The following is a 278,808-nucleotide window of genomic DNA, read 5'->3' on the forward strand; positions in this document are numbered from 1 at the left end:
CTGACCAAAAGAGAGGAAAATCAGCGAGCAGCTTGGAAAAAAAAAACAGAAACGAAAAACGAAAGAAACAAAAAGCAAACACAGAGACATGTAATTAGTAATCGGTCATGCAAGAAATGGAAGCCCCCTGCATGGCCCAAGGTACGAGTTGCCATGAGCAACGCTTCATTGATAATCTCGCTTGTGGGTGGTTGGGTGGCTGGTGGGGCAGCATCAGCAGCAGCTGTAGCTCGTGTATTGTTAGAAAGACACACGCAGTCTTTACATTGAGTCGCCCAATTGGATGGGGGGGGGAATTTTCTCGTTGTAGGCAAATTTTCGTAGACAATTGTTTTGTCGCTGCGCTTTGATGGCGACGTTGCAAGAATCATTTGCCATTATATAAACATGCTGCACAGCTCCATCAACAGTCAGTTCAGTTGTACACTTCAAGTGGCATTTGCACCCAACTAAAAAACTAAAAAAAACTAAACTAACAACATGTTCAACATCCGCTCCATCTGTCTCCTGCTGGCCTGCGCCTTGTTCTGCCTGCTGTTGAGTGTGGCTGAGGCGGCGCCACGTCCACAGGAGGAACCCCAAGCCGACTTGGAGGCAGGCGTTGAGGCCCAAGAGAAGGATCTAGAAGGCGCCGCATCCCTTGGCTATGGATACTATTCATCGCCCTATCTCGGCGGCTATTATGGCGGCGGCTACTGGCCCCACTACAGTGGCAGCTATTACGGTCTTGGTGAGTTTGGTGAGTCGATGGCGCTAAACTTTAGCTAATCTTTGCTAATTTTGTTGTTTGGGATTCAGGTTATCCCTACTATGGTGGCTACTATGGACTCCATCATCACCATGGACACTATGGACACTACTTCTAAGCGTTGGCTAGTTGGCCTCTCTTCATTGCTTCCAACTCATAGTTCAGCGCTCCTGACCAAAGTCTCTCTCCAAGTGCTGACGCGCTGTCATAGTTCGCACTCTAGCTACAATTTAATTGCACTCCGCTGATGCGCAAGGATAATTGCTTCAATTAAGCAACAAAATCACAAAAAAAATAATACTACAAAACACAAACTCAACAATTCTATTATAATTTACAGTGCTAAGCGTTTCAATTTGATGACTACAGAATCATTTCCACAGAGCGAGAGAACATTTACGCGCCATAAAGGCTAATGAAATGCACTGTAGCAGCTGCCCCGAATCACCCATACATTTAAACGTATTATATAATTAGTGTTAGTCGTCATAAAAATGCTTGGTGAACCGTTGAAATAAACTGCCCACAGAAATATATGCGAAATGAAAAATAGACAAAAATAAATCAAAAACCATTTGAAATTCAAATTGATTTGGCCAAAATATTTGGCTTATGGCCAATGCATCTACATCAGAATAACTTGAATTCGCGCCGCGTTAATTAACTGACTATTAAGTAAATTGAAAGCATAAATTAGTGGACGTGCCAGTGTTCCAGAATTAGAATCATTCCTATGCAAATGTTTGATCTCCTTCACACACGTTTTCCCTCTGGCACATTTTGTCACGACAATTCAGTCAGTACCTGATCGTTGTTACGCTGGGCGTATGCGTAATTTATGAGCTTTAGATGTAGTCAAGCGAAGCACAAAATTGTGTAAGGTTTAATTCATCTGACATTTGACCAAGTCAACAACTTAACAATCACTCCACTCTGTCTGTCTGTCTGTCTGACTCTTTGAGTGTCTCTGTTTGAACTGCAGCAAAGGTCACGGAAGTGATGCAGCAGAGATTAAATTTATTGAGCGACAATAACCGTTTGATTCGATTGCGAGTGCTGACTAAACGCTTTGCATAAATTAGCATACCAACAGCAATATCAATGTCCGATAAATGATAAATGATGAGTGATGGATTCATAATCATCCCAGCCACAAAACCTTGCAGACACAAATCATAAACTAAGCCAAGAATCTACCACATTGTTATTGACCTTTTTGGCGATTTGTTTGCTTTATAAATGTCAGTATCAAGAACGTTTTCAAGCGCGTATTCATCGGCCAAACATTTTCATTCGTTTTGTATTCGCTTTTTGTATTCATATTTTACAGACAATGGTGTTAAATTATTGGCTATTAAATTATCATTTGATGTGTGGCGCTCACGTTTCGTGTTTAATATCTTTATATATACACATTTTTTTTTTGGTTTCCATTGTTAGTGAAGCGTGGCTAAAAATGCGGCTGATTATGTGTTGGAGTATTTATTTATCATAATTTATGTTTTGCCAAAAAAATGTATAATAATAATTTCGCAAGTTGCCATTTAAATTTTTCCGCAGAAATTGAAGAGTCAGTGCACCGCTTAACAGGTTTGAAATTAATTAAATATGCCACTTAGCACAATAAATACAAATCATAACAATTAAATTGGTGTGCCTTGCACCTTTCTGTTGTGCCTTGCCCATTTGAGAGATCAATGCTTGATTCATTCAAGCGATCGAGTAAATGGCCCAAATATTCGTTTGTGAAGATCATGACTTGCTGTTCAATTCATTAAATTATATTTCACTGGGCTCTGTAGGGCTACAATCAATCGAAAATCAGTTAACGGTGGTCAAAACAATGTAATAAAGCGGACAAGCAAATTGTTTAAATTGTTCAAAACTGAAGAGTCATACGAGCATGTTTAAATTTGCATTTGATCTCATATATATAGATGTATATTGTTTATCATTTTGGATTGCGGCGCGTTGCGGCAACTTGACTCGAGTTCAAGTGCATGACCTAGAGGACGTTGTCTGCACGTTGTCAGTCAATTGAAAGTGAACCAGCAATTTCGATTTATATTTTTGTTGGTTTGCCATTGTTCAAGCATTCATTGCGTGGGCTATTTTATAACTCAATTAGACGCTAATCGCATCATTAGTGGTGCGCCTTGAGTGCTCGATCGATGATCGTTGTTCCGCGCTCTGTGCTATGCTGTGCTGCGGATGCTGTTGCAATCGGAATGCAATCAATGGCAGCCCTCTCTGGGCGTTGGCTTATGGAAATTTCTATAATTCAACGATAATAAATAAATAATCAATCTATATGCAAGTAGCATTAAGAGTTTTGTGTCGGCTTAAAAAAAATCTCATTCTGTTGCAATGCGTCGCAATTTCGTAACATGAAAAGTTCCTGCTGCGACAAGTTTGTGTCTTAAGTCTTTCGTTTGACTGCTTAATTGATATGTGGTGCACGCAGTTCTTGAGCAGGTTTTTTGTGTCTGGGGTGCCTGCTTGCCACCAAGGACACTTATACAGAGAGAGAGAGGAAGAGACGCACTTGAACCTCATCCTGTCGGCATCTGTCGCTGACCCTCAAAATGTGGCCATTGAACTGGCCGCAATAACTTGTTTCGCTTTCCGTTCGCTGCGGCAATTTGGCGACTTTTGTGGTTGCCTCGAGTGAGAACAGCAGTGGCCGAGACCTGCGGTCTCACTCTCTCGGTCATGCCAAAGGTATTTATGTTCGTCTTTGACCTTGCATGCTGATCTTTCATGCGATCTTCATGTGTGAATGGCAGCAGCAGCAGCAGCAACTGAGACAACTGAGGCACCACAGGGCGCTCTTGCTCTATGTATTCTTCACGACTCGCATATGTGTAGAGTGTAGTTTTCTGTTTTTTTGGCGGATCTGGCCATTTGTATGGCGGTGGCACCCCGCACACCTTAATTACCTATGTCCCATGCTCGAGTTGGCAAAAGCAAGGGCAATCAATTGTGCCCAGCGAGCTCTAAATGCATCCGACCAGAAACTCGCCCAAAAAACATTCTTCTTTTCTAGTAATTTTATTACCGACCAAAAAAAGAGCGCAGCGTCAAGCGCTTTAATTAGCTTTTAACTTCCGCAAAACATTTGCAACATTTGCGTTAAAGAATGTATTTTATTTTTTTTTGGTTCTGCTTGTCTGTTGTCTTAGACATCTAACTTTTGCCTAGATGTTATACACACTCTTGTGGGTGCGTTCGAATCCCCCACAAGGGAGTGATTTATGAGCGTGTTGAAAATATTCATAAATATTTACGGCGTTTGTTTGATTTGTGAAACCATTATAAGTAGTTTTAATTAAAGCGCTTAGCGGCGGCATTCACTGAGCCTTATAATCAGCTCCAGCTTAACAGTAGGAAACACTACACTACAATGGGTGTAAATAATGCTTGAGATACATTCGACGAGTCTATTCTAAATCATAATACTCATTATATGCGCCAAATTGTTGACGGGAAGTTTAATTTAAAACACCAGCCATGAGTTATGAAGCCACTAACTAGCCGAAAAGCAATTCAAGTGGAAACACAGTAACATCATCAACAATCATCATACAGCCACAAAAGGCTGCCTTTAGAAAGGTGTATCTCAAATCCTGGACGTTTAAGGTCATCTATATACATGTGCAACTTTCAGAACGAGAACAAGCGCATCGGCTTTCAGTTTCAGCATCAGTTCAGTTTTACTTCCTTCTCTGAAACAGGATCAGAGACGCATCGCAGTTAAAACGATAATTCATTGTGAAGCCGAAGCCGATGACGATGACGAAGACGATGATGATGATGATGACGATGACGATGTCTCGATGTGACCTTCAAGCAAAAGTGCAAAAATTGTTTGCGTATTTTTTATTTTCTCAGCAATTGTTCTTGCTGTTGCTGGTGCTTCGTCTGCCTGCTGTGTAGGATGTGTATGTAATTAAGTTGAACTTGTTATTGTTGCCGGTTTTGTGACCGTTTTTATGACCAAACAATTTATAACGTACAATCCCAATGTGCCCCAAGTTCAACTAAACGCTGCGAAACTGTTGTTATAAATTAAACACCCAAATCTCATTTATCAAATTTATTACAACTTATGCTTATTGTTTGACAACATATTATTACATGTTTTACAACATGTTTTTTATTGTTTTTCGTAAGTTCACAGCACTTCAAGAATACGGGTAGCAACATTATGTCAAACAGCTTGTAACATGAAATAAATTATATTTTTATTTTAATGAAATTTGATAGCAATAGATTTTTAGCCCTTGACAACGCAGATCTTATTTATTGGCTGCTCAAGAAATAACAATAATAATTTGCTTTGTAATAAGTGTATGTGTGCGTCGGCCTTGTGGCGTCAGCTTTCGTTTAGTTGTCAGCTAATTTGTTTATTTTATTTATTGTATAATTTTATATACATATACTATATATGAAATATCACTGAGGTTTAATGAACCGCTGACGGATTCGCTGTGGGAGAAAATCACTTTTGGCTGATTCACTTGTTGGTGTTTTGTTATTGACTGTTTACATTGCGCTTTTAATGATGAAACCATTTTGTATGCCACTGGCGAAATTGTCACAGTCAAGCTTTCTGTCTCTCTTTCTCTCGATCGCAGTCACAATCAGTGAACTGCAGTGTATCGAAATCGATAAAACCGCCAAGTAAACTTATTATTTATGAGGCAGTCGCTGAGCATCTTAACTAGTTCTAGTAGTAGTTGGCGTATATCCTGAGTATGAGTGTGGACGCGTATGCTTAAATTATTTGGATTGCATACAAATCAGTGACCAGTGACGATCCAGCTGGAGAGAACCTGTCCACTTAGCCCATCCGATGATGGCGCATAAATTGTGCAATTAAATGCGAATACCTCTTAAACTATTCAGTATTTCTATTCCTATAAATATTTAAAACTATTTTAAATAATGTATGCGTTAAGCTGCTTCGGGGCATAAGTTTTATTTAGAACTTATATCTTAACTCGTCTGCCTACTATTTTAGTTTATTATTATTATCATTTTTTATTATTTCGATTTGGTTTTTGCTTTAATTATGATTGCGATTGAGAAATTGACGATCTCAGTTGAAGTTGTTGTTGTTGTCATCGCATTTGAAAGTTGAAATACTTGAGAGTTGTACAAATTGTTTAAATCGTTGTTTCATTTATGCGTATCTTCCGGTTGTTCAAATTATTAATAACAATAATTGAATTTCTAGTTATTAACGAGCTGTGAACATTGTCTGAAACTACCAGCATATTTTTTTTCTATTTGATTATTCTCTTCGTGTTTATATTTAGGGTCTGTTTTAATACCACGCAATCCATTAAATGATCGATTACACGGGCATAATTTGTCAGAGCAAGATATATTAATGCACGAAACAACAACACAGACATTAATTAACAATTAAAAGCGTCACGCGCAAGGTTTCTAGAATCTGAACTCGAATAACATTGGCTTGCATTCAACTTAGGGTGCAGTTCAGTTTCAGTTTCAGTTTCAATTTTTGATTTGATTTGATCAGAAACTGAACTTGATGATTGATGGAACTCGAAAATCAATTGCGCCTTTTTTTGCCTTCTATTGATAGACAAACCCCGCAATGATTTATAAGAGCGGTCAGTAAGTGAACATCCAAATTGAAGTGGAGTTTTGAGTCTACTAAGGTCAAATCAGCACTCCAAAACTTGTGGGCAAAAAAAGAAGAAAACTATAGCCAAAAATAGTTTCTGTTTCGTTTTGGGATTCTGTTTTGGTTTCGGTTTCTGTTTCTATTTCAAATTCCGATTCGTTTTGGGCAGTTCTCGGTGGTCGACTGTCAGCGGTCGATTATTGGCTGACGGATCGCGGTTTTGGAGTCAGCAGAGTCAAGGGCAAACGGTAGCCAGAAAACGAAAATTTCGTGTCACAATTAGACGCATTTTTATGTTATATATTTTTTTTTTGCTGTTTAGAGGTAATTCGATTAGCAGGTGTAGCACGCATCTCAGGTGACAACACCAACAATAGCAGCAGGAAGCCGCAACTATGAAGATTGACCAGAACCAGCTGCACATGCGTAGTCGCAGTTAAAGTCACTGACGCAGTCGAAGACGGAGTCGCAGTCGCTGTCGCTGTCGCAGTTGCTGCCGCAGCAGTTGCTGGCGAAGTGGAAGACGAAGTCAGAAATCTGGCCGACGCGACGTCGACTGCGACTGCGATGTCGGTGTCGGTTGTTTTTTGTTTTTGTTTTTGGCGCTCTCTTATAAATAAGCCGTGCGTCGGCGCAGTTTTTGTTATTTGAACTTCAATTCTGCTCGAGTTCGCATCTCGTCTGCTGCCAGGCGGCGTTTCAATCTTTGTCGTGCGTCGTCGTCGCTAACGAAACGCGCGCGTTTTTATAGCGTTTTATTGCCAGTGTGTGTGCTTTTTACAAGTGGGTAGCTGTTTGCCATAAACAGAAACACCGAGAGAGACAATCTATTGTGTGTTTGTGATATATAGAACATATACTCATTCCAAAATCAAAATCTAAATAAATATATATATATATATGTATCTATGTAAATATATTTTTAGCTGCTGACGCAAGTGTTAATTTAAACTCAATTATTCGATACAATTGGATTGCATCACGGTTCAACAATGAAGATGGTGAGTGCGAACAATCGAACAATCAACTAATAACAATATCAGTTAAATATGCTAGAATACCTCCACCAAAGCGAAAAAGGGTTCACACTTTTTTGAGGTGCAGTTGCGATTGTTGCAACTTTGGCTGCAACTTCTCGAATTTCGACTTCAACTTCAGTTGGAGTGCAACTGCAACTGCAACTGCGACTTCTACTTCGATTTCGAGTACTTCGAGTGCGGCATCGCATTTGCCTGTCAAACAAAATTGCTCAACCGAACCGAAGACGAAGACGAAGAAAAAACAGTTTCTAAAAGCCACAGCAAAAACAAACAACTTACGAGCACTACTCCTATTTTGTACTTCGTATTCGCATTCGTATTTGAATTCGAATTCGCATGCTAAATTTGCATAAACGGCGCTACAATTGAAGAAAATCGGTACAAGTACAAATAAAATAACAGAAAACAAACAACGAAAGAAGAAAAATAAACAACAAAAAAACAAAAACAGGTGGCAACAACGAGGAGCGCGACCTGCCGCAACTGCCATTGGGCGTTGCAAAGACACTTGATGTTGCCTCTGTTGCTTGATACTGATGATGATGATGGCAACAACAACAGAAATAACAACAACATTGAGAGTGACTAGCCCTTACCCTAATGGCTGACTCGCTAAGTGATTCCAAAATCGGATGAGCAATACGAAACCCACTGACCGGAAACACTCATAAATGCGCTCAACTCAACTTCCCCTCTATCTTTGCCACCCCGCTCCGTGTCGTCTCTTTCGGTTGTCCACTTTACAACCACTTAGCGCTCTTCACGCTCTGTGTAGCCTGCACGTGTTCTTGGCCTCCAGCGGGTGCTATGAAATGTGGCCAGTGAGTGATTTGCCAACCAATTTGTTTGACCACCGTCAACGCTGCGTATGCGCAATGCGCTGAACTTCACATTCAACGCGCGCTGCTTCAATGAATTATCGCGCTGCGGCGCACCAGAACAAAACTTGTCATGTTGAGCAACTGTAATTAAGCAACAACAAGAGCAAACAACAGCCACATTTTCTTCAAGGTCGCAGAGACATAAAATGAAGAAAAAAAAACCTTTATTTCTGTGGAGGGAATTTCACACGCCTCAATTGTGACAATTAACGCGTTGCAAAGCTGCTTGCTGATGTTGTTGTCGCCATTACGCATTGTTGGTAAAAATGACTCGTCGTGATTCAACAATCACGAGTCTCTCCGCACGCTCCAATTGTGGGTGCAGTTACCACAGAATAATTACAGAATTATGCCACCCCAAATGACTCTGCAAATTTGTTCAAGTCGAACAAACATATTTCAAAATCCCATTTGCAACTACTATGTGGCCAAAAACAAAATTCTTTTAATTAAAACGAACGGAAATCTTGACAAATACTTATCTCAAAATCATATGTCGTTACCAAAAAAACAAAAAAAAAATAGAGAACCGAACCAAGTCGTCTTTTGAGAACATTTCCATATGCAGTAAATTAAATAAAATCATCATCAGCGGCAACATTTGCGGTACGCCTTCTGCTCGGCACGTTGAGAATTTATTGTATGACACCTGAGTCACAGCCATATATACAAGCTTACGAGTTTAGAAGAATTTGTATTTACAACCACAAGATCAACAAGATGAACAGCAAAACAAAAACTAAAACTATACTTAATTGGGCTATGAGTTAATGGTCAACATATCACAAAGTTGATGCTAAAAATTAGTTTGGCCATAAAGCTGCTGTAATAAATCGAGAGAACTGTAAACTGAGATCAGACCGAATGACTTAACTGAGGTAGCCAACTGTTTGTTGTTTTGCAGCTGCACTTTAGAAAAGACGATTAAACTAAGAACTCAACGGATGAGTTTGAGCTTCAACACTGACAGGTGACAAGCAACTCTCAACCGACTCGTCGTCTGTCAGACATGGGCTCTGTGGAGTGGAGTGGCATTTTTTATTACAATTAATCAAAAATAATTCTCGTTTTTTTGCCTTGTCTTGTCTAGCTTTGCCGTGTGGGAGGTTGAAACTATTTTTATTATTATGATACATTTGTATTTATTTAGATGGGTTATTTGCTTTGTCTTCGTTATTTTTTTGCTACCATTTTCTTGTTTGATAGCTTGTCGTTAGGATTTTATTACTGCTGAGAGCGCACTTAAATCAGCGTATGATTTTTTTGCTTCTCTTTTGTTTGTTCCAGCAATTTATGTGCTTCAATTTGAGGTATTGAAATTCCGGGTTCTTTGCGAAAAACCTAACGCCAAACTCGTTTATCTGCCACTCGAAAAATATATCAGCTTAATGGCTGAGATCGAAACTATACCATAAAACAAAATGCAGCAGCACAATGGAAATTAAACCGACCATCAAATACACTCTCTTCAGCTGGTAGATGAGTAGATGAGTCAACTTCTTGATTCATAACACGTTTCATACACAAGTGTTTACAAAGATCGTGACAAAATTGCCAATACCCGATGCTAGGGTATTTAAAATTAGTTTAATTTTAATGGCAACAAATTGTTTTCTCCGTCTCAAGGTTGACAGAAACTTGTATCAAATTAGTTTTTTAGCAATTCATCGGCTTCCAAATTTAAATAAATCCGACAGTTTCTTAATTAAGGCAGCGCTCAGCTCTTCCAAATGATAGTTGGATAAATAAAAAGTTCTTTGAACTGGTCGCCACGATCTTAAAGCATAAAATTCCAAATTACATAAGATCATTAACACGCTGTGTGTGTTTGTATTTAGAACATTTGCTTGATTTAACTACCATATGTTAATTGCAGATGCTCTCTTGGTTGGCATTGAGGCTCAGTCAGTAGCTACTAGTTTTTATTTAAAACTATTAGTTTTTTGTTTCATTTGTTGCACCAATAAGTTGCTGTTGTTGATGTTGTCGTTGGGGTATGCGGGCGCTTGTGTTTGGCGTAATAGGCTCATAATTAATGAACAACATGTCATTGACAGCATTCCGTAGTCAGCGCAAAATGCGTTTAAATGGCTTTTAACTTATTAATCAGAAACAATTTACTCGCGCACAAATATGAAGCGCACGCTAAGTGCCTTCCAAGTGGAGTGACCCAATTAGTCACTAATCGATCAGCCTCTAACAAATTAGGGTTAAAATACATAAATAGAAATATCTTGAGCTTGGCAACTGTGTGTATAGGTGAATATTAGAAATTAATAAATAAAAAATAAAGACGACAACGAAGTTTCTCCAAATCCGCAGGCCTTAATTATATGCGGAAATTTTTCTGACGCGATTTTACCGATTAACAATTAAATACACTGTTAGATGTCCATAAAACGTTTTTGATATGTTATGTGTTGAAGCTGTCCGACAGCTGTCAAATCTACAAGCTCGAGAGATTGACCTTTGTTTACGTGTCGATTTGGCGCTTGACTAATGATCATTAACTGACTTCTTTTTTTTATTGATTTCTTTTATTGCAGCAACTTTGTTTCTTGTCCCTCGTTCTCGGCACTCTCGCCGTCCATGGTTACAGCCCATTCTCAGACGGTAGACGTCTGCAGGTGCGTCAATGAAATCACGGATCTTTATAATTTAATGACTTGTTTTGTTTAATCGCGTGTAGGATCTGAGCAATGACGTTCATTCGGGCTATGACTATCCCCAGCCCAAAGTGCCTTTCTCAGATGGCTACTCCTATCCACGGCCGTCAGTACCATTCCCACCTGCACCGCCAAGTCGAGGATATGATTACCCCAAGCCAGCTGTACCATTCCCGCCACCAACTAGCGCACCACTGCCCAAAGTAGTTCCAACATCGAGCGGATACTCCTATCCTAAGCCAGCTGTTCCGTTCCCACCAGAGCTGCCAAAGTTTGTTCCAGCACCACCACAACAGCAAGTGATTCCAACTCAACCGAAGTATGTGCCGCCCGTGCAGCCAAGCAAGGGTTACGACTATCCCAAACCAGCTATACCATTCCCACCACCACAACCTAAGGTGACACCGCAGCCACAGTACTTGCCACCTCCGAAACCAACTCTGCCACCACCACAGCCTAAGCCAAGTGGATATGATTATCCCAAGCCTGCCATTCCATTCCCACCACCAGTGCAGCCAACACTTCCACCTCAGCCCAAGTATTTGCCTCCCGTGAAGCCAACCAGCCCACCCCAGCCCAAATATCTGCCACCCGTTGTGCCCACGAGTCCACCTCAACCCAAAGGATACGATTATCCCAAGCCAGCAGTTCCATTCCCACCACCAGTTGTACCCAAGGTTGTGCCTACCCCACAATATCTGCCACCCGCGAAACCTACCAGCCCACCCAAGCCTCAATATCTGCCACCTGTTGTATCAACCAGCCCTCCAAAGCCTAAAGGATATGATTACCCCAAGCCAAGCATTCCGTTCCCACCACCAGTTGCGCCAAAGGTTCAACCTCAGCCCCAATATCTGCCTCCCCCAAAGCCAGCCAACCCACCACAGCCCAAAGGATATGATTACCCCAAGCCAGCGATTCCTTTCCCAGCGCCAGTGAAGCCAACACTCCCTCCTCAGCCCAAGTACTTACCGCCTGTGAAGCCTACGAGCCCTCCTCAACCAAAGTACTTGCCTCCCCCACAACCAACCTCACCTCCTAAGCCCAAGGGTTACGACTACCCCAAGCCATCCATTCCATTCCCACCTCCAGTGGTCCCGAAGAGTCCACCTCAACCACAGTACTTGCCTCCCGTGAAGCCCACTAGCCCACCTCAACCCCAATACCTACCTCCTCCACAACCCAAACATCCTGGCTATGACTATCCCAAACCCGCTGTTCCTTTCCCACCTCCAACTAGTCCACCACAGCCCAAATACCTGCCGCCAGTCCAGCCGACAAGTCCACCTCAACCCAAATACCTCCCCCCAGTCCAGCCAACCAGTCCACCTCAACCCAAGTACCTACCACCTGTGCAGCCAACCAGTCCACCTCAGCCTAAGGGATACGATTATCCTAAGCCAGCGATTCCCTTCCCAGCACCAGTCCCCAAGAGCTCACCAAAGCCAGAATACTTGCCACCCGTAGTGCCGACGAAGCCACCTCAGCCCAAGGGGTACGATTATCCTAAGCCAGCTATCCCCTTCCCAGCACCAGTTCCCAAGAGCTCACCAAAGCCAGAATACTTGCCACCCTTAGTGCCGACAAAGCCACCTCAGCCCAAGGGATACGATTATCCCAAGCCATCAATTCCATTCCCAGCTCCATCACCAGTTCTACCCCAGAGCTCGCCTAAGCCGCAGTACTTGCCACCAGTTGTGCCAACCAGTTCACCACAGCCCAAGGGATACGATTATCCGAAACCCTCAATTCCCTTCCCAGCTCCCTCGTTGCCACCAGTTCTTCCCAAGAGCTCGCCTAAGCCCCAATACTTGCCACCTGTAGTGACGACTAAGCCACCTCAGCCCAAAGGATACGATTATCCAAAACCATCAATTCCATTCCCAGCACCATCACCAGTTGTACCCACGAGTCCACCACAGCCCAAGGGGTATGATTATCCCAAGCCATCAATTCCATTTCCACCACCACCAGCACCAACTAGTTACCTGCCACCTCCAGCTCCACAGCCCAAGAGCGAAGGATACTCGTACCCTAAACCGGCGATCGCTTTCAATTTCTAGGCTCGTTTCGTGCCCCTTGTCATCATCAATTAATTGACACGATTGCCTCTCCGTGCCCATAGGAACTTACGATATTGAATAATTGTAAATTAATTAATAATAAATTTATTTAATATTTAATATTAAACGATGTGAATCTGAGTCCACATATACATGTAATCGAAATATGTGGACTCTGCGATCGAATTTTAGTCATTAAAATATGTTTATACAATTTATAATTGCGCAATACTGCCGAAATAAAACGAACGAAGTGATTCATATTTTTCTCGGCTCTTTTTCTGAATTTTATAAAAATACAAAATTTTATTGAATGAAAATTATTGGAATTGTTTTATTATAGGTTTATACATGAATAATGCTTCACACTGAAGGAGAATCAACTGAAGTTCGATGAGACAGTTTGAATTACAAATTTATATGAATAAAATCATTGATCTGCACAGATTTAGAAAAAGAACAATTTTTTAAATAAACCACATTTATAATTGATAACTTGTAGACACATATGCTTTATATGTATGTTCAGACCACTTATTTTTATCATTCATTCATTCATTATAGAATTCGACAGCGGAGAACATTTTCAACTTGATTTCAATGCAGCACCTGAAAGTATGCAGCATCTTTTCGCTACAAATTGTTAGCATCTTTTGAGTTGGTATATTTCACTGGTATATTTATTGTGAATGGTTTGAACTTAACAGAATGTGTACAGAACTCTAGTTGCTGAACCAGTTTTGACCAAATAATATTATCTTAAATCCTATCGTAGATGTTATTAAAAATTGTCGTTTTACAAAATGTATTTCAATCAATAACCTAACAAATAACCATTCGGATTTTCCAATGTTCGAAACATTACAGATAAAAAGAGCTAAAAATGTTTTATTCCTATTTTAGAATCAGATATTTGTGCTTTGACAATAATTGGTGAAAAATATACAAACATTTTTAACTTGCCACTGGCTAGACAATTTTTAAGGCGTCTGTTGAATATTTATGTTGTTGGCTGCTTAGCAACCAATCGTCTTTTTTTCTTAATTATTAAACAACAAAAATACGTATCTCTTATTCAGCATATTCTTTTCGTAGCAATTAATTATATATTGGATGATAATTAAGGGCTATAGAAGAGGTGAATTCTAGAGTTTATCAATTTTAACACAGAATGCATAATGGTTAACAAAAAGTCAACAACTTAATAATTTATTTTTGTTACCAAGATTTTTGTTTCAATTCTATTTTTTAATATTACATATTTGAAGGATATTAAATCTCGTTTCCTATTTGTGTACTACACATTTAAAACGTATTCTTTGTTTCAATGACTACCCAAATTGTTGATATTGCTGAACTTATCATTTTTGGCTTTATGAGTTATTTACCCATCCCAGGATTAAAAGTAAATTTGAAATTATTTTATGAATTTGTTATTTATTTCGTTCCTTGGCAATTACCACGTAAACTACTCAATACAAACAATGTAATGTTAAATTGTGTGTAATGTTAACATTTGCTGAATATTTTGTAGATTTAGTCGGTTTTGCTTCAGGTAGCCTCATCTACTGGCCGTTTAGTACTTGCGGCGGACGACGCGACGACGGAGGGTCTTGTAGCGGTATCCATCAGTGGAAGAGTAGCTGTGAGCTGGGGCTGGCTCAGAGGCAGCGGTTTCGTAGGACTCAGCGGGCTGAGCGTAGGAGACAGCGGGAGCTGAAGCGGCAACGGAGTAAGACTGAGCTGGGGCAGAGTAGCTCTGAGCGGGAGCAGCGTAGCTCTGAGCGGGAGCAGCGTAGGACTGGACTGGAGCAGAGGCAGCAACAGACACTGGGGGCAGGTACTCGCTGGATGGAGCAGAAGCGGCGCCGGAGAAGGGTGGCAGGTAGTCGTTGGATGGCAGATGGCTCACATCACGACGGTGACGACGGAGGACAACGCGACGGTGGGTCTTGTAACGGTAACCATCATCAGCAGAGTAGGTGTGAGCGGGTGCTGGCTCAGAGGCAGCAGTTTCGTAGGACTCAACTGGGGCAGCGTAGCTCTGGACTGGAGCAGGGGCAGCGTAGGTCTGGACTGGAGCCGAAGCAGCAGCGGTGTAGGTCTGAGCTGGAGCCGAGTAGGACTGGACAGCTGGGGCAGCGTAGGACTGAGCAACTGGAGCGGCGTAGGACACAGCTGGGGCTGAAGCAGCGGCGGTGTAGGTCTGAGCTGGGGCAGAGAAGGACTCGACAGCAGGAGCAGAGTAAGACTGCACTGGAGCGGCGTAGGAGACAGCTGGAGCTGAAGCAGCGGCGGTGTAGGTCTGAGCTGGAGCAGAGTAGACTGGAGCTGGTGCTGGAGCAGAGTAGGAGACAGCTGGAGCTGAAGCAGCGGCGGTGTAGGTCTGAGCTGGAGCCGAGTAGGACTCAACAGGAGCCGAAGCAGCAACCTGGTAGCTCTGGCCAGGAGGCAGATATTGGTTGGATGGCAGATGGCTCACATCAGCGGCCACGGCGGCAACGAGGGCACAGATCAACAACAATTTCTGCAAATAGATATAGATGATAGTCGATTAGATAACTGTTGCTGGAATGAGTGGAGGATATGATCCTACCATTTTGGCAGTTTCAACTGATCTTCAGCTCACTGTAGAATCCAAGTGGAAATGATACTGTTTGCAAACTTCTGCCGTATATTTATATGATTCTAATCGCCGAAGCTGTGCTACAAAAATTAGCATTTAACTTTGCCTTTAAATTAATGTATTTTGCTTTTTGTATTTCGTGCAAAAAGTTGACAACGACGAACATAAATCTACTATAGTTTTTTTGCAATCAGGTTTAATTCAAGTTTGTCGCGCTCTTGTCACTAACAGTGCGCTCATAAAAAAAGACGCCGTATGTAAATACATATATAATACCACCACCACAAACGTGTGTTGTGTCCATCTAAGTGAATCTATCGATCGTCCCCGACCGCTCACGCGTTTGAATATTGATGATTGCTTCCACTTTCAACGCAATCGCATCAATTGGCAACAAAACTGGCCATTTAGTGGTCTCATCTCATTTGCATTTTTCGCAATCTGGTTTTATTACTTCCTTTCGCCCCTTTCATTTCTTTTTATCTCAGCGCGTGCCGCATGTTCCCAGTTCCCAGTTCCCCATTTGTCAATTCCCCCGTTCGCAGTTCCGATGATAATTAAATTATTTTGAAATTAACGATTTGTAATTGTATTTCAATCATCACATTTACCAAATGCTATAAATACTTTAATCTTAATGCGATCTCCAAAAATTTCTAGACAACTTGGCAGACAGTCTGACATCAAAAACTGTTGCATACTTCAAGGATGATCGAAGAGGTTACTGGTTGAGCGAAACTGGTTATGAGTTTCTTTTTGGACTTATTCGCTACACAAGCAATTATTAAATCAACATATATTTTTATATTATTCTCAAGTATTATTCTAATTAATAAAGAGTAAAAGCAGTTATTTGGGTTAGATTTCGGGTATTCATAAAAATATTCGTAGAAGCTTAATTCCAACTTTGATTTCTAATTATAGAGATTTGCGTACATTTTACTTCTGTAGCAATGGCAAAGCACAATCGAAATTCGTAGTTTTAATATTAAAAAATTAAAACAAATTTGTATGTTAGCTAGAAAATGTTATTAGAAAAAGTGTTTGATAAACTAACCTGTCAGCAATGATCTATATGGAAAAAAATCACCACATGCTTAAGTAGTTCTAAAAATATAATTCCATATTGTTATTTATTTCAACTGGTCAATTTTAAATGATCAATAATAATAAAAATAACTTAACACATGATAATTCAAAATGTCATCTGTCTTCGTTTGTATATGAAATCAACGACTTCAAATTAAGCCACTTAGCTTAATTTTTGAATACCTGTTCGTTTATATTGTTTAGAAATTTCTTGAAATAAAAAGAGTTGAATATTTTATTTTCGTAATATTTTATTTCGTGAACGAAAAGAGGAAGTATTCTTATATGTATTAAACTTGCACTCCAAAATGAGTACAAATTGATCACTTAGTGAACCATTTCAGATGAGAATTAATGACGACGGTAGACGACACGGCGCTGGGTCTTGTAACGGTATCCATCATCAGCAAGCTCATGAGCTGGGGCAGCCTCTTCAACTGGGACCGACACATCGAGAACTGGAGCGGGAGCTGGGGCAGCAACCTGGACGGGAGCGGGTGGCAGGTACTCAGCAGATGGAGCAGCAGCCTGAGGAGGCAGGTACTCGTTTGAGGGCAGGTGGCTCACATCACGACGGTGGCGACGGAGGACAACGCGACGGTGGGTCTTGTAACGGTAGCCATCGTTGGCGAGGTTGCCCTGCTCAACACCGGAGTACTCATCGACAACGTTGGACACTGGGGGCAGGTATTCGCTGGTGGGCACGGCCTCCTGCTGGACTGGGGGCAAGTACTCGTTGGATGGGAGGTGGCTCACATCACGACGGTTGCGGCGGATCACAACGCGACGGTGGGTCTTGTAACGGTAACCATCATCAGCGAGCTCATGAGCGGGAGCAGCTTCCTCAACGGGAGCGGCGTACTCAACTGGGGCTGGGGCAGGAGCAGGGGCAGCAACGACCTGGACTGGAGCTGGGGCAGCAACCTGGACAGGGGGCAGGTACTCAGCAGAGGGAGCAGCAGACTGAGGGGGCAGGTATTCGTTTGAGGGCAGGTGGCTGACATCACGACGGTGGCGACGGATCACAACGCGACGGTGGGTCTTGTAACGGTAACCATCATCAGCGAGCTCATGAGCGGGAGCAGCCTCCTCAACTGGAGCGTATTCGACGGGAGCTGGGGCAGCCTGGACGGGAGCGGCAACTTGCTGGGGTGGCAGATATTCGTTGGATGGAGCCTGAGCGGCAACCTCTTGGGGTGGCAGGTATTCGTTGGAGGGCAGGTGGCTGACATCACGACGGTTGCGGCGGATGACGACGCGACGGTGGGTCTTGTAACGGTATCCATCATCGGCCAATTCATGGGCGGGGGGCAGCCTCCTCAACGGGGGCAGCGTACTCAACTGGAGCTGGGGCTGGGGCAGGGGCAGCAACGATCTGGACTGGAGCTGGTGCGGGAGCTGGGGCAGCAACCTGAACTGGGGGGCAGGTACTCAGCAGATGGGGCAGCAGACTGAGGGGGCAGGTATTCGTTGGATGGCAGATGGCTGACATCACGACGGTGACGACGGAGCACAACACGACGGTGGGTCTTGTAGCGGTATCCATCGGCGGAAAGGCTTCCCTGTTCACCGGCATAATCGGCCTCAGGAGCCAAGTACTCGTTGCTGGGAGCTTCGACGGTCTGGACCTCCTCCTGTGGGGGCAGGTATTCGTTTGAGGGCAGATGGCTCACATCACGACGGTGACGACGGAGCACCACACGACGGTGGGTCTTGTAGCGGTATCCATCGGCGGCAAGGCTGCCCTGTTCACCGGCATAATCGGCTTCTGGGGCCAAGTACTCGTTGCTGGGTGCCTCGATGGCTTGGACCTCCTGTGCGGGGGGCAAGTACTCGTTTGAGGGCAGGTGACTGACATCAGCAGCCACAGCTGCGATCACAGCGAAAGCGACCAGGAAAAGTTTCTGCAAGAGACGAAGAGAAAGTTGAAAGTGGGTTAAGATTAGTCCTTCCATCAGTGGGGTTGCGGTGATGAATGCGTTGCTAGTGTAGGCAAAGACCCAGATGAAGATGCTGAGATGGATCGTACCATGTTAACTGTTGGAGTTGCTTGTTGATACAAGATGATTCGAAACTCTAATGAAGAAATACGAAGAACCTTTTGGTATTTATACAAATTCTTCTCTCCGTGCTGCTCATTACAGCGCTAGTGGCTCTGCCCTGCATTAGCGTTAACGAAACGAAACGAAGCGTCAACGTCAACGGTAACGTCAAAGTCGACGTCGAGGTAAACGCCGACGCAAACCGAAAATTTTAACGCTCAGCGCCGGCTTCGCGCTTTGATCGTGCTGTAAATTTTGCACCACTTCGCTCTGCCCGAGTTCTAAGCCTCGGCAGTGGCTCAATTAACTGACCGCTCAACTCGCTCACAGATACCAAAATGCTGCTGCTGTGAAGACCGCGACAGCGACGTCAACATCGACGGCAACGTCGACAGCAGCAGAGGCAAGAGCAACGTCAGCTTACATTTGCACACACAGGCGGCAACAGCTCAACGAGCTCAGCTTGGCCAATTCGTTTTTGGACGGATTCTCTTAATTGTTTTCTTTAATCGTATGCAAAACATTTGATGGACAACACGCACACACACGCTCATTATTCACGATGGGAGTGAATTTATTTTAATTTTGTTTTATTATGACTATTTCAGCGAGTAGTTTAGTTGTTGTCTTGTTTCTATATTTTTTTTTGTTGTTGTGTTCCCCCAACAACTAACGCTCGACTTAACTTGAAATTTGTTGTATGTTACAATAAAATTTATGAAATTATTAAAATATTACGAGTATGTTTTCATGTTGTTGCTGCTGCTGTCGCTTGTGCCTTGGCTCATTGTTGTCGCTATCGACTCATCGATGTTCATTAATCATTTAAAGGAACTGCCGAAGAGCACCGCGGCATTCAACGCACTTCAAACAAAAAGATATTATAATGATGGCATATATCTTGTGTTTGATTTGATATCTAGTGCGTAAAATGAATGCCGGATATAATCATAATAATGAATGATATGAGCCACACGCTACGATTCAATACAGCAACAAAAGTCACACTCTGATACGAAACAAAACGTAAACAAATTTTTGAAAGGCCTATACGTTGTTCGTGCTGTGCAAAAATAGCCACAAACAACATATAAATAACCCTTTTGATATAGTTGCTATGAATATGTTATTTGTTATGTTGACAAACGCATATCTCACATCTGGTCAATATATTTTGGGTGGAAACTACAAAATTTGCCACAAAAATAGATATATATTTATTAACTCATATCTCAATCTGCTCCCAGCAGCAGCAGCCACAGCAGCATCAGCAATTTGCTCAAATATTGGCATGATTAATGATCGCAGTCAAATTGAAATCGATAAGGAATTGCAAAGTTTTTGCGGTGTGTTTCGGAGCATCAATGCTAAACTGTGCCATTAAACAAGGCTCGTTAGTGGCGCCAAGATCTAATTGGTTCCGTACGTTTGAAGGATGAGCAAAGCCACAAGTTAAGTTAAATTAAGTTAAGTCATCTGCACATTAACATTGTTATTAATTCGCAGAAGTACACAATACCATAATGATTATAATTATTTATCATAGCCAAGGCTAGGCTCGCATTAACAGACCACCACCATCCGATGCCTGGCACCGTCAACTGCTTTGAAGAGTACTCCACAATTTGACTGCCAGCCAAAGAGCATTGAGTGGGCGGAGAGTGCCACGTGATCAAAATCATGTATTTGATTGTATGAAATACGATATAAAGAATTGTGCTTAACACTTAAATCTTTAATCGAGTTGTAGTCCAGGTTCTACTAATTGACTTGTGCTATTAATGAAATGTGCCGACAATTAAAATTTGAATATCTACTACTTAGAATTGTGTTCAATTCATCCACATTTGGGGAATTAGTGTTCTTGTGTCAAACAATGAAACTACAAATTTGATTTCCTGTATGCGTGCAGCATTATACAAAGAAAAATATATAAAAAAAATATATTTATGTATGTAGTTGTGGAGGCAGAGACCAATTGATGTCTTTGCAAATTTACAATCTAATCTATCGCCCGAATCAGGGCTCATTATACTAAACTACTCGATTATTTGTCGAATCGAATGTATTCTTTTCAAAATCGAATCGAATCGATTCAGTTTGGTTCTATTCTGATTCTTTTTATTCCATACCCGGCAGGCATCTTGACCATAAATGTTTAGTTTCTCGGACGCTGGACAATACATCACAGTCGTAATTATTATGGCGATGGAGTGTTTGTATCATCGGCAGCAGCCCGATGAGCCGGTCCAAGCACTTAAAAGTGCCATTTCGGAATTAATGTTTATGCTGAAATGGCATAAATATGCAAATTAGTGAATGGCAGCTCAACCCGTCCCATAGAATCGAGAACAAACCAAGAACAAAACAAAAATAAATACAAAAGTCTGTCACATCAGTCTCATCATCATATGTCGCGTAGGTATTAAACATAAAAATTGTTAGCCAAAAAACGCATGTGTACATTTTAACATTTCCACGCCAAAGTCAACTTCAGCTTCACCTTCCAGCAACATCTTCCAGCCCAAGCTGAAGGCACAAATCAACGAATCCCATTAAAACAACTGGGAATGGATAACTCGCTTCACTCTGTTTCTTATGGTTACCAAGTCAAGTTAATTCTATGGATGGGACATGGTCGACTTTCAGCTCCACTTTACTGCTTTGAGGGGTGTGTCTAGCAATCGAACTAATTAAGACTGCATTTGTTGATATTACCTAGCGACAAATCCCATTAAAAAGTATCTAAAAGATGCAAGTACGATATGGTCGACTGATAGCTCCACTACGTTCATCACACATTAGATTTGTCTGAAGTGAGAGCTGTGTCTGCTGTGTCTGAAGCGCTCTGAACAGTGCAAAATTGCCAAATTTTTTGGCAAGCGCGTCGCTCTGTCTGACAAAAACCTTTTTGCGTTTTTCTTAATTTATGCAAATTCTATTTTAATTAATATTATTCGCATTGGACTTAGCCTTTTTAAAAGAGCTTCGGCAGCTTCTTTTCCTCACTTACACGTGCGACTTAATTTAGTTTTCTAATCTTATACTCTACCCCAAACACGAGTTCATCTACTCCAACATAAGCTGCAAATTTATGCTCAGCTTAAGCATATACATCATAATTGAATAAGAATTAATTGATTGGTATTTTGCATAAAACTAAAACTAGTTCTTCTTAGATTTTTAATTTTATTTATTTCTTTATTAGAGTATGCGATTTAAGGCTTTTTAATGATCAACTTTATTCCTAAGTTAAGTACACGTTTTAGTCTTTTATGATAAATTAAGCTTTTGTCTTCTGATGCTCTTTTATTATATTTGGAGATTTGTTGTTGTTTTCTGCTTTTTGTCTTTTGTTTAATTTAAATGTATGATAAATCATTCTGGAAACCAGTTTCTTTCTCGCTGCAAATATTGTCTAAGCAGGCAGCGACTAGAAAGTGCCGCCGCCATCGACATGGATCTCATCTTCAGCACCAACAACAAAGTGAAACAAAAAATAATCGTGGAGCGAAAAAAGCAGAAACAGAAACAGAATTAAAATTAACAAATAAAATCATAATAATAATAAACTTGCGCACACTTCCAACACGCGGCTGGGTCATTAAAAATTCATACGCGTGGCACAAGAAATTTGGCAAGTTCCTTTCAAATTGCTTTGGCAGCATCATTAGTTTAACTCTGACTATGTGTGGGTATGTAAGCATGTTTTCTGTTGCTTGCTGGTGGCCCAAAGATTTAAGTGTGAACGAGGCTTGAAATTCGTATAAAATTTTTCAGCCTGTCCGATTTTAATAAATTGCGCCCTGAGTACTACAAATTAATCACACAGCATTCGAAATGATTTGTATATGCTCTTGGGCTCTTTTGCTATCTTTAGCTCATGACGTAAGCCTAGGGCAGCCCTTTTTTGAAGTTGAAGTTCCCACATCCCATTTGTAGTCAAGCCACAAGCACACACATTACAAACACACTCTGTTAATAAGTGATGTGCCAATTAAGAGGGGCGTACACAATTACCGGGCCATAGAAATGGCAGCCGGCATGTGCGGATCATTGAACTCCAGAGCCAAAGCCTCCCGCTCACGATACTGATGAGCTTAACTCTAGATCTGAATACGAGCCCGCACTCGCTTTGCATAGATACAACAAACTGAAAAAACTGAAAAAAAAACTAGCTACAAAGAAACAAACAAAAAATTCGCACACATTTTCAAAATATGTATTTCTGTAATCAGCCAAAGGCCGGCTTTGAAACTTTGGAACTGTGAAACTTAAAAAATCATCGAAGCCCCACGCCGAGCGGGTCAAAATGCGGTAGACGAGCAGGCGAGAGCAGCTTGTCTTGGCCTTAATGTATGCAAAGACTCGACCAGATTCTTACTCATGCGCGAACTTTGCCATAAATTATTATATTTGTTTTCTATAAATATTTAATTGTTGTTCTCTATGCTCATTAATTTTGTGCACCAATTTCGAATGTATTTCGCTTCACTTCCATGACTTCCATGACTTGGCCCGTGCATTGATTTATTGCCGCTTTCTTGGGAGAGTTTGGAGTTTTTTTTTGCTGTCCGAAATCATAGAAATTTGCCTAAGTAGAGGTCATAACATTAGCGATAACACAGCGATTACAATCACGAAATCTATAACCTAATGATCCAATTAGCATATGTAATGCTTGCATCTATTCATTCACTCATTGCCACTGTCGAAGTCACACAGCTACTGCCACTGCCACAGCCATCGACATTGCTCTGATGATGACCTACAGCATCGGAAGAGATTCAAGTCTAGACAAAAGACAGCACAAAAGCTTTCATCGTCTGTGATTTGCGAGCTGCCAAACAAATATTGACATCGATGGCACACAATAATATTATATTACTATGAATTGTCTTTGTGTGCGGGTCCCACCTTAGTTTACTCAAAATTCATTATGAATTTTACATGTGTTGGTTTTTCACATACACACACACACAAACTCTGCAGCTGCAGCTCACATCCCACGTCAGCATTGTTTTATTTAAATTATTTGTAGTTTTTTTCTTTACACAGTCGATTGGTTCAATTTTTGCTTATTTTTGTTTATTTGCTTATTTTTATATTTGTATTTTTTGTTTTCTTTGGCTTATTGAATTTGCATGAGAATCGTATCTAAATGAACGCATTAATTTATGCTGGCAATTGATTTTGTTGCGTCCAAATGTGTTCATCTTCCTTTCTATTATGTCCAAAAAACTTGCATGACCTGTGTATCTGTTTCCATTGTGCTGCAAAATGTGTGCTGCTCTGAACTAGTTTGTTGGACTTACTCAAAAAACACATCAAATTCACATAGTTGATTTGTTTTTGCCGGCTTCAAGAGAGAGATTTGTGATGAAGAGAAATTTATTTGTATAGTCGATGAAGTGAACTTTACTTTACTGCGATTTGGTTGAAATACTTTGTCTTTTTTTTTAATATATTTTAAGACTTTATATTATTTGTTCCATGTTGTTATTCTAAAACGCTTCGTATACGTAATTTCGAAAAATAAACACTCTAAAGATCCAATGTTGTGCTTAGCTGTGTAAAGCTTATTTTTTTTAAAGCTTCTCACAGCATGCTTAATAACCACAACAATAAAGCTCAGCTTTAAAGTAAAGCTTTGCTTTGCCAAACCGGAAATGTATCAACTCTTCATTAACTTCAACCGCCCAAAATTATGCAACGAAAAATTTACTTTTCTGTCTGCTCTTTTAGCATTTGCTCTTACTTATTAATTAACATAAAAATGAATGTTCAACATTGATTTATGTAGTGCGTCTTGGATTCTTGTAGTGATAACCATCGTCACGATATTCTGTGGCATGATTGGAGGCAGCTGTTTCGTGATCTGTCTTGTTGGGAGCTGCTTTGCTGTCTGGAGCTGCATATGACAACTCGGGAGTGCTGGCTGCTAAGCCAACGTCAGGTGTTGTATCATAGTCATCCACATAATCGCCATCGGTTAGTAAAACACGACTATTGCCATTCAATCGAAGTCTACGTTGATAAGCAATTGGATAACTATAGAAGTTGCCATCGATAATGTTTGTATCCTGTTGATTGCCCACAGCGTTGGTCGGTCCTTGTATATCGGGCTGACCGAACACATTGCCATTAACCACATTGAGGCCTTGGTAGTTGGATCGCACGCGTTGACGTCCAACGCGTCGACGCCTAGTCAAACGTTGGCCATTTGCAACAAGCAGATTGGTATTGCCTGTCAGTTGAGCTGTGGTTGCCAATTGAGCACCATTTGGATTGCCTGTGTTTAGCACAAAAGCTGCTGTAGGTAATTGACCACCAAAGGCGTTATTTGGATCAGCATTAGCGGGTGCTTGAGCTCCTGTTGGCAATTGGCCGCCAAAGACAGGATTTGGATTGCCATTTGTTGGAGCTTGAGCTCCGGTTGGTAACTGTCCTCCAAAAACTGGATTAGGATTGCCATTTGTTGGTGCTTGAGCACCGGTTGGTAACTGTCCACCCAAGATTGGATTTGGGTTACCATTTGTTGGTGCTTGAGCTCCAGTTGGTAACTGCCCTCCAAAAACCGGACCATTCGTTGGTGCTTGAGCTCCAGTGGGTAACTGTCCTCCAAAAACAGGATTTGGGTTTCCATTCGTGGGAGCTTGCGCTCCTGCAGGCAACTGACCACCTAAAACGTTATTAGGATCAGCATTCGTAGGTGCTTGAGCTCCTGTCGGCAACTGACCACCAAACACTGGATTAAACCCATTCGGATTACCGCCAATGGGTTGTTGTCCAGTTCCCAATTGCACACCAAAAATGGGATTCAATTGATTTTGTAGAGGCGCTGTGGTTAGCTGGGCAATTGGCTGTTGCCCATTCCCAATTTGAGTACCAATAAGTGGTATCAACTGATTGGGATTGACGCCAACATTTGCCTGAGCAGGTAATTGGCCGCCAACAGCTGGATCAAATTGAATCAACACCGAGCTGGGACGTGGCGCAACGGCTGGCTGAGGAGCAGCAATCAATGGCACTTGTCCAAGTTGCAGCTGCGTGTTAACTGCAGGAATAAATAGATTTTGATTACTAAATCCTTGGGGGAGTCCAAGCTGAGCACCGCCATTGAGATTGCCATTGCCATTGCCAACAGTGAAACCCACGCCAAGTTGATTACCATTGCCCAATGGCCTACCACCTGGAAAAGCATTCGTTGGCAGTTGGCCGCCAGCTGGAAAACCGTTTCCGTTTCCACCATTTAACTGCGCATTAGTTGGCAACTGCCCTCCTGCTGGAAATGCATTGGCTGGCAATTGACCTCCAGCCGGAAAGCCAGCAGGCTGTGCATTGGCTGGCAATTGTCCTCCAGCTGGGAATGCATTGGTTGGTAACTGACTTCCTGATGGGAATGCATTTGCAGGTAACTGTCCACCATTTGGCTGTCCATTAGGTAGTGCATTAGCTGGCAATTGTCCTCCATTTGGCAGTCCGTTAGCTGGTAACTGGCCGCCTGGTGGGAATCCTGGTGGTGAACCATTTGCTGGCAACTGTCCACCTGGCGGAAATCCAGGCAATCCATTGGCTGGTAATTGACCACCAGCTGGCAATTGTCCACCAGGCGGTATAGCACTTGTTGGCAATTGACCACCAGGTGGATCGGCTCCTGTTGGCAATTGACCGCCAGGTGGCAAAGCTCCTGTGGGTAACTGACCCCCAGGAGGATCGACTACACGACAACCAGTGGGCGGATTGCCGGCAACTGGATTCTGGCAATTGGGTAAAGTATTCGCTGGCAACTGCGCACCAGTCGGCAATTGAGCTCCTGTGGGCAATTGACCACCAGGTGGCAGAGCTCCTGTAGGCAACTGACCGCCAGCAGGCAGTTGAGTTCCTGTAGGCAACTGACCACCGGTAGGTAATTGAGCTCCTGCGGGCAATCCAATCGGTAACTGACTTCCAGGAAGTAATGTGCCTACGGGCACTTGCACTCCAGCTGGAGCAATGCCAACAACTGGATCTGGGCGTATCTGGGAGTTTAGCTCAGAGTCCTGGGACTGCACATTGATCTGCGTATGGAACACGGAGTTTGGAGCACTCGCGTAGGTCACACGATTGGGACGCGCACGTCGCGTAATGATGCCGGATGCTGCTGGAAGGATAGTCGAGGTGCGGAGTTGTGAATTGACATCCTGGTAATGAATGTGTCGATTCTGCACCTCCGGTTTCTTGTCATAGTGATGATAATGATCCACACGCTTGGGTTCATGATCCACAACGCGTTCCCTGGTGTGCTTGTGCCTGTGATAATGTGGCTCCGGATCGCGCTCAACCGGCGGCAGATAATGATGATCCTCCTCAGATGCGTCGTAGTGGCGCTTGTGCTTATGATGTTTCGCCAGCGAAACGTCAGCCAGGCAGCCAATGGCCAGCAAGCACACCAACAAGGATCTAAACAAATGCTAGGAAAAAGGAAAGGAGATTAGAATCAACACAAGATGCTTGGCAGGTATTCCAAATGTGCGCTCACCATTGCGTTTGTGTCAACCTAAGCGTCTTTCCTTCAATTATATACCAAATCGCCGATGCACTGCAACTTCATCGAAAAAGGGGGCGAAACCTGTTAGCCAGCGAAGCGTGAGAAATTCATTGAGCACTTTATGTGACCCATTTGTTGTATTGAATGCTTCCAAATGAAATGCAAATTCAAGTGATTCTTCTAAGACAGCCGCAGATCAAAGGCGATTAAATTTATTAATCGTTGTGCGTTGCACACGCTGAATTGAATCAGAGGTTGTTAACCACAACCGCAAAACAACAACATACTCTCTGACAATAGGATATACACACCAGGCAAAATGTTAGTATTACTTTTAAGCAACATTCTCTCTTCACTTTCCCAATTGGCTGTCATTTAAATTAGACATTTGAAATCGGATTTAACTCTGTTTATTGCTTGGCTTTCTTAATTGAATTCAATTCAACGCTTAGGCACGGTTCTTGTGGACGCGACGACGCACAGTCCTGTACTTGTAGCCACCGGCACCAGCGCCACCGCCTGAGCTGACGGAGACGGGAGCGGAAGCGGCAGCCTCGAAACCACTGTCGAAGGACTCGGCAGCCTGGAAGCTGGGAGCAGGAGCGGCAAAGGACTGGACGTTAGCAGAGGCGGCAGCGTGGTACTGAGGAGCAGGAGCAGGAGCAGCGTGGTACTGAGGCTGAGGAGCTGGGGCATGGTACTGGGGAGCGGGGGCAGCACGAACTGGAGCTGCAGGTGGCACATAAGATCTGACTGGAGCGGGAGCAGACTCAGCGGCGGCGAAGGACTGCACGTTAGCAGAGGCGGCAGCGTGGTACTGAGGAGCAGGAGCTGGAGCAGCATGGTACTGAGGAACAGGAGCTGGAGCAGCATGGTACTGAGGAGCAGGAGCAGAGTGGACTGCGGGTGGCACGTATGAACGCTGTGGAGCAGGTGCGGACTCAGCGGCATGGAAGACTGGAGCTGGAGCCGAGGCGGCAACTGCTGCTGGGGGCACATAGCTTCTCACTGGAGCCGCAACCGAGGCGGCAGCTGAGGAGCCAGGATTGGCATAGTTGTAGCCAGATTCGGCGGCCACGCAGCCAACCAAAGCCAAAGCAAGGACGATGAATTTCTGCAAATCAAAAGTATCTTTAATAATCCGACAAGCGAAGTAAGCGCGCTTTAATTATTTACCATTTTCGATGTTCTGTTTGCGAATAGGACAAAGACTCGAATAATAATTTCTAGCCGACGGGCAGTACTTTTATACGATCGATTCGCAAACGGAAGTACTGGATATCATCAATCAAAGCAACTGTGAATTATGTTCAACTGCTTCTTCTACATCTTCTTTAATTTCGCATATTTGCCATAGCTACGGCAAACGGCAATTTAAACGGCAATAGCTATGGCAAACAATAACAACAAGATATGTATATGGCTTTATCAGCTAGGCAGGCAAGTCGCTTAATAAACTCTCTCATTTATTTTTGTCACTCGCAAAGGAATCGATGCTATCCCATGCATATTCATGAGGTCAATCACAATAATTTTGCATTAGTTTTTTTTGTTGGACAAGAATAGCGCAAACCTGATTTCACTAGTCAAACGAACAAACAAAAATTGGAATTAATTTAGAGAACAGGGTTTACGCTCGAACGATGAAGAAGTTTGTTATCATAATCAACCAGTAGCTGTAGCTGCTGTTTTGTTGTTATTAATACAACTATAGAACAGTCATGCTATCGGATAACAATTTAGTTTATCCAGCAAAACGATGCAAATCTGATAATCTGAAGCTTCCCCGCCTCATAATGATTAATTGCTCGTGGTTTATTTATTGGCGTCTGAAGAACGTTGAGAGTTCAAGCTCAACTCGCAGTCTTGACTCGCCCCAAAGGTTATTGTCTTCTTTACATTAATGATCTAGACGATTTATACGCGCATCTAGCCATATAATATTTATGATGATTTTGCTTATGTCGTTTTCTCTTTATTTGTCTGCCAACTTTGGCTGAATGCTAATAAACCCGAAATATTTCTGCATTTCCAGAACATCTGTGATTCCATCAACAAACAAAATTAGCATTTGAATATACATATGCGGTATACTCTGTGATTGTGGGATAAACCGTGAAACCAGTTAACGCCTGTCTGCAAAGCTGCTCCTCAAATCGATGCCAGCTGATGGTGGCAAGTAAGTGTTCCTTGGCTGCTCCACCACACCGTAATTGGCAATGGGAGCTTCAATTATTCGCTGTTGACGAACGATTTGCTGCACCACCGGACGCTCAACGATTGCTGGTGCTTCGATAACGCGCTGCTGACGGACGACTTTCTGCACCACCGGACGCTGAACGATTGCTGGAGCTTCGATGACTCGCTGCTGGTGCACCACTTGCTGCACCACCGGACGCTGAACGATTGCTGGAGCTTCGATAACGCGCTGCTGACGGACGACTTGCTGCACCACTGGACGCTGAATTGAAATTGGAGCTTCAATGACACGTCGCTGGCGAACCACTTGTTGAACCACTGGACGCTGAACAGCAACAGGAGGCAGATAAACGTTCTCGGGTCGCACCACTTGCTGAACAGCTGGAGTGCCGTAAACCTGCTGAGTGCGCACCACTTGCCTCAAAGGAGTGGTATCAACAATGGGAGCAGTGTAATCCACTTGCTTCACTGGATTGGAGACAACAATGGGAGACGAGTAAACTCTTTGCTGGCGCACCACCTGCTTCACTGGCGTGGAGATTACAGTTGGAGCGGAGTAGACTTGCTGTTGACGGAGCACATGCCTGATTGGTGTAGTGTCAACAATGGGCGCAGTATAATCGACTTCTTGAACTGCGGGACGTTGCACAGTGGTGATCACTTGTGGTGCTGGGCGGTAGCTGGTGACAACTGGTCGCTGCACAACAGCTGGCGGCAGGTAGACATTGCTAGGACGCGACAAGCCGGCATCCACAGTGGCCACTAAAACCAGAGCAAGGGTTGCAATAATAAAACGCTGTAACAATTAGAAATGCGATTAATCAAAAATATAATAATTTAATTTTTAGAGCCTAATCTTACCATGTTGCTTTCACCGGTAAAACAATTGAATTGTATGAAGATCGTGCAATGATTTGATATTTATATGGCAAAATCCCAAATCTGTCCACTTATCGCAGAGCGCATTTAAAAGATGCTGCAATTAATGGGAACAACAATCTTCCTTCATCTCGAATAGAAGCGGCTAAACAAGTCAATGAAAGCAAGCCATTAAAATTCTAACTGTAAATGTATATAGCCATTATAATACTCATTCACTTTTGTTTGTGCCTTGACTTTGCTCTTGCAAAAGGTATGTACTGTATATAATTCAATAAATTTGATTTCAGTCGTTATTCGGCGAAATTAATCGCGCCGAGACGTAGCAGACACCATGAAACCAGTTGTGTAGTTAACAGTCATAACAGTGGCTTAGCCGTGACACAAACCCCAACTGTTAATGCTATGTTAAATTATTTTTGGAATTTATGTGCTCTTTATGCTGATGTCGACACACACTGCGTATGCGTAATCCGCTGAATTTATTATTAATTAATAAGTTATACGATTTCAAATTTGTATTTCTATTTTTGCACATATTTTGCACATGAAATTACTCTAATATGCAGAAATATTGAAAATTCAGTTAGCTGGTGTTGTTTAGTTAATTAATTAAATGCAAAGCATTTGATCTGCACAAAGATTTTATCAGCGACATTCTTCGACAGGCTTTTCGATTGTCACAACACAATATTTAATGGACCACAATCGGGGAACAGGTCAACAAAAATCTTCCAAATCATTTGATATCAGGTAAATTTATGCTTATTTATAAAACTAATAGAACCGGTTGCACTGAATAGAAGTTTTATCTGAATTATTTTTGTTTTTTAATTTTCTATTCTATTCTGATTTCATTTCGATTCAATACGTTCCTTGTTGTTTTGGATTTTAACAAACATTCTGTCTACTCAACGCTATTTCCAGGCGCTGACAACACAAGCCAATACTTTATATATTTGCATCTCAATATATTGTGTCTAGATTCAGGCCTCACCAACCCTTTTTTATATTTTTTTTGGGTTTGAATTCTGACATAATACGGGTATTCCTAAATTAACTCGTACTTGTAAATTCCATTTGATTATAATTTGATGCTTATTTATGAACATAATTTAAATGAACTCGTTTAGCGTATTTTTTACTGACATTTAACGTACTTTGTATCAAATTAGGCCGCAACAACAATTTTTCTCACTTTTTTGTTTTAGCTACTGATGAAGTAATCAGAGCCGATCTAAATGCGGACTACAAGCAAGATTTGGATCCCATTTAAATGCCGGAAATATAGGTAAAATTAATACAGTTCAACTGAGTGCTGGGGACTGTAGACGGTAGACTGTAGACTGTAGACGGTAGAATGTAGTAGAACAGCTCATCTCGAATATTGCATTAAATTGGCCAAATGCTAAGAAAGCAAAAGTGAATGATCCGCTGACGATGCGTGGTACCAGTCAGGGTCAAGTCAAACTTAAATTCCAGTGACTAAACCAAAACTACATAGTGATTAACAGTTACGTACCAAGTTCAACGAAACCGCTGACAAATTACTAGCTAAAAACCAGTCAAGTATATTCCAAAGAAGATACCAAAAAACAAAATATGATTAATACCAACAATGAAGAGCTTTATGATAATCGCAATTATGCGAATAGGAGTTTGTTTTAGCCCTTAAAACAACTTCACACTGCCATGTGGGTAAAACCCGTCTAGAACGTGTTCTATTTTAAGCCCAATGCCGGCACACATTTGTTTTAAAGTTAACTTATTTGAAATTAAAGATACCCTATAAGCCAAATATAAATAAGTATTTAACATATATCAATGAAAAATTAATTTACGTTCAACATCTAAAATACTTTTATGATTTACTAATTTTTTCTAAAGTAATTTATGTATTTGGCATACCCGATTCATTGCTAACTGTAGGATATTTTATGATGGAAAAAAGTCCCGAAAATCAACGGATTGACTTGAGTAAACATTATGTAAATTTTGTATCGAAATTTGAATAAAAATATGACTGAATTATATTATATTATTATTTTAAAGTTCTTTAGTTCAACGTTCGTCTAGCATTGAGTGGAGCTGATTAGATTAACAGCGTCAGCATCTAAGTTTTGACTTTATGACAACTAATACGATCCGAAATTTAGCAAGGCCAATTCTAAGTCGCGTTAATTGCGTGCTAATCAAATGGCGAGCGCTAAACTCAAATTAACGATGCAAGTTTTATTGATAAATAACAATTTATAAGACGAGTACAGTATAAAGAACTTGCCATATAAGCAGCCCAAGTTGGCAATAATAAGACAATATATGAGTCTTAATTACCAATCCGAAGCCAGTCTTATAGGTCAAATGTGAGTGAAGTGGGAATGCCTTGGGACTGAGCATGGAAACGGGATACGTTATCTTATCCCAAAAAAGGCAGCTGTTTGCCACAAACGGAGGTCGACATTGGCCCTTAATTCGAAACAGGTTTTTGCACTTAATAAATGTCTCAGTGTTTATGGTCAAGGTTTCTGAGCCTGATTGTTGAGCTGCCAGCGTCGTATGTTGAGCTCTGGATCTGGTTGTGAGTAATTGAGGGCTCATAACTGGTGGCTAGCGGAACTGTTGCTGCGATCACATGCAAATTGTCTCGATTTTAGATACGTTCTCATAAATAAAACATAAACAAAAGCATACCATGCGAGATTCATTTATTTATATCCCGTAGTGTTTCATTAATAACCATAAAAATGGTATGCATTCAATTTATTCGCCAGCAGGAAAAAAATAAAGCACAAACAAAAATAAAGAGCATCTCTGTTCACGCTGTTGAGTGCGAAGTTACTCGATCAAAAGGCTATAAATCTAGCAGGAACATATAGGCCTAATAAATGGCATTTTTATTACGTTGAATTCTTAATACAGACTCTTTTGTTTTAGCATATTTATTGGCTAGTTTTAGTTATGATTTTGCATATAGAACTATTAAGTAATCATACACTTAATTGAAGAGTATGTTCGCTATTGGGTAACGTGTGAAACTTGTTAAGTAATTTTTTAATGAACATGTCTAATTGTTATAAATCACTTGCAAATTACAAATTTAATCACTGCACTTCTGATTTTAATGTTCAGTACTTAAGAGTGTGTATAACTTTCGTTATATTTGGGTTGCTTAAGTGATTTTGGTTTATTTTTTCTAAATTGTGTCTGTGTATTTCATCGTGTTTAAATGTATAACGCTTTGGCACTGGCGAGCCATCCGAATAATTTTATGACTGTCGTTCTGTCGCAGCCGGTTAACCAACCCAATCAGGTTCGGTTAACTTTTTTTTTTTAATTTTGAATTCGGCAGCGTTAATCGATGACGATAGCAGTGATGTTGTTGTCGAGAAGATTCTGCTTTTGCCGAAGAGTTTTTTCCTTTTCGGCTTTATTCATTTTTGTCAATTTTTTGGATAGTCGAAGCTATCCTGAACCGACCCGACGACGACGTATAAATAATGTGGTAGTCATGATCGCTAGCACAGTGATATTTCAACATTCGTCGTGTGAATTTGAAACTGAGCAAAATGGTAAGACAACGGAACCGCACAGAACAGAACAACATAGCCAGAGGATAAAACTAACATGTGAAAAGATAAAATCATCTAACCGTGAAGCACTAAAAGAACTCATAAATTTGTGGTTTAATTGTGATGAATTGTTTGTTGAATGAGTGCTAACACAAAACTTAAATGATTTCCATCGTTTGGCTTGCAGAAATTCCTGATTGCTTTCGCCCTGGTGGCTGTTGTCAGCGCCGATGTGTCGCATCTGTTCTCGAACAGCGACAACCTGCAGGAAGATGGATACCATTACCAACAGCCTGCCAAGCAGTTCGTCATTGATGTGCCTCAGGTGTACGAGCAGCCCGCTCCTGTTGTCTACGAGCAGCCTGCTCCTGTTGTCTACCAGAAGCCCGCTCCTGTCGTCTACGAGAAGCCCGCTCCCGTTGTCTACGAGAAGCCCGCTCCTGTCGTCTACGAGAAGCCCGCTCCCGTTGTCTACGAGAAGCCCGCTCCAGTTGTCTACCAGAAGCCCGCTCCCGTTGTCTACGAGAAGCCCGCTCCAGTTGTCTACCAGAAGCCCGCTCCTGTTGTCTACGAGAAGCCCGCTCCTGTCGTCTACTCGAAGCCAACTCCCGCTGGCATCCTGAAGGAAGACGGATACCACTATGGCCAGCCTGAGATTAAGTTCGAACCCGTCCAGGAATATCTGCCTCCTGTTGCTCCCGTTGTTACCCCCGTCTACAAGCCACAGCCCGTTGCTCCCAAGCCAGTTGCTCCCGTCTACAAGCCACAACCCGTTGCTCCTAAGCCAGTTGCTCCCGTCTACAAGCCCCAGCCCGTGGCTCCCGTCTACAAGCCCCAGCCTGTGGCCCCTAAGGTTGTTGTGCCCGCTAAGCCCGTCAACGAGTACCTGCCCCCAGTTGCTGCCCCCAAGCCAGTGGCTCCCGTCTACAAGCCCCAGCCTGTGGCACCCAAGCCAGTTGCCCCCGTCTACAAGCCCCAGCCCGTTGCACCCAAGCCAGTTGCTCCCGTTTACAAGCCAGAGCCTGTTGTTCCCAAGCCGGTGATCCCAGTGGCCCCCAAGGTTGTTGTCCCCGCTAAGCCCGTCAACGAGTACCTGCCCCCAGTTTCGGCCCCTAAGCCAGTGGCTCCCGTCTACAAGCCCCAGCCTGTTGCACCCAAGCCAGTTGCCCCCGTCTACAAGCCCCAGCCCGTTGCACCCAAGCCAGTGGCTCCCGTCTACAAGCCCCAGCCTGTGGCTCCTAAGGTTGTTGTGCCCGCTAAGCCCGTCAACGAGTACCTGCCCCCAGTTTCGGCCCCTAAGCCAGTGGCTCCCGTCTACAAGCCCCAGCCTGTTGCACCTAAGCCAGTTGCTCCCGTCTACAAGCCCCAGCCTGTGGCTCCTGTCTACAAGCCCCAGCCTGTTGCTCCCGTCTACAAGCCCCAGCCTGTTGCTCCCGTCTACAAGCCAGAGCCAGTTGTTCCAGTCTACCAACCAGAGCCCGTGGCTCCTGTCTACCGTCAGCCCGAGCCTGTTGTGACTGCTCACCAAGGCTACAGCTACCCCAACGACCCCGAGCCATCCTTCGAATATTAAGGAACTCTTGTTGTAATTAGGAAAACAAATCATCCTGTAGTATTAGACGAATTTTCACGAATGGCGATAAAGACATCGCTTGAAATAAACTGACAAACGAAAATAAAAAAAATAATTTAATGAAAATCAATTGTTTATTTGGGAATTTACATACGGGGAAGTCTTACTAAATATATTTAAAATTTTAGACAAATCTTCATAAAGGTTGAGCTATGCATATGATAATCATATATTATTTTTGGCACTATAATTTTCGTTTTAGTTTCAGTAATTTAGTATTCAAATGTAACCTGTGCTGAAATAATATATTCAGAATGACTTTTAATGAGATATATGCTATTTTAGAAGAGTTTGAAACCAACTAAGTGATTTCATTTTCATAATTTTAATGCTGTATATTTTCCAATTTGATTATTTGTTTGTTTGTTGAATTATTAGCGCCATCTATTGACATCGATTAACTTTACCTTGCGCCCAATTACTTACTATGGTTTTTATTTACACTAAACATGCCCGAAAGTATGCAACAAATTATCAGAGAGTGATTTATCACCATCTTAAATAAATAAACTAAGGCAAAAGACAGGTAGTGCGAGGTTAATTAATTGTTTAAGCAACGGGTCAAAAGAAATCGCCAATAACGGCGAGAAAAAGAAAAATAAATGCCAAAATGCAAACACTCCAAAGTAACTGATATCCACCTGTCCAGCTGTCAAATTCAGCGGAACGTGGGAGCCGTTAGGATACTTATGGCTAAGCCTGCTTGATGCATGGGTCACAGGTCGTATACGTGACCGCTTCAGGGCTGTATACTGTCATTTCGCTAGCGACAATCAAACTGTCAAAGCTGACAGAGACAAATAGATCGAGTTTAAATCGACTAACCATAAAAATACTCGTACTAATGAAACGGAAATGTGCTCAAATCCGTTGACAACATGCGCTTTATATGATTCGATGCGGCAACAGTTTAATTTCAATTTTTTGGTTTTAGTTTAACTACATGAATCGATGATTTAACTAAATACAAGTAGTTACAACAATTCGAGAAGCTCACGTGATGGATGCCAAAGATTGCCAGCAGACAACAAGCAGCAGACAACCGACAGTAGAGCAGACAGTTGAGTGGCAGCGCATCTTGCATAGAATCATTAATTCAAGATGAAGACAAAGCCACAAAGACTGGCTGTAAAAAACGCACTGACACTTGACCCCAACAGAGTAACAAGAAAACAAAACAAGTCTTGGCCTTGACAATGAGGCGATGGATTTGGAATTGAAATTGGAATTGGAATTGGAGTGAAGCGAAACGGCACCAATCATCGCTTTCAGCTTTTGTAGCGTTTATTTATCTAGGGCCGCTCTAACTATCGAATAGCTTGTTGCTTGACAAGCAGGCAATAGCAACGGCAACAGCAACGGCAGCAACATCAACAACGGCAGCAGCATCGCAATTAATAAACTGAAGCAAAAATAAAGAAGAAAAAAAAAACGAAACATAAATACAAACAAACAAACACGATCAACATAGATATAGAAGTATAAATAGTTTGAGTCGCAACGCGATTGCCTGCATTCGCGCGAGCTACGTTGCTGGAAGCTATAAAAAATATTTCGACATTCTTTAAGGTACTCAGCATCCATAAATATGGTAAGTCAATTCTTTTTTTTTGTTAAAGCCGTTCTATAAACACAATTACAAACCACAATTCTACAATTTCAGCGTCTCTTCATCTGGGCAGCGTCTCTCTTTGCAGCACTTTGCTGGCAATGCGCCTCGGCGGACGTCTCGCAGCTGGTGCGATCGGGCAATGGATTTGTTTACGATGTACCCAAGGTCAGTCAATTGGAACTGGAGCTGAACAACGAATTTCCCACCGGTGATGAATTCCCTCAGGATGCCATTCCAGTTGCCCCATCAGATGCGGAACTGGGCGTAGCTGAGCCGGAGACGGAGGAATCGGAGCAGGCGGCGAGTGTGGACAGCGGTGTTTATGTCTCATCCAAGGGCCATGGTTACGCCTACGAAGTGCCAAGTCGTCAGTTTAAGAGCTAGATCTTAAGTTTACTCTTCCGCCTTATTTGTTTTGTACCAAAGCTTCTTATCAATATTAAAACTCCAATAAACCCACAAAAAATATCAATAAAGTGATCTTCGTTCAGGGCACCTTTCACCCCGTCGTCTGCATATAAAGCCTCTGGCCAAGGGCTTGAGTTTTGCCTTGGATGGCGCTTAGAATGAAATAACAATAACAACACACATCTTTTGTGAGTGTTGAACTCAATCCTCACAAAATACGCCAAGTTATTCTTTTATGTCTTTAGCCAAAATTGTTTTAAGACCAAATCGTAAACCGGTTGCCGCAAAAGAAGAAGTCAATCGAATTTTTGCACATTTTTGTCAAAAGTTTTATTCGAGATTCGCCTCATCTGAGGCCTATTAATTTGTGTGTGTGGCACCCACACTAAACTATCAATATTTCATTATTGAATGGTAAACAAACATAAAGTGACAATTAATTTATTTAGTGGTGTCTATGTAAATTACGCAAATTGTGGCAAAATGCGATCATAGAGCTGAGACAATTGAGCACAATCCACAGACACACAGCAATCGAATTCGAATTCAAAGTTTTGGTAATCGATCAAGCCAGCCGCTGGCGGTTCAACAACCCGCATTAATTAGCAAAATCGAAGATGTCTTGCGAACTCAGCCAACAAAAAAGTGATAGTTGAACCGACAAGACAACTCAAGATTAAAGACCCAAGATCCAAGACGAGTTGCCAGTTTGTTTATACTGAATCAATAGTTATATATCATCTATGCAGAGAACGATCGATCGTTAAATGCGACTCGTGACTTCTAATCAAAACTAATGATCTGCTTAAACGTTGCTGCCAAATTACCTAGCAATTTGTCTCAGTTTACTCAACTTTTCGGACCAGTTCTCGCCCTATAACTCACACCAGACTGTCATTTGATATATGGTGTTGGATAGCACAGTTTTTTTTTTTTATGTTGAAGTGAAGAGTACAACTATAATCGGAATGCTTCCGCAAGCTAAAGAACAGCTCAAGCTTAAGCTGAAACTGAAACTGAAGCTGATGCTGTCCGAGAGACAACTTCATTGAGAGGCCATGAAAATGACGCTGACCACTCCAACAAACTTCTTGAGAGTTTCTTTGAGTTTGAGTTGAGCGTAATTATTATAAATGAAGTCTAAATGATTTATGACACACTCGCAGACGAAGTGCGCTTACATCGCTGCTAGCGGCGGAACTAAAACCGAAACCGAAACTGAAACCAAAATAGAAACCGAAACTGAAACTGAAACAGAAACTTGTGCTGATCACAAGCTCGGAAGCAGTGACACAACAACAATAACAACAATAGCAAGAAGAATAACAGTTGCTTTGGGCCGCCTTATGACGACGTGATGAAAATGCTCGTGAGCATTTAAGTTGTCCAAATGTCCAAAATAAAATAGACAAAAAACTTCATCGCCCCTAAGAGAATACAAATCGTCAATAATGCATAATGATCATAGATACTGATACAGCGACAGCTAGAGATACAAATGTAGGCACAGATACAGATACAGACACAGATGCAGATACAAAGAATACATATGCTTGAGTATAATAATAATAATCGAGAAACGGCATATCGATTTAAATAATAATAATTGGCCTTTTGCTAGCCATGGACAGTGTCGAACTGTTTAGAATTGTGAGCTATAAATAAACAGGTGCCACGGCTATTGGTCAATCATTTACTGCTTAAGAGCTCAAGGTGTAACATGGTGCGTGCTGTGATCTGTGATCTCCGATCTCCGATCTTTGATCCCTGTGTCACCTTTGGATTTTTGTGTGTTAACTCTTTTTATTCTTCGTCTCTTACAGAACGCATTCCTTAGCCTCGTTTTGACCACTTGCATGCTGGCATTGGCTGCCGCCGATGTCTCGCATTTGCCGCTGGAGCTGCTCGAGGAGCACTCGGGTCAAGAGCACGGCTATGGCTATGACTACCCCAAGCCGGTGGTTCCCTTTGTGATTACCAGCACCACAACAACAACAACGACGCCTGCACCCACACCTGCACCCACTTATCTGCCACCTCCACCACCAACACCTGTGCCCACCTACTTGCCACCACCACCACGCACCACTACAACCACCACCACGACAACACCTGCACCCACACCTGCTCCTACTTACCTGCCTCCTCCACCACCAACAACCACCACGACAACAACAACAACTCCAGCTCCAACACCCGCTCCCACTTATTTGCCTCCTCCACCACCCACCACAACCACCACCAGGAGAACCACAACCACCACGACAACACCTGCACCCACACCTGCTCCCACCTATCTGCCACCCATTGTTGTCGAAGAGGAACTGCCCGTGCATGGCTACAGCTATGAGGCACCCGCCGAACCCTTTATATTCTAAAGTGCACCCAAAAACCACTGTTGACCCATTCCGGAATGTTGTTTGTACCGTTTTTGCCTAGTCGTAAGTTTTATATAAGCTCGAGATATGTTAAATAAATCACATTTGTTAGCCAATTGATAGCGATAATGTCCAAGTCAATCACCGCCAATTGTCCACCGAACGAACTCCCAAAACTGATTTCCAGCGTCTACATATTCATGAATCCAGTTTCGGATATTGCTATTGCTGTGGCTCAATTAAGAGTCAACATCGTTTTAATTGTTGTGATGTGGAGCGCTTGCTACCAAACAGAAAACACACACGCCGATAATTGGCTCCAGCTTCAAGTTCATGAAAACCAAGAAAAGTGTGAAGAAAACCACCAACAAAATCAAAGAAATGAAAACAACAACAAGCACTAACAAAGCATAAGCAAATTATGCGTTGGCCTTTTGTCTAACCGAAAACCCCGAAAAAAACCAAAACAAACCTTAATTATTTCCCAAAAACTTTGAACTGGAGTCGATGGAGTTTGATGCTTAGGGCAATCTGAGGTGCAATATTGCCTCGGATGTCAGCGTATAAAAGCCAAAACGTCAACGATCTTGGCATTACTTCCATCTGTCGGCAAACAGCAGCAGCATCTCATCTCTGCATCTCATTCCGCATCAAAATGGTAGCTACGAAAGTATTCATATATCAATAGCAGGGATAACATCCTAATTTTCTTCCAGAAACTCTTCTGTGTCCTGTTGGTCGTGGTGGCTGTGGCTGCCACAGCACGTGCCGATGTCTCTCATCTGTATGGAGGGGACTCGCATCATCATCCCCATGACTCGCACCACCATCATGAGGATCCGCATTCGCACCACCATCACGAGGATCCTCACTCCCATCATCATGATGCGCACTCTGGTCACCCTTCTCATTCCTCGCACTCTTCGCACTCGTCCCACTCGTCGGAACCTCATCGCGGCGCGGGACTGCATCTGGATCTGAACTTCGGCCTCTTCCGTCAGCATCAACCCGATGGCTACAGTTATTCAGCCCCAGCTCCACCTCCACCACCAAGGCCGGAATATCTGCCACCTCCGGTCAAGCCCAGCAGCACTTATTTGCCAGCAGCTAAGCCTGCTTCGAAGTATCTGCCACCCAAGGTAGCACCCACTTTGCCACCACCGCCACCACCTCCAGTGCGTCAGCCCAAGCCCGAGTACCTGCCTCCTCCACAGAAGCCACGCACCAAATACCTGCCTCCTGCTCAGCCGGAGACAAAGTATTTGCCGCCCGCTCAACCCGAGAAAACTTATCTGCCCGCTGCTGCGCCACCCAAGAAGTACTTGCCACCCAAGATTCCACCAAGTCTGCCCCCACCACCACCACCACCAGCACCCAAGGCCACCTACTTGCCACCATCTGAGCCCAAGGCCACCTACTTGCCTCCTGCCGAGCCCAAGCCCACCTATTTGCCCCCTGCAGAGCCTAAGCCCCATTACTTGCCTCCAACCGAGCCAAAGGCCAACTACCTGCCACCTCCACCTCCACCACCGCAGCCAGAGTCCAAGTATCTGCCACCCGCTCAATCGGAGGCTCGTCTGGCAGCACCCGAAATTGACTTCCATATTCCAATTCCCTCATACGCGCTGCCTTTGAGTGGTTCCTCGAATGTGCCACTGCCCGGAAGCTCGGGCTATCAATACAGCCAGCCACAGCGTCGCTTCAAGTTCTAAATCAATCTCAAGTATATTTAAATATTCAACATACACTCACACACCACATTCAAATTGCATCTATTTAAGTTTTGCGAATAAAAGCGTCATATCAAAATTCAAAAGAAATTTCAATTAATATGCCACATTTATTATTCCGGCTACTTCATAAACAGAAAGTTGAATTGTCTCAGACTCCAAAATAATAAGCAGAAATTCATTCACAATACTTTGAAGATCAATCCTAAGCGAGTGTGGCTAATTTGATATCAAGTTTCCATTGAATTTCACCAATCGCCGTCAGCAATCGGCGTCACCTTGAAACGAACTGCGCGAATGCATCTTACGACAGAAAGCTTTGTAAGTTTGGCAGACAAAGCCACAGACGGGGGCCATTAAAACCAATTAGTTGTTGTCTTAGCCCAGACAGAGCTATATGGCTCAAATATCTCTGGCTCTGGCTTTAACATAGATACTAGTTAAAGATTTAGCCCAATGGGCAACAAAACTAAACAAAACAAAAGCAGCCAATCAACCCCGCACTCAAAGCACGCGCTCATCAACACTTGCAACGTTAACGCACCTCTTAACTCATTTTCGTATGGTTATAATTATTGCATTGTTTGTGTGTATTGTAGGAATACAAATAGATGATGAATGATGTTTTGCCGGGTTGTAGCATATTGATTACAGATTGAATCGCTTACAAAAAAAACAATTAAATACAATCGTTAATTGACAATTGCAGCCGGCAGGCAGCAGTAGCAACAGCAACAACTTGAGAGATCGTTGCCTTTTGTTGACCTCTTTCAGTGCCGGAGATGAAATTAAATGAGGCGATATTGAGATGAGATGAGATAGATCGATCGTGCAGAGGCCAATCGATTTATTTATTGTGTTTGGCTTGTGCGGTTAATATCTCAACCCAAAAGTAGTGCAGCTTCAAATACTAGTTTTTAATCAATAAAAAGCCAAAATCTATTTTAAAGACTCATTTTAAAAGGGGAGGCGTTTATGGCCGTTAGCTAAACAGCAACAGCTATGTTCGTCTGACACTGATTGACTACAATATACCCGCACTCGATGTGTGCAGACGAGAGAACAATAGCACGCTCTTTCCTGTTTAGAGCTGTGAACGGAGCTCCGCTTCATGCGGAGAGCTAAAACAAAAAGCTACGCATAAGGCGATTGGAAATTAATAGAATTAATAGTAGAATTTAAAATGCGAATAACGGCTGCCTAGGGGTAAGCTGACAGCTATCTCAGTTGACGTCGCCGCTGCCGTCGTCGACGTCGTCGACGTCGTCGCAGTCGCTGCCGATGTCCGCGTCGGCGGTTGGTTTTACCACAAATCAGACAATCCGACAATCAAACTCAGAGTCCGCTCTATTGCGCGCTCGATTCTCGCTCGTTGTATAAATAAAGAAGCACTTGTTGGAAACTGTATCATTTGAGAGCAGACGTCGACGCATCGAGAACGTTTGGATACCGCTCATTCTCAGTTCCTGTTGCCATATCAATTCCTTCAAAATGGTTAGTCAGTGAATTTCCTATTTTCTAACGGTTTATTAATTCTATTTTAAATTATCTCTTGCAGAAAGTCCTTGTTCTTGCTCTGTGCAGCCTGGCCCTAGTGGCTGCCGATGTCTCGCATTTGTTTGGCAACGATCACGACCATCATCATCACCATCATCATGAGGAGCACCCTGGCTACAACTATGATCCTCCACAAATTCCCTTCGAGCTGCCAACGCCTGCTTCAGTCTACTTGCCCGCCAAGGTCGAACCTGTCTATCTGCCTCCCGCACCACCAAAGCCAGCTTATCTGCCTCCTGCACCTCCCAAGCCTGTTTATCTGCCTCCTGCCCAGCCCAAGCCAGTGTACGTTGCTCCCGTTGTGGAGGAAGTCGCTTCGCTGCCCATTGAGGAGCCCGAGATCAATTACTTGCCCCCAGCACCCATTGTGCCTGTGGTGCCCACCTACAAGATTCCCATTCCATCGTACGCTGAACCCTTGGAGCCCGTGAACTCGTATCTGCCACCTCAAGAGATTGTGGAGCCGCACAGCGATGATGGCTATCATTATGATGTGCCATCGAAACCGTTCTTCTACTAAGCTTTGAGTTAATTAGCCATTTGCCATTTGCCTATCGATATCACGTGTATATACTTATATGTACTTTGTATTATTTGTGTATTTGCTGAGTTATTTATTTTTAACCATGTTCGTACGCACTAAAAAATATATAAATGTGAGATAAACCTCACGCTTAATGCTACATCCTGCTAGTAATTTTTTTTTGTAGCTTTTCAACTTGAAGAGAATCCTCATTGAGACTTGAGAGTCAAGTGCCACGACAACATAATTAAGAGACTCGCTGAACGAGTCGTCAAACAAACGAATGGTTATAATACTCAAACACTCGAACAGTTTCATTCATGGACAAGTGATCGCCATGTGGGCATTTGCCCGAAATTGAATTGAACACCCACAATAGCCAAAGATCACACAGATCAGATCGCTCAGACCGATCGTGAGTGTTGTGACTGAGTTATGCGGTCTAACCATAATACTACGTATATCGTATTCTTTTGGCGAATTCCGTATTGATTTATTGTACCGATTGCTCATTTGTTAATTCGTATGAGTAATTGAATTTAAGCCGTTCCAAATTATTGGCTTAGCTCGTAAATGAGCGTCAAATTTATGGTAGACGACTGTTCATAATATTTATGGCACTCACTTGATCGCAATCACAGTTAACTGTCATTGTTGTTGTTGGCGGAGTACAAAAGGTGTGAAGATGAGACATCACCCACGCAACTACGTGAAAGTGAAACCAACAGGAAATAATAAATGGCTTCTATCTCTTTATTTGGAAATTCCTTCGGCACTCAGTTGCGTATGTTTAGTTTCGTTCTTTTATTTTTTTGGAGTGTGTACATATGCAAATGCGAGCATATGATCTAATGTGGAATTAGACAATAACCAGTTTGCCACCCGCTCAATGCGCAACGCTCGACGCTATCGACATAATACATACTCCTATCAGAATGCAAATTAATTTGATAATTTTGTTTATTTGTTTTAATGCCTTAAATGTTTTCATTTTATATTGTTTGCAGTGCTTATTGATAGCATTTGTATTAGTAACAGTATTTAAAAATACATAGTCATAAATTACTTTGGCATCAGCTTAGTTCCACTCCGCTCAACTCTTCGCTCTCTAGCTGCCGATTGCTGGCTTGATGACTTGCTGGTTGGCTTAGAGGATTAAGCAAGTTCTGTTGGCTCTGTTCGACTGGTTTGGCACTGACGTTTCCACTGAAACTATTTACCCGTTAATCGTATGCAGGAATGCGTTCATGACAAAAAAAGAGAAAGGCTGCTAAGATTTTATGACTTATCGATGGCTACCGGTGCGTATGCGCAATCTTAAGCCAGATAATACACGGGCTCGGCCATTCTAAATACATAACGCAATTCATTAAAGGTTTAATTTTATAGAAAAATCCATTGCATACTTTTGGGCTTTTTAGTCAACTTGATCAATAGATTTTATTTTAATTCAAATTTATATTTGTTGGTGTCCAGTAATAAGAATACGTTGTGTGAAAAAAATAAACTGCTGCAGTGCATACGACAAAAAAGCATTCAAATTTGTTGCAAGCAATTTTAAGAAATTTCATTCTCAATAAAAATACTATTTTTGAAAATTTTTGAATGAAATTGATATTCTCTCTCTTATCTCTTTCTTAAAAATATTGTCATTTATATTATATTAAATTTATTTTAATGCTTATGAGCAAGTAAGTAGTCATCTTAGTGCGTTAATACTGTACTGCCATCACACACACACTCATAAATATTTTATTAATAGAATATGTGTGTATGTGTATTGCTTACTTTTAGGCGATTTTTGATAGATCGAAATGTTATGCTTTACCTAATAATATTGTTAGTATAACAGTTTCACATTAAGCTTACATTACACTTTTCAATTTGAAAACTGAACCGTTTTTGTGTTTTTTAAATGAATTTTGCTTTTATAAGCTACTAATTATAGTAACAACAATGTTTTGAAGAAAATCAAAAATAAAGTTTATTTTCTGAAAACAAAAAAAATTTAATCGCAAATTAGGTAGTGTAAAAATTGGACATCTGCATGAGTGGAAAACTCACTTGTTCTACAAATGTCTTTTACGCCCATTGAATCTGCACTCAGAATAATAAAAAGGCTTCTTTGGTGTTATGCACCACTGTTAGTTCTAGTGAAATAAATATTAACTTTAATGTATATACGAAGTCTTTGTCTTTAATTAATCCTTTGTATATATACTATATTATATTGGTCTATTTTATTTTTAGATTAAGTTGCCGCAAAAGTATGAAAACAAGTAAACTGGTTGGTCAATACATTTAACAAATTAAAACAATTGAAAAATTAATGTATTCTAAGAAATTAATTATATTTTTTACGATGCAGAATATTTAGGAATATGTTAAATCAAATGTGGTAGCAAAATGATCCAATCTAATATTATCAAATTAGCTAAAATGAAGTAAAATCATTAAATCCATACGTTGGCTATACTGAATTGGTTACAAGCCTACGCTTGACATTCTCATGTAAAAACAATCATAAATCATTGAGCCAATCGAAGGTCAATTAGCCGCTAGCCTAATTGTCTGAAGGAGTCATCACACGGAAGTCTTACAGCAATCTTGACGCCCATTCAATGTCCATTAACACCAGCAGCGCCAGCGCCAAAGACAGCGCCAGGCAGAGTCGATAAATCGAGTTAATCGCTTCAATCGTTATTTAGTGGTACAGTTTGTCATGCGGTCATTTGATAGCCCCTGAGCTCAATAAACCAAATGCCAATCAATTCATCAATCTTTAAAGCTTTTGTCTAGTTTTGTGGCCCAAAATCCGTGTGAAAGGCTCTTTAACTGATTTGTTTGCACTTTTTGGAGACGATCTTAAATGACAAGACGCAAGAACAAGAACCAACAAAACATTCTAAGTCGTTGTAAACCGGTTAAAACTTTTGAAAGTGTTTTAGTAGATTTATTTTTATTTATTTGTTTGTGCCGCGCAAAAGTCTTAAATCGTTGCTCTTAAAGTGGAAGTGCCATTCTAATTTGTTGTTCCCGTAAAAACTAACAAATCATAGAACAGGAATCAATATTAGACAATCGAATGTTGCGCATTTCTGGTAAGTTCCCCCTCGGCAACGAAAAAAAAAGCAAAGCCAAGCATTCATTCAGAGCTTCCGTATGCAAAATAGCATACAGTATTTTGAATTCATCATTCGCATTCATCCTATTCACACACATGTAGGTCTCTCATACTTCAATGATTAATGATGAGTGGCGAACAGGCAGCAATCAGTTTTGAGTTTTCAGTTTTCAGTTTCAGTTCTCAAATCTCAAATCTCAGTTCAAAGTTCCCAACGGTTTGCAGTGGCTACTAATGTTGATAATAAGAACGAATCTTGCACAGTATTCCGACATATTTATTGTGCCTCTGATGAGCTGTGAATACTATAATTAAAGACATGCTTCTTCGATATGCCATATCATTGATGGACCTTGGCCGAAACAAATAATACATTACGCTTGCTTTTTGTATGTTTTTTTTCATATTTTTTTTTATTTTACAAATAATTTATATTTATTTACGTGTGTTTGCGATTCAACAATAACTAAATACTTCGATTTCGATTTTGTTTTTGTTTTTGTGTGTTTTCAGTTTCATTTTCAATTTCGATTTCGATTGTGTTTTTTCTTTGTATCTTCCGAACTTCATTTGTCTCTTTGTACTTTGATGTTTTTTAGTATTTGTATCTTATTCGTCAGCGTTTTCGTGGGAAAAACGCCTTTGATTAGGATTTTGTTATTAGATGCGATAGTTGGATAGATTGAAGAGTAGTAGATTGAGGTAGATTTGTGGTTGAGTTTAAGGTTGAGGTGGCTGCGTGAGGTGCGTGGTATGTATGCTTGGGGATATTTTTTGGTAATTGTTTATATATTTTGTTTTGGTTAATGCTATTTATCCATGTGTGTTGGTTGTGGTAGTAGTAGTAGTGGTAGTGTCGGATGCGGGAACGGGTTCAGGATGATCGTGATCGTGATCGGGAGCGGGAACAGATCGGGGTGTAAGTATTGGGCGGGGCGGGACAAGGGAGAGAGAGAAAAAACATATTGTGTGGTGAATAAAAAAGGCAGCCAGCAGGGAAAAAGAAAAACCAAAAACAAAACATAAGGATTCGTAAAAGATGAATTAGATATATTAAATAAGAAGTCAAGAAGTTAAGTGCTAGAGCATTGCCCCTCTTTAGTAGCGGCGCTGACGGTAGAAGCGTCTTACATAGACTGGGCGACGATACTGGTAACCACTCTGGCTGCTGTATGCGTGTCCGGAGATGTGCTGGGCCTGCTGCTGCTGGGCCAGAGGGGGGCAGGTATTGGGCGCGCTGTGCAATTGGCTGCTGGACATAGTTCTGGGCAATGGCGACGGGACGTGCGACGGGACGGGCCAACGGCAGGGGTGCAACGGGACGTGGGGCGGGGGCAGCGGCAATTGGTGCCGGCTCCTCGATGTCAATGTATTCCGGTTCGGGTGTGGCAATGTCCTGAGGATTGGGTCCCTGTGTGGCCGAATCGGGCAACTGTGCGCCAGCTGCGAAGCCAATGAGAGCCAAAGCGATGAACACGAAGAATTTCTGCCGGAAACAAGAACAAAAATGTGTTGTTTGTTGAAGTACACTTTTTTATGGCGGCTTGTTAATGTTATTTATAGTTGTGTTTGCTATTGTTGTTGCTCTTTGCTGTTGCTGTTGCTGTGGCCTGGGCGCGAATGGAATGCGAGAATGACACTCGAGCCTGTCAGAACGCAATGAAGTTGTTCACTTGAGTTCGGCACTCCAAACTGATTGTTCTTTTGATTTGCGTATAAATTCTTTTTTGTCTTTTTTTTATTTATAGTTCACTTTAGGCCTTTTATTTATATCCTTAATTGCGCACTGGCCAAATATATTTGCATTATCCCTGCAGGGATCACATACCATTTTGTTTAGATTAGTTTTTGTTTGTTTTTTTGAAGGAGTTTTTGTTACGCAAAAATTTCTCGTCCAGAAGCGCACGAGCAATTTACACTCAAGAAGTTCAAAGCACAAATGATGATGAGCTGGGCAGTTTCTATGAAATTTATACTATATCTGGCCGGTCCGGTTCGTTATGTGGGTCTAAAGAGAGAAGAAGCAAACGCAAAGCGACGACCGCCAAAAAAAACTCGATGAAACACACACATACGGTGTTATAAATAAAGTAACAGCAACAACAACAGCGAGAAGAGTTGAAAGAAGCATGGCAACAACTACAGCAACATTAACAACATCAAACAAATTCAAATCAAAATTTAAATTAAATAATTCGATAATATTAGCAGCAGCAGCAGCAGCGAACAGCGGCAGCTAGAAGTGGTCACATGCTGGCGACCCTTTGGCCAAAAGCAGCATCAGTAGACACAGTCACAATCACTTTGTTGTCGTCACGAGTCATGACGCATCGGTCAAAGACGAAGACGAAGATGGAGACGCAATCACAATCGCAGTCGCAGTTAAAATCACATTCTGCGCTCCATAAACAGACACGCAGCAAACACACAACAATGGCCAAAACAAAAGAAGATAGTTAAGAGCAAACTCGATCTCGATTTCGATCACTACACTCTATTTCTCGCTCTCTTTCTCTCCCTCTCTTTCCCGCTCAGACTCTCTTAAGCTTAAGTCGCGCGGTGTTGTGCAGTGCTTGGCACGGCTCGTGGCTCAAGTGAAGTTCGTTGCCTAAGTCTTTTGTATTGTTCTGTGTGTTTCGCTCTAATTTGCATAACATTTTTATAAGAATTATATTTTTAGCTAGCACTACGCGTACACACAATGGAATATCTGGTCATCTAATTATGCCAACGCAATCGTATATCATCTTTTTTTTATGCTGGCCTATAAATCTGTTTAGGCAGTTAACCAAATAAAAAACTGAGATGTTTTGGCAACTTTTGTCACATTGAAAATTATCGCATCGCATTGTTGATATTGTTATGTTATTAGGAAAAGGCAAATATTATTAAGCTTGGCTTTAGTTTGTAGCGACAAGCTGTTAAACACATTTTGACAAACAACAACTTGACGATCATGTCAAGTTGAGGAGATTGTCTGCCCATCCATCCATTTTGGTTGTTTGTATGCTCACTTGACCTCTGCCACAAATAGAAACAAACAGCAGCAACAACAACAACGGACAACAACATCGAATTTAACGGCTTTTGGGCATACAAATATCATTTCCGTTTACTGAATTTCGTGCATATGTGTGGGGGGGAAATACATTCACCTGGCCAAAGAGTTTCAAGTGCGCCACTTGTCAGCTGCAGCCAAGGCTGGACACAGGAAATGCCACTAAGAAACGGGCTAAAAGCTTTTTTTTTGCGCAGAGGCGGAGCCAAGTGAAGACTACTGGATGAGCTCTCCACTCAGCTCTGGACCATAAAAATTAGTTAGAAATTAGTCTGGCTGCTGCTGGTTCTGAATGCTGTGACATCATTCCAACAGAAACAGAAGCCTGCCTTTCACCTGCTTTGATGGTGGCATCGTGCCTTGATTAATTGAATGTTTGTCATCGAAAACAAGAAACATAAACGGGTAAGCAGAATAGCATTTAGGCAATGCGCATATTTTCGAAGCAAACTTATTTATGGTTATTTTTACGGTTATTAGAAAATGTTAAAATGTAATTAATAATGACTTTGTTTGGCATATTATGTTTCTAGCAATGCTTACCAAAGACTAAACACCGATAAATCGCATATTAGTTATGGAACCCCATCGTCATCGTCATCATCATCATCATGCGCTGCGCTGCGCTGTGTTGCGTTGCGTCACTCGATTTGAATTGCAAAACGTGTCATTCAAAATATTAGAAAACGGCATCGAACGACAATTCTATTCTTATTGAGTTCATAAATCTATGAGAAGGCGTGCCAGATTTATTATGTTATCATTTTTGTCGCCACAAAACACGCATCGCATCGATAGCCAAACGCAGGGTATTTCATAAAATATGATAACATTTTTAAAAACCACTTTTATTTATGTTTATGGCTATATAAAATGAATATGTTGATCATTTCATCTTTTTTTTTCATCGTTTTGGTAACTCGTTGTCGCACCGGAACCGAAAATGAAGTCGTCGCCAAATTAGCATAGACCCAACCATCGTGCCAATCGGACAATCCCCAATGAACCGGTAAAAAAAAGAAGGTAAAAACAAATCACACAGACAAATACTAAATACTGTATAAAATGCTATCACAAATTGAATCAAAAGCCATGAGCCGACACGTTGTTGGAAAATTACCTTAAATGCCGGCAATCGAAAAATGTGCTTATTTATGGGCTTCCAAGTGCCGCATCATTAGCTAAACGCACTTAAGACTTTAGCATACGACGACGACGACGTCGACGATGATGCGTAGAGTTGGCCAAAAAGTAAACAATTCGTGAGCCTCGGATAAGAATGGGACCTCCCAAAAGTTTGGCCGTTAACCTTGCGACCAACGCCTTATTAAACATTTTTTAAATGTTCCAAGCGTGCGACAAAATTTCCAATTATAATGTATTCGACCTGTTATCCGAGCCATGTTTTTTTGGCTCGTTTACAAGCGATCCAAGCGATAAGAACAATACAAAACATTAAGCCAAAAAAAATGTATATAGAGAGGAAGATATAGTATTCATATGGAACTGACAAACAAAAGTTTCCCACGTCTGCAAATTATTGCTAAGCGATCGAACGATTAAAACGATGACACGCCTCGTTTTCTGCCTATGTGTGTGTTTCTTTTTCTTTTTTGTTTAGCATTTGAATAAGATTGTAAATACTAAGCAAACAGATATAATGATAAATTTGCATGGCTAAGCAAAAACATCGAGCGGTGCTCTATTGTCAACATATGACACGGAGGTGTTGTTTTTCCTTTGACGTTTCAATCGACGCATGGCAATGCGTCTTCTTGCTTAGTTTTTGTTTTGCTGTTGTTGTTATTGTTCAAAAGCAAACGAGGCGGCACACAATGCGTATGCGCAATGCCAAATTAAGTTGCTAGGTTAACACTACTACGCTGACTGCTATCTTTAGCATAAATTCACAATAACTTTAAACTCATAAATAAAACAAGCTGCAAAAATTGCACAATTTAAATCATGTTGCAGGCATCGTTATAGCCATAGCCATAGCCATAGCAAACGAGGTAGAAGTTAACCTTGGCTACTTGTTAGTATTTTAAATTCTTTGGCCAACATTAATTTTATTTTAAATACAAGTGTACACATTCCAATGTTTGGCCTACCCACGATGAGAGATAGACAGATTTGTTAGATAGACACTCATTCCTGTCATTCACTCGAAATGTTATTTTGTCAAGTGTCGAAACAATGAATCGTAAATAACTGACGTGCTTCCGCACATTCACCAACTGAAGAGCCGCATTGTCAGCGCTCTCGCTCTCGCATTAGCATTATAAATATTCAATTAATTATGGCAAAAGTATAACAGCATTTAACAAAAACCGAATATTATATTCCCTTAGAAGAAATATCTGTGCTTCCGTTTTTACGGCCAAACATTCTTAGCACATAAAACAGTTGTTATAGCTGGCATAAAAATATTTAGGCATTTAATATTCGACAACAACGAAGAGTCTGATAGAGAGACACATAGAATGCTGAGGCACTCGAATGATTTATAACTACTTCAATAAATTTTATTTAAATGGCTGCTGCTGAGGCAAACAAAATAAATAAATGTTGCTACACATTATTTCCGCCTCCGCATTTAGCTAATCACAATCCACATTTAGCCACAATTAATGTTCGAACTTGTTTCAGTTTTGTTTCACTTTATTAGGCCTCAATTGACCTACACACAATATTGTGACACGTAATTCTTGGTATTGCAGATGAGCAATCCAACAATATAAATGCAAATTAATGGGCGATTCTCTTCTCTTCTTGTTAAATGTCATATCTATTTTGATTCCCAATAAACCGTTGCCGTTCCCAATTCTGGAGCTAGATGCTTAAATCAGACACGCGCCTTTTGTGAAAGCAGTCCGAGTCTGAATCTGAGTCTGAGATGTTAACATTTAATTGGCAACAACAGCGCATTCATTATGCAAATTGGTCGCAAAAAAAACTGATCGGACATCTGAGAACTTCAACCAGCATTAAGCTCTATCTAATCATTATTTAACTTAGTAATTAGCTTTTATAACGCAACAACAGCAATAAACAAAAAAAAAGCAGCCGCAAAAAAAAGTGGAAATATAATAAAAAATCATAATTATAATGGCTGCTGGCCGTTGGCTAAATGAATTCGTAGACACAACGACACATCGATGGTCAAAACGTTAAACATTTTTAGCTTAGACACTTTGGCACCTTTTTTTCTATTTCTTATTCTTTTGTTTGTTATCTTTTGCTGTTGGCTCGTGCCGTGCTCTGATTGAGCTAGCACTTTGAACTTTGTTTAAGACTCTGAAGATTATTATTATTTCGATAATTAAAAATAATATTATCGAGATCGAATAGAACTCAAGAGGCCTCCTCAAAGTGGAGGGAGAATTCTTGAGACGATTCCAGAATAAATAACATGTTCTAATAAAGATATATTTACGCATAAGCTTGGGTAACCCAGTTAACAGACATGCTGGAAGGAACTTAAATCATTCTGTCTTCAATTCTGATAAGATGCTCAAAAGCGGTTCCTGTGAAGTGGGTGATTAATTGCGAATCATTGACTAAATCTCGCTTGGATAATAGCTTTCAATTTCAGTTAAACATATTGTTAAGCTGACATTTCATTTAATTTCATTTTTTATTATCAGCAAACATCGTTTTTAGTGTCGCAGATCAGCCATTCAAGTATTCATTCATATTTCTGTGTAGATGATGATAGTGACAAATCTAGTTCATAGTCAAACATGAAATGACACTGATGACTATCGCTTTATACATAATATGCCATAAGTCCGCCATAAAAAAAGCAACTCGTTCTAGCTAGTTGTTTCGTGTTGTTGACTGCCTAGCACTTAGGCCAGGCAAAAAAAAAAATACAAATAAAAAACTCGTTGATTTAAATGTTTATATTTATAAGCCATTCGAGTTAATTTGCACAAATGCAAATGAATCTGCTCGTGTGTACGAATATCTATCTTTTGGCATCTTTAGTTTGTATCTCTTCTGTTTTTTGTTGTCTAATGGGCAGCGGGCAGAGATTTTAGAACCCGTTTCACTGAGCTGCCGCTCGCTGAGCTGGCACGTGACGTGGTTGACGTTGATATCCAAGACAAAAGAAAGAAAAAAAAAGGTTCTCGCCACAGTCCCGCCACAAAGTCTGGCAAAGATTTGGCGCTGTAAAGTTCTAAACTTGGCCAATGGTCAATGGCCCAACTAATTGATACTCTAAGCTTTACAAAGGTCTATGGAGCGTGTTTCTGTGTATGTGTGTGTGGGTATGTGTGTTAAGTAGCTGATCTGACATTGTTTCGAATTAGATGCCCGCTTGCTGCGATTTATTTGGCGAGGGGCTTTGTTGCCATTTGTTTTGTGTGTGCATCTTATAAATGACTTGAATATGATGCTGCTGCTACCCAAAATGTGATTGTGATTGTGATTGTGTGTTGCGTTTGCGTTTGTGTGTAAGGCCAAGGTTAAAATTTGTAAAGAGATTGTAAACATTGGATAATTTAATTTTGGTTTCTTTTTTTTTTTGGTTTTGCTGTTTCATTTGCATTTTGAAGCCACTACTTCGACAACAACTACCAAGCAACATTTTCGGATGTGTTGATTTGTTTGACACGTATTATGGATTTGCTTGACAAGTGCCTGTCAGCCGAGGGGCCCTCACAACTCACAACACACACAACGCACGACCCACATTGTTGGCCACGCAATGGCAACGGTGACCAGTTTTAAGTTCAGCTTCAGTTCCAGTTGCGTTTCTGCATGGCATATGTTGACGTGCCGTTAATTGATTCACGCTCACCGAAAAGCGCAGTCTGTCAGCGGTCAACAACAATCCAACAATCCACGGTTTATTGTCCACGGCTTCCTGCCAAGTAGTCAATAGTCATAGTCCACAGTCAAGATTCAACTTAATGGTCCACAATGAATAGCATTTGCGTGACAAAGACGCCCCAAAGGCATTATGAATGGCCCAGTCAAAATGGTCAAGTCAATGATCTGCTTCTCTTTATGATTGTCGCATCGCATTTTCGCTTTCAAGCTCCAGCGCATTGTAAGCTTTTAATTGAAACTTAATAGCCAACAAATTGTGCCTTGATATTATGGAAATCGTTTGGGCCTCAAACGCATAAAAAAAACAATATTCAATCAATTGCTAAGAAAGGCCGCTCTGCTCTGCTCTGCTCTGCTTCGTAAAGCATCTCCCATCAACGCTGAATTGATATCGAAATTGCCAAAAGTCTATTTTGCTATTTTTAAACAAAGGCTAAGCCAACTAATGAGCCGCTATCTTCTCTATCTGAAGTTATCCATCTGTTGTCCACGAGTCGGGAATGGCAAGCAAATAATTGGCAATTTCAGCAGCTAAACGATTTTGTTCGCGCTTCGCTTATAATTCATAAATCGCGGCTGTCAATTGTTAGAGTTGTTTCTCATTGTTTTTGTTTTTGTTGTTCGTCTGATTTTGCTGATGGCGATGTCGATTTTTATGCTACTACTTAGAAAAGATTTCTTGTGCGGCTTTTTCGTTTCTTTGGATAATGTTGATTTATTTGCAATCACTTGAACGCTCAGAAGGTTAATAGATGTTAAGCATCTAATAAAGTATTGATTAATTTTCAATGCGTGAAGTAGCGGGGGGAAATTACATGCAATATCGTTCGAATCGGAATCGGAAAAGGAAGTTGCATACGGTAAATGAACTCAACAATTAGCGATTCTAAAAATAGACACACTGCAAATTAAATGCGATTAGCGAATTAAGCAAAGTTGAAGCTTCAAAATATTTAATTTGTTTATAAGAATGTGCCTCGTTTAAACCGAAACGTATACTTGATTTATTGCCAGCATTTATGCAAATGCCAAAATACTTAGCTCAGACACAAACCAACAGCGTAGACATGTACCTAAAAGTATGCAATAGTTTTTGCAATTTTCGTGCGGTGAATTTTCGTTGCTGCTGGCAACGAATTTTAACTGGCAATTAAAAGTATAAAACAAATTAAACTTCTCCAAGTCAGTTTCGTTAAGAAAGCATAATTTTGGGCTACAGTTGAGCAGCCACTTTAAGCGCTTGCACAAGCCAGTAGCTACAAGCATAATTGAGATTAGATTTTTCATGCGTGGTTAGCTTTTCAACTGGCCGTTTTTGCTTCTGTCCGTTCATTTGAACCGACTGCTTCATATTTCTTTTGGCCTGACCCGTCTACACAAATCATCGTACGCAATGTTTGCTTTGGAAAAAAAAAACGTAAAGTGCGTTGCTTCTGCTACCTTTGTTGTTGCGCTGATGGTAGAGATTTTTTTTTGTACACACCTAGCTTTGATTTTGTGGTTTTTTCACTCTTGTCAGCATCTAAATTTTAGAAATACAAGCGGCTAACAGTTTGAACAACTGTGCCAAGGGCAATTTCGCTCTGATTGATTTACAAGAGGCGTTGCCCCAGTGCGATCTGCGCATACAGAAGTGGAGTCTTGTGCTCCAAGCCAACGTTGCGTATGCGTCATTAGAAATCATGACGAACATTTCTTGGCGATGGCATAAATCTGGCAAACAAGCTGAAAGACTCTTTATTGAATGCTGTCGATTAAGTCATAATTATAATTTGTCAGTTAATATTTTTGATTAGTTGTCGAGATTAATATACAACAAGAAAAAAATTAAGGAATTTTGTTAGATGAGATAAAAACCAATTTTTGCCGCCGGCCAAAGCAGAACATCACAATTTATTTAAGCACCAGACACAAATAAATAAATGTATGTATATATTTCAGTGTTTTTGTACACTCATCTATTTTTTTGTTTGTAGCTTAATTTATTTAATATTAATACTTGTATTTACATTTGCGTGTCGTTCGAGTCTCCGGCTATTTGTGAGTGTGAATAACTTGTTTGGGAAATTACACCCGGATGGATGGAAGCTGAGAATCCGTCATACTTTGTGCCTTGGATTTGTGCTTTGTCGTTTCGTTATTCGTTACATAGAATTCGATAAGGTCATCAGGCACTAACTAATGAACTTGTTCTATCCAACGCCAACGCCAACGCTAAACAAATGAAATTAAATGAAATAAAATGAAGCTTAACTCTAATCAACTAACAAAACAATGAGCGGACAATGCGTGCCGAATCTTTTGACATGCCGAAAAAAACAAACTCTGAAAATCTCTGTAATCATAAATCACGCAAAAAAATGCGAAGCTTCAAGCGCCTCGGCATCAGGTTGCAGCTGCAGGTCAGTCAAATAGCAGCAAAAAATACATAAATCACACCCAGAGACACACTCGTTAAGACGTTAATCAAAAGCAATGCAGTGTTGCTTCGACGAAGGGCGCGTGTCTTCATCATAATCATCATCATCGACTACTAACATTTTGAATAGCTCCACCAAGCAACTATGATGTCCAACTGCAACTCTCTCAGTCACAGTCAAATCGAAGGCCGTAAGTAAATGCTTATGTAATTAGTAAGTAGCTGAGCCCTCTAAGCCCCTAAAGCCATGGCAAAAAGCATTGCTTAACCTGTTGCCGCTGTTGTTGCAGTTGCAGTTGCAGTTGCACTTTTTTGGGGCCTAATGAAGCACATGCATCGCCATCTCCATCGCCATCGCCATCGCCATCGCCATCGCCGTCGCCAGCGCCAGCTCAATTTATTGACTAAGCGCAATTGACAGATTGACTAAATGAATGATGGACTAACTGACGACAGCTTGTGGGAATTGAGTCGTCGTCAACAACTCGTCAACGACGTCGACTATTCATCTACCACTACTTACATACTCGTACTGTTTTCGTATTGATTTTGGCTGAGAGACGATGCCGGTCGATCGATCGATCGATGGATGGATCGATCGATGACTTCGAAGGCACCTTGAATGCACCGCCATCTATGGCAATGCTGCAATTCGAATCGTTATGTGCGTTTATATAGTCATTATGGACTCATGGATTTATGGATTTATATACTATAACGACACCTAAGCATTTAACAAACAGTGCCCGCCGATGAGAACTGTGACTGCTGCTTCACGGCTGCTTGACGCTCACGGAATTTCCGCTTGTTTGCCGGCATCAAATTTAAGATTTTTGTTGCGGTTGCTATTTTTGTTGATGCTGTTGCCGTTGCTGTTGCTGTTGTTGTAGCTGTTGTTGTTGCCATTGCTGTGGTCCCTGTGCGACTAAACATTGATTTATGGCATAATCTGTTGATTGATTTGACCTACCGGAGAGTGCAGCCTCTGACTCCAACTTTACACTCAACCAAAATAATAAACCTATTATTATTACAATGGTCGAAAATTGCTGGCAGCTCATAATGGCACATTAAAAATATTAATGACAAAAAAAAACACAGAATTATAAATGCCAAATAGGCATAAAATTTTGTTTACACTGATCAAAGTATGCATAGAGAGAACATTTTAATTTGTTTCCTTAGGTTTTAAAGTACAGATGTTGTAAAACAAATAAAATAAATTTCAGAATTGTTGATTTATAGCAAAAGAAAATCATTACAAAACAAATATAAAATAAAATCCATTTGAGAAGAAAATTATATAAAAAAAAATATGCTTTAACTACTTTTAAAATTTTTGAAAATAATATATGGAACTCTTCACACTTTTATCAATACAATTCAAATATTAATACTCAAGTTGCTTGAGAAATTTTTGAAGAGGCTAAAAATAATACAAAGAACTATTCACACAGATGTATATCAATAATATTTTTAGTATCCTTGAAAGAAAAAATTGATATATCGAATTATTCAAACTTTATATTATTTATACTACAGCGAATGAGAAATATTGGAAATAAAAAGTTAATATGACGATCCTTAGCAAAAAATACTTTTTTTTCGAATTTTTGTTATAAATTTTATGTTTTTCCCCTGTTTGTTATCTCTTTTTTTACCTTATTTCTGAAATGCTCTAATTATCTACAAGTTTATTTCGTGCTGTAATTTCTCTCAGTGCATCAATCTATAACTCGATTTACAGCCGGCCGGCTACTGATGTTTTGTTGCACTTGAACTGCTGATATTTGGTGTGTTGTGGCATCTGCCGGCGCTAATGACCGTCGCAATAGATCTTAGAACGCGTCAACTGCTTGTCAGAGCTGACGCCACAGAAGGTCAGCAAACTACTGAATGCAATAGCTGCAGCATCCACTGGCAATTGGACATTGGCCAAGTGCACAATCTGGCAATGCGATCTAGCGAGTCAAAGTTAATTGGTTTCGGTGTAGAATTCTCTTTATTTGAAACGACGATTTACAATAGATGCATTTACAATGTACCTACTACAAAGTACGGCGGGGAAGGCAGCGTAGCAAGTGCTCCAAAAATTACTACTTGGGATGCATTATGAAAGTGCGAACATGATTTCGATTTGGATCTCGTTTTGGAGTGTGCCAAACACTTAGAAGGTGAATGGCTTGGCAGGCTTATTGTAGTTGTAGCCATCCGGACCCAACGATCCAGCATCTGGCACTGGCTCTGGCTCAGGCGCCGGATAAGTGGGACTTGGTGGTGCTGGGGGTGCGGGTGGGCGTGGCTGGTAAGTGGGTGGCGCTGGAGGGCTCGCGGGAGGCGAGGGAGGCACGTAGCCAGGAGTTGGTGCTGGCGGTGCAGGTGGTGCTGGTGGGCGTGGCTGGTAGGTAGGTGGTGCAGGTGGTGCTGGTGGACGTGGCTGATAAGTGGGTCCCTCTGGCGGGGGTCCGTAGCTGGGAGTGGGTGCTGGTGGGCGTGGTTGGTAGGTAGGCGGTGCCGGAGGACTAGCAGGAGGAGGACCATAGCTAGGAGTAGGTGCTGGCGGTGCAGGAGGTGCTGGTGGGCGTGGCTGATACGTGGGTGGTGCTGGAGGTGCTGGTGGTGGGGGACGTGGCTGGTAAGTTGGTGGTGCAGGCGGGCTGGAAGGTGGAGGACCATAGCTTGGACCAGGAGCTGAAGGTGCTGGTTGCACTGGTGGGCGTGGCTGATAGGTAGGTGGTGCTGGTGGTGCTGGAGGTCCGCTTGGTGGACCAGAAGGCGGCAGATACTCAGGACCAGGTTGCTGAGGACGAGGTGGTTGAGGACGCGTTGGCTGCGGGCTTGGTGGCTGAGGACGCGTGGGCTGTGGCTGAGGTTGAGTTGGTGGTGGTCCGTAGTCGCTGGTGGGTTGCGGTGCTGGCGGCGATGGACGCGTGGGCACTGGACGTGGCTTGGGCTGCTGTGGCTGATCGGGAGGCAAGTATTCCGGTCCGGCGGGAGGAGCCTGAGTCTGTGGAGGTCCATAGCTAGGACGTGGCTGCGTTGGCTGGGGCTGAGGACGTGGTGGCTGTGTCTGAGGTGGACCATAAGAAGGAGCAGGTGCTGTGGGCACAGGCTGAGGCTGAGGACGAGGAGGTTGAGTTTGTGGGGGACCGTAAGACGGAGCTGGTGCCGTGGGCTGGGGACGTGGTGGCTGCGTCTGAGGAGGTCCATAGGAAGGAGCAGGTGCGGTGGGCACAGGCTGCGGTTGAGGACGTGGTGGCTGCGTCTGAGGTGGGCCATAAGATGGAGCCGGAGCAGTGGGCTGCGGTTGCGGTTGCGGACGCGGTGGCTGCGTTTGAGGTGGGCCATAAGACGGACCAGGCGCTGAAGGAGCTGGTCCGGGAATCAGACCAGAGTCCTCAATGCCATTGCCCGAGGGCGGTGGGGGAAACGGCAGCGATGGCTGCTTGTAGTGATAGCCATCCTCACGCAGATCGGTGTCCAGATGCGAGACATCCGCCGAGACGCCAGCGGCAGCGATCAGCGCCACCAGAGGCAATAAAAAGCGCTGCGGAACGAAGGGAAGGAAGAGCAACAAACACAATTTAGATTAATCCGTGAATGGTTGCGAATTGAGTTTCATGAAATGGTGCGCACACTCACCATGTTGGCTAAGTTGAGCGCGCGAATTTTCACAGTTTTTCCAAGTGGGAAAACACACACTAGACACAGTCACAGTTAAACGCGGCGAAGCGAGCGCAATGAGCGATGAAATTGAACTGTATTTTTTCTGTTTACCGGTTTGAGCACAACACACGACAATTGCTGTCTATTGACGACTTGGCAACTGGGCAACTGGACGACGGAGCCAGCCAGCGACGTCTTCGTTGCAAAATCAGAAAATCGAATGATGCCCAAATGTTCTCCCTTGGCGAATTTATACCAAAGCAGCCCCTAAGCTGGCTTAGCTAGGTTTTTGAGCCAAGCCGACGACGAAGTTTTGACTCAGCGAGAAGCGAGACCAAAACCGAGACGTGATGTGATGCGAGAGACACTCGGTCGGCTCAGTTTGTCTCAGTCGTCGTCATCGTCGTCGTCGTGATGCTGCAACCTTTGTTAGTTGTATTTGTTGTTGTAGTTGTAGTTGCTGTAGTTGTTTCTCTACTTGCTGCCGCCGCTGCTGCTGCTGCTGCTGGTAATCAACGGCGATTGTAAGTCAATAACAACGCGTACTAGTTAGTTTTTTAGCGCTTAGGGTTTTTTCACTTTTTGTACTCATACCTTAGCTATTTAGCTGGCCCTGGCTGGTAGTTGATGTTAACCAGGAACCATGCTTATCAAACCTTAGTGTCGTATATTTACATTTAATCACCGCAAGCCGAATGAGCTGACAGAATTCACACCAAAGTTGTAGCTGGCTGCGAGTTGATTAATGTGCGAAATACTTTGTTCAACGATTTGCATATTTTCAGACATATCAAATCATAAGCTGACATCTAACGAAATGGAATCGTGCCAAAGATCTACAGAAATGCTTGCTGTCTACAATAAAGAGCTGAGTCAGAAGTGCAACATGCACATTCCAGTAGATATTTATAGATATCTGCTATTTATGGCAGTGCAAAACTAATTTGCATTGACAACAGCTTCCAACAACAACAGCTGACGTTGCAATCGCATAAAATACATAGCCAGATAAACGCCAATATCAATTAATTAATAAGCCAATTAGTTGGCGGGTTACGCGGCGTATGCGCAATGCTCTGAGCCAGTTTCCATTTTTGCTATTGTGTTTTTAAATTTTATGATATTTTTTTTCGCATTTTTTTTTTTTATTAATTAACTTTGCATTTTTATTAGTTTGTTAGTTTTCTGTGTTGTTTTTGTGTTGCCTTTTTGGTGTTTTGCCTATAAGTTTGTTTTTGCTCTGTGTTTTTGTGTTTGTTTTTTGGGTTATCGCATTTTCGTTATCAATTTGCTGGATGTGAAGCACTTACAAATTTAATTTAGTTTTCATTGATCTTCTTATGCATTAGTTTTTAAATTGGTTTACTTAGTTCTCTAAACATAACAAATTGCAAATACTGTCGTCGTGTCATTAAAGTTATCATTGTTTATTGCACTTAAACTAAATATATATTATTATTTTAAAATTAAAAATATTTGTTTTTCCACACAATTCCACTAGTTGATTTGATTCTCATGTTTTGCTTTTCGTTCTCATAAACCTTTTTTGTTATTGTGAATTTCGTTTTTTGTTTTATTTTGAATGATTTCTATGCCTAAATGTGAAGCTTTTCAAATTGCAATTTTCTGTGTCGGATAATTATTTGCGTTTATGTGTTTTTTCGTTTGTAACTTGAATTGTTGCTATAGTCCTAAGATTGAATTAGCCAATTTGCCAATTTTTTCTTTTGTTTCGACATTTCTTCTAATTGTCATTTATTAAAATCTAAAAATCCGCTTAAATTTTTTTCGTTTATTTTATTTTATTGTTGCCTTTTGCAATGTTTAACCTTTTGTTTAGTTTTTGTCCAATTGGAAGATAGAGTGAGAGTTTCGACTCTTTTTTTACTTGTTTACTTGCCACGATAGATCTCGATGATGCGATCTTGATCGACGTATTCGAAGATATGTGGCGCATCCATAAGAATGCCAACGGTGCCAGCTGTGGTCACTATGAAGAAGATGTACAGCTGCAGACGATCGATGACCATGGCCACATACTTCCAATCCTCGCGAGTCTGAAATATGAATATATAATTCTATTCTTAAGAATTGTAAATCAACTATTTTTCACCTGTATATAGAGATCCTCATTGCGCAAATGCTCGGCAATGAACTCCACCGCCTCGGTGGCTTTGCTGGCCTCCGGCGAGAGCAAAATGGAATCAGAGGATTCACTCTCACGGCGGCAACCATCGCCCAGTCCCAGCTCCGCACCACTGTTCACCTTGCGATTGATCTTACAGTTGGGATGATGCAGATCCGATAGCTCCATGACCTCCATTTTCGACTGCTTGCCACCAATTGCGCTGATATGCTTGGGCAACTCGGCGGGGGAACCGTATGAGGGATGCGGATGTGCGGGCATGCTCATGCCAGGCATTTCCATCATCCAGCGAAGGCGTGTCTTGCGTGGACGCTTCATGAACAGGAAGGCGGGCAGATAGTGGAGGAAGACGGAGCGTATCCACATGGGCATACGATGTGTGCGCGGGCCACGGAAATTCCAATTGATAATGATGACGGTGACCAGAATGGAGACGGTGTTCATGATGAAGGTGAACAGCAGATACTTGGCGATCAGCGGCAGCACCAGCGATGTGGGTGGCAATATCTTCGACACAAGCAACAGGAACACAACCAGTGACAGCAAAATGCTAATGCCCAGCGTGACCTAGCCATGAATCCGGTTTGTAAGATGAGCCAAACAAGAACCCGAAATAAAATATCATAGGCCATCAAAACAAATCAAACAAGTACGATAGCTAGACTTGAGTGTGCCCCGACTGTGAGATACCCGATACCGATTTTCAATAAATGCAAAACTGTACGGAATTATTCTCAAAATAAACCCACTTAATATACTAATATAATACTACAAATTCACTCAATTTCTCTTTCACTAATATGTTAAAAATATACTGTAGAATAGAAAATATACCGGATTGTGAACCACTATATATTTAGTATATCGATATACTATTATTTTGAAATTATACCGAATATTACAAATTATACCCGATTGGTAACCAAAACAACCAAGAAGAATATGTTTGGTATATCGATATACTATTACGATCAAAATATATCATAGAGTACAAAATATACTAGGTTCTCAATCAAAGCTATTAAGACTCGACAGCAGCAGCCATTTTTCTCGTATAAAACTATTTCCTTAACAACTTCTACAGTTATCATAAAGGCAACAAAATCTAAACACACTTAATCCACATGAAAGAATGGCAAGATTTGAGAGTCTCTGAGATATCATGTCGTCTGTTGATGCTGACCAAGAATATATATGGGGTTGGAGATGCCTCCATCTGCCTATTACATACATTTGCTGGGGCAGAAAGTTAAAATACCCTCATTCTCTATGCCTAGCGGGTATAAAAATTGACCCAAACTCACCTTTTCGCCGGCCTCGGCGGGCAGATAGAAGACGAGTACGCAAAGGAATGAAATCAGCACCGTGGGTAGAATCAAGTTGACCGTGTAGAACAATGTTTTACGTCTGATGATGATGTAAAATGTAATGTCCGTCTCTGTGGGATGATTGCTGTCGCCCTCGTAAACATTCAGATAGGCGGGCACTTCGATAATATCCCAAGTACCCGATTTCCAGTAATCCGAAAGATCCACAAAGTTCTTGTTGTTATAGAGAGCCAGAGAGACTTGATCACCATTAAAGGTCCAGGATCCAAACTTCATGATGCAAGTCTGCTGATCGAAGGGGAAGTAGGTGACATCGATGGTGCAGGAGCTCTGATAGATCGCCGGTGGCACCCAGAGCACTTCACCCGTGGGATAGATGAGTACGTTCGACTTGTAGCGCACCTCGTAGTTGCCATCGGCACTAGACGCAAAGCAGAGAAAGAGATATTAGTAGTTGTCTCTTCGATAGTTGCGAAAACTTTGACGCCTAGTTTAACAGTGTTCAGAGAGAGATTTATAACACACACATATAGTATATATATAGAACTGAACTATATTGAGAGAGTGGAGAGTCTTTGGTTGGAGTTAGTTAGTTAATTTACATAGACATAGGTACACATTCTAGATTTTAGTTAGGTTAGTTAGTTAGTAATTGACCATTTACTCACTTATTGAAGAGCACAATGTCCGGCTTCCAAACCTTATCCGGAGGCAGCCGCAGCACCCCGATACCGCCGTAGTCAGCCTCATCCCACTGTAGCTGATAGTCGTACCAAACCAAACGTAACCAAACGTTTGATTTCATAATTTGATTTTTCTCATTCTTGGTTTCAATTGATCGGTTTGAATTAGTTCGATTTTTTTTTTCGATTTTCGATTTTTGAATTTTTTTTTTTTTTGGTGGTGATGATGGTGGTTGGTTGTGGTGGTGGTGGTAGAGTGGTTGTATTTTTAATTTTGTGATGGTTCAGAGTTATCGATATCGATATATCGATAGTATTTCATGATTCGAGTTCGTATCGAATCGAATAGAGAGAGAAAATATATATTGAGAGAGCGGGTGGGAAGGTAATTTAAGTCATTATTTGCATTCGGTTTTTGTTTGCGCAATAATATTGTATATTGAGTAAGTTCTTAGTTGTTATTAGATATTTGTTTTTTTGTATTATTTAACTGGTTTTGTTAATGCAATTTTAATTATACTAGATGCGTTATGCTTGCTTATTTTTTAGTAGTAGTTAGTATTCGTAATGCTAGGCATGAAGTTTCACTACAAACATACAAATAGTACAAGTCAAGACAACACACGTGTAATTAATGTATTTACAAAGCATAATCGAAACTGAAAATTTGGCTGGCGGCTACCACGCCCACTGATCGCAAACAGCACGCCCCCAAATCAGGAGGAAGGCGTAGCTGCTGCGGCCACTGTGCGTGCTGTGGTGGCAGCAACAAAACTCAAGAATTATTTATGAACAGAACTCGTAAGTACAGTTAGTTAGTTACACGCTACTAAGTTAGTATTTTATTAATTTGCTAATACTTGTGATATTTAGTAAGTATTATTTTTTGTTTTTGTTTTTTTTTAATTCGAATTATATTTTTTTTTTGTGGTTTTTTTTTAATTTTTTGATAAGATAACACTTACGACATTGATTAGCTGTACGAACGCCAAACCAAATCTTACTCCAACTTTTTGTGTCATATTTTGTACGGGTCGTATGAGTTTATTGTAGCCTCGAAAGAGGTCACGCACCAGGCGCTCTTCGTCTTCGGATGCACTGACTATAAAAAACGAACAAACACAATACACACAAAAAAACAACATAAAATTAGGGAACCAAGGGAAACACACACAAAGAAAATGGTTGATTAAAATATGGCAAAAAAAATCAAGGGAACAAATGAAAACCCAAGGAATAAACAGAACACAAGATTACAGATTACAGAAGAAGATACAGAAAAACGGAAAGAAAGACGGAACGTATATGAGCAAATTTTTTTTTGGTTGTTGTTTTTGTATTCTTTTGTTGTTTTAGTTTTTTAATTGTTTGTTTTTGTTTTCTTTTTGAGTTGTTTTGAGTTCTTTTAATGGCTTATAATGATGGCATAGCTTAGACAGTTAGACAGAGACAGACAGATAGAAAGAGAGAGAGTGAGCAAGAGAGAGAGAGAGAGTGAAGGCGAAAGAGAGAAAGATCGAGATAGACAGCACAAAGATTTCAGATTTTGCAGATTACATTCATTTTTTTTTTTGGTTCTTGTTGTTGTTGACTTGACGCCGATTTTCTAATTTAGTTTCAACTATGGAAAATTAAAAGTGACGAAACATGAAAGCCGCTCGTATTTTCATATTGTTGTTGTTACTGTTACTGTTGTGCTGTTGTTTTCATTGTTGGCGTTGTTCTAGTTGTTGTTGTGCTTTACAATGGGGAGTGAGTGAGCGAGTGTGTTGCGTATACGACGCGTTGTGTTAGATGCCATTGCACTGAACAACTGTGCGCGACAGCAGTCGACATTCCATTCACACACACACACGCATACTATGCTAACAACTGCTGTGTCGCGCACAGTGGTCAACTGGGTGCAAGGACCTCTCTCTTTGACAGATTAAACAGTCCTAGGAGCTAAGTACGATAACTCGACTCGGGTGCAAAGTTGTGTAAATACCGGGTCCTGCAGCTCTAGCTAGAAATCAGTTACAACTTCAAAACTAACACACAAAAAAAAAACAACGACAACTAAGCAATGTGACATTCAAATTTTATCCGACAGAGAAACAATTGAGAGAGAACTGAGAGTGAGAGCGAGAGAGAGAGAAATTCACTCATGCGCAGAGCAACTGGGATGTGGATGGATGCTGTTGCCCAGCTGCTGTGAAAAGCATGGGGCATGGCAATGTCCCTGGCACAAGAGTGAGTCTAAGAGTGTGTGTAGTAAGTGTATGTATATATATATAAGTATATGAAGTAGCTATCATGACCGGGTTATGCTTGTCTATGTGTGTTATATAGAGCACAAAATTATGCTTCTGTTTTATTTTTTTTTGGGCAAACGGAACTGGGGAGGACGGGAATATCGTGTCTGGGGTTTTGGGACTCTGAGTTTCGAGTTGCAGTTGCGCTATTTTATTGGTTACATATGTATGAGTATGATACATGTGTGTGTGTGACTGTATGTGAGTGTGTATGTGAAAGAGCTCTAAGTACAGCATAAAGTACTAAAAGGAAGTCTCATCTGTCAATTTCGGTGCGTTTATTTTATTTCTGTTACTTGATTTTTTCGACTACGGTTAACTAGATATTCGATTGGACTGCTCAGCACAGAAGGAGTATGAATTAAGATTCGGCAGTTGATACAGAAATCTTTTTGCAATCATTTGCGATCGACAAAATGCTTTCAATATATATATTCAGTTCATTTTCATTTCAGCTTTGCTTTGGTGTGTATCCATCTGCTGCGGCAGCGCCAAGGGAGTTTTTGCTACGCTTTGCAGTACATCATTTCATTTTAAAGTTTCGATTTTTTTTGTTTTTTTTGGTATTTTCTTTTTTTGGATGGAAAAATTTGTTTGTTAATTACAAAAAAGCAGAGAGATAGCTAATTAGAAGGTGGATGGTGAAAATAGTAGTAGTAAGTAGTATTGTAGTTTGTTGTAGTAGTAGAAGGTATCGGGGGAGTTGAAAGAGGTTTATATATATATATATATATTTAAGTAGGTTAAGAAGTTTAACAGCTTTGTATTTTGCGAGCGTTGGAAGTTAAACTATTAAAAAAACTATGCTATATTTAATATAGAGCAGCTATATACGAGATAGAGAGAGAGGAAGAGAGAGTTGGCGAGAGAGAGAGAGATGGAAATTCTAAGCTGCAGTTTTAGTTGAGTTAAGAGCGGGTGCTAGGAGATAGTTTAAGTTTATTATTGGAGACTAAGGCTACTAATGATTACAAGAGAGAGAGAAAGAGAGGTAAAGTAGCAGCTATATATATTTTATATATATATTCAAATATATAGTTGATTGTATTTGGAGTTGCATTAATGAGCGGCGCAGTCTTTTTTGATATGATGGTTCGGCAATTTTTGGCAGCGCTGCAGCAGCGACGCTTTGGCAAATTCCTCAAGTTTCAATTTCAGTCGATTTGTGTAGCTGTTTCAGTTGTTTTGTAGTTTACAGTTGTAGTTATTATATAGTTGTTGTTGTTAGTTTTGTTGTTCGAGTGCCTAACTATAGACAGCAGAGGCTGCGGCTGAGGCTGTGGCTGTGGCAGAAGACAGAGGCAGAGAGAGGCAGATGCTGTGGTTAAAGGCTGTGGCTGTGGCTGTAGCTGTAGCTTTGTGGCAGAAGGCAGAGGCAGAGGCAGCGGCAGAGGCCGAGTTGGTTCTTGCTAGTACAATGAAACTTGCTGAATTTTTGTCAAGGCGTCGCTGCTTGTGCGTTCTCATAAAATTTAAGAAAAAAATCAAATCATTGCTGTAAAAGGTTGCTAGTTTCAAAGAGCTTGTTTTTTTTGTTGGATATTCATTGGGGTTTTAAGTTGGGTTAAAAATTCGTTAGCAGTTAGCAGGGTTTTTGTTGCCCGCCCCTTTAAGTTAATTACATAAGTTGCGAGCCCCGTCGAGAGCAAAGAAGTTCACAACTGCACCACACACACGTACCTGTATCAATCAATAGCAGCCCCAGGATGCTGCAGAGCAGCAGCATCAACCACGTCCTGCTCGGTAACTCCATTATTTGTAATGTGTGTCCTTGCTCGGCTGTTCCACTCTATTCCTTGACTATTTAATATGCAGGCCTGGCATAGTTATTAATTGATGAAACGCCCAAAGCGACTGAAGTGAAGATTTTTCGACATTAAAACAGCCAGTAATATGAATTGGAATAGTCTATCGACTTCACCTGCTGATTGTGGGTATTTTTTTGTTAATTTTAGTAAACTTTTCACAATTTTCAGAGGTGTTTTTGCTGTGCCTGCACGAATGTTACAACTTTTACATAGGCAGTTTGGGTGCGGATTAAGAACTCTACTTCTGGACTCTGGATAAAATCAATGCGATTGAGATTTGAGATGCGCACAGCAGCCGAGCGACATTTCTCTCCCACTCTCTCTTTCTCTCTCTCTCTGCTCTCTGCGGCGCAGCTCGGATAAAAGAGAGCGAGAGAGAGAGAGGGGGTTGCTCATGCTGCCTGCTGCCAAAATTTGTAAACAAAAGCACGTTCTTAGGGGTTGGCCTTGTTCGGCTTGGGTCAGCTGTTGATTGCTATTGTTTACATGCTGGCGCCAGAGTTGCCACCTTATGCAATTAAGTCGCTATACAGTGCGTGTGAATTGTAATGCTCCAATGCACTCCACTTCCGCAGTCTGGTTTAATTAGATGACGATGGCACAACACCTTTTGCGCCTATAAATTAAGCAACTTGAAAATGAACAAAAGCAAAAGGTCAACTGGGCGTCGTCGTCTAGAGTTTGTTTTTATGAATTTACTTTATGATTCGTTGCGCCTAATCGCTGTTAGCCAGAAGCTGCTACCAGCTACTTATACTAGAAAAATTTACATACTTTGTGTAGTTCCTCATGACGCCCAAATGATATGCAAAATTCGCGTATCATAAACTTGTCATAAGGTTCGCTACGCATCTGTAACTTTTTACATTCCTCTAAGTATAGCATATTTAATTATTCTAATTCGATATTAATTTATGTTTAATCGTTGCACATTTATGCAAAATGTTGGGTAATAAACAAGTAGGAAAGTTACAGTGGAGTGTGCTCGACTATGAGATACCTACCACCCATTTTTAATGAAAGCAAAAGTGTGCAGTATAATTTCAAAATATACCAAATTAATAAAATTAATAATATACTAAAATTATACTAAAAGTTATTCAAATATACTGCATGCTAAATATATCATAGAGTGTAAAATATACCGAATTGCCAGGCAAACAGTCTAAATTATACTGAAGTATTATACCACAAAAATACTGAAATTGTACCAAAGGCTATATTAGGTATATTTATGTAGTATTAAATTCAAAATTTACAAAAGAATGCAAAACATAGCTGATTATTAGCCAAATCAGTCTAAAATATACCAAAATTATATACCACAAAAATAACAAAAATTTACCGAAAGGTTTATATGGTATATTGATATTCAAAATATACCATACAGTGTAAAATATACTAGATTGTTTGCCAAAGCAACTAAGAATCACAGTAAGAAAGCGTTTTTGCCCATACAAAAGTACATCTTATATAACAGATAAACTATAAAGGGTCGGAGATGCTTCCTTCCGCCAGTTACACACATTTCATGGATACACAATGTTATAATACCCTTCTACCCTATGGATAGCGAGTATAAAAGTGTTTAAGGAGAGGAATTAGCTGCTAATTGCATAGAAAAAAGTGTTAATGCACATTCGAAGCGAAGGGAAACTTCCGTATGCAGGCCGTGATTGATAGCAGCGCAATTTGTTTAAACATAGTCAAGAACAATGGCAGCATGACAAATGCCCCTCACTCACTCTCTATGGTAAATAAATATAAAACGTCTTTAAGATGCACATTTGGAAAATCAGTCGATGAACAAAAGCAAAAGCAAAAGCAACGAGTGTCTTTATGCATGTGGCATATAAAGCCGCGTGCGATGGCGTTTGGTAATGAAAGCATATTTTTGCATCGTTGATGTGGATGCTACTGCTAGATGCTAGATGTTAGATGTATTGGTAAACGTGTGTGTTGCGGCGGCTGATGATGATTTTCATGTGCGCATGACAGCGCAATACAATGCAAACGAAAGACTCAGGCCACGAACGTGCAGCCGCACAAAAAAAAAAAAAACTTATGCGGCTACGCTACGAACTCTGCTAGCAAAAAAATCATATATAGAAAAAGAAGAAAAACGTTGAAGCTAAAGCTAAGGTCGCCGGTGCGCATAAAAACTCAATTTTTAGCTTTTGTTGTAGTTGGCGCAATTTGGGTGCCTATTTGGTGTCACCACACATCATCACCGCGAGTGCAAGTCGTAATCGCAATCGCATTGGGATTTGTATTTGGATTCAGAGACGGATTCACTCACAGCTGGAGTTTGGGTTTTTTCATTTGCGATAAAATCGATGGCTGCGACGCCAACGCAAATTACACCATATTAATTATTATATTCTCATAAAACGTTTTTTTTTTCTGTTGTTTGTCTGTTTGTGTTTTGTACTTATTTAATCATTGTAGTGGCTGCATTTAATTGAAACACTTTTTTGGGGGCAGCTGTGTGTGTTTGGCGAATTTCAAGGTTCCCACCACGTGGTGACTACGTGCCTAAGATGCGACCAGCGAGATGGCCTACAAAACTAATAATACTTACGTCAACTGAGATTTAACAATCTGGGTGTAGCTTAACAGTTATGTTATGCTTAAACATCGCTCATGTCGCTGCATACTGAAGAGCAAAGCGCTAATTTCTTCGCCTTCAAACTGCCTGTCAAAAGTATTTTTTTGAGGAAAACTACCAACGTAGTTTTTGCTTCATTTAATTACTTAATTATTAAATTTAATATTTGCTGTTAAACAACAATTAATCATAAATGAAATTATTATTTTGCATGTAGCGAATGGCAATAGAATTTTGCATGCTTCATTCTATGCAAATTGCGTGTGAAATAATAATGAAAACGTAATGTGATACCATAAACATTTAGACTGTGAACACAGCCTTTGTCTATGTCTATGAGTCTATGACTTTTGTATGTTTGTCTTTGTCTTTGCCTTTGTGATTGGCGTTTGCTTTGGCTATTGTTTGTTTCTCATAACTAAATAAATTAATTAGCCATGGCAATTTGACTCGTCCCCACACCGAGCACCGACACTTCAGCCACCAACCGACAGTATACAAATCACTCTAATGATTCCGTGTTAATTTTTACAGCAAAGATTCTTGCGCATTTTTGCTAAGACATCTTAACTATCAGCTACAACAGTAGCAAAACTAAAAGGCAAAGGCAGAGGCCGAGGCAGAGTAGTAACAAAACAAAATACAGTCCAAAATGAGCAACTCACCGAAAATTGCACAATTAGCAAAAATCTGTTGGTTGCTGCTGCCTCTGCTGTCTACTGCCAGTTGGGCAACATTAAAAGTCCTCAACCATATTAACACTTTGGGCAATGTTTTGCGGCGCGCCGCAACGCTCAAAATTTGTGTCAAACCCAACAGCTTCACCGGCGCGGCAGCCACAAACAATAACAACGATGATAGAAAATCATGCAGTAAAGCGCACGACCAAAAAAAAATTAAAACAAAACTCACATGAAAACAAATAGAAAAAGGAAAATACAGCACAGCTCAGTTCAGCACATAAATTGTAGACGATTTGACACACGTTCGTTCGACGCTTTTGCATTCGTTTGCCCGTTCAATGGCAGGCACTGGGGCAAGCCAATGAGGAAGTGCAACAAGCGACACATGTTATCGGCCTTAATGCTTCCTCATATGCCACACATGCCCCAGCATTAACAATCCGAAACGAAACGCCATTTTGCACCTGTCGCAAAATAAAGTAAAGACAAATATAACGTCTGCCTAAAAGTATGCAGCATTTTTTGTTGGCTTGGTAATTCCGCTATTTAAATCTGACTCACAAAAGTATGCAACAAATATTTTTTCAAAGTTATTCAGTGAACTGCTATTCAATTTAAAGAAATTGTATTTAAAAATAAAAATGTTTATTTTAAGAGCGATATCTAACTACGAGCGAACAAAACTTCGTTGGTATTTGATGCCATCAACTATTTACAAAACGCCATCCCCACAGACCCCATAAATAAGTCTCTGCCCTTTAATCAATCAATTTGTCCCTTATGCGCTATGTACGAATCGTAGAGCGTCGACTGCTTGCGTCGCTTCAGACGAGAGCAGGCTATAAACAGCGTAACCGTCAGCAGACAGAGCACTGCCGAACAGCTAGCAGTTAGTGCTGAGAACGTTGATGTCTTGAGGCAAGTGTGATGCGGCGACTGTGGCGTGGCCTGTCGATGTGCGTAGACATCGTCGCCATCGTTTTCGCCTTCCTGCAGCACGCGCAGCGACTGAAACAAATTCACATTCTCCGACAGCGAAGCCTGTGCCGGACTCTCGGTGGCCGTATCTCCAGTGTCGTCAAGCGGAGGCAACGAAAGATTTGTGGCCGTCATATTGGACGTGTCACGCTTGGTGACCGCTTTAAGGTTGCGCCAGTGACAGGGCTGGCTCTATATGATTGATGAAGATTGATAGTGAAATAGATAGTGTAATTTTGGGCAACCTCAAGACTGAAACTTACTGGACAACGGCCATGGCACATGCGCACATCGCATTCAATGTACAGCGCCGGCGAGCCTGTGAAGCGAAAGGTCTTCATGTAAGCATAGACTTGGGTTTCGTAAACTCCTGAATCGGACCACGAGCCTCTGAAGCGTGAGATGAGCTTATCGTCCACTGGACAACCTTGTTGATCTATCAACTGTATGCGCTTATTGGCGCCATTATGGGCATAGCAATCATTTACCACAATATCAAAGCCATCTAAGAGAGAAAGAAAAGTGTTAAAATATAGTTTGTTAATTCGTTTTTATTACTCACCATATTTGCTTCTCATGTAGATGATAAGTGTTAAGGGATCGCCCACACGCACTGGGCCTGTAACGCGTGGTCCACCGATGCCATAACCATTCTGAATTTCCATATAGCACTCAGGGGGACTCAGCGTAAAGACTACAGGGTTGCCAGTGGCCACTCTGTAAGCAAGTAATAGGAGTAAATTTAATATAAATATGGTATTTCTAATATTAAACTTACTCCACATCTAGAAAGGGAAAAGTCACAGTCTTCCAGAAGTCGTAACCATACTCGCAAGTGACCTTAAAGTGCTCATCGTATTCCTCTTCTATTAAAGGATTATACTGCACTGTCACTGTATTCCACATAAAGTTCTGCAATAAGTAAGGAATTAAAATACAATTGTTTAACACATAACGTATACGCACTGTTGGATTCTTGCGACTCTCTTCCTGCAAAGAGTTCTTGCCCAATGTGCCGCAACGATTAAGTTGTATATAAAACTCGTAATAATCCCTGCCAGAGCCATTGATATACATGCAATCCGGGTCGTAGGCATAGCCAGCAGAGTAAAGCAGGCCACTAAAAGAGCCATTAAAGCCAATGCGTATTTTCATGTAATCATCCTGACACTCTGCCTCAATATCTGAGCGAGAAAAGAAATGTAAGTAAATATAATTGAAGTCAGTTTTGTTAATTCAGCTTACGTTGCACTCTGGTGTTGTTGTGTATGAACTGTTGTCCGTTATAATCCTGATCCCAGTACTCTTCGTGCCACTTGTTGCCCTCGTAGGGGACAGCATGATAAGCACCGCTGCCTGTGGGAGCGCCACTTGAGTCAACACCTGTGGAGCCATATTCTAAATGCACGGGATGGCCAATGCGTTGTGGCACATAGCCCGAGGAATCAGGCACGTGATCAGGCTGTAATATAAAAGAGATAATAAAATGGACTACTTAATAAGTCAAAGCAACTGCCTGCTTACCACATCGTGTTGCAGCCTGTTGCGTTCCACTGCAACGCTGCTGCGATTGCGCACATCCTTGGCGAATTTCTTGGTAGCCGGCAAACCAGCGCGTTTCGTTAGCTTCGAAGCTTGTGTCGTTGGTCCCGAGATGTACGATTTAGAGGATAATGCCACCAGATCCTGCTGCTCCACATCCACAACGCTGGCTGCGAGCGGTCGACTGCTCCGTTTGCTGCTCGAGTTGCGTGGCGTCGTCGACTGTATGCGCGCCTTAAAGCTGCGACCGGAGGCAACTGTGGGCGTGGGCGGTGGTGTTGTGGTGGCCACTGCTGCCTTGCTCACTATGGCGTACTCAGTGCTGAGCTCAATGCTGTGGCTGTGTTGCTGCAATGAGAATGGGGAGTGGAATGGGAAAGACATAAGGTTACACGTGACGTATGATAAATCAAGATAGTTTGTGTCTTAAGTCTTTCGTTGTGTTTGCTCGTAAAACTGCTGCCTCATGATTGCAACGGTAACAAGAGCGAACATAATTTTGCGCTCGTTCCCCCTTCGCACAATCAATCGGAGCGGCGCTCTGGGAAGCTACGCAATATGGCCAAGCATATCCGTTAGACGGGCGCGATTGGCCAACGATTGGTTACGGTTCATGTGGTTGTGTCTATGTTTCGGCTTCGACTTCGGCTTTGGCTTTGGCTGCTTAGCATAATCAGGAAGTTCGTTCTTAGAATGCAGTTTAACTGTTAAATAGATTAGTTTTTGCTGCAGAGTGCGGCACAAAACAAAAGACTTGAGCAACGAACGCGAAATAACTTTTTGCAATACATTTTGTGAAAGGCGCATTTCCGATTCTTGGATTCTTTTAGACATACCTGCAGCATCAGCAGCAGCAACAGCGTGGCGGCAATTCTTGACAGCTTCATCTCTGGTTGTTAACTGCAAACACAAAATATATTGTCAATACTAAATATAATCGTTGAAGGCGAGGAGTGTTAGTTAACCTTGCTAGTGGTCAGTCAAGTGTTGTGTGTTCAGCATCGGTTACAACCAAATGCGTATGCGACAGGAAGGAAGTTTGTGGTTCATAAATTAATTGTGGTCAATATGCGAGAAACATAAGCAAGAACAGCAGCAACAACAACAACAACAACAAAGGCAACAACAGCGAAGACAACAACTTATGTTGGAGACAACATCAATGTCATCATGGCTAGAACAATGGGCGCCTAGCAGCCTGTCAGGCGTTAAGGTCAAAGGCATAAAACAAAAGCAGCAGCAACAACTAAAACTGTCAGCGCTTGCGATTTGCGTCTCTTAATTATTAAAGCCAAAAGGGTTCTAACATAAGCCAAGCAGCAGCAGGAGTTAATGCTTGGCTTTAAACTCAAATTGGATTTTAATGAATGACTGCGACTCGAAGAAGACAAAAACAACAACAACAACATACCAACGAAGTCTCTTCTTCACGCCCCCGCCAAATGGTTGGCTGGTTTTACGCTTAGCTGTAAAAACGCACGCCGTTTGCTTAATTGTTGTTATAATTACTTTGGCTCCAACTTTAGTTGCCTTTGGTTTTACATCTGTTATGCAATCGTCTTGTTGCTATTGCTATCTTTAACTTTAGTTTTTTTAGTTTGGTTTCGGTTTTTGGCTTTCATTATTTATTTTTTGTGTGTACTACGTTCTTTAACGGCGGCCACGCTTTACTCCTCTGTTATAATTATATTTAATTGTTGTTGCCTGACCTTGAGCCGTTTTTTGTTTTAGTTTGTTGTTTATTTCTTCTGTGATTTTTTTATATTTATTTTATTTCTCTCTCTCTCTTCGCATACAATGTTAGTGTTCGCATTGCTAACGGTTTCATTCGCATTATGGCCATAACATGAACACGCCTTTTTCACGTTTACCGTTTTGCGACGCTGTTGACAGTTTATTTTATTTTTATTTGGATTTGCCATAGTATACTTACTTGAGAGCGTTTTGCGGTTTGTTGACCGCACTCAAAATGATATTAATCGCTATGTTTAAGTCTAGGTAACACGAGTGTTTATTAATAGCATTTGAATGGCAGGCAAACATTTCTATTATGAAATGGCATGCGAACTGCGGCTGACTTTAAGATGATCTTTACTATGATATTGAAATGGATTAGTTCATCTCTTTATCACAAACATAAATCTTAGGTCACTTTGAAATACAAATGATGAAATGCAATGCAACTTTTAACTATTTCGGAAATGCAAATAAATAGAGACTCTAATCTGTACCAAACATATACACAAACTTTATAATATAATCATATTTTACATATTCTAATGTTTGTAAATATATGACAGATTAATGTATTGTAATACATGAAAAAAATGTCGTATCAAACAAATTAAATCTTCTTCATAAGTTTTAACTATCTTTTGCTGTAGAGGTGAAGCCTCTAAGTTAAACGCTAATTTGAAATTTCCTTACGACGTTTTTTAAATTCTATAATAACAATAATATCAGACCAAAAGTTATTTAGTTATGCTGTTTAAACCCACAATGATGTCATTATTTCGAATTGTTTTAACTAATTGTTAAATCTTATTAAATTTCACTTATACTATTAGCCTCTCAAATATGAGCAACTCATAGGGAAATCATAAAATCTGTATTTAGTAGCTTATGTTCTTTAAATGCAATTTTATGTATTTATTACATAAGTTCAGAATATTCTAAAAAGTTATACAGTACATTAAAACAAAATCAACATATTACCCAAAGATTCAAAGAATGTCAAGTCTAAGTTTCTTAAATAAATATATGAGAAAAGAAAAAAATAAATCAAATATTTTGAAAATTCTCACAATAGATAATGACAAAATCAACATAAAAGTAGACAAAAAGTCGTGGCTTAATTTGAAATAAATATTTAAAGAGAGTGAAAGATAAACAGCAACAAATATTTAAATATCCATTTTCCTCACTCACCTTCCACCAAATGCAAAACTTGAGTATTCCCGCTTATTAGGCTCCACACTCAGCTTCTCTTTACTTTTAATGTTTTTCTTTTATTGCCTTCCTTTTATTGCCTTTGCTTTCGCAGCGTTTCCCTTGCAGTATCTCCAATTGGTGGCGAGTTTCGCAAACACTGACCTGCTCCAAAATGTTTTGCGTTATTCGCTCGTTTTGTCTGCTTTGCACCCACTTAAACAGTTTACACCTCTTTTTGGGGCTCTCACACAAACACACACACACACACTTCGCACTCACGCACTTTGACCAACTGACATAATAACAAGAAAAACTTGGCCCATTTTTTTGCCGCCAGTCTTTTTGGCCATAAAAGTTGACGAGGCGTGCCCAGCGACAAAACGCTTAACAAAACACTTTTGAAGCGAGGAGGTTTTTCACTTTCGATCTTTTTCTTTTTCGACTATTGCGCGATTTTTGTTATGGTTGTTGCTGTTGCAGTAATTGTATCAGATGTGTGTTTTCTACACCATTTATGCCATTTATCTGGCTTTGCTTTACATGTTACACGTCTGTAAAACTTTTGTTAGTTTTCCGTTTTTTGTTTTGTTTTGTGGAAGACCAAAAAATCACTCAAGTGCAACTTGCCAAATAGAATCGGACAGAGAGACCCACGAATCCACGGTAGCTACCGTTAGCTATTGCCTAATCTTATGTAAGAGGGCCTCCTTTATGAATGCCGTTTGCCGTTTGCCGTTTACCGAATGGCGAATGCCGAGTTCCGTTGTCGAAAAGACGGTGCCTTATGATGATGTTCGTGGTTGTGGCTCTTTGGAGTTACGCGCAGGTGTGAAGCCAAGCGCGGATCGCGCGGATCTTTATAGAGTTTTCAGCTTTAGAAGCTGAGAGGCAGCAAACACAGCAACAGCAACAGCACACTGAGACCACTTAACCATGGGTTGGTTGTGAAAGAAGCTGTCTTGGGTCTTCTTCGGCTCTTCATCTGCATTTTTGCTGCTTTACTTTCGTTGCAATTCGCCGTTAGTTGCCATGGCGGAAGTCACTCACAGCGAGTTAAATAGATCTCTCTCTATTTCTGTGTAGCTGACCCATTACCTTTTCCACGCTGCGTTTTGCTGCTGCTTTATTTTTTTGCAACCAAGGTCAACGGCACCTAACTGTAACTTGTGGCAGTTAAGTCTTATTTAATTGGCCCTGCAACGTGCCAAGCGTGTCTGCGTTAAATTACAAATTACTAATTAGTTTGCACTTAAACGGCGCTTAATTAAACTGCCCCCAGCCTGAGCAATGTGTTGTGAAAGGTACACCCACTCTTTGACCCTGACAGCGGTAGAAACAGTTACAATAGCTGGACAAGGGCAGCGCAGCCACTGTGACGACTAGGATCCAAAATATACACAACTGACCCAATTCGAAGCACATTAAAACATATTTAATAGGCCACAAATATTGCAGAATAATATTAAATGTAAAACAAGTAAGAAGTATACAGGCGAGTGTGCTCGGCTGTGAGATATTCGCTATCCATTTCCACTAAAAGTAAAACAGTGCGGTATTATTTTGAAAATATACCATATAACGCAAAAATACTGAGAGGTACCAACGGCTGTAATAGGTATATTAATATAGTACTACTTGTAAAATATACCATACAAAATATTCCGTAGGGTACAAAAATACCGTAGATCACAAAATATACCGTAGATCTCAAAATATATTATATTGTCAGCAAAAGCTACTAAGACCAGTAATAAGTAGGCGATTTCCCACTAATAACTTCTACAATTTTTGTCTGAACACAACCAAAATTTCAGGAAATTTAAATACCTTAGTTATTATTGAATGAACCGAAAATCTCTCTAGCTTAAAAATTGCGCTTGTTACTCGATTTCTATAGATTTTCGGGATGGAAGTGGGCGTAGCAAAAATTTTGAACAAATTTGATCTGCATAGTAACATAAAAAGCGATGTATGAAAAATTGTATATCTTTATCTCTTATAGTCTATAAGATCTAGGTGTTCATACGGACGAACAGACAGGCAGACGGAGAGACAGACATGGCAATATCGTCTCGGTTGTTGACGCAGATCAGGAATATATATACTCTAAAGCGTCGGAAATTCTTCTGAAGCACAAAGTTATAATACCCTTCTACCCTATGGCTGGCTGGTATAACAAAAAACAACATTCAGTATTTCATTAAGGTTGTAGCATTATCATTTTTATTGGGTTTTTGTCGCAATATATACTATATATTTTCATCATGTTTTTTTTTTCATTTTTTCATTATCATACTTGTTTTTTTCACATACTTGCACTCGCTTCATAATCAGGCATACAGAATCATATACAATATATAGTAGATATGGGAGATATCTCGTGCCAGTGTAATACATTTTAAATATACATAAGTTAAGCATACGGTACACAAATACATACATATCATTTTATCATCAGAAATATTCATCAAACGGAAGAAACACACAAGAAATTCATCAACTAAATTCAAAATTACTTCGAACTTCGAACTTATTATCATAGATTAAGCGATTAATCGTCATCATGTTTTACAAATAAATAAAATATAATAAATTGTTTTGCATTTTTAAAAACTACATTTTTTAGTCAAATAATATTAATCATTCTTTTTTTATATTTTATACATATCAATTTTTTTGTAAGTTTTTTTGAAAACTTTTGTCATTTTTTCGTCGTTTTTTTTAATTTTTTGTTGTAAGATTTTTTGCATATTCATTTTGAAAATTTTGTATTGCATTTTTTGGTATTTTTTTGTTTTTTTTTGTTGTTGTTGTAAATTGAAACTGTGAACATTAAAAACTACTTGTTTTATACACAATTTTTTTTTTTTTGTTGATTTTCTTTTTTACACAATTACTAATTGTTTACGTTTTAATTGTTAGGTTTAAATATTTTAAGTTGTAATTGCTAAATTTTGATATTTTTGCGGCTTTGTTGGTTTTTTATACTTTTTATGTCGTTTTTCTTATTTTCATTTTTTTTGGCAATTTAAAATACTAATTAAAATTATGCGCGTTGCCGTCGCGCTGTTTTTATGTTTTGTTTTGTTTTTTATTTGCCATGATTGTTTGAATATGTAAAGCTCCAAAAAGGAGAGAGCGTTTGCTTTGATGCTGCTGCTGTTGTTGCTGTTGCTGTGTGCTGTGTGGAGAGTGGGGCGAGTGATGGAGAGGTGCAACAACAACAACGAAAACAACAACAAGGAAACTAGCAGCACTTGCGGTTGTTGTTGGCACCGCTAACCAACTTGCAGTGCTGCATGTCCGAGCGACGAGGACGATGTCCCTTGGCCTGAATATCGCGCACCTTGTTGGCCCGATTGATGGCGCTGCGGCAGAGCTGCTGATGCTGCTTCTTGCTGTTGCTCTGCGGAAGTAAATAGAATGATTAGTAAATGTGTAATTTGTATAGTTTACTGTACAACTCACCTTCTGGCTGTGGCGAGCCAGTGTCTGCTGCTTCAGCTCAACCGCCGCATGGCGATCGTAGCGAGCGCTGTGGGAGCGTTGCTGCTGCACAGAGGCAGCCTGAGTGGCCAATGGCTCTGGCTCTGGCTCCGCTGGCTGTGGCAGCTCAACTGTTGCTGCCCCGAGATCAAGATTCACAAAACTTTCGGTGCCCGCCTGGCTAGACCTAATACTATGATATACCGACATGCTGTAAAAGAAAGAGCGCAAAAATACCAATTAATACCAATCATATATTAAAATATCAAGTATACGGCATGTGTAGCGTGCTAGAATGAGTAGAGTGAGGAATTTTGGTTTGGATGACAGAAGAAAGAGAGAGTTGTTTTGTGTACGACAAAAATCACCAACCTTGGATGCTCAATCAATAGATTCTCAAAGGGTGATGCTTCCATATTGATTGGCCCAATCGAGGTGAAGCATGGTGGCGGTGTTACGTACCATGACTCCTCCATCAGCACGCCAGAAACATTGCCAGCCGTCAAGCTGTTGTTGCTCGAATCGCTGCCGCAGGGCGATGCCGTTGGCGGTGGTGCATACAGCGATTGGCTGACAGCGGTGATGTTGTCGTCATTGTCATTGCCATTGCCAGCTGGCACACTTCTGGGCGGGCTCAGGGTTGAGATGCTTAGCGTGCGTGCGGCACGCGTGCGTTGCAAATAGTTGCGCTGCTGCTGTGGCCGCGGTCCGCTGTACAAGGAATGCGAATTGATGTGCTGCCGGCGACGCGATGCGCCCGCTGGCGATGCTCCCGTTCCGGCATTGCCGCTGGCGGCACTTCCAGCCTTTGGCTGCAGATCGACAACGGAGAGCTCCTCCTCGGAGTCGCTGCGTGGCAACGAGTCCTCCTCCTCGTCTGCAAGCAGAAAGAGAGCGAGTGAGAAGCTGTAGATTGTCTGATTGACTAGCTTACTCTCCTTGCCTATCTGCTTAAATCTATGACAGATTGATTGAGGTTCTGATTGATTGATAGAATATTTTTTGAGATTTACTGATTTACTTACTATTCTACTGTCTGGCGCTCTGACTGAGCCTTCAACTGACTAATTGACTGCCTGATTGACTATGGGTAATTGCTTAAAAATTGATTGAGGATCTGATTGACTGACTATCTAAGTTTTGGATTCACTGTCTAAGACTTACAGTCCAATTGGGTGATTGATTGATCGACTAATTGAATGACTGGCTGTCTGATTGATGGACTGATTGACCAGTTGAAATACTGATTGTCCAGCTGCTTTACAGACTGACTAACTGATTGAATGATTGCTTTACTAATTGGCTAATTAACTGACAGCTTGAGTGAAAACTGATGATTGGCTGATTGACTAGCTGTTTTACTGTCTGATTGACTAAATAAATTGACAGTTGATTGAATGCTGATTGACTAACTGATTGTATAGCTGACAAGCTGATTTACTGATTGACTAGCTGTTTGATTGTTGGATGATTGACTATCTGATTGACTAGTTATTTTTCTGACTGACAAACAATTGGATGTCTAATTTACAGGATAATTAACTGATTGATTGATCAATTGTCTGACTTATTGATTGAAGACTTTTTGACCAACTAAATTACTTGTTGTTTTACTGACTGGTAAGCAAACTGATTGATTCACTTATTGATTGACTAAGTATGTCATTAAATGACAGATAGACTAGTTCGTTTACCGAATGATTGATCGATTTGTTTTACTGACTAAGAATGAAACTGTTTGAATCACTAATGAGTACTTGATTAAAAGACTGATAGACTAGTTCTTTTACAAAATGATTGATTGACTGACTGATACTAAACTTACCTTCCTTCTCGACAATGTACCATTCGTCCTCGTCGATGTCCTCGTCGATGATGCACTCGCCGTTGGGTGTTAGTAGCTTCGTTATAGTCGGCGGCTGTTTGCGTTGTCCGCCCTGCTGCTGCTGCTGCTGCAGTTGCTGTCGCTGCCTGGCACGCCTGCTCTTGGCGTTGCCTCGCTTACCGGTGGCACGCACAGTACCACGATTGTTGCCCGCTACCGATGGGGTCGATGAAGTCACCTCAATTACATCTCCAGCCGTTGCCTGCTCGTTGCCCGAATCGTTAACGTTGGTCGTCTGCACAGGATTCGCTTCGCTATTAGTTGACTCAGACGTCGCTTGCGCTCCAAATAGAAACGTTGCGAGACTGCTAAACATTATACAATAGCTGATGCTCGGCTTCGACGAGATTGGATTCCCTTAGTTGCTTTCTGTGAGTGGTGAGTGAGGCGATTGATGCAATTGAATTGATTTTTGATTGCTTATCGAATTGAGATCAATTTGTTGTTTGTTTTCTTTACAATGAGAGAGAGAGATTGCTTCTGGTATTTGTTCCTTGGATTTTGCTCAGTCTTTTAATGTTATTTTATTCTTTTGTACGCTGCTGCTTCAATGCGTCGTGTTGTCTTTGCTCTTGTTCCTGTTACTTTTTGTTGTATTGTTTTATTTGCTGTGGTTCTGGAAGCTGCAAGCAAAACAAATTGAAAGCACAAATTGTGAGAAATCGTTTAACAAATCATCGAAACAACTGTGCGCGCATTCAGCGACTAATTGCGTAATGGTTTTCGGTTTGCGTGGGCTGCGCACAGCGCAACGGGTCGGCTACTTAATTTTATTTAATTGCCTTTCTTTCAACCGTTCTAATGGCACATTTAATTGCTGCCTGCCGTTCGCGTACGTTCGCGTATTTGTCGGCAAAATTCAATTGAATTACAAATTCAAATGCGAAAAATGTAAAATACGAAATGCGAAATGCGAAAGTGAAATTCAGATTGAAATTGAAATGGAAAATTCATTTATTCATCAGCTCGGCAATTACACTGATTACACTAATTTGCTTTGCTTTGTTTGTGTGTACGAGTGTGTGTGTGTGTGTGTTTTTTGTGTGTTACTTTTGCGTAAAACAAGTGCAAATTTACTTGCAGTTTTATGGTTATTGTTGCTGCGTTTTTTTTTTCAATTGACCCGCAGTGTCGGCAGTTTGACAAGCACTGTGTTGACAGCTTCATATATTGCCTATATAATATCGCCATAAAGCGACGCTGCACAGCCCATTAAGTTGCCAAGTTGATAGCTAGGCACAAAGCGTATTACTCCCCCTCTCTATCAGCAACTCCTCCCCCTCCCCAATCCACTTGCAACCACATCAGCTGAGCACAGTGAGTGCAAGTTGTGTGTGCATGCGCCGAGCATATGATCAAGGCAATTATATATATAAACGTACATATATGAAGAGTATATGCGAGACATACATACAAGTATATATAATTTAAATTGAGTGCACGTCATGATATCTCTGTGTGTTTGTGTTTGTGTTTGTTTGCTTCTGTAGTGCCCACTTTGCCATTTGAATTGCTGTAAAACGTTTCTATTTCCAGTTTGAAAACGAAACCCAGAGTCTCAGATAATCAAAACTGTGCCAATGGGCAATGCTAAATGATGCTTATTGTCAGTGAAATTCTCTGCACAGTGTGCAACAACAACAACAACTTTGCTTAGCCAAAACAATCACACAATCGCATGGCGAATAAACAAAAGCGAAGCTAAACAAAAATCCAATTGCAGTCAGCGCAATTTTCAATTTTGACCGCAAAAACTAAAACACGAAGCAACTAAATAACGAAAAGTTGCTTCTGCTCCGCTTCAACTCTCCTTCTTCTCCCAGCTTCAACTCTGAAGTGAAGCGTATTAAGGTTCAGCGGTCGGGCAAGTGAAATCTGCGACAACAGAGACACACAAAAGTCAAAGCCAAGCTAAAGCCAAAAAAAACCATATGCAATTTAAGCCAGGCTAACTAGCCAAACCAAAGCATAGCAAAGCGCTTTGTCTACGTGGCCCAAAACCAACAACAACAACAACCACAGCGACAATTTGGCAAACTGCGACTTGGCCAAATGTCAGCGAAAGTTGCCCAAAGGATTTGATTGACACAGCGCAACAAGCAAAACTAAAAAGAGTCAGAAAAAAACTACTCAACAAATTATGCTTCGAGTTACAAGTACAGCTTCAATTTTAGTTGAGTTGCTTTGGTAAGCTAGGTAATAGTAGCAACGAGGAACGAAATAGGGGAAGTGAATAGTTCAAAGCAATTGGTAAGGATAAAAATCAGAAGTTTTAAAACAGGAAAGGATTTCATTTTAGCTGACACTTAAAGCATATTAGCTAAGGCTCATCATGAATGAATAAAACTCATTTAAAAATTCAAAAATAAAGAAATAATTTTAGTTTTAGCTGAATAAAACTTTTATAAAATATATCAGAAAATTGTCTAGCTTTAGCTGGCAATAAAAGAATATCAGCAAATTCTGATCAAGTAGGGAATAATTCATTAAAGAAATATAAAAAAAATTTGCCTGCAAAAATACACAGCTTTTGGACCAGCTAAGTCACATTTAAATATATAAAAACAAAGAATATTTTAGTACAAGTTGAACTCAAAGGAACAAAGACATCAAATCGAGAACACATCATTGGAGTTTTTTAAAATTATGAAAATAATGAAAATGTTATACTTCAGTTGTTTAAATAAAAGTTTGTCAACAATTAATAAATTGAATAATTAATTTAAATATTAGATTTTCTTTTACTTAAAATAAAGAACAATTTATTGGACAATTTAAAACTACACAAAAAATATTAATAATGAAAATTGTCTACTAAATATATTTAATAATGATTTAGTTATTCTTTTACTTAACAGAACATAAGCGAATACGCATCAGATAGTCAACAATAATAATGCAAAGTAATAGAAACAGACAAAGTTGTCTACACAAATAAATTCAAAATAATATCACTCTACATTTAGTAAGCTTCAGATAACTCCAACGAAATAACATAATCCTATCAGAAATTTAATTCCAGTTGACTTAGCAATCAGATTGTTGCATGTACTCTAAGCTCGGCCAAGGCTCTGGGTCTCTTGTGCAACTTGTCCCCGAACTGTCTGAGTATAGTTGTATGCAAATCTACTCATAAATATGGGCACAAATATTTATGCACATCGAGCAGCTGACTTTGAGGTTGGCATTCTGAGCATGCATATTTGAAATATGCATTGTGCAAGTATATATGTAATAAGTTATATAGTATATTATGGTATTACGACATCCCGCTGTTGTTCATTTAGAGGGTAACTGCATACCAGGGGTTGCTATTCCATCCATTGAAACAACACGTTCCGAGCTGAGTTTGCGAACTACGCTGCAATCATTTGGCTTTTACTTTTGTTTTGCCAATTTCATGAAACAGCTGATAACAAAGGCAATGACTGCATTCGGATCGAAGTATATATACATATGATGCAGATGTGTTTTGCATTAAATCATTTTCACTTTTGTCAGCATTGTTAAATTGCAATCTTTTTCCCATTTTCAATACTATATGCATTTGTATCTATAGACCATATAGATGCAGTATCTAGCATCTATTTTAGCTGCCATTTGTTGACCTTGATCGATGAGTGCTCTCTCGCTTATATAAGTCTATCATATATGTATGTAAGTATGTTGATGTGCCTATTATATAGAACAAGCTACATCGAGTATATAAATATATTTACACCGATCAGACCTTGGCATAATGCATTGCCATTGTCGAAGTGCCGCCAATCTCAGGCAAAGTCAACAAACTGGCAAATCATTTTAGGGCTTTACCTTATCGTAACCATTCAGTTTATGGTAGCTGATAAATTCGTTAGCTTTCGCATACTCACATACAATATGCCAGACAGACTGGCTAGACAGAATTGAAGTGGTTAGCTAAACAAGAGCTCGGCTTGTGCTAACTACATTTAGTAGTATATAATTAGCTTTGAGTCTAGCTCGCATGCCGTGACAGTCGAAAGTTCAGCCGTCGCTCAATTGATTAGCCCCATTCGGGAAGCTGCAAATGCAAAACAAACAGCGGCTGGGCTAATGAACTTGAACTAATTCGTGAAACTGACAGTTAGACAGATGGACGGACAGACGGACAGATAAATAGACAGATTAGAACGCTTAGCAAATACAATGGAAACATATTGAATAAACTTTAAACATTATCGTCATACTTTAAAATAGTTTAATAATAAATATTCGTAATAGATATGTGATAAGCTGTTAACAGCTTTAAGCATGATGTGCTTCAATATTAATATTGTATTATTAAAACTAATACAATGCAAATACAATGGAAAAATATTGAATAAACTGTGAACATCATTATCATACTTTACTTTACTTTTACTTTAAAATAGTTTTCTAATAAATATTTATAATTCTCAAGCTTTCAACAGCTTTAAGCTTTTTGTGCTTCAAAAGTTATTAAATCTAATAAGTTCAATTTAAATTGTCAAAGATTTAGGCTTTAAAAAATTGTAAGCTACATAAATTCTGCTTTTAAATGTATATCGACAAATGCAATGCATAAATTCCCACTAGTTTTTAAAAACTTTAATATCAAATAATATCTGAAAACAGCTTTAAGCTCTAAAAAAACAAGTAAGAAAGCTACAGTCGAGTGTACTCGACTGTGAGATACCCGCTACCCATTTTAAATAAAAACAATATATTTTGCGATATTTTTCACAAAATATACCAAATATACTACAAAAATACTGAAAATATACCAAATGGTATATGTGGTATATCGGTGTAGTACCGCATTCAAAGTATACCTTAGACGGCACAATATACCAGATTGTCAGCCAAAGCAACTAAGACCCCTTGTAAGTAGGCGTTTTTGCCCATACAAAAGTATTTCTTTAATAACTTCCAAAATTTTTATCTGATCGCAACCAAATTCTCAGGAATCATAACTACTATAGTTATTATTGTATATACCAAATTTCGGAACTCTAGCTTTAAAATTACGCTTGTTATTCGTTTTTTTTGATTTGCGGGGGCGGAAGTGGGCGTTGAAACAAACTTGATCTGCGTGCAAACATAACAAATGCTGTCGAAAAAAAATTATAGCTCTATCTCTTATAGTCTCTGAGATCTAGGTGTTCATACGGACGGACGGACAGACGGACAGACGGACAGACACACAGACGGACAGACGGACATGGCTATATCGTCTCGGCTGTTGACGCTGATCAAGAATATATATACTTTATAGGGTCGGAGATGCCTCCTTCTAGCTGTTACATACATTTCCTGCCGGCACAAAGTTATAATACCCTTCTACCCTATGGGTAGCGGGTATAAAAAATAAAGAACAAAGTCCTACAAATTTTATTTAAATTTATGACAATAGCTAAGCTATGAATGTTTCTATTAACGAATCTAATGAATAAAGTCCATAATTCAATAATAAATGAAATAGCTGAAAACAGCTTTAAGCTTTAAACAAAAAATCTAAGCAAAATCGAATAAATTCTTTTTTAATTGCCACTTGAAAAATATATCGATATTTCACCAGCTCATTAAATTTAATAATCAAACGGTTAACTTCAACCTCGATAAGCGAACAAAGAATTAAAGCTTTAGCAATAAAAAAAAAAAAAACAGAGTATATATACTTTATATATATACTTAATACATTCCCGCCCACATACGTGTATCAATCGCATATCAGCTTGATGTATATATGATTAGCTTTAAGCTTATAAGGCCAAGTGCAAAGTTCCTTTGTTATGGATTACACGTCAGGAGCAGTAAACTTGTAAGAGCAATCATTGGCAGTGTGTAAAGTGGGGGCGGACTTTTAATTGGAAAAGTGTAAAACCACAGCCATAAATAATGAGAGCAGAAATTATGCAATACTTTTCACAAAGGCGACGACGCTGACGTCACTGGCGACCTTGTAGCGTACCAAAAATCAACACACACACACACCCACACACACACACACTTTACAACTAGGAAAAGGCACATACACTCGTTTCGCACTTAATTAAGTTACACTATTATTTTTTGTTGCACTTGCAATCAGCAGCTGATGAGCTGAACGTGTTGAGCTCACCTGTTGGACAAAACGCACTTTACTCGAACGATAAAGATTTACAACGGTCACGAAATTAATTTGTTAAAGCAAAGAGGTAGAATTAAGCAAAGCACAGAATACACACTACGGAATATAGACACAGATACAGATACAGATACAGATACAGAGGCACAAAACAGCAACTGCAGATACTGCAAAGTCGACACTCGTTTGCCAACTAAAACATCAACACCAACATCGCATTGAACGGAAGCGTATTTGAATTTCAAAAGCGCACGAAAAGAACAAAAGCTACAACAGTGAGTACAATTTGTACTTGCATGTGTATGCGTGTGTGTGTGTGTGTGTTTTGAGTATCTGTGAGTGCGTTTTGTATCTGTACTCGCTGAGAGAGCAGCTGCAGCTTAGCCCAAAACGAAATTTTGTTATTTTTTATTGTTTGTTGATCAACACTTCTTTTTCGAGTTTATCTTGTAGCATTGTTCGCTTTAGCTTTACAGTTATTTGTTGATATGTTTTGTTTACCTCAGCGATCACTGCAATCTTCTTTAGTGCGTAGAGATAGATGCGTTTAATGTTGTTTGTTTCACTTTCTTTTCGCTGCACTTTACTGTGTGCTGTGTGCGGCTGCTTCGCGTTGCGTTTGCTTTCAAATATCAAAGGCGAATGTCAACGGGGCGTCAGCAGCTGCTCAGCCAAAGTATCCGACGACTGCCCCACTGCCAATCCCACAGTCCCAGCTCACCACACACTGCTGACGACGCTCTCTCGTGAGAGCCAAAAACACAGAAGAGAGTAACAGCAAGAGAGCGAGAGAGAGAGCGTAACTAAACACATAATTATGTATTTTTTTAAAACGCAAAAAGCGACGCCACACCTTCTACGGCCAAAGGGGGGGAGAGCGTTTCAATAGGGGCGGGGTGCAAATGGCGGACAGCTGGTAAACAAAAGCGTCAAATTTATGCTGCACGAGCCATCCGAAGCAGCAAGCAGCTGAGCAGTCGCTGGATTCGTGAGCGAACCGATCGATCATACGCAAAGTTCGTGTTATTTTGTTTACCAACAAAAGCGCAATATTGGCGCTCTCTCTCGCCATGGCGCTCTCTCTAACATGCATGTGTTAGTGTGTGTGTATGGCTGGCAATCTCTCAGCGATCAGCTGCGCTAACGTTTGCGCACTGACACACTTATTACCATTCCACTCTCCTTCTCCCCCGCTCTTTCGTACATTTTCGTTTAGTTGTGTATATCTTGCGTTTAGTTTTCTATTGCTGCCAGACCGACTGGCTCATCGCTAGTAGTTGTTGTTGTAGTTGCTTTGTTTTCTTGCCTAGTAAATACTATATGACTAAGCACAGCACAGAAGAGAGAAGCAGAAGAAAACGAAAAGGGAGAAGAAGACAGAATGCTGCCAAAAAGTGTTGTATATAGTTGGTAGCTTTGTTGGTTTTTTTTTCGTATGGTTTTTTTCCTGCGTCTGCTCAAAGTTCAATTTGAAAACCAAATAAACAATTCAATTTATGCGCTTTAATGCCAACTCATGGTTAGAATTGCAAACAGCTAAACTAGCCAAGTAGTAGCCAAGTTAAGCAGCCAAAACGCATTAAAATGCTAATGAAAATTAAAGAATACAATATAAAAAAATGTATACTATATATATTTATATATGTGTTTGTACCATAACGTATTGCAATTGCCATTCAAGTTGATGTTATTGCAGTCATGCGAATTAAGTATAGTAAATAAATACTATACACAGATTTATTTTATATATTCATTCGATTCAATGTGATGCAATATTTCTCGCTTGATTTGCACAGTTTGTTGTATATAGTATTTCTGTATTAACATCCAGGAAACAGGAAATTTGTTTCTTTACTTGTATATTCATTACTGAACTAAAGCTTAACTTTTGGTACTGTTAAACTTTATAAAATTTAAAAATATTACGCCATACTTTTAGAAGCTTGAATTCAAGTAGGTAGAAAAATTGCCAACTGTAAATAGTATACGTAATATTTAAATTATCAGATTTGTATATATTCTTTTTAAAAATATTATTGTAGAACAGCTTTCACTTTCAACGTATTTAGAAAGAAGTTCATGTAGAATTTAGTTAAAAAAATCCCAATATTTATTACCCAACTTCACTACCTTTCAAGACATTTAAGAACTAGTTCAGGTATAGTTAAGTCTTCCATTTTCAGCTCTATTTTTCCCAGCACTCAAAACAGAATAAGCATTCAATATAAACAACAAACCACTCCCAATTCCTCAATGAGAACCCCCTAAAATGCGCCCACACACCAAACAAGAAAAAAAGCTTTATGAATTCTGATACATATATGCCCGATATTGTGTATATATGAAATATTATTGTATGGGTGCATAAAGCTACTCAACCTCACGGGCAGGTTCAAGGTGAATGTGGTTTGCTTGTGCTCTATGCAATTCTCTTATTCATTTTTGTTTATGTATTTTTAGAAATTTTATCATGCAACAGCTGACAAATTGAAGTGGCCAAGAAATTTGGCCAATACGCTAGCTACAGCGACAGCTTGTCGCCCAACCAAGAAAAAAAAGCAAATGTAGTTCACAGCAAGCAGCTGTTGGCGACAAAATTAAAGAGACACACAAACACACATTAGAGATGTATTTGTGTTTGTAGTTGAATAAGAGCATTCATACATATATGAATAGTTTGAGATCTTGTGATATTTCGCACAGAAGACTAAAAAAAAGTAGTTTACCATTTCTGTTCGCACGCGCCTTGTTTATAAACAACAATACAAAAAAATATTGAGAGAGAGAAATGAAATATATAAAGAAAAAAAAATAGAGAAAAAATCAACCGACGCGTTTGACTATTGCGTAGAGAAATTCAAATAAAATATGTAAACAAACATTGGCGTCATTGCATAAAAAAAACACACACAACAAAATAGAAAGGCACTAGGCAAAAATAACAACACTTAAAACTCAAATAAACAAAATAAAATGCCTGGCATTGCTTATTTTTTTCTGTTTTTTTTTTGGGGGACTGCATTTTATCTAATCATGAGCATTGTTTACTGATAAACATGTCTGCCAGTTGCAGAAGGGCGACCCATAAATTAAAGGCAAAAATAAAGCAAAACTGCTGAAACTATAACAAATATTTGAACAATTTTTCTAAACAAAACGTCATGTGTCGGGTAGCTTCAAAAGCGAAACAAGCTCTCTGATCTCTGATCGGATCAGAGGTTAAACATTTCTAGACTACTGCGTATAAAAACGAAACTGAAACCGTTCCAGAAACAAATCCCCAACCACAGCCACAACCCACAACCACCCTCAAAATACTTATGAGTAGCATAGCTTGAAGCTGAAATGCGCAGTTTATAAACAAGAAAAAAAAAATATAACAAAGGCTTCAATGCAAATGCGACATCAAAACAAGTAAGAAAGTTACAGTCGAGTGTGCTCGACTGTGAGATACCCGCTACCCATTTTTAATAAAGGCAAAAAATTGTGGTATTACTTTCAAAATATACCAAATGGTATGTTTGGTATATCAATATAGTACACAAATTAAATAGTATATTGTATATACCAAAATTCGCAACTCTAGCTTTAAAATTACGCTTGTTATTCGATTTTTTTGATTTGCGGGGGCGGAAGTGGGCGTGGCAAAAATTTGAAACAAACTTGATCTGCGTGCAGACATAACTAATGCTGAAATTATAGCTCTATCTCTTATAGTCTCTAAAATCCAATGTTTCATACGGACGGACGGACAGACAGACATGGCTAGATCGTCTCGGCTGTTGACGCTGATCAAGAATATATATACTTTATAGGGTCGGAGATGCCTCGTTCTACCTGTTACAAAGTTATAATACCCTTCTACCCTATGGGTAGCGGGTATAAATATAACAAAGGCTTCAATGCAAATGCGACATCAAAATCAACATCAACATCAGCGTCATCAGCATCTATCTCATAATAAAATGCTCAATTTCTATGCCCTATAAAGTAAAGCTGACTGACTGAGGGAACTCAAAACTTCGTTTTATACTTTTGAGTATTAATTGCTCGTATTATTCTTGCGACAAAAATGTTTTCAGAGCTTGGGAGATGACGCAAAACTTTGATGTTCCGCACATGTCGGACACTTGTTCCAGACTTGGGAATGACTTTCAGTATTCAATATAGATTGCAAAATTGTTTGTGTGGGGCAAGCCTTTGGCTGGCTGGTTCATTGTCTGTTGTCTGTTCGCTGGGGCTTATCAGGTGATCGATGATAAATATGGTCAGGCAGGTTCGTTCTCAAACTGCATGCAATTAAATCGGTTAATATAAATATATAATACTCGCATTACGTGTATTCATATTGAATGTACAGAAAAAGTATTTCATTTATTTCCAGTTAGCTCACCTTACTGTACTTTGTCTTTGCATGCTGATAATTGGCATTTAAGTCAGCTTTTTTATTAAATCAAAGTATATATAAATGCATGTTTTATAACGCGTAATTTCAAAATCTGTAATGCGACGCAGTTGTTCATGTATTTTTGGGCGACGCATTAATTTTATCACTTTGTTTATCAGCTACTGTCTGTCTCTCCTCCCTCTCTTTCTTTCTCTCACTTTCTCTGCCTTGCTCAAACGTTCTCTGACTTAACATTTTCCTGGTCTCCCTTAGGCCATTGGGTCAATGGGCAATCTATAGCACAAAATGTTGTCAGTCAATCAATCTAACTGCCGCAGAGCGATTACATCAGGCGTCGCCGACGGAGACGGAGACAATGACGACTCTGATTGCCAATTACAAATTGTAATTCATGCAAAAAACATTTGACACAACAGCTTTCAATTAAAAATTCTGTTTTTAAAAAGATTTGATAATCATAAAGCATAAGTCAAATCAATTTAAGGGTGATTAACTTCATTCCATAATTATTATAAATGTAAACTTTTCATAATTCACGCATAAAACATTTGAGACAACAGCTTTCAATTGAAAATACCCTTTTCAAAAAGATTTGATAATCATAAAGAATAAGTCAAATCAATTTAAGGTTGATTAACTTAATTTCATAATTATTATAAATGTAAACTTTTCATAATTCACGCTTTTGAAAAAGATTTTATAATCACAAAGGATAAGTCTAATTAATTTAACGATGCTTAAATTGATTTAATAATTATAATGGGGCTGAAGTTTTCTTAGATCTTGATTCTTTATTTTAATTCTATAGGTTTTATAATAATATTTTAAGGAATGTATATGTATGCGTAATTTTATACAAATTAAACAACTACTTGCAATTTAATTTAATGATTTTCTTTTTATTTCTTTATGGAAAACTATTTATAATAACTTTCTGTCAATTCCACAAAATTTAACATTGAATATATAGCAAATTTTGTAAGGAATGTTTTTATGTGAAAGGTTTATTCATTATTATAATTTGATTATATGTAAGAAAATACTTATGTATATAACAAATTTTACTCCAAATACTTTATTTTTTGTAACTAGGTTTATTCTATGAAAATGTTGGATTTCTCTATTTAAAAAGTCCTTTATTCCTTACATAAACTATTGGAATTATCACCCTTAGGTAAAAATTTATGAAAATGAAATTAAAACATCGCCAGCTAGAGACGCACGAAAGTTGTTTTTCCCTCGAATTGTTCTATATTTGATCAAATTTATTGGCTGTCAAAACTCTTTCAATACAATTTGCATTCCAATATCCAAAAATAGCAGTACAGTGAACCCCCAGCGAACCAATCTAATCCCCTATTGCAATGCCAAATATAGTTTTTGACCCGCAGTTGAGTTCGTTGGTAACTGTTACTGTTACTTTTCTGTTAGATAATTTTCCCCTGCAATCACGCCATGAGAGCATGTCTCTATATCTTTGCCTTCCATTTCTCTCTCTCTATCTCTATATATACCATATATATATGGTATCTAGCGTGCTCTCCTGTCCTTGGCTCTTTCTCTGATTTGTGGTGCCACCCTGATGTTAGCGCATTGGCATTTTGTTTACAAACAAATTGCCAGTTGCTCTTGTTTGACCTGCGCAGTGGCAAAGTTACTGTGACTGTGTGACTGTTACTGTTACTGTTACTGCTACTCAATCCCCAGAAATTTTCGCTGCAATTATGTGAGCGTGTGTGTGTGTGTATACAAAGTAACAACTTCCGCATTGGAAATGTAGACCTCCCTCTACATTCCAAATTCAGTAGAAACTTTTGCAGCTTCTATTTTTGGGGGTCACCTTCGCAGTTATTTTCGTGTGCCTACGAAACAAAATTGAGATGTATGTATTTTTGAGCTGCGTTTAAAAGTGTTGCAGATTATCGATTATTATGATTGTGATACTTGTTAGTGTTGTTGTTGTCATTGAGTTCATAGCGAGTGGGAAACGTACACGTCAGCTACGCATATGAGCATGTTAAAATAAACTACCCCACAAGCAGTGTAGGGGAGAAAGAGAGAGAGAGCGTGAGGCGAAGCGAGTAGGGAGACGAGCTGCGCAGTTAACGGTTAAATTGCAGTTCGCTTTAGCCTACTCTACCTGGTTATACCGTTATATACACCCCTTTTTTTGTAGTCTGTAGTTGTCCCCAACTCTGCGTTGTGTGTGACGTCATTTCTCCATTTTCTCATTTGACACTTTTAGTGCGCAGCTCGCAATGCATAAATTTCGTTAATATTTGGCAGTTGACATATGCGCTGGGGATCAGGTTATTCCCATCACACATATAGTACAACAAAATTGTATTATACGGTATACAACATTCACTTTCAAAACTTGCCCTTTCTTGTGCCTTGTTTATGCCATAAATCAGCACACACACACACACACACATATAACAAAAAGGACGCGCTCTGCCTGGCACGAAGAAATTCAAAAACGAGCCACTTGATCCCATTGTTTACAGTCATGTGTGTGCATGTCGGTGCGTGTGTCTGCATGTCTGTCAGTCTTCCTATCTGTCTGTCTGTCTGTCAGCTACATTGTAATTACAGTTACAAAGAGTCGTTGACTAACTTTCGAATTATAGTTTGAGTCAGCTAAGGGCCGCAATGCGTGCCATTTTGGGATTAGCTGAACAACAAAAGCCGCTTGGGCCTCTTTCTACCTATCTACCTCTCCCTCTCTCTTTGTCTCTCTCTTCTTCTACCCTTGGCAGGTAAGACTGACAAACTGCCGCGTCAGTGAGCCGCGTTAATGAAAGCCACTAATGCCAACTAATGATGACTTAATTGTTTAGCGACTGACCCCATAAAAGGCATCGACTGCAAAACTGAAAACTGAAAAACAAGAGAATAGGCCCAGAATACTCTGCCCTTTTTCTGTGTTCTGTTTGTGTGTTTTGCCAATTAAAGTGATGCCTGCAGCCAGATTCGTCTCGTTAGTTTCAAGACCACAAAAGTCGTGCTGATCTCGGCCGCAGCTAAAAATGTATCTGCTAGATACATACTACACTACACTCGATGCTGTGGCCATCAGCTGTTTGCTGTTTATGTTTTTTTCGCGCTCATATCATTTTCTTTTCTTTTATTTTCTCTTCTCTTTTTTTTGCGCTGCAACTGGACAGACTTGATTTATCGTCTGACTGCTCTAACATCATCCCAAGATCCCGACAAAAGGCAAAAACAATGAGAGTCTAGAGACCCAAGAGCCTGCAAGACCTGTTCTGTCTCTGCACTTTTGCTGCATGATTCACTTGGGGCTTGTGATTGGGTTTGGGTTTCGGTTTTGTCTCTCTCTGTCTTCATATGGTCATAGGTATTGCCTATTGCCATTATTGTCTGTACCCTCGTCAAGAGCAACAGATACAACAACAACTACTACAAAAAAAGGTTGTATCAATTTTGTATTTCGATTATTTTATTTTGTATTTTTTGCGGTTTCTAGAGACTCTTTGATGTACGCTTAGGCATTTCTTATTATTTACGACCGAAACAACAAAAATTCTTGTTTTCCTTTACCTTGGCAATTGGCCAAGAAAATAAGAAAATTTTACAGGTGACAGGCGGCATTTTATTACAAAAAAAACCAAAAATAAAAACATTCACCATATTAACCTGGTCAATGAAATGCATTTTATGCAGGAAGCACATTTAAAGGCTAATTAAGATGCAAATCAGCAACAATTGCAAACAGTTATTCATAATGCCAAAAGTTGAATTTTGCTTTGCCTTGTGAACCATTTTTGTGTTTTTAAATGCTAATGTGCTTTTCAGTTGGCTTCAATGTCTGAACGTTGACAGCAAAAAACAAACAAAACAAAACGAAAAAAATAACAGGCTGCTGCTTCTTCGTTTTAGCCTTTCCCACTGAAGACTGATAAAGATTGCAGAGAAATGCTGAAAACGTGATGCAAGTCAAATTTATGGCTAATCGAAATGAAGACGACTCAACAACAACAACAACACAACGGTAGATTCGCAGTTAAAGATAATCTGATAGTATAATAGTATGTTAGAGTATACGCATATTCGTAGAACTTGCTCAGCTGACAGGATGGACAAGTTCTTGCAGGTCAGACTCAACACACACACACATACACACGCACACACTCACTCACTGAAAGTGTGAACTCTGCAAAGGTATAATCAGAATTTTTTTTTGTAGTTTCCGTTTGTCGCTCGGCTGCACTTTTCTCCTCTCTATGTGATTTTTATATCTATGTATGTAAATCGTGCATAAAACAATTTCAACAAAAATATACTTGCATGTGTTTGCTTGTACATGAGCATACATATGTAAATTTTCCAAAGAAATACTCTCTGCTTCTTAATCGTCTTCTTCTTCTCTCTGCTTATGCCATTTTTATGTTCACTTCCGCAAAAGTATTTGTTTTTGCCTTTGGCTCTTTTGCTTTTGTTTTTGCATTTGTTTTTCTTCTTTTTTTTTGGGTTTGTATTTGTGATTTTGTTATGGGGGTTAAATTTACACTTACTTGCTTACTGGCTTGGGTTTATTGATCCACTGCAATCTAAAGGCCCTTTAGCTGCACACAAACACAACTTGTACTATGTGATAAAATTGATTTACTTTTGCGTTTTTTTTGCTTTTTGGTTTAAATCAAAGTTGTCTAAGCAGACTGAACTTTCGTATAACACTTTTGATTTATGATTTCATCAATAATTTTGATGTAATTATTGTGTTTTTTTTTGTGCAGAGTGCAGAATGTTTCTGAGGGGGGTGAGTTGAAGTGAAGCGCAAGAAGCAAGACGAACAACACAAACTCCGTGACGTTTGCTAACGACGACTGACGGCGAGCGAATGAAGGCAAAAGGGGCCAGAGTTTTGTCAGTTTGCTTGCTTGCGATGCTTTGCTTGGTTAGTTGCTCGATGGTGCCTGCTACTGTTGTTGCTGTTGCTTTTGTTGTTGTTTTTGTTGTTGCTTTTGCTTTTGCTGTTGCTGCTTCTGATGTTGTTGGTGGTGTTGGTTGGTAGCTCTACAGCTGAGCTCGACACACTTACCCTGTTTTTGCTGCCACTGCCGCAACACACAACACACTGCTGCGCCTGTGCCAGAGCGATTTTCCACACTCTACACATACTCTACATTAAGTATCGACGAAAACACTTTTTGGTAGACTTGATTTTCTTCGTTTCACGCAAAGCATAAATATTAATTACAGTTAAACAATAACCAGAACTTGATCTTAAAAATACGTCAACGAAGTTTTAATTATTTTGCCAACTAAAAGATGTGCCTGTTGATGTCAGCAAGGGTATCATAACGTCGTTCTAAGATACCAGTTCTTCTCTATTTTGTTCTCTCATTCTGCCTCTCTCATTTGCAGTTCTCTCGCGCAGGCAGCATTAGCAGCTGACTTTTGTTTGTACACAAAAATCATATTGCAACCAAGCGCAGTGCGTGAGAGAGAGAGAGAAAGAAATGGAGAGCGAACACGAAAGAGAGTGTGAGCTAAATGTAAAAAAACATCGCTAGCACTGCTGATATTGATGTTTATGAATTTTGATTTCTTATGGGAACAATTAATATTTTCTCGCAGGCAAATATTATAATTTAGTATGCATTTTCCAGTAAAAATAATTTTAATTAAAGATTTAGCATAAAATCTGTTTTCGAGTCTAAAATATACCTTTTATATATACATGTATATACAACTATTAATTGTCTCACCATTTCAGTGTTTACTGTTTCGTCCTCTGTTTAACAGGTTCACGTGTGAATTGTAATGCTTGAAACAAAAGTCAAGTTAATAAAAAAGACTATTTATTTGATTTTTAAAATTATTGATAACAAACCATATCATATTGAATTAATGTAAAATAAAAAAATTAGTATTTAAAACGTAACAGCTTTAGCTGTTAACATAATGTTAACGCAAGATGGAGTCACTTAACATTCTGAATTGTGTCGATTTATCCAGCGTTGTTTATTGGGCATAGCGTTTACTTGATATTTTTATATTAATGATAATTTACATAACACATAGTACGATGAAGAATACAAATAACTGTTAATTATTTTAAAACTTTCAATGTATTTAATAGAAATGCATATGTATGTATATAATGCCTAAGTTTTTTTATATGTTATGGTCACACAGTGAGTTATTTAAAATATATTTTTGTTGTGCGGACTAGATTTAATTAAATAAAATAATATAATTATCAATTTCAAATTACAGTGTTTTGAATCATTTATTCTAATTATAATATTTGTAAATTGCATTAATGAAAAGTATCACATCATGGAATTCAGGATGGGTTCAACGGTTTCAAATGCAGTCGCACCATACACCAGCCGATGTTTTCCGGTTCTAAAAGCTTAAAAGAAATCTTCAGATTTGGATGCTTGAAGTGACGCTGTATCTGTAAGAATATTGAAATGAATACTTAAGAGTAGAAGGCTTTCTGCACAACACTCACCAGCTTTTCATTTTCATCTGTGTTGTGGCAATACAATACTAAGGGCTGAGACCGATTCTTCAGTGTCGTCTCCATGAGACACCGGCTAAATTCAAAGAATTCATTGTGCAGCTTTATGCCTGATATATTCAGGATCTTTAGCGATGGACAGCTGGCAACTGCTTGCCACAGCTTTGCCTCATTCAACATTGACCGATGGTCGATGATATCGAGTCGCTGCAAGTGCCTTAAATCCGTAATCAGTTTGCATAGTTCTTCGCCTGTGAAACGCTCCTCTTTCAATGTCAATTGGTGCAAGTGGCTCAGTTTGCACAATGTGGTCATGCTGTGCATCCATATGCAATCGTGAAAGGTAATCTTATGTATGTCGCTGCCACGCTTCTCCAGCAGCACTTCTAAAATGTCATCGCGATAAGCATAATAAGCAAGTGTACGCAGCTTGGGCAAGTGCGCCATGAGCGCCTCATAAAACTCAGGCAGAAAATAGTAATACAGTTTGCGCAACTGCGACCGTTTCTGCAGCCGATCCCGATGGAACCCATCATGAGTCTTCACACAGCGCAGTCCAGGAAAGAGCTTTATCATTATTTCTACCGCTTTGCAAGCATCAAAATTCCAATCGCAGCTATTTACTGTATATTCCAATGTTTTCATGTTGGGAAATGTGAAATTCTGCCAGCGTTTGAGGGACTTCTCTATAACACATTCTAGTTTCAATTCCTGCATTGTGGCACTAGTGCTAGACAGAAATATGTCCAACATTTCTGGCTTCTCTTCAAACTTCAGAAAGTTTTCTGGATTCAGTTCAAAGCAGAGCTGTTGCTTCCAGGCAAAGAACACACTTGAGTTCAAGTGATTTGAATGGGCTTTAGTAGCTTCATATATCGACAGTTGATCGTTAAGATTTAAGTACTTAATTATCATCATCAAGCAGTCGTAGTTTAGTGAGTTCATTGCGTAGTTAATTTATAAATAAATTTGTTAACATCTAAATGGAACCGGAAATGGATAAAACCGATATTACTCTTGTGCCAATGTGAGTTACGTGAAGTTGGGTGTAATATGTTAGAAATACTCACAAATAAAAGACCTGTACTGTTTTGAGAACAGAATAAGACTGACTATTTCGTCAGTGAGAATTTATCACAAAAGGCATGTACATGTGTGTATGTCAGAATCTATGTATGAGTGTATTATTGTCAGAGTTGCATAGAGTAGGCTTGGAGTTTCCGGATCTGAATTATTCCATGTGGCCGGAGAGAGGGGCATGTTAACTCCTCCCCCCCTCAACGAACGGTATATAGGTTATATGGTTAGTGGTAGAACACTGTTGTATAAGACTGTTTATTATTAAAGAGCTAAGGTGATGCCATTTATAATTATATACGATTATTTTGAACCATATTCATGGTTCCTGCAGCACAGCCATTTTAATGAAAAATACAAAAATCCTCTTGGAAAGTATCCATTGTACATAGTTGACTAGAATGGCAAAGGTTAAAAATGGATTTTCACCATATTCGAATTTAGTAATTCCACATTTAAAGGTTCAAAGGAGAGCGTGACTTCTGGATGGTTAAAATGCTGACGAAACTGCAAGGAATATGTCAATTGAATCCCAATAAAATATACTCCATTTTATCACTCACCAGTTCTTCGATTTCCGAGTCCCTTATGCCGCAATACAATGTTAGGGTCTGACAATGCTTTTTCATTGTCTTCTCCATGAGACTCCTGTTTAAATTAAAGAATGAGGATTTTAGATCCATGCCTGATATATTTAAGATCCTTAGCAATGGACAATAACCAACAAGTTGCCACAGGCCATCATCAGAATACCAGTTTTCAAAGTCGACAAGATCCAGTTGCTCCAGTTGATTCATTTTCTCAACTACTTTGTTTATGATTCCTCGGGTGAAAAATTCATCGTGAACTATTGTCAAGTGACGCAAGCTTGTCAGCTTACGTAGCTTTTCCAAGCTGTATTTGTCAATGCAATCATTAAGGATCATTTTATGTACGTCCTTCCAACGTTCCTTTATCATCTCATCCAAATCGTTTTCGAGTTCATTCTGGTAAAAGGTAATTGACTGTAGGTTGGGCAACGACACGATTCCGTCATTAAAGAAAGGCAACCGGAAATGATAAGACAATGTTAGTTCTTCCAGCAGCTGCCACCTGGCGATTCCTTTGGGGCAATTATTGCCTCTGCGGCCCTGCTCCCAGGTGCCCCAGTCCGCGTGACGCAAATGTCTCGATGACTGCCGCATTGCGGCACCAAGCTTCACGCATCGCAGTCTTGGAAAGAGCTTTGTCAGTAGATTTATTTCCTCATCGGTAGATGGTTTATGGCAGCGACGATCATCCAATATGCATTCCAGTGTTTCAATGTTTGAAAATGTGTACTTCTCCCATTGTTGGAGAAACTCCACTGAGGCGAACTTCAGTTGTGAGTGGCTTCATAAAGCGCCAGCTGATCGTTGAGGTTTAAGTACTTGATTATTGTCAACCAACAGTCAAAGTTAATTGCCCCTAAATTCATTTTGCATTTAATTTATAAATTTAATGCTTAAATTGCTTATTTGTTTGTACAAGTTGTTTTTTAGTAGCCCTAGTAAAGTATTACTCACTCTTGTCGATTTATCCAGCGTTGTTTATTGGGCATAGCGTTTACTTAATATTTTTATATTAATGGTAATTTACATAACATATAGTACGATGAAGAATACAAATAACTGTTATTATTTTAAAACTTTCAATGTATTTAAGAGAAATGCATATGTATGTATAGTATGCCTAAGTTTTTTTGATATGTTATGGTCACAGTGAGTTATTTAAAATATATTTTTGTTGTGGCATAAAAAAAGCAATTTCCATCGCATTCTACATATGCGGACTAGATTTAATTAAATAAAATAATATAATTATCAATTTCAAATTATAGTGTTTTGAATCATTTATTGTAATTATAATATTTGTAAATTTCATTAATGAAAAGTATCACATTATGGAATTCAGGATGGGTCCAACGGTTTCAAATGCAGTCGCACCATATTCCAGCCGACGTTTTCCGGTTCTAAGGGCTTAAAAGAAATCCTCAGATTTGGATGCTTGAAGTGACGCTGTATTTATAAGAATAATGAAATGAATACTTAAGAGTAGAAAGCTTTCTGCAGAACACTCACCAGCTTTTCGTTTTCATATGTGTTGTGGCAATACAATGCTAAGGGCTGAGACCGATTCTTCAGTGTCTCCTCCATGAGACATCGGCTAAATTCAAAGCATTCATCGTGCAGCTGCACGCCTGATATATTCAGGATCTTTAGCGATGGACAGCTGGCAACTGCTTGCCACAGCTTTGCCTTTTTCAACCTCACCAGATGGTCGATGATATCCAGTCGCTGCAAGTGCCTTAAATTCGTAATCAGTTTGCATAGTTCTTCGCCTGTGAAACGCTCCTCTTTCAATGTCAATTGGTGCAAGTGGCTCAGTTTGCACAATGTGGTCATGCTGTGTTTCCATATGCAATCGTGAAAGGTAATCTTATGTATGTCGCTGCCACGCTTCTCCAGCAGCACGTCTAAAATGTCATCGCGATCAAACACATAATAAGTAAATGTACGCAGCTTGGGCAACTGCATGAGCGCATCATAAATGTCAGGCCAATGAAAATCACACGACAGTGTCACCTCTTCCAACAGCTGACACTTTATAATCATTTCGGGGCCCTCATGTTCATTAAGATTCTCGCAACAGTCGCTCAACTCCAGTTTGCGCAACTGCGACCATTTCTGCAGCCGATCATAATGGAACCCATCATGAGTCTTCACACAGCGCAGTCCAGGAAAGAGCTTTATCATTATTTCTATCACTTTGTCAGCATCATAATCCCAATCGCAGCTATATTCCAGTGTTTTCATGTTCGGAAATGTGAAATTCTGCCAGCGTTTGAGGAACTTCTTTGTAACCAATTCTAGTTTCAATTCCTGCATTGTTGCACTAGTGCTAGACAGAAATATGTCCAACATTTCTGGCTTCTCTTCAAACTTCAGAAAGTTTTCTGAATTCAGTTCAAAGCAGAGCTGTTGCTTCCAGGCAAAAAACACACTTGAGTTCAAGTGATTTGAATGGCCTTTAGTGGCTTCATATAGCGACAGTTGATCGTTAAGATTTAAGTACTTAATTATCATCATCAAGCAGTCGTAGTTTAGTGAGTTCATCGCGTAGTTAATTTATAAATAAATTTGTTAACATCTAAATAGAACTGATAAAACCGATATTACTAGCTATCGATAACAATAACTTATAACGTGCCAGTGGTCACTATGTTAGCACTGCCAACTACTTGTGCCAATGTGAGTTGCGTGAAGTTGGGTGCGCGTATAAATGTGAATATGGTTTATTTTTCTACATTTAAAAAATCAACGAACGGTCTCACTTGTTTTGCATTCAACTTGTGGTAGACGCGTAGTCGATGCACGTGTTGTTATTTTTTTTGCAACGCATTTAATAAATAGTTTGCCAAAACACAAAATACTCGAGGAATAGGCACAATGGGTCGTCAAAATCGCTCGCGCAAACGTCGCGATGAAATGAACAAAATCAAAAAGGAGCGCTACGATGCCAAGGAGTTAATACGCCTCAAGAAGACGCTGGGACTCTTGGATGCAGATGGCAAGGAAATCAAGATGGAAATTGCCGAAGTGGCTGAAATCAAGACAGCCAAGGACATTAAACGGGTAAGTTATATAACAACCAATATATAATAGAATCTATACTCAACTACTACTTTGTAGGATGCCAAATCGAAGGAAGAGCGTGAATTGATGTTTGAGCATCAAGAGAGTCTCGAAAAAGGCAAGAGAATTGTGCAAGTCAATGAGAATACAGGCGTTGAGCACGTTTTTAATACCAAAACACTCAAGGATCAATTTGGTAACTACCCAGCATGGTTCAAGAAGAAGAAGACTGCCAAGCGTCTACGCAAGAAGCAGCACGCACAAAAGAAGAACTTCAAGCAGGCCTGGACAACGGTTAATGTGCCGCTGTAGAAAGAACTTTTACTTCACTAGTTGTTAAGCATAAATCTAGCATAGACTTGTTAGCAATATAGTACTTTTTATTGCGCATTAAAGCCTTAAAATTATACACAAATGGTTAAGAACTAATTGTAATAACAAACTACAGGAATAACTGCCATGAAATGTGCTAAAGACTAAAGCAGAGAGCTGTTTTCGAGACGGTGATGTTGACAATAGTTTTGTAGCATTGCACATGGATTAAACAATAATCACAATTTGGGTGGGAATTCCTCTCTCTCATTGAATGGAACAATAGCTGCGCACGCTGCACAGCACTCCAGTGGTAGCTGCCTCCAAGCGACGCGCATTTGCCTGCCACATTTGTCATTCCGATTTCTCGGCAAGTTCGATGGTTTCAGTTGAATTCCCAGCCTCCTCCTGCTGAGCCTGCTGCTCCTCCACGCTGCCATGCATTACATTCGGGTTGCTCTTGAGCACCGAGCCACCTGTGAAGCCCAAGATGCCACATCCCACAGCTGCGAGGCCGCCAGCCTTGATGCCCGCCACCATGCCAATGGGGCCACCGACGCAGGTGCCAAGCAATGCACCGACTACAGGATACATGGCTTTTTTGTAGGTCAACGCTGTGCGCAACTGTCGCTCCCCTTCCTGGACATTCTCCAGAGCTTCCTCAGCATTGTCGGCTATGGATTGAACGCTGGCTGCCTGCTCGTGTGTCATCTGGCGCATGACATGAAAGGCGCCATGTAAATCGTAGATTTCATTTTGCAGTCGTTGCATCTGTTCGAGGCAGGCTTCACGCTGGGCCAGCTGATGCTCCTCCAGCTGAAAGTTGGCCTGCAGCTGGGGCAGCGTACGCTGCAAAGCAGGCACATTATCAATCTGCACAGCCTGATCTTCATCGTATTGTGAACCCAAAGTGGAAGTGGGCGACTTCAACTGCAATTCTGCACAAGAATTTTTATACAGTATCTACTTTAATTGATGTTTAATTGAAGTTTACCTGCAAAAGTCTTCATGCCTTCAAATGCTTTAGTTTTGCCTGGTTTCATTAGCTCATCGAAACGGGGTTTGTCCTCATCGCGCAGCTTCTCACGCAAAGTATCCATTTCAAGCAACAGATTCTTGATTTGCTTGATGACCCGCATTGCATTGAGCTCCTCCTTCTTGATCTTCTGCCAGTCGCCCAGCGCGAGACTCTTTTCAATGTTACTCCTGTGATTCTGCAGCAATCCCAGATGATGTGGCACAGCCATGTCCTGGAATCGTTGCACGGATAACTCCGCTTGCTTTAGCGGCAGCTTATCGTCGTCTGTCATGTTTGCGAGGTGTCGAAGTCGAAGTCGAAGTAAAACTGTCAATTAATCTATGCGTATTGTGCGGGCGATACCCTCATCATTCAATCATTGAATCAATCCATTCACAGACGATGCTGCTGCTTTTAACCACAAGAAGCGCGTTCAAATCTCTGTTTTTGTGGTTTGCCCTTTATTGCTGCGCACTACTGAAGGTATTTCTTATTTATTATTTACTGTTGTGCAGCTTTTACCCAGATTCCTCGCGAACACTGATAATATTTCTTTTGTTTTGGTTTCTAGTAAATTTGCAGCTGTTTTTGTTTTATTAAAACGCATGGCACATAATGAGTGAGGTCGTGTTTTTGCACGCTCTGTGCATTAACAGCGTGACGTCACAAAGAGCTCCCCGCCCTTGTCTACTAACGACGCAGTTGTTTAACAGTTGTTGATCAAAGTGCTGCCCATTTAGCTATTTTTCGTTTCAAATGTTCAAAGGCGCCAAGAAAGTTTCTGCTGATCGTGGTTATTGCATTTTACTAATTTATTAATAACAATTTTCAATTCAATGATTTTTTAAAAATTTTATGATTGTTCATATGTTAGCAGCACTATTGCACTTTACAGCAATGCAAAAATCTGTTAATGCCCTGTTAGCCTAGCAGTGCTGCCAACTCTCACACCAAATGTTGCTAGGTGGCAACGCCTAACGCCCTTAGCAGCGCAATTTGAAATTCAAAGAGTATGACAAATACAATATGTATTTATTGGTGCACTATTTTTCTCATATATATTATATACAAATACATGCAAATACTAGACACATACACGTAAGTAGCAAATGGTGGGCTTAAAAACTAGAGCATTCGTTTGTTTTTTTAATACAATACATTTATGACACGTTCGCTTAAGTACTACGTAGAAGATTGTTTTTCTCTGTTTTGTTGTTTTTGTTTAGAAACTACGGAGGCACTTGCGTTCGGGAATGGCTTACAAGCAGGAGCAGCTGTGGTATACACGAACAAAAAAATATGATACGTTTAAATTAAACTAAACTTGTATATTGCTAGCGTTAAAATGCAGTTCTGTGTTGGCGCTGGCAGTTGATCCCATTTTTAAGAAATTCTAGGGGCAATTGGCATTGGGACCATTTCGACATTTCATCAGCAGATTCAACATGCCTTCCAGCTTGTTGGTGCGTGACTCTGTCTTGTAAAGATTCGTCTGCATGCGACTTACATCCATGGATTGCTTTTCCTGTAAGGATAAAGAATGATATTAGAAATTCTTTAAATTAAAGTATTACTTTTACTCACCAATGTGCTCAGCCTGCTTTTTAGAGTATCCACCACGCTGTAGGTGGCTTGTAAGGATTTTTGCAACTCATTCGTGTGCACTCGCTCATTGGCCAGCGAGCGTTCGATCTTCTGCAGTCGCGTTGCCACCTCCGCATCCGTATCATCGATATCATTCTCCAGATCACGCGCCTCAAACGCATCATCAGCATGCGCCGATGTCTTGCGGCAACTCTGCTTATCCGCCTGCAGGACGAATCCTTGCCGGCAGCGACAGTAGTAGGAGCCTTGTGTGTTCACACAGTGCTGATCGCAGGGCTTCTCCGTCTCGCACTCGTTCACATCCTGTTCGCAATAGCGACCCGTGAATCCTGTGGGGCAGCTGCAAGTCTGCGGCGCCGTGCAGTTGCCGCCGTTGTGGCAGCGCGTGGTGCAAATAGCTGGAGGTAGAAATATTCGTTTAATATGGTCTACTTTATATTTATTTAATATAAATATCGATTGTCTGAATTCCATATAAAAACAAGTGTAATCTATTGCTCCAAAATTTCAAAGTATTTTACATCAAATATAAAAAAATACATAAAATACAATTTAATTTTAGAAATTGTAAAATCAGTTTATCGAGTTATGTTCTTATTCTTTTAAATTATAAAAAAATGAAATTCATACAGGCTTTTTATCTTGACCTTGATAAATCAATTTAATGTAAACTCTAATTTGTAGCTTAAATTTCATATTGGAGGCTTTGTGAATTAAAAATCTATTTAAATACAATAACAATTTATATAACAAAAACGAAATGTGATTATTGATTTTAATTGAATTACTGTAGTCTTAAATAAGTTTCACTTTATTAAGGTAATTTTAAAATAATTTTGAAAAAGTAAGCAATATATAGTCGAGTAAGCTCGACTATGAGATTCCCGTTAGCCATTTTAAATAAAAGCAAAAATATACTAAATAATATACCACGAAATACTAAAATATGCCAAAACTTAAACTATATATTTCTTTTTCATTTTTTTGTACTTAATACACATAAAATTTCTTAACTTAAAAAAAGAATAAAAATTAATCGGATTCCTTCATAAATTTAAAATCCAAATTATGGAATATTTAATTTTCTGAGAATTCTAAATTGTAAATATTCTACGGTGATTGAATACCTTGATACCTGTACTCTAATAATTACTTTAGATTACTTTACTTTAATACTTCATTTTTATACCCGCTACCCATAGGGTAGAAGGGTATTATAACTTTGTGCCGACAGGAAATGTATGTAACAGGTAGAAGGAGGCATCTCCGACCCTATAAAGTATATATATTCTTGATCAGCGTCAACAGCCGAGACGATCTAGCCATATCCGTCTGTGTGTCTGTCCGTCCGTCCGTATGAACACCTAGATCTCAGAGACTATAAGAGATAGAGCAATAATTTTTCGATAGCCTTTGTTATGTTTGCACGCAGATGAAGTTTGTTTCAAATTTTTGCCACGCCCACTTCCGCCCCCGCAAATCAAAAAAAATCGAATAACAAGCGAATTTCGGTATATACAATAATTACTATAGTAGTTATGATTCCTGATAATTTGGTTGCGATCAGATAAAAATTGTGGAAGTTATTAAAGAAATACTTTTGTATGGGCAAAAACGTCTTCTTACTGGGGGTCTGAGTTGCTTTGGCCGACAATCTAGCACATTGTGCCGTCTATGGTATATTTTGAATGGTGTACTATATCGATATACCAAACATACCATTTAGTATATTCTTAGTATTTTTAGTATATTTGCAGTATATTCGGTATATTTTGAGAATAATACCGCAAAATATATTGCTTTTAATCAAATTGGGTAGCGGGTATCTCACAGTCGAGTACACTCGACTGTAGCTTTCTTACTTGTTTTACTTTACTTTTATACAGTTAATATATTTTATGAAATATTAAGTTTGCCTTATGACTTTGTGCATATAACCCATATATAATCTGTTACTCTCGATTGCTACTCACGTTTCATGCACGCATCCGATTGCGGTGACTCCCTGCTCCATCCAGCACAGCAGTCGTAGGTCATCTGCTGTGCCGCCTTGTGTTTGATGACATCCCTGTAGGCCTGCTCGTGCACCAGATGGACTCGCGTGCACATTTGTCCGGGACGCGTGGGCGGATCACAAGGTGTGCTTATGTGTTTCCAGGTGGGTCGCGTGTACACCTCCGTTGTCTTCACCGGCATCGTGATCGTACGCTGTTGCACGCAAATGTGGCGACTATAGAGAGAGAGGAGAAGAGGGGAAAAAGGGGGAAGTTAGTACACTTTTTAACGACCCACAATCAACGCATCAGCAGAAAAGTGAAATTAAAACTGAAACTGAAAACGAAAACGAAACTCGACTTTTCCAGCCTCGCCAATTACTGTCATAATAAAGACTGGACAACAGGTTGGCCAGCGCCCAGCAGACGTCGTTGTTGCATCTGTCGCCAACAAATGTCTCGAACTCAACATCAAATTTTACAAGTTGCAGCCAGAAAAAAAAAACACACACACGCATCACGAATGCGCTGCGAATCAACGATGAAAACGCCATAAAACACTTGGGAAAAACTTGCTTAGAAAAATCAGCAGAGAACTTCGAGTGTTGTTCAAAAATCGAAAAAATGAACACATAATTTAATGGTAATTGTTTTCCGGGTTCGTAATGCAAGTTAAACCCCAATTTACTATCGAAGGTCAGCGCGTAGCAAGTTAATCATGTCGTATGCGCAATAAAGCGAGGTGACTGTCAAACTGCAATTTATAGTTTAATTGAACATAATAATACGCTTGTTAATGGCATGCCACGGTACAGTGATTGTCAAACTGTTTACCAATGCGAGGACAAGAAACAAAATCGGATTGAATAATACATGGCTTGTTCATAAAGTGATTGTCAAACTGTGACCGTAAAAGAAAACCTTTATAGCTTCATCAAATTTAAAAATGCTTTGTTTCGGTACAGTGACTATAACACTGTCCAGTTACAATGATTTCCAAACTGTTGACTTAAAAGGGAACGTAAAAGGAAAATAAAATTCAATTAAATAATACATGACTGTTGCTTCAAATAAGCCATAGTAAAGAGGTTGTAAAACTGTGATCTGAAAATGTAATAAAGAAAACCCTTAAAGTTTGTGTACTTATGAACAGTGACCATAAAACTGCAAGCCGCAAAATGCGAAACAAATTAAATGATTAATATGTAGCCTAAGATAACTTAATGGGTTACACATATTAATGACAAGCATCGGTGCAGTTACTGTAAGACTGTAAGCTCTAAGATGCAAAAACAAAACTTTTATAGTCTAATATAATTTAATATGTTACACTTGTTAATGTCAAGTCGCGTTACAGTTACTGCAAAACGGTTAGGACAAAAAACTGTGAAGAAAAACATAAAAAACAAAAAACTTTTGTACTAAGTTTAATCGGGCCTAATAATACACTTCTACAGTAAAGTGGCTGTAAAACGGTAAGACAAAAAAAAGATTAAAAATACACTTATTGATGACACACCTCAGTCATTGCCAAACTGCCAACTGAAAGTTCAATAATAAAATTAAAAAACTTCTATTGTTGATGGCATGTTTTGATATAGTGAGTCTTAAACTGCTAGCTGTCAAACTGCAAGCCCAAATATGGAAAAAACATAGACCTTTATGGTTTTGACGAACTTAATAATACACTTGTTAATAGCATGCCACGGTAAAGTGGCTGTAAAACTGTAGACACAAAATCTTTACACTAGTTTCACCAAGCTTAATAATACACTTGTTAATGGCATGCCTCGATCAAGTCACTGTCAAACTGTTAACTGAAAACTGTGAACTCAAAAATAAAAATCAAAAATCGAAAAAAACCTTTGCCGCTGGCAAGCAAAACACACATAAATGCTGATAATAAGCAGTTTTTGAAATTCCTTCGGCTGCCAAAAATCGCGCAAAACAATAAAAGCGGCAGCAACAGCAGCCGAACTGATCGAGCGCATCCATAAATTGCATGCAACATTATTGTGGGGAGGAGAGGGGAGACGAAATGGGGAGGAGGCGGAGTAGGAGTTTTGTCTGCTGCTGTTGGTGTCGTAATTGGCAATGCGGGTCGAAGCGAAAAAGCCAAACAATTGCAGACCCATGACGTGGTCACTGGCCAAGTCAACTGACTGCTGACTTGGCTAACTGACTGACTGACTGACTGACTCGATGACTGACTCGCTGAGTGACTGTTGACTACCGCTTGCAGCGGGAGCTGAAGCTGAAGCTGATGTTGGTGACGCTGCCCAATCGTTGTACCGTTGCAACGGCTAAATTTGTGACTTGGCCGGGGTAATAAGTAAGCAAGAAAGAGACGTCGGCAAGGCAAGGCAATAAGCAGAGTGGCCAAAGTGGCAACGGTCCTTTTGTGTGTGTGCTTGGAACATTTAAGCAATTTCTTTATTGCAGCGCATGCATATTTATGCCATGTGGCAGGAGGTTGCCTTAACTGGACCGGACTGCCATCGCCTGGCCTCTTGTACCATAATTCTCACGTTATTTATGCAGCACAGTTCGCAGAGTGTTCTCAGCATTAAGGGCGCCAAGAAGCAGCAAAGCAACAGCAACAACAACAAACAACTAAGAAAGCTACACTCGAGTGTGCTCGACTGTGAAATACCTGCTACCAATTTTTAGTTGAAACAAAACAGTGCGGTATTATTCCGAAAATATACCAAATTAAAATACCTCAAAAATACTAAAAATATATTAATAGAGTACAAAATGTACAAAATATAAAACAAAAGCAACACAGTGCGGAATTATCCTTCAAATATACCACCGCAAAAATACTAACAATATACCAAAACCATTAAAAATGTACTATATAGTACAAAGTGTACAAAATGTAATGTAAAAGGAAAGCAGTGCGGTATTATTTATATAATATGTCAATTTAATATACAACAAAAATATTTTAAATATACTAATACCATTCAAAGTATAGCATAGAGTAAAAAATATACCAGATTGTCAGCCAAATCTACTAATATTCGTAGTAAGTTGGCGTTTTTACCCATATACAAGAATTTCTTAAAGAACTTCTAATTTTTTTTTTTATCTGATTGCTACAAAATTTTTACGAATCATAAAGACTATAGTTAAAATAGCGACTCTAGCTTAAAGACTACGCTTGTTCTTCGATTTCTACGATGTGCGTAGGCGAAAGTGGGCGTGGCAAAAATTTGAAACAAACTTGATCTACGTGTAAACATAACATGTGGAGTCAACGAAAATTATATCTCTATCTCATATTCTCTCATGTTCATATGGACGGACGGACAGACAGACGGATATGACTATATCGTCTCGTCAAGAATATATATACCATATAAGGTCAGAGTAGCCTCCTTCTGTCTGTTCCTGCAGGCACAAAATTATAGTACCCTTCTGCCCGTATGGGTAGCGGGTATAAATACGGAAGTTTTTCTTTCGAACTGTGCCAACAATGTGCAACATGAAATGTTCAGACTCGAGTCTCATTCTCATTCTCATTCTCATTCTCAGACTCTCATTCCAAAATCCGCGTTCCCATTCCGTTTGCCTGCATAAATCTTTAGCAGCTTCCATGTCCACGTCGTCTCTCATCCGGCGGCCGCCTGCAGTGCACATGTGTGTCTGTCTTTGTGTCTGGCTTTGTTTAGAAACGTTTAGACTAAAATTAAATTTGAATTTTTAATTGTTGAACGCACATGGAACACCTGTGGCTTCAGCTGCAACACCGACACTTTTTTTTGTTCAACTTCAAGCTACAGCTGCCGTTACTTGCAGCACAATTTTATATAACCAGCGAAACTTTGGACACATTTTTTTCTCGCTGGTTGAAAATTATAAAAACATCAATCAAAATGTATTTCACATGAAAGTGTATTGCACGCCGGGGCAATTAATCAAAATAATTTACGAAAAAAACTGTTAAATTTTACAAGAAGCGCAGCCTCCACAAAACTGCGTTGCCTTTTGCTTTCCTTCTGCAGAGACGAGCGAAAGAGAAGAGAGACAAGAAGAAGACAGAGAGACAGAGGGACAAACATGGGCCCAGGTTTTGGGTCTGAACTTTAAGTGCGGTTTATTGATTTACGATTTATTTTTATTGAACGCCAAACAGAAATTGATGAGCCTCCGTTTTCTGACTCAGTCGCAGCCTCAGAGCAAAACTGCAGGCCAAAAGCTTGACCCCCAGCTTTAGTGTTCCTATGCTTGCCAGTGTGTGTGCATATGTGTGTGTGAGTGAGTGTATGTGCATGTGTGTGTGTGTGGGCGTATACTTAATGGACTGCAGCGATGAGCTTAATAAATGACTGAACATATTTATAGACTCAAGTCTCAAGAGCAGCCTACAACTTTGTATGTTTTCAATTCGAATTAAAAATGTTTTATCAAGTTTTCTAAATTGCTTGGAAATCTTGAGATAAACTTATTGTTTAAATTTAGCTGTGGATAATTAATGATTTTTGATATGAATATCGTTGGAGGGAGTTTTTTTTTTAAATTTAAATTTTCGTTTTAAATATTGATTAGCTTCCACAAATTATGATGGCACATAAAAATTGTTTTTGAATTAAGAATTTTTAAAGGTTGATATATTTTTGCTTATAATAAACTTATTACTTTAATTTAGTTGTTAATAATTTTTGAGTTTCTGTATATTATGAAGTTTCTGTATATTAAACAAAATAATAAACATTTTTATCAAATTTAAATTTTCGTTTCATATATTCATTTAAAAATTACGATAAAAAATTGAATTTATTTGAAACTTGAAATTATGATGACTTAGAAATATGAAAATAAACTTATTGCTTAAATTTATTTGTTGAGGAGATTTTATATTTTAAGCAAACAAACTCTCGCGATAAAAAAATTGAGAATTTATTAAAATCTATTTTCTTTTTGTTGTAAATCTTTTCTTTTAATTTCAATTTTGTTTTTGATTATTTATTTGTCTTTAAGTGTGTATTCGAAATTTGATTTTACAGTAGTTACCTTTTTCGGATTTTTTTTTAAATATTTATTTCCAGCTTATGATGACAATAAAATTTTTAATGTTAAATTTATGAAAGCTAAAGCTTTTGTTTTTTATATTGATAATCATTTCTTGTTTAGTCTTTCTTATCATCATCAGATAAACTTCTTGTTTTAATGTCGTTCATGATTGTTTGCGAAATTGTATTTTCTATGATCTTTTTGAGCAATTTCAATATATTTTCTCTATATATTTATTCACGCAATTACTTTTTTTTAGTTTTATTGCACATAAAATAATTATCTTTTCATTGCAATTGTTTCATATGTTACTTTTCCAATTCATCAAACAATGAAATCCATTTTAATACTCAATATTAAGAAATAAAATTGATTCATTATGTTCATTCATTTTTTGTTATCAAAATATTTGCTTGCCCAACATAAAATGTGAAGCAATAATCCTGAATTGGTTTAATGAATTTTAATAATTAATTAAGCTTAATAAATTAAAATGCACAATGCGCTTTGTTTATGCCTTAAGACTATTCCACTTGCTGTTGTTTCATATACATAAATAAATTTTGATTGTCGCTCGAGTTGGGGAGAATCTCAGTGCTTAAGTTAATTTACTTGTTTCTTTTGTGGGGCGATGAATGACCCCCCATTGGGGCGAGACTATAACAAGACGAGTATGTTAAGTTAAAGCCTATAATACCTATAGAAACTGAACAATAGAGGCAGCAATGTGGCAAGTGAATGGATGCCGATTAAACCGACTGAGTGCAGAATGAATAGATCGTTCGACTAAAGCTCGACTTAAATCATTTTTATGAGCTGTTTCTTGAGACTAGCCCCAAAAAACACAAAAAAAAAACTCGGGGGTCATTTTCTCACAAAATCGAACGGATTGGAAACCAGTTTATAAATGTATTTAACAACTGCAGCGAAAACGCATTTAAAAAGCAGTTAAAAAAGACCAACTTGGTGACACTTAACAGCTTTAAACCGCTTTAACTTTGGCTTAGAAAACTGCTGCCCCGCCCCACATTTTGAGAAATAAAATAATAATAGTAAGTGCCAATAAAAATATCGTTTATGAGTGCGCACAATTTGCATTTGGTGAAAACGTTTAAGGTCAAGAAACTAAATTGAGAAGAGTTTAGAGAGGCCAATCTGCAGTCTCTCTAACTGTACTGTGAAAATGGTCAACTAATCTGATTTGTTACATGAAATTAGAATCTAAATTGGCCTGGCTAACAGAATGCAATTGCAATTCCAGCCAGAGCAGGATAGGAAAGGCCAAAATGCATCATTAGGCAACTGCAGCCAGGAACCAGCAACCAGCAACAACGACTCCCACTAACAGTAACACGATGACAACCACGACAAGAAGAGAGCAACAGCAACAGCAAAAAATAAGTTAGAGAGCTACAGTCGAGTGTTCTCGACAGAGATATACCCGCTACTCATTTTTAATAAGAGTAACGAATTTCAATAAAAAATTTTACTAAATAAATTTTAAAATATACAAAAGGCTATATATTGATATACAATTACAATAACTAAATATACTAAATGATGTTTTTGGTATATTGATATACTATTACATTTTTAATAAAAGTGATAAGTTCGGTAAAATAATATACCACACATTATATAAATGACAGTATTTCATGTATACTTACATTAAAATATTATAACAAAAAATACCAAAATATACCACGATTATATTTGGTAAATCGATTTACTATTACATATTTTAAAAATTAAAAAAAAAGTGTCAAACAATAATATTATATACCAAAAAATACAAAAATATACCCAACACCCTATTTGATATATCGATATAGTATGCCATTTTTATTAAAAGTCACCAAGTGCAGCAAAATAATATACCAAAAACTACCAAAATATGTCAAAGTCTATATTTGGTATAAGGATATACTATTACTTTCAAAATATACCAGATTATCAACCAAACAAATAAAGTTTCTGTTTTGCCATACAATTTCTTTTTTTATGTCGTCTAAAACTTTTATCTAATCACAAATTTCCAGGGCTTTATAGGTTTGGAGATGTCAGAAAGATATAATACCCTTCTAGTCTATGGGTAGCGGGTATAAAAACAAGAGCCAAAGAAGCAGTCGAGATGAAGAAGAACACAACAACTGCAACAGCGACTGCAACATTGCATTTTTAGACATGCTTCCTGGATGCATGCTCAGCTGACTAGTCGCAGCCTTAGTTGGAGTCGCAGTTGCAGTTGCAGTTGCAGTCGTTGTGGCAAATGGTCGTGGCTGCCCCTTTATTTGGCTTTTTACTTAGCGTAAAATGCAAACGCCCCTTGTGACCAAGACGACCAAAACAACGAAGACAACTGCAAAATGCTGCACTGCATCAGAATTTCTAATAATATTTCAGCCATGTCCATGCCTGGCAAGTGCAACCACATTTGCCGCTTTTAGTTTTATTTTCCTCTTCATTTTCTGGTGCTCAAGAATTATTACAGCACTCAGCAGCAGCAGCAGCAACAGCAGCAGGCGAAGTACGTCGACCTTAACATATATGGTCGACTTGAGCATACTCTTTTTTTTCTCGGAAATTCATTTTAAGTGGAGTTACATCTGTTTCAGTAGCAAAGTATGGATGCTTGATTCTTGAGAATGTGGAAGTAATGTATTGAATTTTATTTTTTTTTTTGCAGTCTACTCGTGATATAATATTATCATAATCAGTCTGTCTTTTATATTAAGTTTAATTTGTTTTCTTTTCTCACTTTTTTAAAACTTGATTGTTGAACTAGCTTTTCATTGTATCATATTTTTAATTATGTTAATTTTCGTATTCATTTTTCACAAAAGGTTTAATTGGCTTTCACTTTCATTATCACTTTCGTACTAATTTAGATTTTTACTTTGGGTAGCTCATGTACTTATTAAGTTATTCACTTAAATATTATCTCTTATGACTTAAGATTTAACTAGCATTTTGTTTGACCATGTCCTTCATAATAATTTATTCGTTACTTAAATAAAGAAACTTTACGAGACTAGCATATATTAAAATTTTCTTAAATTAAAATTGGGTATCATAATTTTAATAAAAATAATCTATATATATTCATGGTCAGAACAAATATCTTCAAATATTTTGTATCATAAGTAGTTCAAATATGGTTTCATACTTTCTAATTAATAACTTATTATTTAACTTTTACCTTTTTCAAGGAAATTAATTCTAATACGAGTATAAAGTGAATTTAAACTTGTGTCATTCATAGCTAAATTTTCTAGAGTTTTGTTATTTCTTTATAATTAAAACCATGATTTAATATATTCTTTTTAATAATCTTATTTAATTTCAAGTCAAATATTTTTTGGTGCTATAAGAAAAACTCTCTTAAAAACTGCTTTTCCACATAGCTGATATTCCCTGCATTACTCTTGTAATTCGAGTGCAAAGAAACCGCCAGTCACGGATCTGTCTAACCGCATTGAGTCAGTTCTAATTTGGCCGTAAATTTGTCTTGCTCGCAGATTATGCAATAAAAATCGCACAAGCGACTTTTCTTTCCATTGGCGAAAAGTGAAATGAAAATTGCAGTCGCCATGGAAGTTGCCTTGTCAGACTCAGTGTCTGAAGAGACTCGCTGACTGACTGTGAGCGGAGAGAGGAAAGGAAAGGCGAAAGGGGAAAGGGAAGATCAAGTGCCGCAAGCGGGCAAAACGCATAGCAAGCAGGTAATATGAGGTGGAGCTGGGCCCTCTGATTATATGCTAAGGAAGTGCGGACCCAATAAGCCAACCCAACGCAGCGCAGCGCAGCCAACGTGCCCCAAAGTGGGTTCAGTAACCGTGAGTCTTGTGCATTTTCCATACACACACAACACACAACACACAACACAACATAATCGACGCGATAAGCGATCTCTTGCCATGGGCCTGTCAATGCACGTTGCGCCCTACTAATGTTTCCCTTCTCTCCCCCTCTCTCTCTTGTCCCTTTCTTTGGGAATTGTTGTTGAGTGTGCGAGGCTGGTGTAAAGCATGATTAATGCCCCCAAACTTGTTTAAACAACAGCCGTGTCGAGCCGTGGCCGAAAATCCGATTAGTGTGAAGCAGCGCAGAAGCAACTGCAACTTTGAATCCAACTCCAACTTCGACTCCAACCCAGACCCAGACCCAGATTGGGGACTTGAGACGTGCACGATTTCCATTTTTCTATGGAAACTGCTAACAAAAGCGCAACGAAAGCGCAGCGAAAACGAGGCAACAACAACAACAACAAACACACAATACGTACAACAAAAACATTTTCATCAAATTAACATATTTTCGGCTTCGGTTATTTGTGACTCCGATTGAAGAAGATTGAAATCACGGTTTGTGTAACTGCCACCGACTCAGCGTTGCTATCTAAATTTGAAAGCAACTTGCTCCACTAACGATCAAGTTATTGTTTTTGTTGACACGTTGTTCCCCTCCTTCCTCCTTCCTCCTTCTCCATCTCTCTTCATACCTCCTCTAAGCGCCAGCGTCTCACTTTCCACAGTCGTATCCAATTGCAACATAATTAAGTAAAAAAAAGCAGCAAATGTTGCATGCCTGTTCTGGAATTTTGTGCGTCATCTTGTTGCACATTCAATGTTCGTGTTCAGGTTCGTGTGTGGCATGCGCTTGCGCACAGTTTTGTTGTCTTTTGTACTCGTGTTTTTTTGCCTGCAAGACAAAAGCCAACCAAAAAAACCTCCAACCAAACTCCCCAAGCTTTTGCTGCACCCTCGACGAACGAGTTTGCATGTAATATGTCTGCCCAGTTGTCTGTCTCCGCTGTCTTTGGCACTGTCTCTGAGTCTGGGCCTGGCAGCATTGCATTAACCCAATTTTCAACTTGAGATGCGAAGCTGCGTGATTTGCAAATTACAGAGTCGTTACTGCAAGCAGACTCAGACAGACAAGCAGACAGACAGAGTGTCATGTGTCCCTCTGTCCAGTTGTCCGATTGTCCATTTATCCGGCTGCTTTGATTGTGTGACTTACTCAATTCTAAGCAATACGAAAACACACACTAATTGCATTGATCTTTGTCTGATTGAGGCGAACACTTGCCCGTTTAAGCCAAACAAAAAAAAAAACACAGTTAACTGTTCCGAATTCCAATTACCAAACGAAGCTTTAAACGCATTTCAACACAAAACTCGATTGTTTCCGTTTTCCTAAAAAGAGATTTCACTTCAATATTAAATACGAATTTATCAATCTGAAACGTTTTTGCTAATGGCACATAAATTATAATTTATTGCATTTATTTTAGAAACATATTTTGTTTATGTCTCTTGCCATATTTTGGCATATAAATTATAAATTCTATATTATATGATGAATTACACATCATTTAAATTTCATATTTCATACTTCCCACATTTCTCCAACTATTTATAGCTTGTTTAAACTATGTCTGATTGAATTTCTGAGAATTTATCACAACTTTCATTAAAAAAGGAAGAAAAACAATTAAATTTAATGAGCGAATATTTGGCTCGCCAGCTTGAAATATCATTAATATGAAATATAATATGCTTTTCAAGAAATCACCCAAACACATTTATTTTTGGTTTGTCTAGTCTACAAATATGTTGTGTCTAAACATTTCTGGGAATTATAAATATTTACAAGTAGAAAGTAAGTTGCTGTGGCAAAATTACAGAGAGAGAGGGAGAATTTTAAATGGGAAGTGAAGTCTGTAAAGCGAGGAATAAAATAATAATTGATATAGTATATGTATATACTATAAACTTGAAGTAGTAAACTTCATTTAAGACGCATAAAAAATGCGTATTTTTTAATTCACATCTTGATTTAAGATTTTCAACCTAAAAATCTTGTTTCAACATTTTTTTAAGATCAAAAAGTTTTTGACTCAAAAGTTGCAATCTTCTTCAGAATCTGATTTTTTATCTCTGTGTATCAAATTCACTATTCTTAGCACTTTTTCTTATTCATGTTCTAATAGATTGCATTTTTGTTTAACAGTCAATAATCATATATTTAAAATGCATATAAAACTTTTATAATTAGAATTAACATATAATTAAATTTTATATTAAATTCTTCTATATTGAATTTCTAATCTTGAGATATATGAAATTCATATAACATAAAGTTCTCATAGATTGAACTCACATTTAAAAATCTCAAAGCCAAATCCTGATTAGATTTAAATCAAATCTGTAACCTTTCTGCGAAATTTATTATTATTACTTGAACATAAATGTATCATCAAACTAAAACATTTTATTAATGTCAAAAGTTGCAAAATCTATTTCATTTATTTGCTCATTTTAATTTAAAGACTTTAACGAGCTTTTGTCTTGGAGTATCGTAAAGCTAAAAATCACTTGGCTGCATTTAGTTCTATCAACAAATTGTGTCTTTAGACTTTGCGCCATGTTCTATGTCACATCGTGTGTATTTGTTGTTGTGGTTGATGCTGCTGCAGTTTGTTGCACGTGTTCGTCATATGGTTGAGCACCCACAGTCCTCGACTTGTCTAAGGAAAAACTCATTAAAGATGAAGTCGCTGCTGTTGCAGCTTGTTGCTGCTGCTGTAGCTGCTGCCTGGGCCAAGGTTTTACCCTTGATAGCCCCGACTGATGGCATGACTTGGTCTTAAGATAAGGCAACGCGACGCAGACATCGACATCGACAAGAGTCTGTGGCTGCGGCACGTGTAGGCGTGCCCAATGATGTATAATGCCTTCACGGTGCAAAATGTTAACGAATTTTCACAGGCCGCATTCTAAGTGCAGTTTTTCCAAGCGCAGCATATCAAATCATTCATTCAGTCGAGCTGCAGCTCGAGCTCGAAGTTGGAGTCGATGTTGGAGTTGGAGTTTGGAGTCGAAGCATGGAGCTCGTAATTATTGTGCAGGCATTTCGCCCGCCTTCGATTGTTGACAAGCAATTTGCAGCAGGCGGCCAACTGCAACTTCCACATCGACATCGACATCGGCTGCGACTTCGATTGCAACTGCAACGCGGCCTCAGCTGTGCGTCAGAGAGGGTCACAAAGTTAGCTTAAAGTGCACATAACTCTTGTGGCATTGTTTGTCTCATTTGATTTAAGTATTTTTATTTTGTTGTTTGCCAATTGTTGCAGCAGTTGTTTCTTTCCGATTGAAGTCAAGGCTCTGCTTTGTTTTGTTTTTCTAAAATACATTTTCGTTTGTCGAGATGCAAAAGATTGCAAGTGGCCTTTCAAATAAGCCAAAAGATCCCCAAAAGTATTCAAAGAAAACAAACAAACACCTTGCCCCAACCGAAGCTGCATGTGGCAAGCTGACGCAATCGGCGCCACAGTCGAAATCTTCCATCAAAGCGTGCGCCACAGAAATACAGACATCCATCAATTGTCAGCTGCAGCAGGACGGCAGCAACACAAATTGAAATCATCAACAGAAGCAGGCAACATGGGGCAGGCAACTTTACATTTGCTGTTGCTGTTGTTGTTGTTGTTGTGGTATATCTGCAAATCGGCGCATATTTGACGCTGATTAACACCGAGTTACAGCCGGCGGCAAATGCAATTGAAACGTTGCACGTTGCACGTTGCAGCGTGTGAACGACAGCTTGCCACAGCTATAATATGAACAGTCATTTCCATATCCATTATGGCAACTTTAGTAACTTGCAACATTGCAACTGCTGCTGCTGCTGCTGGATGTTGCACGTGCAGTGCTTAAATAAATAGAAATAGAGGCAAGGCAGCGACAGCTTATCGCCTACGTACAGTGGATTCGAAATAACTGGTTTTCGCACCACTGTGCGGCAATTGCAATTTATGACTGATGATGCGAACGTATTTCGCTTGCCTTCTAGCGCTTTTTTGGCAGTTTCCGTTGCTGTTATGCTTGCCACTGCCACATAAATCAAAATGTGTCATAACTAACAGACAGCAATTGCAGCCACAAAGCAGCAACACCTTTATAGCTGAGGTTGAAGCGTTAAGCTCAGATTACGTATACGCCGCGTGGACGCGTTGCAATGTCAGATGCTACAATTTGCTGTTGGACGACGTTGCTGTTGCCCTTAAGTAGACGCACATTAATTCCAATTAGAAAACATCAACACTGCCAATTGAAAACTCGTTAAAGTTCATTACCTTAAAATGACCATGCAGACAGCAATAGCAACAACAACTCGACAACAACAACAACCACTTCAGTGCTCTTTTGCTGGCAAGTCAATGCCATAGCACAATCTTGGCCAGATCGTGTGGCTTCATACAATTGGGTTGTAGTTGTTTTCATTGTTGTTGTCGTTGTCACTGTTGCTGTTGCTGTTGTTGTCGTGGTTACATTTAAGGAGCTGCTGCAATCGCAACAAGTGCGCATTGATTTGTTGCAATTGACACAACAATTGAAAAACTAAACAAGTCGCGCACTCTCTGCACTTAGCCTTGAAGCTAATAATAATTCGAATACCAATTCCAAGCTCACACTTCCAATTAGAGATGCGAGCAACAGTTCAACTAGAGATGCACACGTGATAAACTCATGTTTGCTAATTGAGGCATCTTCAATTGCTTGATATTACACAGTGTTTGCAGTTAATTATTGCTGGCGGTTTCGGGTTATAATTTTCTATAAGCAATGAACTAAATTTATTAAGAAAATAACTAAATTTTTATAAGAAGCAAACTAAGTTTGCAAACGATATAATTGCAATGTAAGGCAAAATCTCTTTCTATTTCGTTGTCACCTTTTAATACCTAGGAATTATTTAAAAAATAATTGAATATGGCAAAAAAAGAGGAGTCGAGTCTTAGTTACTTTGGTTGATAATCTAGTATATTTTTTACCCTATTTTAAATGTAAGAGTATATCGATAGACCAAATATATAACATAATTATATTTTGAGTATTTTTTGGTAAAAGATATACTTTGCTTTTATTGAAAATCTGTATCTTATAGACGAGCAGCATCCTGTAGCTGTTTTACTATGTGTGTTAAAAAACTAATAAGTTTTTTATATACATATACATATTTGTTTATCATTTGGTGAACCTTTAATGCAATAAATTCTTTAGTTGGGGTCATTGATGTTAATAGTTATTTTTTTTTATTTACTTAACAGTTATGTTAAAAAAAAGTTCAAAATGCTTATTTTCCTATCTAAGATTTGGTCAATATTTAATGTATTCAAAGTTAAATTTGGATATGTTTATTTAACCTTTTTATTTTACTAAAATTTATAATAAAAAATTTGCAAAACCAGAGTTATAATATAGAGTCCATTCTCTTTTTCTTATCAGTCATATTTGTTTTTAAATCAGTTTTAATATAATGAAAAAATATATTTTTTTTTCGTGTTATTCCTGTCACGTTTTCATTTGCTTTTAACTTTAATCATTTGTTTTTTTTTTCATCGTATAGATATTATAAAAGCCAATAAATAACTGCTGCCTTAACCGCAATATTTATAATTATAATTGTCTATACTAAATTTGATTTTATAATAAAACTATCTTTATATATTCATATATACTTTATTTATTTAAGAATCCCTAATACTAAAAACTAATATTACTATCTGTATTTTGCTACCATATTGTTGTGATCTAATACTACTCTAATATTTTTAAATAATATATATAATATTAAGAATCCTTAATACTAAAAACTAATATTACTATCTGTATTTTGCTACCATATTGTTGTGATCTAATACTACTCTAATATTTGAATTTACTGCCTCATTGTAAGCATCTAATGCTTCTCAAATATTTGTATTTACTATCTGATTGTATACCCGTTAATACTCTTATAATATTTGCCTTTGCTTCGTGTCACGTCTGATGAGACGTGACGAGTGCAACGACACGAGGGCAGCTCAGATTTGTATCAATCATAGAGGCTCGTTTTCGCTTGCAATTAGCAGCACTGCCCACTGGCGGCTGTCGGGTTAGTTGAATCACATGGAAATGTTGGGGCTGTTGTCTTGCAATGACATTGAAACTGAAACTGAAGCTCAAGCTGCCCAGCTGAGACTCGAAGCATGTCATAATATTTAAATAATTTATGGCCGATAAGATAAGTTGCTGATGCTGATGCTGTTGCTGTTGCGTTGCACTCGTGCAAAGGTAAACTAGCGCCGACAGCTTTGGGGCAATTTATGGCTGCCATAGCCTTGACTCTTCGCCCCACTGATAAATGCAATTGGACACGCCCCGCGGTAAGAAAACAAATCACGCATACGCCCTGATGCCCAAACAAAATGTAAATGAAAATGAAAATGAAAATAAAAGAGAATTATCAACTTACCGCTCCATCTCCTTGGCATCAGTGGGATAATTGCGACCAATTGTGTTCGTCTCAATGGGATCCTCGCTGGGACTCGAAGTGCTCGGCGCTGATGTTGTGAAGCTGTAGCCACGACGCGCTGGCACCAAAGGCGGCACCGTGCCCATGCCCAGATTGGGTGAGCGACGATTGAGATTCGGCGGCGGCGCTGCTGTGGTCAGCGGTGGCACATACTCGTAGCCCCGCCCACGCCCCGTGACGCCAATGAACTCCACATCCTGGGTGTTGTCCTCGCCCTTGCCCGCATGCTGTGGCACAGGCGGTGGCGGTGGTCCAAACGTATTCGTGTAGATGTTGTAGGTGTTGTAGTCCCATTCGGAGGGTCGAGCAGCAACCGATGCTCCTTGATGTTGATGGAGGCGACGTGTTAGCACCTTGTTGTAGGGATTGTGCGGCTGATGGAGGCGACGCAATCGTGTGGTTGCCACATTGGCACGCGGTGTCATCGGTGGCATTGTCGCGCCCGGCAGCAACTCCACCTCGGACTTGACGTTGTGATGTTGCAACTTGCGATGACGATGCTGTCGATGCACGCGATGGCCATGCAAGCGTGTTGTCGCATTGTGATTGCTGCTGCTGCTGCTGTTGGTAATGTTGTGACTTGGGCTACCTGTTGCTGCCGTTGTTGTGGCCAGCAGCAACACTGTGCCGCACAGCAACAGCAACATCGTGCCGCACATTGAACTGCACTGCGTCATTGTGTCCACTTGAACTGCAAGAAAAGAACAGGAATATCTTTATTAAGTGACGAATCCAAGTACGCGCCAAGCACTTCACTGCCATTCACTTTCGAACCGTAAACTCATTCAAATTCCTAGTCACTCAAGCAACGCCTCGCTTCATGTAATGTAAGCAACAACACGGATCAAAAGTCGCTTTCTGTCTCTTCTCTCTCTGCTGTGTCCTCTCTCGCCTCATTAACAATTCCTTTGTCTCACTGCGCCGACCTGTCCATCAACACACAACCCAACACAACACAAGCCCCCAAGACCTCAAACACACACAGCCCTCAGCTTGTGTACTTGTATAATTTAAAGGTACGAGTTGGAGGTGGAAGAAAACAACAAAAATATATTAATAAAAAAAGAATGCCTAAAGTGGAACTTCAATGGAACGCACGCTGAGTGTTATTTTAAGCACTTGGAGTTGGCTCCAAACAGACCAAATGAATTCGTGTGGATAGAATACGTAAATATCAACAATGCTTATAAAGTCTGCAGCTGAAGAATAGCCATTGCAAATAGAGTTGGTAATGTAAATAGTGATACAAACTTCAATGAAGACATGAATTGATGCTGCATTAGTGAGAATAATATTTACAAAAAGGACTTTAGACTACAATAAAGTCGTTGATTAACAATGAATAGGGATAATTTTGCGAGCAATATTGACCAAAGAGATAATATTGTAGAGAATAAGACAAATAATAATGTAAACAGCAATGAAGACATGCATTAGTAATGTTAATGAGTACAACTATGAATGGGCAAATTTATTGTTAAATTTATGTTATAAATGTAAGTAAGCTAAGTTATTAAGATAAATAACTAATAGACAAATCAATGCAAACAGTAATGCAAGTAGTAATGTAAACAGTAATAGAAATAGTAATGAAGATAGTTATGTAACTGTAATGTAATGTTAAATTAATGCAAGTAAGAAAACAAATAGTAATGTATAAATTAATTCAAATAGAAACGCACATACCACTGTAAATACTAATGCAAATAGTAATGTAAACAGTGATGCATATATTAATGAACATGGTAATTTAAATAGTGATGCAAATAGTAATGAAAATGGTAATGAAAGTGGGTATAGAACTACTACTGTAAACACTAATACAAAGAGAAATGATAATGGTAATGAGAACAATAATGCAAATATCAATGAAAATGATAATGACAATGCTAATGAAAACAGCAATGCATGTAGTAATGGAAACAGTAATGTAAATAGTAATAAGAACATGCAATATAGGTAATAATGTAAACAGTAATGTAAATAGTGGCAATATAGGTAGTGATGCGAACAATAATGTAAGTGGTAATGCAAATATAAATGCAAACAGTAATGTAAACACTAATGATCAAATTGGTGAAATAAGCACGATCGGAAACTGTATTCAATATACTATTGTATAAATATTTTAAAGGGTATTATTAATGAGAAATAGTTAAGTAAAAAATTTGCACATTGTAATAATATTAATGAAAATTGCCATGAAAGAAGTAAAAACTAAAATGAATTGTTTTCCAAAAGTTTACTGTAATATGAACAAGAATTTAAACTACAAATAGCAATAAAGAATTTAATACAATAAAAATAAAGTAAACTGGAAGCTGCGACTAAGAGAATATCAGGAAAGGAATGCCTTGAAAAAATCACAAAAAAGTTCTCATTGTAGTTTCGTGAGTTGTCATCTTTTCATTCATCAAAAGTCGCGAAATCAATGAAGCTTTTAGTTATTGTCGTATGTGATCGATATACGCTATTGAAATGCTTTAAAAGGGCATCACACACATTTTGGCTGAGAATGTGAACGTGATAAAGAACAACGAAACGAAAAGTTCTCAAAAACTGAACCTGAAGTCACAATGGTTTTCATGGTCGAGTGGCAGCACTTCACACATCTCAGATACACTCGCATTATTCCCAGAGAGTGGGGAACAAAGGCAATTTGTACAACATGACGTTGCCGGTGATTGTCAATGTTGTTGTTGCTGTTGTTGTTATCGTTTGTTGTTGCTTAAATCATAAAATACAATTAAGCTAAATAAAACAACAAAAGTAACGCGTTAACAGTTAACTGAACCGGCTGCTGCCAAAAAAAACAGCGATGATGTACATATATAAACTGACCTGAAATGAAGTGAACCCAAGCCGGAAGTGTGCTTTGTTTGTGCTTTAATGCATTGCGTAGTATCCTATATAGTATATAAGCAATGCGCTTTTGTGATATTTATCAAAATTTCACACTGTTGGCACATCGTTTGTCAACACGCTTCAGTTCCCCCCCATTGGGAAGTGAGATCAATTATTGCAATTGCTCAGTGAGCTTATTAATATTCATTGCCTTGACTCGCTGCCATTAAATGGAATTTACTGAAGCAGCTCATTAAACCTAAAAAAAAAAAGTTGGCCTAACATGTGTTTGCTCTCCACGCTGCTCCAATTACAACATAATTGAAAAATTCGACAAAATAATAAAAAAAAAGAAGAAAGAGAGAATTAAAAACGCGCTCAACGTGATTACCAATTGCTGTGGCTAATTAAAATTGAGTCTCAGAAATTAATAAAACCCATAAGAGAAAAAAGAGAATGGCATCAGCATATGTTGCAATGGGAACTTGATTTGAGGAAGCAACGCATAAGTTTTGGACTCATCATCAGGTGCGGCCTTTAAGCCGCTTAGTAAGTGAAACCCCACGGAAAAAAAGGCCAAAGGCTTGTGCAGTTGTCCGACTATCCGGATGTCTGTCAGTCTGCCCAAAGTTTCGACCAATGTCAGAAGACAGCCGCAGCCCCCACAGGCGCAGTCAGAGCTCAGTTGTCATAACCACAGATGCCACTTCCACGAAATGCAAAAAAAAAAAAAAAAGGTTTTTGGGGCGCCTCTTAATCAAAAGTGCAGACGGAAAAAAAGCGAAACAAAATAAAGTTCGCCAAAGCGAAAACAAGAAATATACATTTGATACGTTTTCCATTGAAATCTTAGCCAAATCTAAGTTCAAAGCTGCGTTGACAACAACAACAACGACAACAACAAGAAAAAAGTCTCTCTCGTCGTCGTTCGCCTTGACCTTGTCGCGCTGCCAAAAATGGTCAGCGCAAAGATAAATCAAATGTCCGAAAGTCAGCCCACAGGCAAAAGTTGAAGGAAACTCGAAAAATTTGTGTGTGGCTAATATTTTGATATATTTCTAATTAATAGCCCAGCATTTATAAATTCAAAATACTACCTGAAAACACGGTGGCAGCTTTAGCTGGAATTTATGCATAAATTCACTCGACATATTCTATTCCCGGGGAATGAGGAAATTAGTAGTGTGGTGTGTGTGTGTGTGTTAAATGTTATTGATCTGTTTTCCCAGCACATAAATCACATGCTAAATACTCCATGGCACTGCCGATAGAGGCGTGGACAGACTCTCAGTTTTTCATTCCACAGCAAACATAGACAGCCACAGTCTCAGCCTCAAGCCACAACATGAAAATGTCAACTTTATTTTTGTCAAACTGACACACACATGCAGACAACAGAAGCTGTGGGTGTCCCTGCTTCTGTATGAGTGTCTGTGTGTGTGTGTGACTGTGGCTGACCCAGACATGAGCTATGGCCAATGAATCACAAGAGATGCGAGAAGCAGACGAGATATAAGCTATAAGTACATATAACCACATAAGACAAAATACACAGCAACAGTGGACAATCGCTAAAAATAACTTTAAAGTAAAAAATGAACTAAAATTTAGAATTCGTCAGTGAAGTAAATTTACAGAAAAAAAACATTTCATATAGGGTTAAGTTATATTAAAATTTAAAGCAAATATAATTTATGAAAACAATATTTCCTATAGGGTTAAACTATATTCAAATTTAATGCAAATTCACATTTTTCAAACGAAGAAATACAAATTTTTCACATAGGAAATATTTTAAATAAACTTGAGTTTAAAAATATAGTTAAAATTTGGAAATTGTAAAAAAAGAAAAGAAAGAATTGTAAAAAAAGAAAAATATATTTCAAATCGGCAAAGGATTTTTTATTTTAAAATAAGACATAATTTATTTAAGAGTAGTCAAAATATTATGCAAAGTGTGAATTCACAAATTATATGAAATATTTGACAAATTTTAGTATTTAATTCAATGAAAATTTTACTTCAAATTCCAAATAAATTTAAGTGAATCAGTAAATCAGTATCATTGAATTTTTGTGTATTCAAAATATCTTTAATAAAGATAATTATTTTAGAACTTAACTCTAATGTAAAATTTATCAAACTCTTTACTTTTGTTCAACGTAAATCTGATGAAGAGGAGAAAATATAATTTCAAATTAAATAATTTCAATAGAATACAAAATATCTAAAATAAAGTAAAGATTTGTCAATTTAAATTATATATTATTATTATTATAAATTCTTTTGTACGCAAAATAACTCTAATATATCTATATATATATATTATATATAATTTTATAATTTTTATATGTCACATAATCTCTTTGTATGTAAAATATTTCATAAAATTAAAGATTTCAACCAACGAAGAATGTTTAAAGATAAGTTCAAGCAAACAAAAATTCAAATTTAACTTTTAATACTTCAAATTCTGAAAATCTCTTGAGTAATGTCGTAAAGATTAAATATAAACTCAAGTATTACGTCAAGAACATTTGCAACTTCAATTAATTGCCTTGTATTTAATTGTCATGCGAATTTATGTCTCTTAAGTCATTTGGACTGAAATAACTACAAAAAAAACAAGAACTCACTCCACAACTGAAGTGATCCATATGTTTCCCATGCTCTGGGTAACACATCACAATTTGTACAATGTGCACTTCCTGTTCAGTGTAGCGCATGTTTACTGTAGCTGGCATGCTTTGTGTATGTCCATAGATACATTTCTATGACAGTCTCTCTCCCCAGTTGGTACATTTTAGAGATCTGCCATGAAATGTTCCGGGAACACGCCGTAGTCATTTTATTAATAAAACTTTTGCATTTCTTCATTAATCATTTGAGTTGGCGGGGCAAAAGAAGTGGAAACAAGAAGGAGGAGGAGGAGGAGGAGGCAGAGGAGGAGGAGCAAAAGGAATGACTAAAAAAATGCTGCACAACTTATGGCAATTGCTTAATTATTGTGGGCATTATATTAGACATTTAAGCAGAGATTTTTTTTTTAGCGAGTGCTTAACCTGTTTAAGCACACACACAGATAAGAATACATATGCATATGTGTTGGTGTTTGTTGGTATTTTTCATCGTTTGGTTGCCGTAATTTAAAGTAACAGCTCCTCAGCGTGTCCATTTAAATGTTAATTAAATGCTTGGTTGCCTTTCCCTCAGTCAAGTCTTTTGCCTCTTTTAATTTTTTCGTTATTTTTTTCTCATTTTTAGTGTGTGTGTGTGTGTGTGCTTTTTGTGCAATTCAAACAGCTGCGTTTTTATTTATGTTTTGTGTAATCGCAGCAACAAACGGCAACAACAACAGAAACTCTTTTAACATGCTGGCAACACGGCGCGCCTCAAGTTCTTATAAAGAGATAAACTAAGAGCTTAACGCCGCCTGCCAACAACCAACAAAAGCAACAACAACAACGCGAAGTGACTACAACAAATTTGTTTGGCAATTTACGCACAACAAATTGGGAATTGGAAATTGGGAATTCTTTTGGTATGTTCGGAAATTTCCAAAACTTCAACGCTTCATCGGAGATGAACTGTTAAATGTTTTAGATCTCTTCAAATGGTTCCATCATTACAATTCATTCACTCACCTATCAGACACTTTTTTTTGTGAGCTTCGCTGACCACCCAGCGTATGGCCAGGAAAATTCTTGCTGCGTTTCTCGATAGCAAATTGAACTCAATTTGTTATTGTTGTTTTTGTTTTTGTTTAGCGGTGAGTTCAATAACCCGTCCAAAAAAAAAAACATAAAAACCAAAAAATACGAAAAACAGCAGCGGATCGTCAGGAATTGTTGTGCTATATCTTATCTGACAGATCATCAAATATGTGCCTTATGGTCTGACTGCATATTACTCAACTTTGTTGCTCTTCATGCTGTTGTTGTTGCTCTGCTCTTCTGACAGCATTTTGTCAGCTTTCTCACGTTCACATTCCATTCCAGGGGGAAGGGAATGAAGGATCGAAAATTTGTGCCAATTACAAAGTTAATTCGTTAATTTCATTGCCAACAATTTGTTTAGCTTAATAAATTTAACACATATATTTTTAAAGTATTGTACTTATTTTTTTGGTATTTAAATTGAACTCATAAATTTTTAAATGATTCTAATTATGATTTTAAGGTGAGAAAAATAAGATAAGAAAGCAGAAAAATGAAGTATAGTATAAAAGTATTATTTAAATAAAATACCAAATTAAGTTGACATAATATTATTTCATGATATATTCACTTTGACAAATAATAATAATAATAATAATTTCAAAGGTTTTTAAATTTTTGTCTGCTCAGAAATTCAGCATTAAGAAATTTAAAATAAACCTTCGAAATATTATTTAAATTAACTAAGAAATTAATGAGTCGAGCCTTAGATTTAAGTATTGAAGTGTTATTTGAATAAAGTAGGAAATAAAATGTTTGGAAATTTAATATAGTAAAATAGAATATAATTTTAATGGGCTCTCATAAATTTGCAAGACTCTAAAGATAAATTAAATCATGTTTTTTTAGGTAATACGAATATTTTCAAAGATTTCCATTTATTTATTTAATTTTTTGGTATATAAATTTCAGACATATTTTTCATAAATTCCATTTATTTCTAGACGGATTCAAATGGATCATATATATTTCATTTATTTGTTTAATTCATTTTTTTTATATATTTAAATGAATACATTCATATTTTAAATATTTCCATTCATTTTTCAAATATTTAAATTGAATACGTACATATATAGTTAAGTTATTCAATTTTGTTTCCCAATTCATTTTATGCAAATTCATTGAGCATTCGTAGCTCGTTAACGTCTGAGTTTTGTATATTTTATTTTATTTATTTAATTTCTTTGCTATGTATATGTTGAATTACATTTTTTATTGCTTTTTCTGCAAGATCAACAAACTGGCATTTGTAGGAAGAGCAAAGAAAAAAAGGGGGCCTGATATTTTGTTTACACTTTACTTTCTCAGTCCAATTAAAGGAATGTGTTTCAAGTCTTGCGCCTTGTGTTTTCTCAAAGTCAAAAGAAAACTATGCGCAAAACATGCCGCAATCCTCCGACAGTTTGACATTTTGGCACCCCAACTACAATAACAACAACAAAACACAACAACAATAACAGCCAATAAATAAGCAACATTAAAAATGAGAAAAGCAAAAAAAAAAAAAACATAACAACTCGACATCAACTCAAACTCAACAAGTTCAACTTCAAAAGTCCAGTTGAATAACAATTGCAAAGAGCAAAAAAAAAAGAAGTCGCAAAAAAGGTGTAAAAAAGGCCAGAAAAAGCAGCTGACGAAGTTTTAATACTCTTATTGAATGCTGTCATAAAATAAAATATTTGTTGGCAAACTAATTAAATATTGTAGTGCAGTAAGTGGCAAAAATGTTGTAAAATAAAAATTTGCCATAAAAAGTATTGCTTCATTGAACACATAAGAATGTGGGGAAACATTTTTGGAGGGGTCAAAAGAGGAAGTCGACTAAATAATATGCAGTAATTTGGCAGTATAATTTTATGTCAGTTCTTTAAACTTGATAATTATTTTTGTAAGTATGCACTGAATATAAATTTTGTCAACAATTTTCTCAAACCAAATAATTAAATTAAAATTCGCAATATCGGTTGTAAATAAAGAATATATTGATAATTCTCTAGCGAAAATTTAAGGTGAAAAAAAAAAACAGATACCAAAAAATTTAGTAAAGATGAAATTTATAGCTCTTGATTGGCACTTCAATTAGAGCTAAGAATGATTTTGGAATACTTTTTCTGTTTTAACATTATAGCAAAAATGGTAAAATTCGATCGCAATGATCGAATTTATATACATATTTTATCGTAAAGAGAAAAAGTATAAATATAACTCAGAGCTATAAGAAAAACATTTACTTTTGCTTTAAGTTGTGTCACTTTATTTCTTCAATGTAAAATAGTGACAAATTCCGCTAGAGAATTTTACACATATTAAATAGAACCCCTAAGTGATTGGGTTAACTTTCATTATCTTTATCTTTATCTGTTATAGTACATATTATTTCAACCTTTTCGGGATCAATGTTGCCTATAAGAAGAATTGTCGTTACTGTAAAGAAATGTGGAATCTTTTAAATCTTCTTAGTATTAAATTGTTGTCTATTAGACAATTTCTTAAAATTTAATTCAGAAACCCTTCAACACTGCGATCTCCAGCTGCTAGCTTACACACTTTACCACAAATCGAAAGTATCTTCAGCAAGTTGAGCTACCAAGTTGAGCTACCAAGTATTTTGTAGACGCTGCCTTGTCCAAGTCTTTTTTGCTAATTGCATTGCAGCTGTAAAAGGGGCGTTGAGTACACCACGCCCACGCATTGCCCATTACAGTTTGCAGTCCGAGTTCGAATTCGAGTTGAAGTCACAGACTGCAACTGCAACTGCAACTGCGACTCCGTTGTGGACGGAGTCTTTGTCTGACTCTCTGGGTCAGACTCTGTTACAGACAAAAGACATAAACCCCCATTTTACCGTTAGCTGCGTTATTCATGCAAATGACTTTGGTTAATTAGAAAAACAGAGAAACACAACAAAAACAAAAGCTGAGCAGCAGCAAAAAAAAAACTGAACAAGAAAACAAGAAAAACTGAAAAAACAACACAAGAAATATTGAGAATTATGGCTCAGGCGAACATAACATGCGCCTTAACCCAGAGCATTATTTACCATGGGCATCTACATCTACATACACACACACCACACATACACACTGACAATACACACACAATGCACACACTCAACACACTCAACACACACATCCCACACATGCACTCGTAAATTTTGTAATTTGCGCAAATCATAATAATAATAACTTTTTTATTGTTGCTACAATTTGCGATTCTAAAAATTAGGCACGATCTATTTACAACGATCGTGACAATGTTTGAATTCTATCTGCATATGGTAAACAAAAATGTAGGATTTATGCATTTTTTACACATTATTAGATTGGATTGAATATGTCACACTTAATCATTTCCTTACTCGTCATTAACAATACGATGACACTGCAATAATTAAACAGACTACAATGAATTTCGTTTTTATAGCTCAAGTTTTACAAGAAAATTGTCCTAAAGAAGAATTGAAGAAATATATTAAAATGTGCTAACATAATTCTTTATTAATATTTTATATTTAAATATTCTTCAATAATTCATCAATTTCAATTTAATTATTTCATTTTGGCATGAAATTATTCTTACATAGTAAAAGAAATATTTATTAAATCACTTATATACTTGACAACATCAAATTACATATTTGGATTCTTATTAAAATAAAGTACTAAATCTGTTTGCTGAAACACTAATTTTTATTTAAGCTAAGACAATACTTTAGTTAAATTATAAATGTATAGTTGACAACAGTTATCTTAAACAATTTAATTATATTTCAATTTCAAATTCTTTAAATAGCTAAAGAGGCAAATGTATATTAAAGTAGTTTTCAAATTAAATGAGAATATAAGTTGAGACAATGTTTATTATAAGAAAACTTAATTTGACGATAAATGTAATTAATAAAGCTCTGAGAAAATTTCATAACAATGTATGGAAGTATAATTTAAATGCAGTCAGAGATAAAGTTTAGACAAATTGTACATAAATTTAACGAGAAACAAATAAAATCTAGCGATGAGGGAATTTTTAAGTGCAGTCAGAAATCAAGTTGACATTTTTTTATGACAAATTAATGTAGACAAATTAAACATAAGTTATTCGTTCAACAGAAAAACCTATTCTAATTTATATTGTCTTTAACGAAGGAAATTGAAATTTACGTATTAAAGAATTATATACAGAAAACAAGAACATGCTAAAGTAAAGAATAAAATCTTGAATCAAGATTATATGATGTCGAAATTGAACAAACATGGCTTAACTCCAGATCAAAATTCTACAAAAAATCTAGATTGCCAATCTTTAAATTGAAGATTATATTAATGTTTCAAGAATGCAAAAATCTCCATATTGTTTTTCAACATGAAATTCTTATTCCAAGTTTTTTCTGTTTAAGGATCGACAAAATCTTAAACTAAGATTAGAAATCTACTTTCCAATCTAGATGAAGTTGGCATAATATTTGATAATGACAAATTAAACCAAAGATTTATCGGCTTTCATAAATTGTTGAACAAATTTGCACATTTGCAACACAATAATGAATTGCGAATCAGAAAAACAAAAGAGGAAAGTCATTCAAAAAGATTCTTCACATTAGCAGCTAACAAAGAGATTTTGCTAGCTAACTGACCCGAAAAGTGCAGCGTATTCGAAGGCTAACTCATAACAAGATTAGCACATGCAAATGCGTTGTCCACCGTTGTGTGTATGTTTCATATGCGTTTTTGAGCAAGATGAATGTACTCATTGAGCAAACGGGTGTATTCAGGCGACACACACTAGGAAGTATTGCATGTCAGTTGGCATACGCTCAATACATAACATAAATAATTACTTACAGTTAATTATAATTAGCATTAACATAGCATTTTACTTACGCGTTGTTGTTGTTATTATTGTTGTTGTTGGTTAAGCTCTCTCAAGGCTGGAGGATTGTCCGATTTTTAAATGTAGTATTTATAAATGTGTCGTAAATCAAAAATGCATCAATAATTATGTCAAATTATTGCAATCACAAAACAATAAATTGGTAATAAATTCTTCACGCTGACATTAAACAGATAAGCGGCAAAATGCTGATCTTCATTTAATTTATATATTTAAAGAACATTCCGTGAAAGAAGGAGATTAAAGCTGCTTCCGTATGCCAAAAATAATACTTGATTATTATTGCAAATAAAACACCGATCACTGATCACGTATACGACGTGTATATTGTGTGATATTTGATCTAGACCACAATAAAAATTGATTGAATTTTTTTTTGGCCACGGCGGAGCTAAACCAACTGATCGCTTAGAAGTCCCGAGACGAACTAAAAGCAAAGCCGAAATAAACGACGCGTCGCAACGCAACCGCAACCGAAACAGAAACCGAAAGTCCAAGTCCAGTCCAGATGATCGTGTTGCGATCGGTTGTGTTTTTTTTTTCTTTCAGCTTCGTTTGTTTGCTGTTCGCTGGCGTTCGTAGAACAAGTTCGCTTTCTTTGTTCGAAGCGAACTGGGAAGTGGGCAGACAATATTGTTGTTGCCTTCAACGTTGGCCATTGATCGGGGGAGCATTGCAACTGCAACCAAAGACCTCAGAGGTTGCTGCTGACGTTGCAGCTGTTTTTTGTGTGTCTCTCTGTTGTGTGTGTGTTTGACGCTGCGCCCCCGCAAGGCACATGGCTTGAGGCAAGTTGCTGCGGTTTATGCTTTTTATGGCCCTGGTTTCTGCATTTTGCTGGCGAGTTGTTAAGTTAAATATTTGCGCTTGGCTAGGCAGGCCAATGGGCTCGGCTCGTCTCGTCTCTTGGCTCGTCTCGACTGATCTTTCACAGCGATGTGCCACCGCAAAAGAACTTGTTTGCGTGCCCTTGCCCAATTGTGGATGCTGGATGCTGTCACCATAAGCGCTACCTGTTCCCCTCTCTTTTAGCCTCCTCTCCCGTCTCCGGGTGTATCTCCTGCTTCTTCTCTGGAATGGCGCAAATGTCAAAAGGATTTGCGTTTGCTGTTTGCACAAACTGGTTGCCGACAGTCCGGACTGCGGAGTGAACAGCTCATAAATCTCTCATGATGTGCCAAGACATTTGGCAGCTTTTCGTTAACAGCACTCAACAAAAGGTGCAGCAACAATTTAAACTACAGTTCAATATTTCTTTTTATTGGGCTATTAGCTGCCACTTGTTGAGTGGCGACTCCAATTCGAACACCCACGCGGCAGATGCAATCAAATAAAGCATAAAAGCCGATAACATCGTGCAGAGGCTGCCACACACAAAAGAATGAGAGAAAAGCCCAGCTTACAAACAGTGAAAGAAAGAGAGACAGAGAGAGAAACTCGCTCAAACAATTAACTGATAACAATTCATTTGCATTTCGTGTGGGTTCGCTTCATTGCGTGTGTTTAGTTAATTTGACAGCCATTTGATGACCTGATGGCAATATCACTTCAGCATCTCTCTCTCCCGCTCTTTACACATATTTAACTTCAATAGCAGACGAAGAAGCAGCAGAGGAAGCAGCTGACCGAGACTGACCAAAAAGCGACAAGTCTTAAGTGGCAATCGAACGGAATCTGTGAAAAAAGAAACACTCTACACAAATAATCTTAAAGATCTTTAAGCACCCTGTAAACATCAAGAAGTGATAGTGGGGAATGATCAAAGAAGAGATTTGTGAAAGCATTAAATGATAGCAGAGCAGAGTATATAAATCTTATGGTATATTTTTTAAGTATTAGTATTAGTTGAACTCTAAACTCTATTTTTCGTTTGAGTAATGACTATTTAAATATTTTGGTATATTTTTTCGGTATTTGTATTTGCTGAACTCTAAACTCTATTCTAAGTTTTTTTTTTTTTTTGGGTATTTGAACGTTTTCGTATATTTTTCTGTATTAGTATTCGGAAGAGTGTATTTAAATATTATGGTATATTTTTTCGGTATTATTGTTCGTTGAACTCTAAACATTATTTTAAATTTTGTTGTATATAAACGAGTAATTAAATGTTATGGTTTTTTTTTAGTATTAGTATTAGTTAAATTCTGCACATTATTTAAAGTGTTAAGTAAAGCGGACACTTCCAATACTACATAAAATTATGTAATGTTATCTTTTTCTGAAAATTTTATTGATTTCACAACTCATTTTGCATTTATTCATATTATTGTAAAATTTTTAAAAACTACATGACTACAGAAGAAAAAATTTTAAATTTATTTATATTATTGTAGTACTTTTAAATACTACATGAATATTTGTATTTTTTTCTTTTCCTGAAAAATTTATTATTTCATTTATTACCAATTATTTTAAATGTGTTCCATAGGGTCACAAAAACTGTGGTTTTATTACTGATTAAATTCTGTGTAGATTAAGAAATAAAAAAAAGAGAAGAGATAGTTAACATGAATCAGATCTTAAACGTTAAATGAACTCTTTTAATAATAAAATTAAATTTTCTAATACAATAAAGTTATTATCTTAATTATTTTAATTTAATATAGTCGAACTATATAATTTTCTTTAATTTCTAAATTATATAAAATTACGTATTGGGGTATACTCTTGAAAATTATGTATTAATTAATCAAAAAATAAAATACTCTCCTTTACTCATAGTAATTTCAGTGTAATTTCTGATTAACAACCCGCACTAAATATTTTAAGCTCTTCAGAGCTTATTTATCTCAAAAGAGACTCATTGCAGTGTGTAATAATTCATAAAATATTCATAGTGAAACATATAAAGATGAATTGTATATTGCATATAATTGTGACTCCGTAAAATTAAAATGTATTCCGATTTTAGAATCTTATATCTTATGATTTCCTTAAGCTGAATTTCATATTATTTTTAAAAAGTTTTTCAATATTGCGCACAATTTTTTTATGGATATATAATATATACAATTCACATCTAATTACGCAAACAAGAAGCTCTATTACAATTGCTTTACAACACAAAGAGAGTTCAAAAGGTCAACTGTCACTTTGTGTTAATCTCTTTTTATGTTTTATCAACTCTGACAGTTATTAAGTAATTGAGGCGAATGCATAAAAGTGTTCTTTAATGCTTCCGAGAACTCGTAATGTTCTGCTCGAGTAATTTGCTGATGAGTAATAGAATTCTTTTTCCCAAAATATGCAAAGCTCAGCGCATTCTCTCGAAAATTAAAATCAAAAAAAATATATTAGATAGAAAAGCAAAGATATAAAACTAGAACTTCAATTGGAGTCTGTGTTTCGCGATGTGTCAGCAGAATCAATGGCTGGAGACACTCGTGAGTGCAATTTTGTTGGGCTTTTGTAAATTTCGCATTGCGCTGTCATGCCAGAGTTTCGGTGGGTTGGGTTCGACCAATGACCAATTTGGAGCAATATGCAATGTCATATCGCTCCGCTTCCCCCTTCCTGTTCCCCTCTACCCGATCCTGTTGGCAAAGACATGGCTATAAATTTTAGCGCATGTTGTCAAGCAAGCTGGCAAATTGTCAAACGTATGTGCTGAAAAGATCTTTTGACACTGGCAGCTGTAGCACATTGGCAATAATTTATTTGATCACGCTTTCCCAGACAAATTTCCAGCCGCCCACCTGCCTCCCCTGATGTTGATGCTGATGTTCTAACAACTCCTCCAAGCTTGACGGAAGCGCACGACAAAAGCGAATCTCCAGCTACGATTCGAAACTATTCGATCGAAGTCTCGATCGTTGATCACTGATCGCTGACCTTGTCGCCTTATTAAGAGTGCTGTGTTGGATGTGACTTCCTCGTTTGTTAAGGATAAGCTAATGCAAGTCTATAATTAGCAGATGACACCAAATGAGATGCTTAGCATTCTTCGACACGTTTTCTACACTCTCAGCTGGCATTGCCTTGGCTCTCTAGCATTATTCAACAAATTTAAACTTAGCTTCAAACAAACATTAGTTGTAGGCAAATTTTAATTCGACAAAATCAATAGCTAAACATCCAAGAACAATGTTCTCGTTTGCCTTCTGGAAAAACGAGGCAAAGAAAGACCAGCATGAAAATGTCTCGCAAATCTGGAAGGAATTAAATACCACATTCATCACGTAAGAGAGTTGAATATCTGAGCCAATTATTTAACTGATTATTAATGGAACCTTAGCTTCCTTCGCTGGAGCTGGTTAATTTACACCATTGCCGTCATTGTCATCTCGATTTGTGGCTATTTTGCCTACTGCGAAAGCTGTCGCAGAAATGAAATTGTTCAGCGTCGACGCATCATTCAACGCGCTCAACAGCGGTGAGTAAAAACATCCGAAATTAATGTGTGAAACAAATATATGAAATGCTTTAAATTCCTAATAAAATGTGGAATTTAGAGCGTATGATTAATCGCTTCTTTTCTATCAAACAATTCCCATTTAGACCGCCACAAAAGCGACGTCCGAATGCCGCTTATCGCGATCATCAGATCTATCGTTATATCATCCTAAGTCTGGCCAAGTATATGAAGAATCCAGACGGCGTGCGTCCATTCATCGATTATATGGATCATCTGTATCCGCTGCGGCACTCACAGGCTGAAATGGCATTGAATATTGGCCACAATGGCGCGGAGGCAAACATGGAAAATTAGTTATTCTTTTTAGTTTATTTTTTTTTACCTATTTTCGCTAACATTTTTGTTTAAACTATGAAACTAAAATACCTACAATACCCTGTAAACTAAATTCAACTTGCCACAACATTCCTAATCAATCTCAATAACATGAAAGAAATAGTAAATTAATAGATAGAAACATATAGAAGCGAACTTCAATAAATTTGTACGTTGACATTTTTTTGCTTTATTTTTGTTATAATAATGAAAATAATACTGTCAACTCAATGCAAGATCATACCCTTGCTCACAATGAATACAAAAATTAATAACTGAAAATTCGAAAAAGAAACCTTTTTTCATCATCATTGCATCATTGAATTTCTGTTTCAATTTTCGGTAAAATATTTTTTTATCTATGTGGCTAATATATTCCACTCTACATTCAGCGTATTTCAAAATTTGTAAATCAAAACTGAAAAGTCAACGAAACATTTTTTTTTTAATTTGGTCTTCGTTTAATTTCGTGACAACCTAAAAGTATGCTATGTTATTTTTACATGCGCCGAATCTCGCTTAATTTTCGCTAACATTTTTTTAACTTTAATAAAAATACATTGAAAAGCAAAAAAAATCCAAATTCTACCTCAATTTCTCATCCACCGTATTCCAAAATTAGTAACTCAAAACTCAAAAAGCAACGAATTTCCATTTTTAGTTTGGTCTTCGTTTAATTTCGTGGCGGCCTAAAAATATGCAATGCTATTTTTACATGCGCCGACGGCATCATTGAATTATTGTTTTCTTTTTCGCTATCATTTTCTCGTTAATTATAAAACAAATATACATTTAAACAACAAACTAAATACTACCTCCATTCCTCATCCACCGTATTCCAAAATTAGTAAATCAAAACTCAAAAAAGCAACGAACTTCTTTTTTTAGTTTGGTCTTCGTTTAATTTCGTGACGGCCTAAAAATATGCAATGCTATTTTTACATGCGCCGAAACTCGCGACGGCGGCGCTTCCAGTGCGCTGGCCTGGAAAGCGCTACAAATATAAACAAATGCCATGTGCGTCAAAAGCTCGCTTCGTAAACTAGGCGAAAGCTCCGCACTGTCTGCTCTCTCCTGTTGCGTGTTGTTGCAGGCATGATACAATTATACAAGGTAGTCTCGTCGGAAAAAGCTTTCGTCAGTACGCATTCGTTTTTCGACGCAAGAGGTTGTCTGCGGACGAATTTTTTTCTGCAATTAACCTTTGTGCAAAATGACATTTTGCAATGTATGCCGTTGACACGGATAAAATTAAAACATTTAGAGAATTAGAGAATTCTCATATATATTATTCATATTGTTCATAAACAATTTACATTTTAAAAATATGTCAATTAGACATTAATATTAGCTTCAAAATACGTAAATATTAATATCATCATCTAAGGGTTAATGCGCATTTTATTGTCGTCTCGCTCACACTGCTGTGCTGAGACTCTTTCACTCGCACTCATTGTTTTGTTTAAAGTCGGACAGCTTTTTCCGACGAGACTACCTTGTATAATTGTATCATGGGCGCGCACACAAGTTCCAGCCAGTGTTGCCAACTTGGCTATTTTCTAGCCAGATTTGGCTATTTTGCATGACCTAAAACTAGAAACCACTCAATTTTGCAGGAGACTGTTATGTTGGCTATTTCACAAAAAATTTTCTATTTTTTAGCTATTTTAAATAATTTGTAATATTTGATTATATTTATTTATTTAAAGTCGACTAAAAAAAAAAGTGGACCTTCAAATTTAATCTTCGGAAATCGTATATTGGCAATAGAGACGTTGTTTGTGGCTATCGATATATACACACCACGCTTACCGCCTAGCGTGACCGAATTGTGTATTTTAAATACTAAAATAACACGTGGGCTGAGAAGTACCGGGCCTGACAAAGAAAACTTGGTTTTTTTGGATCAAAATTGGCGTTACTCATCAACTTAATCTTTATCAAGAGCATCGCAATCATTCCAGAGCCGCTGTAACATTTCAATATACATTTGTTAGAACGATTTATTTTTTGCCTCAAAATAGGCTTCAATTTCAGTGATAAACGTGTGAAATTTTTTATCGGCGAGCATTTTTCCAAGACTGCTAACCTCCAGAAGTCGCTGGGAGTCTAATCTGGCGAATTAGTGGATGTGGGAGCAATTCAAAATTAAATTCATGTACTAGTTTTGTCACTGTCATTGAATCATGAACACATTCTTGTTGTTGGTCAAAAGTGAGCAAACGCGGCAGCCATTTTGAAGAGATTTTCTCATAGTCAAATGCTCATGCAATATTAAGCCAACATGTTCTTTTGATATCTTTACGATGTTAGCTAACTCACGCAAATTTAATTTTCGATCATTCAAAACAATTTTGTGGATTTTTTTTTTATGTTTTCTGGTGTGAACTCCCCATTTGGACGTCCACTGACTTCTGCATCATCGGTGTCTCTACGACCATGTTTGAAGTCAGCAAACCAACGTTTTGTTGTTGTTTCTGATGGAGAGGAGTCCCCATAACACTTTTCAAGCCAAAGCTTTGCTTGAACGGTATTTTTTCCCATCAAGAAGCATTGTAAGATTAGAAGACGAAATTGCATTTGATCCATTGTTGTGAAAATAGAAAAAGTAGTGTCACTTTTGGCTCAATAACTTACAAACTAATGAATAGAATATCATGAAATTTTAGCAGTTGTCTTCTGAAGGGTTGTATTAACTGAAAAAAAGGTGACTGCAATAAAACTAGCACCATCTATGTGTAAGGCCCGGGGACTTTTCAGCCCACGTGTTATTATTTACCCCTTTGTAGCTTTTGGGTACTTGGTATTTTCTCAACATCGTTTCACGCTCGCAATGCTACCATTAGAGGTGGAGAACTATCGATAGTCGGCGCCATAGATAGCGAACGATTTTTTCTCTCAAACCATCGATAGCGTCGATAGTGCCATTGATAGTTCTTAATTGTTAGAGGTGGACACATATGTGAAAAGTTGTCAACACGCGGCTAGTGGGCCGGCATTTTGTTATTTTCATTTGGAACTTGCCGAAATAAAATGAATGACTTGAGTTTGCGCGTAACTGCGCTTAAATTATGCGCACATCCAAAACTTTTTGCCGAAATGCGTTCGGCGCCCGTGCGCATGCCAATAAAATGGCAAAATTGTAAGTACCTCAAGTAATATTATTGTGTTGTTATCGAATTTTATGAATTTCCAATTGTGTGGTACGCCGCAGCTCAGGAGGATTATGTGCAGCAATTTGCGGCAGCCACCACATGCAACGAGCAGATCACGGTAGTCAAGGTGATCTTTGGGAAAGCTGAAGCATTTGCATTTCTTGCCGATTTACTATTTGTTTGTCCCCTTAAGCATCCAGTGCGTGGCATTCTAAAGAGGTGAGCGCACAAAGTTATCGATTGACTGCATTTTGAATTTGCATTTTGCATTGCAGACTCTTCTCGAGCAACGAGGTGAACAAACGCAATAATGCCATACACACCAAGGATGCCATGCTACGAGTCCTGCGCGATGCACTGCAGCAGCTGGCGGAGCAAATTGCCGACAGCAATATAAACATTGATACGCTGAATGATGTCCTTGTCTCTGTTGGAGCTTGTCTGCATAGTTTTGCCTTTGGCCGCGATGCGTTGGCCAAGGAGATTGACGCGTTTATTCCCTTGCTGCCCCGCGTCTTGAGACGCTACTGGACTTCGATTAGGTATGATATATCATAGATCTGTAAGGTAATATATAACATGTTCTTTTCTGCAGCGAGGCTACTGTAGAGTTGTCGCCAACGCGACGCAACGAATTTTATTTGTTTATACAGAATCTGTTGCGATTCTATGTCAATTTCATGGTGGACCTCAAACAGTTTCTTGTGCCACAGCAGTGCGAACCGTTGCGTCTCATTAGCGAGCTGGCCGCAAGCGTGGCACGTCACTTGGACACGCCGTGGAATGTGCGTTCCATTGCCGGCTTGGCCATTGGACACAATGCGCGATTCTTCAACGATTTCGACGAGTATATGCGCAGTTGTCATGCGATCAGCGCTTTTGAGGAGCTGCCCATCAAAGCGGCGTCATTGCTGGTGCTGCAGAAGACCGATTATGTCGAGCGTGCAGTGCAGGCGTTGGAGATTTTGAAGAGCATCATCGATCAGGTCAATGCAGCCGGTGATGTGACCAATCTGCTTGTCTATATGTCCAAGCATTTGCACACCTATTCGAAATCATTGTCGTGCATTGTGCTGCAGGATCGTCCGCTGGTCATCTACAATCTGATACTCGTGCTGCTGTTGAAATTCGCTCTGCAGCACATTGGCAGCAGCGTGAAGTCCATACGCCACATGGCCGCCAGTCTGTTGCAACAGGTGCTGATCCATGCCAAGGCGACGGGACAGACGAGCATCAAGCAACAGGTGTTCGCGCAGCTGGGACGCGAGCATATACCGCTGACCTCGTTGTGCCTCATTGTGCAGCAGCTGGTGGAGATAATGGGCACCAGAGATGTGCTATTCCATTGCCCGGCCGTGTTTCAAAAGATCTTTCTCTTCTACCTGGGACTCGATGACAATGTCAACTCATTGTACAAGTGTAAGTGCAGCAAACATCATTTGTACTTTGATTCTTCGAATGCATCTCTCTTGTAGCTATGATGACGGTCGCCCACAAGGAGGAGAACTTCAAGGACTGGTACAACATTTGGGTCGTGACGCTGCTGCGTCAGGCTCAACCGTACAACGAGCGTTTCGCGGTAATAGAACGCCTCATCAAGAGCACCGTGGAGCTGGACGGTCAAGTGCTCGGCGAACTCTGTCAGTACAAGAATCTAACGCTCAGCACCAAACTGGCAGCGATGTCGACAGCACGTCGTCATGGCCAACAGCAAGCGGTTAAGCAGCTACTCGGTGAACTCTCGATACAGATCAATCAGGCAATGATGGGCTTCGACGATAACACACGTCTGATGGCCTTGGCATTTGTGGTGGAGACGCCGCGTCTTAGTGAACCGTTTTCACAATTCGAGATCGATGCCATCATGTGTTTTCTGCATCACAATTGCAACACGCCGAACGCTCACGTGCGGCAAATTGCACGCGGTCTGCTGCAGAAGGGTTTCAAGCGGCTCGAATTGAATCTGGCGCAGCAGCTGAAGGAGAAGGGCGGTGCGGAGCAGCTGCAGCTGCAGCATCAGCCACACACTCATATACTCAGCAAGTTCGTCAACGATTTGCTAACTCTGCTCTCGCTGAATCTGTTTCCCACTGCCAACTACGGACGGCGTTGGATATCGATGCAATTGATTGGCGATCTATTGGATTTGCTCGAACGTCTGCGTCTGCAACAATTCTATCAATTGCCAGCGATTGCGTTGACCTATCTGGAGCATTGTCTGCGCGACAGATACGAGGACAACAAGCTGTTGGCTGCCGGGATTTTGGCCAAATTGCAGCCATGCATACAACTGAAACCGTTGGACATAATGCAACATTTGGTGTCGCAACGTCCGCCCGATTCGGTGACGGGTGCGTATCAGCTGCAGGTCTATTGCCAGGCCCACCAAGTGGCTGTGGAGTTGCCCGAGGAGCTGTTGCAGCACGTTCGCGAATTGCCCGAGGTGCAGCCACGTTACTATCTGGTGTTGCAATGGTGTCTGCGCGAGTTGCGCGCAGGCATTGCGATGGCTGAGGTGGATCTGACGCAGACGGCGCGACACAATCCGATGTATGGACTGCTCTTTGCCAGCCGGCATTTGCTGCAGCAGTTGAAGCTGACAGAGCTGGCCGAGGAGGCGTTGTGGCGTCAATATATCAACGAGTTGCTCGAGGCCAGCATGGGAGTCAGCGAACTGATGCTGACGGTGGTGGCGAGCGAGTCACCCGAGGGACATGTGCCAACTGCAGAGACTGCAGAGGAGGAGCAACCAGAGGAGGAGGAGCAACAAGCAGAGGAGGAGGAGGAGGAACAAGTGGAAGACACAGATCAAGCAAAGGCAGCTGCAGAGGCCGCTGCCGCTGCTCACACGTTGACCTCACAGCTGGTGCTGTTGTGCGCCTGGCGTAGCATCAAGGAGGTGTCACTCATCACCGGCGAACTCGTGCACAATGCGCCACTGCAGCAGGAGCAACAGCAACAGAAGCAGCCACAACATCTGCTCAGTCAACAGCAGGTGGCACAAATTGGCGAACACTTTCTGCTGCTGCTGTCGGAGATCAAGCATCGCGGCGCCTTCGAGCAGGCCTATGAGGGATTCACGCTACTCTGTCGCCGCTTCTGGCACAGCGATGAGCCGGCATTGAATCAGCTGCCACAACAATGGCTGGACGAGGCAATGGCCTTGGTGGCGGGCAGCGAAGGCGCCGGCGGCGGCGGCAACAAGATTTGCCCCACACGACGCAGCGCTGGCGTTCCCTACATGCTGCAGGCACTGATCTGCACCGAACTGAAGCTGGGCACGCACAACACCTTCAGTCGCAGCATGAAACTCCTTCTCGAGGTGTGCGAACGCCGTGAACCCGGCTCCGCTGCGTCCACGGCTCGCAGTCATGCGCTGAACATCATGCGTGCGCTGTTCCGTTGCAGCGAATTGTCGGAGCTGGTGGGCGAGTTCATTGGCCGCGGCGTCAGATGTGCGTTGGAGAGTCTCGTGGCCAGCGAATGGGCCGAACGCAATCGCGCCACGTTGCTGCTGTCCGCCCTGATTGTGCGCATCTTTGGCGTGGAGCGGGCACGCAACGAAGTTGGCGATTTGCATTTGCGCAATCGCATGACCGGACGCATTTTCTTCACTCGCTATCCGGCGCTCTTCGATTACTTTCACACGATGCTGGGTCAGGCGGCATCGCGACAGTTCGTCCAGTCGACTGGCGGTCAAACTGTCCAGCTGGAGGCCATGCTGCAGTTCCTCAGTCGACTCTATCCCTCGACACTGGAGGGCATCGAAAATACACTGAGTGTAAGTGCTTCGTTTTTTGTGTATCTCATTTTTCTACAAATATGTATTCTGATTTTTGTTTGCAGCTTAATGAATTTGTGTCCTTCCTGCAGCGCATCTGTTGTGTGCACGATTATATGACACGTGTGAGAGCCAGCCAGGTGTTGGCCAATTTTACCAGCATCAAGACGGCCAAGGAGCGAATTGCGCATATTCTAATGGTGCTCAACTTGAAGCATTTCAAGCACAAGCCGGTAAGACGCTGTCTCCTTCTCTTTCTCTCTACTATTTTCTATTTCATGGCATCTTTTGTATATATTCCATGTATGTCTCTAACTATATTCATTTATTTAGCTTACTTTCAACACAATGTAGAGTAATCAATTTTTAAGAACTCGCAATGAAATTACGCAAATTAGGTTTCAGCCTTCTTATTATTGTGAGATTTTAGTTCATTATGCAATTTTTGTGAGCTTATCTTGTATGCATGACTCCATATAACATTTTCTGTTAATATTTATTCTAATGCCTTCATTCACAGCAGTTTTTTTTGAGTTAGAGAAAGAAATCTTAATGAATTCACGTTTAAAGATTTCAGCCTCTCAGCTCGTATCGTTTGTTAGTTTATACTGCCAACTTCCAAAGCAATGTTTATTTCAAATTTAAGTAGAAAATCTTAAAGAATTCTCGTTTAAATTATGTTAACTAGGTTTCAGCCTCCCAGCTTGTACCGCTATAAAATGTTAGTTTATTATGCCATTTTTATGAGCTTGTCTCGCATCAACGTTTATTCTAGGTCTCTCTTCATATATACCGTCAATTAACGTGTTGTATTAATATTTATTAAAATGTCAATTTCCAAAGCAATGTTTATTTAAAAGTTAAGTACAAAATCTTAAAGAATTCACATTCAAGTTGTGTAAAATAGTTTTCAGCCTCCCAGCTGTGCAATGTTAGTTTAGTATGCAATTTTTGTGAGCTTGTGTAGCAACAATGTCTTTATTGTTCTATCTTTATAGTCGAATTACTTATTTTGTTTATATTTATTAGAATACTTACATTTGAAGCAATGTTTTTTTTAAGATAAAGTAGGAATTTTAAAGAACTCACTATGTTTCAGCCTCCTAGCTCTTACCGCTTGGGTTCAGCAATGTCAGTTCAGTCAACAAATGAATCTTATAAATGAAGTAAGGTTTTTCCTATGATGATATTTATGTTCAGCATCCAAATCTACACGAACTTGACTTCGTTTATGTGTTTATCTTCTAAAATGTATTTTGCAATTAAGCAAACTTTTTACATTATAATTCGACAACGGAAACAATACTTTGCTATAGGATTTTATAGTTTATATGTTTGTGTTTTTTTTATTTTATTTAAAAAAAAGCAGCTAAGATTAAGAACTGATTAGCTTAACAATTTGAGAATCGCTGAGAAGGGATTTATTTTTAAAAAGTCAGTTCAAATACAAAGAAGATTCTTTTTGCATAAATTGCTTAAAGGTTTGTCATTCAACGTAATTTAGCTTTCTTTGTAGGAGTTTTTCACTTGCAATTTTCGGGGTACATTTCTAATTGCAGCACCTTACTAATATCTTATTTTTTTCACTTCCACATGACACGACACTCTATGCCAAGGACTTGAATGCAGTTCATGGCCATCTGCTGCAGTTGCTGGAACTGTATTGGATTGTGTGGAAGGACAGCAAACTGATGTCTGCCATGCTGCACACAGTTGCCCAATTGGCGCTCACCGTATTCGATGAGGATATTTATCTGTTCAACGCCGCCTTGAATGTGCTGATTGCCATACTACAAGATGCCAACGATGGGATGTCTATCAATGATAAATTGTTGGCACTGTTGCAGCGCATTTACGCACTGGATCATGCAACAGTTTATGAACGCTGCAATAGTTACACGATATCACCGAAGTTCTTTGAGGTCTATGGCCTCCATTTGCATCGGATCACACAAAATGCGGACGTCATACTCGAGCACATGGTTAAGACGCTGATCAAGCCCAAGGAGCAGCAACGTCCAGAGATGCAACAATTCGCCATCGATCTGTTTTTGCATCTACTCTCCGATCAGGCGAATAATGTGCGCTGCACACGTGGCATAATCGATAGCTTTGAATTGAAGAACTTTCAATTCGATCCCGATGCTTTGGCCTATTGCAAGGCACTCGGACTCAAGGTGCGTATCGAACTCAATGTGCTTACCGGGCAATTGCGTCAGCGTCGCGAGCTCATCGACTTTGCGCTGCAGCTGGCCAACGATGTGGTAAAGGAGCGCGGACATTCTCCGCAATTGGGGAGCACAGTTTACACGTTGCTCTCGCTATTGGGCGACGAACTGGAGCTGCCAATCACTGAGCTGTTGGAGCGTCGCAACTGCGACATTGAACCCGGTTTGGTGTTGTGCGTGACGCGTCAGGTTATGTTGGAGAATATACGAACGCTGGAGGGGGAAGAGTATCAGCAATTTTGGCTAAACATTTTACACTATGCACTGGACATCAGTGATCCCAAGCAGAAGCCATATCTGCGCTATAAGGCTGCCCAACTGACCGATCGCATTGGGATACACATTCGACAATTGTTTCCCACGGGCAATGTCCAAATTGTGGGCAACTATATACGTCTGGTGCTCCAGCTGCTGGTGGATGAGTCCGATCTGGTGCGAAATTGTGCTGCCGAAATGGTCGCAAATAGTTGCGGGGAGTCGGATCAAGCCGTCGCCACATTCGCCATGCTGCCAACGACAGCGGAAATCTATTTCCTGAAACATGTGCTGCATAGTCTGAAGCGATTTGAGAACGATGGCACCTTCCTAATCGGCATATTCATCACCGCCGTCGAGCCATTTGTGAGCGCAGAATTCTTGGATGGCCGTTTCCACAAGGATGAGCCGGAGGAGAAGATTTCGGAAACGATGGAGGATAGTGAAGTGTTTGATAAACAGGATCCGCACATCTATTGTGAGGGACTCCGTGTTGCTTCGGTCATCTGTAATAATTTCCGTGTCGTATTTGGTCAGAATAAGGAATTGATTTGCGCTTTCGATGCCATCGATAAGCTCACCATGTGCCTCTGCACAAATATTACGCCGTATATTCCACAGGTTTCAACGTAATCTTAATCACACCCAGTCAAAATATACCTCAAGGAGAGAGCTACAAAGAGGCTTCACCCATATTGTACAATTGGTAAATTGAAAAATTGCCATCCCTTGTCTATGGGTTACCCAAAAAATAATAAAAACAATTCAAAAATACATTACACATTGGTATATCCCAGGTCCATCAAAGGCGGACTTAAAACTTGTTATTCAACGATTGTTGCCTTACTTTGATTATCAATAAAAACTGATTTAACTATACAACCAAGTTTTAAATATTCTGAGTTATTTAATTTATACTAAATCATTATTGCATTTCTTTTAAAGATTAAATTGAACTAATATTTTTGCACTTTCAATATCATTTTCTAATGTTTGTGTTGAAAATAGTTTAATAAATTTGAATTAATTATCACAATAAAAGATGAGTTTTTTAATATGGGTAATTCTTAAAACAAATGGATTAAACTCTTAAATTCCAATTTCCAAATATGTTGTAAATTTAATATAATATAAAATTCCATTCTACTAAGGATTTTTATTTTAACTTATCCACATTTTATTTAAATAACCACAAAGCGAATTAAAGACCTAAATAAAAAAAATTGGAAACGAATTTTTTAAATTAACTTCAGATAATAATACTAATAAATTTTTTTAATATTATTTATATTATAATTATTATTTGTTGTTAGAAACTTAAAAAATATACATATTATTTACCATTATTTATATTTTGAATTGAGTAATTTTTAAAAAATTCGAATTATTTAAATATTATTATTAGAATACATTATTTTATTTTTATTTCATAACCTTATATATATATTTATATATTTCATATTTATATTTATATTTGCTATAACTTATTTTTACTCTTCATTTTCAACAATATTTTTGCTTTCCAATATATTATTGCTTTGCGCTGTATTTTTGATGTCCACTTTCAGCTATATTTTTTCTTTGTGATGTGAGACGCCAAGTGCAAAACTATCGATAGTGCAGGGCTGCCATCGATGGCGGTGCGATAGCTCCAAACCATCGATAGTGCCATCGATAGTTCTCCACCTCTAGCTACCATCTCTAATTCAAATTCACTGATTATTGTGTTTGTGCGGTTGTTTCTTAAATTGTATAAACAAAAAGTTCGCCGTGCTCAGTTGGAGGATCCCCAACTTAAGGACTGTGTTGCAAAAGATTTAACTAACAAATCAAAAGCATTTTGCAAATATTGCAAATGCACATTAAATGCAAAGTTGTGGGACTTGAAATCGCCCGTAGAAACTAAAAAAACACAAGGCAAACCTTGAAGTACGGCGAGGTAACTAAACAATAGAGTTTCCCAAAACATCTACAGAGACATCCTCAAAGGAATCTCTGCTTGTTTGTGGCTCAACACTGTTCAATCAGTTCGGTTGACCACCTTAATAATTTGTGCGCGCAAATCTTTAAAGAAAGCCAGATAAAAATTCATCGAACAAAGTGCATGGCAGTTATAAAAAATGTGCTGACGCCACATTTCCAGGAATGTCTGCAAAACGACATGCAAATTCAAAATTTAGCTTATTGATTGATGAATCGACAGATATAAGCTTTACAAAAATACTTGATGAGTTTACGGCATTTTTCTATATTGGTTCCGAGGAGGTGGAAATTGCGCAAGTTTTGAACAATTTGCTTATCGAAGAAGAATCATTAAATAATCAACACTGAATGTACAAAAATATAAGATTTTGTCATTGAAAACTAACGGCTATTATAATTTACTATTTTTGAAGAAATCTAGCTATTTTTGGCTATTTTTTTATGCTTTCACTGCTATAAACGACCACTAAGAGTTGGCAACACTGATTGGAACTTCCAGCAAGCGGTGCTTTCGCTCTCACCTACTCTCTCTCTCTCTCTTTCTCTTCGAGTGTGTGCTGCGCTCTCTGGGCGTTAGTCCAGATGGAACGAAAAACGCTTTGGCCCAGTCGCCAGTCAGACAGTCAGCGCGTTGCACGTACGCACGCATCGAGCAGCAGCAGCAGCAGCAGTAGCAGCAGCGCGGGCGCGTTCAGTGGTTGTTGGAAACAGTCAGACACACACACACACACCTACACTAACACACACACATACAGACGGCGGGGGCCAGCAAACAAAATTTTCAGTTCTTGCTGTTCCGCTTCTGGCCAAAAAAGAAAAAAAAAGCGAAAAAACGAAGAAAAGGAAACTTTTGCAGCTTATTTGATGTTGTGAATTGAATATCGAATAGAACGCTGGATTAGTGAATGTAATTAAAAGCAACTGCAGCTGTGCGAAATATGCAAATTTATTTAATTATCTGGTGAATAATTGAAAAATCCAAGGCGCACACCTGCGCACATGTCCTATATGTGTGTGAGTGTGTGCGTCCGCTGTGAATGTGCATGTGTATGTGTGTTGAAGGCTAAGCAGCAAAAGAAAAGCCAACAAGTAACAAAAAGAAAAGCTGCATGTGTCCCACGTGCGTGAATAAATCTGAAACTAAAAAGAAAATAGTAGCGACAATAAAAATAAAAATTACCCAATTTAATTCGCAACCAAATCAATGACAAAAGTTTGCCGCAAAATAAAGTGAAAAATACTTTAATGTCGAATTAAATGATAGCTAAAGAATATTATTCCCTGCAAATCCCGAGAACAAAAAAATTTACATTTATCTAAATTGTGTTTAGAGCTCTTGCCTAAACTTTTCCACACACACAAATTTCGAAATTTATGATACTATCTTATCGTTGGTGCTTTTGATTTTTATTATTTAATGCCTTATGCATTAAAATATTATTTGATTGATTTATTAGACGCTTGGGCTCTATGACGCCACTAAAATACACTAAGCCCTCTCATTATACAATTCTTAGTTAGTCAGTTTCCCTTCAAGAGAATACGGGGAGTTTTAAGTCTGTAATCATAAATAAGAAGAGCTTACACATCTGGCAGCTAGACAGTTGATAGTTTCCTTTTGTCGTCATTTGTCGTTGCAGCCAAACAAAGTGATAAAGACAAAGTGTTCAAGACAAAATGTAATAACTATACTATATAAATATATACAACAACAACAACTAAACACCAAAAAGAAATTTAATTAAATGAAACAGCAAAAACTCAATGTTGGGAGAACTTTTCTGATGAACTCAAGTCAAAGGTGAGTATTCCAATTCCACAAAAAGGCTGCAACAATAGACACACCTAGAATACACACACACACAGATACACTCACACACACATAGAGATACACTCGTAGAGTAGTGTGAGCTCTGGGCGCATCCTACCTCAACACAAAAGCGAAACAGCAAAGCAAAACATAAACAACCCCAAAATGGCCACAAAAGCCAAAGCCAAGCTTCGCTGCCAGCATCGCCGTCGACATCGACATCGACGTTGGCGTCGGCGTCTGCAGCAGAGATGTGCTTGAGAGTGTGCTTCAAAAATATATAGGCAGAGCAAACAACGAAAATTCGCATGAAAAGCTCAATGCAAAAAAAAATGTTTGGCAAGCAGGCAGCATCGAGTTTGAGATTAGCGCAAGTCGCTGCGTAAATATTGAAAAGCTCATTTGAGAGCAGCGCTGCCAGCGTCAACAGTGGCAGCAGCTTAAGTTTATCACTTGCGTTCCACATACTCATTTTCGTCCTTGCCCTCTCCCTCTCCCACTCACACGCGCAGACTTTGCAATTTAGTGTAATGTCATTTCGCCTAGCTTAAGAACTTTCAACTTGTCTTTTTTTCTGTAGCATACTTTTGAGCATATCCAATATTCGACGACTGCCGAAGCGCAGCTTTGTTAGTAGCTGTTGTTTTTTTGTGTAGCATACTTTCGGGCATATCCAATATTAGCAAATGCTGAAGCGCAGCTTTGCTTCGCCTAATTCGTTTTTGGCATTGCATGCGTATCTTTTGTACGCTTCGTTACATTTTGTCACATTTCCTTTGCGTTTTGTTTCATTTCGTTTCGTTTTCGGGTTTCTCTTTTTTTTATGTACTTTGTTTTATAGGCAATTTGTCTTTTGGCTGCCGTCGATAACTTTTGCTGTGTCATAAAAACGCGTCAGCTTTGCCTGCTTTCGCTTTTAGCTTGTTCATTATTTTCGTTTTTTTTTTTTTGCTGTTGCTTTTGCGCTTTGCGTATCCTTGCGCTTATCTAGAAGGGATTGCTGCAGGTCCGTTTTGGCTGCCGTCAACTTGTTTATTTTGTCGTAAATTTGCCTTCAAGGGCGCGCGTATCATAATATTACACAGACATGGACAGTTTATCGATCACACAATGGGAAATTTCACACCTGGCCTCCTGTGGGGAGGAAGTCGAAAGAAACAAGAAACAAAAAACAAAACCACGTCGTGTCATGTCGAGTCAAGTTGAGTCGTGTCGGCTCTTCAAATTACGCCTTGCAATTTGCTGCGTTGCGCCTACTTCAAGGTCGCTTTGTTGTGGTTGTGGCTTTTGCATAATTCAAGCACCTCCGATCGCCGTTGCTTTTTATTCTTTTATTACATCCTCTTGCCACACACACACACACAAACACAGAGTTTACACATGGCTGGGCTGCCTGCATGCAACATTTTTCCCATGTCCAGCACACAAAATTCCATTGCATACTTCAAGGCTGCCGTCTAATTTACATGCCAAATGGCGCGTGCAACATTCTCAACAATTTCCTTCGCCCTCCCTCACACACGTAATTGTTTTCCTTTTCTTCTGCCACGTATACAATTAGCCAGCTGCAGCAACAGCCACAAAATAAAAACCCAGCTGCAACACAACCTTGATTTGTAATTATCGCAAATACACTTTAATTGCTACACATTATGATAAAATTGCCTTTAACAATGGCATCAAAAAGTAATAGCATATATGTTTATACTACGTACATATATATTATATATTATGTCGGTCTATTTATGTGTCGCCTACGCCAAGATTTATGGCCGCAACGTGTGTTGCGCTGCCCCGCATCGCGTGTCCACTGCGAGTTCCCATGCCACATGCCCCATGCCATGCCCCACAAAACATCTGTTATCACTAAGCTGAAAGCCGCAATGAAATTAGAAAGTAAGAGTGAATACGCATTGCGGCCACAGTTTAACAACAAACAAAAGCGAATAACCAAAAAAAAAATACTAAATAATACATAAATATGTTATATGGAAAAGCGAAAAACAACAACAAAGCATAACAACAACTGCAGAGCTAAATATAAACATAAAAGTATCTGAAAACTGAAAGCGAAAAAGAATTCCTACTTTTTGTAATGTGAACGAAGTGTGAATACACTTACAATTATGTGAATATATTTTACTAATACAAACAAAAGTATTTGGTAAAAGTTCTGATCCAAAATAAAGTATATAGTTTATTTTTGTATTTCCAGAAGATTAAATGCATTTAAAGTAAAATTATTTACAGATAGGAAAGTGTGAATGTGGTTTCGCTTTTTACAATATTTATATTTATATATTTTGATATTTATATTTGCAAAAATAAAATTATTTTTTATTTTTAATGACAACTTAAATTTTAAATTTGTTTTATAATTTTTGTAGTTTCCTTAAAAAAAAATCTGTAAAGAAAATAACAAGAAATTTGAATACATTTCCAAATAAAAACTTTACAATGTTTTTTTTTTCATTTTTTAGAACATTTATTTTTAAAGCTTTTAAAGTATTTTTTATTTCGATTTGAATTTTGTGTACTTCCATTATAAAACCTAAGAAAAAAGAACTAAGAACAATTCTAAATACTTTTTAATTTACGTATTTATAATTAAAAAAGTTCACAGTATTTTTCATTGCTTACTATATTTATATTTTATATTTTTATATCTATAATCATTCTATATTACAAATTCCTTTTTCTAAATTCATAATTTATTACATAAACAATCAAATTTGCAATTCGATTTTCTTAATTCTCAATAGCAGTATTTATGTATAATTTGAATTTTACAAATGACTCGACAGCTGACTCACTTGAAAAAATATAATGACATCATATAAAGTTATATAGATAGATTTCATAGAATCGGAAATGTCTGCTTCATAGCACTAATAAATTAAAATACTCTCCGCTCTAGGGTATAGAAAATGTGCCAAAATTCTTTTATATAATATATGTATCAACATTTGGCTTTTATGGCCCGCAGTATAAATTCGACATAACAAACTTAACGACTCTTGAATGCTCTACAAAAGAACTAAGAATGTTAATTAGTTGAGCTATTTATTTTAAATGTTTAATTTACAAGCAATATAAAAGCAGTTTAGTTAAATTCTGAATATTCTATAGAAACAAGATGAATCATTTTAATGAATTCTTAAGCAATTAAACGGCTTTAAGAGTGAATCATTTCTCTGTAATATTTCAGAATTTTTCTTAGCTCAAAGCTCAGAATCATTTACAGAATTGTTAAGCGATTCAATAGCTTTAGGAATGCCTCAGCTCTCTATAATATATCAAGTATTTCCTTAGGTAATTTATATGAATTTAACCAGATTTAAGATGACGCAGCTGTTCATCATTTTTCAAGTTTTTTTCTTAGTAAACTTTTAGAAATTCAATTGATTTCAAGTTCTAAACTTTAACATACAAATGTACAAAATAATTAACACTTTCTGCTTCAGCAATACAGAAAGAAAAACGTATTAAAATCAAGAATAAAATCTTAAAGTCAAAATTTAACCATGAAGGTTTATTTTTAAATCTAGATCGAAATTTAACAAAATAAATAGATTTCCGAATCTTGAAAATTTAGATTATAATCCTACAAAAATGGAAAAATCTTTAAATTAAACCAAGAGGGAAAAATCTTAAATCTAGATCAAACAGTTTTAAATTTCAATTGTTAAAAATAAAACAATAAAAACTATAGTATACACTTTTTTATACAATATTATATTTTAAGTTATTTCTTACCATTACAAATTGAATTGATTTCAAGTAACTTTACCATTTATGTAAAATGTTCATAACAATTAAAAATGCTTTGCTGGAATATTTAATATAGTAAATTTGTCGTGACACTTATCTATGCAATCTTCACTTTGAACTTTTCTTTTCATTTCCATTTAGTATCTTTCCCCTAGTCACACACACCCGAAATTACGCTGAAAACATTTAAAATCCGTACCGAAAAATAAACGACGACGTCAGCTGTGGCACATTGACAACGCCTCCCAATCACTCACACTCCCCCTTCTCCCCTTCTCCCTCCTTCGTCTTGTTTCCCTTTCCCAACCGGACTTTGGCAATCAGTGAAAGTTTCATTTAGCTGTGTGTGAGTGTGTTTGTGTGTCCATCTCTTGACGCCTTTCCGGGCACACAAATCGCGCTCTTAACTGACAATAGACATGCCCAAGCATAGACTGAGTCTATGAGTATGTCACACAATTTTCGGGGGGCGGGCAACTATTTGTATTTGTTGTGGGTGTGGCACTTTAAGCCCAAAACTAATTGGCTTTAATGGCCGAGCGATGAGTAAAAAGGGACAAAAGTACACAGAAGCAAAAACTTATAAAAAAAGTATAAATACAAAAAAAAGCTAACACCAAAAATAAATATTATACTACGATGTCCAATTTGAGCAAAGAAGATAAACTCTTAAATAAAGATCAATATTCTACATTACATTCTAGATAGCCCATTTTTTAAATTTAAGACTATATTACTTTTTCAAGAATGGAAAAATATAAAAACTGAAACAAGAAATCAAAATCATCAAGATCAAACGTTTAAAAAAAAACAAGATCAAAATTAATGAATTTAAAAGCTTTTTGATTTTTTTAAATGATGATTGAAGACCGAAGCTTAATTTAAGAATTTTTCAACATATAAGATCGTAAAAATCTTAAAACAAAGTTTGCGATAAATTTTTGAATCTAGATTTTTATACACACAGTATAGGGTAGAAAGGTATTATATGTTAACTTTGTACCTCCAGGAAATACATGTAACAGGCAGAAAGAGGCATCTCCGACCCTAAAAAGTATATATATTTTTGATCAGAGTCATAGAGTCATAAATCAATATTGCTTCAAATTTTAGTCACGCCCACTTCCACCTCTGCAAATTGATAAAAAACGAATAAAAACAAAAATGTTGAAGCTAGTACACTCAATACTAACTATAGTTTTTATGATTCCTGATCATTTGGTTGCGATCAGATAAAAATTGCAGAACTTATTTAGGAAATACTTTTGTATGGATACTTACTAAAGATCTTAGTACCTAAGCCTGAGATGCTGGTATATTTTCTACTCTATGGTATATTTGGAATGTAGCTTTGGCTGTCAGACCGGTATATTTTGCACTTTATGGTACATTTTTAATGTAGTAGTATATAAATATACCAAATATAGCATTGGACATATTTTTAGTATACTTACGGTATATTCATTTAATATATTTTAAGAATAATACCGACTTGATTTGCTGTTAATAGGTAGATAGATAGTAGATATCAAACTTTAAATTAAGAATTTCTCATCCTAAAAATCTTGTAAATAGTTTTTTATAAGAGTTACTTCTCAATCTACATGTCTTTCTCTCTGTGTAAAGTATCGAATGTTGGAATTAGTATTTCAGTTATTGTTTTGCGCCTGCAGTTGTTGCAAATTGGTTGAATGTCAAACAGTGCGCCAAACAATTGCCACATGCTGCCACGCCACACTTGCTGCAGCAGCTTCAACAACGAGCCAATAAATTGCAAATGAAATACAAGTCACAAGGATGATGTTGCGAGCTTGAGCTCGAATTCTCTCCCCTCGCTCTCTCTTTCTGTTCACTTGAGCTGCCACGCTCTTCCTTGTTTACACAGTCACTCTCTCTGTCACTCTCAGTCACTCTCTCTCCCTCTCTCATTCACTCTCTCTCACTTTCGTGGCTATATATAACTGTATTCCTATTGCCATTCAGCGCACAGCTGACATCGAAAAACAGCGAGCGGCTTGCCTCAACCTCAACCTCGATGTCGCTTCGCGTTGCTTCGTTGCCTGCCGCCTTATCAATCAATTGGCAAATAACAGCAACAAATAAACACACACAAGAGTTGCAACTGTAGACTGGCAAATTGATGCATTGACATATTGATTGAGCCACTGAGCACACTGCAACTGGCTTCGACTTTGGCTTTGGCCGATGATGGCTGCGACTGCTGAATGTCAAGTTGCAGCATTGAAGCAACTCTTGTTGTTGTTTTCCGTTTATTGATTGACTGTCTAAGTGTGTCAATGTGTGTGTGTATTAGTATGTGTGTGAATATATTAGTATATGTGTTTCTGCCGGTATCAAGCGCACAACTGTCCTTAGCCTTAGCGCAAGTTGTATTTATTACGCATACGACGCGTTGCCAATGACGACAAGGATGCAGCAGCTGAGCACATTAAGCGCGTCCTTCGTCAAAAGTAATTTATAACATTTGTCAGCTTCATCCACTATCAACTTGCTTGCTCGAAAAACTCAACCAAAATGTTTCTAGGGAAATCAAAGTCAACTGAAAAAGCAAAAGCAAAAAATAATAATAATAAAACTGCAAAAGGGGAATAAAACGATATAAAACTAAACACGGGTGCGTCGCCAAGGCGCTGCGCGTGTCCTTGGCCACCACCACCACCATCAGCCATCAAAGCAAACCAAACACAACGAACTCAACCCAGAATTGGGCCAAATGAAAATATTACGTATACGCCATGTTCCATGTTCCATGTGTAAGGGTGTGTGACACCATATACATTTTAATGGCGCGCTTGGTTTGGGCAGTCGACTGAGTTTATGACCTGCCCCCAAAAAAACAAAAAGAACAACGACAACGACGAACGGACAACAAAATTAACAACAATAAGTTGACAACACGTGCGTTTAGCGTCGAGCCCCACAAACAGCCGAAAAAGATAATAAAAGTTTTTGCTCTTGGCAACTAATCAAAATACATATAGGAGTTTATGCAAATTAATTAAATTAAATAAATAAGAGTCAGCACATAAAAAGTAGTTCTTAATTTCAGTTCATATAATTTGCATTGCTATATATTTTTTGTTATAAAGAAAAACAATTTTACTTTAATAGTAATCACAAATATAAAAATTTCACTTAAAAAATATAATATCACAATCTTAATAATAATAATAATGTATACAAGTTTCATTTAAAACATTCCCAAAAGTGAATAAAGTTAATTTTTAAGTTTCACATTAGACTTTAACCAAAATTGATCCATGATTAATAATGTCAAAAAAGATAAATGAAATACTATATTTTGTTCATAACAAAAGTTTCTGTATAGCAACTATTTTCTTAATTTAACGTATTATTCGTATTCAAATGTATTTTTATTTTATTTACATTCATGAAACACAGTTGAAAATATAAATAGCTTCGAACATAGTTTCAGCACTTAAATAAAAAACAGTTTAACCTTACATTTTTTACATTTAATGTATTGATAAATAGGAAAAAGTTAATATAAAATAAAAGGTTTATATATAACAAATAATAAAAGCTACAGTCGAGTGTGTTCAAATAAAACCAAAACGGTATTATTCTTAAATTATGTTAAATTAATATATTGCAAAACTACAAAAATATATCAACGTCTATATTTGGTATATTGTAATACATTCAAAATATACCATAATGTTAGAAATATACCGATTTGTCAGTCAAAGTGACTGCAAAAATACTAAAATATTTCAAATGGTACATTCAAAATATACCAGATTGTCATCCAAAGTAACTACTACCGTAAAAATACTAATGCGACTTCTGTAATTGGTATATTGATATGATACTACTTTCAAACTATACAATATAGGGTAAAATATTCCAGATTGTCAGTCAAGGTGGCCACAAAAATACTAAAATATTTCTAATGAAACATTCAAAATATACCAGATTATCATCCAAAATAACTGCTACCCCAAAAATACTAAAATATACATTCAAAATATACCATATAGTGCAAAATATACCAGATTGTCAGCCTGTCAAACTCGATCACAGCAGGCGTTATTTGTCATACAGAAGTATTTCTTAAATAACTTGTACAATTTGTATCCGATCGTAATCAACTTTTCAGAAATCATAAGTAGAACAGTTATTATTGCCTAGACCACATTTACGCTTGTTATTCAACCTTTGTCGATTTGCTTGGGTGGAAGGAATGAAGCTTCAAGCTTCATATAATTTATTCCCATTAAAGCCTTAAAAACTTTTGTAATGCATTTCGATAATATAAAAATAATTGCAAATTTAATTAAGAAGAGATTAACATAGTAATAATAATATACATACATATATAAATAAAAGGTCATACAAGTTTCATACCATTAATGCTTTAAAAAAATAATATGCAGCTTGAAAAATCACTTAGTAAAAATGTCATTCCTCTATTTAAGCTAAAATGTGCACGCCATGAAAAATGATTGCGATATTTCAGGCACTACTCTCGCTCTTTCCACAACAGCCAAAAGAAAAGTTCTTTCGCCTTGGCTCACTTTAAAATTTGCATTTATTAATTGCATTCGCTGGCGTCGCGAAACTTTTTAGCCAAGTTTCATGCAACAGGCCGCTGGCTGGCAATGCAGCTTCTATGCTTGAAGTTGCCAGTTGCCAGTTTTGCAAAGTTCTTAAGTCACTTTATTTGCTGTGCGCTGCGAGTGAGTTGTCGCCATATGCGAGACTATTAATTATGCAAAGCAAGAAAAAAAACCCGAATAGTAAACTGTACTAAACTGTGAGCTCAGAAGTTGACTTCGCATTGTGCCTAAAAATAAACAGCATTAAAAATAGATGCGGCAAAAAAAAGCAAGCAAGCAAGAAAGGTAACAAAAGGCAGACAACAAGCAGCAGCAGCGGGCTGCTCTGACACTCTGAGGTCATGCTTATATAAGCCTGCTCCGATGACGTGGCAGCTTCCCCCTCCCCCCCTTCTTGTCCTTTCATCTGCAGCAGCCTTGCCTTGCCTTCGGTTTTGCCTTGTCGCGCCAACGTCATCAACTGAGTATCCTTTTTTTAGCATGCACTCGCCTTGGCCTTCGCATTTTGCCCGTATTTTTAGCGCACCCCCGCCCCTCTCTCTCTCTCCCGCTGCTTTCACTCTCAGTAAGGACACCCTAGCCACCTGGCCGGGCATTTAAATATGATTTTATGGCAGCCCCCCAAAGCGACGACGACGACGACGTCGCTCGTGGCTTTGTAAATCACTTGACGTTGCTCTGTGCCATCACCGTCATCGTCATCGTCGCATGTGGCAACTCCCCTCTCGACTCTCCACTCCTCTCCCCTCGCCTCAACTCGACATTCACACATGTATCCCGGTATCTGTGCTCTCCGCCTCTATGCGAGACTTTGTGTGTTGCGCCATAAACACGCATGCGATACATATTTTATGGCTTCAAATGAAATCTACAAGCGCAGCCCACAAATGCCACACACACACACACACACACACACACACACATGCCTAACGCACCTACACATACTATGTAACTCTTCTCTCTTGCTCACGTACAGCACTGTGCATTTGTCTAGAAGCGATAAAGTTTTTTGCGCTTTGTTTGTGCTCACAAAGTTGTGGGCGCATTCATAAATCTGTGAACAAAGCGAGAGCTCAAAACTTGTTTGCAGTTTGTGTAGCCTACTTTTAGGTTGCACTGTTGATGATGCTGCAGTTTCAAAGCAACTGATAACGCGTTCAACTGCTTAAACTGCTGGATTCAAATGAATGGCTATTATTTTTACTTAGTTTCATAATATTTCAAATTATTCCTCATATATAGTATTCCCTTTGATTTAGATTTTATTTTTACTGAACCGAAAGACAAATGATTCAGTAATAAGTATAGTTATGTTACTATATACCATTATTATCAGGTTTTTGCGTTTAAAAATATTCCAATTTGTTTTAGATTATTTTCATTTCATGTGTCCTGCTACCTACAAGGCATAATTTGCAGTAATAATGCATCAAAAGTTGCTTGCAATTTATGTTGCCTACTTTTAGGTGCAGTATAAAAATGCACTGCTGATGATGCTGCAGTTTTAAAGCAACTGATAACGGGTTCAGTTTCTGAAACTGCAACTAATTTAAAATGTAAGGTTATTAGTTAAAGTTTTATTCGAAAAAATTCATATTATTGACTATATTTCTATCTTGCTATCTAGCAGATAGTTCAGAATTAATGTCCCCAAACTTGTTTGTTGATGATGCTGCAGTTTTAAAACAACTTATTATGGGTTTAAGTGCTTGAACTGCAACTTCTTGTATATGTCATAATTATTAAGGTTTTCTGTTGAGAAATATTTCAATGAATTTTAGATATATGTGCCTTTTGAATTCGTTTTCCTTACGTGTTTTCTTTACCTAAAAGTCAGGAATTGCAATATTAATGCACAACAAGTTATTTACACTTTATGTTGCCTACTTTTAGGTGCAGTTTGTTGCATTTAAACTCCAAATTGCACTGCTGATTATGCTACAGTTTAAAAGAACTAATAACAGTTAAAATTGCTAAACTGCTTTAATATGCTTTTATTATTAAGGTTCTGTATTTAAATATATTTCAATATGTTTTTGATCTATAATATTCCTTTAAATTGTTTTCCCTTACATGTATTCTGATACCAACAAGGCAGAAATTTTAAGCGCAGTTTGAAAATTTTAAAGTGCAGTGCTGATGTTGCAGTTGGAAAGTGGCTGATAATTGTTAAAGCTACCTTAACCACTACAAGGAGTTCAGATAAGACTGATTATTGAGAAGATAATTAAAGATATTGAATAGGAAAAATAGGATTGTGAGATTGCTGCCCACTATTATTAAATTTTAGTAAAAATTTAAATAAAGGAAAAGCTCGCAAATTAGAATTCCCGAAAATTTCAGTTTTTCTAGTGAATCTTTATATTTCGTTACGTTTAACTAAACTATGCCCGTTATGCATATAATTTTTTAATGTATACTTTATTAGCAATCTATCTAACAATGGCCGTTGATTGTTTAAATTCAGTTATTTATTTTGTTAGCCAAAATATAATGAACAAAAATATTTATTGTAGCTTTTTAAGTAAAAAAAGTGTATATATAAAAATATTGGCAATCCACTGTTCATATGAAATGGTATATTTCTAAGGGATTGAACTCTTTACAATAAATATTGTATTATAAATATTTTATATTATAATTCTAAACTAATATTATATATTACTTCTTCATAATAATTTCTAGACAATCGTTAATTATTTACGTATTTATAGTTCCTGTCTTTCTGAGTTTCTCAGAATAATTCAAACCCCTTTATTTGCCCCACACTGTAATCACAAATATATACACTACACACACATAGCATTTAACTGTAGTTATACTTTCATGTGTGTGTATTATTATTGTTGTATGTCTTATTGAGCCATCACATGAATACATAAGCGTCTATCTACGTAACAGCTGCCACCAAAATGGGGCAACATTTGTTTCAATTCTGTCCACATTTCACTCAAGTGAATTATTGCGTTGCCATAATCAAAATCTCATCAACCTCAAGACTTATTTCGCAGCAGCAGTTGAGGCAACAACAACAACAATAATTGTATTATTCATAATTAATCATCAAAAAGATTCACGTGCTTATTGATTTTTTTCGTTGGCATTGTTTCTACTTTTTTGTTGATGAGTTCGCTGAACTCATTTCTCATTTCTCACATGTCCCCAATGGGGAGGGGAAGAGGGAGGTGGCTCAGCCTTGTGCCTCATTATGTGTGGCACAAATCGACGCTACGGTTAAGTTGGCAGCAATAACAGTTATTTCACTGTAATTGCCAGTTCCAGGCCCAAGCCCGAGTCTCTCTCTGTTCTCTGTTCTCAGTGGCGACTTGATGGCGGCGCCATGAAACCATTTGCACAAATGACGTTTTCCGCACCACAATCGCCGCCCACTTTCGCTCAGCCACGCCCCCGACATCAACTGCACGCGCTTACGCAATGATTGACAGCAGAGAGAGAGGGAGGGAATGTGTGAAAGAGATGAAAGCAAATGCAATTCATTGTTATTTATCACCTGTCGGCTGCCAAACCATTGCGACGTTAGCATTAATTAAATTACAAAGTCAAGCGAGAGACAAACTTGTTACAGTCACAGTTACCCCATTGACCTCTGCACACCCCCCTCCCTCTCCTCCCTTGCAGTCATCTCCCGCTGCTTCTCTAATGGCATTTGATAATGCTTTCCGGCTTTTGTTTGCCTTCGTCTGCGTGGCAAATGACGCGATGACGTCGCCAATGATGCTGATGAGGTAAACCAACTTAGTGAAGGCGGGGGGCGGGGCATCTGTAGGGCTGCTTGATAGTTGATCGATTGCAAAAAGCACTAAGCATCAATAACGCAAGTCAAACAGACACAGACCAAAGGTGACCAGTTTGATAACCGCAGTTTGAGAGTCACAGTTGGAAAAGCGCTGCGCAACAGTTTGACAGCATATCAGAGCATAAGCTCTCGATAAATGAGTGTAATTTAATGTTTTACAACAATGTAAAATAAAAGTGTGAACAAAATTTACATGATTAATAACTATATTTAATATTTATGAGACTCAAACATTAATTTACATTTTAAGCAGCACAAATTAGTGAAGCTGAAAACTTCGATGCAATGAACAACGATATTTTTTATAGCGATGTTTTCGTTGATGTCGATGTTAAGTGCTACCTCGATGTTTGACATCATAATTTTACAATGTTTTTATATGATCAAAAAAATATTAAACAAAAGGAAAAGGAATTCTAATGAAGCTTTTTGTTTCGAATATTTTAATAGAATGAAGAAGTTTATTTTTAAAATATTACGAATTTCTAAGTACAATACTTTTTGGACGATGTTTTCCGATATTTTGTTTTGTAATAAAGTTAGGCGAGGCATCGATGTTATTTATATTTTATATGTTATATTTCCAAAACGTAAACGGATATGAACATCGATGTTTTCTGTGAAATATGCATAACTGTAAAAATCGTAAAGAAAAAAACAATTGCATTCAAAAAAAAAAAATATTACATAAAATTGTTCTTTATTTTGAAACTTAAATAATATGTGAATTTTCAATATTAATTATTAATTTACTAATATTAGTAATTTAGAATTACTAAATTACAAAATGAAATAAAAACAAGAGATTTAATTACTCAATTTATTTTATTTATATTTAATTTATTTTTTTATTATATTATTCATTATTAATTTCATAATCAAGTTAAAATCTGTAGTACAAACTGTATTCTTGAAGGTCTTTAAGGATGCCTTAAATATTTCTTAAATAAATATGTTTTAAATATTATTGAGCAAAGTTAATTATTGTTTTAAATCTATAATTAAATTCTATAGAATAAAGTCATGACTATAGCTCTTTAAGCTGCTCTTTAATATTACAAAAATATTATAAATAAAATGTATATTATTATTTATTTTAAATATTATTGAGTAAAGCTTCTTTTCACTAACTTTTCGCTCAAGTTAACAGCAAGGTAAATTCTAATAATTATTTTCAATTTTGAATTAAATTATATATGAGTAAAGGTCAACACTTAAGCTCTTTAAGTAGCATCTAATATTGCTTAAATATTTCCATTAAAATATTATTAAGCAAAGTTTCTTTTCGCTTTCATTTTTATGCAATTCAACAGCAAAGTAAATGCAAATTTTGTAATTGAAATTCAATTACGCAAAGCGCGCATAATTATTGCATAAATAGTTGGTGTAATTGTGACATCAACTCAGTTCGTCTAAGAAGACGAAGCAGCTGTAACATTTCAATTTGAGCTGAAGCTAATTGCAGTTTGACAGCCATTGGCACAATTGTTGTGCAGTCAATGTCACTTGAGGCTGTCACTGCGATGGCTCTCAAACTGTGTCAAGTGCACAATCTAAAGTGGGTCAGCAGCAGAACCATCAGATGCGGGGGTGGTTGCGAGGGGGTGCAACTAGGTGGGGGAGGTGACACACAAAAAGCTAAAGTGCCACTGGCAGGACGAAAGGATAAGCACGCTTATGTAAAGCATTTATGCAGCTAAAAGGCTTTTGTCGCCAGCCACGTAATAATTTATTGAAAGCCAAAACGGGGCAAAGAAAAAGGGGTGGGGAGGGGTGGAGGGGGGAAACGCTCTCTTCTACCATTTATCGATTGTTATATAAATAAATGATTTCTTGTGTTATTTTTACAGATGCGCACAATTAGCTTAAACTGACAACAACAGCAACAACAACAAATAGATGAGAAGCAGCTAGAGCAAATAACACCAAACAACAACAGCAACAAAATACAGCCAGAATTTACAAAGCAAAAGGATAATCACAATCACAACACAGCGAAAAAAAACAAAAACCCAAAAAATATAAAAACGATTTAGTCAAATATTTTAAACTTAAAAACGTAGCACATCAAAAGCCTTACGAAATATTTCAAACAAACAAAAAAAAAACAAAGTAAAATATTTAAAAATAATTTTGTGCTGTGCTCTGATTATATATTTATATAATTAAAAGTAGAAGAAAAGGCATTAGCAGAAGATCGCGACAACGTATTCATAAATATTTAAATAGCAACTAAAAATTAACAAAGTAAATCTAAAAATTAAAACTAAATAATTGTAATCATTATTCTTCCACTTAAAAGTTCGAAATGTGTAATTTTTAAATTTCAAAAAAAAGAAAAACTTAAAACTTAGTCAACAAATTTAGAAGCAACAAACAATATACAATATATATTGCAGACATATATATACAGATATATATATAATATATAGAAAATATATTCAAAACTTTTTAGTAGCATTAAAGCGAGCATTAAAACGAACAGTTTAAAGATATTAACAAAATTTTATTAAAATTTAGCAAAAAAGCGTTGTGAATTTAATACCAAACAAAAACAAAAAAATACTAAAATACTACAAGTTAAATTGAAACCTAAACGAAATGAACTAAATGAAATTGTCTATTAGTAGTTTTTAAAGGTAAAACACATTTTAAACGAAAGTTTTAAACGAGCTTCTAACACATGCGACTTGGCAAAACAAATAGCAAACATTATCCTTAACCTTAACCGCAGCCCCCCAACAACAAGAGTAACAACAAAAGCAGCAGCAACAACAAGAACAACAACTACAATCGAATTGCAGGTCTTGGCTTAGCGCCAGCCTAAAAGCAGGCAACACAAATTTATACAAATTTGGCGAGCTCAAGGTGCTGCAGCGACGGCGACGCTGACTCGACGACGACCTTCGCGTGTGCAGTTTGCCTATTGCACAATAGAGGGCGCCACACCACGCCAAAACTCTGAAACACACTCACACACGTAGAAACACACCAACACACACAGGCAGACCGAGCACATTTACTGACACACATTCGAGTGCAGGGCGTCATGACCGGAAGTGAGGTACAATTGAGCCTGTCGGCCTTTGCATAACCTTAAGCCAGAGCGCTTTCACTTGCAGTGGCCAGAAAAATGCCGGAAATGAGCCACCTGCAGGATATTTCGAAAGTGGAGAACCTCACCAAAGCCGTACTCATCTCCATACTGGGCGTGGCGATCGTGTTGTCCAATCTGCTGATCATCGCCACCTATGCCAACTTTAAAGGTAAACTATCGATTAATCGATTAATTATACCCGCTACCCATAGGGTAGAAGGGTATTATAACTTTGTGCCGGCAGGAAATGTATGTAACAGGTAGAAGGAGGCATCTCCGACCCTATAAAGTATATATATTCTTGATCAGCGTCAACAGCCGAGACGATCTAGCCATGTCCGTCTGTCCGTCCGTCCGTATGAAACACTGGATCTCAGAGACTATAAGAGATAGAGCTATAATTTTTTTTCGACAGCATTTGTTATGTTTGCACGCAAATCAAGTTTGTTTCAAATTTTTGCCACGCCCACTTCCGCCCACGCAAATCAAAAAAGTCGAATAACAAGGGTAGTTTTAAAGCTAGAGTTGCGAATTTTGGTATATACTATAATTACTATAGTAGTTATGATTCCTGAAAATTTGGTTGCATTTGTTATTAAAGAAATACTTTTGTATGGGCAAAAACGCCTTCTTACTAGGGGTCTGAGTTGCTTTGGCTGACAATCTGGCACATAGTGCCGTCTATGGTATATTTTGAATGGTGTGCTGTATCGATATACCAAGTATACCATTTGGTATATTTTTAGTATTTTTAGTATTTTCGGTATATTTTGAAAATAATACCGCAATATTTTGCTTATTAAAAATGGGTAGCGGGTATCTCACAGTCGAGCACACTCGACTGTAACTTTCTTACTTGTTTTTATACTCTAACACTAACTTACAATCCACACTCGCAGGTCCCACGGAGGTTATTAACTATTATCTGCTATCGCTAGCAATCGCCGACTTGCTATGCGGTCTACTCGTGGTGCCCTTCTCCGTTTACCCCGCCCTGAGGGGCGAATGGGTGTACGGCGATATCGTGTGCCGTTTCACCGGCTATCTGGAGGTCACACTGTGGGCTGTGTCCGTTTACACCTTCATGTGGATATCGGTGGATCGTTATTTGGCCGTACGCAAACCGTTGCGCTATGAAACGGTGCAAACGAAAACGCGGTAAGCAAAAGCACGTTAGTTATCGATAGTTCGATTAACAGGCTTATCGTTTTTTGATAGCTGCCAATGCTGGATGGTCTTCACATGGATATCGGCAGCATTACTTTGCTGTCCACCAATTCTGGGCTATTCACAGCCCATCGAGAACAATGTGACGCACATTTGCATGCTGGATTGGGGCAATATGGCGGCATATAGTGCCACATTGGCGATATTAGTATTAGGTCCCAGCCTCATATCGATAGTACACAACTACGGCTACATATTTGTGATGATGCGCAAAATTAGGTCCGGCGAGCCCATACATGATAAAGAATATGCAACTGCATTGGCTGAAAATTTATCGAACCCTAGTCATATGATGTCATTCGCATTAGTCTTTGCATTCTGGATGTCCTGGCTGCCATGGATATTGTTGCGTCTCTATGAGGTGGTCACGGGCGAGGTTATCCAAAGTACTCTTATCAATTTCGCAGTCGTTTGGATTGGTATATTGAATTCATTTTGGAAAATTGTGATTATGACCGGCATGTCGCCGCAATTTCGCATTGCGTTGAGAGTATTTTGCTTAACAATTTGCTGTAAGACTAAGGGCAGATTGCAAGCGGAGCTAATCGGGTTGGACCCAGATGACTAGAGCCGTTAAATTTTCAAGTATAAATTGGTTGTAAATCGCATCTTGTGTCATTTGAAAATCAAAAACCAAAAAGTGAAGAAAAAAAGAAATCATAATACAATATGCCCAATAACTGAACCGTACTTGTCCCCTTGGCCACATAGTTGCATATTTATGGACCGCTCTGGGCGATGCGCACCAAACAAAATACTCTCCATCTCCACAACAACAACAACACCAACTAATACCAAACCATTCAACATCTCCACCACCAACAACAATATTAAACAACAGCAACTACTAAAAACAACATCTGCAACCAACAAAACAAAACAAAAACAAACACTGACAAGTTGAAAGACATATTCATTATAATAGTTAATAAGCTAAAAACATTTGGTAAGAGTTTTTATTATTAATTAATTAACTAATTAATAATATTATTGTGTATTTATGAGCTTACAACGTACAGTATATGTTCGTATATAGCGTGTATGTATACATATCTAGCTATATACTCATATTACTTATGTCTAACACACGCCTAGTCCACATACCAGAGATATCATGGAATTTAATTTCCGCCAGCTACATTTCCGTTTTCGTTGGCATTTAAATTTGAAAAACTTGCGTTCATCGTTATCGTTATCGCTATTGTTTCGGTTAACAGCGCTCTGTTAACCAGCTGTTGTTAACATCTCTCTTGCTAAGGCGACGCTAGCTTCACAAGCAAACAACAAATTTAACACATATGCAAAGGTTTAGCGCTTGGCGCGTGTAAAGTTTTTTCAAAAAGTCCATATTAAGTACGAGTAGCATACTATAATATATTTATAGAATTTAGCAAATTAACTATTGTGTAGAGATTTATCAAATAAATTGCCAAAACAAAACATAAAAGAAAAACTAAATGAATAAAGACCCAAGAACGTAGATAGATGATTCGATAAGCAGTTCAGTCGAGTTCAACATTTTCAAATCTTTGCACGCTTCAAGAAATCAAGATCAACAACAACAACAACAACAACGTAAACAACGGCTATTCCTTCTCTCCGTTTATTAGTTACATTTATTATCCTGTACGAGAGTGTAGCTCAAAACGAAAATAAAAAGCAAATGCAAACAAATACTTGACACATTTCCAGTAGGTTTTAGCGCAAAACAAAAACTAAGCTAAATATAAATATATACTTAAATAAGTACGACTACAGTATGTATGTACAAGTAGCAAAGAGTAAAGTAAAGAGAGCAAGAACGAAGATGACAAATTGCATACAAATCGTAATATATATAAATATATACATACTTATATATAGTTTAATGTACGATAATTTAGTATTAGACAACAACAAGTTTAATAGTTTAATTCGTATCATGAATTATGTATATTTAGATTATAAATTAATTGTTTATAATTTCACCGAGACGACGTCGACGACGACGAAGACGAAGAAGGACATGAGCGCAACGTTGTTCAGATTTTCAACAGACTGTTGCAATTTTGCCTAGTTCCCTTAGTGGGTTAAATTCAGTTTCCTCGATCTGGGCAGAGTTGTGCTCATGTTGTCCATGGTGTGTTTGTTGTTAAATATTGTTAACGCATATGTTATCCACAAACAAGCCAAGAAAGCATTGTGTATATTGTTTCATCATTGTACATTGATTTCAATCATTTAAATTAATTTTATAAAATGTTATCGATTTGATATGTAAGCAAATTGTAAGAACGTGTTAAAAATTATATAATTATTAAAACGAGAGCAGTAAATTATGTACATGGAAAGTTAAAAACCCGATGTTTCCTTATTCGCCATTCACATTTGAATTTTTAATATGTACCCGCCAACAGTAAATAACATTTTCTGTTATTGGTATAACAGCAATGGCAAAGTGACCGTTTATCTACATGCAATTGGTATATATACTCAACAGTGTGGTATATTTTGAATTTTAACTTGCGGGCAGACTGCTATTGACTTGTTATTGTTTTAGTAAACTTCGGGTAATGTTTTTGTTTTGATTGTTATTTGCAATGGAACGCCGCAATAATAATCCGGGCGCTGTGCAATATGGCAATTTCATGAATTACTATCAATTCAATTCAGCCGTCGAACGTGTGAAACTGCTGCCATCAAAAGATATTTGGCAGCCCAAACAAAACGACACGAGGACAGAAAATGAGCCCTACTTGGTGCTCGATGTGGGCTGCAATTGTGGCGTTTTTACACAGCTGTTGCAGCAGTTCCTTGAGGAACAGTTACAGCGACCAGTGCATGTGCTTGGGGTGGACATTGACGAACGGCTCATCGAACGAGCGAAATCGGAAAACACGTGTCTCGACAAGATCAGCTATTTTACCGCCGATGTGCTCAATGAGGAGCAATTTGATTCACCTGTGCAGACTTATTTAGAGCAGCATCATCGGCAGAAGTTCGATGCCATCTGCTGCTACTCCATTACCATGTGGATTCATCTGAATCATCACGACAACGGCCTGCAATTTTTTCTACGCAAACTGTCCCAAATGGCAGAGCTGTTTGTGGTGGAGCCGCAGCCGTGGAAATGCTACCAGACGGCTGAACGGCGTCTGAAGAAAACCGGCGAGGTTTTCCCGCTATTCCGGGAACTAAAGTGGCGCTCTGATGTGGAACAACAGATTCAGAAATATCTTGAACAAGAGCTATGCCGCCAGAGCGTTTACGAATCGACGCCCACCAAGTGGCAGAGAAGGATTTGTTTTTTCAGATGAGATTGATCATAGTACAATATGTTAACTAGAATTTAAAAATAAAAAATATTTCTAACTTATGTTGTGCGCTTTTCGAATTATGTTGCAAAAGTAAATAACAATCTGTTATCGCCCGACCGCCACGTAAAAATGCGGCTATTAAAATACCAGACAACACGTTTTTGGTATATTCAATATTTAATTGGAAATTGCAAAAAAAAATTGTTTTTAAACACGTTTTGCAAATTTATCGAAGTGTAACCAGATGGTAAATTATCGATGCTTCCTTATTTTGGTATATCTCATCGGCACTAAAACGTTTATTAGCAGTTTTGTTGGCGGTCACACACCGACATAGGTGTTGAATAGTTTGTTTTCTTAAAAAACAAAAACGAATAATTTATACATTAATAAATTCATTTATATTTGGCGCAAGACCCATCCATGTTTGTTATTAATAAATCGATGTTTTAATAAATTACAAAAGCATCGATGCATCGATAGTGCAGTCGATGTTTTCTCCATCTTTACGCAAAAGTGAGTTAATAACAAAATAATAAATAAATAAAACAAAACAAAAATAATAGTACTAACGGTGCGGCGTGGAATAAGAAGAATCTCAATTATAAACGAACTACGTCGTTAAGAACTTGGTGCAAAAACAACGCAATAACACCGCGACAGCAACAACAATGTGTGAGAAAAGCAAAGAGTTGGTCGACGCGACGCAGCAGCGGCAGCGGCAAATGTGACAGCGGCGGCGGCAGAGAAATGAAACTTGTTCTGCTTGTTTGTGTTCTATTCGCTTCGTTACTTCAATTAATTAGCCAAACTACATACAAACTAGCATTAGCATTAATATATATGTTGTTTGCGAAAATCCTCAGCACATTTGTTTGCATTATATACTTACATACAAATGTATGTAAATGTGTTTGCCACAACCAATTGGCCTTCTGTCACTTGTTGTGTGTGCTGTGTCCCCCTTTGTAAGTCCCGTTTGTCACGCAAACTTCTTTTTGCGCCTCACAAAAAAAAAACATACGAAGACAGAGACAGACAAGCAGCAAGTGGAGACGAGACGCACAATTAATTGCAGCTGTTTCCACTCCAGCATACAGAAGATATAAAAAAGAATGCTTCCTTTCATCGCTGCTCCATCCTCCGCTGTGCCGTGTCTACCGTCTAACCTACCCTTCCTCCCCTCCAGCCCACCAAGCAGCAGCCATGGATAAAGTTTTGTTGCCAGCTGTTTTGGCATCCACACAAATGCCAAATGTGGATGCCAAGTAGCACACGTTGATGAGTGCGGAGGAGGGGGCTTTGCAAATCCAAATTCGGAACTGTGTGTGGATGCTGACCTGTTGTGATTGCTGTTGCTTTTGTTGTGTTTATGTGTATGCATTTGCCTGGCCAGCTGTTGAGTCTGTGTGGATCCTGTTTAACTCCAAACACATATGTATGAACAATACCGTTCACATGTGTGCAGCAGTCCTCCGTCTGTGTGTGCGAGTTCGTATCCGTGTGTATAACAACGTCATTTGCTTTGGCTTCGTTTCTGGTCTCTGTCTGTATGTGTCCTGCAAAATGTCTACCCTGATGCACAGTGGTGTGTTTGTGTGTAGCAACGAAAATGCTTACAAGTTGATCTCGTTTTGTGACTCACTGATTTATTCCAATAGATTTGAATTCACAATAAGCATTACAACCATCAAATGTTGGTTTTCAAGCACACAATGAATAATCCCTGTACCACTGTTTTGCTCGTCGCATCCCCTGTGAACATACACACATACATACAAACAGACGTCACACAGCTGTAATTGTTGTTGTTTTTATTAGCGCCTAGCAATCCTCTGCCATGCACACAGACACACGCTAACACCAATACACAAGCACAAGGCAGCAGAGCAGCGAGGGTTCGTGTGGACTCCATTTGGCTGGCTTCGCTTCGCTTGGGTACTTGAATCGTCTGTCGTCTGCTTTTTCAGTCAGTACCTTCGTGCAGCGCATAACGCGCGGTGTGTTGCGTTTGAATGTGTGCGTGTGCGAGTGTGTGTGTGTGCTTGTAACTCTCACGCAGAGTTGAGTTTCTTATTTGCCGCCCGCTCATTAATTGTTAGTATAATCCACAATTTATATGTATAACACTCATAAACTGCAAATAATTTTTATTCTTAATCAAATTTTGTACAAAGAAAACAAACTGCGTTGCTAACGTCTCTTCTTCTTCTTGAATCTTTACAGTTTTGCAATATGTTGGCGCAGGTTCAGCGAAAAGTATGTGATGCAAATGCTTAAAAATATATAAATATAAAATGCTATAAATATGTGAATCAGCTTCACACACAACTCCAAAATACAAGAAAATGTTTAACGAGTGTGTGAATATGTGTTTTTAGTTTGTGTGCGAATGTGTGTGTGTGAAAAAAGTGAAAAACCAAAGTGAAAAGCAAAGAAGTAAAACAAATATGCGCGCATTTTGTGTCTGTATATGTGTATGGCTGAGAGTCACGCACACAAATTAAATGAAATCCAAGCAGAGCAAAAACTGTCCCTCCGCTCCTCTGCCTCTGCCTCCCACTTCACCTTTCCCTCTTCCTCCACCCACTTGGTCTGACAGCGCTGTTGCTTTTTGGATTTCATTTGTCGTCCCTTTTTTTTGGCGTTCTGCAATAACAAAACGTCCCACACACAAACTACAAAAAAAGAAAAGAAAAAGAAACGCAAATGAAAATACAAAAGCAAAACGAAAACAAAATGCAAACAACAACTAAAAAGGCAGACAGAGGATTCTTTGCTGTTCTCAAATGATGTTGCGCAGTTGAAAATGTCGTATTATAAATGCTAAAATCCCGTTTCCCCTTTTTTCCCACTTTCTTTTTGCAGCCAACGCGTCTCAACAACTTCTAAGCGAAAATAACAATACAAAAAAAAAGAAATATGCATTTTATTAAAAACATTAAAATAATAATAAACTAAGAACATAAAAAAGTAAAGAAAACTCTCTAAAAAAAGAAACACAATGTGAGCATGTGTAATGTGAAAATTTAGCAGTTAAGCGCGAATTGTATGTATTATTTAAATTTTCGTTCAATAAGTTTAAATCAAAAGAAACAAAAAAATCAAACAAAAAAAAAGAAAAACGAAACGCAAAAAAAAAATATTGAAAAAAAACTGTTAAATAGTAAGCAACCCAAAAAATAAAAACAAAACGCAATTCGAAACGAAAACAAAAACAAACAAAAAATCAGCGAGCAGTCGTCGAAGAGAGCAGCACAGCAACAACATCAGAAGCAGCAGCAGGACCAAAAGCAACGCAGGCGAGAGCGAGAGAGCAACACACAGTCGAACATTGTTGTTGTTCTCCTTTGGTGCTATTGAGAACGTGTGCATGTGTGTGTGAAGGCGAAAAAGAAAAATGTCAACGTTCTTGAACAATTTCTTCCCGGCAGGTAAGTGCCACAAAGCAAAACAAAAACAGAATTACAAATACAAAACCCAAAACAAAACATACACAAAAATCAAATACAAAAACAAAGCAAAAAATATAAAGCCAATGCGACACCTCGGGCTTTTATAATTGAAAGTCACCTTTGGCATATTTCAGACTCGTTTGCTAGTCGCTGTTCCTTCATTCTATTATTGCGGTTTCTAGTTATACTCATTAAACCCAAAAGGGTAGAAGGGTGTTATAATTTAATGAGGGAAGGCAACAGCTGCCTTACTCCCATGTAGAAGAAATTTATTATATTTCATATTTAATGTTTTTCACGAGTCCTTTTTTCAGTCTGTCCCTTTACAAAAATACCTCGATTTTAACAACTTTATAAGCAAGAGTTATGGGAAGAAAATAAAAAAAATTTTTGGTTACACTAAGAACCATATTTTTTTTTTAAATTTTTATGGAAAGAATTCTTATAGTTTATTTATATTTTAAAGTTAAACTTAATAGACCATTTTTCATATTTTTTGTTAAGTGAAAAGTCTAAACAAAATACTTTAATAGACCATTTTTCACAATTTGTTAAGTGAAGAGTCTTAACACAATATATTTAAGTGTTAGCGAACATTTTATTAATTGAAAATGAATCACTAAAATATTCATTAAATCACTAGTTAAAAATAATTAGGTAAAACAACATTTTAATGTCAGTTGGAATATAACAAGTTACTTTGTTATATTATATAAACAGGAAAAAACATTTTAGTGATTAATAGTAAGCACATATTACAACATTATTTCAAAGCAATAAGGAAGAATAATCTTAAATGTAGCAAGTATCCCAATGTCGAGCAGACCTCTGTGTTTTTGCTTTCCCACTTTGTTGTTTCCGCTTTTTAATATAGTTATGCGCTGCCTCTGGAAATTGAATCTTCTTTTTCTTGATGCCGAAGCGCAGCTTGTGATTATTGGCAATTACTTGCAGCCGTGACCATGGAATGGAATGGATCACAGCGCAAAGAGCTGCGAGGATAAACGCGTCATGTAAATGCCGAGAGAATAAAGTGGGAACTGTAATCAATCTACCCCAGTGCTGTAATTATAGAAGAGCATGCAGGTCATGGGAGTAAAAGAGAGAGAAAGAGATAGAGTGAGATTGAGAGAGCAATGATCATTAAGATCGCAACCCTTAAAACGATACGCAGAGGGATTTGCGTTCCACTGCGAACGAGTTCCACTTGTTTTTCTATTGTGTTTTGATTTATCCTGCACTTACCTGTGCTAGAGAAAAACCACTTCCTCTGCCCTTTGCAGAAAAAACAAAAATATACTGAAGACAAAAGAAAACGAAAAAAAAAACTAAAAGAAAAACCAGTTCCTTTTGCTGGTCAGCAGCCACGCAACGGCAGCTGACGGAAATACAATGACTTGGAGAGTTGCGACTTCTGGTTCTCTCTCTCCTCTCTCTCTCTCTGTCTCTCTATATCTGTTGTTTGGTAGGTGCATTGGGTTACCTGTTGATGGGTCTTTGTTATTCTTGCTGCTCGTTGTAGCGTAGCTGCCTCGTATCGGATGCAATTTGAAACTGGTTTCTTGGCCTTAACTCAGTCAGCCAACCAAGTTGGCTTTTCTTCACTCGAACAACTTTGGTTTTTAGCCAAAAAAACAAAAACTGCAACTGACTCGATACACACACACACACCCTCTCTACACCTACACACACTAAAACCTTCCTTCCTGTTGCCCAGTTACCAGTTTTTTTCAATAATGCAAATGCCTTTTTTACTTAACTCGTTTCGCTTTTTGCCTGCGCAAATTTTATCTGCCGAATTTTTATTCATTATTTATTATCAACTGTAAACAGATAAGTTTGTTATTGCTGTCCATTCGAATTATCAGTTTTTTATAATTTCCGGAAATCTCAAAGCCCCAAAAAAATGCAATAATTAATCAATTATTTGATTAATTGTCTAGCGAAGCGAAGATAATTTTGTGATGAAGTTTTTTGAATGGAATTCTTGCGCTGTTTCAAGTTTGGAATGTTTTTCACTTTTTATTGATGGAATATTTTTAGTTACTATTGAAATTCTTTAAATTTTAATTATCTTTGAGGAATCTCTTGTGGATTGCATTGATATATCAAACTTTTTAAACGGTTATAAATAAAATACAGATTACAATTGCTAGACAGTCATCATTATCTATTTGTTTATGATTAAAGTGTAATCTTATCTATTTAAAATTAAAAACAATTTATAGAAATACAAAATTGCAATCCACACATAAATTGTGTAGTGAAAGCAGCGCATGTGGAACCCATTGAATGTAGTTTTTGTTTTTATCTTCCTCACTCCTTCTCTTTCCTTCTTTTGTTGCTTGCGCGATTCATTTGTCACGCTCGCCATGTTTGTTATTGTTGCAGCTGTTCTTGTTATTGTTCGTTGGGCATTCTTCAAATGTTCGCTGCAAAGTATGCAACACATTCTTGTTCGCATTTTTTGTACGCACGCGTTTTGCATATTTTGTTGTCGTTTTGTTTTCATTTCGCTGTTTTGTTTTGGCATCTGTTATCATCGTAATGACATTAACATTGCGACTTGGCCTGAGGCTATTTGCCTTTGTCACTTCTCTCTCTCTCTCTCTCTCTTACTCTTTCTCTGTCTAGTTCCTTTTCGTTGGCTATTTAAATTCGCATTCGCTTTCGCTATTTGCCAAAGTGGCTGCCCTTGAGCCACGCATTACTCATACGCCGCGTTTGCCGCGCACATTTTGCCAAAAATTTGCCTCAGCTCTGTGCCATCTATTATTGGGCCACTCTTTGAAGTGTGCCCCATATGTTAGTGTGTATGTGTGTGTGTGTGTTGGCCATAAAGCAATTTGACTGCGTGCGTGGAACATTTGCCTGTTTTATTGCCATTAGCGGTGTCATTATCTATTGCTGCTGGGATTCCCTTGGCTCCCTTGGACCCTTGTCAGATTTGTGACCGTGATTTTGGGGCGGGCGTCCTTTTGTTTTCTTTTCGCCAGCCGTGTCCCACTGGGCCCAAAACAGGGTCATAATTCAGCCGCAAAGAAATGCACAATGGGGCATTTAAAGCTTTGTGTTACAAACCCATTAAATATGTATGCATAATGAGCACGATAATCTAAAATATTTAAACAACTGTTTAACGCTATCTGCTTGTCGATTACTCTTTACATTCATTTCTATACCAAATTCAGCGTGATTACATCACGCATTCAATCAAATGTTCGATATAAATCTGTTTTTATGATCATAGCCATAATTCTTTTGTCAGCTTTCATTAAATTAAGATTTATACGCAGTATCTGCCATCTCGTTCGCACTCGCAGCGAGTAGTTGACCTTGTTTATGTGTGAGCAACATGCTCTTTGAACTGGTTCAAACTGCAGCGTCATGCTCTCGCATCTCTAGTGTTATACAGTTGGACATGCACTGGCGCACACGCGCTGCTCAAACTGTATTATCAGCGACGCTTAGCCGGGTTTTGCTTTTTATATTTTTTTTTTGGTTGATGTGTTTGCTTTTGCACTTGGTTGTCTTTCTTTCTTTTATTTGTGGTCGGTTTGCCTCGTGTTGTTGCTGTTGCTGTTGATTTTTTATTTTTATTTTGTGTGTTTCTTCTTCAACGGCAACGGCGCTGTGCTCACCTTTTGCGTTAGTCACTCTTTGGCAACGAACGTTACCACACGGCGCGGCAAACGAGAGCTCAACATACCCGCAACGTGAGTGTGTAAATGTGTGTAATGTTAGAGTATGCGTTTGTGTGTTAATACTAACAAATTAACATATGCGTGAGCGTGAGTGTGATTGTGTTTGTGTTTTTGTTTTGTGTTTACGAATAAGTCGCGTGTGATTCTTGCCAACGATTAACATAACAAGAGAGCAAAGTGAACAAGACGAAGAGAGAGAACTAAAGAGCGACTGCGAGAGAGTGTCAACTGTTTATGTGTGTGAGAGAGTAGAGAGTGCATGTAATGCATGATTATGATGCTGCTTTGCGGCCCCCAACAAGGTGAATGCGTAAGTTGACGCATCGCTGTCAATCGCAGCAGCGACGCGACGTCGACAGCAGCAGCAGCAGCAACGAATGAGCAAAAACACATCAATCAAAATGAAATTGAGCGGACGTCGACCGTTGCTGTCGCTGTTTTTGCTGCTTCTGTTTCTGTTTCAGTTTCTGTTTTCTGCCAACGCAGCGGAAGAAGAAGCAGCAGCGGCAGCAACAGAATAAACAGACTCAGCAAGTGAAAGAAGGGCAGACGACACTGTCAGACAAAGACGGAGCACTATTACTATGCTCTTTATACTCGCTAGCTTTAGCCTTTAGCGGGGTATTATGAAGCAGCGTAAAAGCAAGCGAAATATTGTGTAAATGCTCCAAATATGTGTGGTGCAGGTATTTGCGAGTGGTTCTCACAACGCGACTGCTGCTTTCTTATTTGTATTTGCTCTTTTTTCCGCTATCCGCCGCTTGGTCTTTAGTCGGCATATCATTTTGCGCCTCGCTGCCCATTTGCGCTTCCGCTGCCAACCTTCTCTGCTCTCACACACCACGCCCCCTTCCTACCCTAGCACACTCATCAGTTTTGCCGCCTACGCATCGCTTTCTTTTGTCACCCGCTTGGCCGCATTTCGAAATACGAAAAATTTAATTTTATTTCGAATTTCGTTGTTCAGCTGTTGTTGCCGAGCAACAACGCGGTTGAAATCGCATTGAGTAGGCTTAGGCCTAGATTGTTGCTGCATATATTACACACACATACATATTTTCGCAATTGTTTTTGTTGTTGCGCATGCGCGCCGCGTGCTTTTAACTTGGAGCTTTAAAAGGCCCATTCGCTGCTCATTAACCCATTGGCGCCCTCAATATGCGCGCGCTCAACATTTGCACAGCTGTTTTTTTCTGTTCACAGCTGAACTCGCGCTGAACTGAATGTCGAGAGTGAATTGGGTCAAAACTGTTGCTGTTGCTGCCTGCGCTGACAACAATTACAACAAACACAGCAACAACAACCAACCAAACTTGTCTTTGGTCACGTTGGCGCCTTACGACAGCGCTCTGCTCACACACACACACACACATACATTAACACCGCAACCCGAAGCCCCGTTTAACAGACTGAGACAGCAACAACAGCAAGAGAGAGAGAGACAGAGCTAACAATATGGTTGTCAATATCGTGCACTGAGATCACACCATACTATATAACCATAATAAAGAATGGAAACGGTTCTTTGACCAACTTTTTGGTGAGACCAAGAACAAAGAAATGACAATTGCAAAACGTCAGCTGGGTTCCGTGTTTATAAAAAACGTATTATGTTAATATTACAGTGGAACGTGACTATAAATCAAAACTGAGCGAAGAGATTAGATCTGTAAATACAAAAAAGAGTACCATGAAAGCTCATTACATGTTATAATAACTGGAATACTTTATTCCAAAAATTAGCAAAACAATTTTTTTTAAGTGAATGTGTTTTAAAATTGAAAAAGAAGTACAATCTAATTAAGGGCTTTGTACTTTAACAGATTGGTTTGAAGATAAATAATGTAAAGTCTGATTTTCAGAGGTAAAAGTATTTTAAAAAATGTATTGAACCAAATAGTTGGGTATAGAGTAGCTTGACTGTATTAAAACGTATTATTATAATCGTATTATATTAATATTTTTACAATGAAACGTGTTTTTAACAAAATATTAGATTTGCTGTAAATAAAAAAAAACTAAAAAAGAAAAGCGTTATTAAAAAACAATTTATTCAACAAAATAGTAGTTATTGGATAGTTTAGAGCGTATTTAAACGTAGTATTATGTCTAAACGAAATTTTTATTACTATGGCTATAAATCAAAACTAAACGGTTTCCTTAGTTTGTGTTAGCAGGAGAGAAAAAATAAAATTACAGCTCAAGTTTCCTTAGTAGATCATTAAATGTGTGAGCATTACATAAAAGCAATTTATTGAGCAAAATAATTGGCTCTAGGGCGGCTCGACTGTGTGAAAATTAATACGTTTACGGCACAGTTATTGATTGATTTCAGTAATTGATTAACATAGTCATAATAAACAACTAGAAATGGCGCAAGTTTTGCATGAGCAACTAGTAGATGCTCTATAGAACGAGACTTTCTTTTAGTTATTTAATATGGAAATAAATAAAATAATACAAAAATGCATAACATAATAATATTGTATATTACCCTTTAGCAGTTACTTTTTACAGGGTATGCACACAATTGATTTTTCGTTAGATTCTATTCTAATTTGGAAAAAACCCCATGGTCAATCATTCTTATTAAATTTCCATTCGATTAGCGCACAAAACGCACTCGAAAATATCAGAATCAATTAATCAGCTTATAAAAGCTGAGCTTTACGCAGAGCTTAAAAGCTCTCAATAAATCTCTCTGAAAGCACCTTTTGTTACAAGTTACAGGACAGATAAGCTAATAGAATTGATAAGCAATGTAGAGGCTCAAGGTTTTGCAACAACGAGTGAAGTGATACTGCTGATAATTGATAAAATAGCTAGTCTATAAGCGTGTATATTGTATATATATATTGTACTATATGTATTTTGTGATGACAGATTGTAAATTGTTGCACTGATAGCTTACGTAGTGAGCCACGTGCACCGCTCTTGTCCCTCTCTCTCGTTGCAGTATACAAACAACACCTATCTATATAATATATAAGCTAAAGCTGGGCGTTTAATGCCTGATAACACAACGGCCGATGCCAATTGCGGGGCAAATGTGCTCACACATTCAACGTTGTATATATGTAGATACTTTTGTGTCATGTAATAAACCATTGCACTGCAAACACACCCCTTTTGGGGGGCATTAAACAGAAACAGAGAAAATGGGGTGCTAATGGCCAACACATCATGATCATGATCATGAGCATGGGGTCATTGCATTTGCACTTTGAGTGCTCCTCAAACTGTGCCTAATTGCATTGCCAGCAAACAAAAACACACAACACAACGCAACGAAATGTAAACAAAATAGCTGTAGTTGCGCCTGTTGTTGTTTACCCACTGCACACACACTCGCACTCTCATTCTTGCATACAGTTTTAGAATCACCGCTTTGCTGTTCTCTCACTTGCTGCAGCATTCGCTCTCTATGTGTTTCGATTTACGCTCTCAGGCGTTCTCTCTGTTCTTGAATGGCTCACACCTCCGCTGCTGCCGCCTGCGCACTCTTCTAGTCAGTTGACTGTGCGCCGTGCTGCCGCGCAGTTCGTTTGTCGCGATCGTTGCGCTTACACGACGAAGAGCTTTGCATAGCGTTTACATTTACATTTCACATACATACCAACAACAGCAAACAGACAATATTTAACAGCGGGCGCATCTATACAACGTGACATAACGACATAATATTGTGATTGCTTGGCTCAGCGCCATATGAGCGACTGCTACGAACTGACTCCCCCCTTTCCCATCGCGCACACACAACGGTAGTCCCCCTTCACTTAATTGAAGTGTGTGTTAAAGTTTCTTTTTTTTTTTCGTTGCGCCAGTGTGTGTGTGTGTGAGTGTGTGATGTTTTCATGAACGCGTTCGTGATCTTTGAAGCAAAACACAGCTGTCTGTTTTTACCGCAAAACCAGCAGCAACAACTATAGATAGTTGTTGTTTCTGCCGACGTCATGCCAACAAACTGCCAGTAGCAGTCAATTTATGTAAAGTGAAAACGTTCAACAGATACACGTATGCGTACCTTCATATATACATACATACATAACGTATATACCTATACATATACCAATACGTACAGTTTTGTGAGGCAGCAGAAAACGTAACTTGTTCATACCGGTTTTACATGCACTGGCCATGCTCAAGTAAGTTCTAACCAATCGCTCTCAAATGGTAAACAACACCTGATTGTAGCTCTTCAACTGTGCAATGACTTTATTATTATTATTGATATGATATTTACGCTGTGCAATCAAAATTATTAACTTCCATCAGACAACAACATCACATGCATTCAATTAATTGCTTTTATTTATTTTATTTTGCGCTTTTCAAATAAATTAAATGAGTAAACCGCAAAAGCAGAAAGCACAAGTGATTGCCAACACAGCTAAAAACACATGCATACAGCGAAATTTTGTATTTATTTATTTATGTATGCCTTTTTTTTCGCTTTTTTTTGGTTTTGTTGTTAAATACATGCACGAATTTTTTCAAGGCCAATATCACTTTTTTTATACCTTATATTCCCCATAGACGACTTTGGGTATGTTCCAATAACATTTAAAGAAATTCAAATCCCAAAAGGAACCAGTTCGAAGAAGTTTCTTAATTGAAGCGTGATTGAAAGCTGCTGATAAGACGGGCTATTACTTAAACTTGCTTTAGGCAGCGACTGGTTTTCAAAAATAATGCTTGGCATTTATAAGGCAAACATTTGTTTATTCTCAACTTGAAATTTTATAACTTTTTTTGGGGGGAATTTCCATTACAAAAGTTTAAAAAATGTTATAAACTTTTATAATTAACACAATATTAAATTTTAAGCAGGGTATTTCATAGTTTGGCAGTCTTCACTTGAATATTATTACTTGTTTTTTTGCGCTGCCAAAAGGCATTGGCCCATATGTGCCTCCCCTTCCACTCTCCCCTTCCCTCCTTTCTCCTACTCTCTCTCTCTCTCTCTCTCTCTCTTTACAGCTGCAAACATTCTGTGTCTGGTTTTTGCTAAATTCGTTTTACTTTCTATATGTTTTACTTTTCACAAGTGCAACAATATTTTGTATGCAAATATCTGGTACAGAAATAGATGGGATTAAGGAAAAGACCAATTAGCTCAGTTCATATGGGAGAGTGGTAAGGGGAGAGGGAAAGTGTGTTGAGTTGTCTCACCTTCCATTTGGTAGGCGCAAGTTTCACAGGTTTTCGCTTAACGTTGAATTTTGTCATTAAAATTTTTGCGTATTTTTTTTTTGCCCTCTGTTGTTGTTTACGCGCCGACAGAGAATTTTAACGAATTGCGTCTTTGCTTTTGTTATTTACATACTCTAAAAAGCCAGCACAACAAGAAGCAACAACAACAACAACTACAAACACAAGCACAGTTGAGGTTATACGTATGTGTGTGTGTGTGTGTTGTGAGTGCTCCAAAAATAAGCGCGCGCGTTATCGTTTTATCGATAACGGCGACAAAAACAAAACAAAATATCAACAAACATTCAACTGCAATCTCGCTGCCCCCCACCCCCATTGTTCTCTCTCTCTCTGTCTCTCTTTCACACTCGCGTGTTTCTTTAATGCACACACACATGGAAAATATCTATTTATGTTTATTTAATTGATTTCTAATCACGCTCTCTCTCTATATACTCTCTCTCTCTCTCTTCACAGATACGGCTGCTATGGATCCAATTTTCTTCTCACCCACTAATGGAATACCCTCTGAGAGTAAACTCGCCACTTATATGGTAAGTGTTGTTGCTACAGTTTGACAAGCACTCAAGCATAAGCAAACATGACTGCTGCTTGGCCAACAGTTGGAGAGTCATGCTTACAATTGTTTATTTTACTTTGCGCCGACGACTGACTGACTTGACGTCTGACCCTGCCCCCAAACGCCCCCGTCACCCATAAAATTAGCTTATTAACTATGACAAGTATAAGAGTGTGTGTGAGTGTGTGTGTAAGTAGTGCACAACAACTACAACAACAACAACAAGAGCAAGAACAGCTGTTTAATTGACGAGACAAGATATGCGCACAGAAACAGGCATGCATACATATGTACCTACATATCTATTTACATAAGTTTCTCAGTGTATGTGTGTGTGTGTGTGTTATGTACACACATATTTGATTGCCTTGTCTGAAGTTTGTTTTCCTTGTCAGCTTGTTCGCTGACAGCGCTGCGATTGTTGTATTTTTAATTATGCTTTATGTATGTATTTTTTTTTTTTTATTATTTGTTTTCACTCAATTTGCTTGAACAATTTAATTTCAATCCATTTGCAATGTCTCACAATGTATCTGTACTCTTGACCGACTTTTTTCATTTTTTTGTTTTTTTTTGTGCTCATACACTTAAATTGCCATTTACACGCACTTGTATATGATTTTTATAAATATGTATGTCTGCACATTGAGATACAAAACATTAACAATCAAATTTGCGTTTACTGCATGGATTTTACACATTTTTCGTTGCGGTTGACTAAATTAGAAAACGAAGATTAAAATGTAAAATTCCGAAATACCCTTTAAGTGAAATTAAGTCTATACTTTCTATGAATCATTTTGAAAATAAATCATTTAAACTATTTAAATGTGATTAATAATCACCATAATTCAAGTTTATAGTATTCCATATAAAGGGTATTCTTATTGCGTAGCACTTTACTTTGCTGCTTAATAAAATCGTATCAAAATGTGATTCATCATTTCACATGTTTTTTTCTTGGAATTCTTTTTTAGCATTCCCTCTGAGTCATTTTATGCTGAAATTGAAAAGGTGTCAAAACTTTTTAATTCATTAAGTTGTTACGTATGCAGAGGATGTTCAACAAATTTATTAGGCAAAGTGCTCGTAAATGTCTCTTGAAGTTAAGATTATCCATATTCCGAAATTTTTGGAGGGGATGTCACTTATAATTAATTTGTTTTTAAATACAGTTATTTCCTTTTTAATTTTTTTTTTAACATGTTACTTGAATATCAAGAAACATTTTATGGGTAAACGTTACTTACTAATTTATTTCAAAATTCACATAACAGTGTTCTTATTTTTTTTTTTTTTTTGTAATTTTTAGAATATTTTACTGGAATAAGAGAAAACATTTTATAGGTAAAAGTTTCTTACAATAAATTTGTTTTTGAATTCTGAATACAGTTTTTTTTTTACAATTCTTAGTATAATATACTTGAATAAGAGAAAACATTTTATAGGCAACCATTACTTACTTACCAATTTGTTTCAGAATCCTCAATACAGTTTTTTTTTTTAAGATTTTAAAATTGAATAAAATGAAACATTTTATATATAAATGTCACTTACAATTAATTTGTTTTCGAATGCCGTTTTTTTTATTTTTTGTTTATTTTTTTCCAATTCTTAGAAAATTTTAAGGAGAAAGCAGACTCTTTTTATAAGGGCACCTTTTTTATAATAAAAAATAGTATAGAAAAAGTGATCTTTGCGACTTTTGAATTTAAAAATAATCAATATAATAAAAATTTCAGTAAAACAAGACTTTTCAAAAAACCTAGAGGGGTTTTTATAGTTAGTAGTTGAAAAAGATAACTAAACTTGTTTTTGTTAAATTTTTTTGTGTTACCAATTGCTCAAAGAAGTCAAAATGCTTCTCTCCAAAGTGTAGAGCATGCAATGTTGACTGAAAAGATACAAATAAGCATTCGCAAAGCAAGTGCTGAATGTGATGATCATTAAAAACTGATTGCGCAGCAGTTTACTTTAGCTAAAGTAGACCAATTAATTGAGCAAACCCAAAAGTGAGAGTAAATAAAGTGAAGAAAAAAACTTGCAAACGAAATGTGAACGAAATGGAGTTAAGAGATGTAACTAAGCACTTTTTTTTTATACAAAATATGTGAAGTGTTTAACCGATTAAAACAACTCTATAACTAGATCTGATAAGCTATATAAAAAAAGTCGTATATGACCTCTTGACAACTGTATTCTATGGACTCAAACCTCATCAAAGAGTAACAAAAAATAAGTACATAAACAAACTGATTGTTAGTCGTTTGTTTAACGTTTGAAAATCAATTGGGAATTATGTAAACACGGAACACGATAGAGTGGAGAGGAATGTTGAAGGGGGGAAGGGGAGGTCAGGCAACCCTCTCAACTGAAGTGTCGTTTGTCATTTCGAAAAAACCAAAAACAAAAATGAATTGTGAATTGCAGATAAGATAATGTGTGAACAACGCGAACATACGAACACACACACATATTTATAACAACACCCACACACACACAAATACACATTTCCCCTATCAATGACTCTATCTCTTTCATTCTCTCTCTATCTCCTTCTCTTTCGCACTTATTGTTTTTCATTTGTGTGGTTTTCTGCGGCATGTCTCTGACTCTGACTCTCGTGTCTCCTCTGCTCGCAGAATCGACAGAATGTTGCCACAACGACGACGGGCTACGTCAATGGCAATGGTAACGTTAACGGTAATGGGTTCTCACTCCTTAACTTGGACTCGCCCCTAGCAGTTAATAAAAAGTCTCAGGTAAAGGCGAAACAACCAAAAAACAAAATTCTCCTTAGTGTGTGTGTAGCTTCCTTCCTCTTCCCCCCCTTGTCTTAGTGAGTGTGTTTAGTTAGTTTGGTTTGATTGGTAGCAAAATATGTATTTAAACTGAATTGAACTGCAACTAAATTGTGTGTTTTTCTCTTGATTTAGGTAACGCCACAATCGCCCGAATTCATTCCAGCGCGCATCAATTCGTCTCCCAACTTTTACGCACCATATCACATGAATAATGGCCTAAACGGCGTCAATGGGTTAACAGCCGCAGCAGCAGCAGCCGCCGCCGCAGCAGCAGCAACCGTTGCAGCCACTCAGTCCACATCATCGGTGGCAGCCGCTGCATCCGTGAGCATCAGCAAGACGGTAAATGGCAGCAACTCTTCCATACTCTCAATGCAGAAAACCACAAGCGTCTCCACGGTGTCACAGCAACAACAACAACAGCAGCCACAACAACCACAACCGCAGCAGAAACAACAGTCACAAGCAACAACGGGGGGAAGTGGAACGAACTCGTCGGCGCCGATAGCAATTAGTGGCAGTGCACCGCCAAATCCCGCAGCGGCGCCATTTGTCAGCAGCATGTCCCAGCAGACGCCGCTGAAGGCGCGCAATGCGATGATGCGACAGGATTCGCCCACGGCGGCGCTAATCGGTGGCGAAAAGTCGCCACCACACGGCATGACACCGCACGGTGCTTCGCCCATACCCACAACATTGCCAGCGAGCGTGCATCAAGTGAGTCTCTCTTGACTATCAACTGATTAGAGCGTACATTAATTAATCTCTCTCTTTCGTTGCAGGAAAATGTCGGCGGCACCATCTACTTTTATCCCACTGGCAATGGAGCCAACAATCAGCCCGTGGTCAATTCGGTTGTGGTGGATGCTGCGCATCCAGCTCATCCGGCTCACCATGGCGTTGTCAATGCGGTTGCCCCTCTGAGTGCTGTGCCACCGCAATTGATGTATGCTGGGGGACATGTGTATCCGGGACCAGCGTCCAATGTGATCGCCATGCAACCGAAGACGCAACTCGAGTCCGCATTCTTTATGCCCGACGAGCTGCGCAGCGATCTTCTTGCCCGCAACGAGATCTCCAATCTGATCATGGATGCTGCGGAGGCGGCACAACATGCTCTGCCCCTCGAGGTGGACAACTATCATGCCCTGTATCCCTTGGAGCCGCCGGTGCAGCCGATGCACACCAAATTAACGCTGCCAGCGAGCACTTACCGGGCCACGCACAATAGCACGGGATTCAAGTACTGTCTGAGAAGATTACACGGTTCGTTAAAGAGTCTACTTAATTCTTGAAACTTTACTCAATTGTATTTCTGTCTATCGACAGGCTTTCGCTTGCAGTCCACCAAGTGCATGACGCTTGTGGAGATGTGGAAGAAACTGCAGCACACGAATGTGGTGCAACTACGCGAGGTGTTTACAACAAAAGCATTTGGTGATAACTGTAAGTCTAGCAAAATATATATCATAATGTTCGCTTCTAATCACTCTTCTTCAATCCCTTCACAGCATTAGTATTAGTTTACGACTATTATCCCGGCTCACAGACCTTGCTAGCCAAATACTTTACGCCAACGCCAGACACCAACGGCTACACAGATCCATTCCAAGGCGAGGCGCGCCCCTTCAGGTGAGTTTGATGCCGCGATACGTTCAAAAATTCTACCGTGAAATAAATTTTACTAAAAAAAACAACCGCTTACCATAACATTCCAATGTAACTCGCGTTACGCTAGGAAATAGCTGAATTATATACATTAAAATTGAGTTCTTGAAATATTTATTACAACAAACATTAGTTATAAGACAAACAAAAAAAGGTAGAAATAAAATTTTGTGCTATTTTGAATTTTGCAACTGAACTTTATAGTATTGATAATTGCTCTTTCATATAATTGAACAAACAAATTATGTATTGCGTCAAATGCAATTTATGTGCACTAAATCTTTTATTTTGTGTTCATTGATTGTAGCTGCAAATATGTTGTGTAGATAATTGCTTTGACATTTAATTGCACATTTATGATGTTAGGAGCATAAAATCAAATGTGCTCCACACAGATTACTTACTCTACTAAATCGTTACTGTTTTGTTGCCTTAAATATTTTAACTTGAAATCATTCCTTTTAAGTGCACATTTCATTTTATTGAATTGAACTTGAGTTCGTTGCATTTAACTACTAATATGTAGGGTTGATAATTGCATTGATAAGATACTGTATATACTTTAAATCTTTAAACTTAAGTGCTTTGCATTTAACTGCATATTTATAGTGCTGATAATGGTACCCATATTTAATTCTATTTCAAGATAATTGAAAAAATCGCAAGTAATTCAAATCTCTTAACATTAATTAATTGCAATTAACTGCATATTTATAATGCTGATAATTGTACCTATACTTCATTTCAATTTCATATCTAAGCCAGCAAAATGGAGTAGTATCTATGTATATTAATTTATGTTTTATATTAAATTTGAGTATGAAATGCTAAATGCCTAATTTTATTATGCAGTAAAGGGAGAAATGGCTGCTAAACCCTTCGTCTTCGTATATATATTGTTTAACTAAAAAATATTACATTTAATTGCACATTTCATTAAATTTTTTACTTTCTATGTAAAAAATGAATTGCTTAAAGCCATAACAGCTATTTAATAAAGTTACTTATCTATCTAGCAAAAATATTATACGATCAGTTTATATTTTTATCAAAAGCTATTATTTTATCAGTTAAACGCACATCAGCTGAGAAATTACATCATTAATAAGCTCATCAAAAATAGTATAAGAAGCCTTAGACTTTGAAATGTAAAATGCACCTTAAATTTAAATGCAAATAAGCCCAAAATATGTTTTATTTTAATGTCACATTTCACTTAATTGCCTCATTAGTTATGTACCATTTGCCGTGTGTAATTATCGACATTTAACCTTTTTATTTATTTATATCTAGTTAAGAAAAATAGAAAATTACTGATTTAAGTTTAAAGTATAATACTATTGACTATATTTAAGTATTACCCACATTTTACTTTATTACCAATTAATCAACCAATCCCTTCTCTTCCTCTGCAGTCATAAGAGCAACTTGCAGCGCACAAACAATGGACCTCTGCTGCCGGAATCGACCATTTGGTCCATCATCATGCAACTCACCGCCGGCTTACGGGCCATACACCAGGCGGGATTGGCCTGCAAGTAAGAGCAATCTCTTTTTAACGCTTTTAATGCACTCTCTAATTACGTTCTTTGGTTTAATAGAATATTGGATCCCACGAAGATCATTGTAACCGGCAAACGAGTGCGATTTAGCTCCTGCTGCGTCTCGGATATCACGCAGTTTGATCCGAATGCGGCAAATCCTTTGGCTTTGGTCAACATGCATCAGCAGGTAATGATTTGAACTTTCATTATAATAGATTTTACTAAAGCTCTTCTCTCTTTAGGATGATCTTACCGCATTGGGTCGTTTAGTATTAGCGCTGGCCTGTCGTTGTCTGCAGTCGGTGCAGCGCGATAATGTACAGTCCAGCATTGATATGGTGACCCGCAACTATTCCACCGATCTACGTAATTTTATTGTGTAAGTGTTTGCATTTAAATAACACTTTGTTTGCTGTCAGTTCTTATTATTATTTTCGATATTTGCAGTTACCTCTTCACCACGAATAACCGCCGCACTGTAACGGATCTGATGCCCATGATTGGTGCACGTTTCTATACGCAACTGGATGCACTGCAGGCCCAAGTGGACATGCAGGATGATGAGCTGGCCAAGGAGATGGAGAACGGTCGTCTATATCGCATACTGGTCAAACTGAACAGCATCAACGAACGACCCGAGTATGTTTCCATATATAATCAAAAGTGATATGAAGAGTGTTTTGCTCATCTCCAAACAATTTGCTATTGCAGCTTCAACCTGGACTGCACTTGGTCAGAGACTGGTGATAGATATATGCTGAAATTATTCCGTGATTTTTTATTCCATTCCGTCACTGAGGATGGCCGACCCTGGCTGGATCACGCACACATTGTACAATGCCTCAACAAGCTGGATGCTGGCTCAATCGAGCGTGTAAGCTAAGACTCAAACTTCCATATAGGATATAAATTAATTTATTAACTGTTTTGTAGGTGCAACTCATGTCACGCGATGAGCAATCGGTACTAATTGTCTCCTATGCTGAACTCAAGAATTGTCTGGAGAACGCCTTCTCCGAACTGATGAGCGCGGCCAACTGAAGAGCTCCTCAAAACGAAAACAACAAAACAATAACAACCACAACAACAACACTACTATCATCATTTTAATCATGAACAGTACGAAACACGCGCAGCTCATTTTGCCACATCTATTGTCCGTAGTCCCTACCTCTTCCCTTCCGATAAACTCAACTCGACCACAAGTAACTACAATTAAATGGTTTATAATATAACAAAACAAAGCAAAACAAAAAAAAAAAACGAAACAAAGAAAAAGAAAAGAAAGAAACATTCATTATAACTAAGACATTTTTAGGCGAATGCCACAAGTAAAACATAATAATAAATAAAGAAACCATTAAATTAAAATAAATAAACATAATCTACATACGCAGATTTATATTGTTAAGCCAAGCAAAAAGATAAAAGATAAACGTATACCTAAACATAACGATAACGATAAAGATAAAGCTAAACAACAAAAACAACAACAAAAGAATGGAAGGCAAACAACAACTGATATCCAATGTTATGTTAGATCTTAACTACATTTTAGGCATTTAAACTTACACGAAAAACAAAACAAAAAACCGAAACAACAACATCAAATAAACCAACAACAACAACAAACAGAAAAGGAGCAACCACTTTTTGAAAACGAAATCTCTCCAGAAAAAAGAAAACAAAAATACAAAAAAATGTAAACGAAAGAAAAAAAAACTGTAAAACAAAAAAAACTGGCAAAATTTGTTGAAACGAAACAAAAACTTAAAAAATGAGCAAAAAAAAAAAAGAGAAAGTTGATCTATTTTTACAGAGAAGAGAAAGAAAGTATTTATATGTATTAAAGAAGAAAAAACGTCTAAAAACTAAACTAAAACAAAAAAAATTGTAAAATAAATCTAACAAAAACTGTGCAGTGCGAAAATATTGAACAGCAACAAAATGAAATGTAAAAACACAAGAAACAAAAAAACAAACAAAAACAAAGCAAAACAAGGAACCACATGAAATGTTTTAAGCATTGTCTGAGCGCCTGCCTATTCCCCAAAAAACAGCAACAACAACAACTACAACAAGAACAACCAATAACAACAAACAACAAAAAAGAACATTTCTTATTTTTCAACTAATATTTTTATAGCGAAATATTTTTTAAAAAACGATTTAAGCAAGAGAAATGGAAATGAACAAAAAAAAAGTATTTGTAAAAAAATTAAAAAAATGCAAGTGAAATTGTTGGTTTAAGCAGGAAAACCAACAAAATACAATGGAGGAGAAGAACATGCAAAGCGACGCACAGCGCGACTTGGCAAGTTGCTCAAAAAACAAAACAAAACAAAAACAAATAAGAATAATAATAATTGTAATGAAGAATAACAATAACAAAGAAGATAACGAAATCGTCTAGGCCACACAGCGTGATATGTATATACATATTATATATATTGTTTTTCTTAATTTTGTTTTTCTATTTAAATGTACAACTCTTGATGCAATATTTATGAATTATTTCACACACACATACTCACAACACCTTTTACAATGCACGCTCTCAAAATTGCAAGTACAACAAACAAACAAAATTACTTAAAAGTCTGTCTATATGAATATATATATACAAATGTATATATTTATGTATATGTATATATTATTTTAAATGCTAAAAATCCCAATTAGCGCCATTTTAGGGGCAAAAAAGTCGCGTTGCGCCTGCGCGGCCGCATATCACATGAAACTGAGAGAAATCCAAAACTAAAACCAAAAAAAAAGAACAAAAAAAAATTCAATGAAATGGCTTCAACCACTTTACAACAACAACAACAACTACAAGAACAACAACCACCAACCAGCTAAAAGAAAAGAAAACAAAATACGAATAAAATATATTTCGTAATATTTTCATTTATTTTCCGATAGAATGTTCTCAGCTTAGCAGCTGTTTCGGATAAGTTTAATCATTCATTTAGCTCCTGCTATATATCTGTTTTCAGATTTGTTTTGTTGTTGACACACATTTATTCACGCCAACCCTCAATCAGGAATGTTGGTTTTTGTTAGCTTTTTTTTACAATTGATTTTTTCCCAATTATTCAATGTAAACATTTTTCCTTTCGTTTTTTTTTTGTATTCCTCTTTTCTTCAAATGATTTTCTGTTTGTCAATCATAAATGCGTACACGTACTTTTCTTTATTAAGTTATTGTATACTTCAAAGTAAGACTAATTAATTAGTTGTAAAATTATTATTAAAGAGAAAAAAATGAGAAAACCTACAAAAACAAAATGTAAAAGAAAACTTTTTGAGAAAAACCGATACAAAAAAATAATAAAATGTTTAAACAAAATGTGTGTAATGTGATTTTTATGATATGAGGAGGAAAACCTGGCTAATGGACACCTTCATAATCTTGAGGATTAATTTCAGCTGTATTGTATCACAAAAGATGATATGTTTGCAACTCTCTTCTGAGAAGAATTCCTATTTTTATTTTACTGGTTAGTTAACTGGTTACTGTAGATGAAACTTTCATCTTTAAAATTGGTCAAATTCGATCCACAAATGATTATTTTTTCTGAAAATAATGAATTGAATTCCTATTTTTATTTCTCGAGCTTGGGTTAGAAATTCTAACTTAGAATGGATGCTTGCTATGGATGAATGAAAGTTGGTAAATTTCGGTTTAATCTGTTATTCAGATTAGTAAAAAATCTGCTTAGGATATCTACAAGAAGATCATTCTAGTATTACCAACTGAATAATTTAAGATTGTTTTTCATATTTATTATTTAGTTGGGCCGAATCCTGGCGGTACTGCAATACCAGGCCAACCCGTGACAGAGGTGGAGCAAGCCCCTAGCACTCCGTCTATTTCCAAAAATCAGTTTAACATTTGTTGTCCTCCGATGGAGGATCTATCAGATGTTAAGCTGATAAGAACAGATACTACACTTTGATCTTAGCCATAAGGCCGAGAAGCGATAACTTGTAACAGCATAATGTCCCGTTAGTGGATGTTCGACAGCCAGAACCAATTGTGAATTGTAATACCAACAACTCTAAACTTATCTGACTCATGCGCAGTCTTGCAGAGAGAAAGCATAAATGGTGGTGGTTGTTTCCAGTGCACCCTGAAGTATGCAACAGAAAAGTACGTTATTTTTGCCCTATCATATGCTTGTAATTCGCAAGTAGTTCTAGTGGGTCAACAGTAGCATAGTTGCTTGAATGCATTAGGAAATTACTCTGGCTTCTCTTCAGTTGTCGAATAAATCTTTCGCCTTTTACTAAAGATTTCCGTGGAGAGGAGCACTCTAATGAGTCTAAAATAATTTTTGCTAGTGCCTGATTGCAAAATCGGGCCATTTGTTAATACATTTGAAAATTCTTGAAATTAATTATAAGAAGAAACATTTTAGTTATATTTTGTAGGTGTGTTTTATTTTAACTAAATAATTACAACGTATAATACAAATTTTATAGTTAAAACTTGAAAATGTACAACTTTCGTTTTAGAGCGGGGCAAATTTAGCATGAATTCGAATTAGTTTTTGTTCGTTATGTGTTTTGTGGTGTAATTTTGATAAACTTCTGGTCGTTTCTTATTGTGATTATCACAGTTTAATATATAAAAGATTCGCTCATTATTATATATCCTTTGTTTTGTTTTTTGTTTATAATAATTGTGTTTATCGAAACGGAAGGAAATGCGAAAGCTGTGTTCATTTTGTTTTTGTTTCTTGTTTTGTTTTCGTTTTTTGTTAGAGGAGGAGGCAACTACATAAAAGTTGTGCATTCACTTTTAGCTAAAACATAAAAACTACTTAAACGCTAAATATATGTTTAATTAAGCTTACATTTGTAGTACAAAAAATTCAGCTGATTTTGAGTATTTGTTTTTTGTCGAGTTAGTGTGGGCGGGAGGGGTTGGTTGGGGCAGCAATTTCAAAACTAAAACTAGGGCATCGTTTGTTTTTTTTTGTTTGTTGAATATTATATACTCTCTCGTACTCGTACTCGTATTAACAACTTGCAAATGGGAGCTTTACAAAAGAAGTGCCTAAGGACTTGCTACAGTCCATTCTTAGGCAGGCGCCTCCGTTGGTGCGTGGCAGCCCTCAACGTTTTCGGGCCAATCGCAGACATTCTCCTGGGGATTGAAGACCAGGTTGGCAGGACATGGCATATGGTGTTTGCGCTCACCCTCGCACATATAGTAATGTGTGCAGTCGGCCCAATCCTTGTGGTAGCTAATGTGACCATCCTCCTCTGCGCAGGTAACGTCATGAGCTGTGAATTAAAGAGGAGTTTTAATAGGTTTTCAATTTGCTATATAGAAAATAGTGTCCATATACGATCTTTCTTGTCTACATAATCTTTAAGATGAATACAGTAAAAATCTTTTGCACGCTCTAGAATGATTTATCTTTTTCTTAAAATAGGCCTCAGTTTTAGCAATTTTAACTTTAACCCCTTCATCAGCATAACTTTTTGCCAGCAAGCATCTTCTTAGGGGCAACGCATAGCCAATGGACTCTTGAGTCCATATCTGGATTACATTGTGTATTCAGAAGCTTACACTGTAACATATTTGTTGTTGATGGAATAATAGAGCTAAGTGAACATCTAAAAATGTTTTGAATTCATTTTCTGTTGAAAAGCAAAAGTAGCTTTACTTGTTTTTTGATTACTATTTTTCTGGCTATCGAAATGTCATTAAACTTTATATATATGTAGTTATCAGTATTAAGTATTTATCAATATAAATTATATCATTGACTTAATGAGAAATGTGTTAGTTAGTAAGCCAACTACTTACGATCCTTTGTCGTGTAAGCTCCACGTGGTCCATGCGACTCGTAGGGTCCATCGTATTCCAGCGCCACCTTGTAGTCCTTGAGTTCCTCACTGAGTGCATTTAGCAGTGGATACTTGCCACTGCCGCAGCGTCCAGAGAAATCATCCATATCAATAGACCACACCATAATGCCGCCAAAGCCTTGCTCCTTAAGCCATTCCGTCTGTAGCAGATAATAAAATTAGTTTTAATTCAGTTAAAGATTTATCAAATAAACTCACCTTTGTCTTGAGCGAACGTTCATCGTCGAAGCCCACCCACTGGTTGCCTCTGTAGGCGAAGGGCACCTGCTGCTCTGAATCCCACACCAATGTGGTGTTGTCTGCTGCCAGGAAAGTGCACACTTCGTAGTAGCTGAGGAAGCCAGCCTCGTTGGTAAACTTGCCCGTCTTGCCACCACCCGAAGATGGAGAACCAATGTCGAATTGCGTCTCATTGACCAGCTCAAAGCTGCGTCCATAGGTGGGCATGCCAATCAATAGCTTCTCCTTGGGTGCACCTTGTTTAACCCACTCGCGTGCGCTGTAATCCACAGTCAGTTTCTTTTGATAACCGGTGGCGGATTCCAAAGCAAACAGCGGCGAATTGTGGCCCACAGTGCGTTCCCATTGACCATGGAAATCATAGGTCATCACATTGATAAAGTCCAGATATTTGGAGATCTCGGGCACATCATAACCAGCAGCAATGGCTTCGAAGGAAGCGGGCACAGCAGCTGTGAGCAGGAGACGTGGCAGACCAGATGACTTGGCTTCGCCTTCGAAAGCCACACGCAATTCCTTGAGCAGATTCACATAGGCAACACGATCCTCGGCACCACGTGGATACTCCCAATCGACGTCCAAGCCATTGAATTTGTAATCACGCAGAAAATCGATGGCTTCGTAGACGAACTGATTCATGCGGAACACGTTCGAGGTAAGCTCCTTGAAGGGCGTGGAACCAAAGGCCCAACCGCCAATGGCCAGCAAGATTTGCAGATCAGGATTCGTGTCACGCAAGGCAATAACGCTCTCGTAGTTCTCGGGATCATCATCGGTAGCTTCAGCCAGCTTGTAATCCTGCAGCGTGGCAAAAGCGTAGACAATGTGTGTGCACAGTTTAGGATCAATGTTCTCCGGTTCGAACTTGCCAGCGCCGGGACGTTTAGCAGACCAGCTGGTCAGATAACAGAAGACCTGAGCGGGACGAGCTGTAGGAGTAAGAAAAAAAAATTACATTAGAAAATGGATTTATTCGTTTTAAAAGAGTTTTTAGAGCAATCCTTTCTATTGAATTTTCGGCTTCAGCAGACAAAAATTGACTGAGAAAGAGGTTTTCCTATTTTAATATAGGATTTCAAGAATTTTGGTATGGAAAAAGTCAACAGTTTCATACTTCAGTTAAGACAATTCGAGATTATCTCAGTTCTGACATTATTTCAGTTTAAATTTAGGGTTTCTATTTCTATTAAGTAAACTTACTGTTAGTATCCACAGCATTGGATCCACCCTTGATGCGTTGCTTCTTCTGCACATGTGGCTTGCGCACCTTGTTCAGAATCTCATCCACAGAAATCTTGATGGGTTCGGGTTTCTGCAATGGGGTGAAGGATTAAATTAAAGTTCCTACTCAGGTGTCAATTACACTCACCTCTTCTATATCCTCGAACGTAGCAGCCACAGCAGTCCAGTTGACATCCTTGGCTTCCTTGCCACGCGAAATGCCCAAGAGTTCCTCACGCATGGCTCCAATCAACGGATACTTGACATTTCCACCGCACACCTCACCCTTGAAGTCATCCATATCAATAGTCCAAACCATAGCACCGCCAAAGCCATTCGATTTGATCCAATGCATCTTGTTGCGAATCGCACGCTCATCATCGAAGCCAACCCACTGATCACCATCCACCAAGTAGGGCACCTTCATCTCCTCATCCCACACATAGACGGCACCATTGAGCAGCATCTCACAGATTTCGTAATAGGCCAGGAAACCGCTCTCCTTGGTGTAGACACCTTCGCGACCGCCGCCAGTTGCTGGTGCATTGGGTCCGTGCTTTTCGGTGTTGGCGAGGGTAAAACTACGTCCGTAGGTTGGCATGCCAATGATCAACTTCTCCTTGGGTGCGCCCATCTTGACCCACAGATTGGCAGCATTATCCACCGACAACTGTTTGCGCCATTCGGAGTCAGAGGAAGGAGCATAGCTGCAAGGAAAAAAGGAGAAATCAAAATAAAGGATAAATATTTTGAACGATTGAAATTAGAAACAAACATTTTTTTGCTAATATATTCAAATTGAATGTCTTATCTTTTAAATATAATAATGTAAGCAATTATTCACATTTAATTTATATTCAGTTACGTTAAGTGAAGAATTTGCACAATTCCATAGTTGTATCTTGAACCAACAGCCATTCACATATGCTTCAAAAAGTTCTAAAGTAATTATAGTAGAAGCAAAAAATATTTTCTCAAACTTATTTTCGAATAATCGAAAAATGAGAATTTAAGCTATTGAAATAATTGGAGTGAATCCTTATGTTTTGTTGTACAAATATTATTGAACTACATTTTTCTAATCAATAATTGGAGTGAATCTTTTTGTTTTGTTGTACATATATTATTTAACTGCATTTTTCTAATTAATGTTTCTCTAAAAGAATTCTGCCGAAATTATAAATGAACGCTATTTTAAATACAAAATAGTTTTAATGTGCCAGCGTCGACACAAAACTTTGAGAAAAAAAGTTATTTGCAATCTTTGGTATACCAATTTTAGAAATTAACATTTATAGGATTTTTTGAAATGTTGAACTCGCAATAGTTATAAGTAATAACTTTTTACTAATGATTAACCTAATCTCCTTTACTTACAGTGGAGCATTGTGTCCCGTTTCGCGTTCCCATTTGCCGTGGAAATCGTAGGCCATCAGATTGATAAAGTCCAGATAGCTGGCAATGGCAGGCACATCATAACCACCGCGCACATTGTCGGGACCCACGGGCACAGCAGCGGACAAAAGCAGACGAGGTTGCTTTAGTTCCTGAGCCTCAGCCTCGAAGGCTTCGCGCAATTCCTTCAGCAGCAGAACAAAGTTCTTCTTGTCATCGGAGCCCTTGGGGTATTCCCAATCCATGTCGAGACCATCGAAACCACGTTTACGCAGGAAGGGAATGGCGGAGTAGACAAAGGTCTGACGAGTGTAGCGAGTAGCTGACATATCCTTGAACTTCTGGGTGCCGAAGGACCAACCGCCAATAGCCAGCAAAATCTAGAGGAAAAACAATTAGTATAAAGAATTGAGAAATTAAATGTAAACTCACCTTCAGCTTGGGATTCGCCTTGCGCAGATTCATCATGCGTTCATAAAGTCCGGGTACATTGTCCTTGGTCTCATCGTTGGACTCGTAGGAACTCAGCTTACCCTTCTTCAGCCAGCCGAAGGCAAAGATAATGTGCGTGCAGAGATCAGCGGGAATATCCTCGGGCACAAACTTGCCAACCTTAACACGATACTGCGACCAGTTGGTGTAGTAACAGACGATCTTCGGTGTGCCATCATCCACTTTGGTCTTCTTGCCCTTCAGCGAAGATCCACTGGCAACAAGCGCAGCTCCTCCAGCAGCGGCTGCTGCTGCGGCAGCTGCACCTCCTCGCAGCTTCGACTTGGAGCGGAGACGAGTGCGAGCGACGCTGGTCGTGGAGGCGGGTTCCTGATCGATGCGCTTCTCGGCCACCGGCGATTCAGTTGCCTTCTTGGAGGTCAGCAAACTGCTGCGTGATGAGCTGGTAACTGTGCTTGGTCGTCGCATGCGCCGGCGCGTCTTGGCTGTAAAAAAAAAACAGAGAAGATTAATGAGTTGAAAAGATTAATTAGTTTGCAAGCTACATTAACTGTATCTGACTATGTTATACCCGGCACAATAGTTGTTACCACACTAAAGCGTATTTCGTAATACAATGTGTGAAGTGAGTCGATTTTCACATTATAAAATTGTTTATTGACTTTAAACTTGCGAGTTTATGTAGCAATCGTAATGAAGTTTTGAGGAAGCATTCCAAATATATTGTGTACTCCATAAAATTGGTTTTTGATTGACTTGCAATCGTGTTGACGTTTACAGGAAGCAATTATAACATCCTCTGCGACTTATAAAAGTGTGTCTTAATTAACACTGAAGTTTATGGTGCGATTGCAATGAAATTTTTGGAAAACCATTCGTGAAACGTTATAAATCTTGTCTACCAGCTTGTATGTTACCCAAATTTAAGCTTTTAATTGTTGATATATTACTTTCTTATGCTTTACTAGCCATATAAGTATACCTTTTTTGTATCGGGTATTATTAAGCTCAGCTCCGCCTACATCCGACATACTTGACCTTTGCTAACAACTCTTTAAGCTTGCTACTGCTGGTAAGCTGAACGTCAGCTGGCTTCAATCTACCGCTCATGATCATCAATCAAACGTAAAGCTATTCATGCAACCTCGAGAGATCACAATCTGAATCTCAATCGCAATCGTAATCACAATTGACTGTGTCGAGTGACAATTATTTAACATTAATGTTCGGTTTGTCATCTCCATCTTCTTCTTCAGTAGTTGTCTTAGCGACTTATGCTTGATTATTATCCAGGCCATTTATCTCCATGTCTCATTGGATTTATGCATTTATAAACGAAAAGTACCCCCCATATATGGTAGGTAGGTAGAAGAGTATCGATTCGAATTTTATTAATTCTGACAATCAGCCATAATGAAGACACCTAATGGATGTATCTGCGTAAGCATTCATTAATGGTACTCGCTCTTCGCTAAATACTTGGGCAATTAAAGTGGCCATTGCGCGGACCTGTTTAACGTGATATTAAAAATAATTATTAAATTTGTCCCCACCAACTGAAATAACAATGCGAATTTTATGGCAAATACTGTTTAACCGGTCTTCGTGGTTCGGGGTTCCCCTCTCCTCTTTGGTTCTCTTTGTTTCTCTCGGCGCATGCCCACACACAACAGTTCTTTTTGCACTTGTATGGGTGTCTTTGTTGTGGCGCTGCAAACAGTTTCTACTTTTAGCTTATGCTGGGGTGAGTGTTTTAAGTACGCGTTCGGTCGATGAAAACTCAACTGGGGATATAGCTCAGTGGTAGAGCATTCGACTGCAGATCGAGAGGTCCCCGGTTCAAACCCGGGTGTCCCCTTGGTAAACTTTTTTGCTCATTTTTATTCTGACAGACATTGCGAACGAGTTGCTTATCGCACTTTTTGTTGCATTACTCATGCTGATTTATCTGTACGGGTTGTAGTTATTCTCTTAAAATAGCTGTTTTGTTTTGCTTGTCGATTGTAGCTCCATTCTGTGGGGATCTACACATGGGGATATAGCTCAGTGGTAGAGCATTCGACTGCAGATCGAGAGGTCCCCGGTTCAAACCCGGGTGTCCCCTAGGTACAACTTTTTGATTATTTCGAAGCACTAATCAACTGAATAATGGATACAAGGAAGAAAGTAGGCTGAGGCTGTTGGTGGGTTTCTTCTTAACTAATAAAAGAAGGATTGTTATCAAATAAAACGAAACAACAATAAAAAACGTATTTTCAATAGTGTTTGCTTGCTTATCTTTGTATAATTTTACTTTCTGTTTTTTTTAATTTATTCTATTCTGGTAATTGTTTTTATTTGCGACATTGTACTATTATTATAATTTAATTTCCTCGCTTGTTTTGCACAGACTGCAACTTCGCTTTGTAATTACTTCTGTTGTTAAAATCTGTCTCCTGCCTGATGCATTTATTTTCAAGCATTGCATTATTTTTCTAGTAACCAGCCAAGGGTTAAATACTGCATTCAGAACAACTACACGCTTTGTGTACGCTTAAGTACTAGCTTAGGCAGCAAACGCAGGCATGGGGATATAGCTCAGTGGTAGAGCATTCGACTGCAGATCGAGAGGTCCCCGGTTCAAACCCGGGTGTCCCCTGATTTTTTTGCACATTATTTTTTTAAATTAAATTTTTTATTTTTTTATTGTAATGAGCATATTTTTGTAATTTCATATTATTGTATGGGCTACATATACGTGTAAATTATATTTTCTTTTCGCTGCTTAGCAAAAACAAACTCTTGCGCAGTCAAACCAAATACCACAGAAATGGTTTGCGCAATACTTTCGAATTAAATTAAACAAACAATTTATAAATTACGAAATACCTTTCGCATTTACTTTAAACTCGCAAACCGATCTCAAATCAAATGCCAAAACCCTTTCGTTGTTTATATAATACAATTGATTTTAAAATTACTTCGTCTGCCTAAGTGTTTTATTTTGGTGGTTTGGTAGATTTGACAAAGTACCACTGATAATGGCAAGTCATTTGGGAAACATGCTTTTGCTGTTACGTGATAATGTTGCAGATAAATGTAATCACGGTCTAGTGGCAACACAATAGTACAACAACTCTTTATCAACTTCCGCCTCTGCGCAAACGCCGACGAAGCACAAAAATAGTACGTAGGTGGTGCAGAGCAGAAGAATCGCCTACGAATCGAATGCTGTACTAGGAGATATTGTAGTTGTTCTTTGGTAAATTGCCAAGTCTTGCATAAGTGGGGATATAGCTCAGTGGTAGAGCATTCGACTGCAGATCGAGAGGTCCCCGGTTCAAACCCGGGTGTCCCCTAATTTTTTGCACTTTTTTAATTATTTTATTAACGGTTTTTTACTTACTTTGCGCGCTGTCTGTGGAGGGAGAGAGCAATACAACCAGCAGGCATATCACAAAGGCAATTCGCAGCAATCGCGGTGGCAACTGTAAAAGACAACGTGTAGAGAGCAATTAATCACAGTTATACAGTTGGATTTTTTTTGGTTTTTGTTTTGATGTGTAAGATATAAAATGATTTATGTGGGGGGCACGTCAAGTTTCGGCAAATTACGTGGCACTTGTTTCGAACACTGTCAGAAATGGTTTTTAATTTGTTGTCCGCCGTCCGCAGCAGAAGGTCAGAGTCAGAGCATGTTTTATTTTGTTTTATTTAGTTTTTTTTGCCGGGCCCTTCGGCCACTTTGGCCGCTCTCCACTCCAGTTTGTTCACACTGAACTGGCGCCCACAAAAATTACAAACAAAGCTGCAATGTTGATAATGACCAACTCTTGACATTGACCCAGTTCACGAGCCGGAGACGCTGCTGCTCCCCCAACCCTGCTGGCAAACAACAACAACAACAACAGACTCGATTGCCTCAACAACTAATTAAAATTGTATTTCACTCTTTTTGTTTTTTGTTTTAGTTTTGTTAATAATTATGCAAAAGTATGTTTTTCTTTTGTGTGCTGCATCTGAAGCAATTTTTTTTGGGTGACATCTTCAGTTTTGTATTTTTCTCTCTCTGTTTTTTTACAGTGGCAATGGCAACATCCACTCAAGCGACATCTTGACTTTGAACATTATTATTATTGCCACTTTTGGAGGGCTTAAAAGCCTACGCCATTCCCCATTCCCCATTCCCCCAATTCACATTTCAAATTACGAATTCCAATTTGTAATACACAAAAAAAAAAGAGACACTTGCAAAAGGCATTACCAATTCAATTGTCATGCTGATTTATGCACACACTTAGTAACAATAGCAACAGACTATCAAATAAAATTTAAGATAATAAAATGTTGCAATCAAAAATGAGAAACTGGTTAATTAGCTTGAATTAAAATTTCAAATAAATTAAGCTAAAGAAATGAAGACAATTGTCTAGTTTAATATGCGTCATATGCCAAAGCAAAAAATTCAACAATATTTCCATTGCGAAAGTTATTTTTAATAAGGCAACAATGTTGTTGTGTCGTGACAGCACAATTCGACTCATTTTCAGATTGTTGCTTTGCTTGTTTGATTGTTTGGTATTCAACGGGGCATTAGCATTTGGCAGCGTCATTAAGAACACCTTACACAACGCTCTTGACGTTTAACGTTTAACGTTTGATGGCCTTTCACAGACAGTTAGACTGCTTAATGCTTAGACAAAAAAGAAATGGCCAAAATTGGCACAAACGTGCGCCGTTTCGATAACGATCGTCGCAGCAACAAAAAGTTACAGTTACAGTTAGACGAAAATGTCACGCCTTCTTCTCTAGGTATTAAGTTGCGCATGCGACTTGGCTAAAAGTGTGTGCGCTGTGGTGGCCAAGGTCGCCGGGGATTGAAACAAATAACCTAAGTCTGTTTCAAATAACAACAATAATTTATTGCCCTGCCCTGCCATAAACACCCCGACAAGCCCATAAATCTCTCTCTCTCTCTCTCTCTTGGCGAGTATTCTGCGAACATTTCTCGGGCGCCTTTATTTGGGGTCTGTTAGATCTTTTGATCGAGATGTGGAAAAAGTGAAACTGGTTTATATAGACTTATCTACTATAATCTGCAAAAAAAACTGTATTCATTTAAATGTTTTTAAGCCAAGCCAAATTATGCATAAATTATACATTTTTTAATGCGCAGGCGCAAAACCAAAAGAAACCACAAAAAAAGGAAAAAACAACGAAAAAAAAGTTCCTTATTGACAGCGACCGGCAACAGCGAAGTCGAAGTCGAAGTCGCGACTGGACCAGACCAACTGGTTTATGCTCTTGGGGATTGGCAGCGCGGAGTGTGGCGCGGAAATGAATTGAGGTGAAAACATGCCTCTAAATGCCTTTCATTTTCTTTTATGCGAAAGCGAAAAGCGCCAAGAACTACAAGCTGCCTCCGCTTTTGGCTCTTTCTCACTACTATTTTTTTTCTTTGATTTTATTTCTTTGTAGCAAATCATTCAATAGGCGCAATCGAACAAATGTTTTTCTGTGGCGGTTACGTAAATTATTGTTTTGCCCATTTTCGGGGCAAAATATATATTGTCTAAGACCCCATTGCAAGTATCATTAGCTAAGTCCATTCGCTGGGGTGGATTTGAGTTTGCAATGCGAAAGACGTGTGTTTGGATTTGTTGATTACGACAGCACTAAATAAAAGTCAATAAATAAAAGAGAGAAACAGACAGAAAGACAGCGAAGTGATAGAGCTGCATTCCTGGCGCAAGATTTGTTATTTCTTTCAATTGTTTGCGCAAAAGCAGAAATACAAAAAATATAATTTGTTTACAGTGAAATCTTTGCAAGCCAACGTCAGCTGCTGTTGCTGCAGTCAGTCTTCAGTTTAACAGCTCATTTGAAATGCTGATAATTATGATCATTGGCAAGCGTGTAATCCTATGCTCAGACCAAACACTTAACCACATGGCGTTATCCGAGACGAGACTGAAAAATCTCTACGCAAGAAAGCGCAAAAATTGCAATTCATTTGCATAAAAAGTTATTTCTTCCACTTTTTACGATGATTGCTTTTTATGTTGTTATTTTTCTTTTCATTTTTCATTTCATTTCGATTTTTTTTTTTCAGTTATTTAAAAATTGCGTTTATTGAGCACTCTTTTCAACATGCGGCTCAAATTGCGCAAAAACTTGCATTAATCATGCTTCGTTGCGGTTCGCGTTCACGTTTGTCGCTTAAGTCTTTCGTTTTGTGCGCTATACAAATGCATTTGCGTTGCTGCGTTTTGCGCTGCTTTCAGTTGCTTTGCTTTGCTTGTTTGATGAATTTCGTATGAAATTTATTGAAATTTTCGTCGTCAACTGTCGTCGTCGTTGTCGTTGTCAGTTGTGTGCAGTTATATTTAATTAAGTTGAATGCCTTTTTGGCTTGACCGAAATTAAGCTCAAGGTGAGGCGTCGAAATAAAAATAAAAATATAAATACAACGAATAAAAAGCTGCTATAAAACTACTAAAAATGGAAAAAAAGAAAACCCGCTGCACGCGCGAGCTTAAAATATTAAGTTTTATACGTGTATGTAAAAGTATTAATTTAACGGCAGAAAAAAAATGATAAAATAAAAAGCCGCAGTCAGTCAGCGATTTTTTGTTTTTTTTTTTGTGGTTGAACTATGTTAATTTGGCTTTTATGAAAATGTGTGTTACATTTGAGCTGTGCCTTTTTATTGTCTTTTAAGGCGGCGTGCAGCGTGAGTTTCGTGCGCCTTACAATTTGAGTTAATTCGCTGGTTTAGCTTAGCGCACCTGTCCTGACCAGACGACCTTGCGCAATCCGGCCAAAGCCTCAATCGCTCAGTCTCAGTCTCCGATACAGACAGTAACAGAAACAAGTTTGGCGTGGTAACAACAAAAAGACAGCTAGACAGCTGGACAGCTGGACAACTGAACAGATATCGATGGTGAGTCAGGGCTCATTAAGTGCAGTTTGAAAACTGGTTCACTGACCAATTAGAATAATGCTAAAATTGCGCACCTCAAAGCTACAAAACTGGAGCCAACAATCGACTCGAATTACCACACATCTACACTCTCTGCGATGCTGTAAGTTTTGTGGCGTGGTTTGGTTTCTCGGTATCTCGGTTTCTGTTTTTGTTGGGTGTGGAACCGCTGTGCCAGTTACTTCCTGCTTGTAGCATAACCCTGAAACGGGCATTCACATCAGTTCCAGTTTGAGTATCAGCTGGAATATGCTTGGCCTGGACATGCTTGAACCTCATCGAGTTGGATTGTGGATCTCTCTCTCACTCTCTGTCTCTAGTGGGCCAAGCACGCAAAGCACCCAATAAAACTTTTCATACCCGCTAACCGTAGGGTGGAAGGGTATTATAACTGTGAGCCTCCAGCAAATCTATGCAACTGGCAGCAGCTTCGTAAAAATACCTAGATGTCGATAAACTAAATATAACCGATGGTATATTTTAGTAATTTTCGGTATATCAATTCGGTATATTGTAAATACGAACATCTAGATGTCGGTATATCAAATATAGCTATTTGTATATTTTAGTATTTTCGGTATATTCATTTGGTATATTTTTAGAATGAACACCTAAAAATCGATATACCATTGATATATTGTAGCATAGTAGCACTTTCGGCATATTTATTTGGTATATTTTGAGAATGAATACCTAGATGCCAATATACTAAATAGTCATTGGTATATCTTAGCATATTTCGGTGTATTAATTTGGTATATTTGTATAATGAACACTTAGATGTTAATATACTAAATACTGTCATGGGTATATTTTAGTATTTTCGGTATATTCATTTGGTATATTTTTAGAATGAAGACCTTGATGTCGGTATATAAAATATATACATTTATATATTTTTAGTATATTTAGTGTATTAATTTAGTATATTTTTAGAATGGTGAATGATGAAATGTCGATCTACCGAATATAGCTATCGGTATATTTTAGTATTTGATCGGTATTTTAATTTGGTATATTTTAGGAATATCGTTTAATTGAAAATATTTAACGGGTACCTCACAGTCGAGCATACTCGACTTATTTGTTCAAGATGGTTCGTATGAACACCTACTAAATATATACTCATTGGTATATTTTAATATGGTCTTATTGAAAATGGTTAGTGGGTATCTCACAGTCGAGCACACCCGACTTACTTATTCGAGATGCAACAACTGATTGGAAGACGCTCTTTAAATGCCTCAAACGTGCGTCGTTGCCGCAATGAATCAGCAATTAAGACAAAAACAAAAAAACAGAAAACAAAACAAATAACAAAATATCTCTCTATGGCCATTATTCTTTTGCCTGCAATGCCACATCTAACATAACACACATCCACATTCACATCCACATCTCAGAATGAAGCTGAGAATTAAACAGTTGACTGCACACAACTTCCGTTCCACTCATGATCTGTTGGCTGCTGATCTACAGTCGGCCATTTCCTACATTTAGCGATCTTGTTCATAATGTCAATAAAATTTATGTCCATTTGTTTGCCAGTCTGAGAAGAATCCACTCGAGAGTCTCAGCTTTAGCTTCAACTTCAGCTTCAGTGTGGCCTCGTCTAGAATTTGGCAATTTGTCAGTGTCACATTAATGTTAATACCTGTCTTTTTTTGGCTGTTGTTGGTAGTGGGGGCGGTATCATTACCACTCTAGCGGCAAATACTTGAGCTGGCGCAACAAAAGACTTAAGCGACAAACAGCGCCACACTAATTGCAGCTAACGGCCTGGAAAACTTACAGCGCATAACGCCCCCAAAAAAAAGACCGAAATGCACTTCAAGTTTACTTTTGTTTTACCAAGACTTTCTATATTAATTTACCATCAATAATGACAAATAGCAATGTTTTCGACTGCGCATTTTAAAGTTTATCTTTAAACAAATTCACATAAATAAACGAAAACATTCGATATTTACGTTCAATCACTTGCAGAAATTTAGATTATTTTAGTTGGAATTCTCTGTGAAAAGCAGTTCAAATTATGGAGAACATTCCATTTTAGTTTAGGTTATATTTGAGCAAATTTCAGCACTTTTGTTAGAGTGGATTTATTTAAAATATTAAGTGATTTGTCTTTTATATGTATATATGAAGAGAGAATACTGTTATAAACATTCTATTTTAATTTAGGATCAATTCTAGCGAATTAAATTCATCATAGTGCAGCTGATTTATTTAAAATTTTAAATGAATCTGTCTTTAAGCAAAGCCAGCTTAAATTAACAAGAACATTCTATGTTAATTTAGCATATATTATAGCAAACAACTGAGCATTGTATGGTACAGTTAATTTGATTCAAATTTTAACTAATTTAAGCAAAAACTGATCTAATTATAGAAGACATGAATTTTTACTAGCAATAAAAAAATGTCAGAAGCGAACTTTAAGAAAAATTTAAAGCGAACTTTAAGGCATTTGAAAATGCAGTTTATAAGTTAATATTTAAAAAATTTTGTCTTTTGTAAGTAAAAGTAGTGTATTAAATAAAATATATTTAAGGCTACCAGATATTTATTTATAAAACTGCAGTACACTATCAAAGAGCAGTTTATTTAGTAAAAGTTTTAACGGAATTTATCTTTAAGCAAAAGAAGCGTAAATTAACGAGAACATTCTGGAATAATTTAACATATATTTCAAATAATAGCAATACTTTTTAAACTGCGGTTTATTTACACATTATTCTAGCTACATTTTCATTAAGGCAAAAATTCAGTTAGTTATTGAAATTTTGCAGTTTTGTCAGAAACCAAAATATATCAATGGAATGTTGAGTGCTGATCAATTGCAGTTTAAACAAAAATGAAAGTATTTCTTGGATATGTTTAATCATTTTAAGATAAATTTTATGAAACATAATTTTAGGTGACACATTTTTTAATTCATTCCTTTTTATTATCATTTTATTAAATTTATACAGTATAAATTGCTAAAAATTTGCCACTTTCATTAGAAATTAAAGCACAGGGCATGCATGAACAGATTTGTTTGGCTCGCTTCAGCCTCAAGTTGCAGCTTTGGGCCTCGTTATGGGATGTCATTTTGTTTCTGGTTTCACATGCATATTTTGTTGTGATTTTTGTTTTGTTTTTGTTGTATGTTGATGGGAGAGGCGTGCGCCCAAAAGGCAGCTCTAACAAAAACAAAAACAATAAGGAACTGAGCCATGGCCCGGACATTATGTCATAACTAAGTATCTGTTGTGTGAGTATATGCAACAGCAGCAGCAACAGCAACAACAGCAGCCGCCTCCTTACGTAAAACGTATGCGCTTTTATTAATAAACAAAACGACAAAGAAACCAAAAAGATACAAAAAAAAGGCAACGTTCAAACAAAGCGCATCAAAGTGAAATTTGTGTTATTTGCAAGTTAATACCATGTTTAGTTTGTTTTGTGTGTTGTCTGTCTGTCTGTCTGTTTGTGTGTCTTTTCGAATCGTTTGCTTTCTTTAGTACGAGTAACTAGTATATTCCACAGTCCATTGTTCAACTTTAACCTTTTCCGCCGCCAACAGCCAACAAAAACAAGTTTTGTGCGCATCGTTAAATTAAACAATCCAAATTCAAGTATATCTTAATGTTATTTTCTTATTTTGTTGTCTTATTTACATTTCTGTATTTGTGCACACAGCAAAGATATTCAAATGACGTCTCGCCTCGAGGCTGGCGAGTTTATAGAGCGAGTTTATGGCCTAGACAGCCCAAACGGTATTAAGTCAAACATTTTTATTGGCATTGTCGCATGAATTTATGTCTAAACGTCGTCGTCGCCGTCTTCGTCTTGGCCATCGGCCATTTAAACGGAAGGGCTAAATGAAAACAAATTACCAACACAGTTAATTAGTTTAATTATGAAGAGCGAAAAAAAAAGAAGAAAAAAAACTTTATATATAACGACGATAAATAAAAAGTTGCCAAACTACGCAAACAGATAATACACAAAAGTTGTGTTGTGCAACTGTTTGAAAGTTTTTTGATAGAGCTCAAGATATATCAAATACAGATTCAAGTTTGCTCGTTCGTATATTTTCATTAGCAGCATTTAGCATTTTGGTGTTCATGATATTTTGACTGATAATGATTTGCAGGCTTTTGGCATTTTGTTGTTGTCTTTTTGTTGCTTTTTTTTTTGCTTTGTCGATTATGTTGTATCGCTTGTGACCTGAGGGCCAAAAGCAACTCTTATACATCAACTCGATTAAATACTTTATATAATACACTTCGATAAATGAGTGTTGAATTTTGATTGAGCTTTTTGGGTTGTCGACTCGTTTGTCCATTGTTTTGCGGCCACAAAATGATTGATATATTTGTGACCATAATGTCAGCCACATAATTGGCCTTAGCTTGACATTGAACACACTCTTTTAAAGTGTGAAGTAATTATGCGACACATTCCTTTACTTATTTAAATGTTCAAACAAAACGTGTTGCGCCGCTTTTGTTTGCTTTGCGCTTAGGCCGCGAACTTCCTGCTTGAGTCTTAGACCCCTCTCTAAAATAAAAAAAAGAGTCAACAAATCAACCAAATGCCATTTGGTGTAGCATAGCATTTAGTGTAGTCCCCTTTGGGCCAGTTCAATAACCAATTGATGCATGCAAATACCATTTTTTTAACGTACATTTTCAAATCAGCATAAAAGTGAATTGCAAGCTTCATTTGTCTTTTACGATTGTGTGTGTGTGTGTGTGTGTGTGTGTGTGTGTGTGTGTGTGTGTGTGTATTGTTTAAAGTGCGGCACTGACAATTGAGCTACCCACTCAGCATCAGCCCCCAGCTCGACACTCAACTGCAGCTGCACAACTGACGCTGACGCTGACGCTGAAGTTTGTAGTTTGTAGTTTGTAGTTCGCCTGTCAGGGCTAGGCCAAAGTAATTGTGACTCGCATATTTCAGTTGATGAAAAAAACAAGTCAGAAATTTACTGTCGAGTATGCTCGACTGTAAGATACTTGCTACCCAGCTTTCAATATAAGCAAAATGGTGGGGTATTATAGTAAAAATATACCAAATTACGTAAATTACTCTACAAATATATCAAACTTAAAAATAGTAAGACATACCAAAGGCTAAAACATGGTGGTATTACTCTAAAAATATACTAAACTAATATGCAGAAACAATACAAAAATATACCGAAGGCTTAATCAGTTCGGTATTTAATATCGAAAACATACTAAAATAAAACCAAAATCTATATTTGGTATATCGATATAGTACCACAATCAAAAAAAGATTATTTTTATTAATATACCAAATCAATATTCCGAAAAAATACTAAAATATACTGAGTAGTAGTTTGGTAGTTCTATATTCAAAGAAGATTATTTTATAAATACACCAAATCAATATACTAAGAAAATACAAAAAAATATACTGAAAACTAAATTTAGTATGTCGGTATAATACTACATTCAAAGAAGAAGATGCTTGCAGGCACAAACCTTCTACCCTACGGGTAGTGGTTATTAAAAAACTGAAAATCAAGCAAGAGCAAGCATTCGACAAACAGTCGACATAATAATACACTATATTAAAATGCATTTGCTAACGCTTAAACGCAATTATTGCACAAGCTGATTGACTGTGAAGTGATTACAACTAATAATTGCGCTTTTAAACGAACTATTTAATGATAAACAATCTCATATTTTTATTGAATTGTAATGCGAGTAAATATGTTTAATAACCACATAAATTAAGTTTATGCAACTACAATACTTAAGAAACGCATTGTTAGTGTATTTAATCGAGTTGATGTTGAGACATCTTTAAGTACTTTTATTTATTTATTTCATGAATCACGTTGCAGCCTCCTTTTGGTTTCCTTTCATTTCAAGGGTTCAACTTAAGAAACCGCTGACATTTCATACATGCAAAAAACGTACTCGCATATGGCTTCCCTTTTTTTTTTTGCCACACACACATTACGCATACGCCGAGTTGGCACGTTGCCAACTTCCGACAGCAAAAAAAAAGTTTGTTGTAGAGTTTTTATAGTTTTCATTTTATTTTTTTTTATTTTGGGAGAAAGTCTGTCTCCCGTGCAGTGTGCAATTATAATAACGTTATCTGTATGTATGTGTGTGAGTATACTATTAACTTTTTTTTTTTAATTTTTGGTTTGTAAAATGTGTGTAAACACAAGCCGGGCTCTGCTGAGTCGTTATTTGAATTGTTTGTTTCACAAACAAATTCTGTGTGAGTGCTGTGCTGTGTGCTGTGTGCAAGTGTTCATTCAATTGTCAAGCTTCAAGCGTCAAATGAAAGTGAGAGTTACAACAACAACAACAATGTGAAAATACACAAAATACAAAAACTGCTGCACATGTCAGTCACGGCTGTCAATAGCGCGTGGTCTGATTGGTTTCAGGGGGCGGTGTAAAAGAGGGGGGCGGAACGCATTTGGCTAATTAGACAAAGACTAGGAAAGTGCTCCATAAACAATAGCTTACTAACAATGAATGAATGGCTTTAACTTATTTTTTTGGGGCTGAAGCAAAGCCTTTTAACTTGTTTTTTTTATTTGTGTTTTTCGAAGCTAAATCTGAGCCTCTGTCGTTTTTCCACATGTTTCGGCGTCTGGCGACTCGTTTCGAGTGTTTCAAACCTAATTTTTGCGGGTTTTTCAATTTTACGAGACCAGTTTTGGGCCGCTTGGCCAATGATTTGCCAATCGACGACGTCTGACTGGCAGCAGTTGTAGGTATTTGTTTTTTTTTGTTGCTCTTTTTAAGTTTTTCCTTCATTTTATTTGTGTGTTGTGGTTTGTTTTTTGTGTTGTTTGCAAATATTAATTGTTGTAAAAGAGAAACACACACACACACCTCAACACAGACACGCATAGACAAAAAACTAGTTATTGTTTGCGACTGCGACTTTTACTTGACTGTGCCAAATTGAGGCGTGGCCAGTTACTCTTAACTGCAGCTACTGCTGCTGCTGCTGTTGCTGCTGTTGGCGTGCTGTTGGCCATAATGGAAAAATGTGGAATAATGGAAAATCGCTTGGCCAAGGAAGTAAAAGCGCATTTTAACCAAAAATGAAAAGCGAAACTGAATAGCTAGAAACTACTTTATGCTGTTGGCAATTCGTTCACAATTTGTTGTATACACATTAAAAATTTTTATTTGTTTTTGTTGCTGTTGCTGTATTTTATAGCCATTGTCTTTTGACAGGTTTGCCTTCAACTTCGCTCTGGCAGTCAGCACAGAACCCGTAATCGCAGTCACTATTCTTATAAGCCAGCCAAGCCAAGCAGCCACAAGCCAGTAGCCAAGTCTATCTGTCAGTCTGTCCGTCCGTCCGTCCGTCTGTTCGTCCGTCTGTCTGTCCGTTCTCCAGTTTGGTTTAACATTCATTTTTCCATTCGCTGACTTTCAATATTCATACTTAGTTACGAGTGTATTCGTTGTGTTTTGCCATGCTTCTTGTCACACTCCGTAGTAAATATGATAATTTTTTTTTATTTTTTTGTGTTTTTTTTTCTTGTGACACACTTCTGTTGCACTCACCATTTTTCAAACTCAGCTAACGAACGTCGCACACACTTATCCAGAATATTGTGTGTTTTGTTCAAATTGTTTAAACAATTGTTGAATTATTGATTTCTTATTTTGTTCACTTCACAGGTTTTGTTTTTGGTTTTGTTTTCGAGGAGCCTTTTTGGGGAGGCCTTTAATGCGCGTCGCGCACGCGCTGCCAATAAAACACGCAAGAAATTCTATCAAAAAATCGAAATTCCAAATTCAACTCCTGCCGCACAGAGTAAAAAGTGCTTTGCCAACTTTATTGTTGTTTGTTTGTAACCGTTACTCGAACTGCGAACTCGCACGTTGGACTGAAAAACTGAAACTGATTTGTGCGCAGTCGCGACCAGCTGCCAAGACAACGACCAAGACGATAGCAGAAAAACGCGTCGACGTCGTCGTCGTCGTCGTCGTCGCCGTTGTCGTCTGGCTCAAAAAGTAAACGGCAAAATTGAGTGAAGCTTGGCTCTGAGCGCATGCCGTTGTCTCCCTCCCTCTTTCACTCCCCCACTCCACCTGGTTGTGTTTTTGAGTGCTTCGTGTCGGGGCCACGTCCGAGCGTGCGCCATATACGTACGAATATAACCGCAACATAAAAACAACAAGCAACGAAAAGAGCAGCAACAACAACTACAAAAACTGTTGTTTCGTGTGAGCTGCATGGAAAATTTAATTTTTGCTGCGTCGCTTTTGTGCCGTTCTTTCGCGTCACTCAAAACACACACAGCACACTGTTAAGTTAGCAGCGACAACTGTTAACGGAGCTACACGACTGTTAACAGAGCTACACAACTGTTAAGAGACCTGCACAACTGTTAAGAGACCTGCACAGCTGTTAGCAGCGTAAGCACAGTTAACAGAGCAGCAGCTGTTAAGAGACAACAACAACTGTTAAGCTGCGACTGCGACTGCGACAAGGATTGATTGCGCATAGCAGAGATCAGACAAGTTAGCTTTAAGATTGGCCAAGTGCAAACGAGTTTTGATTAGCATAAACAACGACGCATCTTCGTTTGATTCAAATTATGATTTACAAAATGTTTTAGTTACTGTAATCATCATATATTATTACTACTCAAAATGCATAAAATATTCATTTCACACGGATAGAAAGCCATTCAACCTCAAGCTAAATCATTTGCATAAGCTCGAGATGTGTATGTGTATGTGAGTGTGTAATTGGAAAGGGTTTCCAAAGTCCAGTGATTACTGAACACGCCCTAAAGACCAGCAGCAGCAGCGACAGCAGCAAAGCTAGCAAACTCTGCTCAAATGAAAGCGAAAGTGCCAATTGCCGGCTGAAACGTGAATCGTTCCGCTAAAAGTGACTCAGATTTTGAACAACAAATTTTGGCTTAGTTTTATATACGTAGGTAGTTCGGTATATAAATGCCCAAAAATTCTAATGTTTTGTGTGGCAGAGACATGAGATTGTTCCTTTGATCGCTTCTCACGCTTTGCATGCCATAAATTTCACTGCCTTTCACTGTAAATCATTTGCACGACTTAATTGTGTGCATTTTAATGCGTATTGCGTGCCGCCTGCAATCTGACCAACTTGTTGTTGTTGTTGTTACTCTTGTTGTTGTAATTGTTGTTTATGGGTTTTCTGCTGGTTGCAATTCTGTGCCAGTTTTCACGTGGAAAAGTTTTTCGCAGCAGCAGCAGCCACAAATGAGAAATGGAAATGGAAATGCAATGCTCTGTTTCACATGACGGTAAAATACAAAATTTCACACCAGCCACGAAGGCCGCTTAAAGTGCGTATTACAAACTGTTTATATATAGACTTTCATTAGCTAAGAATCGATCTGTATAGCGTAATGTCGTCTGCTGCTTTAGAGTGCATTGACTGTCGCTAAACTTGGCGGCCATTTTGGCTTTCGAAACCGTTATACCAATTGAATATCAAATCGGGCAGCTTAACCTTCACTGCGATTGCGGCGACGTCGATGGCGACTGCGACGTTCAGTTCGTGTCTTAAGTCTTTTGTTTTTACACACAAATTGAAAGTGAAATTTCATTGTTATTGCTCTTGTTGTACATAGTTAACGTCGCTGCTGCGATTTTGGTAATTGTTGAAAAAGAAAGGCACTCACCGACCACCGACCAACAACAACAACAACATCAGCAGCAACTGCAACAACAATGTTTGCTGATAAGAAACGTGATTTAATTTTTAGTTGAAAATTATGAAAATCATATGCTGGCAGTTTTCACTTTTGTTGGCCTTGCGGAAGAGTCTCTCCACATCACCTGTTCGACTGACACAGCGAAGAACAGCGAACATCCTTGTTCAACGTTAATATCTGTCATGTTTATGTTTATGAAAGTCAAAAAAACAAAAAATAAAAGTGATAAATTACAATGATTCTGCGCAGAGCACGCTTCAGTGCATGCTCCGCCTCCTCCACGGGTTTCTTTTCGTCGTTGCTTCCTAGCATTGTTGTGAGACAATCAGCTGGGTATCAGCCACAAATCTGCAAGCTCGAAACAACCGAAGTTCACCCGGTAGTCGTGGCTGTTTTCATCGCCAGCCAGAGTTTTATTATGATTGATGAGAGTACGCGACCGCGTATGTCGCTTAAGTCTTTTGTCTGTCTTTTGGTCTGTATTGCCGGATGTGTTCTAATAAAATCAAAGCAACGTTCAAGGTGAATGCTAGCAAAATATATTTATATATAAATGAAGTAAGTATGTTATGCTGAGTGTAGAAGGGACAACGAACGCATTGGGCATGATGCAGCATTTTGCATGGGAGCATCGATCTAACGATCTTCCCTTGAACAATGCTTCAAGCTGCTTCCTGCCTCATGTGTTCGCTGTCTCCTCTACTAATAAGCGTAGATGCAACTGGCGCTGCTGTTTGTCTCCGAGCTGCTGGGCGAGTTCACATAAAACTTTGACTTGCCAGTTCCTCTTCGAGTGGAACTTCGAGCTATGCGCTGCCAAAAGGGCTGCAAAGTGTTGATGCTTCTGTCGCTTCTACTGCTGCTGGTGATGTTGCTGTTGCTGCTGCTTCGATGGCTCAATGTGGCAGCTGTGCTGACTTCTAAATGCTTGCGACTCTTGCTTTTCGAGAAGGTTTTTCCAAGCCTTTTTACTACTGTGTGCAACCATTTCGAAGGCTTTCGCTTGCTCTTTGATAGATCTAAAGGTGCCATTGACTCGCTTAAAGTTGACTCTTCCAGCATTGAGTCTTCAACTTTATGCAGCTCAGGAGTTGGCTTTGGTGAGGTCAGCACAACGGGCATGGGCAACGGCAGCGACAACATTGGCGGCAGCGGCTGCTGCAAACCTTCCAGCACTCGCAGCAGATTCAAGCGCAATGTTTTGTAACGTTCTTCCTGCTGAGGATCGTAGATGGGCACAGTGGCAAAGGGATCCTTGTGACTGGGATACTTGTCAGGGGAGCTAAGCGTAGCGCGTATACGACCTGTTGGCGGCTTAGGCGCCTGGCGACGCTTGCAACGCGGTGGCGGCGTAGGTGGCATGAGCAAAGGTTTAACCACAACAGTCGAAGGTTGTGGCATCAATAATCTTTCCTCCGCTATTGGTTTCGGCAACCATAACAAACGCTCAGCTGTGTAGGAGCAGCTTCTATGCAGCTGCCAGCTAAGTAAGAAGCTAGCTTTAAATGATTGCTTGACTTATACTTATAGCTTACCCAATCAAGAACAGCAACAAATTGTAAACGGGCAAAGCAATGAGGCAATGCACCAGCAGCCGCATGAAAGGACATTGTGTGCTCTGCAACTCCAGCAGCCAGCGCCAACAGCAGAACGTTGGCTGACAGTTGTTTTCCTCCCACAATTTCATATTCAAAGCCGAATGATTATGCAAGCTCGGGATAAATAAATCATTGTTTACGCTACTCTGAGAGTTTCCAGGCCAGGCGTAGACTAGAATTCCAGGTAAGATGAACACAAGTGAATACCAATTAATCATGCTCCTTGAATCAAGATACGTTTTAGTTGATATTTTTGTTGAAATAAGTGTGAGTTGTTTCGCTTGGCAGCCGAAGCCTACTCTTAGATTAGAGCAGTTTTGCATAGTTGTCTCTTTAGAAAAAGTAAAGTATACATAATTAATATACCGAAAAAGTACTAAAATATACCGTAGACTATTTTTGGTATATCGATGTACTATTACGCTTCGAATATTATTTTGATCATATAATATCAAATTACTTCTTAATTAATAATCTCTACAATTTTAATCTCATCGTAGGTATAAAAAATACTGTATGTAGTTATTAGTATGTATCAAAAATCGCGATTTTTGGCTTTACAACAAGTAAGACAGCTAAGTATGCTCGACTGTGAAAGATTCGCTGTCCATTAAGAATAAAAGCAAAACAGTGCGGTATTAATCTTAAAATATAACAAATTAATATACCGCAAAAATACTTAAAATATATTAACGAATACATTCGGTATATTAAAAAATAGAGTGCAAAATATACCAGATTGTCAGCCAAAACAAACACAACCCGTCGTAAGTAGGCGTTGCAACTAAATTTTTAAGGGATCATAAAGACTATAGTTTATTTATTATTGCATCTACCAAAAATCCTACGGACAGGTAGACAGACAAAAAGACATGGCTAAATCTTCTTAGCTGTTGACGATGATCGCAATTATTTATACTTTATGAGGCCGGATGCCCACAAAGTTATAATACCCTCCTAATATATGTGTTGCTGGATATAAAATAATAATAGAAATGCTTTCATTCACTTAAAAATTTAAAAGAAACACTCTTGAATATATGTTTATAATTTATATTTTCACAGTAATTGTTATTTGCTTTTTGTTTTTCTTTTGTATTGTTTTTGTTTTTTTTTTTGTAGCTTTAAAACTTTGATTCAGATTATTGGCTTATTGTTTAAACACTAAAAATGACTTAAGCAGAAATTCATGAAATGTACGTAAAAGTAAAATATAAAAAGAGAACAAGTTACATACGTACATACATTCATATATATACTTGTTGGTATTTCGCTTAACTAAAATACATACTTATACAAACGTGTGTGTGTGTTGGTGTATGAGTGTGTGTATATCTTTTAATTGCATTTATCTTAATTCATTTTCTCCATCTCTTTTATTATATTGGCTACTTGCAGTTTGCCCAGAAATCGAAGACATACGCTTAGAATACAATTTGAAACGATTTTTTATGTAGGCTTCTTCTTTCTTAATTTTTTCTTTTTGTTTTCTTTTGAGTTGAAATTTCACTTACTAAACTATGACAGATTGGTAAAGTACTCGTACGTATTATAAAGTGCGTCATTTTCTGTTTTGTGTTATTTTTTTTTTTTGATTCTTAAGGAAGTGTTGGTTTTACTTTTCTTTACTTTTTTTTGTGTATGTTAAGTTTCTTTGAAAATAAATACACTTGTTGTTTGTTTGGTAAAAAATGAATCAAAAAACTTGCAACTGCTCATCAGAAAGTCTAAATTAAAATGGCAGTTCTGTTTACAGATACAAATACAAATATATATAATATATATTTTTATATTTCGTATGTGTTTAATAATTTGTTCCATTTAAATTTCGAAATGCGATTTAAATAGTTTTGAGTTGTAAACATTGATTATTGTTTTTTTTTTGGGGGGTTTTTTCAAAAATGCAATTCTCGACTGCGTACAATAAACTAATGAGATTTTCTTGAGTGTGTATGTGTGTGTGTGTTTATATATGTATCTTGTGATCTTCGTTTTTCATTTAACACTAAACTTATTAAATGCTTTAGCTGTGCATATTTCTTATTCTTTCAACCGATATCGCAACTTCACTTCCGTGTTTACGCATTTCCCATATCTTTTGGCAACATTTTTAATGTGTACAATATATTAAATAATAGATTTTCGGCTGTGTGTGTGCTTAAAACTAATCTTTACTAATCCACACTCTTTCGGTATATATATCATTACTATATATTTTGCATTGCTGGCAGATCGTCTGATACAGTCCAAAGAATATTTTATAACACATCTGATGATAATAGAAATTACATAACTTTAAATAAAAAAAAACCTAGCTTCGTTCTTTCTTTCTTTTTCTTTTTCTTCTTTTTCATTTTCAACTAAAATTACAGTCTCAGTAAAATTGGGGGATTTTCGAAATGAAATTCTTGCTTCGTCTTCTTCCATACATTTTTCTGATTATTATTCTTTCATCTCCTTTTTTGCGTCTCTCGTCATTTCCTTTCTCTCTTGCCGTTTCGTTAAAGCCTTGCCAACAAATGTCCACACATCATCACGTCCTTAATCCTGGTCCGAGGCACCGGGATAATAGTATGGCGGTGGGCGTTCGTATTCCGATGATGGCGGCGCCACGGGCGGATTGTGGTAACGCGGTGGTTCATGATCCCAATGCCTGTGAGATGAGAGAACAACATCAAATTAGTCATCTAATAAAAGTGATCATTAGCTCACAAAAATAGCAGTGTTTAGTTGGTTTAGTTTCAGTTTTTGTTTTGCCAATACACAGATGAGATTGCTGTTAGTTTGCGTTTTTCTTTTGGGAGTTGGGCAATGGAACAGTTATTAGCCAGGCCATCATTACCATATGCTAATGGTTGGCAGGCCAAAAAAACGAACAAACAACACACAAAAAAGCAGAATGAGGTGAGCGCTGTTATGAAACCAGTTGATGTTCATTGGACTGGCTTCGAGTTCGGTTTTAGAATGATATTAATGACGTTTAGCGGCGGGTCAAAAAGCAACAACAGACACACTTTCACACCCACGCTCACACACACACACAGTCACATACACACACAGAGTCAGAGGAAGCAGACCAGAATATTACCAAAAACCATTTTTATATGCACGTTCAGGGATTAAAATGCCTAAAAGAAACCATCTGCCGCCAGTGCTTTTGGCCGTGTATCTAGTATAGCCACAACTTTAGCGCTAAATAAAATAAAACCGAAAAATAGCAATTAAACGTGTGGCCATCAAATTAATAATTAGCCAGCCACAAATATTGCAGTAGTAGTCATCGGGTGTGTGTGTGTGTATTAATGTGTTATATTCATGTAAATATATCGTTAGGCGGGGACACACGCTTATTTAATGTCAGGCAATTTGGATTAGGAGGTCAGAAAGATAGATTGATAGATAGTTGGGTTGAGAGTTTGGTTTAGTGTTCTTGGGTAATGCTTACGTGGGTGCCACATCGTTGTAGCGCATGTTGCTGCCACCGGCAGCATCGCCACCGCCATTGGCCATGCCACCGCCACCGCGGGAACGTGACACGCCCGGCGATGCGTCCTCATAGTAATCCTGTTGCTCCCGTCGGCGCTCATAAGCTTTGCGACGCTTCTTTGGCACACTGAAAGTACAGCATAGAAGCAAAAGTAAATAAGCACAAAAGTTGACAATCACAAATGGGAGGGGATTAGATAAATATTGACATGTAGTAGACATAGACATAGATGGAACAACTCTTACTTGGCCAATGGCACATGCTCGTGTTCGCGCTCACGCTCGCTATAGGCGTCATACAAGTAGTCGCTGCTGTGTGTGCGTGCGCGTTAGTTGTGATGATGGACATAACATTACGTTGTTGTATATAGTAGATAGTAGTATATATGAAAATGAGAATGAGACAAGTGTGACAAGAGATTAGACATTATTCTATGACAATTTCCTTCGCCGTTAATCCTGCTTTCGCTTGCTGTTCTCACTCGAATCTGTGGTCGATTCGGTTCCCTCGTCCGTCAACAGCAATATAAAGGCACCAGTATTACCACCGCCACCGCCACCAACACCTCCAACACCACTGTTAATATGCTGACCAGTTTCATTGCGCACACTGAACTCAGTTGCCTGGCCAATGAAACTGCGCACTGCAGTCGTCGGTCTTATTGTTATTGCCCCCGTGCAGGTGGGACAGCTTTTGGACAGCACAGCGATGAATTAATGATTCGCGTATCTAGAGCTACTTACCCGCCCTCAACAATGCCCACAGCTGGCGCCGAATACGGATCGATCTTCTTGTACAAGCAAAGCAAACGATGAGCCACAAAGAGCACAGGCAGGAAGAGCACGCCACAGAGCAACACGCCCACCCAGAAACCATTCTGAAATCAAAATATTTATACACATTAGTTAAGTTCATATTTGTACAACCTATCTCAACTCACCATTGGATCGACGATGCGTTTGCAAATGTGATCGACACTGCGATCGAAAATGTAAGCTAATGGTGCGCATTTGCCAACGTTTGTGCTGCACTCTGCAATTAGCATTTGGACATATGATTCGATTTGACCCTCGACCGTTAGGGTTGCATTATCAATCAGGGCATTCACAAATCGCTGACCGCGCTCCTTTAAGAACTTCTCAGAATGACTTGTTGCCTCGAGCAGCGAGTAAATCGATTCGCCATATGGCAAATTGTTGTACAATATTAGCTTATCGATTTGAGCTACTGTTTCAGTTATTTTCGTCACGCCTGTGATGATCTTATTGTAGAACTCATCATAGATTTTCTCTAGATTGAAGGCCTCATTCTCCAGCGCCGTTCTGGCCCAATCATAAATGCCCCATTGACTCCACAGACTTGAACGCAGTTGCCTCAGTTGATTGGCCATTGTCGGCAGATCGACGGGTGTTAATGTCTTGCAAATGTGCGAAAGGAATATAGCTCCTTTGTAGCGCGACATGTTGCTATTGGCCGCGGATTGCAATTCTTCTCTCTCCGCCTTGGTGAAGACACTAAAGTTACTATAGTCCGCCCTGAAGATGGGCACTTTGTTTTCTGGCGGATCACGCAGCACCTTAATGCGCTCCAACTCATTAATGTCGTAGAGATTATTCTTTTGCATCAGCTCAAATATGGATTCGTCGGCGTGACAAGCTTTAATGGCATTGGAGATGCGAAGCGGCGGCAGTGGCGTCTCCGTCACACGTTCACTGTGTGGCAAATAACGATTAAGATCAATCACTGAATCGATCTGACGGAAGAGGTCGTTCTTCTCCTGATCGCGCAGCGGTGCACAGGCACCCGTGTAGGTTGTCATGCCCAGAATGAAGTAGAAAAGTCCAACGAGCACGGTGACGGAGAATACGCAGAATATCAACAAAATAGCACTGGAAAATATAAGTTGATTGAGTCAATTAATTCTCATAGAAGCTTGCTTTCGACTACTCACAATAAGAGGCAAGTGGCGCCCGTTCCCTTGCTGCAGCAGTCATCGCGATAGCCACGTCGACGTCGTCCACAGCAGCCGCAGACCAGCGAAATAACGAGCACAAACAATATCTATAAGGAAATTATGATTTAGAATTTATCCTCAGCATGAGACATCTTCTAGATTTACCACTAGCAGAAACACGCAAACAGCAACGCTGACAAAGCTGCGATCCACACCAAATCTCTCATAGACATCATCGAATGTCCTGGTCGATTTAAGGGTATTCGTATGAATATTCATGAGCACGGAATCAATAATGTTGCGTATAGAGTTCGCCTGGTGTAGGAACTGTTCTTGTCCCTTGCGTATATCCGAAGTGATTCTGGGTGTCAGCGGTTCGATGGATCGCTTGATATGTTTTTCAATCTCTTCGACACGCTTGATGCCAGCTGTGGTCACATTAGCCGTATCCATTGTAAGAATATCTCGCATTGCCAGCAAATAAGTTGTGCTGTTTGGCATCTAAAAGCAAACATAAAAATGTTGATTACATTATCAATACTTTTTAAAGTTGATTGAGAAATTACATTGTCCAGGTGCAGACATCTGGAGTTGTCCAGAAATTCGATTTGAGTGTTCTTCAAGAACTGCAAACACTCCCGATTGCCACAGAGCACAGTACAAGCATGGTTCACATTAAGTTTTGCTCCGCGCAATACTGATGGGATAAAAGTTATATTAATAAGCTGATTTAACTTTAATTGAAAAATGATTTACAGTCTCGCAGTTGAGCGGTATTGAAGCGCAGTTCCTTGTCCAATTTCTGTAGAGTAGTTAATAATGTGACAGCTTGCTTTGTGTTGTTAAATATGCGCTGCAATTCATACAGCAAATTCAATTCCGAGGTATCCATTAGGTCCAAATAAATGTGCCGGGGTACATCTAAAAGAAATAATGAATTTTAAATTCTGAATTCAATAATAATAATGTTGACACATACTTTTCAAAATGTCATTCAGATTGGTCTCCATTTCCTCATAATTCTTAACGAACAAATGATGTATGTGTTCGGACACATCCTTGAGGAAGGTGCAGGTGTCATCGCTAGCACGTCGCAGTGTGTTGCTGGTGTCCTCAAAGCCGCTGTCCAGCATCTTATTGGTCACAAAGGCAATGATGACGCCAAAACTGCAATTGAAATTGCAATTCGATTAGTGTGCTACATCAATTATTCAGTACAACTTAAACTCACAGCAGTCCAATGATGAGCAGCAGCATCATCAGTCCATAACAACAGCGTTTTCGTCCATCCTTTTCACTATCGCAGGGTGGACAACCTTCTTTGCAGTTTCGACAGCAGCAAAAGCAGCAATAGCATACACTAAAAGAAGTACAAAGAAAACAAGATTAACTAAAAACGTTGTTCAAAGATCGTATAGAAAAACTTACGCTATGAAGGGTACGATAATTACGAGCAGCAGCATAATGAACACAAAGATGAGCACGATCCAATAGTGCTGCAAGAGATCACGCCAATCATTCTCATCCACTTTGGGGCCAAGAGCAAGTGAGTCCTGGTCTTTGACCACAATGTAGCCTAAGGAAAATAAATATAAATTAATTTGTGATAATGCTAAATTGATTTGTTGCAATATTTACCTGGTGGCAAAGCTGTTTTGCGCACGAAAAATTTGTCAAACACCAAGTGCGTGAAATTGTAGACCGGGTCCATGGCCTCGGTGAAGTATTTTGGTGATTTGGTATAGTTGGTTGTGTGTTTGTATGGTGTGTACTCCGGATGGGGATAATGCGGCAGATGATTCTGCTCATGGGTGGTGCCAAAACCCTCGTAACCCTCGCGCCACACCATTCCCGTACCATCGGCATCAGCTGCGTGAGTTGGCCTGATTAATGTGGCCAAGGCAAAGCCGAATATTATCACGCTGAGACTGCATATGGCTAGATAGGCAATTTGCCGATGGCGTCGCTTAACGGCGCTTTTTTTGTGGCGTGTCGCCTTTGGCTTGAGGTAATCGGCTGTCATTCTGTTGCTATTGCTGTTAATCCTGTCTGTCTACTCTGTTCCTCTACTTGTGGCTATTTAGCCAATCAAATTGCGTTGCCGTTACCGTCCTCCTAGGCTCGCGTCGATTAAATGCTATTCTTAACACACTTGGCTCCTGCTTTGGCTCCTCTTATGGCCGGAGTGCGCATCCATTTCACGCGTCACTAAACTGCAAAAGACCAAAACGAACAGAAACACCAAATGAAACCATTCAAATATGCCAAAGAGAGAATAAAAATATCCGAAAATAAAGGTGCACACTCCTTAATACGAATTTAGCATGTCTTAAGCTTATATGCAATATAAATTAATGCGTGGCAGGGTAGTTAAATACATATTTCATTCGCCATGTGGGTGTGTCTTGTGGCCGTTTGTTTCATTTCCATTTCTTTTCGTGTCAATTGGCAAATGGAAAAGAGCTTTGCACATTTTTTATTTGCCCAAGACAGCGTTGCACAAAATGTATTAATGCTGCTGCTTCATGCCACGGCCACTGTCACTGGTTCTGGCATGACAAACACTTCACTTGACATCAATTAAAGTCAATAAAGAAAAATAACTAAACGCGTAGCAACACAGCAACAGAGACAAGGCAAGTGGGAGTAGTTTTCAACTATAAAATGCTGTGATGCAAATCGCGATTGTTGATTAAAAAATATAAAACTTATTGTTAATAATAGAAAAACGAAAAAAAACATCAAAAAAGTTACATGCCCCGGGTGAGGCTCGAACTCACGACCTTAAGATTATGAGACTTACGCGCTGCCTACTGCGCCACCGAGGCCATGTTCGCCTGAGCGGCAAACACGCAATTGTTCTGTGTGCTCAACGTTCTCAGTACGAGAGGAGCAGAATTTCATTCACTCTGATTGTACAATTAGATTATAAATAGAAGGGAAAATATTTAGATTATTCTTATTAAAAAATAAATAATGTAGAAAATCCCATGCCATGTTTGCATTGTAAGATATAGACGAACATGTGACTCATTATCTGCCTATAAATCCCAAACACATAGAGCATAACAACGCTGCAGTCAGCGTCACGTCTTGTGTTATTGTCGCTGATATGCGTGTATAGAAAACGAAAAGCAAAAAGTTCACTGAACCTTTTGCTGCTGTCTCTGAACCCCACAGTTGAACAGTGGACAGTAGCAAAGGGGAGTTGTAAGTAGTAGGTGAATTGAAAGGGTCGGGATGTATGTTATGTTAGATGTCTGCCAGCCATTGACTGCTTGCTGCTGTCTTGTCGTTTGCCTTAGCTACAAACGTGTGTCACAACACACACTAAACACTACACACCAAACACAGACACGAGGCACTTTTTTTTTTAGAGCCTTGCATTTACCGCCTGCTTATCTTGAGTTTGTGTGTTTTATGTGCACTTTTAACTGCTGTTTGCTTTAGTCCCCAGCTCTACTAAAAAAATACACACACGTAATGGTGGCTTTTTGCTCTCGTTTTTTTAAGTGGCCACGACGGACAGCATTTGCCAAGACAGCCTTTAATTGACGTGTCACTTGTTATGTTATTACACATTAAAAACGAACGAGAAGGAGAATTAGAGATTAACCATTGAAGTGAACTTAAAATGTCACTTGTTCTTCGCAATTAAAAGGGTTCAAAGAGGCTCATAAATAACTACTAAGTATGGAATGAAATTAACTTTTAAATTAATGATAGTCTGCCAGCATTAGCAGAGTTAATTATAAATGTATAATTAACTAAGATGGGAATATCATTTATCTTTTCTGTTTTAGGGGAACCCATAGAAGTGGAAAGCAATCAATACTTTGCCATTTTTTAAATATGCTTCTCTATAAATGTGTTTCTCATCAGTTCCCATAAAAATAGCTGCACTTTTTATGTGCTTCTGGCAGCTGTTTGACCATCATTATTATTTTTAATGTTTATGTTTTCGGGAATGGCTTTGGGAGCGTTCGTTGCACGTGGCCATCTTGTTATTTTGTCGCGTTGGAGTTGTCGGAATTTTTGTGCTGTGGGTGGTTAACGCCTTGTCTGTGAACGATGCGACTTTGCAGAAAAATCTGTATACGTTCGCAGCTACAGCTACAGCGACAGCAAATCCAATAAACACAGCGCTGAGCAGCGACCGAGGCTTTGAACGGCCTTGACATGAGGGAACACACAATGCTGGAAGCCCTTGCAGAGAAATATTTTCGCTGCGTTTGGGGGTCACTCCAAGGGTGGGTGCTGAGGTTGCATATATATAATATATAATGTCGGGGGGTGTCCAATATCGAGGCACATAGCACATTTTTAAGCCACATGTTCTTGAAAAGTGCGGCACTCAAATGGAAATAAAAGTACAACGAGCAAAACCAAACAAAACAAAACAAATTTGCAGACTTGATAATGATATGATATGGATATGATGATGATAGGCACATGCGCAGTTAGAGTCAGGTGTCACGCACTCAGATTTTAGGGGCTGCTACAGAAGCCGATGCTGCTGCTGATGCTGCGATGCTGTACTGTAGGGAACTCTCGACTATTCTGCCACTAAAAAGCTATGACAAGGGCGGGCGGAGACAATACAAATGCATTCAGTCCGCAGTTGCAGGGAAAACTGCAAGCTGTTTTCTATAATGCCACATGATACTCCAGCATAAACATGTATGTATATAAGATAACAGAACTTCTAAACAAACGACATTCTATCTGATGAATAACATAAAGGAGAGTTTATTAATAAAATGTTTGGCGATAAGTTTCTTCGCTTTCAAAAAGTTGTCAGAGTAAACTTCTATATGAAATTTCAGAGATTTCTAGGCGTATGAAATATTATATAATATTTGAAGAAAAGTATTTAGTTTGGCCGAGCTGAATTATAATCTTATACGAATGGGTTTACAATAATAGGACACAAATATAAAATGAATTCTATCAGATTTCTACTTTAGAATTTTGTTGAATAATCTGGATAAACATAAACATACATCTCATCATCTCATCTCATAATCTGGATAAACATACATCTCATCACAACCTTTATAAATTAAAAGTCATTTTTAAAATAAAGTAAATTCTACCTAAGAGATCGCAACTGCTTTGCATTCTTTTATATTCGAAAGTATTTTGACAAAAGAAAAAAAGAACAAGACACTCGTTAATAAGCATTATATTATATACATTGCAGAAATTCCAAACGTATGATGAACAGAATTCACTGTACGAGTGTTGAATCATAATAATCATAATCAAAATAATTGTTTGCGAAAGTTATCCACAACATTTCACAATAAACTCCTATATGTCATACGCAAAATTCTATAATATTATATAAATTGAGTTGACAACAAGAGAGTTGAATTATGAAATGTTTTGTGATAAATTTGTTTCTGTTGAAAGAGTTTTCTATAAAGTCCGATGACAGCTCATAATAAATATCTATATAAATTAAAAAAGTCGTTTTTGAGTACCAAAATACACAAAAAATACTTTATTGGGAAGTGAGTTCGAATCATGAGATTTATAGTACAAAAGGTTCCTGGTTAAATTTCGGAAGAATTTTCTATAATCACAGAACCCACTTACTTAAATACACCATATATACCATATTAGTAAGTTAGTTTGCAAACATTACAATATGTTTGTGGTTTGTTTCGAAGAAGGTTTCTATATAAATTAACCAACAAAGTTTATAAGGCAATCTATAAAAAATTAAATGAGTTTTCTCTATAAGAGTTGCAACTAAATATTATTACTGGATAACTTTCTTATCGGAAAGTATTTTCTAGAACACACGACACTCCATAAAAAACGATAAATGTGAATGACACAGAAATGTCACACAAAAAAAATATCATATGATGAAATGAATTCAAGGAGATTCTTGGATAAGTTTATTATTCGAAAGTTTTTAATGAAATTTGCCGTTGGTGTTGTTGTTGGACTCATCAACACTTTGCAGTGTTGTGTTTGCCAATAAACAATAACTGAACTGAAATTATTCAGCTGTGTGTACACAACTTGGTCTGCCAAAATGACGTTTCTTCGACTTGATGGTGTATAGTATATAGTATATGGAGTTTTTTGCACATTTACAACACAGACAGAGTCGTCTCACCAAAAACGAAGGAAATAGTCAGGCGATGGTCGACCCACTTCTTGAAATTCAATCAGTTTGTCTGTTGTACGCGATGCCTAACAGGTTTTCCACACAGCTAGTCAGCGATGCCTTTCGCTAGGGTAATGCAAAGACAGTAAGCCATATAAGTAGGTTGTACCTAATTTTTTTCTTCTTCGTTGAGAAAGTGTTTGTAAATTCCCCGTAGATAAAGAAGAGCGCATTTTATCTACAGATGCTTTTTTATGGCTAGCCTATTATTTACTCATTTACTCATAAGAAGCACAGATTGAAAAGTGAAGAGTTGTTTATCAGCAAAAATTACACAATAAAAAAGATGAACAATTCCATAAAATTACTTCGCAGCACATTTTTTGGGCAAACTAAAGCACATATTACTTTGACCTTGAACTAAAATGTTGAAAATACGCATAAGTATAAAAAATAACAAAAGCAGAGAAAAACAGCGAAACAAAAACACAATTGCCAAATGCATAAAGTAAATACATAAATTATTCACAAATGACTCAGCGAAGTGCGAAATGAATTAACGAGATGGAATATTTTCGTTGTTCGGTGGGGCTTAAATCAAATTATTTTGTTTGTAGCTAGGCCGTGTAACACGACACAAGTTGCATGCCACACACACACAGTCGTAGTGAAAGCCAAAGTGTGGATTGATCTAATCGAGGCCAAGCCAAGCACAAATTGCCGCAGAAGTTGCGGTTTGTTATCTAATAAATGCACCACTTGCAACACACACAAGTTGCAAGCAAAGTGAATTAAATATACGAAGCCCATTAGCAGCAATAATTAAATCATAGGCTAATTTGCACAGACAACACGTAAATTATTCCACCAACAACTCTTGGCTTTATCATTCAGATGCAAATGCAATTTAAGGCAGGAAATAATAAAATAATGAACAAGCGTCCCATAAAAAGAATGAGATCTTTCCTTAGAAATATGTGTCATGCGTTTTTGATACAAATATTGGGCTAAAGAGAGAAAACAATAAAAAAAAATATCGCGTATTTACTGAGCTTAATAACGTTAATAAGAAACGAGTATTTGCTGAGCTTAATAACGTTAACCGTTAACTATATATACGTATTTATCTATATATATTTGGCAAAAGAAAAAAAAAAACATATGAAATCCAGTTCGTTCACGCCCTGATGGCCTTTTTTTTTCATTAGAAAGAAATCTTGTCGCTTGTCATTTGAAGTGAAGAGATTTTGTTGTTGTTTTCTTCAGTATTTTCGAAAGAACCGGTATCGAAAGATACTGGCTTATATAGTAGAGTGTGGCCCGAAGAGGGAACTGGTTTGCCGGCCACAATCAGATGACTCACACTCATACTAACACACTCACAACCAGCTGCTGTTGCTGCTGCTGCGGTTGCTGAGCCCATAAAGAGTCCCGCATTGGGGTCTAATCAAAAGCTGACACAAAGAACTATTTTCAATTGAAATTAAGCACAAGTGCAAGCGAGACAGCTGGCAAACAAAAGGCTGCGAAAAGCTAAAGAGTGTGTAGTCGAGAATACTAAGTACTTTTAGTATATACTGTATCTTGATGGGGCACACAAAAAGACAATGGATGGAGTGAGCGAAAAAGACAGTGAAAGAGACAGAGAGAGAAATATATAAGTCAAGTTGTTGCATTGATGGCGAACGGAAACCCGTTGAGAACGAACGTAAAGAACGTTACAGGAAGTATAAATACGAGAGCAGCAACAATGGCTCAAAGCCAGAATAGAACTGGGAACTGAACTGAATTGAGATTTAATGCATGTTATGCGATGCTTTCGCACCTGAAATGAATTGTGATTGTGTATTTGTGTTTGTGTGTGGTAGTTTTGTAATTTATATTGTTTATGAAGTCCGCACACAGATACAGATACAGATGGAAATACATACTTCATCTGTGCTCTGCATGTAAATACAGCGTCTCAGCTGCCGGTGTCGCTGACTATAAATAGTACATGCGCATAGGGCACATAGAATTGGGACTCACGCTGTGTCTGCCACATAAGAATCTAGGTAATACGCTTTGCATGTGTGCGTCTCTGTGTGTGTGTATGTGTGTATCTTACACAGGTCAGGGATGTGTCTGTATCTGTGTGTGGCTGCACATGGAATGAGCAATGTGCTTGCTGTTCGTTCTTAGTTCTTAACGTTGCCCTGTGTTCTAGATCTCTTGACTGCAGTAATTAATTAATCAGCAAGCATAATTATGATTTATGCGCAAGAAAAAAAGAGAGACGGAAGCCAAGGCAAAGCCAAGCGAACAGATAAGCATTACACACACACACACACGCAAATACAGACAGACACTCATCCAATTGGCGTCGCCCAGAGAGTTGAGCAATTGTTGTTGTATTTCAAATTGAAATAAACAAGCTGAATTCGAGTCGCCATCACACTCACCAGCAAAACAACAACTACAACAATAGTAATGGGTATTATAACGTCTGATTCGCTTTGGTTTCTGTTTCAGCTGCTGCTTGATTTTTTTTTTTTTACTTAAATAAGCTCTAGTTGAGCTTGATTATGTTGACGACAAAGGTGAATGACGATGATGATGAGAACTTCCAAATCCAATTAGCTTTTACTGCCAGACATGCACAAAACAAGAAGAAGCAGAAGAACCACGGTTAGCACTGCACTTGTCCAATTGGCGCACGTTGTACTAAAAAGTTTTTGTTGTTCTAGTGATAAGTTAATATTCGACTTTTGATATTTGATTTAACTCGCTTGAAATTCGTTACAGCTAAAGCAAAAACAATAGTACTTATGTGAGTATATATTTTTTTTTTATTTTGGCCTCGCTGGACTTCCGCTATGTAATCCAGAGAACAACAGCTTCCAGTGGCCTGAGTTCGAGTTCGGCTGTTGTTGCCCTCGTGCTCTAATTGGAATTTTGTTGAACACGCGTGGGTCAAACACTCTGGCAAAACACATTCGAATATCTGAATGTTAATGCAGACTTTTATGTATGTAATACACACACACGTTTATATAGACGTTTTGCATTTTTAAATACATATGTATTATTACATTCACGCACACACTTGTTCGTACACAGAATTACCAGCATACATATAAACATACATATTCATGTACGTACATGAATGCATATTTTTGAATGTGTGTATCTACTGCACCGCCTGCTGCTGCTGCTTCTGCTTGCTGCTGCTTGTGAGCATCACAACATTCTTTTTCTTTTTCTTTGTTTGCACACACAGAACACAGAAAATTAGTGGTGAGTCTGAGAGGTCACACCAAAACATTAAACACACTGCTGCTTACTCTGTTAATATTATGAATAAAGTTCTTGTTTTATTCAGATTTCTTTGTTATTTCATGAGTGCAGTCACCTTTTCTTATTATTGGGCCAATTATCAATTAAAATTTGCTGGCAAAAAAACGAAACGAACGGGACATTTGCCTCGACGCGCGTATCACCACACAACTACCACTGGAGCGGTGTGACCGTATGCTGACTGACGCAAAATGTACTGTTCGCTGGCTGATCTAAAATACGCTACTCCAGTATACCAAAATATACTTGCTGTATTTCTCAACGATACTTTGAGCGAGAAAAAGCATCGATAAAAGAGTAAAGCAAAAAGCGCGTAATTTAAAAATGTTTCCTTTTATTACAACACAATTATATGCATACATATGAAAAGAGGATAAGTAGATAAATCTTATCTAATCCCGCTTTCTTTTACTGACTGCGCGCTGCATTTCTTCCTCTGTTGTAGTTTCATCGATACTAGAGTTCTCGAGTTGCAAAACATCTCCAGCGTTCTCTCGTTCAATAAGTCCTGGAGCGCCAACAAATTGCGGAATAATTGGCTGAGCCACTTGAGCTATACCCGTACACATAGGACAAGATCGGCCCATTCTAATTTAAATATGGTATAGATACAAAATGCAATTAATTAGATGCAATGTACTTACTCTGCAAAGTGACCTCCTCCAGTGTAGAGGGGATGCTTTTTAAACAAACAGATCAGACGATGAGCGATATATAAGGCAGGCACCATTAGAATGGCACAAGGCAATACGGCAAACCAGAACCCATTCTACAAATGTATAACTAAGATATGTAAAGTTCAGAAATTTGAAATCACTTCAGTTCACTTACAATGGGATCGACTAGACGAGCGCAAATCTCGCCAACACTACGATAATAGATATAGGCGAGAGGCTCACATAATCCAATCTTACTATTACAATCAAATACAAGTTTATCGAGATACGTTTCGACCTCTTCATTTGCGTGCGACGTTAGATTGGTAAGAATCGAACTGATAAATTCCTTACCACGCTCTCGGATAAATAACTGCGCTTGTATTACATCATTCACCAATGTCGTAATCCCGACACCAAACGACAGAGCGTGATACGTTATGAGCTTATCAATTTTGGCCAGCCTTATCTTGAGGTTCTCGTAAGCTGCCGTAATTGGTTTAACGAATGCAATTTGATACTTGTCCAAATCTCTGGCATGTGTATACAATGCTGCTCTTGTTCGAAAATAGTTTGTTTCTTGAGTATTTAACAAATCTTTACATAATAATCGAATTTGTGATGCCAAATATCCAGAATGATCATCTGAACTGCCTCCCAAAGTGATGGGCGTAAAATCTTTGCATATGTTCTCCAAGTAATAATCACTTCTGTAAGTGGATAAATTCCCCTTACTTAATTCATCCAGTTTCTCAATTTCTTCAGTTGTTAAAAGCACAGCTTTCGAGAAATCGGAATCGTCCTCAACAGGATCAAAGGTTCCCGTTTTCAATATGGTCATGGTTTGAAACTGATTAATATCAAATATTTTATTCTCAAGCAGCACCTGAAATATGGTCTGATGTGCTTCACATGCTGCAATAGCGTTCGATACTCGCAGCGGTGGCGGCGTAACCTGATCTGGATCTAGATTGGGTACATAACGACTTACGTCGAGTAAGGCATCCAGCTGTCGAAAGATTTCGTTTGAATCCCGATCCTTAAACGGTGCACAACCGCCATGATAGGTAATAATGCCAATAACAAAGTGAAAGAGACCAACCAAGGCAATGAACGAGACGCAGAAGAACATTAAAATAATGCCCCTAGCGAGAATTTGTGAATTAGTTATATTCAAATATAATTTCACTTTCGTTATAAATACGCACATCAGCAAACAGGTGACTCCATTTGTTCTGTTGAAGCAAAAGCCGCTTATAAGACCCACCAACAGCGATATAGCAATCTGGAATGTGAATAGATATGCAAGATATTAGAAATGATTGACAAAATTCGAAAAAGAAAATTTGTCTCAATGTTGTAAATATATTTATTTATTTATTTACATTTTATTTATTATACAAAATAATATAATAACTAAAAGAAGGGAGTGCTAGCAACTAAGGGCATCGACGCAAGTAAATATATAATATAGCAAAACTTCAAAATGTTTTTATATTAAATTAGCATTTCAAGCATGTCCAAAATATCACTTAAGGGCAACAAAACACTTTAAAGTATGTCTATAATATCGCTTAAGGGCTTTGGTTGCCCGAAGTATATATTAGTAAAATATAATGTTGATAAATATATAAACATTTTGTGTACATCTCAAAATGAAGTTTATTAGTTTTAAATATTTTAATTTAAATGCATTGCATAAAATCGCAGATTTTCGATTATTGCATAATTATTCAGTTAAGCGCAAATAAACTGTCAAATGACTTCATTTATAAGTTCAGCTAAGATTTCGTGTTGGTGACTGTTAAATGTTTTATTTTAATTCAATAGTATTACATTTTAACGTAAATGCATTTCATTTAATGGCATAGTTTACATTATTGCGTGCTTTTGCAGTTAAGAGCATAACAACTAATAAGTTTAATTGTTTATCAGTTCAGTTTTTGCGACTGGCAAATGTCTATTTGCATTTATTGCACATTGCAGATAATTGCACAATGACAATATCGTCATGGCCGTTAAGAAAATATTAGATATTTTACTGAAAAAATGCCACTTACCAAAAGGATCATAACGCAAACAATGCTGTCCACGATAGATCGATGCTTTCCAGTCTTATCATGGATGTCCTCAAAGGAGGAGGCTGTTCGCCAAGTGTTTATATGCAAATCGCTGATGACTGCATCAATGATATTTTGAATGCGTACCGAATGCTCCAACAATTCATCACGTCCACGTCCCAAATCCATTAAAATCATAGGACCAATCTTATCGGTGTTCTTCTTAATGGCTTCGCTGATGAATTGAAAGCGTAGTATGGCCTCCTTGGGTATGATGGCGTATTGGTTGGCAATGATTTCCTCGATGCCCTGCACATAGACTGTAGTGTCTGGCATCTGTAAGTATGAAGAGAAAGAGAGAACTCTGAAGTGAGATAAAGTAACATTCAAGTTCATTCACATACTTGATCAAAGTGCAGACATTTTGATGTATCAACGAATTGGATCAACGAGTTCTTAAGAAACTTATAGTACACATATGGATATCCCACGAATAAGTATGCTTCGTTGGTATTTCGCCTAATGGCACGTACACCTAAAAGCAGAAAAATATTAAGAGATTTCACAATAGTACAAATTTGCTTTACCATCTCGCAATTGATCGCCCAGGAAGCGTATTTGCTTTTCAAGGTTGGTCACTTCTTTCATCAGTATCAAAGCTTCTGGCATATTATCAAGTATACGCTCCAACTCTTCCAATGCATCTGCACCAGAAGTATCTACAATATCCACCGAGATGTGGTTGTGGGCATCTGTGCAATGGGCAAGAGAGTTAATGCAGTACTTTTAAGAAAGTAAAGTAAAATATTACTAATTAATATATTGCTGATGTGGCTAAATAGTTCCTGATAATTGTTGGAAAACAAATGATGTATATGATCCTTGGTATGCTTGAGAAATATGCAAACATCTTCATTGCCACGACGAACAGTTTCAGCGGATTCTTTAAGACCACGATCCATCATGCGATTGGAAAAGGCGGCAATAACCCCACCACAGCTGTAAGTAAATCAATGAAATTCCCAAGCCAACACAATTTGATGAAATTACATCATTACGGCGATCATCAACAGGAGTAACAAACCCAAGATGATCATGCATTGCATGTCCCGGGCATAATCACAAGGCGCACAGCCAGGATTGCAACGACGACAACAACAGAAGCAGCAATAACAGACGCTAAAATTAAACACTTTTTAAATCTACTTCCTCTGATGAAATGCCTTTACTTACGCTATGAATGGTATCAGTATGATGATCACCAACAGCAGACAAATCCAGAGGAATATCAAAGCATATTCGGTGACCAAATCGTACCAATCATTAAACTCAACTTTCTGCCCAAGTGCCAAAGTATCATCGCCCTTAACGGCAATGTATCCCGCAGGTATGGCGGGATTATGATCGAGTATATTTTCAAGCAATGCATGCGATGCATTGAACACTCTTTTCATGCCATACGATGGATATACTCTGGGCTTCGTATAATTGGCGACGCCTTCGAACTTGGTGTAGTCCAATTTTCCCCAGTGACTTTGGCCCATCATCTCATGTATAGTTCCATGATCCATAAAATGATCTCGCCAAGGCTGCTGATGGCTGTTCACAATGGCAAGTCCAAGCAGCAGCAAGAAAGCACTAAAAGATAACTTCCAGCCATAGTTCAAGTCGCTGTTCATGTTTTCTCTGTGTGTTGTATTTGTGTTTTAAGTGTTTGAATTGTGAGTAAATATTTTTCATAGACTACTGCCATCCCCTTCCCATAAATAAAAACAAATTGAATTTCAGTGCTTTCTTAAACATGTTTTAAAAGTACTCGTAAAACGTTTTAGACAATACTTTGGCACTTGCAATAACCTAATCCTCCTTTCGCTTATTACTTGGCTTGGCAGCCACAGTCGGAGCACTTATAACGGCAATCGATGTAACTGGAATAGCTTCTTTATTTGCATCCTCGGTTATCACTTCGTTGTCATTGGCATTGGCATTGGCATTGGCATTCATGGTACTTTCACTAGGAGCAGCGCCACCATCAGTGCGATTTAATCGCCCCTCGCTGCAGACGCAGAAGGTTTCGTTGCCGCCGGTGCACGTGATGATGGGCGGCGGCACATACGGGGCGCCAGTGCAAGTTGGACAGCTGGGATTACACAATTAAAATACATATTTTATAATTAAATACAGCATGCTCTCACCCTCCAACTGGCAGAACGGCAGCAACAGGCGCAACTCTATAGGAGTGCAGACGCTTCCACAGGCACATTAAACGATGACACACAAACAAAATGGGAATAAAGGTCAGACAGCAGATGAACAAGCCCAACCAGAAAGCATTCTATTGAATACACAAAAAAAAAGTTTAAAAAAAATGTGGGATATACCAAATTAATATATCGAAAAATACTGAAATGTTGCAAATAAATAATATTTTGTGGTATATCAATAAACTGCTACATTCAAAATATACCAATTAAAACAATCGTGACCACAAAGTTGACATCAAATTAAAATGCCAAAAGGTACTAAAGATACTAAGGTATAAAAGTTATATGTTTGGTATTTTGATATACTACTACATTCAAAATATACTATAGAGTACGAAATATACTATACAAGATTGTCAGCAATTGAGACTTCTCTACTGGCTCTTTTTTTGCCATATCAAGTTATTTCTGGAACAAATTAAAATACCAAATATAATATTATAGTACCTATAATATACAGAAAGATAAGCTTGTAATTTCTATATACTATAACATTCAAGAAATAAGCCATAAATAGAAAGTAGAGAGTAGTGAGAAGAGAGTACTTGATAACAATAAGAAGTGTTGTCAAAAAAATTGTAGGGCAATCTCTTATCTACACAGTCTATAGGGTATCATACCGACAGACAGACAGACGGACAAAGCTCCCGTCTTGACTCTTCCTTGCTGTTGCTATAATTTTCTATCTGCAAGGTGATCTAATACCCTTTTCTCTACCCTATTGTCACCGCGTATATTTAGTCGTTAAACGCCTTTCGACTCACCATAGGATCAACTAGACGATAACAGATACGATCAACACCACGATAATAGATGTAAGCGAGTGGAGCGCAGCGTCCAACGTTTGTGATGCATTCATATGCTGCACCCTCGACAAATTGCTCGATCTGCAGATTCAGCACATCAGTGAGATTTTCGCCAAGCAAATTGATGAATTGAGTGCCCTGGGTTTCCAAGAAGTGTTCGGAGCGGATAATCGCATTGACAAGCACATCAATGGAATTGCTAAAATTGCGATTCTCATACAAAATGAGCTCGTCGACTTGCGCCAGCTTCTTGTTCATGGCATCGATCAGTTTCAAAGCATGAACAGCATATTTCTGCTCATAGAGATACAGATGCATTGCCTCGTTCTTCAACGAGACGCGACCGACACGATTAAAATCGAGCCATTGATCGGTGGGGGGATTAATCGTATCGGCGAGATCATTAAGTGCCTTCTGTATCTCCTTCAAATTGGGAGTGAGTGGTGTGCACATGCGTTCCCGATAGCTGGTGCTGCTGTAGCCGGATAAATTGCCACTACGCATATCATCGAGCGACAACTTTTCGGCTGGGGTGAGCAAAAAGACATTGGCTAAATCATCCTCGAAATTAAGACCATGCTTCTCATCGTCATAGTCTTCGGACATGACTCTGATGTTCGTTATCTCGTAAGCGTTATAGATACCACTGTCCCTGAGCAATTGAAAGATTGTCTGATTGGCCATGCAGGCTTTAATTGTCTTCGACATGCGCATCGGCACCGGCGCATCTCTGTCCGCCCCCGAGGCGGGCAAAAATCGTAGCAGATCCATTTCCGAGTCCAGCTGACTGAAGAGCATGTTTCCCTCCTGATCACGCAACGGTGCACAAGCGCCCTGATAGCTGATCAGACCGATTATAAAGTAGAATACAACCATAAGCAAAAGCAATGAGAACACGCTGAATATGAGTATCATGGCGCTGCAAAAAGAAGGCATCAAATTAATAAATTTACGAAAATAAAATCAACATTTGAACGCACAACAAGAGAAAGTAAGTCCCCGTCAGCTTGTTGACGCACCAACTGAAAATCAGCGCAACAATCAGTGCAAGCCAGATCTGTTGAGAATGAAGAACTAAATATAATACTCTCTCGAAATACTACAAACTAAACTTACGATCAGAATGAATAAGCAAACAATCATGCTGATCGTGTTGCGATCGGCACCCAATTTATCGTGCATATCCTCAAAGGATTTGGTGGATTCTAGCGTTCTAAAGTGGATGTCACTTATCAATGCATCGACATAGTGACGCATCTTGTTCGCCTCCTTCTGGAAGATATCGTGTCCACGACTAATGTCCATCCGCAACGGTGGCACAGCTGTTTCCATGGCCACTGAGATTTTATGGCCCACCTCCTGGAAGCGAGCCAGAGCTCTCTTTGGTACTGCGTCCAGGTCGCTTTTTAGGATCTTATCAATGGCATCAATAAATACTCGAGTTCTTGGCAGCTGCAACAATAGATGAGAACAGCTCGAATCGAGAAGAGTATAAACAAATAAGAAAGCTATAGTCGAGTGTGAGATACTCGCAACTCAATTCGAATAAAAGCAAAACAGCGCGGTATTATTCTTAAAATATACCGAATTATTATACCAAAATATCAAAAAGTATGTTTGGTATATTGATATATGTAGTAAATTCAAAATATATCATAGAATACAAAATATACCAGATTGTCAGCCAAAGCAACTCTTAGTTATAAGTTGAAGTATTTCACCATATAAAAACACTTTTAAATGACTTCTACATTGTTTCAAATTAAGATTCCTATTCGAATTTTGTAGATTTTCGCGGGCGGAGAAAATTATGTCTCTATCTCTTTTAGTCTCAGAGATATACGGCTTTATACAGACGGACAGACAGATTGACAGACGTAGTTAGATCGTTTCGGCTATTGACACTGAGCAAATGTATATATATTCTTTATGCCTCCTTCTGTATATAACATACATTTCCTGGAGGCATCCTACGGGTAGCGGGTACAAATACTTTACCTTATCCAAATGGAGACAGATTGAGGTATCCAGGAACTGCAGCTTACTGAATATCACACTCTCGCATGTTTTGTATGATAGCAACATGACGCAACTGTAAATCACATCACGTTTAAGACCTCGTAAGCCTTTATGAAAATACAAAATGGATTAAATAAGTACAAGGAACAAAACTTGTAATAGATTTACCATCTCGAAGCATGGCAATATTGAAGCGCAAATCGTTTTCCATGACCTCGACTTCTTTCAATATTTGACTTGCCTCGGCCATGTTATGGATAATGCGTTCTATCTCGGCAATTGCGTTACTCTCTGAGGCATCCGCCAAGTCCAAGAATATGTGACTAGAAGCGTCTGTAGAACGCCAGAGTATTGTGAGAACACTTTCAAAGAATAAGTATACGCAGGGTGTTACCATTTAGTATCTCAGTGAAATGCGCTTCCAATTCTTCATAGTTGTAGACCAACACATGATGAATGTGATTGGAAACATCCTGCAGAAACGTGCACGTGTCCTGGCTGCCACGCTGCATTGTATTCTTCGTATCCTCAAAGCCACGCTCAAGAAATCTGGTGGCCACGAATGTCATCAACAAGCCGATGCTGTAGATAAATAAAGTTATACGAGGCTGCACAAATAATGCAAAAAGCAAACCAACAATAAAAGTATGAGCAATATCACTAGAATTATACTGCATATAAGGTTACTGCGTTTATCCTTGGGGCCATCACATGGAGGACATCCGAGCTTGCAGCGGCGACAGCAACAGAAGCAGCAATAGCAAACACTGTAAAAAAAGGGGAATCTTTGGCAATTACACAACAATTAAAAGCCATCCACATACGCAATGAATGGCATTAGAATAACTAGCAGCAGCAGAAAGAAAACAAATATGATAAGCAGAAAATACTCGGACAGCAAATGACTCCATTCATTCTCCTCTACCTTGGGACCCAAAGCCAAAGTACTGTCGTTCTTCACCACCAAATAGCCTGAGGTTCACAATTGCCAATCAAACAATCTTATGATCATATTAACAATCACTTCTTACCAGAGGGCAAAGCTGGCTTGCGGCTGATCAACGTGTCGAATATGGAATGTGTAAAATTGTACGCAGGATGCATGGGCCAAGTGGTGTAATTTTTATCTGCTGCATAAATCGCATGCGACTGATATGCAGTGAGATCCACTGTGGGATAGTGCGCCTGTCCCAGCTTTTCGTGTGTGGTCCCATGATTATCGCTTCGCATATAGATATCATCACGTCCTTTACCATCGTCACCAGGTTTTTTGGTTGTTCCATCAGCTTGATCGCCATTCGGCACAGTGGCATCAGGCTTCTGATCACCATCAGGATCGGGTTCACCTTCGGGGTCACCTTCAGGTTCATCTTGCCCATTGACATTAATAATCAATGTTAGCAGCAAAAGACATAAAGCTACATTACGCAGATTTCGACATCGAAGTCGACGTTTTAATTTTGTTTTGCATTGCATCGTTGGATCGAACGGGCTCTAGAGTCTGTGACTACCAATTAGCTATGTGCACATATAAATTTAGAAGATTTTCAATAGATCCAAAGACGCGGATAACGCTTAATTTCAACGGCAGCACATTAACCATAAAAACTATGGTAATTACTAAAAGACGTTAAACTAAAAAAAAAACACTAAACAACGAACTTGGATAATTTCTACAAATTGATAAAGTTATCGTCAAACATCGAACGAAAATGAAAATTGTCACGAGAACTAAACAGTTAAATCAATGCAATGACAAAATAAAAACCAAAAAAAATACAATCGAGTGGATTGCGAAGAATTTGATCTCAAGCATTGGATTAACAAGAAAGTTGCAATCAATAAAACTATATTTCAAAAATGTTCCTAATTAATATAGCGAAATAATACAAAAATACTAAAGCCAAATTAATATGTTTAAAAAGACTAAGATAAACCGAATGGTATATTTGGTATATCGATATACTATTTCATTCATTATGAAAAATTGTCAACCAAAGCAACTAAAACCATAAAAGCAGCCATCAAATATTTCTTAAAAAAGTTTTTGCAATTTGTATCTGAACGCTGCAAAAATAGAAAGTGCTGTTGATAACAATAATATCTCTATCTCTTATAGGCTCTGAGCTGTTTATACGGAAGGACGGACAGTCGGGCTATATTGTCTTCTGATCAAGAATATATTATATATACTTTATGGCGTCGAAGATGCCTCCTTCTAAAAGTTATAATAACCTTCTACAATAAAAAGTTTTGTGGAACTTCATCAAATCAAAAGTTTATTTGTTACACCAGTTTCTTGTTCTGTTTTTCTTTGTTTTTATTTTTATCATAATTGTTTGGTTTTTTTATCATTTTGCTTCACACTATTTTCATGTTGTTTTCGTTTTCTTGTTGTTGTTATTCACTGCGTCAAATGTTAGTACATACATTTAGGTATTAATAAATAAATATATGTATGTGTGTGTGTGTGTCTGTCTATCTGTATATAGAGCATACTTGTATGCTTTACAATCAGTTTCTCTTCATTTGTTTGTAATCTATGTTAAATATAATTTTTACATTAGAAATTTGGTTTCAGTTTTACATTAACTGCTTTTAAATTGCGTTTCATCAAAATCAAAAATATACTTTTATACATATATATTTGCATTATTATTATAATTATTATTTTGTTTTATTATTATAGTTATAATTATTATTATTATATTATGTCTACAGTATTACAGTATTTATATCGAAAGTTGTGAAACTTTGCAGGTGCAAATACTTTACATCTACTTAGTACTATACACATACGCACTTGTTTCCGGTTTTTTTTTGTATTACGCTAAGCCTTGTTTAATTTGTAAATAATAATTCAGTTTATATTTTGTTTTAACAAAATAAAATCTATAGCTCCAGATTTATTATTAGATTTATATATTTTTTTGTATTATTTGCGTTTTATTTATTTTGTTTTTCGTTTACGACTCGACTCGACTCGAACAGTTTGACTCTTATGTTCCTCAGATCACACTAAAAATTTGCAAAGTAAAGCTTACTACACAGTTAAATCTATAATTTAATAATTTGTTGTGTCTTCTACGCGTAAATATAACAAACCATGAACAATGCTGCGGATTACTGATATTACTGATCAATTAAACAATTCTATATATAAATATATTTGTTTATATAAATATATGTGTACAATTGTTATTTGTGGCCGCCTAAAAAACATTTGATATAACCCGAAATAGATTTCTTGTGCTGCACATCTCACAAAAAAATAATAATAATTGTATTTCTTCTGTTTATTTGGCAGTTTTTTGTTTTGATATATATAAAAATAATAAAAAAAGAGAGTGTGTTTATGTATGCTAAAAAACACTTGTTCCTGTGATGTTACATTCAATTGAATTCGAAAATTAATTTGTTTAGCGGGCCACGAGGCAAGCACGAAAAATAAGAAGAATGGATCGACTCTAAAATTAACTAAACGTGAAGTGTAAAATATACTCGTAAAATACATACAATCATACTATTATTTAAATAACTCTGAGGTCGTGCACAATTACAGTTAGTTGTTGTTGTTTTTTTGTTGTTAAATAGCAAATCACACGCGGCAAGGAAAATAATAACAGCATCTTTAGTCGAAGTAAACCTAGAAATCCTAACTTAGCGCTGGGGTTTTTGGGGGATTTTTTGTTGATGTGGTTTGCAGTTCATAAACTAAAGCAAAAACTAGATACAGCATTTTTTTGTTGTTTACAGTTACACTAAATTGTATAGACACCAGCTGTTTTGCGATTGTGTGACAATATTGGTGTTGGTGTGGGCGTGGGCATGGGCATGGGCGTGGTCGTGTCGGCCATGTCGAACTACAGTTGCGCCAGCGAATCGGAGCGTATTAGAGGCGCCAACGAGCTGGGCACTTTGTGGCCAGTTTCGATCTCGTACTGCACATCAAGCGAGGCACCTACAAAATCCAGTGGTAGAAGCAGCAGTAGTAGGAACAGGATCAGGTTTTGGAATTGATAAGCCAATAGATAGACGGAAATGAAAACAAAAAAACAATTGGTATCAATACACAACAAACACTTTTCAATTTTTATATACTATTATTGATGATATCATCCGGAAGTAGCACACAATATTATGTGTTTACTCCGCTCTTATCAGGCTCATCCTTACGTTTCTTTTCCAATGTCGTTTGCTGGCCCTCGGGTATGAAAGCAGCCACGACAATGGCACAGAAGACACACAATGCACCGAAGACAAACGGCGGCCCCGGCACATGATGTGAGATTTTTTCAACACTCGTATGACTGCTCTTCACATAGGAATCTTGATCGACATTCAAGTCAACATTAAACAAATAAAAGATGACGCCAAATACCGCTGGTCCCAAGCCATTGCACAGGCCTCGCATGCCGGTGATCATTCCCTGAACGGCACCTAAAAAATAAACAGTATTGTAAATAAACAGACAACTTGTGAGAGCAATGTGTGTGTGTGTGTTTACCTTGACTTTCGGGAGCGGCATAAAGTGATACAAATGCACTTATAGCTGGATAGGTGATAGATCCCAAGGCAGCGACAACGCCAGCTGACCACATCATCCTGATATAAAGAAACCACATCAATTAAGAGTTTAATCATTTAAAGTTTGCTTTGTACTTGCCATTTTTGACTGCCCAAACCATACCAAAGCAGTTGAACTAATTCAAGGGCTAGGCCCACAATGATTGTGCGCTTGGCGCCAAGTACTCTGAAAAAACAAACAACATTAGCATAAAATATGTTATAGCAAACTTGGCAAGAATTTCCTCACTCACTTCATAAAAGAGCCAAGCGTAACTTGTACTGTGATGCTGAGAATGCCAACGACAGCAATGAAAATGGATACTTCAACATAGTTGAAGCCCATTTTCAGCTTCAGATAGACAAACATGCAGGAGTACTCGCCAGCTTCGGGCAGATAGGAAAGCAGCACCGTTAAGCACAGCATTAAGACGGTCTTATCTGTGCCCACCTTGCGCAGTGCCTGTAAAACAAACAAAAACAAAGTTAGTAAAGAGAACAGTTTGGAATAATGTTAATTGAACTTACCAGAAAGGGATCTGCTTGCTCCCAACTGATGGGCGCACCCCACGATGCTGGCCGCATCTTTTCCGACAAACTCTCCGGCACCGCAACCAGTATGAAGAAGACATCCAGCACGGCAATCGCTGTGGACAGGGCGACGACCAACGTATCGCCATACATGTCCATCAGAGCATTGCCAAGTGCGGGTGATATGACCAGACTGGCCGCAAATGTGGCCGAAGCCAGGCCATACGCCTTGGAGCGCTCCTCCGGTGTGGTCACATCGGCCACATAAGCGAACACCACCGAAAAGGTGACGGCAAAAACGCCGCTAATTGAGATCAAGGCAAAGAACCACCAGGTATTTATGCACATCAACGGTATGGGCATACAAGTGAAGAATACTGTGACTAATAGGAAAAATTTGCGACCCCAAATGTCGGACAGAGCGCCAATCAATGGCGCCGATAGGAATGACAGTATGCCTTTGATGCCCATCACCAGGCCGTTCATAAGGAACGTGTGATCGGGGAAAGTGCGATTCAGGGTCTGCAAAGAAGAGAATTTGTGATAAAAAAGATTCTGAATTAGTAATATATTCCAGTAGCTTACCGATATAATGGGCATGGTGAGCAGACCCCACGCAAAGAACTCTAAAAATATCACAACCAGCGCATGATGCACACTTGGCTCGCCAATTCCCGAACTCTGTGGAGCAGAAAGTAAAAGAAATCAATGAGTATATGTAGTATATAGTATAAAGTGAGGTATATGAATAATACTATAGTATATTAATAATACTATTGAGTGTATAATATACTATATAAACGGAGGTCTGTCTAAGCAAAAGAATTTATGAACATATTTAGTATATAAAGTGAGATATGTATAATACTATTGCGTTTATAATATACTCTATACTGTCTGTATATGAATAATACTATTGAATGTATAATATACTATATAAACAGAGGTCTGTCTGTCAATCAATCAGCGCAACTTATTGCTAAACAATTTAAAGTGGAAACCTCGTGACAAACCTTGCAACAGCACATCTTACAGACGACGCGTATCCACTCAAAGAAACGATTGCGTCGCGGCGGCTCTGGCGGCGTTGTCGCTCCTGTGGCGCCCAGTTGTGAACGCATCGAGATGTACGATGTGGAGGAGAGAGTGCGTCGATGTGTGCCGCCTGATGTTCTGGTATTGCTGGCAATCGGTGCGTTTGTCTCGGCAATCGCAGCGCTGGGATGCGTGGCCGCATACCGTGATGACTGCAGAAGAGATGCAGGAGAGGCATTAACAGCTGATGCTGATGTTGATGCAGCATCCTCTTGGCTTCTTACCGTCGGCACATTATCCTGGTCGGGCACATCGCTGGTTGTGGCTATCGAAGCGGAAAGATTATCAGTTTGTTGCTGCTTGGTTGTGGAGGAATGACGCTTGACAAGCTGACCGCCCCGACCATAGATGGCCGGGGAGAGGGGCAACGAGTTGATGGTTTCCGCATCGGCTGCCACATCGGCCACATCCGCTGTGGTTGGCGTTGAGCTGCTGCTGTGCGTGCTCTGCGTATCCGTTCGATCGCTTATATCCGATTCGTCCTGCTTTGTCCTGCTGTCGTTGGCTGTGTTTGTGGTTGTGTTGGCTGCTGCTGCTCCTGCTGTCAAGCTACTCTGCTCGCTGCTGGTTGCAGTCGCTTTGCTTGCCTCCAGCTGCGGCTCATGCTCATCCAGCTCAAAGCTGCTGTGCGCATTATCCTCTGTGGGCTGCCGCATGGCATTGCTGAAACCGTTCCGCATGTTTATCGCTCTTTCGATGATTTCTTGTCTCTCGTTTGATCGCTATTTCTCGCTGTTTCGTTTGCCAACAACAAAAAAAGTGATGAATGAAAACTCAGTTGGCCGACGTCGTCCGTCGCTTTGCTCGATTACTAATTGCACTCTTTAACGCTGGCTCAGCTATCACACCAATTTCCATTGCCACGTGTCCGCATGTGTGTGTGTGTGGTAACGTTGATAATCAAACGATATTGGCTAGGAACATAGCATATGTAGATCACAGATCACAGAACCAGGTCCCAACTTCACTTCTTGTCGTAGTAATAATTGCACACGTTTCGCATATCATTTATGCAGTCGAAGCATTTAAAATGATATAATATGAAAATCCAGTTCGTTTTCTTCACTTTCAGGCACTTTTCTGGCTGTAAAACGAGTGGATCATTGTTTATGGTTGTTGTTGTTTCCGTTCTCGAACCGTTTGTTGTTGCCGTTTATTCATTTCATAGTTCAGCTGCCCTTGCAATGACTTGGCAAAGTGGCCAAAAAACAGTTGGCTAATAATTGGCAATGTTCGCATCAGATACTAAACAAATGACCAAAACAATATTGCAATTTTATGGCTCATATTCTAGAGAATAAACTGCTTTACGTGGGTGCATATAAAGTCTTACTTTATAGCGAATGCAATTTTTAATCGCCCATAACTACTTATGAAGCCAATAAGGCTTAAAACAGATCATTTATGGTCGATCGTATTTCGTATTCGGATCGATTAACAACCCCGTCAAGTATGCAATAAAATTCGCATCGAACAGTTGAGGGTTTCAAAAGTCGTTAAATTCCAATTTGTCGTTGCGTCTATTTTCGGTTTGTTGTGCAAACTTAACACACGAATGCCAATTGAATGGACAAGCAAACGAGGCATAAGTCACTTAGTAAGTACTAACTAAGTGTTACTTAGTTAGTCTATATACAGCAATTAGCATGCAAAATAGGCGGCAGCTAAATCGCTTTTCAAAATGCCAATCAAATTGTTTGTGTACGAAAGAAAGAAAGAAAGAAAGCTTTGCATTTTATGGCAATGCCTGGAACAATTTGATTAAACAAAAAATATCAAATGAAATGAAATGAATAAACAAACAAACTGTGGTCCAAATTGACTGATACTTGCCGAAAAACATATGTAGAGATATCTAAGTATATGAGAGACACAATAATTTACGATTGTTTGCAAGTAACGAGCCAAAATTAACTAGAGTTGAATTTCGAAATTTATCTTTTCACAGGGTGGTTGGCAACAACGATTTGATTTTGGAATTTTGACACAACATGTGAATTTCCAACAAACTTTGATCATCACGACACAATTTCAAAATATTCGTATCATTTTATTTTCTTTTATTTACAATAAAAATTCCCCAGAAAACAAAAACAACAACAGCAGAAAAAAAATCCCGTTTTGCAAACAATCGTTGAGCGAAGCGTCTGCCAGGTTTCCATGCGCGTTCAGCACTAAACGAAAATGCCAACAAAAGAGAATAATACAGAAGAACGAGAGAGCAAGAGAGAGAGAGAAAGAACAAGAGAGTGAGAGAATAACTGGGGCAGAATAAACGATCTGCAGTGAGCTTGCGCTTGAGGCTGCGCAACGGATTTCGTAGACAAAACTAACAAAGTGAATTTGAAAGCAAAGCAGAAGGATCGACGACAAAATACCCTAGGTAAGCAGACGCAACTAAGCAGCGAATAAATAGGAAAATTCGATGTGATTTCTACATTTATAAGATTTTTGCAAATATTTTTCGTTCAAAAGTTGTAAATTACGTTTCACTTAATAGCTGGACAACGAAATACCCCAGTTAAACAGACAAAGTTAACTGTGATGCAATGAATAAACAAATTTCAAAATTCTTTACGTTTAAATGTAGAGGAAAATGTAAAAAAAAAATGTGTAAAAATCAGATAAAAATTCATATTTGAATAAATTAAAAACCAATGAAGTCTTTCAGCTTACAGCTGTGAACTTTGAAATAACAGTGCACTAAAAAATATATAACGGTTTTTTATATACCTTTAATAATAGTTCAAAAATAGCTAACTGTGATGCAACGAATCTTTAGAATTTTAAGTGCTGTAACGTAAAACTATAATTGCCAGCTTTTTTGCAAATAGTTTTCTTTAAAAATTGTATATTACATTCCTAGCATCGTTTTTTTTTCTCTTTACATTTCTAATTAAACCATTTATTAAAAAAAAAGTTCAATCAATGAAAAATCTATATTTGAAAATGCAAGTAGACAACATTAAAGCACGAAAATACTGCAAACAAAAATCGTTCTGAATCATCATTCATTTTCAAACTCTATAAACCTATATACCAAAGTCAATAGTTGTTTATAGGGTATCAACAACTGGCACTAATGGATCCCATTAAAACTGAAAATCACGCTCAAATAACATTTGTTTGTGGAATTGAGTGAAATTTCGCGCAACACGTGCACAAAGTACACATAGCATATGTGTGTGTGTGTACCTCAAGCAAATGCAAATGCACTAGAAGTAATATTTTAAATAAACGATAGAAGTACTTTAGTTCAGTGTTTATGCGGGCTGTTGACAAACTTACAGCCGAGCAACACAGCAAATTAAAATAAACATAAACAACAAAAGCTGCCGTAAAATTCTAATGATCGGCAACAGCAGTTGAACATCAAGTGGCTGCGGCACAGCTCATAAAAAAAAGAGTAAAATAAAAATAAAATAGAAATGGCGAACCACACGTAGTTGAAGATAAACTTGGCTATATTTAATTAGTCATTTAATGTGTCCAAGTAGCAAGTACTATGTTTGTAGTTATCGTGAAATCAAACTGCATAAACAAAGCTGCGTGAGTCAAACAGGCGACTGTTGCTTAGGTTCTATGTCGAATTAGATAAAAGACATAAAAATAACTGGCCAAACTGTATAAATCATAGCGACGTGCTCACCCCACGAGAGATCGCAAACAGTACACAAAAAATAAAAAAAAAAACTAAATAAATAAATAAATGTGTATAAAGAATAAAAGACAATGAGGTCAAGTGCAAACATAACTAAACGAGCTACGCTGCCCAGTTGCAGTGCCACAAAATGAAACGAAAAGCGGGTTAATCATACACAACAAAAGAATGACAAAATGTAAGATAAGAAAACTGTTGTGAGTTAATTATTTGTTTAACTGAGTGAGGTATGTATGCCACAAACATAAGCTGTTTATGCATCTCCGTTGCCCAAAATGACCTTGACAAAGATCAGCATATGAAGCGGGAGCAACCACAAAACCAAGCCAAAAACAGAAAAAATAAAAAGCCGGCGATGTCGTAACAATTTGTGCACGGGAAACAGCCGAGAATGACAGAGGAAAAAGGCAACATTTATTTTTTGCTGTGTTTCCCATTACATTATTGTCAAAATCATTTTTTGTTTGCTTGTGAAAATGACAGAATCAGCGATTAGATACCCTGTATTGAAAGAAATGCAAAGAGCATGTAAATGTAGTCTACTTTTTGGCTGATCATTCGATCGTGCTTCATATGCAAAGTGCGCTATGAGCTAATGCCATGGCGTATACGTAATGTCATCTATTTGACAGCACTTTGGGCCGTTAATTAATCTGTGTGCTGGTCGCACACGTGTGTCGCCCTTTGCTGTTCTTTTTTCTCTGTTCTGTGTTGCTGTTGTTTGCATACTTGTTTGGTTCAGGTATAGCAGCTAAAAAACACGCAAGCAAAAAAGGTTTGCCTGCCGTGGCAAGGTCAAGTTTTGGGCTGTGTTTTGTGCTGCGGCCTGCTAAATAATTGATATGCATAAATAAAAAGCGGTAGCGTATGTAAGTAGTCAGGCATTCTTTCTTTCCCACCCGCCTAAAAGTCTGCAATTGTACAGTTTTGCGAAAATTAAAGTTTGCCGCACTTAACAAGGCTGAAATACTGTGCAGCAAACTGGGGCAAGGTGCAACGCACACACATCGATAAAGACACAAATGTACACAGAGACACAGAGACAAAGCGAGCTGTCATTTGCTGTGTATCTACGAGCCAATGACAACATATCCGGAGGAAGCGAGCGCGCGGGGGAGCGGAGACGACAGCCAGCTCAAGTTATCACAATTTCAATTTACCCAAAAGTCCATTAAAACTTTTGTCGGGACGCGCAAATTAATCAACGAGTCTCAGACAGATTAAAAGGATACAGAACAATATATATGGTATAAAAAGCAGTTGCCAACTAATTGTAAGTAATAATCGATAAATGCCGCAGACTGTTCTTGATAACTGTTGATCTAAGCATTTGATGAATGCTTTTGGCTTTGCTTTGCTATTCAATGGAAAACCTATGGAAAGCAAGAGAAAGAAAGGGAAAAAGAAATAAACTCAAGGTTGAATGAATGTGCAGCAAGAGCAGCAGCAGCAAACGATGCTCAAATTCAATTCAATTCATGCAATGACGACAACGACAGGCTGCTAACGTTACGTATACGTAATGTGCCCTCGTGCACACACAACAGGAGCGGACTTCGGGTGGCAATTGAAAGCGCATTGCGCCGTGCAGTGCGTGAGGTCAGAAGATTGCTTGCGCCAAAAACTCGGCTATAAATAAGTAGTTAAATGATAGTGAAATTGCGAGGCAAGTACACAATCAATAGACATAAACCTAAATAGCATGTTATCTGCTGCATAAATCAGCCCAGGGCCTTTTTAACGATCCCAAAACTAGTTTGCTCCTGTTATACACATAGTAGAAAAGCTGTGGCGCGTGCTGTCAGCGCAGCTTGCCGCCTTTCAATATTAAAAATAGTTTGTCAACAACGTGGCCAGAAAGTGTCAAGCTGCGATGGCAATGCTTTCGGCCCAACCAAAGGGAAAGCCAATAGGTGCCAACGACACACACACACACACATACAATTTCATAGCGAACCATTTAGATGATGAATGTGCATTTTATTGATTTTAGTTTGGGGCCGAGTTATCTAACTCGGGGGAAAATGGGGAGGAAATTGCAGCCACATCAAATCAAATCCTGCTGATGCTAAAAGGAAGCTCTCAATATAAATTGGCAAAGCGGGATGTCAACGCCCAGCGACCGAAAAAGGGGCAGAAATTGGTTTGCAGCGCAACAAAAAAATAACCAAAACGAAATTGGCAGCACAAAACGTGGCCAAGTGCAAGGCTTCATTCATTCAGTTCTGTTTTAGGGCTGTGTTTTGATACCCGGTCCCCATAGTGTAGAAGGGTGTTATAGCTTTGTATATATACTTTATGGGGTCAGAGATGATTCCTTTTGCTTGTTAACCCCTCCTATATTCATGATCAGCGTCGACAGCCAACCCTATATAGGCATGCCCGCCTGTCTGTCTGTCCGTCCGTCCGTATAAACACATAGATCTCAGAGAGTATAAGAGATATAGATATAATTGTTTTTCGACAGCATTTCTTTTGCTTGCTCGCCGATCAAGTTTTTTTTAGATTTTTTGGCCACGCCCACTTCTGCGCTGACAAAAATTGAATAATAAGCGTAGTTTTGAAGCTAGAGTCTTCAATTTTAATACATACATTAATAACTATAATCTTTATGATTCTTGAACGTTTGGTGGCGATCAGAAAACTTTTTTATGGGAAAAAACGCCTACTTACAACAAACCCTGGTAGTTTTGGCTGACAATTTGGTATATTTTTGCACTATTTTTTAATTTCTATATTAATATACCCAAAAAAAACCTTTGGTGTATTTTAGTTTGGAGGTTTGTTGGCTGACGATTTGATATATTTTATCAATACACCAAATATAGATTATGGTTTATTTAGGTATTCTTGCGGTATATTATTTTTAGTATATTTCAAGAATAATACTGCTTTTTTTCAAAACGTGTAGCGGATATTTCACAGTCAAGCACACTCGACAGTAGCTTACTTTCATGTTTTTTTTCTATATTGATTAACTGCGATGATGTTGCAGGCTGAATCACGAAACTGACCTTGCATGTGCCACACTCACATGCCCCAAAACGCGACAGCAAATCAAAAAGAAAAAAAAGAGGCGAAGCACGAGCAATTCAAACATGTTTTGCTCTACTCAAACTCTGTTGTTGCACCTTCGCAAAACTGTTGACAACAATAAAAGCGCTGCAGGCAGTTAATTTGCATACAACACAGCGCATTATACGGTTCGGTTTTTTTTTTTGTTTTTTGTGTCTTGGCAGCAGTGCCAAAAAACGCGACAAATAAAATTCTAATTTGCGCAAAGCGACAGTCAAAATGCCGGTTAAAATAAACATTTTTAGCCAAGGACAATGCCAAAAGTTGTGCAAAAGGACAATCTGGATTGTGAGTCAGCGAAAGAGAATATATATATAATATGTACATAATATATCATCGTAAATTGATTTGGAAAATGAGCTGAAACTAAAGCGGAATGTATAATGAAAAGCGAGCTGCAGAAATTCCCTTTTTCCATATTGTTTCAACAGACTCGTTGACGACAGGCTTGTGTTCTTTAAAGGATAACAGCTAACTGTATATATTAGCTTGCAGTTGACAGCACAACAAAAGACAAAGGCAATGGGCGAAGGGAGGGAAGACTGCGGCGGCGGCGACATTGCGCATACGCCGCATTAGCCACCGAAGCTGTTTATGAACTGCTGCGAGTCAGACAAAAGAAAGCGAACGACAAGCGAACGACAGCAAGCCACAATTTATGGATGCCAGTGTGTTATCTAACGGCGTTTCATAAGACTGCCACAGTAACTTGCCACTGCCACTTGCCACGTTGCCACTGTTGTTGCCCTTGCCGGCTTCTCCTTCTTCAGCAACAGCAGCAGCAAGTTGTCGAAGCTGCTGCTTAGTAATTGATTGGCTGGCTGTGAAAATATTTACTCTGCCATATCGAAAATCGGGGTCATATATTAACGTTGCCAGCTCAATCTGAAAATGTCAGATGAGTAGCTAAAAGGAAAGAGAAGATATATGTGTGTGTGTGTGTGCCTATAAGACTTTTCGCAAGCGCTGGAAAATATGCTAATGAAACACGAGAAAAGTACCGAGAGAGAAGTGTGATGCAAAATTCTTTTCACTTTTGCCAGCGAAAGTTTATTGAACCCGCAAGACGTAGCCAAACAACCTACGTTCGCAGTTACATACGAGGCAGCTGACAACCCCCGCAAAGCAATGAAAATAAAAAGGGAAATAAAACTGCGTCTAGTTTTGCGAATTTATTAAGCAAATAAAATTGTTTATCAATAATATATATATAGAGGAAACCAGCAGCGCGCTAGCTTTAATTTAGTTTAACCACACTGCGTATACGCAATAAATCAAATATATATAGAATTTAATAAATAAATTGGTTTTGCCTGCAATTAAATAGAATTGCGCATACGATGACGCTAATCATGATTGTTGCATGCAAATGTTGACCATTCTAGGCTCTCTCTCTTTCACTCACTCTCACTCTATCTTTCTCTTTCTCTGGTTTGTTGCAATTCAGGTCAACCAACGGGGGAGATGCGGGTATTTTATGCGACTTTTTTGATGTGGCCATAAAGCAAAAGAAAACTAAGCAAAATCATTTGCCATAAACACAGCAAGCACAACAATGAGCTCAGTTCAGTTTAGTTTAGTTCAGTTTCAGGACACAGAAAAGAGAGAGATGGTGGAAATAACAAAAGACTTTTAATGAAGGTTTGCTTGCACTGAAGCGATCGAAATGCGCAAATTATGCAAAAATTTTCGTAGTACATTAGGCGAAAGCAATGCTGGTCAAGGCAGTGAAAGTAAAGTACAAAAGGATGCGAGAGGAAAGAGGGAAGAAGGGGGGCGGACCGTCGAGGAAGCTTGTTTGAGTGACCTTCTTCAAGGAAAACAACACGAAGGCTTTGGCGAGCTTGTGCGTATGCGTTGCGTCTGTGTGTGCGTCTGTGTGTGTGTGTGTGCGTGAGTGTTTCGAGTGTGTGTCTGTAAGTATATGAATACGGCGACGATGGGTCGTCTGAAGGAGCAGCAGACACACGAAACTAGCGTTGAAAGCATAACAGGAGACAGCAGCAACAACACAAAAACAACGAAGACAGTCTTAGCCACAGCAACAGCAACAACAACAATGGCATTAAGAACAAACAACAACAAGTACGTGGGCACACTTTAAGTACAGTTACAGTTTTTGCGTAACGAGGCAGCCAAAAATAAATACAAACAGCGCACTCAACAAATTTAAATTTTCCATTCAATTTGCTGCATTGTTAATTGGTATTTGCTTTCTGATTGATATTCATTGCAATAAAAAGAACAACAACATACAACTACACTCTCTGTTGAATCTCTGTTGGTTTATTACACTTTAAACATATTTTCGATTTTTATTGTCGAGCACATGGAATATTTTTTTCTTTCTTATTTTCTTGGGTTCTCGTTTAACCGACGCCGGATTTCGTTTTTAATTGCACGAACGCGTACACGAAACTAAAAGGCAAACAAAGTAACTAAGCCCAAAGAACACATCAACAATAAGAACTTAAACAACATAAACAAATAAAACCCAAAATAAAAGAAACAAAACTTCTATTTTGTTAATATTTTTGTTGTATTTTTTCGCTTCTTGTGTTGCGTTGGCGGTGACAGCGACAGCGACGGAGACGGCGACGACGACGACGACGACGGCGATGACAAAGACGATGATAACAAATAAAATTTGGGACAGCGTTTCCGAGCGTGTTGTGCGCTTTTCCACATGCTGCCTCGTACTCAGCTGGAAAAGCGTCGTCGTCTCACTTTTTCTCGCTGCTTGCTCGCTCAACGCGTCTGGGGCAATGAAAATTTTCTCGCTTCTGTGTGTTGCTGCTTTTTTTTTATATTCGAATGTTGTTGCTGTTGCTGTTATTTTTTTCCTTCTTTTCTGCTCTTCTATGCAATTTTAGTAGCATGCGACGCGAAAAGCTTTAACGCGACAAAGCTTTTTTCATTCGGTATATTTGTTTTTCATCTACTTGGCTCATAGCGTTAGCCAAATTTATGTGAACAAACGAACTAGCTTGCGGAGACTTTGTCACGAATTGATTTGCGGAAATTATTCGAATCACATGGCGTATACTTTTTATGAGACTCTCTTTCTGCTTCTATGCTGCCACATGGCGTATACTTTATTTTCATTAGAAATCCCATTTTTTTGTTGTTCTATACTTTCACTGCTGGCCTCCCACGCACACACATGCGTTTTGGCTCAGCTTCTTCATTTGTTTCACTTTCGTCTCTCTCTCGTTTGCTCTATAAACCTGCTTTCTCAATTTCCCACAACATTTCCCTTTGCTGTGTTTACTTTTTGCTATTCGCAATTCTGTCTATTCATTGTTGATGTACTTCTTCTTCTTCTTGTTGCTGTTGTTGTTCTTTTTGTTGTTGTTGTTGTTGCCTCTGTTGCATGTTGCCCATGTTGAGTGCACATTTCGTGCACGCGCACCCGCTGCGAGAGAAAGCTTTTGCCCTTAGCGAAAGAGAGCGCAAAATACTCAGAAGAGAGAGAGCCTTTTGCGATTTCGCTTTCGCTGCGGCTTCTGCGCGCTTTACGTTCGTTTTATGAATGAAAGCTTCCGCAGGCCACAAAAATGTACCAAAAAAGGAATCATTACTGTTTATGTTCCATTGGTCAAGAAAAAACGAAACCAAGAAACATTAATTAAACCAAACTAGCTGGCAATATATAGAATGTCCAATTAATTTCTCATCGCACAGTAATTAAAGCGTATTTCGGTCTGTTCGGTGTAATTTTCCACAGTTTTCCCGAGTAGACACTAATTGCCACATGACCATGCTTACGATACATATATAATTTGCCTCTGTCGCCACATGCAAAGCGAAAGGACATCCAGTAACAGCGCCAAAAGCCAATAATTAAGTTCAAGGTTGTACAGATTTTTCCCCCTTTTTTTCTTCTGCATAGGAAAGTCAGAATGTTATGGGTGTAGCTATATAGAGAGGGCAACTAGGCGTATGCTTAATGATCGCATACACTTGGCTGCCAAGGAAAAAAGTGTTTAACAGCATTTATGAATGTTGATTAACTTCGATAGCAAACTGAGGGAAGAAGTTTTCTATTTAACACAATTTATCAGCTAAGTTTTTAAATTTAAGTATGCTGATAAAGCAGTGAAGTTCTAGGAATAGAATAAATTAAAATAAACTTATGCAGAACTTCATTCTATGAATATATTATGTTTAAATCAACAAACAAAATGACAAGGTTATAATTACAATAACACAATATATAAAGTATTGCGTATGGAAATGTGCTGATAAAACTGAAAAGTTCCAGGAATATAATAAATCATGTCATATTATTTAGAATGCCCAATTAGTTGTATATACTCTAATTATCAGTATAGTTTCTAAGAAGCAAATTATCTCAAAATAAAAGAAAATAATAAAATATAGAAAATATTTTGTGATATTAAATTATTTTATATCATTAACAAAACTACGAGTCGCAATTCATAAAAAAATGTTACGATATATAATATATCTGAGCAGTTCTATGAATATTTCTTATTAATGGGAATTTACTTAGACACTTTGTTTTTCCAGTAAAGCTAACAAAGCTGGAAGTTGTAAGATTTTGCTACGCACGAACATTTTGTTAGGCATAAAAGTTTGAAGTTCTACGAATATATAGGTAGATATAGAAAAATAAAATGAGTAATTCTCTGACGAAAAATGTGGGCGACACTACTTACAGAGCAAAAAACATAAGCTGCAACTATTTAAAAAATAGGTGAAAGTTATTCTCATAACTTTTAGTCATATATTTACACTTAATATTGAATTTAGGAATTCTTTTATCATACGATAAGATATTTAATTCGTAATTTGTTTGTTTTTTGTACGAATTTATTCATTTTTTCAATTATTTTAAAACAGAAAAATAATTTCAAAATCATTCTTAGAGTCGAGAGGGAACTTAAAACCCAAAAATAATCATTCTTAGTTCTAATTAAAGTGCTAAACGAGAGCTATAATATTCATTATAATTAAAAATAAAAATACATTTTTTATATGTCTTTTTTTAACTTTAAATAGTGTCGTACTCGAAGTTTTCACCAGAGAATTACCCATATATAGATTTCGATAAGTCTTTCTTACAAAGCTTTAAGTTGTAAGATTTAGTTACGCACGTACAATTTGTCAGGCATATAAAACTGAGCAGTAAATTTATTTCAAAGTTAAGTTTTCTCATAAAATCAAACAAAGCTACAAGTTGTAAGCTTTAGTTGCACTAATCAATGCACACATATATAGAAAACGAAATTAATATTAAATTTGCAACAGCGAAATTCCATGAATATTGTGTTTGTGCGTTGATCGTAATTTAAGAGCCAATTGTTTTGTTGTGCAGTGTGTTGCTCATGTGCTTGGCGGCAAGCTGGCTGCCCAGGCACAGCGCACAGCGGTTAGCGATTAATTATCTAGAAGCTATGTAGAATACACGCAGTCAACGCAGTAGCATTAAATATGCATATAGAAAGAGTCAGAGAGAGAGAGAGAGAGAGAGAGAGAGAGAGAGAGAGAGAGAGAGAGAAGAGAGAGAGAGAGAGAGAAAAGGGGGAAGAAGAGTAAAAGTAGCTGATGCAAAGTTAAAATGAAGTTGCCACAGTCCCAGCGAGTGTTGTGCCACATTTTGTGGCTTGTAATTACACACCAGTGTGTCGACCCTTCTGCACTTGGCTCCACTGCTCCACTGACTACTTTGCAGGAACGGGAACGGGAATGTGGCAAATTGTGATTAATGTAATATTTACACGCGCACGCATACTTTTTTCTCCTTTTTTGTGTTTTGTGTATGAGCTGATTTAGCAGCTATGTCTCCATTAGTCGCACCCATGAAAAACCAGAAGCAGAAAAAACCCAAATTATAAGGTTCAAATATATATAGTATATTGAATACCAAGGATCGAGGGAGTTCAATGCACTCCCTAGAGATTATAGAACAGAAGCACACTTCAAGAACATGATTATTAGTTTCTTAATGAGCTTGAAGCACTCAAAATGAAACTATAAACAAAAGAAGCAAGAGAACAGCTTTTCAATGAAAGCGAAAGCGAAATTCGAACGAATCGAGACTCGAACAACAGCTTCAGCTTCTGCTTCAGCTTCTCTGGCCAGCACATTGAACAAGTGGTTGTTTGAGAGGTCACAGCAAAGAGCAAATAACAGAATCGAGCAGCAGAAGAAGAAGAACTTGAATTGATTATGAAATTTTTGACACAGACACACAGCCTCGAAGATCTTGAAATGGAAATTAAAGAGCGACACACAGACACACATTTCGTGTAGATATATATCTCAACATTGTTATTGTTTGCTTATTTACTCGCTCGCTCGCTCTTTGGGGAATGAAACTTTAATGCTGTTGTTGTCGTTGTTGTTTATTCATTTAAAAGTATTACTGGGCTTACAATTAGAGCGCGATGCACGCCGACTCACGCGAGTTTAGCTGATGTCAGACAGGGGCGATTAGTCATGCCATATACGAATATACCCTAGAATAATGTTGGCCCTTATCTTTTGTACTATTGTATAAAACAATATCCAATATTGTTTGAGGTTTATTTTAGCTGTATTGTTAGCATGCAATTATAGGTCATTAAATGTGTGGGCAATATTATCGATGTTTTAGGTGCATTTATAGTATTTTTAGAGTCACATTTATTTGCTTTGATTGTGACTTTATGATTTTCAAAAAAACCAAGTTTTTCTGATATTATCGCTTAGTGTTGAACGATAAAGCAATCGCCTCATGGGAAAACACACGAGGTCTACAGCTCATCAACACACACACACACACGCAGTTAAATTGCACCTATTTGGAATGAGTATGTGTATGTGTGTGTGTGGTATATACTATATACTAAAACGTAACGCACTTATTGCTGTTGTTATGTTACTGCCAGCACAATTATTAAAATGAGCAAATAACTGTTTGATAGGCTCTCGAAAGTCGCTTTAAAGGCGACGTATTATAATTAAATATAATACGATGGAACACACGAGGCGTGATTCATGACGACGGCATTAGCGTTAGCGAGCAGCGCAGCACTCGCGTGTGATAACAGCGTCGCCTTTTCAGAGCTACAGTGAACGCACGCTAATGCGCGCAATTTACATAAATTATAGATAAATGAGCGTGAACATCGAAGGTCGCGTTAAAACATCGCTTACAGCTTGTTGCACCTTAAATATAGTTGTCGTACACTTATTAGTTTAGCAGCTGAACTGATTGATTGACACACGCTTAAATCTATTTATTTGAAAAATTAAAAATATGAGTTTTGCTGTATTTGAACTTTAGTAATAACTTTTCAACTATTTGTTTGATGAACGAATTTAATATTTATTTTTGTTTTCTTCATAAATCATTTTTTTTTTTAATTTAAATTTTGAATAGATTGAAATTAAAAGTTTTTTTTAGAATTCTTCAATTTATCGTTTAAATATATTGAAATTTATTGAATATTTCGCAAAAATTGTATGCCTAAAAAAATTTCTTATGCTAGCGTTGCTAGCGGTGGTAGCTATAATTAGCTATATATTTTTGTTATTGTAAATTTATAAATAGAGTAGAACCAGCATTAACTCTTATTCTTTAATTTTTGTATGTTTATTCATACACGTTGTGGTCGCTGCGCAACTAACTGTGCGATATCGATTCACACTAAGTGGCGCCACTTCATGATTGACCACTGTGCTGATATCAGTTGCACAGGTGTTAAAGGGGGGAATGTCTGTGCTTACATTTCTACGCACACACATACATATATAGAACTATGTTTGTATGTATGTTGAAGTACTTACAGTGAATATACTGCTCTTGTGCGCTCGATTGCGTATGACGAGACCCGCCAAGGGCTTTTTCACATAGATTTTGGGCATCTTGATGGCGCTTGGTTTACGTGGCCAATAGCGCGGCGTGTGCCGGAAAATCCCTTTCGATATGCAGCCAAATGTCAATAAAGTTGTTATTGTTGTTGGTGTTGTAGAGTTTTGTTTAATTGGCTCACTTCGCGCTTATGTGTATGTGTGTGTGTGTGTGTTTTGCCTTGTGTTGTGTTGGTATTTTTATTGTGGCGGCGGGTTGTTGGTTTTCTTTTTTGTTCCTTGTATTAGCAACAATTTGCATGCATTACACTTGACGTTTCTTCTAGATGTATATAATACTTTAATTGAACGACAACGTTTCGGTTTTTAGGTTTTGGATTCTTTGCTATGATTCTATTTATTCAGCAACAACAACGAAGCGCGCTCGATGTCGATGATGCGTTCGCTTGCTAGTAATAATTTAATTGGCGGCTGCATCCCTCTGGATAATAATGGCTATCTGCTCTCTATATATAACACTGAAGGCAGCGCCTATTATTATCACTATCAATATCGGATACGCGACGGTTTTGTTGTTGACAAAAAGAACTGCTCAAATTTGTTGTAAAATTGTACGGAAAATTTAATGCGTTCGTTGCAAACACGGGCCGAAATACGAGCAGAACCCAGATAAGCGCTAAAAAATACCGTAACGCATCTGGTCGTCAACAGAACACAAGTTCTAGAGTTGACAGCGCTTGCGAAATCTATCGAAATCGAGAAGTTCGCATGCCAGCTGATATTTGACAGTCAAATTAATTAATGGTTGCTGTGCTTTTAAAATTATTATTAAGCATAGTAATAAATTAAATTTATCTAATGTTGTTTATAGGTACAATTTGAGGGCATTTATACTAATGGCTCATGCTTATGACTCATACTGAAATCACAACTGCTTATCGGAGATAAGCATATTTATCGATTAGCAATTGTTCTAAATTTATCGTTGTTGCAGCACATAGTCAATAATCAAAATAAAAAAATTTAAATTATTAGTTATTGCATATTTATGTTGCATATAATGCAAGTTGAATGACATTTAGGTAGGTAAAACTATCCCAAAAAATATCCAGGAGTTGTTTTACTTTAATAAATAGCGCAAACATTTTTGCAGTTTTAAATGGTTCGAGTTTTGTTTTTGCATCCCGATCTGGGCATCGGAGGCGCCGAGCGTCTGGTCGTAGACGCCGCTTTGGCATTGAAAGAGCGTGGCCATGACGTCAGTTTTCTGACCAATCATCACGACAGCTCGCACTGCTTCAAGGAGACCGCCGATGGCACGTTTCCGGTTCAGGTGGTGGGCGATTGGCTACCACGTCAGCTGTTTGGACGCTTCTATGCTCTCTGTGCCTACATTCGTATGCTCTATGCCGCCGTCTACGCGAGCTTCTTTATGCCCCAGCGTCACGAAGTGCAGCTGGTAGTTTGTGATCTGATTTCCGTTTGCATTCCCGTGCTGCGCCTGGCGCCGCACAAACCACGCGTGCTTTTCTATTGCCACTTCCCGGATCAGTTGCTGAGCCAACGAGAAGGAGCGCTTAAGCGTCTGTATCGTGCGCCCATCAACTGGCTGGAGGAACGCACCATTGGCCTGGCCGACAAGGTGCTTGTCAACTCGAAGTTCACGCTGCGTGTCTTCCAGGATACATTCCGGCATCTAAGCACCGCGCCCGATGTTTTGTATCCCTCGCTGCATACGCAATACTTTGACAAGATGAGCGCCAAGCTGGAGCAGCGTGCCGCTTTGCTGGACGATGAGCCATTACACGCGCGTGTGCCGCGGAATTCCTTCGTCTATCTGGACATCAATCGCTTCGAACGTAAGAAGAATCATGCGCTGGCGCTGCAATCTTTGCGTCTCCTTGGGAACATGTTGCCTGCGCTGGACTTTAAGCGTTGTCGGCTCATCATTGCAGGCGGTTACGATACACGTTGTGTGGAGAATGTGGAGCACTATGCCGAGTTGGAGGCGTTGACAGAGCAGCTGGAGCTGCAGGATAATGTGGTGCTGTTGCAATCGCCAACGGATGAGGAGAAGTGTCGTCTGCTATATGCCTCGCATTGTTTGCTTTACACGCCGGCGAACGAGCATTTCGGCATTGTGCCTCTGGAGGGCATGTATTTCTGTAAGCCAGTTGTGGCTCTCAACAGTGGCGGACCCACGGAGACTGTGGTGCACTCCTCCACGGGATTCCTGTGCGAGCAGCAGGAGAAGAGCTTTGGCGGCGCCATGTATCAACTGTTTCGCGATGAAGCTTTGCGGGTGAAAATGGGCGACTTGGGACACAAGCGTGTGCAGCAAAAATTCTCATTTGAAGCATTCGCAGATCGCTTGAGTCAGATTGTGGAGGAGCTGGTGCCGACAAGCAGCAAAAAACACAAATAAATATGCAATCAAATTATTGTGGATTAATTTGTTTTACTTTATTTACGCAATATGCAGAATTTTCACAAAATTTTTGGGGGACACAGTTGGGAGATCAATTGTTGTTGTCGAACGCTTTACTCTTCGCGCATATACAAATACAGGTAGCCCAGATCCTTGGGCGGATTCTGTGACTTGGCCACCTTGGTGTCGTTGAAGATCACCCATTCTCCCTGTTTGCGTATGTGGCACACATAGTGTCCCACCTGGGCCGAGGTGCCCATATGCGAGATGAATGCCAGCAGTTTATATTTTCCAGATCCATCCCGATAATTCGTTGTGGCTGTTGCAGCCGCAGCTGTGGGAGCTGCTGCTGCTGCGGGCGGCGCCTCATCAATGCTGTCCGCATGCGAGAATATCCAGTCGGTGGCACGTTCCACATTGCCATCGGTGGCCTTAAGCGCTGCCACCGCCTGTCGCTCATCAAAGCCCATGCTCATGAGCATAGCCAGACTCTCCGGGTTGGCCACAAACTGCTGCGCTGCAGCGGCCCCATCACCAATTCGATTGTTGGGCACCTCGAAGGGATCGGAAATATCGGGATCGGCAATGTGCTCCATCAGCCAGTTGGAGGCAGCCTCGAGACTCAAGTTTTTGGTATGGAAACAAGCACGTTTGCACGCCTCCGCGGGGAATCCCATGGTCAGCAGCTCCGACATGAACGTCTCGTCGAACACAAACTTGGGCGCCTCAGTTGCAGGCTCTGGCAGCGGATCCTCGCCAGCTTGCAGTCCACCTGAAGAACGCCATACGCTCAAATCCAACTCATCAGGCATATCAACAGAGACATCCAGTTTCTTGGGTACCCAGTCATCGCCTAGCGTAAATTTACCCAAATGAATCATGAGGAAATCCGGCATGGTGGCCATACGTGTTGTTTTCTTGGCATTGGTTTTGCCATTGATGGCCGTCGAATAGAATTGTTCGATCAGTTCAGAGCCAAAGAAGCGTTCCAGACACGCCTGCAATGGAACCTTGTGCCGCACAATATCCCGATTGAGCAGCCGTTGTCCGCTTGCTTGGGCAGCTTGTTCACGCTCCTGATACTCGCGCACCTCGTCTAGGTTGGTGGCCTGGTCGAGGGGAATGGGCAAACGGAAGCTGTACTCCTCGTGCGTCGTGTACTTGACTTTGCGACTAGCCAAGCATTCGACTCGATCCTCGAGCTGAAACTTGAGCGAATCAGCGGGATTGAATTGATTGCGCGAATTCCGATCGAGCAGCGTCAGCAAATGCAAATAGAAATCGTTGGCATCCTGTTGTTGCTTGGTGCTAAAATCCGGGTGATTCTTGCCCACAATATTCTTAAACATGGTCGGTGAAATGCCCGTCATGTGCTCCGTGTCCAGTGAATTTTCAGCAATGCTGCTGTATTTTCCCGACTGCAAACCGTTGCCCAACTTTGCCATTTGAATGTTGAAATCATTGGCCGGATCACTGGGGTACTCCTTGAAATAATGCTCTGCGCCGCTGCCCACAAATCGCTGCTGGAAATCGGGGATGGCAAAGAGCACTTGCATCACGCTGTTGATGTAGCAAGAGTTGCCCAGATTGCGCATGCCCGTAAAACCGGGACCAGCCAACGGTTGCAGTTCGCTCTCACTCTCCGTTAGAGCGGACCATTCGCCAATGCGCTGATTGATCTCCAACTCCAGCTCCACCATGGATTTCTCACTCTTTTGCATTGCGGCCATGTTGATGCCGAAATGCGACAAATGCTTTGCCAAATGCGGATCCAAGACCATGTCATCCTCGGGATACGAGAAGACATCCGATTTACCATCGGCGGTGATGGTGCCCAGCTTAACAGCAAGCGGATAACTGGTCTGACGATAGTGTTCCACGGCGTGATCATTGCCGCCGCTGCCATCGAAGAATTTGCGACCACAGAGTATGGAACCATCCGTAAGATTGAGCCACAGATTGTTGGTGAGATCGCATTTCTCGCATTGCCAGCCGGCGGGTGGAATCTTCTTGCCATTATCCAACTGCTGCAAATTCTCGGCATACTTGGAGGCCTGACGCACCTCACCATCCCAAGTGCCTGCAAGGAGAAGAAGCAAAGATTAGTTAAGCTTCTCTAAGCAACTATGCAACCTACCGCTCAGTGTTGCCTTCTCCAGCTTGGCTATCGCTGAGTCGGCGGCAAGAATTGCTTCCACTGCTTGGGTGACACGCATGGGCAGCTCGGGATCCGGATAGGGCAACTTCTTGTCGAGCTGCGGTGCCACGACAATGCTATAGGTGTACTTGATCTCATACTTCTTAGCCATATCAGTCTCATTGTAGCCGCCTTCGACGCCAATTGCCAGACGTGTTATTTTACGCTCTGGTCCCGCCTCCTGCTCTGCCGCTTGCTCTTGCTCTGCGGCGTCTTCTTTGAGTTTGCGCTCGCGTCGAATGTGCAGAAACACATTGTTGCCGGTCTTGGCGGCATATTCGCAAACAAATGATTCGCCGAAGCCCAAGAAACTCTGCAGACAGACATAGAGGCCCGTCGGCGTCTCTGGATTGTCGTAGGAGAAGACGCATTCGTCTTTGTAGATGGGCGGATTGCCGCACGGCACGTTCACTTTTGACAAATGCTTGCGTAGCTCTTCCATGCTTACTCACTTTGATAATTATTAGAATACAGTTTTTTTTATTGTGAGAGGGGTGAAGGAAAACTTATTGAATTTGCTTGCAGCTGCTGCTGCGACGCTTTTGCATTACTCGGCAGAATTCGTTGAGAGATGCCAACTCGTTGCAAAGCACACTCATACGCAGCGCCCAGAGTTTGCCACGCTGTGGCAGCTTGTGCATGTGAGCAAGCTGCTCGCTATGACACACACAGCACACACCATTCAAAAAAGCCGTTACAGATTTGATTATTCATAATTAATTTCATCTACTTGTTTTTTGCATTTATTACTCACTTTGAAAATTTAAATTCAGATTACATGCTTGTTTTTTTTGTTTTTGTTTGTTTTGTGGGTTACATACAATTTGTATTTCGATATATTTACGTTATATATATATTTATGCATATGCTTTGTTGTTGTTTTTGTTGCTGTTGGTTTGCGTCGTCAATGTTGAAACTTGCTTTGCATTTTATTCGCTTACTTGGCTAAAACACAGATTAACACGTTTATTTAATGCTGTTCGCATTTGCAAAGACGTACATAAAATAATGTATACATCCCATTCATCATCGTACTATCATTATTAATAAAAATACACGCACATTTTCAAAAATTACCATCAAACCACAATTATCTAGAATTTCCATTGCCCCATTTGGTATTTGCTCGTAACAGTTTTAAAGTACAACAATAAGTTTAGTTTTTTGTTTTTGTTTTTAAATAAAGTACGACACATAATTTAAATCAATTATGTTACATATATTATACGACCGTACAGTACATAGAGTTCTATTAAAGTTAGAGAGATATCAATATACGTTATTAAATTGTTGCATGTGTGTGTGTGTTTAGTGCAAAAATGTAGAAAAATGTGGCCGTTAAGTTTCCCAATGTGCGTTTTTCTTTTTTGCTTCTTGCGTTCGTTAACATTTAATCATTATTTAATCATGCCGGAGGTTCATTTCACATATATGTAAAAAAATACATCAACGCTTCTTTCTCTATTCTCGTTTCAACTCTATATTTAGCTATGCTAAATCAATTATTGTTTACATTTATGCTGATATATGTTCAAAAATGGTTTTTGCATTTTTTGTTTTGTTTTGTTTTATTTCTCAGATAGTTACCGGTGTATCTTTTATTTTTATGGATGCGCATTTAAAAAAGAAATCATTAAAACTAAACCTGGTGAACAACCGTTTAGTAACTTTGTCAATTGTGTGCTTTATACATTTAATCAAATCCTGGTCCGTTTTATATGTATAAATATGTTAATGTTTATAATTATTTGGTATTCTGAGAGTATGCAATTTCTGTTACTTGACCAATGTGAGAACAGCAAAACCAAACTGACTTAAACAGACCTTATCTCATATAGCGACTACTCTGTACATGCCCCTAGACTCACCTTACCTTAACTAACAAATGACGCACACCAAAGATATTTATATTTATATATGTATATGTTTGCTTAAATATGGTAAATATTTATTCCATTTCTGTGTGTTGGTGTGTGAGTGTATGTGTATTCGTTTGAGAGTGATAGTAAATAATAATGAATGCAAACAATTAATTACGAAAGTAAAACGAAATGCTTTTGATATCTGAGTAGGCATTATTTGTTTTATTTTTAATGCGTTATTTCAAATTATAAACTGAAAATCTCTAAACTTATTTTCTTTTTTTGATTAATTTTTAAAGCTTAAATATTTTATTATTTTTAAAATATATAAAATACAAATACGCGCGCGTGTGTTTGTGTGTATATATGTTTAAATATATATATATAGATAAATTAAAGCGAACTTAAAAGATATTCCAAATGTTTGTTGTTTGTTTCACTGAATTATTACATGTACATATGTATGTGTGTATGATAATTACAGAAATCACCGCTTAAACAACTGAAATTAAATTTAGCATTTCATTACATAACTAAATTTTTGAAAATTATAACTAAATGTACTCATTAAATACTTTACTTATTACTTTAGACTTGGTTGTATGTAGTATGTATGTGTGTGTGTGTGATTAATTATTTATGTTTCGTTTACTTTTAAGTATTCCATAAATTGCTTTTGATTGTGAGTACTTGAGTTCTTACTTTGCCGTTAATACAAAAAAAATGTCAATAAAATAAACTAAAGGAACAGAAGCAAAAGTATATCAATAAAACATAAAAGAGAAACTAATTTAAGAAATGCACATAATATGATTAATATTCTTGAGCATATAATACTTTTTTGTATTTGACACGGAAATCAGAAACATGAAAGATTTGCAGACGGCACATACAAGTTATCAAATGTAAAGTAGATCAACGAGGCGATTAAACAAAAAATAAAATAAATTAATTACAAGCTACATACAAATTAGGACTTGAGTATGTATGTGTGTGTGTGTGTTTGGGTGTGTATGAATGTGTGTGTGTGTGTGGTCGATAGTGAGCAAAACGAACAGAAACAGACGCTCAGACAAACAAGTGCGAGGCGAGTGCTCACTAGAATTTCATTTTTTTGTTTTGTTTTTTTTTGGTGTCTCTCTCTCTCTCTTGGCCAAAACACCTTGCAATGTTTGTTTTATTTAAGTATTTCTATATAGAACTACCCTTGGTAATTGTAGTATATTATTATTTTTGTGTTTTTTTATTTCTTTTGTTTGTTTGTTTGTTTTTGGAATTCAACACACACACATTTGTTGTTTGCTTTCGCTGCTGTGGCTGTGTGTTGTTCAATAGTTTCAATTGTTCAATGGATTGACGAGCCGGGAAATTAATGCGCTCTGCTGCTCGAGTATCTTGTTTAACATGCCCAACCATTCGGCATAGGACTCTGCAGAGGCTGCCTGGCAGTCGATTGCTACTGTTGGCTTATTCGGGTCCGTTGATCTGATTCGAAAACTGTAATCACTCTCCTTCATTCGTTCCAGATGCATGTGGTTGAGCTGTTGAGCACATTAATAGAAATTTATGTTATTATGGTGCACTTCATTAAACATTTTGCATTTGCATTTTACCTGTATGTGGGTGCGATACTTGTAGATCGGATCGGTGTATTGCGTCTTTGCCTTCTGGATGTCAGCAAAGATGATAATCTGTTGGAACAGAAAGACTTGCAGCTCCCGTTGCCTTTGCCCGGCATCAATCGAACATTGCAGCGTGCCCTGTAGCAGCAGATTGCCCTGTGCAGTAATCTCGCCATCGAAATCGTGGAGACCTCGCAACACGAGCGTCATATCATCGACGGTCTTGACCACAACCCGCATCTGGTTGTAGGCCTCCACCAACGAGGCCACCTCATTTTGCAGACCCGCACGTTGCGTTTCCCTCAACAGCTGCTTGATAAGCAGCTCGTATTTGGTAATGCGCTGCACTGGCTTAATGAGAAGATCGCTCAGCTGCAAGTGAAATAAGAAACAATTGTATATGAATTTAAATAGTAATCAGAACAAGTTAGAAAAACTACAGTCGAGTGGGCACAGCTGTAAAATAACCGTTACCCTTTGTGAATAAGAGCAAAACAGTGCGGTATTAATTTTAAAATATAATATACAGCAAAAATAATAAATATACAAAATAAACTAAAACAATTTTAAAAATAAGTGAAGGTTATTCTTAAAGCTTTGGATTAGCACTATTTTTAGAGCTAAGATTGATTTGATTCTGTTTTAAATTCGTTAATTGTTTGGTTTTGCGTACGAATTTGTTAATTTTAGCTAATTATCAGAACAGAAAACAAAACAGAAAGACAATTCCAAAACTATTCTTAGCTCTAGTCAAAGTACTAATCTAGAGCTATAAGAGTATTATATTTCTTTTTTTTTAAATTGTTTCAGGTTATGTTTTTTTTTGTTCACTGAAAATGTGACATCCGTCAGAGAATTACCCATATACAAAAAATCACTGAAATCTAAGTGTTCATACGGACGGACAGACGAATTAGAATTACTTCTTATTTAAGTGTAACTCACCTTCATGCGATCTTTTTCTCCGAGTTTGTTGCATATCTTTTCAAAGTAATCATAATGCTCATTGACTATATACTCGGACAGTATCTTATTGCTGCAGAAATAGTAGTACATGTTGAACTTTTTGCTGGAGTTCTCGATCAGCGGCCCCAAATCCGCCGGTGTCCGTTGGCAGTGGCGCAAAGCTCGCAGGAATTTACTAAGAAAAGAGAGCAACATTAGTTATTTGATATGTTTACAGAGATGAAATGTGACTCACTCTCTGTGCCACTCGTAGATCTCTGTGATGTTGTTAAAGACCAGATCCATTTTGCCGCCCTGAAGATCGACTGGCCTGGGTATCTCCTTGTTGTGTATCTCCTTCATATAACTATCGAGAGAATATATATTATTATTATATATATTATGTTATTATGCTATTGTGGATGACTTACCCATTGACTATCACCTCCAGATCTTTCACGTATTTATCTTCCGTTGAGACCAGCTCCTGCATCACCATTTGGCGTTGCTTTAAAGCGGCAGCTTGGCTATCGCTATTGCCGGTGTTGTTCTGAAAGATGAAGGAGAACTCTTTTAAGTTGCTATTCGAGTGAAGTTTTTAGTTTGCATTACTCTCACTTACCCTGTCATCGTCATGAGAGCGTCCATTGGTTGCAGCGCTTTCGGCAGCCTCTTCAGCTGTAACAGCGCCATCGACACGGCTATTGGACTCGTGTTGTTCCTGTGTAACAACATAAAAGTAGTTTATTAGCTTCTTGAAAGTTTTTCTCTCTCTGAGTGTGTGTGTGTGTACTTACCCTGCTCATTCTGACAATTTGTTCAATTTCCGATAGTTTGCCGTCTATTTTACCAGTGCTGGTCTGCAAAGGACAAATAAAACAATGGTTAATGCTCAAAATGGGATAATGCAAAACTTGCAACAACTGTGCAAGTAAAACTTTTGCCAATGACCGCAAAACTCAAGCGTCCTTTTATCCATTCAAAGTGCAACCTGATTATAAGTACTTGCATTATGCGGATGTGTGTCTATATGGCGAACTAATTGAAAAACTTTCCCCAGCACAGCCCAGCGAGAGAACAACGAGCAACTGGCCCTGGCTACTGAATGGAATGGAATTCACATATTTGCAATGCTAGCAACAGCAGCAACAGAATTTAGAACTCACAGCGAGTACATCTACTTGCTTTATAAACATATAAACGGCAGGTGTTTATATTAGGGCTGGGTGAAGAGTTTTGCGAGCGACTAAATGTGTTAAAATGAAATAGTTAAAGCAAACATGCAGAACATAATTCAATTATTGTTAGATCACACTGGCTAATGTATCAAAATGCCGCTAAAATTGCTGCAATAAATGAGTTTTGTTTGGGTAATCAAATTTGGTTATGATTGCAATTTGTTTATGTTCTTAAACAGATTCAGAAACTAGTCCAAACCTGTTTAAAATACAATTCAGTTAATGCAGTAAAAGTTAGAGAACAAAATTCAACTGTAATCACAACTAAATTTTAATAAATTCAATTTATAATTAATTTTGCTGTATATTAAAAGTTTGCTGTGATTACAGTTTAATTTTGTTCTCTAACTTTTGACCAAAAGTGATTAAATTAATCTTTTAATTATTATTATTTGTTGATGGCCACTAAAATATCGGGTCGATATTACAAAAATTAGTTCTGATTGTTACTTATTTTGGTTCTCCAACATCTGAAGCTAGTCCATAACTTTTGATGTAGTAGAAGGCTCTTAAAATATTGTTTAATGAGTTTTGTTGGGTAAAAAATTTATTTTGATTGCTGCCTATTTCATTACTCTGAAATTTCATATGAAACTTTAGTTCAAAAGTGTTAAAAACATTTAGTCAAAGCATTCATAAAATTATTTTTTATATGGCTACGACTAATGTAACAGAATGCCGCTAAATATATGATAAAAATGTGTTTATTTGAATAATCAAAATTAGTTATGGTTACAGTTTAGTTTTGTACTCTAACTTTCAAAAGTTTCGTCTAAGAGTGTTAAAATAAAAGCAATTAAAGCAGTATTCTATTATTTTTGTAGGTTGAGTTGCGTAGTAAAATTTAGTTATATTTGCTCATCTGTTTTCTAATACAAATGGTTTGAAAGTGTTTAAATAACATACACTTAAAGAGTAAACTAATTATTATTATATGATCAAAGTTAATACAAAAGGTCCGAAAAATTATTACTAAAAGTTTATTTCGTTAAGTACTACAATTTACTTATGACTATAGCTTGTTTTTGTTCTTTAACAACTGCAACTTGTGACTAAAACCCTTTGAAATAAAAAAATGTTTAACCAAATATACTTATCCTAATACCATTTCCGAAATTTCAATAAAGTCAACATAGTAGAATACCGCTAAAATAGCCGTTGAGCTAAGTGTTAGAATTGAGAATTCGCATCTGATTACTAAATCAATGCTTTCAGGTCTCTCTTACATCAGAGATCAGCTGATGAATCGCATTTGGTTTGAATTTATTGCTATTAAGTTACAGCACCAAAATGCTTTTATTAATTGCTTTGATATTTATTGTATTAATGCCGCTTGCAATGCAACCCTGATGTGGGAGTAAATTGCGAATACGCGCTATGAAATTGCGCTGGCATTATTATTGTTTTTGTTTTCGTCTTTCTGTGTTTCGTCTTTTGATTGTGTACACTTTTTTCTCGCACATTTTATACACTTGCTGAGAGCCGAGGAGCATTATAAATTTTCCATGTGCTATGCTAGAAAGTATTGGAAAATCGCTTCATATATCAAACTGAACTGATTAATCACAAGGTCTGCCTTATCTTCGTTTTGATAATACAAATAAATAAAGCCGAAAAGGAAATGAAAGCGTATTACAGCTTCGTCGTTCACTTGTTTTTTGATATGCTTTGTTTGAAATTCCATCAAAATGAGTATTTTATTTTTCACAATTGATTAATTCAAGCTATGTATGTATATATAAAAACAATCTGTGGCGAAACAAACACAAAAATAGATATATAATTGAATCACTGGCATATTTTTAAGGGGAAGCTAATTAATCGCCGTACTTAGCCTTTGCTTTCTCGCACAAAACACACAACAAACTTGCAAGATTTATAAAAGAAAGAAATTACTCCTAAATGTAGTTAGTTTAGACGGTTTGCAAACTGCAGATAAAATTGTGTAACCAGTGGCAACAAATGCCCCCTTCGTCTTTCCCCCCGTGCTTGGCTTCCAATTCTCATTGTATTCATTTCACTTGACTTTTCAGGCTTTTCTGTGTGTGCTTTGCGATAAGATTTGGCCGACGAGTCACACACAGGGCCTTTATTTTTGTGTCATCGAATTCACATTATTATTATTTCGATATAATATTCATATTTAGTTTTAATTTGCACACATTTCTTGCAAAACTTACAAATAAACGTAGAAAGCAACTCATGGCACGTGTTTGATTGAAATTCTTGTCAACGCACTTTATATTTTTTGTGTTTTTAAATTTGGATAATTGTCCATAGAATAATTTTAATTTTGTTCCGTTGTTGCTGTTGTTTCGCGCTTTATAAGGATCTTGGTGCGACGACGACGACGTCGCATTTTGATAATGCCAAATGCATGACACGACACTGAAGCTCGACGACTGAGCTCTGAGCCGCCAACTAACTGACTGACTGACTGAATGTGACCTGTCAGGGCTGCCAATAGTTGGTTTATTTTCCGTTCCGTATTTTACATACACACACACACACACATACACATAGAAGACGCTGAGAAGTATACACTCAGCCGTAGAGCAATCAAAGAAACTCTCAATCAACGCGTCGCCAACGAATTCGACGTCGCCACTTGTGGACAAGCATTAAAATAATTGAGAGAAACCCAAGATAGAGAGAGTGTGAGAATGGCAAAACCACACACACACACACACAGAGTGAGTGTGAGAGGAGAGTCGAAAACAAAATAAAAGCGCGACTGTGTTCTGGGGTAGTGTATAAATTCATGAAATCATAAATTAATTCGCCTTTCGCATTGGCCGCGAAAACAATATCAACAACAAAAGATACGAAGAAGAAAAGAGAGCATACTATACGAAATTTGTGTGAGAAACAAATGACACTGAATGTCGTTGGATCAACTAATAAATATCCTAGAGAGCACTAGAAACAGCAAGATAAAAACAATTGCAAATTAGCTTGCAAATCCACATCAAGGTATTTTTTGAGAGGGTTTAAAATAAAGCAAGAAATCTGCATATGGGAGTGCTCGACTGTGAGATACCCGCTATCGTACATAAATTTCATTAAAAGTAAAACAGTGCGGTTTTATTCTTAAAATATACTAAATCAATATACCGAAAGAATAGTAAAATACCGAAAGCTATATTTGGTATGTTCACACTTGCTAGAAGGGTAACAAAAAATGCAGATTTATTCTTAAAATGTACCAAATAAATATAACAAAAAATACTAAAATATACCTAAGACTATATCTGGTATATCTATCATATTTTCTTTGTATCGGATATACTACCTATATGAGCCTTTGGCATATTAGAAATACTAAAATACCGAAAGCTATATTTAATATATTTACCTTATGGGTAGCAAAAAGTTCAGTTTTATTGTTAAAATATACCAAATCAATATACCGAAAATAGCTAAAATATACCAAGTACTATATTTGGTATATCGATACTTATTTTATGCATATCGGATACAACAACTGAACGCGTCTTTAGGGTATTTTTGCTTTATCGTCAACATTTTTGTGTTGCTTTATTTATTTTGACATATTTATGTTATTTTCCAGTACTGAGATAAACTGGAAATTTGCAATTCTTGTTTTGTATGTTACACAAGCCACAATATTAAAAAAAATGATATCACGCATTTAATTTATTTATTTAATTGGATAATCGGCTTGCACCTAGTTTTATTGTTTTTCTGTGTTGTTCTACTGATATCAGCGCAGTTGGGCATTGAATTTAGCATTGCTAATGAAGTGGGGGGAAATGCGTTGCCTCGAAATCGCAATGACGTCTTCACTTTAAGTGGTGCGACATTTAATTAGGTTCCCAAGGCGTTGGCGTTTGTGTTGGTAAATTGCAGAAGTCGGAGTTGGCTGAAGAAGAAGGAGGAGGAGGAGGAGGAGGATTCGCTGCTGCCTCAAGGCAACTTGCAACCGGACGGGCTGATGTCAGCGCGCAACAGCAACAATGGCTGAACTATTAACATTTAATGGCTATGCAAATATACGAATACAACAACAGGTAAAAAAGTAACTAAACAAAGGCGGAGGCATTAACGGCCTGGAAACCCA

The 278,808-nt window shown here is 38.4% G+C and overlaps 36 protein-coding genes, 3 long non-coding RNA genes and 7 other non-coding genes across 78 annotated transcripts in view; 22 read left to right on the forward strand and 24 right to left on the reverse strand.

Annotated features, from left to right (window-relative positions):
- Positions 1 to 211: 211 nt before the first annotated feature.
- Positions 212 to 1,312, forward strand: LOC133844224 (pupal cuticle protein Edg-91). Of its 2 annotated transcripts, none has more exons than XM_062278129.1 (2): positions 212 to 739; positions 799 to 1,312. In XM_062278129.1, the coding sequence occupies exons 1-2, from the start codon at positions 481 to 483 to the stop codon at positions 864 to 866; spliced, it is 327 nt and encodes a 108-aa protein (XP_062134113.1). In that variant the 5' UTR covers positions 212 to 480; the 3' UTR covers positions 867 to 1,312. The 2 variants fall into 2 exon arrangements, with proteins under 2 accessions (XP_062134113.1, XP_062134114.1); XM_062278130.1 differs by having other exon boundaries at positions 212 to 730.
- Positions 1,313 to 7,047: 5,735 nt separating this feature from the next.
- LOC133843058 (uncharacterized) lies at positions 7,048 to 13,317 on the forward strand. The gene is made up of 4 exons (XM_062276418.1): positions 7,048 to 7,187; positions 7,331 to 7,405; positions 10,872 to 10,952; positions 11,015 to 13,317. The coding sequence occupies exons 2-4, from the start codon at positions 7,397 to 7,399 to the stop codon at positions 13,052 to 13,054; spliced, it is 2,130 nt and encodes a 709-aa protein (XP_062132402.1). The 5' UTR covers positions 7,048 to 7,187; positions 7,331 to 7,396; the 3' UTR covers positions 13,055 to 13,317.
- A 1,154-nt stretch (positions 13,318 to 14,471) lies between these two features.
- LOC133843215 (uncharacterized) lies at positions 14,472 to 15,754 on the reverse strand. The gene is made up of 2 exons (XM_062276656.1): positions 15,651 to 15,754; positions 14,472 to 15,581 (listed from the first exon to the last, which is right to left on the reverse strand). The coding sequence occupies exons 1-2, from the start codon at positions 15,651 to 15,653 to the stop codon at positions 14,631 to 14,633; spliced, it is 954 nt and encodes a 317-aa protein (XP_062132640.1). The 5' UTR covers positions 15,654 to 15,754; the 3' UTR covers positions 14,472 to 14,630.
- A 1,248-nt stretch (positions 15,755 to 17,002) lies between these two features.
- On the reverse strand, positions 17,003 to 20,997 carry LOC133840117 (uncharacterized). Its single transcript, XM_062271778.1, has 3 exons — positions 20,944 to 20,997; positions 18,265 to 18,673; positions 17,003 to 18,199 (listed from the first exon to the last, which is right to left on the reverse strand). Exons 1-3 carry the CDS (start codon positions 20,995 to 20,997, stop codon positions 17,121 to 17,123), a joined length of 1,542 nt encoding a protein of 513 aa, XP_062127762.1. The 3' UTR covers positions 17,003 to 17,120.
- A 3,534-nt stretch (positions 20,998 to 24,531) lies between these two features.
- On the reverse strand, positions 24,532 to 27,404 carry LOC133840118 (basic proline-rich protein). The gene is made up of 3 exons (XM_062271779.1): positions 27,378 to 27,404; positions 26,454 to 27,264; positions 24,532 to 26,360 (listed from the first exon to the last, which is right to left on the reverse strand). Exons 1-3 carry the CDS (start codon positions 27,402 to 27,404, stop codon positions 24,607 to 24,609), a joined length of 2,592 nt encoding a protein of 863 aa, XP_062127763.1. The 3' UTR covers positions 24,532 to 24,606.
- Positions 27,405 to 27,719: 315 nt separating this feature from the next.
- LOC133843376 (uncharacterized) lies at positions 27,720 to 28,627 on the reverse strand. Its single transcript, XM_062276891.1, has 2 exons — positions 28,518 to 28,627; positions 27,720 to 28,455 (listed from the first exon to the last, which is right to left on the reverse strand). Exons 1-2 carry the CDS (start codon positions 28,518 to 28,520, stop codon positions 27,790 to 27,792), a joined length of 669 nt encoding a protein of 222 aa, XP_062132875.1. The 5' UTR covers positions 28,521 to 28,627; the 3' UTR covers positions 27,720 to 27,789.
- A 667-nt stretch (positions 28,628 to 29,294) lies between these two features.
- On the reverse strand, positions 29,295 to 30,498 carry LOC133843375 (serum response factor-binding protein 1). The gene is made up of 2 exons (XM_062276889.1): positions 30,402 to 30,498; positions 29,295 to 30,336 (listed from the first exon to the last, which is right to left on the reverse strand). The coding sequence occupies exons 1-2, from the start codon at positions 30,402 to 30,404 to the stop codon at positions 29,467 to 29,469; spliced, it is 873 nt and encodes a 290-aa protein (XP_062132873.1). The 5' UTR covers positions 30,405 to 30,498; the 3' UTR covers positions 29,295 to 29,466.
- Positions 30,499 to 33,881: 3,383 nt separating this feature from the next.
- LOC133844531 (uncharacterized) lies at positions 33,882 to 35,687 on the forward strand. Its single transcript, XM_062278581.1, has 2 exons — positions 33,882 to 33,988; positions 34,176 to 35,687. The coding sequence occupies exons 1-2, from the start codon at positions 33,986 to 33,988 to the stop codon at positions 35,559 to 35,561; spliced, it is 1,389 nt and encodes a 462-aa protein (XP_062134565.1). The 5' UTR covers positions 33,882 to 33,985; the 3' UTR covers positions 35,562 to 35,687.
- A 713-nt stretch (positions 35,688 to 36,400) lies between these two features.
- Positions 36,401 to 37,692, forward strand: LOC133842384 (uncharacterized). The gene is made up of 2 exons (XM_062275452.1): positions 36,401 to 37,212; positions 37,285 to 37,692. Exons 1-2 carry the CDS (start codon positions 37,210 to 37,212, stop codon positions 37,615 to 37,617), a joined length of 336 nt encoding a protein of 111 aa, XP_062131436.1. The 5' UTR covers positions 36,401 to 37,209; the 3' UTR covers positions 37,618 to 37,692.
- A 1,648-nt stretch (positions 37,693 to 39,340) lies between these two features.
- LOC133845674 (salivary glue protein Sgs-3) lies at positions 39,341 to 40,135 on the forward strand. The gene is made up of 2 exons (XM_062280214.1): positions 39,341 to 39,364; positions 39,465 to 40,135. The coding sequence occupies exons 1-2, from the start codon at positions 39,362 to 39,364 to the stop codon at positions 40,017 to 40,019; spliced, it is 558 nt and encodes a 185-aa protein (XP_062136198.1). The 5' UTR covers positions 39,341 to 39,361; the 3' UTR covers positions 40,020 to 40,135.
- Positions 40,136 to 40,475: 340 nt separating this feature from the next.
- LOC133845673 (uncharacterized) lies at positions 40,476 to 41,834 on the forward strand. The gene is made up of 2 exons (XM_062280213.1): positions 40,476 to 40,677; positions 40,736 to 41,834. Exons 1-2 carry the CDS (start codon positions 40,573 to 40,575, stop codon positions 41,729 to 41,731), a joined length of 1,101 nt encoding a protein of 366 aa, XP_062136197.1. The 5' UTR covers positions 40,476 to 40,572; the 3' UTR covers positions 41,732 to 41,834.
- Positions 41,835 to 43,134: 1,300 nt separating this feature from the next.
- On the forward strand, positions 43,135 to 43,983 carry LOC133842770 (uncharacterized). Its single transcript, XM_062276012.1, has 2 exons — positions 43,135 to 43,243; positions 43,308 to 43,983. Exons 1-2 carry the CDS (start codon positions 43,241 to 43,243, stop codon positions 43,824 to 43,826), a joined length of 522 nt encoding a protein of 173 aa, XP_062131996.1. The 5' UTR covers positions 43,135 to 43,240; the 3' UTR covers positions 43,827 to 43,983.
- Positions 43,984 to 47,369: 3,386 nt separating this feature from the next.
- On the reverse strand, positions 47,370 to 48,893 carry LOC133842449 (striated muscle-specific serine/threonine-protein kinase). Its single transcript, XM_062275534.1, is given in 4 exon segments — positions 47,370 to 47,762; positions 48,085 to 48,174; positions 48,176 to 48,439; positions 48,782 to 48,893. Coding segments are annotated over 4 exon segments (363 nt in total). The 5' UTR covers positions 48,785 to 48,893; the 3' UTR covers positions 47,370 to 47,756.
- Positions 48,894 to 59,252: 10,359 nt separating this feature from the next.
- Positions 59,253 to 61,170, reverse strand: LOC133841495 (uncharacterized). The gene is made up of 2 exons (XM_062274020.1): positions 60,912 to 61,170; positions 59,253 to 60,816 (listed from the first exon to the last, which is right to left on the reverse strand). The coding sequence occupies exons 1-2, from the start codon at positions 60,912 to 60,914 to the stop codon at positions 59,437 to 59,439; spliced, it is 1,383 nt and encodes a 460-aa protein (XP_062130004.1). The 5' UTR covers positions 60,915 to 61,170; the 3' UTR covers positions 59,253 to 59,436.
- A 1,387-nt stretch (positions 61,171 to 62,557) lies between these two features.
- Positions 62,558 to 69,436, reverse strand: LOC133841494 (acetylcholine receptor subunit beta-like 1). The gene is made up of 7 exons (XM_062274019.1): positions 69,308 to 69,436; positions 69,067 to 69,240; positions 66,058 to 66,194; positions 65,078 to 65,232; positions 64,386 to 64,830; positions 63,049 to 63,648; positions 62,558 to 62,992 (listed from the first exon to the last, which is right to left on the reverse strand). Exons 2-7 carry the CDS (start codon positions 69,137 to 69,139, stop codon positions 62,828 to 62,830), a joined length of 1,575 nt encoding a protein of 524 aa, XP_062130003.1. The 5' UTR covers positions 69,140 to 69,240; positions 69,308 to 69,436; the 3' UTR covers positions 62,558 to 62,827.
- A 3,640-nt stretch (positions 69,437 to 73,076) lies between these two features.
- Positions 73,077 to 78,868, reverse strand: LOC133841493 (uncharacterized). The gene is made up of 9 exons (XM_062274018.1): positions 77,934 to 78,868; positions 75,842 to 75,905; positions 74,988 to 75,353; positions 74,709 to 74,925; positions 74,430 to 74,647; positions 74,242 to 74,375; positions 74,026 to 74,180; positions 73,727 to 73,968; positions 73,077 to 73,655 (listed from the first exon to the last, which is right to left on the reverse strand). The coding sequence occupies exons 2-9, from the start codon at positions 75,890 to 75,892 to the stop codon at positions 73,248 to 73,250; spliced, it is 1,791 nt and encodes a 596-aa protein (XP_062130002.1). The 5' UTR covers positions 75,893 to 75,905; positions 77,934 to 78,868; the 3' UTR covers positions 73,077 to 73,247.
- Positions 78,869 to 80,131: 1,263 nt separating this feature from the next.
- Positions 80,132 to 98,641, reverse strand: LOC133840803 (uncharacterized). Of its 4 annotated transcripts, none has more exons than XM_062272880.1 (5): positions 98,360 to 98,641; positions 83,248 to 83,930; positions 81,795 to 82,299; positions 81,405 to 81,633; positions 80,132 to 81,342 (listed from the first exon to the last, which is right to left on the reverse strand). In XM_062272880.1, the coding sequence occupies exons 2-5, from the start codon at positions 83,621 to 83,623 to the stop codon at positions 81,184 to 81,186; spliced, it is 1,269 nt and encodes a 422-aa protein (XP_062128864.1). In that variant the 5' UTR covers positions 83,624 to 83,930; positions 98,360 to 98,641; the 3' UTR covers positions 80,132 to 81,183. The 4 variants fall into 4 exon arrangements, with proteins under 4 accessions (XP_062128864.1, XP_062128865.1, XP_062128862.1 ...); XM_062272881.1 differs by lacking the exon at positions 98,360 to 98,641 and adding an exon at positions 89,918 to 90,078 and having other exon boundaries at positions 81,885 to 82,299; XM_062272878.1 differs by lacking the exon at positions 98,360 to 98,641 and adding an exon at positions 89,918 to 90,078.
- LOC133840804 (uncharacterized) lies at positions 91,515 to 92,257 on the forward strand. The gene is made up of 2 exons (XR_009894215.1): positions 91,515 to 91,813; positions 91,877 to 92,257. It is a non-coding gene; the product is annotated as an uncharacterized LOC133840804 (long non-coding RNA).
- A 1,430-nt stretch (positions 98,642 to 100,071) lies between the features above and the next one.
- Positions 100,072 to 104,605, reverse strand: LOC133839919 (uncharacterized). 5 transcript variants are annotated; one of them, XM_062271569.1, is made up of 2 exons: positions 100,309 to 100,795; positions 100,072 to 100,245 (listed from the first exon to the last, which is right to left on the reverse strand). In XM_062271569.1, the coding sequence occupies exons 1-2, from the start codon at positions 100,762 to 100,764 to the stop codon at positions 100,138 to 100,140; spliced, it is 564 nt and encodes a 187-aa protein (XP_062127553.1). In that variant the 5' UTR covers positions 100,765 to 100,795; the 3' UTR covers positions 100,072 to 100,137. The 5 variants fall into 5 exon arrangements, with proteins under 5 accessions (XP_062127553.1, XP_062127552.1, XP_062127551.1 ...); XM_062271568.1 differs by having other exon boundaries at positions 100,072 to 100,251; XM_062271567.1 differs by lacking the exon at positions 100,309 to 100,795 and adding an exon at positions 103,494 to 104,605 and having other exon boundaries at positions 100,083 to 100,245.
- LOC133839922 (uncharacterized) lies at positions 101,622 to 102,578 on the reverse strand. The gene is made up of 2 exons (XM_062271572.1): positions 101,958 to 102,578; positions 101,622 to 101,901 (listed from the first exon to the last, which is right to left on the reverse strand). The coding sequence occupies exons 1-2, from the start codon at positions 102,576 to 102,578 to the stop codon at positions 101,806 to 101,808; spliced, it is 717 nt and encodes a 238-aa protein (XP_062127556.1). The 3' UTR covers positions 101,622 to 101,805.
- A 208-nt stretch (positions 104,606 to 104,813) lies between the features above and the next one.
- LOC133839921 (syntaxin-17) lies at positions 104,814 to 106,959 on the reverse strand. The gene is made up of 2 exons (XM_062271570.1): positions 106,354 to 106,959; positions 104,814 to 106,297 (listed from the first exon to the last, which is right to left on the reverse strand). The coding sequence occupies exons 1-2, from the start codon at positions 106,667 to 106,669 to the stop codon at positions 105,714 to 105,716; spliced, it is 900 nt and encodes a 299-aa protein (XP_062127554.1). The 5' UTR covers positions 106,670 to 106,959; the 3' UTR covers positions 104,814 to 105,713.
- On the forward strand, positions 104,862 to 105,462 carry LOC133839923 (protein LLP homolog). Its single transcript, XM_062271573.1, has 2 exons — positions 104,862 to 105,047; positions 105,105 to 105,462. The coding sequence occupies exons 1-2, from the start codon at positions 104,862 to 104,864 to the stop codon at positions 105,357 to 105,359; spliced, it is 441 nt and encodes a 146-aa protein (XP_062127557.1). The 3' UTR covers positions 105,360 to 105,462.
- A 429-nt stretch (positions 106,960 to 107,388) lies between the features above and the next one.
- On the reverse strand, positions 107,389 to 137,244 carry LOC133839918 (uncharacterized). The gene is made up of 5 exons (XM_062271564.1): positions 136,804 to 137,244; positions 125,301 to 126,051; positions 109,956 to 110,212; positions 107,962 to 108,380; positions 107,389 to 107,902 (listed from the first exon to the last, which is right to left on the reverse strand). Exons 2-5 carry the CDS (start codon positions 126,035 to 126,037, stop codon positions 107,771 to 107,773), a joined length of 1,545 nt encoding a protein of 514 aa, XP_062127548.1. The 5' UTR covers positions 126,038 to 126,051; positions 136,804 to 137,244; the 3' UTR covers positions 107,389 to 107,770.
- Positions 137,245 to 140,797: 3,553 nt separating this feature from the next.
- Positions 140,798 to 141,720, forward strand: LOC133844748 (uncharacterized). The gene is made up of 3 exons (XM_062278901.1): positions 140,798 to 140,991; positions 141,048 to 141,185; positions 141,311 to 141,720. The coding sequence occupies exons 1-3, from the start codon at positions 140,897 to 140,899 to the stop codon at positions 141,519 to 141,521; spliced, it is 444 nt and encodes a 147-aa protein (XP_062134885.1). The 5' UTR covers positions 140,798 to 140,896; the 3' UTR covers positions 141,522 to 141,720.
- Positions 141,721 to 144,510: 2,790 nt separating this feature from the next.
- On the forward strand, positions 144,511 to 151,847 carry LOC133839917 (tRNA (32-2'-O)-methyltransferase regulator THADA-like). The gene is made up of 7 exons (XM_062271563.1): positions 144,511 to 144,684; positions 144,757 to 144,916; positions 144,973 to 145,239; positions 145,293 to 146,116; positions 146,173 to 148,478; positions 148,544 to 148,719; positions 150,082 to 151,847. Exons 1-7 carry the CDS (start codon positions 144,576 to 144,578, stop codon positions 151,592 to 151,594), a joined length of 5,355 nt encoding a protein of 1,784 aa, XP_062127547.1. The 5' UTR covers positions 144,511 to 144,575; the 3' UTR covers positions 151,595 to 151,847.
- A 1,712-nt stretch (positions 151,848 to 153,559) lies between these two features.
- On the forward strand, positions 153,560 to 173,053 carry LOC133845787 (G-protein coupled receptor 52). 6 transcript variants are annotated; one of them, XM_062280352.1, is made up of 5 exons: positions 153,560 to 153,905; positions 154,585 to 154,745; positions 168,794 to 170,209; positions 170,940 to 171,198; positions 171,259 to 173,053. In XM_062280352.1, the coding sequence occupies exons 3-5, from the start codon at positions 170,077 to 170,079 to the stop codon at positions 171,833 to 171,835; spliced, it is 969 nt and encodes a 322-aa protein (XP_062136336.1). In that variant the 5' UTR covers positions 153,560 to 153,905; positions 154,585 to 154,745; positions 168,794 to 170,076; the 3' UTR covers positions 171,836 to 173,053. The 6 variants fall into 6 exon arrangements, with proteins under 6 accessions (XP_062136336.1, XP_062136338.1, XP_062136337.1 ...); XM_062280354.1 differs by having other exon boundaries at positions 153,560 to 153,873; XM_062280353.1 differs by having other exon boundaries at positions 153,560 to 153,851.
- A 714-nt stretch (positions 173,054 to 173,767) lies between these two features.
- On the forward strand, positions 173,768 to 177,964 carry LOC133845788 (probable RNA methyltransferase CG11342). The gene is made up of 3 exons (XM_062280358.1): positions 173,768 to 174,900; positions 176,790 to 176,822; positions 177,432 to 177,964. Exon 1 carries the CDS (start codon positions 173,847 to 173,849, stop codon positions 174,561 to 174,563), a length of 717 nt encoding a protein of 238 aa, XP_062136342.1. The 5' UTR covers positions 173,768 to 173,846; the 3' UTR covers positions 174,564 to 174,900; positions 176,790 to 176,822; positions 177,432 to 177,964.
- LOC133845786 (PAN2-PAN3 deadenylation complex subunit PAN3) lies at positions 177,855 to 195,312 on the forward strand. 4 transcript variants are annotated; one of them, XM_062280348.1, is made up of 13 exons: positions 177,855 to 177,997; positions 187,393 to 187,469; positions 190,138 to 190,257; positions 190,432 to 191,016; positions 191,082 to 191,565; positions 191,629 to 191,745; positions 191,811 to 191,931; positions 193,383 to 193,505; positions 193,569 to 193,698; positions 193,754 to 193,890; positions 193,959 to 194,150; positions 194,223 to 194,385; positions 194,445 to 195,312. In XM_062280348.1, exons 1-13 carry the CDS (start codon positions 177,964 to 177,966, stop codon positions 194,550 to 194,552), a joined length of 2,391 nt encoding a protein of 796 aa, XP_062136332.1. In that variant the 5' UTR covers positions 177,855 to 177,963; the 3' UTR covers positions 194,553 to 195,312. The 4 variants fall into 4 exon arrangements, with proteins under 4 accessions (XP_062136332.1, XP_062136334.1, XP_062136333.1 ...); XM_062280349.1 differs by lacking the exon at positions 177,855 to 177,997 and adding an exon at positions 185,253 to 185,867; XM_062280350.1 differs by lacking the exon at positions 190,138 to 190,257.
- A 1,989-nt stretch (positions 195,313 to 197,301) lies between these two features.
- LOC133846614 (U2 spliceosomal RNA) lies at positions 197,302 to 197,496 on the reverse strand. Its single transcript, XR_009894955.1, has one exon. It is a non-coding gene; the product is annotated as a U2 spliceosomal RNA (small nuclear RNA).
- On the reverse strand, positions 197,307 to 217,577 carry LOC133841893 (probable chitinase 10). Its single transcript, XM_062274733.1, has 9 exons — positions 217,236 to 217,577; positions 206,089 to 206,170; positions 202,683 to 203,188; positions 202,233 to 202,630; positions 201,004 to 201,562; positions 200,835 to 200,946; positions 199,593 to 200,563; positions 199,333 to 199,534; positions 197,307 to 198,803 (listed from the first exon to the last, which is right to left on the reverse strand). Exons 1-9 carry the CDS (start codon positions 217,236 to 217,238, stop codon positions 198,598 to 198,600), a joined length of 3,039 nt encoding a protein of 1,012 aa, XP_062130717.1. The 5' UTR covers positions 217,239 to 217,577; the 3' UTR covers positions 197,307 to 198,597.
- LOC133846619 (U5 spliceosomal RNA) lies at positions 197,755 to 197,877 on the forward strand. Its single transcript, XR_009894960.1, has one exon. It is a non-coding gene; the product is annotated as a U5 spliceosomal RNA (small nuclear RNA).
- On the forward strand, positions 204,490 to 204,561 carry Trnac-gca (transfer RNA cysteine (anticodon GCA)). Its single transcript has one exon. It is a non-coding gene; the product is annotated as a tRNA-Cys (tRNA).
- Positions 204,736 to 204,807, forward strand: Trnac-gca (transfer RNA cysteine (anticodon GCA)). The gene has a single exon. It is a non-coding gene; the product is annotated as a tRNA-Cys (tRNA).
- Trnac-gca (transfer RNA cysteine (anticodon GCA)) lies at positions 205,270 to 205,341 on the forward strand. The gene has a single exon. It is a non-coding gene; the product is annotated as a tRNA-Cys (tRNA).
- Trnac-gca (transfer RNA cysteine (anticodon GCA)) lies at positions 205,970 to 206,041 on the forward strand. Its single transcript has one exon. It is a non-coding gene; the product is annotated as a tRNA-Cys (tRNA).
- A 2,321-nt stretch (positions 217,578 to 219,898) lies between the features above and the next one.
- Positions 219,899 to 221,277, reverse strand: LOC133844280 (uncharacterized). 2 transcript variants are annotated; one of them, XM_062278196.1, is made up of 2 exons: positions 220,918 to 221,277; positions 219,899 to 220,877 (listed from the first exon to the last, which is right to left on the reverse strand). In XM_062278196.1, the coding sequence occupies exons 1-2, from the start codon at positions 221,196 to 221,198 to the stop codon at positions 220,085 to 220,087; spliced, it is 1,074 nt and encodes a 357-aa protein (XP_062134180.1). In that variant the 5' UTR covers positions 221,199 to 221,277; the 3' UTR covers positions 219,899 to 220,084. The 2 variants fall into 2 exon arrangements, with proteins under 2 accessions (XP_062134180.1, XP_062134181.1); XM_062278197.1 differs by having other exon boundaries at positions 219,899 to 220,865; positions 220,918 to 221,275.
- A 1,231-nt stretch (positions 221,278 to 222,508) lies between these two features.
- Positions 222,509 to 236,088, reverse strand: LOC133846499 (prominin-like protein). 7 transcript variants are annotated; one of them, XM_062281508.1, is made up of 15 exons: positions 235,937 to 236,088; positions 228,060 to 228,634; positions 227,850 to 227,997; positions 227,653 to 227,781; positions 227,401 to 227,588; positions 227,178 to 227,342; positions 226,988 to 227,118; positions 226,587 to 226,922; positions 226,419 to 226,528; positions 225,408 to 226,356; positions 225,211 to 225,344; positions 224,713 to 224,778; positions 224,426 to 224,593; positions 224,069 to 224,172; positions 222,509 to 223,633 (listed from the first exon to the last, which is right to left on the reverse strand). In XM_062281508.1, exons 2-14 carry the CDS (start codon positions 228,442 to 228,444, stop codon positions 224,109 to 224,111), a joined length of 2,973 nt encoding a protein of 990 aa, XP_062137492.1. In that variant the 5' UTR covers positions 228,445 to 228,634; positions 235,937 to 236,088; the 3' UTR covers positions 222,509 to 223,633; positions 224,069 to 224,108. The 7 variants fall into 7 exon arrangements, with proteins under 7 accessions (XP_062137492.1, XP_062137491.1, XP_062137488.1 ...); XM_062281507.1 differs by lacking the exon at positions 224,069 to 224,172 and having other exon boundaries at positions 224,713 to 224,775; XM_062281504.1 differs by lacking the exon at positions 224,069 to 224,172 and having other exon boundaries at positions 235,937 to 236,087.
- Positions 229,177 to 229,249, reverse strand: Trnam-cau (transfer RNA methionine (anticodon CAU)). Its single transcript has one exon. It is a non-coding gene; the product is annotated as a tRNA-Met (tRNA).
- On the forward strand, positions 235,134 to 235,833 carry LOC133846503 (uncharacterized). Its single transcript, XR_009894874.1, has 2 exons — positions 235,134 to 235,212; positions 235,412 to 235,833. It is a non-coding gene; the product is annotated as an uncharacterized LOC133846503 (long non-coding RNA).
- Positions 236,089 to 236,195: 107 nt separating the features above from the next.
- Positions 236,196 to 240,353, reverse strand: LOC133846502 (prominin-like protein). 3 transcript variants are annotated; one of them, XM_062281512.1, is made up of 10 exons: positions 239,831 to 240,352; positions 239,648 to 239,776; positions 239,409 to 239,596; positions 239,185 to 239,349; positions 239,002 to 239,132; positions 238,598 to 238,933; positions 237,746 to 237,822; positions 236,713 to 237,682; positions 236,526 to 236,650; positions 236,196 to 236,469 (listed from the first exon to the last, which is right to left on the reverse strand). In XM_062281512.1, exons 1-10 carry the CDS (start codon positions 240,274 to 240,276, stop codon positions 236,274 to 236,276), a joined length of 2,763 nt encoding a protein of 920 aa, XP_062137496.1. In that variant the 5' UTR covers positions 240,277 to 240,352; the 3' UTR covers positions 236,196 to 236,273. The 3 variants fall into 3 exon arrangements, with proteins under 3 accessions (XP_062137496.1, XP_062137497.1, XP_062137499.1); XM_062281513.1 differs by lacking the exon at positions 239,648 to 239,776 and having other exon boundaries at positions 239,831 to 240,353; XM_062281515.1 differs by lacking the exons at positions 239,002 to 239,132; positions 239,409 to 239,596; positions 239,648 to 239,776; positions 239,831 to 240,352 and having other exon boundaries at positions 239,185 to 239,262.
- A 21-nt stretch (positions 240,354 to 240,374) lies between these two features.
- On the reverse strand, positions 240,375 to 245,395 carry LOC133846501 (prominin-like protein). The gene is made up of 11 exons (XM_062281511.1): positions 244,718 to 245,395; positions 244,511 to 244,658; positions 244,325 to 244,453; positions 244,081 to 244,268; positions 243,855 to 244,019; positions 243,666 to 243,793; positions 242,784 to 243,119; positions 242,648 to 242,724; positions 241,626 to 242,586; positions 240,793 to 240,932; positions 240,375 to 240,737 (listed from the first exon to the last, which is right to left on the reverse strand). The coding sequence occupies exons 1-11, from the start codon at positions 245,160 to 245,162 to the stop codon at positions 240,455 to 240,457; spliced, it is 3,000 nt and encodes a 999-aa protein (XP_062137495.1). The 5' UTR covers positions 245,163 to 245,395; the 3' UTR covers positions 240,375 to 240,454.
- Positions 245,396 to 246,499: 1,104 nt separating this feature from the next.
- LOC133842613 (hippocampus abundant transcript 1 protein) lies at positions 246,500 to 265,126 on the reverse strand. 3 transcript variants are annotated; one of them, XM_062275789.1, is made up of 9 exons: positions 250,103 to 250,962; positions 249,797 to 250,030; positions 249,369 to 249,464; positions 248,781 to 249,305; positions 248,507 to 248,715; positions 248,353 to 248,439; positions 248,194 to 248,291; positions 247,863 to 248,126; positions 246,500 to 247,647 (listed from the first exon to the last, which is right to left on the reverse strand). In XM_062275789.1, the coding sequence occupies exons 1-9, from the start codon at positions 250,556 to 250,558 to the stop codon at positions 247,550 to 247,552; spliced, it is 2,067 nt and encodes a 688-aa protein (XP_062131773.1). In that variant the 5' UTR covers positions 250,559 to 250,962; the 3' UTR covers positions 246,500 to 247,549. The 3 variants fall into 3 exon arrangements, with proteins under 3 accessions (XP_062131773.1, XP_062131775.1, XP_062131774.1); XM_062275790.1 differs by lacking the exon at positions 246,500 to 247,647 and adding an exon at positions 258,871 to 259,034 and having other exon boundaries at positions 247,686 to 248,126; XM_062275791.1 differs by lacking the exons at positions 249,797 to 250,030; positions 250,103 to 250,962 and adding an exon at positions 264,412 to 265,126.
- Positions 251,102 to 258,079, forward strand: LOC133842616 (uncharacterized). 2 transcript variants are annotated; one of them, XR_009894412.1, is made up of 3 exons: positions 251,618 to 251,737; positions 251,827 to 252,261; positions 258,062 to 258,079. It is a non-coding gene; the product is annotated as an uncharacterized LOC133842616 (long non-coding RNA). The 2 variants fall into 2 exon arrangements; XR_009894411.1 differs by lacking the exon at positions 258,062 to 258,079 and adding an exon at positions 252,941 to 253,887 and having other exon boundaries at positions 251,102 to 252,261.
- Positions 265,127 to 265,361: 235 nt separating the features above from the next.
- LOC133842614 (alpha-1,3/1,6-mannosyltransferase ALG2) lies at positions 265,362 to 266,887 on the forward strand. The gene is made up of 2 exons (XM_062275792.1): positions 265,362 to 265,517; positions 265,589 to 266,887. The coding sequence occupies exon 2, from the start codon at positions 265,595 to 265,597 to the stop codon at positions 266,858 to 266,860; it is 1,266 nt and encodes a 421-aa protein (XP_062131776.1). The 5' UTR covers positions 265,362 to 265,517; positions 265,589 to 265,594; the 3' UTR covers positions 266,861 to 266,887.
- LOC133842612 (ubiquitin carboxyl-terminal hydrolase 5) lies at positions 266,610 to 269,633 on the reverse strand. Its single transcript, XM_062275788.1, has 2 exons — positions 269,001 to 269,633; positions 266,610 to 268,943 (listed from the first exon to the last, which is right to left on the reverse strand). Exons 1-2 carry the CDS (start codon positions 269,500 to 269,502, stop codon positions 266,977 to 266,979), a joined length of 2,469 nt encoding a protein of 822 aa, XP_062131772.1. The 5' UTR covers positions 269,503 to 269,633; the 3' UTR covers positions 266,610 to 266,976.
- A 1,189-nt stretch (positions 269,634 to 270,822) lies between these two features.
- LOC133842611 (kalirin) overlaps positions 270,823 to 278,808 on the reverse strand; it is a 45,528-nt gene continuing 37,542 nt past the window's right edge. For 4 of the 5 annotated variants that reach the window (XM_062275782.1, XM_062275786.1, XM_062275784.1 and 1 more), the window contains 7 exons: positions 274,287 to 274,349; positions 274,112 to 274,210; positions 273,921 to 274,039; positions 273,746 to 273,856; positions 273,490 to 273,685; positions 272,536 to 272,916; positions 270,823 to 272,463 (listed from right to left, as the gene is read on the reverse strand). In XM_062275782.1, coding sequence (XP_062131766.1) covers positions 272,260 to 272,463; positions 272,536 to 272,916; positions 273,490 to 273,685; positions 273,746 to 273,856; positions 273,921 to 274,039; positions 274,112 to 274,210; positions 274,287 to 274,349 — 1,173 coding nt within the window. In that variant the 3' untranslated portion in view covers positions 270,823 to 272,259. Of the gene's footprint in view, positions 272,464 to 272,535; positions 272,917 to 273,489; positions 273,686 to 273,745; positions 273,857 to 273,920; positions 274,040 to 274,111; positions 274,211 to 274,286; positions 274,350 to 276,907; positions 277,125 to 278,808 lie in introns of those variants that run through there. The other variant, XM_062275787.1, reaches the window with a different exon arrangement.

Source organism: Drosophila sulfurigaster, chromosome 3 (genome assembly GCF_023558435.1).
Source record: "Drosophila sulfurigaster albostrigata strain 15112-1811.04 chromosome 3, ASM2355843v2, whole genome shotgun sequence".
Taxonomy (NCBI): Eukaryota; Metazoa; Arthropoda; class Insecta; order Diptera; family Drosophilidae; genus Drosophila; species Drosophila sulfurigaster.

What these genes read in the sequence shown, in the direction of transcription:
- LOC133843058 (XM_062276418.1), top strand. An exon ending in CAGACGGTAGACGTCTGCAG is followed by an intron (nt 10,953 to 11,014) that starts GTGCGTCAATGA and finishes AATCGCGTGTAG; the next exon opens with GATCTGAGCAATGACGTTCA.
- LOC133842612 (XM_062275788.1), bottom strand. Translation starts at nt 269,502, where the DNA reads ATGGAAGAGCTACGCAAGCATTTGTCAAAAGTGAACGTGCCGTGCGGC. An exon ending in GGAGAAGGCAACACTGAGCG is followed by an intron (nt 268,944 to 269,000) that starts GTAGGTTGCATA and finishes TTCTCCTTGCAG; the next exon opens with GCACTTGGGATGGTGAGGTG.
- LOC133842613 (XM_062275789.1), bottom strand. Translation starts at nt 250,558, where the DNA reads ATGCGGAACGGTTTCAGCAATGCCATGCGGCAGCCCACAGAGGATAAT. An exon ending in TCACCATGCCCATTATATCG is followed by an intron (nt 249,306 to 249,368) that starts GTAAGCTACTGG and finishes TCTTCTTTGCAG; the next exon opens with ACCCTGAATCGCACTTTCCC. An exon ending in AACGACATTGGAAAAGAAAC is followed by an intron (nt 247,648 to 247,862) that starts GTAAGGATGAGC and finishes TGGATTTTGTAG; the next exon opens with GTGCCTCGCTTGATGTGCAG.
- LOC133846499 (XM_062281504.1), bottom strand. Translation starts at nt 228,444, where the DNA reads ATGACAGCCGATTACCTCAAGCCAAAGGCGACACGCCACAAAAAAAGC. An exon ending in TACCGCTCAACTGCGAGACT is followed by an intron (nt 227,119 to 227,177) that starts GTAAATCATTTT and finishes TTATCCCATCAG; the next exon opens with TATTGCGCGGAGCAAAACTT. An exon ending in TTTGCGTGTTTCTGCTAGTG is followed by an intron (nt 226,529 to 226,586) that starts GTAAATCTAGAA and finishes ATTTCCTTATAG; the next exon opens with ATATTGTTTGTGCTCGTTAT.
- LOC133839922 (XM_062271572.1), bottom strand. Translation starts at nt 102,578, where the DNA reads ATGCGGCAGTCATCGAGACATTTGCGTCACGCGGACTGGGGCACCTGG. An exon ending in ACTCGGAAATCGAAGAACTG is followed by an intron (nt 101,902 to 101,957) that starts GTGAGTGATAAA and finishes TATTCCTTGCAG; the next exon opens with TTTCGTCAGCATTTTAACCA.
- LOC133846501 (XM_062281511.1), bottom strand. Translation starts at nt 245,162, where the DNA reads ATGCAATGCAAAACAAAATTAAAACGTCGACTTCGATGTCGAAATCTG. An exon ending in ATATTGCTCATACTTTTATT is followed by an intron (nt 244,269 to 244,324) that starts GTTGGTTTGCTT and finishes ATTTATCTACAG; the next exon opens with CATCGGCTTGTTGATGACAT. An exon ending in GCCGTTCTGCCAGTTGGAGG is followed by an intron (nt 240,738 to 240,792) that starts GTGAGAGCATGC and finishes GTGTAATCCCAG; the next exon opens with CTGTCCAACTTGCACTGGCG.
- LOC133839921 (XM_062271570.1), bottom strand. Translation starts at nt 106,669, where the DNA reads ATGACAGACGACGATAAGCTGCCGCTAAAGCAAGCGGAGTTATCCGTG. An exon ending in AGGCATGAAGACTTTTGCAG is followed by an intron (nt 106,298 to 106,353) that starts GTAAACTTCAAT and finishes ATTCTTGTGCAG; the next exon opens with AATTGCAGTTGAAGTCGCCC.
- LOC133846502 (XM_062281512.1), bottom strand. Translation starts at nt 240,276, where the DNA reads ATGAACAGCGACTTGAACTATGGCTGGAAGTTATCTTTTAGTGCTTTC. An exon ending in ATACTGATACCATTCATAGC is followed by an intron (nt 239,777 to 239,830) that starts GTAAGTAAAGGC and finishes GTTTAATTTTAG; the next exon opens with CGTCTGTTATTGCTGCTTCT. An exon ending in CATCAGCAATATATTAATTA is followed by an intron (nt 239,350 to 239,408) that starts GTAATATTTTAC and finishes CCCATTGCACAG; the next exon opens with ATGCCCACAACCACATCTCG.
- LOC133842614 (XM_062275792.1), top strand. Translation starts at nt 265,595, where the DNA reads ATGGTTCGAGTTTTGTTTTTGCATCCCGATCTGGGCATCGGAGGCGCC.
- LOC133839919 (XM_062271565.1), bottom strand. Translation starts at nt 104,528, where the DNA reads ATGAACTCACTAAACTACGACTGCTTGATGATGATAATTAAGTACTTA. An exon ending in CATATGAAAACGAAAAGCTG is followed by an intron (nt 100,252 to 103,493) that starts GTGAGTGTTCTG and finishes ATATTCTTACAG; the next exon opens with ATACAGCGTCACTTCAAGCA.
- LOC133845787 (XM_062280352.1), top strand. Translation starts at nt 170,077, where the DNA reads ATGCCGGAAATGAGCCACCTGCAGGATATTTCGAAAGTGGAGAACCTC. An exon ending in CACCTATGCCAACTTTAAAG is followed by an intron (nt 170,210 to 170,939) that starts GTAAACTATCGA and finishes CCACACTCGCAG; the next exon opens with GTCCCACGGAGGTTATTAAC. An exon ending in ACGGTGCAAACGAAAACGCG is followed by an intron (nt 171,199 to 171,258) that starts GTAAGCAAAAGC and finishes GTTTTTTGATAG; the next exon opens with CTGCCAATGCTGGATGGTCT.
- LOC133839918 (XM_062271564.1), bottom strand. Translation starts at nt 126,037, where the DNA reads ATGACGCAGTGCAGTTCAATGTGCGGCACGATGTTGCTGTTGCTGTGC. An exon ending in GATGCCAAGGAGATGGAGCG is followed by an intron (nt 110,213 to 125,300) that starts GTAAGTTGATAA and finishes CTCTCTCTATAG; the next exon opens with TCGCCACATTTGCGTGCAAC. An exon ending in AAAGCAGGCTGAGCACATTG is followed by an intron (nt 107,903 to 107,961) that starts GTGAGTAAAAGT and finishes TTATCCTTACAG; the next exon opens with GAAAAGCAATCCATGGATGT.
- LOC133840117 (XM_062271778.1), bottom strand. Translation starts at nt 20,997, where the DNA reads ATGTATTGTCCAGCGTCCGAGAAACTAAACATTTATGGTCAAGATGCC. An exon ending in ATGGTCAAGATGCCTGCCGG is followed by an intron (nt 18,674 to 20,943) that starts GTATGGAATAAA and finishes CGTCTCTTGCAG; the next exon opens with AAACTTTTCCTGGTCGCTTT. An exon ending in TGTGCTCCGTCGTCACCGTC is followed by an intron (nt 18,200 to 18,264) that starts GTGATGTCAGCC and finishes CCATCTGCTGAG; the next exon opens with TACCTGCCCCCCAGTTCAGG.
- LOC133840118 (XM_062271779.1), bottom strand. Translation starts at nt 27,404, where the DNA reads ATGAAGTTGCAGTGCATCGGCGATTTG. An exon ending in TGCAGTGCATCGGCGATTTG is followed by an intron (nt 27,265 to 27,377) that starts GTATATAATTGA and finishes CCTTTTTCCTAG; the next exon opens with CATTTGTTTAGATCCTTGTT. An exon ending in AACAGGAGCCGATCCACCTG is followed by an intron (nt 26,361 to 26,453) that starts GTGGTCAATTGC and finishes GATTTCCGCCAG; the next exon opens with GTGGACAGTTGCCAGCAAAT.
- LOC133839917 (XM_062271563.1), top strand. Translation starts at nt 144,576, where the DNA reads ATGAATGACTTGAGTTTGCGCGTAACTGCGCTTAAATTATGCGCACAT. An exon ending in GTGCGTGGCATTCTAAAGAG is followed by an intron (nt 144,917 to 144,972) that starts GTGAGCGCACAA and finishes TTTGCATTGCAG; the next exon opens with ACTCTTCTCGAGCAACGAGG. An exon ending in GCATCGAAAATACACTGAGT is followed by an intron (nt 148,479 to 148,543) that starts GTAAGTGCTTCG and finishes TTTTGTTTGCAG; the next exon opens with CTTAATGAATTTGTGTCCTT.
- LOC133845673 (XM_062280213.1), top strand. Translation starts at nt 40,573, where the DNA reads ATGTCAGCGTATAAAAGCCAAAACGTCAACGATCTTGGCATTACTTCC. An exon ending in TCTCATTCCGCATCAAAATG is followed by an intron (nt 40,678 to 40,735) that starts GTAGCTACGAAA and finishes ATTTTCTTCCAG; the next exon opens with AAACTCTTCTGTGTCCTGTT.
- LOC133844748 (XM_062278901.1), top strand. Translation starts at nt 140,897, where the DNA reads ATGTTCTCGTTTGCCTTCTGGAAAAACGAGGCAAAGAAAGACCAGCAT. An exon ending in TTAAATACCACATTCATCAC is followed by an intron (nt 140,992 to 141,047) that starts GTAAGAGAGTTG and finishes ATGGAACCTTAG; the next exon opens with CTTCCTTCGCTGGAGCTGGT. An exon ending in ATTCAACGCGCTCAACAGCG is followed by an intron (nt 141,186 to 141,310) that starts GTGAGTAAAAAC and finishes ATTCCCATTTAG; the next exon opens with ACCGCCACAAAAGCGACGTC.
- LOC133845786 (XM_062280348.1), top strand. Translation starts at nt 177,964, where the DNA reads ATGTCAACGTTCTTGAACAATTTCTTCCCGGCAG. An exon ending in GGCGAGGCGCGCCCCTTCAG is followed by an intron (nt 191,932 to 193,382) that starts GTGAGTTTGATG and finishes CTTCCTCTGCAG; the next exon opens with TCATAAGAGCAACTTGCAGC. An exon ending in TGGTCAACATGCATCAGCAG is followed by an intron (nt 193,699 to 193,753) that starts GTAATGATTTGA and finishes TTCTCTCTTTAG; the next exon opens with GATGATCTTACCGCATTGGG.
- LOC133845788 (XM_062280358.1), top strand. Translation starts at nt 173,847, where the DNA reads ATGGAACGCCGCAATAATAATCCGGGCGCTGTGCAATATGGCAATTTC.
- LOC133841493 (XM_062274018.1), bottom strand. Translation starts at nt 75,892, where the DNA reads ATGAAGCTGTCAAGAATTGCCGCCACGCTGTTGCTGCTGCTGATGCTG. An exon ending in CAACAACACCAGAGTGCAAC is followed by an intron (nt 74,648 to 74,708) that starts GTAAGCTGAATT and finishes TTTCTCGCTCAG; the next exon opens with ATATTGAGGCAGAGTGTCAG. An exon ending in TGTGCCATGGCCGTTGTCCA is followed by an intron (nt 73,656 to 73,726) that starts GTAAGTTTCAGT and finishes TCAATCATATAG; the next exon opens with AGCCAGCCCTGTCACTGGCG.
- LOC133844224 (XM_062278129.1), top strand. Translation starts at nt 481, where the DNA reads ATGTTCAACATCCGCTCCATCTGTCTCCTGCTGGCCTGCGCCTTGTTC. An exon ending in TTACGGTCTTGGTGAGTTTG is followed by an intron (nt 740 to 798) that starts GTGAGTCGATGG and finishes TTTGGGATTCAG; the next exon opens with GTTATCCCTACTATGGTGGC.
- LOC133841494 (XM_062274019.1), bottom strand. Translation starts at nt 69,139, where the DNA reads ATGGAGTTACCGAGCAGGACGTGGTTGATGCTGCTGCTCTGCAGCATC. An exon ending in GCTGCTATTGATTGATACAG is followed by an intron (nt 66,195 to 69,066) that starts GTACGTGTGTGT and finishes CGTTTTTTATAG; the next exon opens with TCAGTGCATCCGAAGACGAA. An exon ending in CCGCCGAGGCCGGCGAAAAG is followed by an intron (nt 63,649 to 64,385) that starts GTGAGTTTGGGT and finishes ATTCATGGCTAG; the next exon opens with GTCACGCTGGGCATTAGCAT.
- LOC133841893 (XM_062274733.1), bottom strand. An exon ending in CTCCACAGACAGCGCGCAAA is followed by an intron (nt 203,189 to 206,088) that starts GTAAGTAAAAAA and finishes TTTTTTTTACAG; the next exon opens with CCAAGACGCGCCGGCGCATG. An exon ending in AGCTTACACGACAAAGGATC is followed by an intron (nt 198,804 to 199,332) that starts GTAAGTAGTTGG and finishes TTTAATTCACAG; the next exon opens with CTCATGACGTTACCTGCGCA.
- LOC133839923 (XM_062271573.1), top strand. Translation starts at nt 104,862, where the DNA reads ATGGGTCGTCAAAATCGCTCGCGCAAACGTCGCGATGAAATGAACAAA. An exon ending in CAGCCAAGGACATTAAACGG is followed by an intron (nt 105,048 to 105,104) that starts GTAAGTTATATA and finishes ACTACTTTGTAG; the next exon opens with GATGCCAAATCGAAGGAAGA.
- LOC133840803 (XM_062272880.1), bottom strand. Translation starts at nt 83,623, where the DNA reads ATGTTTAGCAGTCTCGCAACGTTTCTATTTGGAGCGCAAGCGACGTCT. An exon ending in GTACATTGTCGAGAAGGAAG is followed by an intron (nt 82,300 to 83,247) that starts GTAAGTTTAGTA and finishes TTCTGCTTGCAG; the next exon opens with ACGAGGAGGAGGACTCGTTG. An exon ending in TGGCTCGCCACAGCCAGAAG is followed by an intron (nt 81,343 to 81,404) that starts GTGAGTTGTACA and finishes TTACTTCCGCAG; the next exon opens with AGCAACAGCAAGAAGCAGCA.
- LOC133844280 (XM_062278196.1), bottom strand. Translation starts at nt 221,198, where the DNA reads ATGATTAATTGGTATTCACTTGTGTTCATCTTACCTGGAATTCTAGTC. An exon ending in TTGTTGCTGTTCTTGATTGG is followed by an intron (nt 220,878 to 220,917) that starts GTAAGCTATAAG and finishes ATTTAAAGCTAG; the next exon opens with CTTCTTACTTAGCTGGCAGC.